Source organism: Ovis aries, chromosome 1 (genome assembly GCF_016772045.2).
Source record: "Ovis aries strain OAR_USU_Benz2616 breed Rambouillet chromosome 1, ARS-UI_Ramb_v3.0, whole genome shotgun sequence".
In the NCBI taxonomy this organism is placed as follows: domain Eukaryota; kingdom Metazoa; phylum Chordata; class Mammalia; order Artiodactyla; family Bovidae; genus Ovis; species Ovis aries.
In genome coordinates this window covers 210573642-210861999 of record NC_056054.1, presented here as the reverse complement: position 1 = coordinate 210861999, position 288358 = coordinate 210573642, and the positions used below count along the sequence as shown (strand labels likewise).

Genomic DNA, 288358 nt, shown 5'->3' with positions numbered 1-288358 from the left:
CTGACAAAGGAGATGGCTCCTTCAAGCAAGGTTGTAGCTATTCTCTGCTGGGCAACCTTCCAACTGAAAGGTGCAGGTAAGCGAGCAAGGGCTTTACAGAGAAAAGGGTGGGAGGGCCACTAGGGCAGAAATAGTTCACAGTCTATTCCATGTTATTCGTCATTCGAAATAAAGGTTTTAACTGGCAGCTTCTGACCAGATGATGATGAATTTGCTGGGCATGGACTGGCGCTGTGCTATGGTGTTTTATTTTAGTGCTATGTTTTATTCATTCTGTTCTTTGAGTGGCCTGGATTCAGTGTTCCTATATGTGCACATAACCTTTAAGAGCAGACCCTACTGTCTGATTGCCTCATTGCCTCAGAAATATTCAGAGAATCTCAGAAACATTTCACTCCAAACAGACGTGTGTTGACTTTACTGGAGGAAAATTTAATTGTATATATCAAAGGTCTTAAAAGGTGACTGTCTTTGAGGCAGAAATGCACCTCCTGGAAATTCATCTTAAGAAAACTACTAAGGATATGTGCAAATATGTGTATATAAGGCTGATCACTGTAGCGACGAGTTTGAGCCCCTTAAATAGCTAACTATTTAAATAGCTTAAAAAGAAAAAAAAACTATGATCCATTTATGTAATGAATATGATAGCATCCAAAATTATATTATAGAAATATACTTACTGACACTGAGAGATGCTCATAGTATGGTAAATAGGAAAAAATGTTACAAAACAATATGAATAGGATGATCTCGTTTTTGTGAGAAAGATACTGTAGGTTTTTTAGTGGGGAGTGGTGGTTTTTTGTTTTGTTTTGTTTTGTTTTCCTTACCCAGTCAGGTCAGGGGATTGGCCAGTTAAAAGAAAAAAAAAATAGATTAAACTGGTAAAACACAAGAAATAAAATGAAAGAAGGATGATAGATAGGCACTGTATGTTAAAATGTTTAATGTTAAATCTATAAATAAACATACGTAGCTTAAATATTTTGTTTTAATCTAAACATAAATGCACACCCCTGCAATTGTTTCATAAAGGGCCAAGATTAAAGGTTTTTGGTTGTGAGTCCACTTTTTATAGTTCTGCATCATTTGTCTTTCTGTACTACACTGTCAACTATTTCTAGTTTCAATTTCTTTAATTGGTGAGAAAACAAAGACTCTTGTGAAGCAGTCAAAGTCCAAAATGCTTCCATATTTTTGTAATCTTTCTCCAACTCTGACAGTCGTCTTGCCCACACAACTAATCTGATAGCAAAAATTTTGAAAGTCACCTTTTGAAAACTTTTTCCATATCAATGAAGTTAATTTCCATAGAAATTACTCTTTTCAAAAGCATATTTCATCAGTTTACATAATTGAAACAACATAGCCAGAGTAAACAAATTTGGGGAAAAAAGTACAATTGACTCTTGTTCAGGAGATAAAATTGATGGGCAGGTAAATGCATTCTTGAAAGTAGCCTACTAGTCACACCAGGCAAAAAAAATTTTACTGAGCAAATGGAAAACATTGTTTAGCCCAGCATGTAGCCTAAGCAGAAATCACAGAACAGTGGAAAGGCCCTTCTCCCAGCAGTCTTCATTAGCTGGCTCTGCAACGGCCTTCCAGTTTCAGCCTGTGCCACCTCCCTAGGAAGCCTTCCAGGATCACCCTTGCCTTTCCTCTCATCTTCAGCACATCATCCTTTTCCTTTATAAAAAGCATCTGTAACTCTTACTTTTTGATCACTCATCTATTCTGTCTTTACCAATAAACCTGATAATATAAAAAAATCTAACTGGCCACTAGTGCCTAGCACAGTGCTTGATATGTAGTTGTCTTTTGGCATTTATTGAGAGTTTGTATGTACGTGTGAATGCTTGTAGTTTAAGTGATCTAGTGGTTTTGGGGGGTTGGGGATGAATATTATATCTCATCAGAGGAATATATATCCTAACTGCCCACAATGTAGGTTGCAACCAACTTTCATTCTTCAGTTAACACTGAAAAAAATAACTGAAATTATGGCTGATTGCGCTCTCCCATTGTTGTCAACTATAAAGCAAATCATCCCGTCTCTGGTAAGTAGCAACAGCATAAGGATAGATAAGGACAGCAAGGACACTGACGATTCCCTGAGAACTTCTCCAATAGCTTACAATTTCTGAAGTATCTGTATTATTAACATTTTACCCAGAAGAAAAATGTAACCTAGAGAAGGCAGAGTAGCTCTTCTGATTTGACATCTCTTTCTGTGCAGTTCATCAACAGTAACAACAAATAAGCCTAATTCTTTCTAGCATCTCTGTTTACAAGGGCTAAAACAGATTCTTTGTGATTTTCCAGCACCCCAAGGAAATATCAAAGATAGTTGACATGCAAAAGATGTCTTCTGGGATTCAGTTCTGGAAAGGCAACAGTCTGACACACACTAAATCCACCCTATTCATCGTCAGTCAGAAACTGAGCCCAACGCACTCTGAGAGGCCATTTTACCTGGGTGGAATGAATCAGTTTCTCAGAGCAAGGGTTCAACTCCTCCCCAAGACACAGCACCAAAACTGGGGAGGACAATCTGCACCAGTCATTTTATTTAGGCTATTTCCAGAAGGAGATGATTCATTAATGAGAATGCCAAAAAAAAAAAAAACAACAAGAAAGAAGAAGAAAAAGAGTCTGGGGTTTCACAGAGGCATTTCCAGTCTTAGAGGAGTCATGAAGAAGGAAGGGTGAGCTTTCCCTCAGAATAAACAAAAGCGAGATGGTCCTTTGTGGTGACAAAAAGGACCTTGTCACCTCAGCTGCTCTTTAGGCTTCTCTGAGCCCTCTTCTCAGCTAGGCCTGTGTATGGCCTGCTGACCCAGTGTAACCAGAACCCTGACACACCAGTTTAGCAAGAATCTCCCTACCCTTGATAGCTAACCGAGTTCCTCTTAGTTTTCACCCACTGACTTTCTTACTTTGCATCTGTCTATAAATCCACAACTGCCTTCAATGTTGGAGACAAGTTCAGTCTCTCCCTGATTGCTATAGTCTTCAATAAAGTTTTCCTTGACTGTTTAACTCCATCCAGTGCAATTTTTTCTTGACAAGCCATTTCTAAATCACAAACCTGTGATGGGATTTAACTGTCCCTGCTTTCTGGAAGCACAGACCTACTATAAAGTTTAACACTGTCAGAGGATATAACAAAATTGATCTTGCACAGTGGTTTACAACAAATAATTAAGTGCTTTCAAAATTTTGATTAAGTTTAGCTTCTTTCTGCCCATAGGGGACATCATTTATCAAAATGTATTTTTTGAGCACCTAGTCTGGGTCAGACTACTTGAAAGGAATATCAAGATGATCATGATAGGATATGGGATACAGCACACAGTATAAATATTTTAAGATAAAATAAATAAAAGCAATACTTATTATCATCTTGACCTAACTTAGTTTTATTGTCCACCCTTGTATGGTGTCAGGAAATAATAAATCTTGAAATTGACAGCTGCTTCAAATCCATTCTATCACATAAAGATGTATAAATAAATAGCAGTAAATTTTTATAAAGCTAAAAATAAAAAAGATAGAATATGAGGGAAAATCAGCCTTCCCAATCTAGAGAATTTCTTTTCTCATCAAAAAGTCCACCATCCAAAAATATCCTTTTTATTTTACTCCGTTGTACAAACATGACCCCTTTGTAGAATCTCCATATCATAATCTTCCTTGTTCTCCAGAACAAATATTGTGCCTTCCTTTGTTTTCAAAAGTGTATTTGACCTCTTTTCAAATGTATATTTGACATCCTTTCAAGTACATTATCAGTACTCCTTTAAAATATACCCCTTTCAAATAGAGATTTGGAAGCCTGACAACTTATACGTTCATCTTCCCTTCCCTGTTAAGTGTCCCTTTGTCTCCTTTTTCTTACCTGAGTGTTATGAAGCCTCTTCTCCCCAGCTGACCACCAGGCAACGCTTGAAGGGTAGACTGAATATGAAAGAAAGCCTGTCACTTTGATGTGTTTAAAAAAACTGGGATGAGGCAATTCCCAGCCCCTGACTGGTAAAGCCCCCTCTTTCCTTTCTGTAGTGCAGGTCCTCTAGGCAGCAACACCTGGTTTTAACATTCTAAGTCTGTGCTTTCCCCCACCATCACCAGATCCCTGATGAGTTTAAATTCTCTACAACCCAGTAACATCTGAATCTTCACTGATGGCAAATCCATGCCAAAGAGCAGTTTAGGAATCCTCAATGTTTCTTCTGAGAAGCCAAGAGTATGGTTCTCTGTCAACAAGCTCTGAAGAAGTCACTCTACTTTAATATGAGACTTTTTGTACAAGAACCAGTTGGAACACAGCCACAGCTGATCTCCCTTCCCCCACACCACACACATAGAGATGCATTTTTTATCTTAAATCTGCCAATCCATTACACATCAAACTGGCCCATCCTGACTCTTCTGCACAGCTTCCCACCGTATCCCACAAGACTCCAGGGGAAATCTGTCTGCACGCGAAAATACAGAGAACAGTGAAGAGAACCTTGGATAGTTGATTTCAAATGAAAGCTTCAACTCTCCTCTTGCCTTTTCTGACATATCCTCCTTGAACTCTTCCTGGCTCGTGAGATGCACAAAACTGCAAGGCAGAATTCCCCTTCACCATGCTTTGTGCAGGGTGTTGTGTGGGTGGGAAAGAACATTTCTTACTGAGAAAACTTTCCCTTGTCAGTAAGTTCATGATAATAGCGCCTGCCTATGAAATGACACTCCGTTTCTGACACCTTTATTCCACTTATAGATCATATTTTTGGATGAAAGTTTTGCTATTGAAGTAGCTGCCAGGTTGTTATGGGCCAATGTGATTGCAATTTACAGTATTTTATAAATCACCACAAGATTGAAAACACTTGTGACAGATGAGGCTTTAAATTGACATCCTGTCTTTTTATGGGCATTGAAAAGGTTGGTCTCATGACATGCTTCACAGACGCATCCCCCTTCACTCCTCCAGAAAGTCCCCACCTTGAACAGAACTGGAGCAATGGCAGGAAAGGGAGGAAGGAAGAGATAATGGGGAGCAAGCTCCAGCTCCCCACGTGGTGCTTAGTAAGACAGGAAAACCCAGAGCCTGAGGCTCAGTATCTGTGACTGCTTAACAGATAAGATCCTTAAACCATCCCCAGTGAGTGGCTCTGAACTGTGAATCTCATGAACCTCAAGGAATCCCATCAACACCAGGAAATTTAAAAGGCAAAGAAAATTAGGTCAATTCTCTTTGGAAGAACAAAGAAATGTGAGATTTCCTTAAGGGACATCTCAAGGTCAAGCAATGGTTCCGCTGGGACTTCACGAGAAGGTGGCCAGTGTCTACCTTCTGGTCCCCTGGGTCCACGTTTCCTCAACCTTGAGTGTCTATTAGCATCTCCTGAAGTGCTGCTGAAGCTGCCCCACCCTAGACCAACACCGTCAAATCTCTGGGGGCGAAGCCAACGCCCGAGTTCCGCCAACGCCCGAGTTCCCCGGGTGAGTTTATGCCGCTAGTTTTGTGATTCACTGGTCTAAAAACAAAAAGGTAGGCAGCAATGAGGGAAATAAGCAGGGTGTGTTAATTCAGCAGTCATGGGCACCCCGGGGAGCCAGAAACCACACATGAGGATGTGTATTTAATAAGTACCGTTGACGCCTAGCAGTAGTGTGGGCACTCAGTTGTGTCTGACTCTTTGCAACCCCATGGACGGTATCCCCCCAGGCTCCTCTGTCCATGGGATTCTCCAGGCAAGAATACTGGAGTTGGTGCCATTTCCTTCTCCAGGGGATTAGCCCCAGACAGATGTCACCATGAAGGAACAGGAGCCAGTGGCTGTCAGATTTTCTGATTTGGTAAGACTACACAGAAGTCTGGATATTTTTAACACCAAATACCCTGAATTTTAAGTGCTGAAAAATAATTCAGAATACTGCGCCTCCTAAACAAAGTACCTCTTGGAACAAGGAGTTTGCCACCTGTGCCCTAGATACGCTGATTTATACAAGAGAATTTTCCATTAATAAAAATATTTCACCACTCCCCACATAGATGGCCAGGGTGACTCTTTAAGGACCAAAGGACAGCTTAGTGGACAAGTATTCTAACGACATCCACAGGCAGCAGTTATACCAGCCCCAGGAAACATAAGCATCAGCAAGAGACGTGATTGTCAGATGACCCTCCTACTGCTGTATTTGGAATTAAGTTTCCTCAAGGGACGAATGAGCAGCAATGTCTTTGCAGCTCCAGGTGAGGGAAGCGGCTCCCTCACAACCTCCACGGCTGGGCAGTCAACATCTGATGTGACTCCAAACACAGTCACATTAACCCCAGACCTTCACTCCGCCGCCTCTCTCAGATCCGATGAAATAACTCTTTTATTTGCCTTTTCAGTGCCTGCTGACACAAGGCGCTGGGAAGTGGGGGAGGGAAGGAAGCCAGGCATTGGTAACAACTTCCAGCATTAAAGCAGAGACTAATACTAATTATGCCTCTCCGACCAGCCATCAAGCAGACCTGTTTTCACTATGAATTAATGCAGAGCGACCTACTTTTCTACATAGTATTTATTGTTTGTGCTGCTGTTTTATCGATTTTGAGACTGTTATGTTACAGAGGAATGGAAAAGTCTAATATAATAAAACTCCTCTCATTGAAAATAATAAAGCCACATCACGAAACACAAATTTATTTCTTTTCTTTATGAAAAGATAGCATCTGTGAACGACACTTGGGTTGTGGGAATTAGCTAAAGGCTGCTTCAGTGGATTAATAAAAACAAAAAGAAATATAAATACATTAATGTTTAGATATAAAACTCAAGATAAAATAGAGTGCATTTCTAAATTTTAAAACTTGTTTGCTTATAATGTTCTAGAGATATCTCATAAAGGAGCACAATGTTAGTCTTACAAGACTATATATATTTTCTATTTTTATTCCTCTTGTCCCATTTTTCATGTGCATTATATCATCTGATTTTATTATGCCTCATATTTTATTTATTCATTTATGAGGCCTTGGGATTTTATTTCTTGAAATCTGAGTGTAATGTTTACTAAAAAACAGATAATTAAAAATAAAACCACACAGCTCACATACACGTTTTGTTTTATATGCAATTATGAATGTATTTTCTAGGCAATTTTAATGCCCAATTTCCACAAAGCATCTTCTTCCTGTGCAGCACTCACTCTAAGGAAGTCTTACAAAGAGGCTGTTTGCATAACCTGGGTAATTGCAAGCCTCAGAGATTCCACCTACCCAGGAACTCAAAGGAGTGATTTACATTCTGGTGACGAAAGGAACAGTGTGCAAGTGTGTTTAGGTGCAAGTGTGTTTCCCAGAAGAAAGAGCAAGTGCCATGGGATACTGGGCGAGGGTGGTCCGGAGACAGGTGGGAATCTCAGAAACAGAACATGGCCCAGAGGAGGCTTCATCCTCCAGCGTGGCTGCCATCCTCCCATTAAAATGCTCCCTCCCTGACCTGAGGGAGCGAGGCGCATGGTGTCGGTGCCGTAATTACTCAGTGATGCGGCCACCACACGCGTGAAGCAGGGTCACCGCTGCCGGGCTGCCCTGCCTCTCACTCATCACCCCCTGGGAAACAGACAGCAAGGCTTCCCCAGGTGTGAGAAGCACCCTGTACCCCACGGCCTCCCCAGTGGCACCATTCGGAATGGAAACCTTGGAGTCAGAGGCCTACAGAGGAGAGCCCTGCGGTCTCCCCTGCTCCTCAGACCTTCTTGTGCTGACGGAGGGAGAGAAGGGAAAACACATGAACCCCACAAAAAAGAAGGTGATGTTTTAATCCATAAACTTCCAGCCCAAAATGAGAAGTCGGATATGACTCAGGCCCCCGTGGACTTTTCCCTGTTCTTTCCTCCTTTCTTACTCCCTTATTGAATAAATTAAAGTGATTCATACTTGTCCTTCCAGAATCAGCTCAAGGGTCGCTCCCTCCAGGAAGTTCTCGCAGAGGGGCCTCTCCCGCTGAATGAGATGGCCCTCTTCACACCGCCAGGATGTCTGCAGCCCGGTTCCTGCTGCGCGACACTGCGATGCAGGTGTGCAGGCTTGACCTCCTCAGCAGACCGAGACCTCCCTGAGGGGAAGGCCTGGGGCTCAACATTTCCACAGCCCAGTGCTTAGCCCAGAGCCCAACACATCTGAAAGGTGCTTGGCCAACAGTAATGCAATGTCCAAAAGGCTGCCCATCACTAGTGCAGCATCTTAGCTCAATTAAGATTGTACCCCTTCATCCACCAACAGTGACTGATGACCTGCCTGTGAAAAGAATACCGATGCCTGGGAGGAATACCCAACACACATGGTTTAATGCAAACTCACGGCCAACCTTAAAGAAGTGTATGTTCACTCCAGTTTTACAGGTACATAAACTGACACTCCAGACCACTTTATCTAACCTAGGTCACACAGCCGGTAAATGACAAAGCTCAGATTTAATCCCAGGTATGTTTGACTTGAAAACCTGTTTGTTTGGTTTTTTTGGTGTTTTTTTTTATCTTAATGCTACTCAAAGAATAAGCTTTCTACATGTGTTATCATTAGGGAAAATAAACTTTAAAACAAATCTATGAACATGGCTTTCCCATCATTACCAATTTCCTAATTAATATCTTCATAAGTTTGGAATGTAGTTGTCTTTAAAACAAAGCCAACGTCATAATTTGACCTAGAAATATTAAGTATCCCACCAACTGTTTAGAGTTCATATTGTTGTATTATTTTTATCATAAATATGGTGTGTGTTGCCAGATAGACAGTCACCTATAAAACAGAATTACTCTCTCTACAAACAGCTTCACAAACTCCCATGCTGTGTCACAACCTGTACAACAACCCTGATGAACTCCCCAAAAGTGACAATCCTCATCTCAAAAGACATGTTACTAATTACAAGTTACTATTAACAGTTAACTAGTTATCCAACTGAATCTCAAACACTTAAATATATCCCCAGAAAAATCTCTCATAATGAAAAAAGGAGTATTATAAAACATAAAATGGGAAACAGGATGAAACCAGTTCTTTGCCTGGGGCCACGATGCCTACGCCTGGGGGGTGCAGCACAAACTTGTCTTGTTTTGTGTAAACTATAACCATAAGCTGCACAGCAACCAACCATCAGCCTGATTTATTAAACCGAAAAAAATTGCTTCTTGTTTGTAAGCGCAAGAGGATGTAAAAATCCATTTGTAAGGCTAGTGAGAGCTGCCGTAAGCAATCCCAGGAGAGTTGTCACACTTAAACTGCTGTCACCACCATCAACTGATGGGACCAGGGTTGGGGAGGGTTTCAGCATTCAGGAAAGGTGTCCTCCCTTCTCCTAGGAAGCAGCACTGCCGCTCTTCTAAGTGACCCAAAATGGACAGAGAGAGAGTGTAACCAGCAGCATGTACAGATGCTAAGCTCTGGGCCAGATGGTCCTTCCAGAGAGGAGCAAGTCCTAAGAAGAAGGGATGCAGGGAAACTGTATATCCTAGAAACTAGGTAACAATGATGCAGCCTTAAAGAGATTAGGAAAGCAAGGAACATGCTCTTTGTGGCAAGAATCAAGGGTAAGGTGAGATAGCAAGAAGCACTCACTGAGTTGCCTGTCTGACTCCCCACCAGATTCTCAGAGTCTTGAGGGTCGGAGTCATGCCTTCTTCGTGTACACCAGCAGAGGAGGTGACCATTAACAGACATTCAGTGAATGAAGGGATGAAGGCTTGCTTCATTGTTTCCGGGATAGTCACCTTATTAATGCTTCTCTTTTCCACTTACTGATCTGTGGTCTCCTTACGAAGTAAGTCAACTCTAGGAGTGGGACGAGGGACTATGGAGACCCCTCTTTGAAGCTCTACCCATCACTCATTTTTGTCGCCAGTTCCCAGAGCAATTAGGGGAATTTAATTATAAATGTCTAAAAATCTCTGAAATATATCAAGTATCAGACATTCACTAACATGAGTAGCACATTTATTTAATCTCAAGCATCTTTCTGTACTTGATAGGCTGTAAAGAGAAATTTATATGGAATAAGACACAGTACTTCTTTCCCTATTAAAATGAACATAAATAGCTTATGAATGATGGCTCACTATAACAATTTGCATATCAAATGCACTTTACAAGAAACTGTATAAGGGGCACCTAGTGCTTTAAACTCATGAATATCTGGGGTAATCAAGTAGAAAACAGAATGTAAATAGAAGAAGGGAAAAATAAATACTTCTGCTAAAGCTTAGCTTTAAACAGAAGACTTAGAGTTTGCATTTATGTTTTTCTGCCTTTAATTCTTTGGCATCTTGTATCTTTAAAATATATATTTTAGATGTTTATTATTTTAGATGTGTGTGTGCGTGTATATATGTGTATCTGTAGATATATAGGTATAGATATATCTGCCGAAATTTTTAAAAAATAAACTGAGAGCCAACAGAGCATATTTAAACAGGTTATTTGGTATTCTGGTCCTAATGAGTTAAGGGCCTCAGGAGGAAGACTCTGATCATATACGTTAATTTCATCCTGGCCACAATATGTGGCAAAACTTAGCCCACATATTCTTGCAAATGACTAGAAATACCACATTCCCATGAGACAAAGTGACAGCTTGAAATTAAGCACTGTAAGCTAAGACTCCAACAGGTCCGTTAACAAACATACCTCCAGCAAATTCCTCTGCCCCGACTCAGGCAAATGGAATATAATCTTGTTTCAACAGTAACTCGCAGCTCTCCACATTCAATATTAGAGAATAACCCAAGCCTCTGGCTTTGTTTTACTATCTTTTCAGGGCCTTCCTTCCTCTTTTCCAGAAAGGTCAAAGATCAGGGACACGGCATGGGGAAAAGCTCTTCTCAGGTCAGGCACCTGTTCAGTGATCCAAGAAGTCATCGGTCAGATTCAGGTAAATCTAAAGTGATTAAAAATGATAGCTATGGTTTTTAATCACAACCTAAAAAAAGATTTAAGAAAATGTACTGTGGTTGCTGAATTATTAACTGAACTATTCTAAAAAACAGAGCACTTCAGTTAAATAAAACAAGTATGATTTTAGCTTTGACCACTGATCTCTTCTCGGACAGAAAGATCAACCCGTTATGAACAGGGATAGGTCAGTCAGTGTTTCTATTTGGCTTTTAGTTATTTTTTCTACACTGCTGAAAAGTTGGCGTCTCCCACTTCCTGAATTTACTCCGTCTGGGCTTTGTTGTTTGTTACCCTGGTGGAAAATCCTTGCTGTCTCTTATCCTTCCTCCTCTCCATCCTGCACCTGTCAGCTGTAGCCCTCATGCAGCATCCTTGACCCTGGCTACCATTCTGTTCCACCGGTTCCCATCAGCTCACACTTACTACACATGCTGTCCACATCCACCCAAAGGCTGAACGCCTCTTCTCTCAAGACACCCAGGCAGAAGGGGGATGCAAAATTTTATAACAGAGGGGCTTAAATATGCTAAACTACTATGAACTTGAAGCTGAAATTGCCCCAGGTAGAAGCTCTCAAAGGATGAGAACTGATAGCTAATATGCATGCACGTTCAGTCGTGTCCAACTCTTTGCGATCCATGGAGTGTAACCCACAGGCTCCCCTGTCCATGAAATTCTCCAGGCAAGAATACTGGGTTGCCATTTCCTCCTCGGGGGTTCTTCCTGACTCAGGAATTGAACCTGCATCTCCTGCATTGCAGGCAGATTCTTTTCCTGCTGAGACGTCAGGGAAGCCCAGAAAGGTGTTATAACACCTTATAATCCTCCCTGAAGAGACTGCCAGCAAATTAACCCACCACCAGAGAATACACCAGCCTCCGGCCTCTTGAAAGGCAAGAACCATCAGCCACATCGTTCTTTTTCTCCCCCTGCTAGTGATGGGACAGGCTATCTATTTTCTTCAGGGAAGCTGGAAACCAGGCAAAATGAATCGCTACATAGCTATGAGGAAAGATTAAGCTTAAGTATAATCTCTGACTCAGCCAACTTTCAGAATATCTTTCAATTCATTTGTCTTCACTCTATAAATTCAAACTTTCAGAAGGAATACCTCAGTGGAGCCATCTGTAAAAGGGGAAAAAACAAAGACAGCTACTGTGTTGAGCTTTTCTGAGGACTAAATGAGATACCACTCAGAAAGTACCAAGAACAGTTTCTAGCAGAGAGTAACACTCAAAAGTTTATTTTTACTATATGAAAATTGAATCTAATCATTGCATTTCTCCCACACTTATAAAATATATCCATCCCCCTAATGACAGTTTTAGTGAAGTCAACTATATGCAAAGCATATTAGAATTCTTTCTTGGGAGAACAGGCAGTATTGTGGCAAGAACTGTAACCATTCCTCTGTCATCTGCTGTTTTGAGAGCAATAACTTACTTTTACCATGTGAAACCAATAGCAATTACTGGGTAGAATGTGTTCCTAATGAGATCACAACCATAACCCAAAGCTTCTAAGTTTCCTGGAAGAAATTACATCTCAAATGCCCTGCTGTAAACATAGGAATGGGAAAAAAGACATAAGACAGTGCTGGAAAAAAATACCTCAACAACAATGCCTATTTTGAAATGGTTTTATGGCAAAATAAAAGGGACAATTTTCTGATTTTACCTGCTTTTTAGTGGTAAGTGAAGCAGGAATGACATGGATTTTCATACTTTCTTTCTCTGGTCACTATACACTCAGCGTTTTTGAAAAACCACCTTTACATAGTGCTCACACTTAAACTACATCCAAGGTTTCAAATTTTTTAAATATATGAAAGCAGCTGCCTGGGATCCAGCAGAAAGGCATTACAGTTGACATTTGCAAATATCATTGTTTCAGTCCCAGTTCACAGGCATTTTGACAAGAAGAAAATACAAACCTTCACTCATTCCAGGGCAAACATTCTGAAACTAAATGATTTACACGGTAATAGGCAAAGGTTAAAATCACATATTTCATAGCCTTCTTACCAACTTCAGTCAAACCTCGGAAGTTTAACTATGGAAATCCTTGGTCTTTCTATATCCCCTGTGTATAGGCATATACGAAAGAAGCATTTTAATGATAACTTCTGAGACCATGAGGTTGGGTTTCTGTACATGAGACCACTTATCCAAAAATGTATACATACAATAGGAATCAACAGGAATTTTAAGTGATTAAAATTTGGAAGTTTAATTTGGAAAAATGAACTACCATGTAAACAATGCCTTGAGTGTTCCTTGAAAGTGAAAGTCACTCAGTCCTGTCCATTTCTTTGTGATCCCATGGACTATACAGTCCATACATTTAATATAAATCAAATCTCCTGCCATTGAAAACTGAGGTATGGCATTTAAGCTGACCAAAAGAAGAATAAAACCTTAAACACACACAAAAACTTAACACCGAAACCCCAGAATGGCCAATGGAGAGCATACTCAAAGCACCTTGGGTGGGGAGACAGAACTGTGAAAATGAAAAACCCATCTCTAAGGAAAGTATTAAGGTGATTTGGGGGAGAATGCTTTAGAGGTTAGATTTAAACTAATTTTCTATTACTCTGTCAGATCAGAATATTTCCAGAATATTTACATTGGCTAAGAGAAGCTACTTAGCGCTGACATTTATAGCTCTGATTTCATGGATACTGAAATGTTAGTTCAAAAGTCTCAGCATCAGTATTGCAGCGTTTTGACATACCTCCACTCAACACAAGGAAATGTTGCTAATGCACCCAAGTGAAATGGATTTGAGTTTACATTTTCAGACATGACATTAAGTAACCTTCAATAAAAGCCACGGTTACAAATGAGGAATTCTTGAGTAATCAATCACAAGATAGATGGCATCTGAGAACCACTGGGCTCATTGATAGCACACACAGCTTGTGAAGATAGGTCTATTCCCCTAGGAATTCCTTTCTTTGCTTTTCTCAGGCACAAGCCTAAGTAACTTAAGGGAGGTGTAATACAATAGTTTATCTCATATTTCTATTTCTTGATAGATCAAGAGCTGTAACGAGAAAAGTTCTTACCCCATGGTGCTTCAGTTGGAATACATTTACAAAATTAACGAAAAAAAATTGGAGTTGATTAGCTACATTAGATATTCTGTCAACAAATCCAGCTCATGCTAATCAGTCATAATTAGCACTGATGTTTGATGAGAAGTACAAGTAAGAGTAGCAAGCTGACATCCCTCTAGGGAACTGGGGAAAGTCGGCTCATTTTCCTCACCTTGGAAAGGAAGTATATATACTACGTTGGCCAAATTGGCAAAAGAAGTATATGCTCAACCTTTAATGGATTCAAGGATGTTCTGTGCATGGTTAGCACATTTGGCAAATAGGTTTTAGTTTTCTCCAGGAACGGGATGTGAATCCTGCAATCCTGGCATCTCAGCAGAGTCAAATGCCAACCTAAGCCATGCTTTCCACCATAGTTCTCAAGCCCAAGAATGTTAGAGACTATCTCCCAGCAAGGGCGGCAGTAATTAAATTAGCATGCTTCTATGGCCTGGAATAATCCACTGGATGAGAGAAAGGAGGCAGAGCTGGTCACTGTATTACGGCAGACACATTCCTGTAACCCCAGCTTGGCAAGGAGGGCACTTCTATACCATATCAGCATGCAACAAGCCCATCGAAGCAGACCAGGTTCCCCACAACTCATTTCCCAACAAGAATAAATGCTGCCTTTAGTATCGCTCAGATCTGCCATGACTTTACAGAACAATTTTTTTAAACCACTAAATTCCTTGTAGTTATGCAGACATAGAGGAGAGAAACAGGATCTAGCATCTGTGGATTTACCCACCTAGCCTTCCTACCTCCCCCAAATGAAGTTCTCCTCTGTCTTACTTGTATTTTCTATCCTGCCTTTGAAAGTATGGGGTTGACCTAAAAGTTTGTTCGGGTTTTCCATAATATGTAATGGAAAAACCCAAACAAACTTTTCGGCCAACCCACTACTTTGTTCCTATCAGCCTTTAAACATGCAAGTCTTTTCATTAGAAACTCACCTTCCGCTACTTCTTCACTAATCAGCTTTACTCCTTAACTTTGGCATCTGATTTCCACCGTCTTTACTCTGCAGGAATCTCTTCCCTCAACCTTCATTTCTGATCTAAAAATCTTTCTTCATTCTTGAAGCTTTCTTGGGAACACTTGACTGAGCTGACCATCTATGTTTTAATCTCCTCCTCCCCATGGTACCAGCAACATAAATTCCCTGAATTTTCTCATATCTTGGATTTATCTTCCTTTTCCTCTTAATTATAGGCTTGTCCCCAATGTGTCAATAGAGCCCTTTAGCCTCCTTTGTGTATTCTCTCCTTCGACAACCCCTTCCAGCACTAAAAGTAACCACTGAAGTCAAATGCTCAACTGCAGACACCCTGGGGTCCATGCTAGAGTATAGGCCATAGTACTCAGAAGTATTGCTGCTTCTTGACTGTAAGTAATATTAAAGTCTATTCTCATGTTAAAACAAATATAAATATTAATTTATACACTTGATTTGTTTTCATTTAACTATTTGTCAAGCTCAGCTGTAAAACAATGTTAAGAAGAAAACATACATATTGAAGAATAAAAGGCAAAATAAATTTTTAGATGAAGCATAAAATTTCCAAAGAAATTTGCTTCTTATACCCTAATGCCTCCCTCCCCAAACACCTCCAGGTCAGAACTTCACACACTCTAGTTCCACATTTTCACTATTTTCATGGACAATCCTACATAGTTCCCCCAGAAATCCATCACACTCTGCCCTGAAAATGGAATTGTTGTCTCACCCCAAGCCTGATTCCATCCCCAGGCATCCTGTTTTGTAAGCAGCAGCACCAGTTGGAGAGTGACCCAGGCCCAAGAGCTCATAGGACTGGAATTCCCCTCGCATTCTCTCTGGTTGCTGTGACCAAGCCACTGCTAAGCCTCCCTAGGCCTGCCAATTCATGCTTGTCCTTTCTTAAGTTTTCTTATCTCCGTTCCTCCCTTCATTTTCCTTCTTTTAGCCCCTACTTCTCTTTACTGCAAGCATTGCAACAGTCTCCTAAATGATCTGCCTCCTCTTTACCATCCACATGCCTCTTCCACAATAATCATTTCCACTCTCAGGAATGTCCTGTTGTTCCCAAGAACCACGTCTGTTTAATAAAGATGGACTGTCTTAGCCCAGCCCAAAGCATCCTCCCCTCTCTGGTCACACCTTCTGTTACCTTTTCCTGCTTTTATCCTCCAAAGTCATTCAGTTTAGTTCAGTCGCTCAGTCGTGTCCAACTCTTTGCGAACCCATGAATCACACCACAGTGGGCCACCCTGTCCATCACCAACTCCTGGAGTTTACCCAAACTCATATCCATCGAGTCAGTGATGCCATCCAGCCATCTCCTCCTCTGTCATCCCCTTCTCCTCCTGCCCCAATGCCTCCCAGCATCAGAGTCTTTTCCAGTGAGTCAACTCTTTGCATGAGGTGGCCAAAGTACTGGAGCTTCAGCCTCAGCATCAGTTCTTCCAATGAACACCCAGGACTGATCTCCTTTAGGATGGACTGGTTGGATCTCCTTATAGTCCAAGTGACTCTTAAGAGTCTTCTCCAACACCACAGTTCAAAAGCATCAATTCTTTGGCACTCAGCTTTCTTCACAGTCCAACTCTCACATCCACACATGACCACTGGAAAAACCATAGCCTTGACTAGACAGACCTTTGTTGGAAAAGTAATATCTCTGCTTTTGAATATGCTATCTAGGTTGGTCATAACTTTCCTTCCAAGGAGTAAGCATCTTTTAATTTCATGGCTGCAGTCATCATCTGCAGTGATTTTGGAGCCCAAAAAAATAAAGTCTGACACTGTTTCCACTGTTTCCCCATCTATTTCCCATGAAGTGATGAGACCGGATGCCATGATGTTAGTTTTCTGAATCTTGAGCTTTAAGCCAACTTTTTCACTCTCCACTTTCATCAAGAGGCTTTTTAGTTCCTCTTCACTTTCTGCCATAAGGGTAGTGTCATCTGCATATCTCTCTCACAAAAACATGTTATTTGAGTTTTAGGTCAATATTAGCATCTTTCCTGGTATGGGATGGGGGAAGGGAACAAGTGAGGGTTTAAGTCTGTAACTCCATGAACATTTCAACAAGGTCTAGCTCTCAAATCCATTGTGCCCCTTTTTATCAAAGATGGGTGTGGTCCATCAGAAGGTTGTGCTCCATCAGAGCAATGACATGTGCAAAACAGAGAGTTTCACCTGCTGCAGAAGCAGAGAGCTTCATTTCACTCTCACTGTTACCCTCTCCATGAACAGCACTGCTGCCACGTCCCTTGGGCCTATTGGATTTCCATGTGTGTGTATTTCTTTGCTTCTGTGTGATCTCAGCAGGGATAAATGAACCTAAGATATTAAAATGTAATTTGTTCAGATCTTTGCCTTTAGGGTGAGCACTAAGATGCTGCCATCAGCCAGAAAATTTGTGATCTAATTTAGAAGCAGTGAGCCATGCTGTCTTTCTTCAGACACTTCAGAAAGCTGCACTGGGTCCCCACTTTTCTATGGCTTCGCAAAAGATTTTCTTTCTAGCTATAAATAATGTGGTTTTTTTTTTCTTCCACCTTAACATTCCAAGAAAGATACATTTAGTCAAGGCAGGGAGTAGAAAGCATGCTCTTTGGCTGTCACTCTGTTGAAATGCCACATTGCACAAGTGACTTACCTTTAATCTCACGGCTTTGCTCTATTAAAGGCTCTCCCACCCTGATTCAGTTTTTACTGAGACATTTTGAAGAAAACTCTCCCTGGTACTTGCAAACAGAGTCCCAGGATCAGCACTGAATGGACTTTTGCAAAGATTTCTAAATTGGCAGTCCTCATATGCTCTGTGATTTCTTACCCAAGTATCATCAGGTTAACATCTTCAGGACAATCACTAAACCAAAATCAAAGAAAAATTCTTTTATTTTGCTATAGACATTTTGGGCTTCCCTGGTGGCTCAGATGGTAAAGCGTCTGTCTACAATGTGGGAGACGCGGGTTCGAGCCCTGGGTTGGGAAGATCCCCTGGAGAAGGAAATGGCAACCCGCTCCAGTACTACTGCCTGGAAAATCCCATGGACAGAGGAGCCTGGTAGACAACAGTCCACGGGGTCGCAAAGAGTCGGAGACGACTGAGCGACTTCACTATTCACTACTCACTATAGACATTTTGACCAATTTTAGTTCATATTCCATCTTATCCCAGCTCAAGATTGGTTGTTATTACTAGTTTGTGGGTTTTTTTCCTTTGGTCTTGCAGCAAAAGAGAAACAAATTGTGGGGTTTTAAAAGGTCTATTGGGTACCAATCTTGGATTTATTAATCTTTATTATTATTCATTAATCTTTATTTTTTAATTCTAAGGTTTAGTTAGGATATAAGTGGAAGGCATAAGACATGACTTTTTGAGATCAATTCGGCATAGTTAGAAACTGGAGTAAATCCAACTTAAGAAAAAACCAGGGACCAGAGTCAGATGAGTGGCTGAACTTCCCAGGAAGGATCTGAGAAAAGAGACTCAGAGTTCTTCTGAGAATTGAAAAGTTCCTTACACTCTTCTGCCACCCTTCAAGAAAAAAAAGGTGAAGGACAGGTTTCAACTTCCTAAATGAAATGTAATTCAAGAAAATGGCATTTTGTTATTACTGAGATTAATAGGCACACATACCCCAAGAGGGAAAGAAAATAAACAAAAATAAATGTATCCAACAGTTATTTCAGAGTAATATAATAACATAATGCTAGGCTAGTGACTGAAACACATGTGAGTTTGTCATTTTCTTTACAAAAATCCAGTAACTTCCTGAAACACAATTATTTTCAGATTACATATAGAAGAGAAAGCACTAGAATCCTTAGGTCTTCAACACAAAAGGAACCAAGTCACACATTCACTGGCTGCTGCAGACACCAGCAAGATGTCTTTTGTGAATACTAATTGATGGATAGCTTCTTAACAATGCAACAAAAGGGATTTGAGGCTTTTAAAATAAGATGTTGCCTTGCATTCAAACAGTAAATCTGACAAAGCAAATAACACTCTCAGCAAATGCAGAAGGCTACAAACTCGCAAGTATAACAGCACTTTCAAGAAGGAAGCTTTCCAGGGCAGCGGCTGCACCTTCAAACAACACTAGCAAAGCAGCAGGACAGACACCTCCTTTAAACTTCCCTTCACTTCCCCAGCTCAGGTTTCATCCAACACTGGGGCTCAACCACTTACTGCAAAAAATCAGCGTGGTTTGAAAAGACCAAATGATGCCCCTGTGCTACAAATTTACCTCTTCTAACCCCTCAACCTAATTTCGAAAGAAAAATGACGAGGATGATGGTAAGGATAATACCAAAAGGTCTTGCATCAAAACTCAAAATGTACATACCTTTTCTTTCTAAATCCAGCAGATTGCAAAGTTCTCCCTCCTTTAAAATAGCAAAGATTCTCAGAGCAACTTTGCAAGCTTGATTAAAAGGCATATCAATTTCCAGGAATGTTTTTTATTTTTCAGTTGCATTTTCCTCTGTGAAAACCTTTATTAGATTTTCAACTCTAAGTGTGTTCTGACTATATAATTTAGCAAAATGCTGCACTTCAATAATCCTATTTTCATCATGCAGCCTGATTGTTTATCATGAACATAAATATAATCCATAGGCTTCAACAAAATGTGTTCAACATTTTTAGGACGACCTTAAAATAAAAGTTGTATAAATTGTCACTGAAAATTGCACAACCACATTACCTGTATTTCAAATCGCACTGATTAAGACTTTCATATACCCAACCCATTCAACAGAGATAATTAGATAGCATAGGAAGCTCTAGCATTATAAAATCAAAGAATTTAAGTCTCATTGTAAGCTGTGCGTGCCAATCAGGGGCCTGTCTGAAATGTTTGTAGGGCATGACTGCCACCTACTGGCAGGTATTAGAGATTGCAGCATCCGACCAAGAGCCAGGGACTTCATTTTTGCAATCTAACCAAGACAGGATTTTCCCCTAGAGCCAAAATGCACCAGTTTGGTTAGGTGTATAGTTTCCCTCACTAGATGTTAATATTTCTGTAATGAAGTCACACAACAAGTTCCACTTCTGCCATTACATTTTACATGTGTAAGCATTTTTCATAATGCATACATACACATACATGTGTGTGCTTGTGCACTTGTTTTTTCAGTCTATCACCCTTTACAAGAATGTAATCTCAACAACAGCAGCAATATTTTATTCACTGATGTATTCTACTGGGCCTAGAACAGTGTCTGGCACTTAGTGAATATTCACTGTTTACTATGAATAAATGAGCAAAATACTAATGTTTTAAGACAATACAATGTACCAGCTAATAGCCTAAGTTCTAAAAACAAATGAACATAAGCTGAAACTGTGGTTGTCTCTATATCTTCTGCTGAGCCTCAATTGGCTGATCTATTAAAGATAATAACACCAAGGTAGTTAGAACAACTAAATGGGCAAATAAATGTTTATAAAGTACTTGGCACAGAGCAAGTACATAATAATTAACATTATGATCCATTATTAGTAAGTTCTGTAGCTCAAATGAGGGGTGGCAGCAATTTAATAAAGGCCTTAAGCATTAAGAGTTCTTCCTTCACCATAATCCTTGCTATTAAAATTCAGCCTACAAAATTCTCCACTTTCATCAAATACTAGTTCCAAACCAGTGTCCAGTAAGCTTTCAGATACTCGTAGATCTTTAGAATTGTTAGAGGAGTTGCACTGTGATATTTAAGAAATCACTGTTCTGGAAATCTCTAGACGGTACTGAAGCACTTAAATAGTTCAGAACTCTCTGGAGGGTTTTGCAAGTTTTCAATTTTGCAAGTTTTACAAAGTTTTAATTTGCCTTACAGCTGGTATAATACTTTGTTACCTGCCAGGAAACCATTCTGTACTTGCAGGCACGCACCTTCCCATGAAGGCTTCTGTTAGAACACTAGGCATGGAACAGAACACCCACTGAAATGGACTTAAACCTCAAGGGACTTTATTGTTGTTCGCAACAGGAAGTCCAGGCGCAGCATTGTTGATGATTTGCAGCTGGACAGTCATTACGAAGAACCTGTGTCCTTTTCATGCTATATTCTGCTGTCCAGTATGTTACTTTATCCTGAAGCTGGTTACTCTTGTGGCCTTAGAGTATTTCCAGTAGAAATCTGGGCCATATGGCATGCTATTCACATTCAGTGGGAAAAAGAATGGTTCCCAGGTGCACCCTAGGGAGGGTGAAGGATTTTTCCCATAGAGCCCTGACAAGTCATTTCTCTTGGCTTATTGGTCAAAATACTAAAATGTATCCATTCTTGGAACTGGCTGCCTGTAAGATTAATCTGGTTGACTTGAAGTCTTAGCTCAGTCATGATCTGTCTGTGGGGCAGAATGGGGTCAGCTTCCGCTGAGCTCCATGAGCTGCATAAAGGAGGGGAGTAGACCTGCCATCAGGCCCATTAAAAAGGGAAAGGGAAAGGGTGGGGGCAGGGCACGCAGCTTCAAGTCCCCACTCTTGTGAGAACACACAGAGACACAGTGGTCTGGGCTATGAAAACAATGATCAATATGATGAATTGCTCATCTTTTTTTTTTTTAATCCTTGAGATAATTTTAAGGGGATGTTTTCTGGCAGTCCACATACCAAGAACCCAAAATGCTTCCATGGCAAATGTTTCATCTTTAGGTCTACTAGGACATAAATGTTCTGCGAACTTTTACTGAACATGATACAGTTCAAGCAAAGAGACACACTTAAAGCTCTGAATACGAGTGTCTATTGTTCCTCTGGGTCTCCATTTCCCCACCCATTAAATAAAAGATGGGCTAGATGAGTTCAGAGGTCTTTCCCAACTTCATTCTGTGCAGCTGAATCCTGATCCACTCACTTCACCAAGTGAATATACTTAATAAGTTTGCACACATTTTTATTCCTCCTTTAAGTAAGTATTGACCTCTTATTGTATGAATTCTACTTGGTATGGAACTGCTAAGACAAACACAAGGGTAGGGCAAGTTCCAGCTTTCCAGAACCCTCACTGGGGAGACCACGCAGATACAGAAGACAGGGCAGCAACCAGTAGCAAAGTTAGGTCAGAGTGGAAGAGCGGAGGCAGGAAGAGTGAGGCGACGCGAGGAGGTTAGAGTCAAGCCAGGTCTGATTTAAAATATTGACCAGAATGGGAAAGCAGGAACTGATTTATGTTTATGAGCACAAGATGGTTATGATGATGGACAACACTGATGACGCTTGATGGCGGTGACAGCCCCAGGCTTCTGTGACCTACCAAGTGCCACACTTCAGTTACAGTATTTCGTATAATGCTCACAAGAACACTAGGAAAGAGGTGTCATAATAAAGTTCATTTTATCCTCAACTTTTCTTGCCCGAAGTATACAAAAAAGTAGTGAATCTGTGGTTAGAACACACGTCCCTACAACCTCAGAGGCCACTTGCCTTCGCCTTTACTGCTCTTCTCTGCCTCTTTGAAGCTCAGGAGCTCACATCACCCCTTGAGCCTGCCAGTCCAGCTGTATGCCTGCGTATGCACAACAGCCAGTTCAGAAACACAGGAGTGTCTATGACAAGGCTACATCTTTCGCACAAATGAAACAGCTTCTCTGATCCCATAGAGAGACCATCCCTCTGCAAGAAGATGCAGAGCTTCACATTTTACGTTACCTAATTATTAAATAGAATTATGACAATGAACAAAATGGCACTGCTCATCAGCCACTGACATGTTCATGTCCAGACACAGATGAGAAAAAAAAAAAAAAACCAAGGCAGCTTCGAGGCTTTTCTCTTGACACTGGACTGAGGGGCTCTATTGCAAATTGATGCATTGCCTAGGCTGCCTGGTGCTCTGGAAAGAACCTGCCCACCATTACAGGAGATTCAAGAGATGCGAGTTTGTTCCCTGGGTCAGGAAGAGCTCCTGGAGGAGGACATGGCAACCCACTGCTGCATTCTTGCCTGGAGAATCCCATGGACAGAGAAGCCTGGTGGGCTACAGTCCATGGGGCCGCAGAGTGGGATACGACTGAGCGTGCACACACACTGAAAAGTGAGTCGGTGCCTGCGTTGCCTCCTGCTCTGTGTGTGAGGGTCTCACTTGGCGAGAGACAACAGGGGGACTGCCTCTCTGACCTCCCACCCCCCAGTCACCATGTGCCCACTTCCGTCACCTACAAAAGAGCACTGCCCCCAGACACCCAACTCAGCGCATATCCGAAGCTCTTCCAATAGCTTCTGCAGCCTGGGCATATGCTGGGCAGGGTCACCCCATAGTCTGACGATGACATGCAGGACGCAGACAAACTCCATCGCTAGGCATCATTGTTCAAGTGGAAATGAAGTTCCCCCACCCTGCTCTAGTCCCCAGGAAATGGTGGATGCTGAACTTCCTTCACCAGCTGCCGTCCTCTCCTCGACAGTCGTGAAAAATGCCTTTTGATCTGTGACCTGCTTTTAAAAACTGACATCTGGCTGTTAGGGTGGTAATTAGACATCATTTAAAAGATATTTCTGTCTTGTTAACTGGATGACTCTGTGATCAAATTGTGGGATAATTTAGAGGAATTCAGGCATATTGATTGTATAATCCATACCGTGTGTAATTAATAACTACCCACTAAAAGCTCTGTATGAGAAATTGTAAGGATTCACAATAGATAAAACGTCAAGCCCTGAACAGTACCTTCTCCTCAATGCCTTTTATTAACTACGCATATAAGCGAAAGCATTCCAAGGAGATAAGTCGAGACTCAATGCCAGAATACACTGACACTTTTGCTCAACTTATAGCCCTGATGGCCGAAGACTAGTGTCGCTTGAGACTGTCCTCGTCCCAGGAGCCTGAAGTGCCATCTCCCTGGGACTGCACAACTTTGTGGGGTGCCCTGACTGCTGGCTCCTTACAGATAGCTGCACTCTTTACTTCTGAGTTATAAATGGAGCTCGTCCGCAGCCACGGAGATGCAAGGGCTTAGGCTGATCCATCTCACAATGAGCTGATGCCAGCAGGTTGATGTAGGCTGTTTCTACTTATGCCTCAACAATGACAAAATCATACTGGTTGTGGTAATGCTGATCAAGGTGAATTCTCTGTATGCTTGAATCCTATCCTGCAAATTTATAGCAACATCAGGTCCCCAAGACGTATGCCCACATACACACAGACATTATTATTAACTAAGACTTCCACTCCAAACTCTGTCCTCCCATCCTGTGACCTGGGCTAGACCTCTGAGAGCCAGAAAATCTTGAGCTATACACAGGCAAGCACCTGCTCAGTGGCTCCCTTATCCAGGCCCACTCTGCTGCTGTCTGGCCTTCAAAGAGCCTGAACCAGAGCCCCGAGGAGTCAAGACAGCAGAGCTCATAAAAGAAGAGATGCACTAACGCAAAGAGAAGGGCCTGCCAGCTCCATTTGTACATCAGAGTAAATGTGACCTTATTTAGTCTTTACACACAGGCTGGTTGGGCACCTGCATCAATTTATCATCCTTTGGCTACATCCACTAATGCACCACTTTGGTGGGACGGTGACATCATAACAGCTTGTATTTGTTGAGCTCAGCATTCTGCTAAGTGCTTTACACGCGCTGTTTTATTTGATCATCAAAACAACTTCAGAAAAGAAGTGCCAACACTACCCCCAACATACAGGTAAGGACACTGACGAATGAAGAGGTTCAGTAACCGACACCAAACCTAGGGCTTGGAACCGGTCGAATCTAATAGGAACGGACAGGCCTCTGTGTCTGCTACCAAGAACTCCCCTAGGCATGTGCTTTCTAAGAAGTCCATCTCTTCTTGACAAAGGTCAGCATTCCTCCTCTTTAGAGGCAGCATCGGGGAAAGATAAGGAGGTCGAAGGAGAAAGAAAGGCACTGACAGATGCGGGGAAAACAAGACCAGATCTTAAGAAGAAAAGACGGCTGGGAGAAATTTTCAGTGTGAAGGAAGCCAAGACTTGTGAAATAAAGATGGCTTGCTCTTCAACTGTAAATCATGCCCTGTGTAGTTCTCTGCTCTGAAATAGCCCCCAGCAGTCATTTTTCAAGGGCCGCCAGAACAAGTTATCCCAGACTGGGTGGCTTAAACAACAGAATTTTCTCACAATGCTGGAAGCTAGAAGTCTGAGATGAAAGTGTCGACAGGGTTGATTTCTTCTGAGGACTCTCTCCGGGGCAGGTAGATGGCCGCCTTCTCCCTGTGTCTTCATGTGAGCCTCTCCTCGGTCTGTACCTGAGTCTAATCTTCTCTTCTTATAAGGACATCAGTCATGTTGAATTAGGACCCACTCCTTTGACTTCACTTAAACTTAATCATCTCTTTTAAAACCCTATTTTGACAAAGATCTGAATACTGAAAACTATGGTTTTTCCAGAGTCACGTATGCATGTGAGAGTTGGACAGTAAAGGAGGGTGACCACTGAAGAACTGATGCCTTTGAATTGTGATACTAGTGAAGACTCTTGAGAGCCCCTTGGACTACAAGGAGATTAAACCAATCAGTCCTAAAGGAAATCAACCATGATTACTCAATGCAAGGACTGATGCCAAAGTCGAAGCTCCAATATTCTGGCCACCTGATGTGAAGAGTTGGAAAAGACCCTGATGCTGGGAAAGACTGAAGGCAAGAGAAGAGGGTGCCAGAGAATGAGATGGTTAGATACCATCACCAACTCAATGGACAAAAATCTGAGAAAAACCTGGGAGATGGTAAAGGCCAAGGAAGTGTGGCATGCTGCAGTCCATGGGGTCACAAAAAGTCAGACACGACTTAGCCACTGAACAACAACAATAACTTGAGGTACTGGAGGTTAGAGCTTCAGTATATGAAATTGGTGGAGTACAATTCAGCCCATAACACGCATGCACCCCCACCCACATGCTTTACCTCTGGATTTTCAGTAAAGGCACGGTCTGAGATGTCTTAGAAATGTGGTAGAAAACTAAAGGCAAAATTGTCTTCCATATATGGAACTGATGAAAGGACAGAAGGGAAGAAGCAGACCAGGAGGCCAGATGAAGGGCAGCAGGCAATTTAGCATAAGCAAGAAAAAAACACTGACAGACATGCTAGGAACAGTTTAGTTCCCCAGCCCCCACCTCCCAGAGATACTGTGATTCCCAACTATACATGAGATAGGCCTTGAGTATATTTTGCTCTGTTTGCTTATGAGTATCAAAGGAATGATAACTCCTGATGGCTGGATGTCTTTCAGTGGCACAGTAATGAATGCTATGGCAATTTTTTAGTGAATTACCATCAGATTTGAGGGCTTCCCTGGTAGCTCAGCTGGTAAAGAATCCACCTACAATACAGGAGACCCCAGATCGATTTCTAGGTTAATAAGATCCGCTGGAGAAGGGATAGGCTACGCACTCCAGTATTCTTAGGCTTCCCTGGTGGCTCAGCTGGTAAAGATTCTGCCCACAGTGTGGGAGACCTAGGTTCAATCCCTGGGTTGGGAAGATCCCCTGGAGAAGGGAATGGCTACTACTCCAGTATTCTGACATGGAGAATTCCGTAGACTGCGTAGTCCATGGGGGTCTCAAAGAGTCAGACACCACCGAGTGACTTTCACTGTCACCATCAGATTGTAGTCTACTTAAATCAAAGGTCACTCAACCCGTGTGATAGAAATGAATGCAGATATTTGACTCTTGATTATATATCTTTTGGTTACCTCTTGATTCCCAACCCAGTTTACCACCTTTCACTTTAAAACAAACTAGAAAGGGTGTCACCCACTAAAGATGAGAAGAATAATGGGCATCTTCTCTGATCCAAGGCAGCACAGTAATTCAAAATCAAAAAGCGTAGCCGGTGAATCCAACTCACTCACAAAGCTCTTCACTGCAGTCCTAGGTAATGGAATTTCAAGATAGGAATAACATTATTAAACCTCATTTGTGACCAATATTTTCAATGAAAAATCACTGACTCCTCCCAACCCTCCTACACGGTTGGTGGGAATGTAAATTGGTACAGCCACTGTGGAAACAGTATGACAGTTCCTCAAAAAACTAAAACTAGAACACCATAGGATCCAGCAATTTTACTTCCGTGTATTTACCCGAATAAAACAAACACACTAATTCAACAAGATGCACATGCATGCCAGTGTTCATTGCAGCATTATTTATAATAGCTAAGACATTGAAGCAGCCTGCGTCCATCAGTAGATGAGTGGACACAGAAGCTCTTGTCTCTATACACACAAGGGAGTATTACTTGGCCACTAAAAAAAAATCTTGCCTTTTGTGACAACATGAATGGACATCAATAGTATTACGCTCAGTGAAATAAGTCAGAGAAAGACAAATACCATATGATCTCACTTATATGTGAAACCTAATAAACAAAAACAGACTCAGATACAGAAGACAAACGGGTGGTTTGCTAGATGGGAGGTGGGCGGAGGGTGAGTGAAATAGGTGAAGGGAATTAAGAGGTACAGAAGAAAATAAGTAAGCCATGGGGATGTAATACACAGGATAAGGAATATGGTCGGTAATATAATAGTTTTATATAGGGATAGATGGTATTAGACTCATGGTGATCATTTTATATTGTACGCAAATTTCAAGTCACTATGTAACAATAATATACCAAAACTGATATAATATTGTACCTCAACTATATTTCACCTTAAAAAATCATTGGGTCCTCTGAACCTTAAGGCTCTGAAGTAAGTTATGCTATTAAATGGATCTCCTTCACACTGACAAAATTATTGCAAGCCATTGTGAAAGGACATTTCTGCTGATAGTGCAGAGGGACAAGCTGGCCCTCTGGTTCTATCTGGGGTGGAATTGGATGTTTGTGGGGCTGATGGATAGGACCCCTGTGCCAGCATGGTGCCATATGCCAGCTGGTCAGTACAGCTGCGGACACACACGTACTGAGTCCGGTATCAGAAGTCTCAGCTGGTCCCTGGCAGCCATGCCAAAGACACTGGGCCACTTGGCTGCACTAAAGCTCGACCACGTGCATGTGTGAATCTATGTATGTCTGATGATACGAACCAGCATAGCCTATCGGCAGTGGCTTTTCAGACGGATAGTAAGCAAGAAAATGCTCAGAGTTTCTACCTTTGAAATCATGTAGAGCAAATAAGGAGAAAAGCCAGGAAAGGAAGGTAAATGAGGCATTTGACAACATATTAAGGTAAGGACTGGCACGGCATTTCTACTAAAATACACACACACTCTCACATCCTAGCTGTCCGTATTCACTGTTCAGTCCCAAAAGTTCTAGTGAGGCCAGTGTGATAAGAATTATGCAGACATAAAAACAGGAAGGAAGCTAAAATAATTAAACAGAATTAGTTCCTGAAAACCTTAAGGAAACAAAATAGTGATATCGTAAGGGAATATGCATGACCCTTTAAAAAATATATTAGAAAATCTTTAAATAGCTATTTTTTAAAACTCAGATGCATAACAGCAAAATAGGAAGGCATGTGGCTAACTGATATATTTCCATAAGCAAAAATATTTCAAAGGTGGTAATTCTGAGACTAATATTACCTACATTAAGAGTCTTTGAGTAGTGAGAAATAAACACTGACTCTGACTAAATGCAGAGACATTGAGGGAGAGGGAGAAAGAATTTATTAAAAGGACACGAGTAGGACTTTGTGATGCTCCAGGGACTTCACTGGTAACTTCTTATTTCTTATTATGTAACCTCGACTACGTAATAGAATCACATGGGTAAATGTAAAACACAAGCAATGTACTGGCTTTACTATGACAAATTACATCAAAATCTCTGGGGGTGGGGCCCACAACTAAGTATGTTTCCAAAGCTCCCCAGTTGATCTTACTGTATAGCCACAGTGGACAATGTCTGGAGTGTTGGAATTAATATCCCATTAATAACTCGTGGGTTCACTGCTTTTAGGTCAAATTATAAAATTCCTAGGACAGAGAATTTAGATGGTTCAGTTTATAGTCACAGGATATCACTGAAAAAAAATTAGCCATTGTCAAGAAAGCAAGATCATATGGGACCAAAAACGGCAGATGGCAGCTGGGAGTCCTTGACTATGGATCAGAGCAGGCTGGAGCACTGAGCCAGGCAGCCACCCAAAAAGTGTACACTACAGCAACCCCTGAGGTAAGGTTCATGCTCAACCAATTCTCCCTTCTTCAGTAAGCACACACACAGACAACACAGCACCATAGAATCCAGATTTCAGTCAGGGATCCCAGGATGACACCATCATGAGTGCAGACATGTGTCATGAACCCTGGCCATGAATGGATCCTCCTGTATTTATTCATTTAAACGCCAGTGTCACCTGGTAAACATTCTGCATTAGTAAATAAGAACAGTTTGTAAAAACTGTAATGAAGCCAAGTTTCCATTTACTTCTGCTTTCCTTATGAGTGTATATGAACTAGCAGCTTAAACAATGAAAGAAGATCTTCTCTCACATAAGCATTTCCCAGACAAACCTGTTTATGCCAGATTCAATAGGCCCTCTTTTCCTTTTTCTTCTGCAAAAGATAAACTCTAGCCTTCATTTAGCCCTAACACAAACTTGGAATTAAAGAATTTTGAATGAACTTTTGATAAATAACTTTAATAATAACTTTTAATAAATAACCCCAGTTATGATAGATATTCAAGGGAAAGCACACAGCACATGTGGAATAACTTACAAAATCAAAAACAGTATCCACACTTCCAAACTCAAGCATCTGAGATGCATCTATGAAGCACTCAGTTCCAGGGGAAATTCAAAATCAGGGTGAGAGAGCTGCTGCTATCAAGATAACCGATGCTTCAAATGAGTGACCAAACCTACACTCAAGAGTTCATCAAGCATCTCAAGAGAGCATGTGATTAAGAGTGAGAATGAGCGATACACAGCAAGGGCTATGTGAGTCACTGTCAGAGCCCAATGTGTTGGCATGCACCCAGCCCTGTCTCCCGAGGCTCCAATGAATAGGCTGGCCCATCTCCTTAACATCCCTCTTGAATTCAAAACACACAAGACTCAGGGACTTCCCTGGTGGTCCAGCCATGAAGACTCTGTGCTTCCAAGGCAGGGGATACAAGTTCAATCCCTGGTTGGGGAACTAAGATCTCACAAGCCACTTGGTGTGAATGAATATATAGAAACACACACACACGACAGTCTAGGTGTCAGGAAGAGGAAGATATACTCTCACAACATGACTGGGGAGAGAAGTTAGAATAGCAGTATTCAACGGAAGAGCCTGGTTGGCTGCAGTCCATGGGCTCGCTAGGAGTCGGACACGACTGAGCAACTTCACTTTCACTTTTCACTTTCATGCATTGGAGAAGGAAATGGCAACCCACTCCAGTGTTCTCACCTGGAGAATCCCAGGGACGGGGGAGCCTGATGGGCTGCCATCTCTGGGATCACACAGAGTCAGACATAACTGAAGTGACTTAGCAGCAGTAGCAGCAAAGTGCCAGATAAACTACATCATCATGGTTACCCAAGGACACAGGGCCACCTTGATCTGTTCTTCCCTAGGCTTCCCTGGTGACTAAATGGTAAAGAGTCTGTCCGCAATGCGGGAGACATAGGTTCGATCCCTGGGTCAGGAAGATCCCCTGGAGAAGGGAATGGTTACCCACTTCAGTATTCTTGCCTGGAAATTTTCATGAACAGAGGAGCCTGGTGGGCTACAGTCTATAGGGTGGCAAAGAGTCAGACAGCCCTGAATCACTAACACTTCACTTCAAGCAGAATGTGAGACAAGGAATTCAAGTGCAGGTACGTTATTTGGGGGTGGGGGACAAGGGAAGAGAAGGCAGGCTCTAAAGTTTGTGTACTCGAGCAAATTAGCCCTACAAGCAATCAGAGTGTCACACCACCCAGAAGGAGAACTTACAAGCCTGTGAGGAACATCCTCAGAAGTATGCCTACCAGGGCAAGGGGGCCAAGGAATTTATACTGCCAGCAACCATTGGTTGAGAGAAGCAGGAGGGTATCAACAGGGCCTGATGGGCATGTGGGCTCCGGAAGCCAGGAAAGCCCACAGCAAGCATGATGTGTCCTGGTTGAACACAGCCAACCTACAAAGACATGGCGAGGCCTCAAAGGAGACGGCGGGCTCCAGGAGTGTCTGGAAGGTGGGGAAAGGGCGGGTGAGGAAAAAGTACTCCATGTGACCCAGGGATGCCCACGCTTGAGGCAAGTTCAATTAACAGCCTTTCCTGGGGTGGCCGAGAGAGGCAAATGCAAACAGATACATGCTTTACAGAACAAAGCGTAATATGCATGCCAACTACAGTTATTAACTGCTGGCTTTCAGAACTGAAGTACTGGACCTAGTACTGGAAAAGTACAGAGTCCTTCCAATCACAGTCTTGGGTTCGAGTCCCAGCTCTACCACTTACTGACCAAAGGGACTCGGTTCAGTAACTTAACCTCTGCTTCTCTATCAAATAGGACCAATGACTAATACCTGACCCATCGCGCTGACGTGGCAATTAAAAGCATTTCTGCACGTAAGCCATCAGAGACCATGCCTAGCAATTGGCTGGTCTTCCCTACTGGCTCAGATGGTAAAGAATCTGCCTCCAATGTAGGAGACCAGGCTTCAATCCCTGGGTCAGTTAGACCCCCTGGAGGAGGGAACGGCTACCCACTCCAGTAATCTGACCTGGAGAATCCCATGGACAGAGGAGCCTGGCAGAGGTGGACATGACTGAGTCACTTTCACAGCAAATGGCTAGAATCCACATGTTAGCTACCATCAGCATCAGCATCTTTATTAGATAGAAATCTGTATTAACTTGGGCTGCCATAACTAAGGATTGTAAATTGGGCAGCTTAATGACAGAAATATAAATTCTCACAGTGCTGTTATCGTTTAGTCGCTGAGTCCTGTCTGACTCTTTTGCGACCCCGTGGACTGTAGCCCTCCAGGCTCTTCTGTCCATGGGATCTCCCCAGGCAAAAATATTGGAATGGGTTTCCATTTCCTTCTCCAGGGCATCTTCCCAACTCAGGGATTAAACCTGGGTCTCCTGCATTGGCAGGTGGAATCTTTACCACTGAAACTGCCTGGGAAGCCCTCTCACAGTTCTAGAGGCTGGAAAATCCAAGACTGAGATGCCAGCCAATTCAGTTTCTGGTGAGAAATGTCTTCCTTTCTTGCCAATGGCTGCTTTCTCACTGTATGTTCACACGGCAAGGAAAGAAAGATTTCTCCTTTTGTTACAAGGCCACAGATCTATCCTGAGGCCCCACTAGCTTGAATGATTCCAACCCTAATTACCTCCTAAAGGCTCCCCACCTCCAAATACTATTACTTTGGTGATTAGGACCTCAATACGCAAATTTTGAAAGGACCCAAGCATTCAGTTCATAACAAAACATTTGAACGGCAAACTAAAATGAGCAGTAACAAAGTAAATTCTATAACCATTCGTCTCCACTGACCCACATTAAAAGGAAGTGCACCCAACGATAAAAGGATAGATGAATAGAGGATTGGAATGCTATGACTGGAGACTGTGGAGTGGTTAAATTTTTTATGTTTTTCTGTTTCTAGGTCATCCCAAAGCAAATGTACAACATTTTCTACTTGTTCGTGGCATCGTCTGGGTTGCTTTCTGGTGGGACTCTAAATTACACTAGCAAACAAATGCTATCAGGAGAGTACACTGTCTGTGAAACTAAAACCAATTCTTATTACGGAAATCCTTTTTTTAATGTCTGCTTCTCCGCTTTAGCAAATAGAACATAGAGAACATAATTGAATATTTGATGACTGAAAATCTTGCAGTGTCTGTGGGCTCTCATGCTGAACATCAGTTCTCATCACACAAGCCTGTGGGCATGCTTGTGGGACAGCAAACACATTAGACAGAATCTTTAATGGCCCTGAGAAACTCCCATAAGGTTTTTTGTCTATGTCCTTTAAAAATAAATAAATAAATATGTGATATTGGTTTGGTAAGGTTTATGTTTGTGGATTTTCTCCATGTGATTGAGTCTAAGGGAAATTCGTTTGCTGCCCTCTGAATGAGATGAGTATTCTCTCTCTCTTTACACAGAGGGGAGGAGGGTGAGAGGCGCACTCAGCGCCTCCGGGGCCACTTGGGAACTAGACACTTTTCCTCTCTCTGATCTAAACCCAGAGAGAACATTAGTACACCCAGTCTCTTGCCCTCCAGCATTCATCAAGGGAACTCTTCTCCTACACGTTTTCTGAGTCTTTCAGTGAAGAGCTCACCATGAGGAGCCAGACCACCCCACCCCAGCATGGTCCGCTCTGGCCTCTCTCCCTTTTTTCCTGGTTCTGCCTTTATAAGGGCCTTTCTCAAGTGATGGAATCTTCAATGACACAGGTCCTCATAATCCATCCTGCAAGATATCCTATCAGCTATATTGAATCCTGGAAGCTGTCTTCCTTGAATCAACCCCATAATGAAAGTCAGAAGGGAAGAATCATGGTAGGGAAAAGATTCAAGGAACACAGAACAGATGTGGATGGTTCAGAAGATGATTCCTAGGCCAGTGATAGCCAATTCCCTGATGCATCAATTGTGGAGGACTTGAGTCCCAAAATTAAGGAAGAACATTTGTCTTCATCCAAGTCTTCCCCTCTTCTCCACTGTTCTGGCTCCGAGGATGGAGTATGTGAAGTCATGCAATGTTTCTCAAAACCAAAACCCAACCATGTCGTAGTATAAGTACTACCTTCTTGGTCTCAACTACGTTTGTTTTTCCCTAAGTTTACGCCTTTGGTACCAATTTTTTGGTGGTTATCTGTGGGTGTTTCAAGAGGAGATCTGAAGGAGTTTTATCAGGTATTGCTTATCAACCACCACAGAAACACAGAAATAGCAGAATAAGCATCCTGACATTCCAGTTATATGGAAAGTTGTAGATAGAAGTCGTCTATCCATCAACCGCAAATACTGTAAATACAGTGCCAGTTTCCACACATTAAAACTCATACACTTGGCTCATGAGAAGATCTGAAATCTACCAACTGTCTAATCCAACAGCCATTCTGCTCATTCTCCAAAAGCCCAAATTTTAGCTGGGTATGTTACAATCAAAAACAAAGGATTCTTTTTTCAGCCTTCCCTGCTGCTAAAGGGCTTCCCTAGTGGTTCACATGGTAAAGAACCCACCTGCAATGCAGGACACTAAGGTTCAATCTCTGGGGTGGGAAGATCCCCTGGAGGAGGGCATGGCAACCCACTCCAGTACTCTCGCCTGGAGAATCCCATGGACAGAGGACCCTGGCGGGCTACAGTCCACGGGGTGGCAAAGAGGTGGGCGTGACTGAGCCACTGACATACTTTGTTTCTGCTGCTCAGAGTGACCATGTGACTAAATTTCTGGCCACAAATGGGATTGTGTGGAATTCCAAGCAGTCACCCTGAAAGGGTAACTTCTATGCCTCCATCCTGTTGCTGGGAATGCAGATGTGATAACTGGAATTCCAGCAGCATCTTGATGTATGAGGATGATCGTGCTGTGCTAGAGATGATGGAGCAGAGAGCTGGAAGGAGTCCATGCCATTAATGCCTGTCTTGATTCCCTCTTCCAATCTTATACTTCTGAGTAACAAACCAGCCAAAATTTAGTCACATAAAACAGCAGTTATATACTATCATTATGTCTTATGGTTCCAGGGGTTGACTCGGCTCAGCAAGGCAGCTCTTGCTCAGGGCTGCTCACGTGGGGCGGGAGTCATCCTGGTGGCCTCCTCACTCTCGTATGTGAAGGTTCACATTTACTCCTGGCCCAGTGTCCTACTCAAGGCTTCCCAGTGTGGCCTGGGCATCCTCACAGCATGGCAGCAGAAACGAGCAGTCACTGTAGAGCCTTTTGTGCCCAAGCCTCAGGAGATACATGGTGTCACACTGCTGCACTCACTCTACTGGCTGAGGCAATCCCAGACACAAGGAGAGGGGTCTCAGATTTACCTCTGAAGGAAAAGGACAGGGAATGGAAAGATCATAATTTAAGAAAAGCAGAAGGTATCGTTATGGCCATCTTCAGAAAATAAAATCTGCCATAGCACCATACTAGCCCTGAATTACCTACTTCCTGATTTACGTTATGTGAGAAACAAATATATCTTGTTTAATAACGTTATTATGGATTTTTCTATTATGTGCAGCCCAACCTGATCCTAACTGATCTGGCTCCCTAAGCCATCACTCCTATCTGATCTACATTAACTTTATACATACCTCCAACCAGCTTGCTTCATCTGGACTCTCCTTTCAAAGAAGATTAATGACCACAGCATAGAAAGGGGGAAATGCTGTTAGAATCAAACTAGGTATACCCACAGCAACAGAAACTGAGGTAAGAAACTGGAGAGCCATAAAAAGCCAACCCTATTACTTTCAAGAGGCATAGCTATCTATGGCCATTTACTAAAAGAGACAAGCAGCTTTATATGAATCAAAAACCCTAGAGATTTTTACCAAGTTCAAAAGAACAAGAATTAATGAGGGCCCTAAAATATTAAAAAGGATAGAGGCTTATTCATGACAGTCCCATTAAAGATAATTTTTTTGTACATAGAATTGCTGAAGATGATTTCTGAGAAAAGATTTTCTTGTAGGTTTTTGAGAAATGATTTTATATTCTTACACTTTTTCCTTAGGAGACTGCCAGAGAGCTCACTTAATTCCCAATTCTGTTTTTGAATTAAGTTAAGTAACAAATAAAGAAAACACAAAAGCATTTTTAACTCTGTCAGGAATGTTCAAATTAAGCTCAATCTATACTTTAATTTGGTACCTGGAGGAGTTACTTCAAAGCTGCCTCATCACTTCTCAAGGAGCACACCGACATCCCTTCTCAAGCTGTGGAACTGGGGCTGTGACTACAGATATCAACAGTCTATGGCATCACCCCAGCCCCTACCTTCTCATTTACAAACTAGAGTTACTGTCGTCTTCCAGAGTTAGTTATTTTGCTTTCTGTCCCAATATTTTTCTTATTTCTCCTAGTCCTAAAATGCCTTGGGATTAACCATCACTAAATTCAAGAATAAAGCATACTTCAGCTAACATCCTCCTCCCATCAACCACATAGAAAAAGAAAAAAAAAAAAGTAAGATATAAATCATTTTCCTCACTTGCAGTGTTAAGAAAAACACACAAAAAAGACCCCAAATCCTTAGGCACCTTTAAATCCTTCCTTCCTGATTCCATTTAGCCTTCTGAAATGAAATCCCTATAAACACATCCATCTCTCATTTCCACTAGCCTTTGGAATTTTCTATGCTTTATTACATTCAGAAACAGAGTGACATGCGCCAAGAAAACTACTTCCTTGTCAGTATTACCCCCTAAACACACTGGTCCACACCCAAGCCACAAGGAACTGGTCCCACAGCCCACAATGCTCCATCCAACACTGACTCCTCTGTTCCCAACTGTCTATTTCCTGCCGCCTTCACGTGTCTCCTCTATGAAGCCTGTCCTCCTCTTCTAAGTTAGAATTAAGCTCTTTCCACATTTAACAAATAAAGCTGGCACTGGGCACTGTTTTAGGGGCAAGATATTCAACAGGGGGGGAAATACAACATACTGCCCTCCTACTTGGAGAGAGAAACATTTCTCAAATTGACAGCGGATGAATTGGCTGCGACACACACCGTGAATGAGTGGCACACGATGCTGGGACAGGCGGAGTCTGACCAGCGGTGTGTTAAATCGGAAACCATGAAGGGTCGCAAATTTTATCCAGCTTGCGAGCTAACAAGATAGTCTGCCAGGTTTACATACGTATAATGGCAGAAAATGCAAGATAAGACTCCTGGATAAGAAACAGTGATCATTTGTTACTCATAACAAAACAGCATCCAGGGCAGTATTTTGTTTCGCTTCCCTATTCCCCAACTGCCACAGAGAAACAGGATTTGCTGGATGTTACCGACTTCTGCAGTAAGGTAGACCATAGGAGACAAGCCTCAGATTCTAGGAGACTGGCTCTTAGAAGGCTGTCGCCCACCTATCCATGCCTCAGGAAAGAAAGTGAAATTAATATAAATCTATCTCCTCCACAGGAGAAGGGGACAAATCATTACTACTCTGGAATGGAGAGGGAAGGGGAGAGATTTACTCTCAGGCGTCTCCGGCAGGTATGTTTCCAAACTCCATCGAGGCAAACACTAGCTCTAGCTTCCAAACTGTTAGTGTCAATCGCTCAGTCATGTCTGACTCTTTGCAACCCCATGGACTGTAGCCCACCAGGCTCCTCTGTCCATGGAATTCTCCAGGCAAGAATGCTGGAGTGGGTTGCCATTCCCTTCTCCAGGGGATCATCCTGATCCAGAGATTGAACCCAGGTCTCCTCTACGGCAGGCAGATTCTTAACCATCTGAGCCACCAGGGAAGTCCAATAATACTGGAGTGGGTTGTCATTTCCTTCTCTAGGGGATCTTCCTAATCCAGGGATCGAACCCAGGTCTCCTCTACGGCAGGCAGATTCTTAACCATCTGAGCCACCCGGGAAGTCCAATAGTATTGGAGTGGGTTGTCATTTCCTTCTCTAGGGGATCTTCCTAATCCAGGGATCGAACCCAGGTCTCCTACATTGGCAGGCAGTTTCTTTACCGCTGAACCACCTGGGAAGCCTCCAAGGCTGTTTGCTATTCCAGCACGACTTTTGCTCAGAAAACTTGGATCAATGAGGAAGGAAAGAAATTTATGGAGAACAGTCTCCGCCCATTGCAAAGATCTGAGTTCTTCTTAAAGATAAGAAGTTTGTGTTGAGATCTGAAAAATGGGTAAGAGGCAGTGGATTAGGGCAGGGAGAGAGAAGGGGTATCCAGGCGGATGAAGTTGCATGCGCAGGGCCCAGAGCCAGAAAAAGTACAGGGTTTGCAAGGAAGTGGCTGTATGGCTATAGCACCCAGAGCAGGATAAATCTGGACAGGCAGACAAGGACCCGGCCATGCAGGGCCTTGTCAGTTCATAGTAAAGATTTGGTCCCTTAGACTAAGAGCAGTAGAAAGCCAAAGATTTGTCTTAAGTCAAGGAATGCTATGATGAGATTTGCATTCCAACAAAGCCACTCTTGTATGTGAGAGAGGATAGACTAGAATGGGGTTAAGACCTTGTGTTCCAGCTTCCAATAGAAGCTGAAAGTATGGTAAACTCTTGAGCTTGTCTCTTCCACTTCTAACTCCTCTTGTAGCCCCCACATAAGGCAGCCCAGTCTCTTGAAATCTGTCATGTGTCATTTATTATCAATAATATGCAAAGCACGAATTTGAACCAAAAGTGATTCTCACTGTTCAGTCAATAATGAGAGGTCCTTACCTTCCTGTAGCTTCTATTTTAACATGCTGTAAATCTGTTCATTTCAATTAGCATCTTTGAAGTCTTCGACTTCTCTGCTTAGGCTACTTCAATGCGTCTACCCCAGGAAAGATCTAGATAAAGATGACTTAGATTTATGAAAAATTCAGTTGCTCTGGAAAATATCACCTGAGTTGAGTCAGAGTGACTTTGAATGAGGGCTGTGAGCTGACTTTGGTGGCTCTGTATATAAGGAAAAAATACATATGATGCCCTGCTGAAACTGGAGCTGGGGTAAAAATAAAGATCTGAAATCTTGACTGCCTTGATGAGGGAAGGCCAAAAATTAAGACCGAGCTGGAAGTATGTGATGAGAAAAGAAGGGCAGAGGACGTGATGGCTGCAAGCAACAGCTTCTTCAGAAGCAGCGGATGGGTTTTATACATGAGATACCATTAGAGTGGTACCTTTTGCATTTTCCCCTTTACCACAAATTTAATAACTTTATTTCCACTGCAGCTCCATCAATTTTAGTTTGGTTGTGCTATGATTCACTTCCCCAGAATGTTTGCATAATATGTATCCCGCAGGTTTCATTTCTGTAAATCACTGCTTTGTGGGGGAGAAGGGGGGGCTAGATTTCAGGCATGCTCCAGCCTTTGAGTAAGTTTTGAGACCAAAAGGAGATTGCATTTTCTGATTGCTAAGTGATCTCCGTTGTTCACTGAGAAATTATTTTCCCTATAACACTTCCGTTTGTATATTCGATAAAGTTAATATCTGTGAAATCAGTTGATTCTCACTGCGCTAAATTATACCAAAATAGACAGAAGATTGACTTCCTGGTATTGACAAGAGAAAACTCTCAATGTCTTTTGACTTATTATCTCTGGCAGTTGGAAGGAATTACAATAAAATACAAAATTACTTTACAGGGTATGTTTAGAAAGCAAAGAAAATTAATGGAGGGATGGATTCTTAGGGTATTTTGCCTTTTGACAAAGATTTCTATTTCCTGTCAAACATTTCCTCTGAAATGAACTGCACAAACACAATGTAAATTGATTTATCTATGCCTTAAGAAATACCTGAGGTTTAATTGCCTCTGCAAAATTTATGTTTACATAAATAATTCAATGGCAAATTAATCCAGCTTTTATAATTACCTCCCACAGAGGCACATGGCTCAGCCCCAAGGACTTAATTGCAGCTTGATGAAGGTACTTTGGTCACTAGAACCAATAAACCATATAGAAAATTCTAAAGACATAAAGGAAAGAAAGCCATAGCTTTCAAACCTAAGCTCTCAGAAAGAAATATAGTATCTGTAGCTGATCTTAAACACTGTGGGCTTTAGGAAACAGCACTACTAATGACGAACTTTCTAAAAATACACTGTTTCAACCTCATCCAAGAGCTCACAGCACACCAGATTCTTGAACACAAGGTGAGTGACACCCTTCCTGAGATCTGTGTCCCTTCCCCCCACCATATCACCTGGTAGGAACTGCCATTTCTTCCATAGTGTTTCATTCACCGTCTCTGGCTATTCATTTTATGTTGAGCTAGTCTTCTCCTTTCACTCTGCTCACTCCCCTTTAATTCTGCCCGGAGCCACGGCTGTCGCCCCAGACCTAGATCTCAGGTAGAGGAAGGACAGGTAAGCTCGGTGCCGCATCTTACTGGATCCTTCTCCAGCCAGAGGACAACTTTCTCTTCTTCCAAGAATTCATATTTTAAAATCCAGGATTCAAAAAACAATACATCCTATCACGTGCTATTTGGAATAGTAACTAAAATTGGCATTGAATTTTAGAGCTCATTAAGTGATTCCATTACATTATTCTACTCCAAACCAAACTCAAGGAATTAGTATAATTCAGGTTATAAACAAGGAGACTGAGGCTCAAAGAGGTTGAGAAATTACCTCCATGTGAACAAGATAATTTGTAGAGTCCGGTTTAAACATAAGTCTTATCCTAGCTCATGAATCCTCTACGGAGTAGGGACTTGAGTTCACTACCCATGGGCCTAGACCCAGCACAGTGCCTGCACATAACAGGCTCTCACTAAATACGCGCGTGAAGAAAGGATGTAGCTTCCTGCTCTTTGCTCTGCATCACATTGCCTTCCTAGGAAACATATGACTCCTCCATCCTCCTTCCACATCCAGCCTGTCGAAATTTACATGATCATCACCTAGACTTCAACACCACACTCACGTCTCCCTGCATTGCAAAGCCTTCTCACGATTCTGCTCACATTCTGTTATCACATAATCAAGCATTGGGCCATGCACTGTCTTATACTGGCTTCTCTTGTATGTTGGTCTTGTCTTCAGTTCCTTTCACTCTTCCTCACGTCAACAAAGCCAAAAGTGTCTGCTAATCTGCAGGTGCGCTACAGCTGTACTGAAGATTAAACAGCTCAACAGCATCATTTTGGCAAGGCAACAAGCCGAATCCATTTAACACTTGCTACTACCAGTAGAAAAAGTAGATAGCAAAAGAGAGGAAGGAGACACAAAGCCACAGAAAAGTGTTCTTCTAAGTCAAGTCAATCCTTTCCTGCTAGAAGCCAGAAGCTTGTGAAATTAGCAACAGTAGGAGGGAGAATTCATTTTATTGCATTTTGCACAGTGAATTTATAGTAAGGAGAGCTGCACCTTCCAGAATTTGTGCAGAAATAAGTCATGCTGCCTGGCTGATGGCTTTGGCAATATCCTAAGAGAAGGAATTCATGAGGAACACTAGCATCAGCCAGGAGAACTATACGCGTAAATTATTTTTAAATCTTGTATGTGTGTATACAGGTATGGGTGTGATGTTTAACTGAACAACTTGGGCTTTTTTGATCATATATATTCATTCACTTTGGGTTTTGACTTTCACTACAAAGTCAAGAGCTTTCGCAGGTATGTTTACTGAGAGAGAAGCCTATGATGGTTGCCATCACCATACAGATGCCTCGATTGAGCAGGCTGCTCACTTTTTGTATCCTGTTCTGGATAGAGGCTTTAGCTGGGCCCCTACCACTGCCTTGCCTCACTGTAGGCTAGATCCTAATATTAATACCTTCTGTAGATGACATCTTTGGGGTAACTCCTTGCCTAGATAGATTGACAATGTCTTCCTGCTTCACAATACCCTGTCTGTACCTTCTGGGCGTTCTCTTGGTCTAGCGGAAACTCAGGAGCTATGTCCAATACTTCTCCTTTATCTCCCACAGACACAGGCAAAGAGCAAATGTTTATTAACATATATATCAAATTAAAGCCCATGCAATGAAGTAGGACACTCGAAGCTGGTGCTCTGGAGCAAACCAGAGGGATGGGGTGGGGAGGGAGGTGCAAGAGGGGTTTAGGACTGGACGCATATACCTGTGGCTGATTCATGTCGATGTAAGGCAAAAACATTCACAATATTGTAAAGTAATTATTCTCAAATCAAAAGTAATTCATTTAAAAAACAAGCTCACACAAGTCTGAAAATTTAAGAAAGCAAATTCTTTCAGATATTGAAATATAACAATATGTGGTTTCTTAACCTGTAATTTGTAAATAGATTTCATTGGGCCTCCCTTCAAACTGTATGAAAATTTTCACAGTGGGTACAAATGTTCATTTTTCTGAAAGTGAAGAAAGTGAATGTCACTCAGTCGTGTCTGACTCTGCGACCCCATGGACTGCAGCCCCCCCACCCCCCCCCAGGCTCCTCTGTCCATGGAATTCTCCAGGCAAGAATACCAGAATGGGTTGTCATCGCCTTCTCCAAAGGATCTTACCGAGCCAGGGATCGAACCGGGTCTCCTGAATTGCAGGTGGATTCTTTGCCATCTTAGCCACCAGGGAATGACAATTATACTGATGACAATTATACTCATTTTTTTGGGCTAAGCATAGTTATCATCAGTTTCTCAATGGGCTCTACTACTAAAAACATAGAGCTCTGCTACCAAAAACTCTACAGATTGCCCTCAAAAAGCAAAGAGATTTGATCTTTTTAAAAAATATAGGTTATGTTTCCGCACAGTCACAATCCTTTTTGTCATGTAAGGTCCCTGTCTGAGAAAAGGTGAGGACAAAAAGGTATCACTGTAGACCTCAATTTCTTCAAAATCAGTATTTACAGAGCTTATGTTGGAGCTTCCGCTCCAAGTCACACTTTGATGGCCCCAGGCAGTGGAGAAACGGAGTCCATCTAGAAAAACTCTCTAGCAAAATCAGTTCCTGTCTAAAAAGCAAGATTAAAGAGTCTATTTTATAGAAATATTTCAGGGCTTCAATTCTCCTAAGGGTTTCTCTGAGTCCTTTGATATTCAAATCATTCCCTTTCAAAGGGCCTCTCAGGCCACTATCAAGGTTTATTTTCCACTCTTCAATTGTTAACTGGTCTAACTCTGCCAGACCCTCATTTCTCAATATTAAGTCCCCCAATATCACTTACTTGAAACCCCCTATCCCCTGTAAAATTTGAAATTTCAATTTGCCTTGGTTTTGCACTGAAACATCAGGCGTGAGTAGTCTGGGTAGCTGGACACAAGGATTAAGCAGGAAATGTCTAAAAGCAGACATTTTCTAACTGGTCAGTTTATTAGTGAATATTTTTATGCAACTGTGTTTGAAAAATTTTGTAACTGCTGAAACTCAGAAAATAAATATTCAGATAATCAGGATCCCCTAAACATCAAAATGTTTGCAGCAGCAATCCCTAAGTGGTGTGATTATGAGTAATAAAAATGATAACTGACAGCACTCACAGTGCTTGCAAAGCACTCTGCAGGCACAACCTCATCGAGTATTCACAGAAACCCCCTGAGAGAGAGACTATTACTTGCTTCTTTTCAAAAGAAGAACCTGAGGTTTAGAAAGGGTAAAATGCTTACCAAAGGTCACCCTGGTAAGCGGTAGGGCTGGGATTTAACTTGACTGACGGTCTTCAGAGCCCAGGCTCTTAACTTAGCATTTATTTGTATTTGCTTCGTTTCATAGAAAGAAAATTTATTACTAGTGATATAAAGGAGAAAACAGGATTATTTTGAAAAACCAGTGAGTATGACTATCAGCTTGTACAGCTTTTCAAGGTCATATTCCCCAATAAGTTTAGGGTCCATTTGATAAATATCACCTATCAAAGCTTATTTCTCTGGGGTTTTATTAGAACTGACACTTAAATTTCTTTTAGAAAGTGAACATTTTGGTCAAAGATTTTTAACCACTGGCCAATCTCTGATTCTGGGGAAATTGAAGTCAAGAGGAGAAGGGAGCGACAGGGAAGGAGATGGTTGGATGGCATTATTGGACATGAGCTTGAGCAAACTCAGGGAGATAGTGATGGCAGAGAAGCCTGGCGTGCTGCAGTTCATGGGGTCACAAAGAGTCGGACACGACTTAGCGATTGAATAACAACAAATCTCTGGCTAGAAGCCTGTGGCATTTGTTTTCAAAGTTCCTTTTTTGACAAAAATACCAACTCACCTCTCTCCCCTAAGTGCCTCAACATTGGAGGGCCACAAAAAAAAAAAAAATTGAGCTAAAAAGGAAAGGCAAGAAACTGCATTCTATCCCACAGGGGACAGGAAAGATTCAGAATTTGTATTTAATATTTGTCTTTAAGTATTGTCTGTATAGGTTTCTATTCACTTTATGTTATTAATACTTTATTCATAATATTTATGTAGTAATTAAAGTCCTCTATTAGAGTTCTCCAAAGAAATAGAACCAGTAGGATATATATAGAGATATATGTTTTTTGTTTTGTTTTGTTTTGTTTTGAGAGATATGGTTAAGAGGAAATTCTTTATAAGAATTGGCTCATCCAGTTACAGAAGCCAAGAATCCCACAACCCGCACAATCTGCAGAACTAAGAAAGTGTTAATTGTTCAGTCATGTCCGACTCATGACCTCAAGGACTGTAGCCCTCTGGGTTCCTCTGTCTGTGAAATTCTCCAGGCCAGAATACTGGAGTGGGTAGCCATTCCCTTCTCCAGAGGATCTTCCTAACCCGAGATCGAATCTGGTTCCTAACATTGTGGGCAGATTCTTTACCAACTGAGGTGCCAGGGAAGTCAGTCCAAGTCAATAGATCTGAGAAGCAAGGGGAGCCAATGGTGTAACTCCCAGTCTAGGGGAGGAGTGGGGGGTAAACCCCAGAGTCTGAAGGCCCAAGAGCCAGCAGCACCAATGTCCAAGGGCAGAAGATGGGTGACGCAGCTCACAGTGAAAGAGACGTCGCCCTCCTCCACCCTTTTTGCTCTGACCGGGCCCTCAACAGGTTCCCATCACCCATGTGGCTGGGCATCAACCAGCTGTCTTTACTCAGTCTACAGAATCAAACCCATCTCTTCCAGAACCATCCTCCCAGACACACCCAGAAACAGTGTTGGTTCCAGCCATCTGGGCACCCTTTAGCCAAGGTGACATGTAAAATTAACCATCACAGTGACCTGGGGTAACTCTGATCAGCCCAGAGCTTGGGGAAACCACCTATGCCAGACTGTTCAGAAATGTTTGTAAGGAGCCTTGAGTAGCAAACTACAGCACCAGAAAGATGTCAAGAGAAGCAATGAAGGTGGAGCGTACTTCAGACAGACTTTGGGAATGATAAGACAATGGAAACAATATGGCCTTAGGAGGAAGATGGAAGAGGGCAGGGCTCCCAGATATCCCACACTACCCTACCCGGTGTGCCCCTCCCCATAACAGTGTTGGCAGCAGCTCTGTGGCAGCATAGGTCTTAGCCAGTATAAAGGGAGCTCATCTAAGCTCTAGAGCCATCAACCCTAGAATAGCTCAACGTATCAGACACCATGTATTATAAAGCTAACAGCAGGATTCCCAGAGCTTCACAAGACTCCCTACAGGAGCATCAGGCTTACTGGAGACTAGTTAGATTTTTCAGTTCTCTTTCAAAGAAGTCAACATACCATAGCCTAATATCTCGGGCTGAGCAAACCTATGGATGAAGGGACTCCATGGGATGAAAAAACAATTTCCTGACAGTGAGATATGGCCTCATTAGTACCTCAGGCTGATGAAGCAGTACTGTGCTACACTTACAGAGCTTAGATATGTTTTTATATGATTTTCCCTTTTATCTTAACTGATTTCTACTGAGCAGATATAAAGGATTTTATATTTATATAATTAAACTTATCAGCTTATTTATACTATTTTTATATTGCTCTTATATTAATATAATTCCCAGTCCTAGAACATGCCCTGAGTATGTGTGCTGAGTATTAGGCTGAAGATTTAAATTAGATGATCTTATTCAACTCAACAATAGCTCTTAATTTGTTGCCCTTTACAGCCAGAATAATAATCCTTTCTCATGTCTTATAATTTTGTATTCTTTCTGTAAGTTCACACTTTTCTGTTTACAACATGTGTACTGAGGCATGGATCTAAGCATATTTTTTTCAGTACCAATGGTTAGTATGCATAAGTCTCACCACCTACCTCTGTGGGCTCATTTGGGTTTTCCAGGTGGCTCAGTGGTAAAGAAATCCACCTGCCAACACAAGAGCAATGGTTGCTAGGAGACACGGGTGAGATCCCTGGTTTGAGAAGATCCTCTGGAGGAGGAAATGGCAATTCACTCCAGTACTCTTGTCTGGGAAAATCCCACGGACAGAAAAGCTTGGCGGACTACAGTCCATGGAGTTGCAAAGAGTTGGACATGATTTAGGGACTAAACATCAGCAACAAAGCAGAGTTACACTCATCTGCTTACATATTGTCTGTGGCTACTTTCACACCACAAAGGCAGAGCTGAGAAGTTGCAAATTTGAAAATATTTACAATCTAGCACTTAACCTAAAAACCCTGGTCACACAGTCTCCCAAACCAAATGACATAAAAGTGAAAATAAATGGGACCTAATCAAACTTAAAAGCACAACAGAAAAGAAACTATTAACAAAAAGACAGCTTATAGACTGGAAGAAAATATTTGCAAATGATGTAACTGACAAAGGGTTGATATCCAAAATATACAAACAGCTCATACAATCAATATAAAAAAATAAACAAACAACCTTATCAAAAAAATGGGCAGAAGGCCTAAAAAGACATTTCTCCAAAGAAGATATGCAGAAGGCCAACAGGCACGTGAAAAAATGCTCAACATCGCTAATTATTAGGGAAATGTAAATCAAAGCCACAATGAGGCATCGCCTTACAGCAGTGAGAATGGCTATTATCAAAAAGTCTACAAATAATAAATGCTGGGTATGGAGAAAAGGGAACTCTCTTACACTTTTGAAAATATAAACTGGTGCAGCCCCTATGTAAAACAGTATGGAAGTTCCTTAAAAAACTAAAAACAGAACTATCGTATGATCCAGCAATTTCACTCCTCAATATGTATCTGGGAGGAAAGGAAAACTCAAACTTGAAAAGACACACCCTCGATGTTCATAATAGCACTATTTATAATGGCGAAAACAAGGAAACAATCCAACTGCCCATCCACAGATGACTGACTTAAGATATGGTATATATATACAATGGAGTATCACTCAGTCACAAAAGAGAATGCAATAATGCCATTTACAGCAACACAGATGGACCTAAAGAATATTAGGCTTAGTGAAACATGTCACTAAGAGAGAGAAGACTATTTTATGACATCACTTATATGTGGAATCTAAAAAATGATACCAGTGCGTCTACATCCAAAACAGGAACGGACTCACAGACATAGAAAACAAACTTAGGGTCCCAGAGAGGGAAGGAGCTGGGGAGGGGCAAATTAGGAGTATGGGATTAACAGATACAAACTACCACATATCTAACAGACAGGCAACAAGGTTTCACTGTGTAGCACATGGAATTATAACCACTACCTTTTAACAACCCATGAGGGAAAGTTATCTAGGGAAAAATTCTCCAAGTGCTGTATACCTGAAACACAATATTCTAATTCAACCAGAGTTCAATTTTAAAAAATTAAGGGGGAAAAAAGCAATGATCACTTAATTATTCCTCTCTTGTGTTATCTTGTCTCATTTGTTATCACTATTTACTATTTCTTTGAATCACCATATGAAAAGTACCAGACAATGTAAGAAGAAATATTTTAAAAATATTTTTAAAACTCAAGCCAAACTTTTCCTTTACTGCTGTTTAGTATTTTAGATTCTATTAATTGTCAAAAGTTGTTCAAGTGAATAGACATAGATGAACAAACTAGTTGTAGCTGTTTACTTTCACTAGAACAACAGTCAGCAAGCAACAATACCTCTCTACTATACAATAATAGACATTTACTTAGATCATGCCTCTGCTCAAGGTTGAGGTGGTCTAAGCTGCCGGTCCAACTAGTACCATTTTTCCATGTAGCCACCAACCTCTTCCTGGGATCAACAAGCTACCCTAAGCAGATTTCTCATGATGGCAGAAACCCACAAGGTTTCTTATAACCTAGGCTCAGGACTGGCACAGTGACATCCTCACCTCATCCCACTGGCCAGAACAAGTCACAGGGTCACTCCAGAGTCAAGGGGCAGGAAATGAGACTGCAAAGTCACACAGCAAAAAGCCAGGCTGCAGGGACCAATGAAGAGCTGTGATCCGTGAGACGATGTCACATGTGTGCACACATTTGAACTTCAAAGCACATTTGCACTTCTATAGGATATACATTTTAATACTTAATCATGGCAAATGTCCTAGGAATTAGGTATCATCACTGTTGCCTTTTAAGAATGACAAAGCTGAGTCAGTACATCCTACTTGCTCAATGTCAGTTTGGAAGTGGCAGAAGAAGGACTTGAATCCAAGCCTGACTCCAGAGGCTTTTCCTCTGACCATGTCTGCATTATTAAACTTGCTTAGTGGTAATGGTTATGGCCCCATAAAGTTCAGTCCATGGTATAGGACTGTAGCTACTCAGGTGCTGCAGCCCCAAAATCAGGCTGGTGTCCCCTCCCCCAGAATTCAGATGTTGAAACCTACACCCTAATGTGATGGTATCTGGAGATGGGGCCTTTGGGAGGTGATTAGGTCATGGGGAAGTCTCATGAGCTGCATTAATGTCCTTATAAAAGCGACCCCAGAGAGCTCTCTCACTCCCTCCACCACATGACGCAGGGAGAAGATAGCACCTCTGAATCCAGAAGCACGTCCTCACCAGACATGCAGCCTGTTGGCCCCTTCATCTGGAAGTTCTCAGACCCCAGAACCGCGCAAAATGAACATCTGTCATATAAACCACCCAGTCCCTGATATTTTTGTTACAGCAGCCCAAATGGACTAGGACACCAGGCCCCATCACATGGAAGCTCAAAAGACATATTTCTACCAACAAAAGTGAGCAGAAGTGATGTGTGCCATGTCCAGGCCAAGACAGTTTTCTTTTTGTCTTTTTCTGGCTGTAGCTTGTGGGATCCTAGTTCCCTGACCAGGGCCTCCTGTATTGGAAACATGGAGTCTTAACCTGGATCACCAGGGGAGTCTCCCAGGCCAAGACTTTTTAAAAGAAAGCCTTCCTCCTGCACATTTGCTTTTGCCTTTGGACAGGATGAAGACAAGGCTGTCCAATGAACTTTCTGAAATAATGGATGTATCCCACATCTGCATTGTTTCATAGGGTATCCACTAGCCCTAAATAAATATGCAATATATGTTTAGTACAACTGCAGGTTTAAATTTTTAACAGGGTCTAATGCCTCTAATAAAGCAATTCTAATTAAGTTTGTTGTGGAATTCAGCACACTGAGATTGAAAACAGATGGAAAGGAACTGAAAAACATAAATGTTCCCTAAATTGGTACAACTGTTTGGCAGAGGTCAAATACTGGCCAATATTTTGGTGAGCAAAATAAGGTATCTAAAAGAAACAAACTCCTGATAGAGTTACAGTTTGATATTTCCAGTTTCCTTCAGCCTGGGTAACAAATTAAAGTCTCTTTTACTACAGAATTAATTTGCCTCTCTCACTGGTAAATAATTTATCATTTTGAGGCAACCTGACATACAGTGTGCAGGCATTAAAGCCACCTTTTCTAAAATCCACTGGTTCCTTGAAGCCGTTGTATTTTTTATTGATATTTATTGTAACAACCCAATACTCCTAATGGTTGTGAAACTCAGCTGGTCCGTGCACTTTCAAAACAAATAACGCCAGAGTAGCTCCCAAATACCACTACCATCCATCACTTGAAAGACAGTTACTGTGACCGGCGCCCCGCTTTATGGATGGCTGTATGCTACGGTTCTAGAAAACAAGCTTTTATCTTTCCAGTGGTGTGGCAGAAAAACTTGGAACAGACGCCCTCGGCTGGCTAACCTTTTAATTGTGAAAGCTGGAGAGGATTTTGATCCACTGCTTACTTTCTTACTAGTGCGTGTAGAAAGTGAAAGTCGCTCAGTTGTGTCCAGCTCTTTGTGACCCCATGAACTATACAGTCCATGGAATTCTCCAGGCCAGAATACTGGAGTGGGTAGCCTCTCCCTTCTCCAGGGGGGTCTTCCCAACCCAGGGATCGAACCCAGGTCCCCTGTGTTGCAGGCGGATTCTTTACCAGCTGAGCAACCAGGGAAGCCCAAGACTACTGGAGTGCATAGCCTATCCCTTCTCCGGGGGATCTTCCTGACCCGGGGAGCGAACCCTCATTTCTTGCATCTCCTACACTGGCAGGCAGACTCTTGACCGCTAGTGCCACCTGGGAAGCTCCTGTGACTGGGAGGCAGAATCAACTCATATTGTGACTCCTCCTATTAGTTGAGTGGTCACAAGCAGTCACCTCCCTGAATCTCATTTTCCTTCTTCACATGAGGATTAAGGGAATACTGCAGATAAAGTGTGTAGCGCATAGTAACTGCACACTGCATAGTATTCCATATATGTAGCTGTTGTTTCTGGAAACTTCTCCACCCTCCCCCACCATTCCCCCCAAACCGCCTCTTATGCATACAGATTTCAGCACCACATGGCAACTTACTCATTTTTAAAACCTCAAAATTCATTCAACCAAAAACATCCTCATAACAGACATTTCAGGAAGCAGATGAAAAGGAAGCGAGCCTATTAACGTACACAGGTGGCTCCGGTTATGATTCAGAGAAATGGGAGATAAGTAGGTCTTAGCCAGATAGCTCTGTCTGTTACCTGGGACAGAAACTGCTACTTTCCCTTCCTATGCTAATACTTTCAGTCATAAACCTCATACCCTTTTATCTTATAGAACAAAATCATCATGACCTCAGAATAGATGATGGATGCTGGGCCCTCCACCTTTCTCCCATTTGCTACCTCAGATGCATGTGATCTGTACTTTTGTCTTATGCTTAAGACATAGATGTTGGATATGACCAAGTCCAGCCTGACCTGAAGCTTTCTCCAGGTCCAAATCCAAGACCTTCCTTTGATCAGGACTCTCAAATATTGAATGCCTGTTGCTTACTGAGGATCTATCAGCACACTGGATGAGATCACAGAAAACGAATGTGCCATTCTGCAGCCTCACTTGGTGGTGATTTCAAATCAATTTGCAGTGATTTCCCTGCAAATCATTCTCCACCTCCTCCTTACTGAGTTCTGGTTCAGAGTTATGAGAAAGCTGTCAAACAGTGAGAGGAGTATTTAAGATGTTACCATGCAGACAGAGGCTCACAGCCTGCAAGCATTTATAAAGTATTTCTTCTATGATCTGGGTCTCAGTGGGTTATGTTTTTCCATGACAAATCCTTCCATCACGTTTTCTAAGATTCTTCAATTGATCTGTCATCACTGCTTTCAGCCAGGGCTCCTGAGGACAGTTTCTGAGAGAGGGAAATACAAGAACACCAAGCCACACATGGCAAACACAGCTGCACAGCAGGTATTTGTGCCCCTTTGTCTAAGTGTAAAATTATTAATAGAATCAGCTGCCTAGCCCAGAACTTTTCCTCTCCTGCTTGCCCCCTCCCCAGGAGGGAGGAGATGCAAAGATGTAGCATCTTTTTCCTACTTTTTCCTACTAAGGGTATGTGAACAGAAAAAAATGTGTCACTTTGTGGCTGAGATAGTTAAAAGACAGTGTGCCTTCTCCATACTCCTCTGGATGTCTAAACTCAGGCTCACATTGGAAGACACATGTCAAATATGGTGGAGCCACTAAATGCAATCATTCTGAATCCCTGAATCACTGCTCAGAGGAGAGGAGATGGCCTTGCCGGGTATTCTCCCACACTGAACTGTTTAGTGAGTGAGAAATAAACTGAAGCTACTGCAGTAGCCGGTGTTTGCATAACTAATAGCATGAGTTTTAAAAGGGAAGATAAACAGTGCAATCCTATATCTGGCAGCTGGCCACTGTTGTAGTGTACATAGCTAGAAGAAACAATGTAATTGTATCAAGAGGTACCTAGCTCACATATGTCTGGTGAGAATGCAAATTAGTACAACTACTGTGAAAAACTGTTCGGCGAAATCTACTAAAGCTGAATCTTTGAATATCCTGTGACCACAGCTACATATAATTTCATCAAGTGGTGCAGGAAGGCTGGTTTTGTATTATTATTACATTTTAATTTTTAATGATATTAGCCAATTGCTGAAATACATTTCTAAAATTTTCTGTCCTCTCAAAAAAAAAGAAAAAGAAATTGTAGACTCAGAGGAAAAAGAAGTCCAAAAGGGCATCCTTCTTGCCGGAAGTCAGGAGAACCTCTGAAGCAGCTGGGGGAAATGAATTTAGAATCTGTATGTGAATGATCAACACAAATCAAGAGAGCCTAGAATTCCTTATTATTCCATAAATGGCCCACTGTATGCAGATTACCTACTTTGTCAAATTATCATTCATCTAGGAGTACCAACAAGAAATATATTTAACAATAAAAATTCTATGGTAATTTCACACTCAGCAATGCCTTGTGTTCATAATTTCAATATTAGATATGATTGAATATGATTAAATATGGTCTGTGCTTTCCAAAACGAGTTGCATGATGGATCTAAATGAACTCATTAGTAGCTAATGCTGTAGAGATCTTTCTAAATGCTAATGTTTAGCTGCCTTTGGCTCATTAATTAATTTAAAGATTGTATAATTATCAAAGCTTTCCATTCAAGTATGTCTACCACTTTTTATTATTGGATGATGCTTATTTGCATGTGAGCATAAAAAAATTAAATTATGTCACCCAAAGCCATGGAACACAATACCAAATCATACAGGCCATGCATTTATTCACAAAGGAAAAAAAGCGAAGTCAAAGGGGGATGTTCACTTGAACACATGAGTTGAGACCTCTACAAATTCTTGCCTCCAGAACAGGAGTGATGAAAAAAAAGCAGGGGTGGACAAGCTGTCAAATGTTGCAAGAACACGAGTAAACCCAACGCATGGAGAAGAAAGGGAGTCTGGGCTAATTTGAAACTAGACAGCCTCATCCTAACAGCGTACTGTGGGCAGGGGGTGGGGGGGTGGAAACCAAGGTGATAGGAACATTCTAAATTTCAATTCTTTCAGAATCTGATCACTGGAGTCTACTTGAGAAGGCTTTAAGATCACAAGAGGCTGTTATAAACTAGAACACCTGAAGCACAATGAGACACTTTCAGGTACTGAGTGATTTCCTTTCACACTCAGGGCAAGATTCAGTGCTAGTTGCCAACGGAAGGGCAACTGGGTCTAGTGTTCATTCTGTGTCACCATCACCACACATCTGAGGACAGTCGATGGAGACTAACTAAGGTCACCATCCCACACTTAGGAGTAAAGGCAAGAAAGTGTTAGAGGCACTGTTGGGGGGAAGAAGTGAACTTGGAGGGGTTCTGATAGATCCCACACAGGACGCCCACCTATTCCCCAAGACTTCAATCGTCAGGAAACCTCCTTGTAAAATAAGGGTAATACAGTGAGGACAGAATTATAAGTATTTTTTAAAATATTTATTTTTATCTCTTTGGCTGCACTGGGTGTTAGTTGCACCACGTGTCATCGTTAGCTGTGGCAGGGGGACTCTTGTTTACGGCATGTGGGATCTAGTTATCTCTATTAGCCGCTGGGTCACATAGGAGTCCCTAAATAAATATTTGTAGACTGTAATCTCAGTGAAGGCAATGGCACCCCACTCCAGTATTGTTGCCTAGAAAATCCCATGGATGGAGGAGCCTGGTAGGCCACAGTCCATGGGTCGCTAAGAGCCGGACACGGACTGAGCGACTTCACTTTCACTTTTCACTTTCTTGCATTGGAGGAAATAGCAACCCACTCCAGTGTTCTTCCCTGGAGACTCCCAGGGTCAGAGAAGCCTAGTGGGCTGCCTTCTATGGGGTCACACAGGGTCAGACACGACTGAAGCAACTTAGCAGCAGACTGTAATCTACCTCTGTCTCTGTCAGTAATTGGGTTTATGGATATCACCATACTGCGACGTGTGCAGCTCCTATGGGAAGACATTGGTGTGAGATTTCAACCAGAGAGAGCCAGTCTAAGCGTGACTTTAAGAGATGTCTTCTTACTAACGTCTGGTACGTTTTGGAGGGTTTGGGACCTACAGGGGATCTCACATTGATTTGTTCCATTATGCTTAGAAATTACTGAGATGCGCTGGAAGAAGTCCTGTAGACTAAATTAAGATCTCTGAAAGGAAACAGTCAAGACTGTGAAAGCTGCAGGTGTGGCAGTGCATGAGAACAGTGACCAGAAGAACTACAGACGGTTTTACCTACTCAGCATTCTATTTTAGCTTAACATTCCCCCCAAAGATGAGCTTTCAGGGCTTCCCAAGTGCCACTAGTGGTAAAGAACTTGTCTGCCAATGCAGGAGACATAAGAAACTCAGATTCAATCCCTGGGTTGGGAAGATCCCCTGGAGAAGGAAAAGGCAACCCACTCCAGTATTCTTGCCTGGAGAATCCCATGGACAGAGGAGTCTTGTGGGCTACAGTCCATGGGGTCGCACAGAGTCAGACATAACTTAAGTGACTTAGCTTGCACATGGCCTTTCAGAATCATATCTAAGACCTATTGCTGTGGGCTTAATACTTGTGTCCCCCTAAATTCATGTCAAAAACCCATCTTTCAAGGTGACGGCAATAGGAGGTGATGCCTCTGCCCTCATGAATGGGACTCAGGCAATTATAAAAAAGGAGCACACAGCCCCCTGGGCCGTTCTGCCATGTGAGGACACCATGTCATCTGCAAGCTGGCAGAGGGCTCTCACCTCCACTTGCTGGCTGGCAGCCTTCATCTTGGACTTTCAGCTTCCAGAACTATGAGGAATAAATATCTATTCATTCAGTTCAGTTGCTCAGTTGTGTCTGACTCTTTGCCACCCCATGGACTGCAACGTCAGGCCTCCCTGTCCATCACCAACTCCCGGAGTTTACTCAAACTCATGTCCATTGAGTCAGTGATGCCATCCAACCATCTCATCCTCTGTTGTCTCCTTCTCCTCCTGCCCTCAATCTTTCCCAGCATCAAGGTCTTTTCAAATGAGTCAGCTCTTTGCATCAGGTGGCCAGAGTACTGGAGTTTCAGCTTCAACAATAGTCCTTCCAATGAACATTCAGGATTGATTTCCTTTAGGATGGACAGGTTGGATCTCCTTGCAGTCCAAGGGACTCTCAAGAGTCTTCTCCAACATCAAAGTTCAAAAGCATTAATTCAGTGCTCAGCTCTCTTTGCAGTCCACCTCTCACATCCATACATGACTACTGGAAAAACCATAGCCTTGACTAGACGGACTTTTGTTGTCAAAGTAATGTCTCTGCTTTTTAATATGCTGTCTAGGTTGGTCATAGTTTTTCTTCCAAGGAGTAAGTGTCTTTTCATTTCATGGCTGTAATCACCATCTGCAGTGATTTTGGAGCCCCAAAAAATAGTGTGCCACTGTTTCCACTGTTTCTCCATCTGTTTCCCATGAAGTGATGGGACCAGATGCCATGATCTTAGTTTTCTGAATGTTGAGCTTTAGGCCAACTTTTTCACTCTCCTCTTTCACCTTCATCAATAGGCTCTTTAGTTCCTCTTCACTTTCTGCCATAAGGGTGGTGTCATCTGCATATCTGAGGTTATTGATATTTCTCTCAGCAATCTTGATTCCAGCTTGTGCTTCCTCCAGCCCAGCATTTCTCATGATGTACTCTGCATAGAAGTTAAATAAGCAGGGTGACAATATACAGCCTTGATGTACTCCTTTTCCTATTTGGAACCAGTCTGTTGTTCCATGTCCAGTTCTAACTGTAGCTTCCTGACCTGCATACAGGTTTCTCAAGAGGCAGGTCAGGTAGTCTGGTATTCCCATCTCTTTCAGAATTTTCCACAGTTGATTGTGATCCCCACAGTCAAAGGCTTTGGCATAGTCAATAAAGTAGAAATTGATGTTTTTCTGGAACTATCTTGCTTTTTCTACAATCCAGCGGATGTTGGCAATTTAATCTCTGGTTCCTCTGCCTTTTCTAAATCCATCTTGAACATCTGGAAGTTCACGGTTCACATATTGCTGAAGCCTGGCTTGGAGAATTTTGAGCATTACTTTGCTAGAGTGTGAAATGAGTACAATTGTGTGGTAGTTTTAACATTCTTTGGCATTGCCTTCTTAGGGATTGGAATGAAAACTGACCTTTTCCAGTCCTATGGCCACTGCTGAGTTTTCCAAATTCGCTGGCATATTGAGTGCAGCATTTTCACAGCATCATCTTTTAGGATTTGAAATAGCTCAACTGGAGTTTCATCACCTCCACTAGCTTTGTTCGTAGAGATGCTTCCTAAGGCCCACTTGACTTCGCATTCCAGCATGTCTGGCTTGATGTGAGTGATCACATCATCATGACTATCTGGGTCATGAAGATCTTTTTGTATAGCTCTTCTGTATATTCTTGCCACCTCTTTTTAATATCTTCTGCCTCTGTTAGGTCCATACTATTTCTGTCCTTTATTGAGCCCATCTTTGCATGAAATGTTCTCTTGGTATCTCTAATTTTCTTGACGAGATCTCTAGTCTTTCCCATTCTATTGTTTTCCTCTATTTCTTTGCATTGATCGCTGAGGAAGGCTTTCATATCTCTCCTTGCTATTCTTTGGAACTCTGCATTCAAATGAGTATATCTTTCCTTTTCTCCTTTGCTTTTTGCTTCTCTTCTTTTCACAGCTATTTGTAAGGCCTCCTCAGACAACCATTTTGCCTTTTTGCATTTCTTTTTCTTGGAGATGGTCTTGATCTCTGTCTCCTGTACACTGTCACAAACCTCCATCCATAGTTCATCAGGCACTCTGTCTATCAGATCTAGCCCCTTAAATCTATTTCTCACTTCCACTGTATAATCTTTAGAGATTTGATTTAGGTCATATCTGAATAGTTTAGTGGTTTTCCCTACTTTCTTCAATTTAAGTCTGAATTTTGCAATAAGGAGTTCATGATCTGAGCCACAGTCAGCTCCCGGTCTTGTTTTTGCTGACTGTATAGAGCTTCTCCATCTTTGGCTACAAATAATATAATTAATCTGATTTCGATATCAACCATCTGATGATGTCCATGTGTAGAGTCTTCTCTTGTGTTGTTGGAAGAGGGTATTTGCTATGACCAGTGCATTCTCTTGGCAAAACTCTATTAGCCTTTGCCCTGCTTCATTTTGTACTCCAAGGCCAAATTTGCCTGTTACCCCAGGTGTTTCTTAAGTTCCTACTTTGCATTCCAGTCCCCTATAATGAAAAGGACATCTTTTTTGGGGTGTTAATTCTAGAAAGTCTTGTAGGTCTTCATAGAACTGTTCAACTTCAGCTTCTTCAGCATTCAGTTGGGGCATAGACTTGCATTACCATGATATTGAATGGTTTGCTTTGGTGATGAACAGAGATCATTCTGTCATTTTTGAGACTGCATCCAAGTACTGCATTTTGGACTCTTTTGTTGACCATGATGGCTACTCCATTTCTTCTAAGGGATTCCTGCCCACAGTAGTAGATATAATGGTCATCTGAGTTAAATTCACCCATTCCAGTCCATCTTAGTTCGCTGATTCTTAGAGTGTCGATGTTCACTTTTGCCATCCCCTGTTTGACCACTTCCAATTTGCCTTGATTCATGGACCTAACATTCCAGGTTCCTATGCAATATTGCTCTTTACAGCATTGAACCTTGCTTCTACCACCAGTCACATCCACAGCTGGGTGTTGTTTTTGCTTTGGCTCCATCCCCTCATTCTTTCTGGAGTTATTTCTCCACTGATCTCCTGTAGCATATTGGGCACCTACTGACCTCGGGAGTTCATCTTTCAGTGTCGTATCTTTTTGCCTTTTCACACTGTTCATGGGGTTCTTGAGGCCGGAATACCGAAATGGTTTGGCAGTCCCTTCTCCAGGGAGCTACTTATTCTGTGGTTTTTCGGTTCCAGCAGCCTGAACAGACTGACACCTAATTTCTCTCATCTGGGGCAACGGTCACTCAGGTAACACTATGAGGAGAGTTCCAGGTCTTAAGCAACATACACATCTCACTTTAGAAACCAGCCATGTGGACTTCCCCAGTGGATAAGACTCGATGTTTCCAATGTATGGGACACAGGTTCAACCCCTGGTCTAGGAAGATACCACATGCCATAGAGCAACTAAGCCTGCGCTCCACAACTACTGATCCTGCGGCTGCAACTACGGAAGCCGACACCTAGAGCCTGCGCTGCACGACTAGCGACGCTGCAGTGAGAAGCCTGTACGCCATGATGAGAGCCGTGTTAGAGGTCCCCACTCACCGCAGCTAGAGGAAGCGGTCACAGCAATGAAGACCCGGTGCAGGTGAAAAGTAATAATAATAAATAAACTAAATTTAAGGGAAAGAAACCAGTCACGCATAATCCAGAATAGTTTTCATGTGTTCATTCAATAGACATTTACTGATGAAACTCAGAGGAGCAAAATTTGCCACCCCAAAATATCTCTTTGGCATGGGGATTAATTTAGGCTAATTTTTAAAAATTATTCTTTTTTATTGAAATATAGTTGACTTTCAATGTATTAATTTCTCCCGTACAGCAAAGTGATTCAATTACACATATATATTTTATATTTTACTGTAAGCACAGGGAAGTATATTCAATATGCTGTGATAAGCCACAATAGAAAAGAATAGGCTCATAATTTTTAACAAACTGAATACTCAGCTTTCCTTGTTACCCTTAACTGCCTAAAAGAAAATAGTAAAAGGCCTGTTTAAAAGGGAGGCCTGTACCAAAGGGAAGTGCTTTGGATGTACCAAACACAGTGGAGTATTTTCATGGTTAGACCTTGGTTTTGTTTTCTGGGAGGCATCCCCTTGCCCACTCTGCCCTGAACTGGTGTCTTTGCCTCGGTGTTTCTTCCTTGTCTCTTGCCCCTCACAGCCACAGTGGGGATTGGAGGCATTTCTTTTGTGAGCCCTCCTCAGGAATGCTCACTTTCTTTTAGACTGCTTCCTATTGCAGTTTTAGGTGCCTGAGGATTACATTAGGATTGAACAATCACAAGTCCATGGTTTGTTTGGCAATAAAGTTTGCTTGAATAAAAGACAGAGTTCTGATCTTTTTATTCTGGTTTGATTAATGTATCCATAACACCCAGAGTTCTGTACTGGCCATGATTTCTTAAGCCCACCGTATTTCCTGGCTTCTGAGCTTAGCCATCACTCTTCCTCACTTGAAAGGCAACTCCTGGGACTTCCCCGGTGGTCCAGGGGCTGGGATTCCATGCTTTCAATGCAGGGGGCCCAGGTTGGATTCCTGTTCAGGGAACTAGCTCCCATCTGCTGCAACTAAGAGTCTGCCTGTTGCAACAAAAATCACAGATCCAACATTCCACAAATAAGACCTGGCACAACCAAATAAGGTAAAAATCAAAGAAAAAAAAAAAGGCCACTCCCTTGTGGCCATCTGACACAATAGACTTAATCTGATCTTTATTGCTAGGACTAATTTCCCTTGTTTGGTTGAGAATCTTTTAACAGGTGGACTTTGAAGAGCACGCCCGGTAACCATTTTCTGCCTTTGTGGGATCAATAACAGTTGACTTTTCCAACACATGGTTTCCATTATCTTTCTGCTTTTAATTAGCCAATTCTTGCCTGGGCTAATTTCTAATAATCACCTGTGGCAAGCAGCAAAGAACAGCCAACATGTAAATAACCTGGCTCCTTCCAACTGCTTTCTGTAGAGCTAATGATTATATAGACATGGGGTCTGTCTTCTAAATATTGAAGACAATCTTACCAAATGTTACCTTGACAGTACAAGGTTCATCAGCTTCCCAATATCTGAAATTTCTGTTTTTCCCACTGCCTACTCTCTAACATCCAATACTTTGGCCACCTCATGCCAAGACTTGACTCATTGGAAAATACTGTGATGCTGGGATGGATTGGGGGCAGGAGGAGAAGGGGACGACAGAGGATGAGATGGCTGGATGGCATCACCGACTCGATGGACGTGAGTTTGGGTGAACTCTGGGAGTTGGTGATGGACAGGGAGGCCTGGCGTGCTGCAATTCATGGAGTCGCAAAGAGTCAGACACGACTGAGTGACTAAACTGAACTGACTCTCTAATATCTAGGGCCATACCACATATTTAATGTTTTATAATGGTAAGTACTGATATCTGTATTAACTAGAATGACACTGCAGAAACAAGATGCCAAAAATAAGTAACTTCACCATGACTGACTTCTATTTCTCTCTCATGAAACAGCTGGGGAGATCTAAGCGAGACTTCTCCAGGAGCTCAGGTTCTTTCTACTGTGTTGTTCAGCATCATTGGAGGGCATTACCCTTCCTGTTGAAGCTGGGTCAACATTACATCAATGAAACAGCTTATGGAGAGGAAAAAAAACACACCAAAGTCCAAGCTTAGCTACTTCTTTTTTACAAATAGTACTTGGAAGATACACATATTAGTCCTACTTAGGGGTCCACTGGCTCAAATTTCACCATGTGACCAGGAAATAAATGTTGGGAGAGGAGGAGAAAATACCAGGGAGTATCATCTGGCAGTTTCTGGTACCATGGGAAGAAATTTGCAAATCTGATGAAACCCCCTTGGAAAGCTGAACAACCCGACCAATTTTATTTGTCCAAAGATCCACCTTTGCTAGCTTAGGATTAACAAATCTGTTCACAAAGTGTGCCAAATAGAAGACCTCATACACCCAGATTAGCAGAATGTTTTGTCATTCCCAAACTCCCTGCTCCCATGTTCAAATATCCCCAGGGCTGTTCATTTACATCCCAAGTTACTCTTACCGTCACCGATGAAGCCAAAAACCGCCCATCTTCAGGCGACCGGAAGACTTCACCAGCATCTGCCCAGGCCCTGGCTATGTTCGAAGAGATAACAAACCAGTTTTGGTGGCCAATGCGCAGCAATCCAAACCCTGAGATGCCAAAGTTCGCAGCCTAGCGTGGAGCTCTGCCTGCCGCATACACAGGGCTCGTGGAAGAAAGCCCAGGTGCTGCAAGCACCGGGAGAGGTAATTGGAGAGAGGGAAAAGGTGTGGACATCCCATCTTGCGCAGATGCAACCAAGCTCCTGGCTCCTCCATGAGACATAAGCTCTAAAAAAATAGCAGTTAACTTGAGCAGAAGGTGGAGCTTCAGCCTCTAACGTCAAAAGATCACCCAGCAGTCATTGCCCATGCCTATTCAGAGGGTCAGTGGTCTTAATCAGTCTTAATCAGCTGGAGATCCAACTGGACACAGCTGACGCCAAGCTCCTACAACACAGCTAGGGCAAATATCTTACTAACTAGGCTACTTGAGGCTTGTAGAAAACGCACATTTTTATAAAGGCAGTGAAAGGGCGCTTGATCAATGCGGGGCAGGTAGGTTTCAGGTATAAGTGGATCTGACTGATGACTAACCTTGCTCTCAGAAGCTAACAGGCATGTGTCAGGTCCATAATGTCAGTGTCGCCAGAAAGCAGAGACTGGCTCTGCCTATATTCCTCGGCTCACCTCCAGATGGCCAGCAGCAGCTCGGTCCCCCTCCTAAACCATCTAGGCTTCTTCCGGCCTGGCAGGGTGGATCCAGTTTACTGCCAGTCCTGGTAGGTAAGAAGTCCTCCCCTCACTTGTGCCCATGTCTCACTGTCTCAGGATTTACCTCTTCCCACAATGACCAAGAGTGACAACATCCAGCCAGTTGTCACCAATGGGTACAGTCTCGACCCCAGAGCCATGACACGATAAAGGTGAAACCACAGCCTGACCCTTGGTACATTTCCAAACTCTGAGCTATTTTATTGTGTATTTGACCATTTTGTTAAGTCAGCCCAATGCCAGACTCAAGCAAGGAGAGGGGGAAATCGTTAAGAGGTTTCATTGACTAGGATGTGAATGCTGCATCTTATGAGATCAACTGCTCGATGTTTCACTCATGCTGGGATATTCCCTAGAGCTCCAGTGGTTAGGACTCATGTCTTTTCTTCCGCGGGCACAGATTCAATCCCTGGTCAGAGAACAAAGATGCCACAAGCCCTGTGGCATGTTCCCACCCACAAAACGATACTACTGCACAACATGCTTGTTTGGCTATTGAGCTCTCAGTAAATAATTTGAGTTTATTCAGTCATCGCTGGGTGTTATTTGCTTATTGCATCATATTTGTTGAATGCCTTTCTTAACAGAACACTTTCTGCTTCCATTTCAAGGCCAGATGAAAAGACACAGAATCCACACAGGAAAAGAGTCATGCCATTTACTGAAATAAAAATACAAGGGAAAGCTAAACACAATCAGATTTCTGATAAGTTATTCAACACAGTGGTGGGATGCTTGAGAGAAGTGACATTTGATCAGATTCTAGAAGGATAAGGGGTTTGGGGAAGCGGAGATGAGAGAAAACAGCTTCAAATGCAGAGAAAGTAACTTGTAAAGAGGATCAGGAGCAGCGGAACAAAACAAAACAAGACACCGTGCCATGCCCCTGGGACAGGCACGATTTTGGTTCACAGTGAAGTCACGTGTCAGTGAGCAGGAGGAGATGAGGCTGGGAAAGCAGGCCCGGCCAGGCTCTGGAATGATCTGTCAAGTCTGAACTCTACCCCTGTAGAGACAGGACAGGACAGGCAGCATGAGACAGAGACCCCTCCACTTCCCGTTCCATAGTCACACGGCTCTCCCCTCTTCCGTGTCGTCTGCCTCCCTCTTTTAAAGGTACATATGATGGCATTTTGCACCCACTTGGATGATCCAGGATCATCTTCCCACCTCCGTATCCTTGGTTATATCTTCAAAGTTCTAGGTTCTTGTCATATAAGGTAATACTCACAGGTACCAAGGGTTAGGACATGGAAGTCTTTTGGGAAGTCATTATTTGGCCTACCACATAAGTCACTTTTCCGGTAGGGCTTCAGAGATAATTAGAAGTTAGCCTATGATAAAGATAATTAGAAGCTGGCCTATAATTAGAAGTTAGCCTCTCTCGCTCTCTCCCTGTCTCTTTCCCTCTCTCATTGTAGTCCTCGAGGCTTGGTTTGAGACACCTGCATTTGCAGAACATTTAACTGAGCTTAGGTACATCAGTTCAGAGAAGGCAATGGCAACCCACTCCAGTACACTTGCCTGGAAAATCCCATGGGCGGAGGAGACTGGTAGGCTGCAGTCCATGGGGTCGCTAGGAGTCAGACACAATTGAGCGACTTTGCTTTCACTTTTCACTTTCATGCATTGGAGGAGGAAATGGCAACCCACTCCAGTGTTCTTGCCTGGAGAATCCCAGGGACAGGGGAGCCTGGTGGGCTGCTGTCTATGGGGTCGCACAGAGTCAGACACAACTGAAGCGACTTAGCAGCAGCAGCAGCAGGTGCATCAGTTCAGTTCAGTCGCTCAGTCATGTCTAACTCTTTGCAACCCCATGGATTGCAGCATGCCAGGCCTCCCTGTCCAACTCCCAGAGCCTACTCAAATTCATGTCCATTACCTCAGTGATGCCATCCAACCATCTCATCCTCTGTCATCCCCTTCTCCTCCCACCTTCAATCCTTCCCAGCATCAGGGTCTTTTCCAATGAGTCAGTTCTTTGCATGAGGTGGCCAAAGTACTGGAGTTTCAGCTTCAGCATCAGTCCTTCCAATGAATATTCAAAACGGATTTCCTTTAGGATTCATAGTATGTGAAAAATGAACTATTTTTTAAAAAACTGTAAATCCACTGCTTTAAACTGAATGTGTCTCCGTAAAAATGAATATGTTGAAACTTAATCCCCAAAGTGATGGTATATGAGAACTTTGGGAATTGATTAGATCATGAAAATAGAATCCTCATGAATGGGATTAGTGCCCTTACAAAAGAAACCCCAGAGAGCTCCCTTGCAGCTTCCACCATAGGTGGACAGAGCAAGAGGATGGCCATCTATGAATCAGGAAGCAGGCCCTCACAAGACACTGGGTCTGCCTATATCATGACCTTGGATATCTCAGCCTCCAAAACTGTGAAAACTAAATGTTTACTGTTTAAGTCACCCTGTCTAGGGAGAGTTGTAGCTTTGTCACAGCGGCTGGAGCAGACTAAGACAGTCGCCTCGCCAGTATAAAACGAAACCCATGGACTTAAAATATTGGTTCTCTGCTTAGGCAGGAGTGCAAAGCAAACAGAGCAAGGAATGACAATCATGATCACAGTGATTCCAGCCCATTAGCTGCTCCACTGCAGTCACTGGGCACCTACACTGACACCTCCCAGCGGACTCAACAATTTAATATTCACCTTCACACAAGCAGGCCCTGAAAATTCTACACTCAAGCCAGGTTTCACAATAACAAGGCCTGATGCTGCCTCTTCCCTCAGATTTGAAGCTGTCCTCATTATTTTCCTCAGGCTTTGTAAATTTGCATCTTGCCTCTCTAATAAGTTTACATATTTGTTTTTACCGCACAATCTGAATTCAGATCCATCTTTCTGGCTTTGGATAGGAAACATGTTTGTCATCAATATATTTTGTTTCTACTAAATACAAGATTCACTGTGGCAATTATCCAAAGCCATAATCAGCTGAAGTGGCAGCAAAGCGTTTAAGTTAAAAGAGGAGAGCTGTAGAGTTCCATTAATATGCACATAGACACACTGCAAGCACCTCCCAGGAAGCGCGGGGCCACCGACAGCTGCCAGCGACTGCATGTGTGAACAGACAAATGAGTGACATTAAGTGATCATTACACGCTCCAAAAAAAAAGAACTTTGTGTGCTGTAATATTGAATTTGATTTTTAAAAACAACAAAACCCATAATTTAAGAAGAAATAAAAACTTTTAAATTCATGTATTTATTGCTGTTTATTTTCTCCTTTCTGGAAGATAGTAAAATAATGATACCAAAAAAAAAAAAGAATGTGTGGAAAAAATTTCCTTTTCCCTTAATACAAATTGAAATTTTCCATATCTTGATCTGCAATGGGGACTTTTTTTTTATTTTACAGAAAAGATAAGTCAATATATGCACAGTCTTTAGCAACAGAGTTTTGATTTGGTTTCCTTCTTTCCATTATTTGTGTTATTTTTAATTTGTTACCATATTCCTTCTGTTGTTTATGTTCTGGATTTTTGGACATGAGGCAGGTGGGATCTTAGCTCCCCAGCTAGGGATCGAACCCATGCCCCCTGCATTGGAAGGTGAACTATTAATCACTGGCCCACAAAGGAAGTCCCTCCATTATTTTTAATACTCTAAATTGGACATAATGTTTTGTTGAAACAGATTAGGCTGGTGTGGAGACATTTAAAGGATATTAGTGGAGGTAACAAGGGACATGAGCAGCCCCAAAATAAATGCTGGAGTAAATGCAGTGAAAGAATTCTGAGAGTGTGTGATAAATTCTAGAATTTGGGTGAGAACAGGTTATGTTTTCATTGTATACCGACTTAGCCTATGTCTCTATGCTCAGCAGTGAATGGCAGACACCTGTGGCTGGGTAATGTTTTGGGATATTAAAGGGCTTTTTCTCCCCTCTGCTTCTCTCCTCTGCATTCAACCTTCAAATAGAAAGTCAGGTATGTACTCATGGCCTCAGAGGAGGATCCTTTGTTTTCCAAAAGACTTAAACCTGTTGGAGAATTCCCAGAGTTTGCTAGGGAGTAAAAAGCAGAACAGAAAGTCCAAGCTTAAGTAGTTTGTGTTGGAAGAAAGAGAGAAGAGGGAGGGTCAGGACAGCTCCCTCCAGATCAGCTGGAGAGCACCTTGTGCTGGAGGTGAAGCCTCCAGGAAGGAAGTTCCTTGGTGGTGGGAGCAGAAATCCTTGCCCTGTTCCTCAGTGATGTAAGCAGACTCGATGGTATGGAATTTCAAGGCCAGGAAGACCCCATCAGCCTGGGAAGGTTCCTATGTTCCTGGGGAGCATGTGAGGAGCAAGGAGAAGCTGGACTGGGAGAGACCAGAGAGGCAGGTGCAGTGAGCTCCTCACAGACAACCTGTAAGCACCAAGAATCAAGGACTGCATGGTCCTCCTCTTGCTTGGGATCCTGGAACCATAGCTCAACCATGGGTAGGGGAGAGGACAAAGTCTGGACGCAAGTTCTGAGGTTAAATGTTTTCTCTAGCTTGGTGGATATGGAGCTTGAAGCCAGAAATGAAGTTGAGTATTGGAAAATAAAGTCTTTGTGTATCTTAGTTGGGGTACAATATTCATACTCTTCACTCACACTTCATAATGTGACCTAAACAGTTATTTGATTAATTATATAATTAAGAGATCAAACCAGTCAATCCTAAAGGAAATCAACCCTGAATATTTATTGGAAGGACTGATGCTAAAGCTCCAATACTTTGACCACTTGATGTGAAGAGTCAACTCGTTGGAGAAGACCCTGATGCTGAGAAAGATTGAGGGCAGTCAGAGAAGGGGATGATAGAGGAAAAGATGGTTGGACAGCATCACTGACTCAATGTACATGAGTTTGAGCAAGCTCCAAAAGACAGTGAAACACAAGGAAGCCTGGTGCACTGCAGTCCATGGGGTCACAAAGAGTTGAATGTGACTGAGTGACCGAATAACAACAATTTAATTAGGACAGTGAAAACACATAGGAGAGACATCCAGAGAGGAGTGTGGCTTCCCTAGAAATCAGTGTCAAGGGGTGTTCTGAAAGGCTGTTGAAGGCAGAAGGGCAGGGTGAAGATAGCATCCAAAGGAGAAAAAACGAAGGACTGAAGAACAAGCCTTGAGATAAAAGGACAGAAATTCTTTCACTGTGCCTGAAGCATAATCTATAAGGGGGTGATACAAGAGGTGAACTCTGGCCAGATCCCCATAAGGCAATTAAAAGCCACTTGAAAGAATATAGATATTATTCTGAGACCAGCAGTGAGCTCTGCTTCTGTGCTAAACCTCTGTTAACCCAGGTTTCAGGGGCCTTTCAGAACATGGGCCCCATCCTCACCTGGGCTGGGACGAGGGGTAACCTATAGCTTGACTGTGACCTCACGGCTCCCAGCTTAGCCTGAGATCACAGCCCTGGCACTCTCTCCCCTCCCACTGCCCACCCCTGTCCCTCTCTCCCAACCCCATACCAGCTGAGGGCACCTTCTACTTGCTCTGCTCTCTAACCTCTCTACCCTTGGGTAGACACTGGCACCCCAAAAGAGGAAAGCCCAGGAACTGCACATACAACACTTGTGGCCCACGTGTTGTACACACCAAGGGGAACCACCTCACTTTAGGAAGGCTCCATCCTGCCCTTCTTTCCTAAAAAGAGCCAGTGGGATTTCAGCCAGTCTGCTGTGGAAGGGGCAGGCAGGAACTGTAATAGTGTCTCTGCAGTCTTGAAGAAACACTTGATTCACTTCTCCATCTTTTTCTAAAGTGGGCATCCCATTCATGGAAAGAAGGAGAAAACCATTTATTGAGCTGCTCCTATGGGCATTGCTGCTGCTAAGTCGCTTCAGTCGTGTCTGACTCTGTGTGACCCCATAGAGGACAGCCCCCCAGGCTCCTCTGTCCACAGGATTCTCCAGGCAAGAACACTGGAGTGGGTTGCCATTTCCTTCCCCACCTATGAGCATTAGGCACTTCATATATATGCTATGCTGCTGAATCCTCACCACAGCCCTGAAAGGTCAATTATTACTACCCTCACACTAAAAATGGGACCGAAGGGAGCACTGGATGAATGAAGTGACTTGCTGAAGTCGGCCAGCAGATCCAACGTGAAAGCAAAATGCAGACATGCTCTTAAAGAGAAGTGTACTGTCGCCAGAGAGCAGGACTGAGAAGGGCCCTGGGCTTTCGGTTCAGGACCGTGATGACGGCTCTTCTTCAGGAAAGGTGCAGCTGTCCCGTCACTGTGGGAGGGGCCGTTCCCCCCTCTGTAAGACTGTCCAGCACGTTACAGGATGTCAGTACCAAGTACCACACAGTGTCACTCCGCCTCTGTGACAACACCCTACCTTTCCCCAATGCTCCAGAGGACAGTACAAGAGCTCCTCCTCTTGAAAACCACTCCAGGAAAAATGAAAAGGACACAGAGAAAGGGATTCTGAGTTGATTGCTGCTCAGGTATCCAAATCTGTGTTTTTAAGGAGATCTTCCTTACAATCATTCGACTGACACTGACGACCTCCATCTCCATGGACACTGTCCCATCATTATGCAGGCTTTTGGGGGTTAGTCTACTGAGGGAAAATGCTAATAGTGGGAGCTCCAACAATGGGAGCTATAGGGTATGAGGGGAAGGACCCCAGACAGCTGTCCCCTGTCACTGCCACAACCACACCACATTAACTTAACAAAAGCCCCAAATGTAAGATGCCTCCAAACATGTGTCAGTTCATTAAGGTCATGGTCCCCAGGCCCAACACCTGAGTACCCTTATAAGCAGGGTGTTGTCAGTGGAAAAATTACATTTGGACCTAAGTCAATTCTTTTCCAAGTGATTCTGAACATACCTTGTGATAACTAGTTAGGTGATGCAGATTACTTCCACCACATAGATTAAAAGAAAAAAAATTTTTTAAAGACCATAAGAGTTTCCTGAGGTTATTCAAATCATTACTTTCAGAACCAAATTTATATACCACCACCAGTCTCAGAGAATAATCAATTGGAGAAAATATTAACTAGGACCAAATATTACCTTGTGGCTTTTTTTCACTGACTCAACTTATGAAACAACAAAACATTTGTATATATACTACAGGTCTAACCTCTGCTTTCTAGAACTCATTTCCTGTCTTGTATCATTGCCTTGATGTTTACTAATTTAATACTTTCCCCTATTCAACTTTGGATAGGTCACTTATGCTCTCCTGGCCTCATCTCCCCATCTGCTAAAACATGCACACACACATACACCATAGCAGCCAAGTTCAAAGTTTATCTCTGAGACTCCTCTGGTGGTCCAGTGGTTAAGATGGCAGGGGACACGGATTCAATTCCCAGCTGAGGAACTAAGATCCCACAGGACACAGAGGCATAGACAAAAAAAAAGATTATATTCTGAATTCTAAAATTCCTGTCTCAAGATCAAATATAACCTGTCATCTTAATGTTCTCAACAAAACACTTATCATTTTTTAACATTAACTCTTTCTAGGTCTTTAAACTCAATCTTGACATTCCATGTAGGTTCAAATATTTATGCAAAATGTAATGTTAATTTCATCCTTAATGTATTGTCATTATTTTGTAATTTACTGTTCTCATTGTCTTAGTAAATGCACAGAGAATCTCCTCATGGAGACTAGTTTGAAGTCCCAGAAGTAATTAGGTTAACCTATCTTGATGATAATCATGATTCATTTTTTCCCATTATCAGAGCTTTTAAGAAGTTGGCTAAATGAGTTTGAATAAGTGATAGTTAAGGGTAATAAAGGAAGACTGACAATAGGAAAGTTTGATAGAATCACAAAATTCTACTGAATTGGCAGAGAGTAAAGAATCTGACTGCAATGAAGGAGACCTAGGTTTGATCCCTAGATCAGGAAGATCCCTTGGAGAAGGAAATGGCTACCCACTCCAGTATTCTTGCCCAGAGAATTCCATGGTCAGAGGAGACTGGTGGGCTACAGTCCATGAGGCCACAAAAGAGTCACACACGAATGAGCAATTGCCACTTTCACTTTTCAACCCCTAGAAAATAAAACCTAGTATATGAAGTCAACTGATCTACATTAATTAAATAGTTTCACAAACAAAACCATTAGGTACCTGCCTCAGTTCAGTTCAGTCACTCAGTTGTGTCCAACTCTTTGTGACCCCCATGGACTGCAGCACGCCAGGCCTCCCTGTCCATCACCAACTCCCGGAGTTTTCTCAAACTCATGTCCATTGAGTCGGTGATGCCATCCAACCATTTCATCCTCTGTCATCCCCTTCTCCTCCTGCCTTCAATCTTTCCCAGCATCAGGGTCTTGTCCAGTGAGTCAGTTCTTTGCATCAGGTGGCCAAAGTACTGGAGTTTCAGCTTCAACATCAGTCCTTCCACATTTTTTTTCCTAAAAGGTAAAGCACTGCCATAACCCCAGGACCTTGGTCTTCCACTGACAACTATTTAACATCTAGAGAGTGTGTCACAACTTTGTGTAACTATTTGATTAATCCTCAGAGCAACCCTGTTAAATCTGCACTGCAGCTTTCAAGTTGCAAATGAATGAGCAGTTTCTGAGAGGTGAAATGTAGAATGCTCCACTCACTCAAATCCAGACTCTTCTTTCTTTCTGTTCCATTCAAAGACCACGGCCCTGTAACTGGTCCAGCCTAGGCCCCCCATTAGTGCAGGTATGAACAACTGATTGACCAGACATTAAGTCTTGACCCATGTGAGAACAGCAAACATTAGATCTTACCAGTGACTAATCATGAGTTGCCATGTTTACTTCATTTGTCCTTTCCTGCATTCAACTAGAAAAAGTTTAGCATATCAGCCATGTGCCAGGTTCCTTCCTATATGGAAGTGATACAAGTTAGTTCAACTGATTTATTCATTCAGTCATTCACTCATTTAAAACAAGTGGTAGGCTCTGGAAATATAAAATGAAAAAAACAAAAATTGTCTTTGGTAGGAGTTTGCGGTTTTTGTAACAGCTGCTTCCACAGTCATCAGTTTACTGTGTGTAATGAGTTGGCATTCAAATGTTTTATTGAGAAGTACGTGGCTCCAGGGAGCACCTCCTTCACGAACTTACTTGCTAAGGAGTCATGATGATGCAAGGATGCTCAGATCATTCTGTTCAGACTTACTGAGATGTTTTCTATTTTCCCTCGGTTAAATCTGAGCATTCAAGAAGCAATCTTCACACTAAAGAACTCTAATTTCATTTGGGAACACAGTGTTGAAAGTGAAGCAACATCATTTCAGGCTACTTGTCTAAAGTGCCGTCATTAACTGTCAAGAAGCAATTTTAAAGAACTTTTCTAAAGGGAAAGAAAGGAATCTGTAAAAATGTTACCAAGTTTCAATAGACTTAAGAGCAGAAATTTTTAAGCTGGTTGAGATTAAAACCTCGCTGGATCTTTCTGACTACAACTATTTACCTAAAATGTGTCAAAACTGACTGATTGCCACAGTATAATTTACATTTGGACTTTTATTATATTCTGCAGTTGAAGATTTTAAAGTAAGTTTCATTTGTCATAGAACTGCTAAGTGAGATACACATAAAAAATTTTTTACCCTTTCTCAACACAGCTGAACACAGAGACAGTTTACTTTGTAAATTCAGGCACAAAAATGACTTTCAGGTAAATTAACCGCGGGCAGGAATGCCATTTGACAAAGCAATAAAAAAAAAAAAGTAGACTTTTTAAAAATAAAACTTAATTTCTGACTCTGAGCCACCCTCCAGTCTACCCCATTTCACAGAATCAAAGAAAAAGGTACCCTGGTATTAATACTTTCCCCTTCATGGATCATAGCCTTGTTGTGGAGAAGGGGCCTGCATAACTCAATGAAGCTGTGAGCCCTGCTGTGCAGGGCCACTCAAGATGGACAGGTCATAGTGGAGAGTTCTGACAAAACGTGGTCCACTGGAGGAGGGAATGGCAAACTATTCCAGTATTCTTGTCATGAGAACCCCAAGAACAGTATGAAAAGGCAAAAAGATATGACACTGGAAGATGAGCCCCCCAGGTCAGAAGGTCTCCAATATGCTACTGGGGAAGACTGGAGCACAATTACTCTTGAAAGAATGAAGAGGCTGGGCCAAAGTGGAAATGATGCTCAGTTGTGAACAGTATTGCATAGGATCCCAGCATGTTAGGTCCATGAATCAACCTAAGTTGGATGTGGTCAAACAAGCAATTTTGAACATCAAAATCTTAGGAATCAATGAACTAAAATGGAAGGTAATGGGGGAATTTAACTCAGACGAACATTATATCTACTACTGGGGGCAACAATCCCTTAGAAGAAATAGAGTAGCCCTCACAGTCAACAAGAGTCTGAAATGCTGTACTTGGGTGCAATCTCAGAAATGACAGAATGATCTCAGTTCATTTCCAAGGCAAATCATTCAATATCACAGTAATCCAAGTCTATGCCCCAACCACTAATGCCAAAGAGGCTGCAGTTGACGGGTTCTATGAAGACCTACAGGAGTTTCTAGAACTATCACCAAAAAAAGACATCCTTTTCATCATAGGGGACTGGAATGAAAAGTAGGAAGTCAGGAGTTACCTGGAATAACAGGTGAGTTTAGCCTTGGAGTACAAAATAAAGCAGGGCAAAGGCTAACAGTTTGTCAAGAGAAGACATTGGTCATACCAAACACTCTTTTCCAACAACACAAAAGGAGGTCCTACACTTGGATATCACTAAGTGGAAATACCAAAGTCAGATTGGTTATATTCTATGAAGTCAAAGATGGAGATGCTCTACACAATCAGGAAACACATGACCTACAGCTGACTGTAGCCCAGATCATCAGCTCCTTATTGCAAAATTCAGGCTTAAATTGAAGAAAGTAGGGAAAACCATTAGTTCAGTTCAGTCACTCAGTCATGTCTGACTCTTTGCGACCCCATGAATCGCAGCACGCCAGGCCTCCCTGGCCATCACTAACTCCCAGAGTTCACTCAGACTCATGTCCATCGAGTCAGTGATGCCATCCAGCATCTCATCTTCTCTCATCCCCTTTTCCTCTTGCCCCCAATCCCTCCCAACATTAGGGTCTTTTCCAATGAGTCAACACTTCACATGAGGTGGCCAAAGTATTGGAGTTTCAGCATCAACATCAGTCCTTCCAACGAACACCCAGGACTGATCTCCTAGATGGACTGGTTGGATCTCCTTGCAGCCCCAGGGACTCTCAAGAGTCTTCTCCAACACCACAGTTCAAAAGCATCAATTCTTTGGCGCTCAGCCTTCTTCACAATCCAACTCTCACATCCATACATGACCACAGGAAAAACCATAGCCTTGACTAGATGGACCTTTGTTGGCAAAGTAACGTCTCTGCTTTTGAATGTGCTATCTAGGTCGGTCATAACTTTCCTTCCAAGGAGTAAGTGTCTTTTAATTTCATGGCCGCAATCACCATCTGCAGTGATTTTGGAGCCCCAAAAAATAAAGTCTGACACTGTTTCCCCATCTATTTCCCATGAAGTGATGGGACCTGATGCCATGATCTTCGTTTTCTGAATGTTGAACTTTAGGCCAACTTTTTCACTCTCACTTTCATCAAGAGGCTCTTTAGTTCCTCTTCACTTTCTGCCATAAGGGTGGTGTCATCTGCATATCTGAGGTTACTGATATTTCTCCCGGCAATCTTGATTCCAGCCTGTGCTTCTTCCAGTCCAGCGTTTCTCATGATGTACTCTGTGTATAAGTTAAATAAGCAGGGTGACAATATACAGCCTTGATGGGCTCCTTTTCCTATTTGGAACCAGCCTGCTGTTCCATGTCCAGTTCTAACAGCTGCTTCCTGATCTGCATACAGGTTTCTCAAGAGGCAGGTCAGGTGGTCTAGTATTCCCATCTCTTTCAGAATTTTCCACAGTTTATTGTGATCCACAGTCAAAGGCTTTGGCATAGTCAATAAAGCAGAAAGAGATGTTTTTCTGGAACTCTCTTGCTTTTTCCATGATCCAGCGAATTTTGGTGATTTGATCTCTAGTTCTTCTGTCTTTTCTAAACCCATCTTGAACATCTGGAAGTTCGTGGTTCACGTGTTGCTGAAGCCTGCCTTGGAGAATTTTGAGCATTACTTTACTAGTGTATGAGTACAACTGTGAGGTAGTTTGAGCATTCTTTGGCATTGCCTTTCTTTGGGATTGGGATGAAAACTGACCTTTTCCAGTCCTGTGGCCACTGCTGAGTTTTCCAAATTTGCTGGAGTATCAAGTGCGGCACTTTCGCAGCATCATCTTTCAGGATTTGAAATCGCTCAAGTGGAATGCCATCACCTGCACTAGCTTTGTTTGTAGTGATGCTTTCTAAGGCCCACTTGATATCACATTCCAGGATGTCTGGCTTGATATGAGTGATCAGACCATCGTGATTATCTGGGTAGTGAAGTGCTTTTTTGTATACTTCTTCCATGTATTCTTGCTACCTCTTCTTAATATCTTTGCTTCAGTTAGGTTCATACCGTTTCTGTCCTTTATTGAGCCCATGTTTGCATGAAATGTTCCCTTGCTATCTCTAATTTTCTTGAAGAGATCTCTAGTCTTTCCCATTCTATTGTTTTCCTCTATTTCTTTGCATTGATAGCTGAAGAAGGCTTTCTTATCTCTCCTTGCTATTCTTTGGAACTCTGCATTCAAATGGGTATATCTTTCCTTTTCTCCTTTGCTTTTCACTTCTCTTCTTTTCACAGCTATTTGTAAGGCCTCTTCAGACAGCCATTTCACTTTTTTGCATTTCTTTTTCTTGGGGATGGTCTTGATACCTGTCTCCTGTACAATGTCATGAACAATGTCCATAGTTCATCAGGCATGCTGTCTATATATATAGCCCCTTAAACCTATTTCTCACTTCCACTGTATAATCATAAGGGATTTGATTTAGGTCATACCCTAATGGTCTAGTGGTTTTCCCTACTTTCTTCAATTTAAGTCTGAATTTGGCAATAAGGAGCTTATGATCTGAGCCACAGTCATCTCCCAGTCTTGATTTTGATGACTGTATAGAGCTTCTCTATCTTTGGCTACAAAGAATATAATCAATCTGATTTTGGTGTTGACCATCTGGTGATGTCCATGTGTAGAGTCTTCTCTTGTGTTGTTGGAAGAGGGTCTTGCTAGTGCATTTTCTTGGCAAAACTCTATTAGCCTTTGCCCTGCTTCATTCTGTGCTCCAAGGCCAAATTTGCCTGTTACTCCAGGTGTTTCTTGACTTCCTACTTTTGCATTCCAGTCCCCTATAATGAAAAGGACATCTTTTTTGGGTGTTAGTTCTAAAAGGTCTTGTAGGTCTTCATAGAACCGTTCAACTTCAGCTTCTTAAGCGTTACTGGGTGGGGTATAGACTTGGATTACTGTGATATTGAATGGTTTGCCTTGGAAATGAACAGAGATCATTCTGTCATTTTTGAGATTGCATCCAAGTAGTGCATTTTGGACTCTTTTGTTGACCATGATGGCTACTCCATTTCTTCTAAGGGATTTCTGCCTGCAGTAGTGGATATAATGGTCATCTGAGTTAAATTCACCCATTCCAGTCCATTTCAGTTCGCCGATTCCTAGCATGTCAACGTTCACTCTTGCCATCTTCTTTTGACCACTTCCAATTTGCCTTGATTCATGGACCTAACATTCCAGGTTCCTATGCAATATTGCTCTTTACAGCATCAGACCTTGCTTCCATCACCAGTCACATCCACAACTGGGTATTGTTTTTGTTTTCGCTCCATCCCTTCATTCTTTCTGGAGTTATTTCTCCACTGATCTCTAGCAGCATATTGGGCACTTACGACCTGGGGGGTTGCTTTTTCTGTATCCTATCATTTTGCCTTTTCATACTGTTCATGGGGTTTTCAAGGCAATACTGAAGTGGTCTGCCATTCCCTTCAGTGGACCAAATACTGTCAGACCTCTCCACCAGGACCCGTCTCTCTTGGGTGGCCCCACACGGCATGGCTTAGTTTCGCTGAGTTAGACAAGGCTGTGGTCCATGTGATCAGATTAGCTAGTTTTCTGTGATTATGGTTTGAGTGTGTCTGTCCTCTGATGCCTTCTCGCAACAACTACCGGACTGCGTAGAAGCACGCCAGCTGCTACGGACTGCACAGAAGCGTGGCCATTCAGGTATGACTTAAATCAAATCCCTTATGATTATATAGTGGAGGTGACAAATAGATTCAAGGGACTATTTCTGATAGACAGGGTGCCTGAAGAACGATGGACATAGATTCGTAACACTGTACACGACACAGTGATCCAAGCTGTCCCAAAGAAAAAGAAACACAAGGTGGCAAACTGGTTATCTGAGGAGGCTTTGAACTGTGGTGCTGGAGAAGGCTCCTCTTGACAGTCTCTTGGACAGCAAGGAGATCAAACCAGTCAATCCTAAAGGAAATCAACCCTGAATATTCACTGGAAGGATTGATGCTGAAGCTGAAGCTCCAATACTTTGGCCACCTGATGCGAAGAGCCAATTCATTGGAAAGGACCCTGATGCTGGGAAAGATTGAAGGCAAAAGGAGAAGTGGGTGACAGAGGAAAAGATGGTTACATAGCATCACTGACTCAATGCACATAAATTTGAGCAGACTCAGATAGATAGTGAAGGACAGAAGAGCCCAGCATGCTGCAGTCCACATGGTCACAAAGAATAGGACACAACTGAGCGACTGAACAACAACTAATATTTTATGAAGTTTCACCACCCTCCTCCCTTGGGTGGTACGATAGTTCTAGACCCCCTAGGACATGACAAAGCATGGGGAGAGAGGCGTTTTTTCAATTATCCCTTATTAGGGCAAAAGATGAGCACTCTTCCCTAAGCTTACAGTCTCTCTAGAACTGGAGATTCTCTGCTCCTCCTAAAGTTCTCCTTGGGCAGAAGATGGGAGTCTGCTTGGCCACATAGGTCCCATCTGCCTGGACACAGCTTAGCGTCATTCCTCTGAGCATAATGTGGACCACAAAGTAGTCTTGTCTAGGAGCAGGGAATGGTCTTCTCTGCCCACGGACCTTTCATTCTTCCTCTCTCCACATCCTCCCCAAGGCCCAGCCATTAGCCATGAAGTCTGAAGAAAATCTTTCTTCATGTTTCCTCGTCATACTTTCTGTGCTTAGTCACTCAGTCTTGCGACCCCATAGACTGCAGCCCGACAGGCTCCCCTGTCCATGGAATTCTCCAGGCAAGAATATTGGAGTCGATTGCCATTTCCTCCTCCAGGGGAATCTTCCTGACCCAAGGATGGAACCTGTGCCTCTTGCATATCCTGTATTAGCAGGCGGACTCTTTACCACTAGTACCATCTGGGAAGCCCTGTAATATTCTTACTATGGCCCAAATCCAATCAGTTCTCTCAAGAACTTGAGCTTCTGAGTAAAATAGAAAGACCTGGAGAATATTTCTGTTTTCTACCCTGCTATAAGCCTTCTATCTTTGAATAATTTTTGCCTGCAGTTGGTTGAATCCTTGAATGTGCAAACCTTGGATAAGGAAAATTGACTGTATAACTGATATGCTAATTAAAACCACAAAAGGCAAAATAGGAGTGAAGACAAAAGTAGGAACATAGAACAGGGACAAACAATAGAAAGTGATAATAAATATGGTAGACAGCAGTCCAACTATCTCAGTAATCAGGTTTCCCAAGTGGCTCAGTGGTAAAGAAACCACCTGTCAAGCAGGAGACACTGGTTCGATTCCTTGCAAGGGGAAGACCCCCTGTAGATGGAAATGGCAACCTACTTCAGGTTTCTTACCTGGGAAATCCCATGGACAGAGGAGCCTGGATACTGTCCATGGGGTCTCAGAGTCAGGTGCAACTTAGTAAATGCAGCATATTGTACTGTGCTATGTGCTAAGTCGCTCAGTCGTGTCCAACTCTTTGTGACCCCATGGACTGTAGCCCGCCAGGCTCCTTCCTCTGTCCCTGGAACTCTCCAGGCAAGAATACTGGAGTGGGTTGCCATTCCCTACTCCAGGGGATCTTCCTGACCCAGAGATTGAACCCAGGTCTCCTGCATTGCAGGCAGATTCTTCACTGACTGAACCACCAGGGATGCCCTGATTAGCAGCATATTAGTAATCGCTTTGAATGCTAACTGTCTAAATGTATCAATGAAAAGATTTTACGTAAGCAACAAAAGTAAAAATAAACAAGTGGTGCTACATCAAACTAAAAATTTTTGCACAGTAAATGAAACAATCACAAAATGAAAAGGCAGTTTTGGAATGCAAGAACATATTTGCAAACCATATATTCAATAAGGGATTAAATCCCAAATATATAAGGAATTCAGAGATCACTAGTAAAAAGGCAAATAATTTTAAAATGGGCAAAGGAGTTGAATAGACGTTTCACCAAAGATGATGTACCAATGGCCAATGGTGTATGAAAAAATATTCAACATCACAAACTATCAAGGAATTGCATATCAAAATCATAATGAGGTAACATTTTACACCCGTTAGGATGGCTATTATCACAAAGCCAAAAAATTAAAAATTGGGCTACCATATGATCCAGCAATTCCACTTCTAGATATATATCCAAAGGAAACAAAATCACTACTCAAAGAGATATTTGCACTCCCATATTCATGGCTGCATTATTCAAAGTAGCTAAGATACAGAAAAAAGTGTGTTAATGGATGAACAAAAAATATGTGACATATATTTATGTGATCTCATTTATACATGGAATTTACAAAATAATAAAGCTAAACTCATAGTAAGAGAGAGTAGAATGATATTTACCAGGGACTGGGGGATGGGGAAAAGGGGAAACGGTCAAAGGGTACAAAACTCCAGTTATAAAATGAATACATTCTGGAGACTTAATGTGAAGTATGATGATTATAGTTAATAATAATGTATTATATTTGAAATTTGTTAAGAGAGTCAATTTTAAAGTATTTTCATTACACATTAAAAAAAGGTCACTGTCAGATAATGGATATATTAATTTAGCTTGATTATGGTAAAATTTCACAAGGTATACACGTATCAAAACATCTTGAATACCTTAAATATACATAATTTTTGTCAGTAACACCTCCATAAAACTGGAGGAGAAAAGATATTGTCAGAATAGACAAAGAAACAAGACCCAACTCTACGTATTCTACAAGGAATCCATTTTAATGATGAAGACATATAGATTAAAAGTAAACGGATTGAGAAAAATATACCATAGAGGTGGGATGTGCATGGGCCAGACAGTTATCAGCTCAACCTTCAAAGATATGACCCAGCCCCAGTAAAATCTGGACACTGAAACTGAGTTGGGCCCTGTGGGTTTCCTGGGCATGAACACATTTCCGTCCTGTTTTCTTGTCTATAGGGAAAAGGCTTCAGAATCCATGAGTTCCAAATGCAGGTTCAAGCAGTTGCTTATCAGGGAAGGAAGGGTACTCAGCAACTAGCGAAGAGCAATCAAGGAATAACAGGCACAGGATCCTTGGGACAGGATCCAGTTTCCGTCTCAAGGTAAACACGTACTAGGCTGGTGCAAAAGTAATTGCGGTTTTGCACTGTTGAACTTTGCCATTTGGCACTGGAATAGATTCCTAAACAAATGTGGTTATGTTACATATCACTTTAATGCCCATTTCTCACTTTGTGTTTTTATGCTAATGACATTGCTTGCTGTGTATTTTATATTTAGATTATAGAAATGATGTTAAAAGCAAATTTGAGCGATTTTTAAATTTGAGTTCAAAATGGGCCCCAAAGCAGCAGAGACAACTTGAAACATCGGCAAAGCATTTGGCCCAGGATCCGCTAACAGGATACAGTGCAGGGGTGGTTCAAGAAATTTTGCGAAGGAGGCAAGAGCCTTGAGAATGAGAAGTGTAGTGGCAGGCCATTGGAAGTTGACAACAACCGAGAGCCAGCATTGAAGCTGATCCTCTTCCAACTACACTAGACGTTGCCAAAGAACTCAACGCTGACCATTCTACGATTATTCAGAAACAAATGGGAAAGGTGAAAAAGCTTGATAAGTGGGTGCCTCATGAAAGTGAAAGTCACTCAGTTGTGTCTGACTCTTTACGACCCCACGGACTGTACAGTCCATGGAATTCTCCAGGCCAAAATACTGGAGTGGGTACCCTTTCCCTTCTCCAGGGGATCTTCCCAACCCAGCAATCAAAACTGGAAATTGAACCCAGGAATTGGGGAAATCGAACCCAGGAATTGGATCGTCTCCTGCATTGCAGGTGAATTCTTCACCAACTGAGCTATGGTGCCGCATGAGCTGACTGCAAATCAAAAAAATCATCATTTTGAAGTTTCTTCTCTTATTCTATACAACAAGAAACCATTTCTCAATCAGATTGTGACGTGTGACAAAAAGTGGATTTTATACAACCACGAGCAACAACCAGCTCAGTGGCTGGACCAAGAAGCAACTCCAGAGCACTTCCCAAAACCAAACTTTCACCAAAAAAAAAAAAAAACAAACCAAAAAAATGGTCATGGTCACTGTTTGGTGGTCTGCTGTCCGTCTGAACCACTATGGCTTTCTGAATCCTGGCGAAACCGTTACATCTGAGAAGCGTGCTTAGCAAATCCGAGATGCACCGAAAACTACAGCATGTGTAACCAGCACCGGTCCAGAGGGTGGGCCCAATTCCTCTCTACAACAACGCCCAGCACACCGCATGTCCACGACAACGCCCAGCAAACCGCATGTCACACAACGCCCAGTACACCACGTGTCCACAACAACGCCCAGCACACCGCATGTCCATGACAACACCCAGCACACCGCATGTCACACAACGCCCAGCACACCACATGTCTACAACAACGCCCAGCACACCGCATGTCCACAACACCCAGCACACTGCGTGTCCACAACAATGCCCAGCACACCGCATGTCCACAATGCTCAGCACACCATGTGTCACACAACGCCCAGCACATCGTGTGTCACACAACGCCCAGCACACCACCACCCAGCACACCGTGTCCACAACAATGCCCAGCACACCACGTGTCACACAACAATGCCCAGCACACCACGTGTCACAAACGCCCAGCACACCGTGTTTCCACAACAACGCCCAGCACACCATGTGTCCACAATGCCCAGCACACCGCGTGTCCACAGCAACACCCAGCACACTGCGTGTCCACAGCAATGCCCAGCACATCGTGTGTCACACAACAACGCTCAGCACACCGCATGTCCACAACGTCCAGCACACCGCATGTCACACAACGCCCAGTACACCACGTGTCCACGACACCACCCAGCACACTGCATGTCCACGACAATGCCCAGTACACCACGTGTCCACACCACCCAGCACACTGCATGTCCACAACGCCAAGTACACCACGTGTCCACAACAACGCCCAGCACACTGCATGTCCACAACGCCCAGCACACCGCATGTCACACGACGACGCCCAGCACACCGCATGTCCACAACAACGCCCAGCACACCACGTGTCACACAACAATGCCCCGCACACCATGTGTCACACAACAACGCCCAGCACACCATGTGTCCACAACAATGCCCAGCACACCGCGTGTCCACAACGCCCAGCACACCACGTGTCACACAACAATGCCCCGCACACCATGTGTCACACAACAACGCCCAGCACACCGTGTGTCCACAACAATGCCCAGCACACTGCATGTCCACAACGCCCAGCACACTGCGTGTCACACAATGCCCAGCACACTGCGTGTCCACAACGCCCAGCACACCGTGTGTCACACGATGCCGCCCAGCACACCGCATGTCCACAACAACGCCCAGCACACCACGTGTCACACAACAATGCCCCGCACACCGCGTGTCCACAACGCCCAGCACACCACGTGTCACACAACAACGCCCAGCACACCGTGTGTCCACAACAACGCCCAGCACACCACGTATCACACAACAATGCCCCGCACACCGCGTGTCCACAACGCCCAGCACACCACGTGTCACACAACAATGCCCCGCACACCATGTGTCACACAACAACGCCCAGCACACCGTGTGTCCACAATGCCCAGCACACTGCATGTCCACAACGCCCAGCACACTGCGTGTCACACAATGCCCAGCACACTGCGTGTCCACAACGCCCAGCACACCGCATGTCCACAACAACGCCCAGCACACCACGTGTCACACAACAATGCCCCGCACACCGCGTGTCCACAACGCCCAGCACACCACGTGTCACACAACAACGCCCAGCACACCGTGTGTCCACAACGCCCAGCACACCACGTGTCACACAACAACGCCCAGCACACCGCGTGTCCACAACCAACACCGCAAAAGCTGAACGAATTGGGCTATCAGGTTTTACCTCATTCACCATATTCACCTGAATTCTTGCCAACAGACTAACACTTCTTCAAGCATGTCAACAACTCTTTGCAGGGAAAATGCTTCCACAGCCAGCAGGAGATAGAAAATGCTTTCCAGGAGTTCATCATATCCAAAGCACAGATTTTTACACTAAAAAGGAGCATAATGGGAATAAACAAGCTTATTTTTCATTGGCAAAAATGTGTTGCTTCTAATGGTTCCTATTTTGACGAATAAAGATGTGTTTGAGCCTAGATATAATGATTTAAAATTCAATCTGAAACTGCAATTACTTTTGTACCAACCTATTATCTTTGAGCTCTTCTGTAGAAATAAAACGTCCCAAAATAGAAATGCTAGCATTCTTCATTCTAGAGAAGCTCATTAGGAGACTGCCTGCCCTGCACACACACCCTGACACATACCAGCACCTCTGGCCTTGAACCACTTGTATAAGACTCCCCACCAAATTCTCCTGGGTTGGGAACACACAGTTGAGGGCATGAGTCCCCTGTGTCCCCCTTTCCCTGGCAAAGCATTAAAGCAATTCTTTTCTCCTTCACCCCAAATTCTGTCTCTGAGATTCAATTCAGCACTGGTTCACAGAGGCTGAGTTTACAGCATCAACATCAAGGCTTGGACAAGCCTTCTTGGTTGGCAATACTCCATGCTTGTTGCCACACATCTTTGCTGAGAATGGTAGGGGCAGGACAAGGATGGCTAAAAGAGAAGGATTTTCAAGGGGCCAGAGCAAACTTTGAAGGGGATAGATAAGTTCATTTGGTTAAGTGTGATTATTTCACAGGTTATTTACATAGGTAAAAACACATAAACTTGTACAATTTACATATGTACTTTATGTCAATCAGAGCTCAATAAAGCTGTTTTGAAAGAGTGACATGGAAAGATGTCTTAATATACTAAATGAAGCAAAATCAAGCCAGACAAAAACAAGTATACCATAATCCCCTTTATGTTAAAGCAAAACATTGATTTATGTTTACAAACACATAAAAGTGTCTAGAATATTAGGTAGCTAACAGAGACTATTATAGGAGAGAATGCCCAAGTGAGTCAGAGGTAGGGGTAAAGAGTGAGTATACTATCATAACAAGATCTCAGTGACCTGAAATAACCATTTTTTTTTACTCATGTTACACATCCCAAGGTGGTCACCAGGATGCTGTTTTCAGAGAAATGGCTGAAAGGCCTATATTTAGCAGTACCAAAGCATCCTGCTCAAAGCTAGATAAAACTTATTCCTGTGACTTTTTTATTAACACATACACCTCAACATTTTTTCTTAAAATTTTTCTAAAATGAGCTTGTATTACTACCATAAGGAAAAAAAAATTATATAGAACAAAAGGTCTAAGCCTAAAAAACAAAGGTGACCCAACACACAAAAGCAGAGTGCGATTTTGACATCGATTAATGTTTCAAAATTGAAGTCTAAGTGAGATAAATGAAATCAAGACAAAAGAAAGTGAAATGTGAAATGCTACTCCTTTAGAAACTTGGTTCTTAATACTGATGCAGTTTCTGATGTTCTCCTATAAATAATAGATTACAAAATGGATGTCTGGCACAGAGTTGCTTTTAAAAGTTCATTCTCCGATTCTTGACAATGCCAAAACAAATTAGTGGGGACTAAGAATAAGACAGAAAAAATTACAAATAAAGAAACACAAAGGAAGTGATCACCCAGAGATACACCCATCACCACCATCCAAATAAGTTCCATACCACACACACACACACAAAATCATATTTTAAGATGCTCCACCATAGCAAAATGCAACTATAAATAACAGCTTGTTCAATAAGTCCTGCCACATTCACACTTATAATAGCAGTGCTTTGTAAACTAATTACAACCGATTATTTTCAACAAGTTATTCTGTCAAATGAAATGTTTTCTCTGGCATGTTCATAACAGGAAAAATAGCAACAGTAATAATCATGCCACAAATGAAAGCCTAATTTACGCCAGCCAGTGTACTAAACAAGTTATTTGAACAATAATCCTTTAAACTACCTTGAAATCAAGATATCTTATATAGATATTTCTTAAATGCAAGAAATTGATGCTCATATATAAAGCAATTTGTTCCAGCTCACATCCAGAAGAAAAACATGGTGCTTTTTTTCACAACAGTATGTGACCTTCTTATCTTCACTATTTACTCCCTCTGCATGCCTTCCATCCCTTATTAATCAGTTATTTCCTCCAGGCACTGTCCTACGTTCCTAGAATCTAGAGAGAATAGTATATGATAGACTTTGCGCTGCAGGAACTCAGGAACTTGAGCAGTAGCAGCCCAAGAAGCCAAGTTATCACCAGAGCTATTGACAGGGTGCTGAGAGCGGCCGAGGCACCCCCTCCAGAGAGGCAGAGGCTGGAGGCAGGCAGTGGGCAGTGAGTAGGGAGTGGCCAGTTTTCTGAGAAGCACTTTGCTTGGCTGAACCTGACAATTTAAGAATTAGGCAAACAAAGGAAGGGAGAAGGCATTCTGGGTGCAATTACATGAATATGGGGAAGAAAGCTTACAGGAGGTGCATCTCTTTCAGTGTGGCTAGTTAAGAATGTGACTGAATATAAGAAAGATTCCTCAGCCACGTACATTCACATGGCTAACCTGACCCTGCTCCCCTGCCTGCTCCCACTCTTAGCCTCTATTCCAGGGGCCCCTTCCCAGTTGTTGAGCAACCATAACCTCCAGCCATTTGACAGGTCCTCTCACTGTGGCAGAGCTTCCACCATCTTCCTGGGAAATTTGAAGACCAGGTATACTTAAGTCAGTTACTGCTGTGTCTTTAACCTGGGTCATGATGGTTTCTTCTAGATGCATGGAAACCTTTCCAGACTCGAGAGACCTGAACTTTCCCACAGAGGTTACCCACACGATCCCAGGTATATCCTGACTAGAGGGGCCCGTGTCCTGCAAGTACTTGGGAGTGCCAATCCTCTGGCAGTGTGGATGGTTCAGTGCTCCTGGACCTTGCCAATCTCCATCACCACCTAAGACACTGCCCTCTCCACCCCAGGCCTGTTGAGCACTTGGGAGCACTACCGCTGGGCCTGAGCCAAGCTCAAGCTATCACGGAAAGGGAAAACATACTCAAAGTTTTAATAAGGTTTTTTTGAAAGAAGGCAACTGTGTGCTTACTGTATGATGTGCAGTGTTCAAAGACTGATTCAGAAGGGCATAACACCTAGCCATATCCTGAGAAATCAGAATTTCAGGGACAAGGAATCCTTAGAAGTCCAGGAGTAAAAAAACCTGAGCACAGCAGCAGTGATGGCCAGAATACAATGGAGTAGTTCTCTAGGTTTCCTGTGCATTAGAAACTCTGGAAGCCTGGCATAAAATATGGGTTGAAGATCCTTGCTCCACATACATACAACATGATTTAGCAGGTCCTGGGTGGAATACCACCTGTTCCCATGTTGCTCTATTCCACTACCATTGTAGTGCAAAAGGCACTTCCCGGGACATTCTAGATTTTTTAAAAGTAAGTATGTGCTGAAAAAGTAACAAAAGACGACCCCAGGGATCAAGAAAGTAAAATGTCCAAAACTGGAAAAAATTTTGAAGTCCTGGAAAAAAAGACCCACAGGATACCATTCTAGCACATGGACCAGGAATTTGGCTCCCGTCATTAGTGTAAATATTCTGGTAGTTCCATACGTTTATAACTGCATTTAACCTAAATATCATGCTCTGTGGCAGAAATATTCTTCCACGTTAAAAAAATCTTCCTCATATCTTTAACATTTAATCACTAATAACATAAGCTCAACGTATTTGGGGTTTTCTGCCGACTCCTGCCACATTAGGGTCATTTATTGGTCTATTTTCTCTCTTGCTCCTCTATGTACATTAAAAAAATATTCAAGGCATTTTTTTCCCCAAGAAATCTCCCTTCCATAAATTACTAAGTGACTCCTTTTGAAATAACCATTAGTGTCAGAAAATGGGTGGGTGGCAAGTTTTATAGATTCTCTAAAAATGCCTATTAACCAGAGGTGCACATCAGAATGGACTGTTGAGTCTGTCCTACTGATATACAAATATTTATTTCCTTGTTCCAGCACGACTGTTTATAATAGGAAACAGTGAAAGAGTAAATATACATTATAGGGGCCTAATTATAGTATATAATGCAACCATTAAAAGTCAAAATAATAATAATTTATAGTATGCTCTATACAAGCAGGCATGATTTTCCAAGGGCTTCATATATGTTAACAATTTTATATCTTTATATGTTTACATAACTAATGTATGAGGCAGGTACTATTGCTAGCTTCATTTTACACATGGGAAAGCCAGGACAGTAACTCCTTAGGTCAAACAGGAGTGGAACTGGGATTTAATCCAGTCAGGCAGAATCCATGCTCTAATCTCTATGGTAGACTCCACATCTACAGTATAAAGTACCTACAGTGATGGCACAGAAGGTCCTGACAATATTAGTGAAAAAGCTAGTCTCTCAAATCAGTGAATATTACAATCCCTTTTTCCTTTAAAACAAGTATTCAAAATGTTTGGAAGGACACATACCAAAGCATTAACTGTGTAACTCACCTAGAACCAGACATCCTGGAATGTGAAGTCAAGAGGGCCTTAGGAAGCATCACTATGCAAGCTAGCGGAGGTGATGGAATTCCAGTTGAACTATTTCAAATCCTAAAAGATGATGCTGTGAAAGTGCTGCAGTCAATATGCCAGCAAATTTGGAAAACTCAGCAGTAACCACAGGACTGGAAAAGGTCAGTTTTCATTCCGATCCCAAAGAAAGGCAATGCCAAAGAATGCTCAAACTACCGCACAATTGCACTCATCTCACACGCTAGCAAAATAATGCTCAAAATTCTCCAAGCCAGGCTTCAGCAATACGTGAACCGTGAACTTCCAGATGATCAAGATGGATTTAGAAAAGGCAGAGGAACCAGAGATCAAATTGCCAACATCCACTGGATCATCGAAAAAGCAAGAGAGTTCCAGAAAAACATCTACTTCTGCCTAATTTACTATGCCAAAGCCTTTGTGTGATCACCACAAACTGTGGAAAATTCTGAAAGAGATGGGAATACCAGATCACCTGACCTGTCTCCTGAGAAACCTGTAGGCAGGTCAGGAAGCAACAGTTAGAACTAGACATGGAACAAGAGACTGGTTCCAAATCGGGAAAGGAGTACGTCAAGGCTGTGTATCGTCACCGCGCTTAGTTAACATACATGCAGAGTACATCAAGAAAAATGCTGAGCTGGATGAAGCACAAGCTGGAATTAAGATTGATGGGAGAAATATCAATAACCTCAGATATACAGATGACACCACCCTTATGGCAGAAAGCAAAGAAGAACTAAAGAGCCTCTTGATGAAAGTTAAAGTGGAGAGTGAAAAAGTTGGCTTAAAACTCAACATTCAGAAAACTAAGATCATGGCATCTGACCCCATCACTTTATGGCAAATAGATGGGGAAACAACGGAAACAGTGACAGGATTTATTTTCTTGGGCTCCAAAATCACTGCAGATGGTGACTGCAGCCTTGAAATTAAAAGACACTTGCTCCTTGGAAGAAAAGTTATGACCAATCTAGACAGCATGTTAAAAAGCAGAGACATTTACTTTGCCAACAAAGATCCGTCTAGTCAAAGCTGTGGCTTTTCCAGTAGTCATGTAAGGATGTGAGAGTTGGACTATAAAGAAAGCTAAGTGACAAAGAATTGATGCTTTTAAACTGTGGTGCTGGAAAAGACTCAAGAGTCCCTTGAGAGACTCTTGAGCTGCAAGGAGATCCAACCAGTCCATCCTAAGGAAATCAGTCCTGAATATTCACTGGAAGGACTGATGCTGAAGCTGAAACTCCAATATTTAGGTCACCTAATGTGAAGGACTGATTTATTTGAAAAGACCCTGATGCTGGGAAAGATTGAAGGTGGGAGAAGCAGACGACAGAGAATGAGATGGTTGGATGGCATCATCGACTCAATGGACATGAGTTTGAGCAAGCTTCAGGAATTCGTGATGGACAGGGAAGCCTGGCGTGCTGCAGTCCATGATGTTGCACAGTCGGACACAACTGAGTGACTGAACTGAACTGTGTAACCACAGAGGAACTGGTTGGGAATTTAGAAATGGGAATCTTTTAATATCTTTATAAGCATGTACTTACTAATATCATCTATAGCACACAAACTTTAAAAAAAGCACACATATCTAGTGATATCATATTAGTGAAAGGTTATGGTAGGGCCAGGCATTTTACCTTAAAAAGAGTTTCAATGGAATTAAGTCAATCAACATTGTTTAAGAAGTGAAATGTACTTACCTCTAGTCTTGATTATGGTAAAGTCAAGTCACTCTAGTCTTCCTTGATTTCAACACACTGGTCCAACTTCAAACTGAAGTTTATCTCAACCACTTCACAGGGTATATTTAAAAACATACTGCATAGCTACAGATTTATGTCGTATTAAAAAGAACCTGAGTTATCTGATGACTGTGGGCCTTCATTAAGATACCACCCACACCAGACATGCAGCTTGCCATTCCTCTTAGGAATTTCACTATTCCTTGCCCTGAGGTATTCTGCTCAAGTGCCAGAGTAGGAAAACCAGATAATTACCTTGGTCAAGTAGTATATGTAAATTAAGTCAGTAAAAGCTTATGTGGAGGAGGAGGACCCGACAACATGAAGACTTCTCAAAATCCCATAATAAGAAATGTGTGAGATTCTGGGAGCCGATGTTTTCAGATAAATGATCTCAGACCGAGTTCAGTGTGACTGGATTTTCCTAAGAGTTGACTGCTTGAGGTATCCATTCACTACTTAAATTCCTGCTCAGCAGTCCTACCAGGGAGCCCTGCAACCAATGATTTTGATATTTCTGGTGGTGCAGTATCTCTTAAAGCAGCCTGTTCTGACATTGGATTGTATCACTTTCTAAGATGGCTTGCTTTCTTAATAGAATCATGGTGTATTTTTCTGTGTAGATTACACTCCACTGGTTATCGTTCTTAAAGTGTGAGTCATTTGCACAATCGATCATACAAACCCAACAACCAAGAAACAGTGATAATTGTCTTTCTGTACTTTACTAAACACTTTGTGTTTAATATATTTTAAATTATAAAGAAATTACAAGGAACTCCTAAAAAAATTTAATACAAAAATATTACAAGTTAGGACAAGTAAGCATTGAGATATGACATTTGAAGAGAAGAAACATGCAGAAAAAGTAGCAGAGGGTTAACATTTCATTGTTGACAGAGAGCTCTGGTACAGCAGAGAAAAGCACCATAAAACTACTGTCCATAGTGTCTTTTCCTCCACTGCATTTTCAAATGAATATGCTAGGGAAACAGTCAACTTTTTTAATCTGCTATGTATTATAATAGGTAAGAAATCTGATCTATAGTAAAGTGTAAGAACTAGGAAGTTTCAAATAACCCCTTTTGTAACTATTCAGATTGATTTGTTTTACCACAAGCTGATACAGATTATAATCCTTAGTTGTCCAACACTTTTGAAAAAAGTGTAAAATGCAGAACATTAACAATCTATGCCATGCAATAAAAGTTAACCCTTTGAAAATGAAAGGCTGTCAGAAAGTTCTAGTAACTGTAGTAGGTTATCGTTTAATAAAACATGACAAGGCTATGCCTGTAAGTATGCTTCAGGCACGCTTTATATGCCTGTTAAGTGTATGCTTCAGGAAATCGAAGGGAAAGGTAGAATACATGGAGGATACAAGGTTTAAAAAAACAAAAAAGACAAAAAATATGCTCAATGATTCTTTAAAAATCATTACCTCTCAGTAATTCTAAAGGAGTTGGGATTAATTAAAATTGGAAGATGCCTAGTATCTTTCCTCACAGATTATAAGATTTGTTAGCAACATATACCACTAGCTAAGGAAGAAAATTATTAAATTATAGTAGGTATCTATGAAGAAAAAAAGAGCATTAAGGAAGTTGAGCACCCTGTCCTAAAAATCTTCAATAACTTATACACATTGTTTTGTGCTCAAATAAATGCACACTAATCAAATGAATCTGTTTGATTATGTGAAACAATGTCTTTTAAAGTACAATATCTATTTTTTAAAATAATTCAAAATTGCTATTCCTTAGCTGATTAAATGCTCTATTATTCTTTAATAAAAATAGTAAATTACCCTTCATTTAAAAAATCTTATCTCCTACGAGAAGTAATAAAATAGTAAAATTTGCACTTTTATCTATGGGCTTACTTTATGTGTATCTTGTAAAACAGTAAATTTATGAAATACAGTGGTTTGGGTTCTGATGGCAGTTGTTATGATTGGTAACACCAGCATGGGAGAAGCAACATGATGTTCTATGTTATGAAGGCTAACTCAGAGCAAAAAACTTTATTCTACAAAAGAACATCAGAGGAGTAATTGCAATAAAATGTAAACAAGAAATTGTAAACAAGAGCATCCCTTTCCCTTTACTTGACTAGGAAATAGTCCATACAAACTACATAGGTATCAAAGGTTTTATATATGTACACAGCCAACATAATATCAAAATATATTTTATTCTGGACCTCTTTCAGATCTGATTCAAATTACAGTTGTCAAAGCAATACAATGCAAAGGGAAACTGCAACAACAACAACAAAAAATGTGCCTAGAAAGGATAAAAGGGTCATTGGGGACAAATCATTGTGATGTGGAACCAAAATACATCGCAAGTGTAATTAACATGGTCCAGGACAGCATAGAGTATCTGTATCAGTCTTCCTTACACAACAGTCATGAAAACTGAACAACAAAGTTCTTCAACATGTACAAAAGACTGTCATGGGCTGGTTTACACTTTTACAACAGTTTTAAAGTTAACTGGATAACTAAAGAAATGATGCAGACATTTTAATCCAGTGCTATAAGTAGGCTCACAGAATTAGACCCAAAGGATTTGTAGAAATCAAAAATTAGAACATTATAGCTACAATGTCGAAGTCAGGAAAGAAGAAAATTACTTCTGTATTTAGGGATTACAGAGCTACGAAATGCAGTCTGCGTGTTTTTGTTTTTGATGAGATGGATAAGTACATTAGACTAGATACAACATGCAGAATGTTTTCTTGAACTTATCCATAAACTCCAAAGAAAACATCATGAAACAGATTACGAGAAAATTTAAAAAAAAAAAACAAAAACCATATGCCCGAGTTATTCACCCTGCTTCAACACTGTCAACATAAAGGCAGAAATAAAGAATGCTATTAATACTTCAGAACTACTGATATAAGACATCAAATTTCTAAATCAGTGTATTAAAAAAGTGAACACTTCCTCTTTTTTCGCTCTCTTCTACACTTAACTAGATTCATGTGTTTGTTTTTTTTTAATTGATATTGAATGTGACACGTCAGAGCTATTACCGGAAGGAGTAACTCATAACTTCCCTACTCCCCTTCCATCCCTGCTGATTCAGAAGAAAACAAAACAAAACAAAAAAAACCAACCAGGGTCTCTTGTAGATTTGCTGCTATTCCCCAAAATGCTGGCATTTGCTGCCATGCCACAATGTTGGTCCACTGAAACAGGATTTCTGTGGAAACTGTCAACAGTAATTCACCAAATGCAAGTACCGTTTTTAGCATGCGAGAAAAAAATGCAGGTTCTACAGAAATGTACAATGTGCTTAAGAAAATGAAAACTGTTTTGAAAAGAGTAAATAGCACTGCATTTGAGATTTATTTTTTCTGCTTATCTAGTAAAACTTAACATCTTTGCTGACATAAGAATAGTCATTTCTGATTCCTTTAAACAGCAAAAATGCATACTCCTCTTCAGGCCTCTATTCAGTAATAGTTTACATAACTCTTAACAAAATCATTCTACATAAACAGATAGCTCCTTAAAAATAGTACTCTCTCATTAAATCTAATTTGACAGAAGTAAGTTTAAGGAAAAAAGGAGTGCTTTATAAGTTAAGTGAAAAAGTACAAATCTTTGGCCTTTCTCTTGACATTTCTATATGTCAAAAAGCAAAAAACCTTCATGTAATTCAATCTAATGATTACTTTTTGCACCATAATTTGTTTTTTACACCACAAAAGGAGGCACTTTCAGTATCTGTAAAAGGTGTTTAATCCTAAAACATACTTACCTAGAGAATAATTAATTAAAACAGAATTCAGTACACCCTAAGACCTATCAGGAAATTAAAAGTTATCACTTCTAAAAGTCACGTCAAAGTTAATGATGGTACCCGATCAATGACAGTAAACCGGGAATGGAACAAAGATAAGAATTTACGGGATATCCTACATGAAGAAGAAAAAAGATATTCCTTTATGATGTTCAAGAATGACAGCTGCTCTTTCTTTACTCTATTTTAATCAGTAAGTATTCTATTCATTTAAGTTTTCCTTTCTATTTTTCCTTGTAAGTGTCTTACAGTAGCCTATACAACAATGACATATAATGAACACCACAGAAAATCTACTGGAATCAATAGATCTTCAGATAAGTTCTTAGAGGGGGCAAAAAGAAAAAAAAAAAAGGGAAGGAAAAAATAAGCAAGAACCTCAAATATAGAACTTTACAGGCTGTGAAACTTGGTCTCTTATAATCATGTTACTGCTCAAATTAGAGGCAATCTTACTTTTGTCTACTGGAGCAGCATCGTGGCACATCAGCAGGCAATGATGATGTTGAGAACAGCAGCAAAAAAGAAATAACTGTATGCTCACAAAGAACCCAAGCCTACAAAATGGATACCTTTCTGACAGTTTATACTTAAAAGACCCAAGACTTCAGGATAATAAAGCTCTGTATTTATAATCTTTTATATGCCCTACTGTGGCTATTATGCTTAAGTAAAATACCTAAAGATCAAACAAACAAACAAACAAAAAACACAGAGACGATGACAACACCATAAACATGTAGCTGTCGATTTTGGCAGCTATACTGCAGAACTTCGTGACTATCTTTAATCAGCTGGGGAAAAAAGGTCAATAACTGTATGCAAATGAATAAATTGTCCATATCAAAATACAAAAAGTACTATCAATAACCACCTCTGACTTTCAGATTTAAATTCAGTGCAATTGACAAATGCATCACTAAAGGAAAATGCAGCTTAAACATACTCAAAACATTTGTGTCTATTCCTGGGAGCACATTTAAAAATTATTGCACAGATTTTTAAATTTTTATTTTATTTTTTTAAAACAACAACAGAGGTCAACCACAGATGTGGACCTCCAGCGATAAAAGCAGGATTTCAAGTGCCAGATACTCAGCATATTAGGTTTCCTACGTAAGTCACAGGGTAATAGTTCTAAATAACTATAATGTGATCCAAAACCCTAAAAACAGCTGGCACAAAACCATCATGAATGACTGCCTCTCTGGATGTAAATTTTAAAAAATATTATTACAGTATCTTAGACCCCACTAGCAATAACTGGGGTACATGTAACAATGTATTGTGAAATTAAGTGTATTTATTCTCTTTACCAATAGCAAATGCTATCCTACCTTAGTAAAACCAAGACTTGCTTCAATCAATGCTGTTTTGTAAAAATAGCAAAACAACACATGCTGAAAATCAAAGCTGCATTACTAGGGTTAAATCAGTTTCTACTTAAAACATAGGTTAAAATTTTAGCAGTAAAAGCTTCAAATAATTAGTGACAGAAATAGTGTTATAAATTTGCTAAGCTTGATAATAAATGATATTCCTTAATTAAAATTTTTGCGATATTAAATTTGACAACTATTCTCTTCAAAACTGACACTTCTGAATTATTACATTAATCATGACAAACCCTGTTAATCACACATATAAACATAGCCCCATGCTATCATTTGTAAATTCTGTATATTTTAGCTTTTAGTTGCATGAGCACAAGAGGAGGTTTGATCTGATACCTATACCTTTAAGAAAATACATGATATTATAAACAGAGTAAAAGACATGATATAGTAGTGATTACTAAAAAAACAAAACATAGCAGCTTAAATCTATCTATATTTGAGAAAATGTAGTCACAAGTACCACAAACGCAGAATTAGAGCAGCCGGGAGGTTAGTGCAATTATACCTTTTTTTAAAATTTTTGAATCACTGCTATTTAAGAACACCTTGAAGCAAGTCTTTTGTTTTAAAGATTGTTTTTAAACTAAGGTAGCAAACATTTTGCCATGTAATGGCAGTGTTATATGCCGTTATCTTGCTTTGTATAAAGAAAAATAACATGAGAGATTTTTAATACTGGAGTTTGGTTACATTACATATTTAAGCTTCTACAACAGAATGATGGACACTTTGGAGAAGCTACTCCTTATCCAGAAACATTTTAATCTCTTAAAAAACAAAGTAAAAGAAACAAACAAACAACAAAAAAACCCAAACCTACTTTGCTCCTTTTCACAATAGTGCACATTTTTAACCATAATTTAGTTATGGCTACAAAACATCAGAAGATATTTTTATGCATCTTCTCTATGGTATTAAAAAAATTTTTGTGCCCTTCTAGTCTTTAATTGGCAGAAATATGTCCCAAAAAAAGAAACTATTGCATTTAAGCCACATCACCAAAAAAACAAACAAAACAGAAAAACCCCACAACAGAAAAACAAAGCAAAAGCAAAAACAAAAAACAGAGCATAATACCCTTTTACTGATGTGTCTTACAGATTGACATGACCAAAGTCATATAGTTCCATTTAATTTCCAATTTCCCCGTCTACAACATGCACCAATTGAATATATGCTCTGGGAGCCATAAATGTACCAAACATCTATCTCTTCAAAAGAATGCATTAAAATATTTTTAAGAATTTTTTTGTTTAAAAGGTGAAAAAAAATATAAACAAGAAACTGATTCACTCCCTTACTTCATGCATCCATAAACTAAACCAAAAAAAGTTTAAAAGCAAGAACAAACTACTGCTGCAAGTTTTTGTAAGTCCGTTTTCTCTGTACATACAAACTGCTAAACTACTGAAGGGAAAAAAGAATATAATCCATGGTGTCTGCTGATTCAAAGGGGATAAACAAGGCTGTCATTAGTATCCAAAAACTGGTACATGTATGGGCTGCTTTTATAACGCATATTTTTTCTCTCTTCTGTTTTTCATATCCAAAACTTCTAAATGCTATTTTAGGGGCACAGCAGATTTGATTCCAGCACTTGGTGAACAGAATTCACAAGCTGTGACAAAATTCTGTCATCTTCAGGGTGCAATTTTGTTTATATACACTGTTTGTATATATTTCTCTTAGATTTGGCTGTAGTGGACTGGCCATGGTTCAAGTGGGACTATAGCAGTACTTGGGTCGGGGACAGTCATTTTGGCTATATACACATTCATAGTCGGTCCATGGCTTCCAACTAGTAGCGCTATTTCCGAAGGTCTAATACACAAACCTGTAAGAAATTAAAATAATCAACCAGTGTGTAAAGAATTTCATTGTACATTTTTAACTTTTTTATAGTACAGTTTGGAATCTATTTCTTAGTTCCAAGTTCATGAAACTGATAAAACAAAAGTAATCATAGCAATGGATATAAACAACCAGATAAACTACGTGAAAGAAGATGGAGGAAATAATCATGGGCTCGCACTACAGAAGAACCATGGCTAAAATTTTTAAGATCTGCTTTCTGTTAATTAAAAAGTAGAAATAAATACATTCAAAATAGACTGTTTTTTATGATATGCCTTCAATTTTAATGAAAGATACTACAGATTATATTAAGGTATTGCTTCAGTAAACAGCTAATGGCTATACTCTTTCCATCTTCCCTTTGCTTTCAGAACTTTGGAAGCCACAATGAGTATTTCTGTAAAGGCATTGCCAGCCTCGCCCTGAAAGCCTCTTGGTATCATGCATTCCTCAATGTAGACCCCTCAGTGCCTCTATTCCCCCCTTCCCTGGGCTACCAGCAACCTTCTACAAGAAAAGAAGCTTAAAAATAGGCATTAAAAATTCAAATCTCTCTCACAGAGATATCGTGCTATACTTAATTTCACTGATGAAGTTCTACAGTCCATTTCTTGATCTTGAAGGCACTCTGGCCAAGATACCCTAAATTATATTTACACTATTTGAATGAAACGAGTATGAAAAGCATAGAGTCTTCAGTAAAAAAGATCAATACCCATATCATAAAATTTATTTTATAAAGAACACTTTGGCAGTCACCACCAGCACAAGCCGCGTTTATCCACTGTGCCTTCTCTCACACACACACATCTACCCCTCTGGAAGGCTTCACTGTACTCCACTGCACCCTCTCACACACACGCATCTGCCCCTCTGGAAGGCTTCATTGTACTTACTGAACCATCTGATGCACTGGCTCCAACCTTGTCTCCTGCCGCATTCCAACAAACTTCAAAAATCCCACCTGTTCCCCTATAGCTGTGAACTAGAGCACCTGTCTAAAATAATGAGAAGCAGAATCTTAAAAATGATAAAGTATTATGTATGTTCAAATGCTGAGGTCAAAATATCATACAGCTTTATTTCCAGCAATCCAATGCAAGATTTAGCTTCAACTTCAAACACAAGTTCTGAAATACCAGAAATGTAATATGATAATCCTTTCACAAAATGGTAGCACTAGCCTGCTCTCAACAGATCATTCACACACACACACACGCCTGCTCTCAACAGATCATTCACACACACACACACACACACACACACGCCTGCTCTCTGTTAACAGATCATTCACACACATACAGTTTACGGCTCAATTACTTTATTCCTTTGGTAATGGTAATCAAAATCATTCAGCTGCCATTCAATAATTAAAACTCAGTACAAAAATAGATTCTCTTAGGAAACAAGTCATTAAACAGGTCAAAGGTAAGAGGTTCTGTATGAGAAACTGGAAAACATGCTTTTGGTGTTCTGTCCTGACAAATAAGGAAAGTATGTCTCAGCTTCATGGTGACCTACAAAATTCAAACTACAGGTATCAGAACTACCTAAAAACGACATGGCAGCAAGACACATATCTTGTAAACATTGTCTGACAGAGCCAGCCCTAAGTTAATCACTAAGCTGGGAGACCATTTTTCCTTGTTTTCCTGTTCAAAGTCAGTCTGGAAATACTGCAGAAACCACAGATGCATGGATACAGTTGATCACATAGGGAGAGCTCTACTGTTTTTAACCTCTTATCTAAAATTTCTCACAATTTAAGAGATTAATGAAAAAGTATGAGTATAGCAGGCCTTAAATATATCTACAATTAATAAGGAGGCAAAGGAGTGGCATCAACAAAATCTAAAATAAGCTCACGTACAGAGTAAATCTATAGAGTCAACTGTGGGCTTTAAAAAAGAACCAACACTTTCCTTCAATAGTACTTACCAATTTCTAAGCTTAACTTAGGCTATAATTGAACCCAAACAGCATGGTCAATAAGCAAGAGCTATCTACAATAAAACTGCCAAAGAATTCTTAGCATTTACTCAAATCTATGATCAGACCAGACTATTAAGAATTTATCTGTCAAATGATTAGGTAACATATCAACCAAGTAATGGGAAGGAAAAAAAACAAACTACACACACACATATATATCACATATGTATACGACAAAAAAAAAAAAAAAAGACTTTTTCCTGCACTGAAATCTCACAAGATGCATTTTATTATTTTCAAACTTGAAAAAAAAATGACATTTTGATACACAATAGTGAAACAACAAAACAGTATGGATAGCTGTTCAAATGTCTTTAAAAGTCTAACAGCATCTTCCCTTAGAATTCTACTGTTCTCTACCCAAATTTTATTTTAAATTAATTTACTCAAAATGGAGAAAATGAGTGACAGAAAATAATACAAAAGGCAGATTATCTATGAAGTCTCTGCTATTCAGTCAAAACAGAAAGACTGGGACTTTTCTGGTAGTTCAATGGTTAGGACTCAGTACTTTCGGGAACTAAGATCCCGCCAAGCCGGGAAATAATTAAGATTAGAGAGCTCAGCAGGGTTGATGAAGTCAACAAAGTCAACATCAACATGCCAAAATCTGTAATGTTCCAAACATGAGTAACCATCAGTAAGTAAAATGAACACATGTTTTAAAAGATGCTATGCTGCTGCTAAGTCGCTTTAGTCGCGTCCAACTCTGTGCGACCCCATACACGGCAGCCCACTAGACTCCCCTGTCCCTGGGATTCTCCAGGCAAGAACACTGGAGTGGGTTGCCATTTCCTTCTCCAATGCATGAAGGTGAAAAGTAAAAGTGAAGTCGCTCAGTCATGTCCGACTCTCAGTGACCCCATGGACTGCAGCCTACCAGGCTCCTCCGTCCATGGGATTTTCCAGGCAAGAGTACCAGAGTGGGGTGCCATTGCCTTCTCCAAAAAGATGCTATACATAGTAACAATAAAATATGTAAGGCACCTCAGAATAGATTTTTAATAAAAGATCTTTATGAAGAAATTACAAAACTCTACTAAAGGGAGAAAAAGAGCCTTAATAGGGAGACTTCCAAAGTAACACTCATTAAAATTAAACCAATACTGCAGGGACAGGTAGAGTCACGTAACTGTTACTGAAGAGAACAGTATATGGCACGTAAAAACTAAAACACTGAAAAGACGAAAAAGAATGAAAGCAACAGAACTGTTTTCTCCATTTTTAAGAAAAGATCTCTGTAGCATTGTCCCTAGAAATGTAGTATATAGTTTTAAGTTTCTCTCTGATAAATTTTGTATTGAATCATAAAATCCTGTCCTTTAGTACATTTTTTTAACTGCTCATATATACCCTCTTCAAAGATAATTCTTTTAGAAAATAAAGAAATTACATCATTTATCTAAATAAATGCATCTTAAATTCTCATACTTTATGTCTGCAAAACTGTTGAAAAAATAAAGAATTTAAATTTATTTCTAAATTTTGGTCAATATTATGAAAATCTCACTTCAGATGGTTTTGATCTTTACTAAGCTATAAAAAATGCCACCAAAAAATACTCACTTAAAAGCTAAGAACTGAATGAATAACACAAAAGGAATGACAATCAAAACTGGGGAAAAAAAATTTGTTTAGACAAGCACTTCTTGCTCATATAAAGATATGTGACTCTTCAAATAACCCAGACATACCTGTGTGTTCCAGATGTGCACACACTTGTCAAAAGAACCACTCGCCAGATACCTGCCATCAGGACTGAAAGCTACACTGTACACAGGCTCTTGGTGTTTTGTCAAAGTATGGATGCAAATTCCTCGGTCTACATCCCATAATCTAACAGTAGAATCAAAGGATGCACTGACAAAGGAGGAAAAAAAAAAAAAAAGATTTTATAAGTAATGAAATTCCCAGCCCCACCCCCAAACTACAATGACCATCTTTCCTTATAGCTAGCCACAAATTCCTTATGAGAAGTAGACTGTGCTGTTAGGAACAAAGTGCTCTGGAAACAAAGCTAAAAGGAGAAGAGGCAGCTTCCATTAAGGGCATCTCCACATCTGTAAATTGGAAAACATAAATAAGCTAATTTACTATATTTCTTTATTCTTTAAATAACTCCTTTATATTGATTCACGAAACATTACTTTGAATATACACTTATTATTTATTTTGATGCTGAAAAAACTTTATTGTGTCGTGCCTCGGTTACATAGGTTTTAATCAATATTTGATATTATCAGTAAATATTTGACATCTCCATAAACAAAATCCATTATGAGCTGAAATAATAAAATGTCTAAATGTTCCCATTTAAAAAATACTCCTTGCAGGACACATTCCCAATTTACTGAATTTTCCTAATTTTCTGCCATAATGTAAGAATTTTCTTTTTGTAAAAGACTCATAAAGGAAAAGCAAAACAGAAATGTTACCTTGCTAACATAAGGTTGGCATTTGGATTGCTTGTCCCTGGCCCTGTTGGACTCCATTTGATAGTATAAATTTCTTTATTATGTGCTTGCAAATCATGGACACAGTTGTCTTGTTTCATACTCCATATCTAAACAAAAAGTGTGTGTAAATTAGCTTTCCATACAAAGGATACATTTATAATATGATCTAGCCAGTCCAAAATATGTGGCATAACCATAACAATAATTATAGAGATCAAGAGAATATATGCAAAGAAATTAAAATGTAGTAGAATTTATTTAATATTTGTTTTTTAAAAATGACAAATTAGCTTCAAGTTCATTCTAATAATCAGTATTGTGAGGCTTCAGGATTCAATAAATTGTAGTTCTAAGATTATTTTTGAAAGCTTCAGATGGTACAAATATAAACATTCAGTAATTTCCTTGGTAGTGATGCTACAATATTTAAGGCATTCGTTTTTATGCTATCCTTTAAAAATAAAGATATACATTATAAGTTCCTCTTAGAATTCAGAATTAGGAACTATATGGCAATGGGGAAGGGAAAGTTGATAAGGAATATACAGATAATACAGTATGATTCATGTTGACACCAAAGGATAGGCAATAAAAGCACGAAAAATAAAGGCAAGAGGGACTACATACAATTACAACGTTTCTGCACAGCAAAGAAAACAATCAATAAAGTAAAAAGGCAACAACCTATGGAATGAGAGAAAATACTGCAACCCATATATCCAATAACTTTCAAAATATGTAAGGAAATCCTACAACTCAAAAGCAAAATACTAATTTTAAAATGGACAAAGGACTTGACATTCCTTCCAAATCGACATACAAATGGCCAACAGGTTATATGAAGAGATGCTCAATGGCACGGATAATCAGGGGAAAGCAAATCAAAACTACAATGAGATATCACTTCACAACTGTTAGATGGCTACCATAAATTTTAAAAATTTTGTCAAGAATATAGAGAACTTGGAACCCTTATAAACTGCTGATAAATGAATACAAAATGGTGCAGCCATGATGAAAACCAGTATGGAGGTTCTCCCTCAAATTTTAGCAACTATCCCCATATGAACCAGCAATTCCACATCTGGCTACATATATATAAAACATATAAAATGAAACCAGGCTCTTGAGGTGGTATCTGTACTCCCATGTTCACTGCAGCATTCTTCAGAAAAGCCAAAATATGGAAACAGCCTAAGAGTCCAACAATGGGTGAGTGGGAAAAGAAGATGCGCGTGCACGCAGTGGAGCACATTCAGACTGAACGTATAAGGAAATCCTGCAGTATTCAACAGGACAACATGGGTACATTTTAAAAACAAACATTGCATGATTCCATTTACATGAGGTATCTAAGAATCAAACTCATAAAAGCAAGAAAAAAGAATGGCGGGGATAAACAGTAAGGTCCTATATAGAATATAGCACAGAAATCATACTCAATATCCTATAATAAACAATAATGGAAAAGAAAAAAAGAATGGTGGTTGTAAGGAGTTGTGGTGGAGGTGGGCTGCTATTCAAAAAGTATAAAATTTCAACCCTAGAGGAGATCTGCCATACAACACTGTGTTTAGATAACAATACTGTATAGTACATTTTAAAATCTGTTAAAAGGTAGATCTCATCTGTTCTCACCATAATAAGATTTAGAAATTTTAAATGATCCATATAGAAAAAAACCATTAAAAAAGCAATAATTAAAGTTAAAATGGTAAGCAGAAAACACTTTTCTCAAGTTGAAAACATGTTTATTATGCAATACAGATTAAAAACTCGTACTGTTTTTGAGCAAAAGTTAAGAGAAACCTGTATCAACAGTATTTCTGACAAAATCACTCAATAAAGACAAGATGGAAAATCTTGCCCCAAACAAACATACACCAAACACAAGTGCCAACAAAGAAACAAAAATCAGCTGGGATTTCACACTTCTGCAATGAAACTGAGATAACGAAACAGTATCATAATGTTCTGTATTCTGCTAAGTCGCTTCAGTTGTGTCTGACTCTGTGCAACCCCACAGACGGCAGCCCACCAGGTTCCCCCGTCCCAGGGATTCTCCAGGCAAGAACAATGGAGTGGGTTGCCATTTCCTTCTCCAATGCATGGAAGTGAAAGATGAAAGTGAAGTTGCTCAGTCGTGTCCGACTCTTAGCAACCCCATGGACTGAAGCCTACCAGGCTCCTCTGCCCATGGGATTTTCCAGGCAAGAGTACTGGAGTGGGGTGCCATTGCCTTCTCCAGTTTTATATCCTAGGTATACATAACTCCATGTAAATATGTGCAAAAGATAAGTTTCTAAAACGTATTTCATGCCAGCTTTCAATAGCACTGATACTACTGACCATTCTCTTCAACACCTCCTTGAAATATTCTTCTCTACACATACATACTATTTCCACTGAAGTCATTCCTGCTAGGTTTTCTCTTGGAACCTGATTCTTCTTAAAGCAGGTAAATATTACAGAGTTTAAGACTTTTAAAGCTTTCTTCTTCTTTTACTTGATACTTTTTACCTACACAATTTTGTCCACGCCCATGGCTTTGAATGACCATCCATCTATTGAGGATTCCCAAATGGTTACATCAAACTTTGAGTTCTTCTCTGAGCCTCAGACCAACCTGGCACTTCCACTTGCATGACTCAAAGGCACTATGCAAGCGAAGCATAATCTTCTCATTTATCTGCTGTTCCTTCTTCTCAAAGTATGGCTTCACTAGACATTATCCATCCTTATAGCTTCTGCTTTAAAATTCTATGACCGTTTATTATTCTTGGAACAACAACAACAAAACTCTCTAACACTTTCTAATTCAAACATATCTCTTGAACTGCAAATCAGTAGCTGAGAGTAGCCACTGGCCTTCTTTCATTTCCTTGTATGTACCACACTCTGCTCCCAAAGAAGTTTTTTGCTCTTTATTCATTTTATAAGCATAATGTATGTGCATGCAAGGGTGCCAGGTGGCACAGTGGTAAATAATCTGCCTGCCCATGCAGGAGATGCAGAGACGCGGGTTCAATCCCTGGAGTAGGCAATGGTAACGCACTCCAGTATTCTCGCCTGGAAAATTCCACAGAGGAGGCTGGTGGGCTGTGGTCCTCACACATGACTGAGTGAGCAGGGGTGTGCACATGCACGCACGCACACACTTGCAAAGTACTCTCGCAAATGCAAGTGTGAAGAAAAGCATTTTTATCAGCAATGCTTACAGAGGAGTCCAGACTTGAGAAAACCTAACTAAAAGCATAGCTGGTATTTAAGGGAAAAAACCCCACCAGGTTACCAAGGTTACATTTAATCTGTTCATGGGAAGAGGAAAAGCAGTTTTCCTTCATGATTATCCTATCTATGAAGGTTATCACGTTTGTAGGCAGTGGCATTGTAAAATCAAAGGTAAATTATTTTTAGTAGAGCTAATTTGATGAAGTATACAGCTCAAGCTTCATTAATTTTGAAGATTATTATATTTTTCTTTATCTCAAAAAGCTTTTCTCACCCCTTAATTCTGGTATGTGATATACACAGGGGCTAGGTGCTAGTTTTTGCTTTTAGTTATAAAACAAGAAAAATGTAAACTCATATTGAGATGTGAATTCTGACATGTCAACTATGCTCATTCACCGATTAAGCTATATATCCACTACACATCAGTTTCCGAGCAAAGGTGATATATATCCACACCACAGCAAAAACCCAATTAATACACTGCTCAGAATATCAGTCAAACCCATGAATCCTACAAAGATCTTCATTAATTACCTGTGAGTCAGATCTTTACATGAGCAAATAACCTTTCATTGTACCAAAATATGACTCATTACTAGCAAAGGCAATTTATAATAACACAAATCTTAGTATCATAATTCCCAACTACAAGAGGCACATTCTGAGAATGGCCAGCGCAGCCACACTGTATAACTCCTCAGCCCCCTTCCTCCCTCCTATCTGAATTACCTTCAAGGTCATGTCATCAGAACAGGATGCCAGGAGATTGCCAGTTGGGTCCCATTTGATAGCATTTACTTCATTCTAAAAATAACAGTAAACATTCACATTTTCATTCCATAGACTTGGTTGTTCTTTGGGTATTAAACACATACTTCAAAACCACTGAAACATTACTTATTCATCACAATTGCTTTAAAGGAGGGAGAAAAAAGTTTCTCACCGTGTGTCCCTGGAATGTTTTAATAGGTCTGTCTTGTCCTAATTTACAGACATGAATGCACATATCTGTACTACAAGAAGCGAAAGTGTTGTTGCTCTGCCAGTCAACATCCAATGCTGGTGCTGCAAAGGAAAAAAGGCCAGGTTTGTATTCATTCCACACGTACTGAAATCTGGGTGCTTTAGTTTTAAAACACTGCTGGACATTAAGAACTTAAAACGATTTGTTTTATTCTTTTTATATTAATAGAATTTTTAAGATTATGGTACTTAAATATCGCAAATATTAATACATTTCAGTTTGGTTGTCTCTATGTGAGACACAGCCTAATAGAAAGTATACTGGCCTGGTAACCAGGAGATGAGGGTTCCTGAGAGTTTGCTCTGTAAATTACTAGCACTAGACTCTTGGTACCTCATTTCTAAAAGAATAAAATTAAATGTGATGCTACATTTCCTTTTGTTTCTAAAATTCTGTGAGTGTTCAATGGATAAGAAGCCTTGTTTTGCTATTCCCTAACTAATGGGCCCTTATAAGCAAGTCAGCTCTCACGCTATTTCTCTCTGCTAAAAAATGGGGATAAAAACCTTTACACTTAGTACTCAAGGATATTGTGAACATCAAGTTAGATAACGTGTATGAAAGTACTTTGTAAATTACAAGTGAGACAAATGTTACACTAAGTAAGTACCATTTCCACTATCTACTTAACCGATAAATGGGAGTATTACATGATTGGCAAATACATTTTGCTTCTAACTGATTCTTGTCAAATATATCTTAAATTCTACATCACTGAATTTAAAACCTCAGAAGTTCAAAAGCTGGCTGGCATTTAATACTTTAGCTCGGATATGATTAAAGATTCTTTCCTTTCTCATTTTCCCCTGTTGCAAAGTGCAAAGCTTCTCTATAATTAGCAATGCAGATTAAGGTAATGATAGCAAGTAACTGGGTTAAGCAATAGAAGCATACCAAACACTGCATTTAGAGCAGGCAGTAGGTGGTTGGGGGAAAAGGTGAGAATCAAAAATGAAGCTTGCTTGGCAAGACAAGGAAAATCCCGATATATAACAAACACTTCAGAGCCCTGCATGAATTAGGTTGACCCTAGACCTTTGTCACCAGAACTGTTCCCTTCCTTGGCTCCTTTCCTCTTTCCCATCCTGCTTCTGGGAGAATCCAACTAAGTCAGTGAATAAAAACACTGGCCCACTTTGATCAGCACGATGTCTGGTATGCTGTTGTTCATGTGCACCACAACCTCTTAGAGCAATGTAGACAACCGTTCCTCTGTGAGCTTATCTTCAGCCCACTCCTCACCCCGCTCTGCCCTGCCCTTCTTTGCCACCAGGACATGACATATTGCAGGTCCCCATGCCTGCAGTACCCTAGATGGGCTCATTAAGTGGAAGAAACTGTCAGAAGTCTAAGGTCAGGAGAAAGAGGGCAGACAGGCAACTCTGTGGTCCTCTCTCTTTAAGACTGGGTCTTTGGCAGTGACTCTGATTGCTCCACGGTGCCTGCTCTCGCCAGGCAGCCTATTCTCTAAAGACACCATTTCCACTGGGTAGTTGGATCCTATCATTTTCTCTACAGTCTTAGGTTTACTGCAGTTGTTAAACTCTGAGTTACCTCCTACTTCTCTATTCTTCACTCTTATAAGACTTCTGCTAGAGTTTCCTTATATTATGTTCCCTTTCTTGAATTACCTGGTTTAGATTTTGTCTTTGTGATTTGGAATTGGAGTCAGTAACTACACCTTCATTTTGACATTAAATATTATTAAGATACAATTTTGAAAAATAATTTTAACAAAATGCTTATATGATAATTTACTATAGTGTTAAGAAGTGGGGGAAAGGACTTCCCTGGTGGCACAGTAGATAAGGGTTTGCCTGCCAATGCAGGGGACACGAGTTCGATCCCTGGTTTGGGCAAATTTCACAGGTTGCGGTGCAACCAGGCCCTTGTACCACAACTACTGAGCCTGTGCTCTGCAAAGAAGAGAAGCCACTGCAATGAGAAGCTCACACACCACAACGAGGAGTGGCTCCTATTCGCTGCGACCAGAGAATGCCTGCGTGTAGCAACAAAGACCCAGTGCAAACACCCCCAAAAAATAATTGTGTGTATGGGGGTGTGTGTGTGCCAAAAATGTAAATAATTTAAAGAACAATTAAAAGTTATATAATAAAACGCTGTGAAGAAGGCCAAGTATCTGTTGTGCTCCACCAGGGTATCAATCTGATAGTGCATCATCTGAAAATGTTAGATAGGTGGCTGAGAAAATCAGAAACAGTATTTAAACAAATACACTATTAGGTCCAAACCAAAACAAAAACTAAGTGTATAACCAGGTAAAGATAACTGAAGGAAGCTGGAGAATGCTAAGACATGAGTTGTATGATTAATGTTCTGTGATATGCTTGGCTCATAAGATACAATGATTATAGTTTGGTGTGATCTAAGAACCCATACCGCCTTACTTTATATTTTATTCCTAAAATTTAAAAATAACTCTAGGTAATATAAGTCCTTCAGGATAGAGACACATCTTTAACATAAAATATATTTTTATGTAGGTAATACATGAGAGGTATATTTACTATTATTGGTTTCATTTTTCATATGATGAAAAAGGCTAAGAAAAGTTATTGGCTGAGGGTACACAATCTTCTAAATTCCTGGAGCTGGAATTCCCTGATGGTCCAGTGGTTAGCACTCTGCTCTTTCACTGCAGGGGGCATGAGTCTGATCCTTGGTTGAGGAACAAGGATCCTGCAAGTTGCAAGGTGCAGCAAAAAAAGGAAAAAGCCCTGGAACTAAGATTTAATCTCTGTGTCCTCCAATTCTGATTTATTTTTTGTTAACCCATGTATCTTTCATAATCCAGAAAGGTAATAAATAAACCTATGAGGGAAGGGGAAAAGGCATTTAATATTCATTTGCCTTTTTCAAAAAAACAGCTTCACTGAGATATAATTCATGTATCATACATTTCATCCATTTAAAGCGTGCAATTCAATGGCTTTTAGCATATTACATTAGTTTTAAAATATTGTGGTCATACATAACATGAAATTTGTCATTTAATTAAGTGTACAATTCAGCTGTATCAGTTACATTCACAATATTGTACAATCATCACCACTACTTTCAAAGTTCTGCATCACCCCAAACAGAAATTCTGTAACCATTAAGCAACAGCTCTCCATTTCGCCCTCCTCCCAGCCCCTGTAATCGTTACTTTTACAGTTATGTCTGATCTACTTCACTTAGCATCAGGTATACAAGTTCTCCGGTGCTGCAGCATGTATCAGGAATCCATTTTTTTTAATGGCTGAATAATAATCCATGTATATAGAGACCTCACTCTGTTCATCCACTCATCTGCTCATGGACAGTGTGCTGTTCTCACCCTTTGGCTACTGTGAACAATGCTATAAATACTGCTATGAATTCATTCAAGTTCCTGCCTTCAATTCAGTTACCTAGGAGGAGAACTGCTGGGTCATATGGTAATTCTATGTTTAGCTTTTTGAGGAACTGTCATATTCTTTTCCACAAATGTACCATTTTACATACCTACTAACAAAGTATAAGGATTCTAATTTCTCCACATCATTATGAACACTTATTTTTTATAGCTATCCTAATGAATGTGAAATGGTTAATTCATCTATAACCATGATTTATGCTTTATGTAAGAGTATATGGATGAAAATACAGTATAGGAATTAGAATATGGTAATTTTAAAAGCATGGTAGACTTCTATTTCTGGTCAAGATGGGGTAACAGGAAAGAAATTTACCTCCTGCCCAAAATAGCCAAACACTTACAAAATGTACGAAATAACAGTACAAGACTCTGGGTTAGTGCTCGCGTTAGGTGCTCAGTTGTGTCCGACTATTTGAGATTCCACAGACCACAGCCTGCCAGGCTCCTCTATCCATGGAATTCTCTAGACAAGAAGACTAGAGTGGGTGACCATTGCCTTTTCCAGAGCATCTTCCTGACCCAGGGATCAAACCTGGGTCTCCTGCATTGCAAAAGGATTTTTTTTACCATCTGAGCCACCAGGGAAGACTCTGGGTACGAGACAACAAAGGACAGTGGTTCTTCAGAGAAGGAAATCAACCAACAATGTGCCTTTAACTGCTCATATATGATTTGGAAAAATGTCCAGATCTTGGCCCATGGAAGAGGAATTTCCCTAAGGAAGAGATTAATGAAATTCCTGAGGGGAAGAGATAAAGCTCAGAATCTAGAGAGCCACAGGCAGCTAGAATTCATAGCACAAGAAAGGAGAGAGCTAGGCAGACAGAATTCTGAAGACCTGCAGCGGGCCCAACTCACACAGTTAGCTATACTAATCAGCATAAGTACTAGCTGAGCCTTGGGAAAGAAGAACTGAAAAGGATTAGAAGAAAGAAGACTGGAAACGTGCATCAGGCTAGAAAACCTTTTGATTCAGGGAACACTGGTTTGAGTACATCTAGGTTCTTGCCTCAGTACCAGGAAATAATTAGCTCTACACTGAGCACTGTTTCCCTGACATTTAACAAGTTTCATAAGCGTGACCCAAAGGATCAGACCATTTCCAGGTAATTTAACAATGTGCCAGAACAAAGTTCACAAATAACCAGAAGGAAAGGAGTGTAAACCTGAAAAACAGCATAGAAATTATCCCACTTCTCAGGCGGCGCTAGTGGTCAAGAATCCACCTGCCACTGCAGGAGACGTAAAAGAGATGTGGGTTCAAAACGGCAGCCCGTTCCAGCACCCTTGCCCTTTCGAAGCCTGGTGGGCTACCCAGTCCACGGTGTCAGAGAGTTGGACGTGACTGAGCACACCCGAAAAAAGTACTGGATAAAAAATGAAGAGTATTAAGGGAAATCAAGCAGACTAATAAACACACTCAAAACTTCAAGTTAAAAAAAATGTGGGGAGGAAGTAGAATATTCTTTAAAAATAATGGTCAAAAATTTTTTTCACTTGAAGGAAACTATGTATGAAGACATCCAAGAAGCTTCAAAGTCAAGAAACAAAGAAAACTGAACTAAGGCACAACATATTCAAATTGTACAAAATCACTTATAAGCAGAAAAATCTTAAAAGCAGCCAGATAAAACAAGACAAATTACTACAGAGCAATAAGGATGAAAACTGGAATAAGTTCAAGTGTAAATAAGAGAACACAGCAATATTTTTTTAAAGTACTGCAAGAAAAATATCCTGTCAACCCCAGAACTCTATACTCAACAACAACAAAATCTTTCAATAATGAAAGTGAAATACAGACTTGTTCATATATATAGAAAGAATTCATCAGCATTAGATTTGCACTATAAGGAATGTTAAAGCCATCTGGGCAGAAAATAAATGAAACTAGATGAACTAGATGTGTATGCATCTACACAAAGAAACGAACAGCTGGAAATGGTAACTATGAGTAAAAATTATTATTATTTAATCTCTTTAAAATATCACTTGAAAGTATATAGTGCTAAGTTAAAGATGTGTACTATAAATCCTGATGCAACCACTATAATAAAAGATTTATAGTTAATAACCCACCAAAGGAAGAAAACTGTAATCATAAAAATATTCATATAATCCAAATGAAAGTGGAAAAACAGGAAAAGAAGAGATAAATATATAATTATATTTGATTAATTTAAATGCAATCATATCAATAATCACATTAAATGTAAAGAGCCTAAAAATTACCATTAAAAGGCAGCGGTTGATATTCAGTAAACAAGCAATAAACAATGCCTATATAAATTACACTTCAAATGTAACAGTATGGAGGTATATATACCATGCCAACACTAACCAAAAGAAACTTGAAGGGCTACATTAACAGCAGATTATGTAGATTGCAGAACATGAAAAAAAAAAAAGAAAAAGAGGATCATTAACAAAATGATAAATGGATCAATTCAACATGAGGATGCAACATTCCTAAATGTTAATGTCCTTATTAGCACTGTTTCAAAATACATAAAGCAAAACTTGAGGGAAGAAATTAGAAACTGTGTTTTCCAATTATTATTGATGATTTCAATACCCTTCTCTCAGTAACAGGTGGTATAAGTAGACAGAACAACCAGTTAGGGCTATAAAAGATTTGAACAGCCTTATGAAACAACTTGACCCTCATGACATTTGTAGGAACAATGGAATTATATTAGAAAGCGGGCTTCGCTGGCAGCCCAGTGGTTAAGAATCCACCTTACAATGTAGGGGTCACTGGGTTTGTTTGATTCCTGGCCCATGAAGATCCCACATACTGCAGGGTAAAAAGCTCATGTGCCACAACTAGTAAAAGCCTGTGCTCTGGAGCCTGCAAGCCTCAAATACTGAAGCCTGTGCACCACAGAGCTCGCATTCTGCGACAAGAAGCCCAGGCCCCGTAACTAGAGTACCCCCAATCTCCACAACTAGAAAAAGCCTGCACACAGCAACGAAGACCTAGTGCAGTCAAAAATAAAATGAATATTTTTATTAAAAATTAGAAAGCAATGCTACAAAGACCTCGAAAAACTTTCCAATTATTCATTAATATGCCGAATCAAAATTACTTCAGAAAGTATTCTGAACTGAATGAAATCACAATATCTGAAAAATTCTGAGATGTCACTAAGTAGTAGTTAGAGGTAAATTTATAGCACTGAATGTCAGATCCCCATTAGAAAAGTAGAAAGGTTTCAAATCAGTGACCTCAACTTCTATATCAAGCAAAAGAAAAAGATACGTCACCAAAGAAGACATACAGATGATAAATTAACACGTGACAAGATGCTTAGCATCATTAATCATTAGGAACTACAAATAAAACCACAGTGAGACACCACTACACACTCATTACAGGGGATACAATTAAAAAGACTGATCATATACCAAGTGCTGGCAAGGATATGGAGGGCCTGGACACACACACACACCCCCCCCTCAATAAAGCCATTTAAAAAATAAAAAAAACATGGTAGGAAAGAATATCACAGGTAAAATGGCTTTTTATCTGTAAAATGACTTCTACATCATCTACCCCTGGGTTGCAGCCAAGACTAAATGGGATTGTGTATAAAGAGCATTACCTCCAACACAAAGGTGGCACACATTATAAAGCAACTCATAACAACGCCACACCCACTTATTTCAATTTTCCATCACTCCTAGGATGTAGGAAAAATCTTTAGGCAGAATGGTCAGAGGACTAAGAGAATTCTATCTGTTGAGGACTCGAAGCAAAGGCGGAAAGGGATTAAAACAGGTAAACAGATACTGATGTGTAAATAAATACTTATTAATGTGGTAGGCTTTAATCAGGTTGAATTGTTTAACACAAACTTGCAAAATTATGCCACTCAGATACTACTGAAAAATCATTTTGTGCCTTATTTGACTTATTGAATCACACTAAATAAAGAAATACAAAAAAGCAAAATGCCAAAAGCTTTGCATTTCAATTTTAAAGGTAACACTGTGCCACTGACTATAAAAAGGATACTACCAAAGCCTTGAAAACAACCAGAATTACTTAACTCAGCTTCCAATTTAAAACTCTTTCCAACCACAACACAATCTTGCATGATGCAATTAAATCAGGCAGTACTAAAACTACTGTTCTAAACATTATTAGGGATCTTGTTCCAGTTTAACATCAGTTTCTGTTCTCAGAATCCCCCCGAAAGCAGAAACAAAGTTCTAGGATGCACAAGAGTGTTGGTACTAAAATCAAGGTGTCTCTACACATCAGGATATAAGCCCTGGTGCACAGCTATATATCATGGAGAAAGCAGCACACTATTTTGGAGATCAGATTTATCTGATTTAAGTATCAAATTATTTCCTAAAAGAAAATATATGAAGCGCCACAGCAGCAGTATCGGGAAAGCCTTATAATTTTTATTTTAGGTAAGCAAGAGGACTGTTTTAGATACATAAATTAAAATAAAACATGACAATACCTAAATCTGTAGGAGTTTATGCATTATTTTAATATATATGTATTAGTCTTACACACTTACTCAAACGGTATTTTTTATCCCTCATTTACAGATAGAGAAAATACGGCTCAGAAAGGTTCAATGACTCTCTCAGTCTTGAAGCTTGTTAAGTGGAGTGGGATTCACAAGCACACCTAGACATCCTGGATCAAAAATCTATGTTCTTACCATTAAATATTACCAACTCTAATGGCACCAGGTTGAAAACGCTTTTTTATGGTACATTTCACAGAAAACATTTGATGGTCCTCTGATGATTAATTATCTGAAAGCCACTAAACATCAACTCCTCAAAGGATTAGGAACAAAGCTTACATTTGATAGTTCAAGATTTTAGATGAATTATATGCTATTAGAAGTTTAATTAGGAAAACAGACAAAAGTTCTAACAGTTCTCATGTAAACTGTGAAGATTTACCTGAATGAAAAGGAAATTGTTGCTTGGCTTCACCAGTATGTGCATCCCAAATAATTGTAGTCTAAGATAGAAAAGAAAAATATATTGCTAAGAAAAGTTTATCATATATACATAAATTAAATGCCTCATCATATTAAAGCAATATGAAATGTCAGAGTGCATTTAACATTTTAGTACAATGAGGCCATATTCCACTGGGAGCAGGGAAAGGATGTTTAAATTAAACTGTTAAGCAGTTTAATTCTACCCTGGTGACTTTTCATCAGTCAACTTACTTCAAATAACAATTACTGGTTGTCTACAAAGTACCAAACATTATATTAGATTAAGAAACTCCATTGTAGTAGTATATTTAATGTCAGATTTTTATTGCTATGTAGTAGCTTGAGGAGGCAAATTTTTGGTTAATATCATAATCAGCTAATTCTCAATATTAAGATTTTTAAAGCTCACATTTATAAATAAAGGCAGCTTTAATTCTGACAATAATTAAAACAATGTTTTTTATATTACATCAAAGTATAACATACACATCTGAATGGATATATTCACAATTTCACTAATACCCTCCCATCACTAATTTTATAACTTTGGAGTCTTTAAGTATTGTAGATTGGCAGTAACTACTAAGAAGGCTTTCCCCTCCCATTCCTGGCCACCTTCACATTCTTCCTTTTTGCCTACTTCCCTTTTTGACAATATACTGGTAACTATGGGCATGTACTTTCCTATATTATAAAATAATCTTTTCTGTGATGTGTGGTAAAGGAATTAACTTTAAGAAAATGAAGGAGAAATAACAAATGATTTCAACCTACCCAAGTTTACCAGCCATGTTAGGTGAAAGCTGGAAAGACCCTGCATTTCCTGCATTTTCAATTAAACATTAGGAGTTCAGCTAACAGACTGACTCTAAGATTTCCCATGAAATCACTCCAGAGCCATACTCACTGATGCAATTAACTAAAAGCTACAGAAAAGAGATGAAGAGTATTGGATATATGACTTCACTATGGCTCAAATTCCAAAACAATGAAGAGCAGTCACACAGATAAGAATAAAGGGCATCTGCACAGATTTAAGAATGAGCTGACAGAAAATCTAAGAAAGCATTTCTATTCTTAACATAAATTCACATGTGAATTTCCCAAATATGAATGTTTTATTATTTATGTGATTAGCAGAGAATATTACTCTCAAGTATACTCTTTAACAAATTAACTTTTACAGAAGCTAATTACCTTGTCTACTCCAGCACTTAGGATGAAATTTCCTTTCTTATTCCATTTTAATGCAAATATAGGGCCTTTATGCTGCCCCAAAGTGCTAGCAAGGTTACCTAAAATTCAAAAGGAAAAACATTAAAATTACTTTAAGCTTTATAATTTGGATCAACAGTAAAAACAAGTGGGGAAAAAAATGCTTTATTTACCATCTTTAGTCCATATTCTGGCAAACCCATCATAAGAACCAGTTGCTAGAAGTGTACCTTCACTCTGTTGGAGAAACACATTTCTTTCAATTATATAACCCAAAAAGGGTATTTAAATTTTATTAGAATATATTATGTTTAATCCCAAGTACAGCAGGTCTGTGACATTCTCTGCTTCAAGACCTTCAGCTTTGCCTATTTGAAAGTTCGAGAAAAGGCCTCCAGAACACCCTTCATGCTGTGAAGCTAGTATTTTGGCAGCATTCAGTCAGGGCGCAGGCCTCACACCCCAGTCCTGGAAGGGCAGTAACTGCTTGGGAGCAAGATTATCACCGCTCTTACAGGGGCTGAGGTCTACTTACTGTACTCTCACAAAGGCCTAGGACTAAAGGTGGGGGTCAGGTGGGGGATTAGAAAGGACATCAAAATCTTAATCTTATGATTTAATAAAGGTATTCAATAAAAATCAAAATCTTCCAAAATGTTTCATTAAGGTTAGAAGTTCTCATATTGTCCTCCCTCTAAATCTTTTACTGTCTAAACTGTGTGTGTTCCAAATAATAGTTTCAGATGATCAGATTCTTAAATATCACTACATTAAACATCTTTCTTTTGTTAATTTTTTCCTGTACCAATAAAAATAGCAATGCACACACAAAAACAAGAGTTAGAAGAGAGTGTAGGCTGACTTTATAGCTAATGAAGTGAGTACAACTGTCCAGAACTACTCTACTCTGAGGAGTAATCCTTAACGTTTTCTCTAACCTTAAAATTTCCTATGGTGCCTTGCCTTGAATAATGGTCCAATGGCAGGACTTGCTAAGATCCAACTTATTCTGTGGAAATCCAAGTTTCAGAGTACATTACACAGACTATTGCTGAGATGAGTAAACATTACAGGAAAGACAGAATGAAATCCTGCCTTGCTGATGCTTTTTTTGGCAAGAGATGTGAAAGGAAGATCACCTTTTCAGACCTCTCCAGTCATCTAGCTGTACAGTTAAGTGACAAACAAATGCTGGTTGTAGGCGATGCAGATTCAGTTCTGCTAGGATTTGGAAATCCCCTATAGTTCTAAGGAACAAGGAGCAATGTTGAAGCTAATAGCACAAGTTCATTTCCAAACTGCACAATGCAAAGTTTCCTTTAAACTAATGGTTTTAGACCATGGACCACTAGTAAAGTAGGAGAATAATTAGGAGCAGCTATCTCACAGGCTTCTGCTTTAGCCATGGAAATGAGCCATTAAACAACAATAACATTTTCTCTTTCTAGGGGAAGACTTAAGTTCATAGCAAATAATAAATCTTCCAAAAGTCTATACTTTTAAAAGCTTTAACTTGCAGTTCAGAAACACCGAACTCAACAAATCATTTGTTAACCATCCTTTTCAGTGTAAACTTTAATTAACATGGTCTCTGAGCCAAACAGCCTAAGAAGGGTATAAGGCCTTTGGCCTATGATATAGTAAGGTCCCATTTTAAGAACGGAATTCTTAGTTCTGACCCTACAATCAAATAACACTGTTGAGAATTCTCAACTTTATACGTGGGAAAGGGTAAATACATTGTTGGAAATTCAGAAAAGAACACTAATAAGCCTTACTATGAGTTCTGGAAGAATTTCATAGAAACTAAGAACTTCAGATAGTGTAATCACTTTGAAAGACAGATCTTATTTCTTGGAAAGAGATTTAGAAGATACTTTGAAAAGCCCCACAAAATGTTGTTAAAACAGAGGCCAGAGAAGGAAAGGATGTCCACTTGCTAAGGAAAGGACAGCTGACCTCTAAAATTCTTTATAACACTGACACAGTCTAAGAAGTTACTAGAACCAGAGTTGGGGGAGTGGGAGGGTATTAAAAAAATGAACATAAAGTTACAAGGAAGAAAAAAGACAACATGGAATAAAGGAAAAGATACAGAAACTTTTAAAATGCTAATTTTCCGCAAATTACTTGTGGGAATGGTAGCAAAGAAAGCTGTTAATTATATATTTGAAACTGAAAGGATGAAGCTTTATCAATAGTGAAATCAAATTTTCTAGTAAGTAAAAGTAATCAAAGATATTGAATCATATATAGAATAAGAGAATTCTCAAGAGTCCTACAGCTAGAGTAAAGCTTGTAATTTAGACTAACGGTTCCTAAAAAGAGCTGGCAATGAAGTTTTCATCAATTAACAGCAAAATGAGAGAAACAAGACTATGTTTCTATTACATAGATTTCTCTTGTACCCCTAACAAAGGACTTAGTAGTTAAGAACTTAATTAATACTGGAATTAGGTAGCCTTTCCCTTCTCCAGGGCATCTTCCTGACGCAGGAATCGAACTAGGGTCTCCTGCATTTCAGGCTTTACCAACTGAGCTATCAGGGAAGCCCACTGAGAACTTAGTACGTGTCTATTATTGGTTTTCATTTACTATTTGATTTATGTAAGACCATTAATACACTCCTACTTTATATGTGATGAGAATGAAGTACAGAGTGATGGACCACCAGTTATGCAAGGATTCTATATCTAGATAAACTGAGAGGCTAGAAGATGAACCTTGCCCTGTCTTTGCTTTTAACACATTTTGGGTTAGGGACTCCTAGTCTACTGTTCTTACTAGTGAAATTCAAAAATACCTGAACAAACAGACATGCCCTGCCACTAGTTTGAGGCTCAGGGAAGTTAAGCGTGTTACTAACTACATCCACCATGGACAGCACAGCGATACTCACATTCCAATCTAGTGATGTCACATCCTTGTTGCTTGGGACATCTTGCCCTCCTTCTCGTATACAATGTCTAAGAACTAACTGTGTGGAGCCACTCGTGCTGTTTTCACTAAGGTTCCATATTCTTGCTGTTGAGTCTCCAGACCTATAAGGTATACAACATATTTTAAATTTTCATGACATTCTCAAGCATTACAGAAATCAAGGCAACAGATTTACATCCTATTATTAATGAGGCAAACACAAATCAGACTATCAGGCGTTTCCATTTCCAGTATTTTTCTCAGTCTCCATTTTGGGGATGCCGAAATCACTCCTGAGGGAGTAATTTAAAAACTCTAACATTACTACATGAAGAAATAAAGATTTACAGGGCAAAATGACCACAAACAAGCAACAACAAAAACCGGAAAGTGTAAGCAATATATTTGTAGAACACGCAATATTTCAGTAAGATACTTTTAGAAATCCATTTTAATTTTACTTTGAGAAACATACCCTGATGCCAAGAGATCGCTAACGGGGTTCCAGGCACAGATGAAAACTTCAGATTCGTGGCCCCGTAACACAACTGCTTTATTAGGAGGGATTTCAACATCCCCATCCACTTCCATCATATCAGTATGATTATCTGCATCATGAGAAATAGATGGAAAATTCCAGTTAGGTAATAATATCACAGCATATTGGAGGAAAAAATGAATTCTTAACCAGCAGACAGAGTGTAACTTTCTTATCCCACTATGTCAGGTAATGTTGAAAATGACTATACAGAATTTATCACGTAAAAAATAAATTCCAACCTTTAGTTAAACATGAATATAATTTTTTTAAAAAGAGATGTGCACCTAAGTGTGTGTTCAGAGATGGGGGAGCAGAGATGGGGGTGCAGGGCTAGAGGAAAACTGTGAAAGGTTAGGCCCAAACACAGTTGAAAATGATAAAATAGTTTGAATTAAATATAATCCATGCCAACACTATTCTGAATTTCTGCCAGTAGGGGTTGCTGATATCATTCATATAACATCGAGTTGCCTTTATATCTCCATGCCAAAGCTTTATTGTATCTGTTAATGACTACTGTTATAAATTATATTTAGAAATCAAATGCAGATACAAAGTTCACCTAACAGTAAAAAAAAAAAAAAAGGTTTCTAAATATTTTTTTAAAAAGAATGAAAATAAGGTCCATGAAAGTAAATCTAGCTTTATGGAGCTTTAGGCATAAAAATCTGAATTGTGTGATACAAGTTAGGGGAACAAGTTGGCAAAAATTAAATAGACAGTGTTAGTTCAGCTAAAATGAGGCATCCCCATAAAGCAAGTTTCTTTTTTAATGGAACTTAAAAAAATTCTTCTTTCAGCTCACTTGCTATAGTATGTGCTCCATTCTCCTCCCCATTTGCTGTGTTTTCTCCATTTTTTGCAGATCCTTGTTGGTTTGTCGCAGCTGCAGCAGCTGCAGCAGCTGCTGCTTGTTGCTGTGCAAGTTTATCTCTATAAGCTTGTTGTCTTGTTTGTACTACATCAGGCATTACGGCATCTATCAGTGACAGAGACTCTATTGGTCGACCATCAAACAAGGTACCATCCTGGATTTGAAAAATTGTGAGAAGAAAAATCAAAGGTAACACATTTGGAGTAATTTGTATTGAGACAAGTTAACAGCAGAAAATAATCATTCCAAGAAAAAAACACTTTTCGGTAATTCCCTGAGTGCATATAAGAAAGGAAGGAAGGAATCGGAGGGAAGAAGGAAACTAAAGGAAGCACTGTAAACAGCTGTTCCAATCGTCTTCCTCACCCAATTCTTACTGGTAAGTGTTGCACAGATCAAAGCTGAAATACTGAAAGGAATTTAAAAAAAAAAAAAGTAGGCCTGGAGGGTAAAAAGGCTTTCAATTATATTCCCAAGTTCTGTTAGTCAAAAGTAATGTGGGATAGTTAATAAAATGATGAGATTTGGTGCCACATTTTGGTAAATACTTCTTTAAAACTAAAAACTTTTTAAATAGTTTTGCTGAATGCAAAAGTTTCTTGTGATTTAATTAAAACATTAAGGCAGAAATAGACATCAACATCAACAGACATTAATACATACAGTCACCTCATTTCACTACCGTTATTGTTTTTTTAAGTCCTTGTTGCATTTGTTACGATACTGCTTCTGTTTTATGTGTTGTTTTTTTGGCCCGAAAGCAGGTAGGTCTTAGCTCCCTGACCAGGGATTGAACCCATGCCGCTCCACTGGAAGGCAGTCTTACTCACTGGAATGCCAGGGAAGTCCCTCATTTTACTACTGTTGAAATAGGAGCACAATAAGATTTAAAGACTTCCACAGGTAGTCTATGGCAGCTGGAATCTGTTAACTGGTGCTATTCAAAGTGCAATCCAAAGACCAACAGTCCCCTCAACACCTGGAAACTTGTTAGAAATGAAGACTCAAAGCTATAGAATCAAAATCTCTAAAGGGCTCAGGAATCTCTATTTTAATAAGCTTTTCGGGAAAGTCTTAGATGCACAGCAACATTTGAGAAGTACAGCTACAACTCACAGGCTAGTGTTCTTTAATTTTATCAAGTTGCTATATTTTCCAAAGCTCCTCTCACTGGTATTAGGAAGTTCACAATAAATAAGTTCTAAAGCAAGCAGGAGAAGAGACACAGGCACAGAGCAAGTCAGAAATAGAAACAGTGCATATTAGCTAGGAACATGCATGAATGAAGCCTGGCTCACTTAAGCTAGTGAACACGCACGAAGTGTTATGATGGGATGCTCCCAGTTACAAAACACTGAACATCTCTCTGAACTGTCGATTATAATAGAGTATTTGAGGAGCTGGAGCAAGTATTTAAACTTAAAAAAAGATTAAAAGCAATATAGATATAATGTGGAGTACTATATTAAACCTAGAAAAATTTTTTTCAGAAAAAATGAGACTTCAACTCTGGCCACTGGGAGAAATTGTTTTATCATTCTCTCCAATAAGTATACTTTGGGAGGCAAAGTGCTAAAAGACAATAAGGACACATTTAATTTAGAATCAGTAGATTTTTCAGTATAGACATGAGGAAATTAAAAAAATAATCACTTTAGTACATTATAATTATAGTAATAAATACTGGTATAGAAACCATGGAGCTTTAGTTTTTAAATACCTGCAAAAGGAAAGGGGAATATGTTAATCTCTGAAATGAAAATAAGGTGAAAAGCTCCATATATCACAAATCCTGACCATGTATAAAAATTTTCAGCTATGCCAGGGTGTGCAGAGTCTTTCTGTATATTTTGGGCTTTGCAGACCTAAGGTCTCTGTCACAACCACTCAATGCTGCCACTGTAGCACAAAAGCTAGATAATACGTAAATTAAGGAGTGTGACTATGCCCCAAGCAAACTTTACAGAAACAAGCAATAGGCAGACTCTGGCTCACAGGCCATAATTGATTGACACGAGTTAAACTACCTATATCATACAGACTGTAGACAGGTGCCTTCCAAAATCACTTACAACCAAATAACCTAAGATCTTCTAATTTCACAATCAATTATGGTCTCAGTATTCCACAGCACAATTTTCTTATTTTAAAGAGAATTATTTCTTCAGTTCAGTTCAGTTCAGTCACTCAGTCATGTCCAACTCTTTGCAACCCCATGAATCGCAGCACGCCAGGCCTCCCTGTCCATCACCATCACCATCTCCCACAGTTCTTACTGTTTACTTATTAAACCATGTAAAAAGCAATAAGATAGTAGTCCTTATAGTCGAGAGCCATCAGCCTTGCCTGTGCGCCCTGACACCACATTAGGAATAATGTCCTTCAGTTTTGTTTACCTGGTGAAGCTGAAGTCAGATAATGAATGAGCAAGCAAGATACCAGATATTTAAGGAAGCATTTAAGAGTTAGACTTAGTACTTGAACTAAATCTTCCTTACCTCATTAATACTAACTTCTGCCTCTACATACTGTAGACCTTTCTGGATGATAGAAATCAATGCAGCAGGCGGGACGAGGGCACCATTTATGTTAGACTGACTGATATGGCTTTCTATACCGAAGGTGAACGCTGAATGAGAAAATCCTGAAAGCAAAAGAAAAGGTACAACAATTTATTCTCCAAATGGCAATATGCAATGTAACCCAAAGGAAAGACTTCTGTAATCTTTCAAATCCACATTACACCCATCTGAAATCCCAGACTGTTAGCTAAGGTCAAATATGTTTTTAAACAAAAGAAGTATCAAAATCCAAACACATTAACCTTCATGTATTTTCCTCTTCACTTTAATTATATAACCGTAGCACATAATTTTCCTCAACAAATAGTATTAAACTTTAGAGTAGGGGAAAAGCCTTTTTAAGTCATGTGACTCAACTGCTTCACTCAAGATAAATTAAATGACATTTAATATTTCTGTAATATATTAAAATTTCTATATATAAATCATCATACATCTTGAAATTCTATATTTTGTAGGCTATTTTAAAAATCTACTTAGGAAATAAAAAGCAAACTAAAACGTAAGGAATGAAAACTGTAATTTAATAATGAAAAATAATTTTCATGCTTAACTTTGATTGTATATATGATTAAGTACTAAGAAAAAGTTACTAATTTTTTGCTACTTAGTAATAATCCATCTAAATGGGAGCTTTAGAAAAAGAACAGCTGACAAGCGAAAATCCAATTTGAATGTCCATCAACAACTCTTTGATTTTAATTTGAAATACTCAAACCAAAATATTCACATTACAAAAGTCTAATTTTAAATCAATTTAAGTCACTCTTACTTTTTATGAAAGTCAAGTCCAAATCCAAAAGTAAAAATCTAGTAAACTGACAGACCGAGGGTGGTTATTCTCTTTACCAACATATCCGTCAGAGCTTAACTAGTGTTAACTATCATTAATGTTAAATAATTCAATTAAATTATACATCTGTACAGAATGTTAAATAAGGTAAATGAACACGATCTGGGTCTTGGTTAAACTGATCTAACCCATGCAACGTGCTGTCGAGCCCGTCTATCCTTACATGTTTCGTGCTTAGCCCATGCTTTCTTGTTTTGTGCTTGCACTCTCAGACTCCTTGTGGCACTTATGAACCGTCTATCATAAAATACTGTGTGCTCTCAAAGAGCATGTGGCTAGAACCTATTTTAAATGGTTAACAGAGAGTCACAGTACACCTAAGCTGATTTCCCTTAGGGCTGTCCCTTCCTTACCTCTTTGGAATACCTAACCATTTCTGTAACTACCCATAGTGAGAAGTAAGAAGATGCTTGAATTTTGACTTCTTGATTTCACCCATAGACAAACAAGATCATTATTAAAAACATATTTATAATCTGCAACTTAATCTGAGCTCACAAGAAGGCACAAAAAACACAAATGAAAAAAGCACTGTTTTGCTCCGTCCTTATCAGGAAACCCAGAACTACTTGAGTATGAGCAGATCCCAGATCACCAGGATAGGAAACTGAGAAAAAAGACTAGGAAGGATTGGGGAGAAAGGTTATGAGATCATGGCAGTGAAATCCAGAAGCATGAAATCCAGAAGCACTGACGCTGGAGACTTCTGTTCTCAATTTCATATCCCTCCCGAAATAAATTCTGCAGTAAGTCATAAACAGAAAGGGGGAAAAAAAGCTAAATAACCAAGTGGCTTGGAGTAGAAGACTTCAAGATAGACGATATCACTTACAGAGGGCCTGTATCATGCACACATATATAATCTTATTAACTTCTCATCTTTCTCAGCAGATGAGAAAACACAAAGAAAATAAAGATTTATTCAGGGACCATGGCCATAACCACTGCATTCCCCCCATCCTACTGAGCAGTTAGAATAGGGTCGAGGATAAAGCTAAGGCAGAGTGAGCTCCTGCATATCAACAAAAAATAAAAGACTGCATCATTATTCTTATTTCATTCCAAGGTATTAGAAAGTGTCATCAGTACCACATGAGACATTAAGACATTTTATTAATAAGCAAGATACTTTGATTTTTCAAAGCCTTCTAAACTGTAGCAAAGTCTATGACTTCTGTACTCCAATTTCTGAGTACAATTTAAATAATTATTAATTACATTTAGACTCTTTAATTAGATGACAAAGTTCAAGATTATGTCCAAGAATATCCTGAGCTGCACATAGAACAATGTCAATTTTTAACTGGAATGTTGCCTATGTTCTGAATTTTTTTTGTGAGACCAGGTGCTCTGTGCCATCCTAAGGTATTACATATGCACTTACAATCTTCTCAAACAGCAAGAAAACAACCCTAAAGTCATCTTTAATAGTGTTTCGGCATTTATCGTTAATATATATTTGCCCTAAAGGAGGTCCACACTTAAAACGCTCTTCTTAAACACATGCTGAATTGAACAATAACTTTTTAAAAACTTCTAGTTACAGCATTACAAAGCAGCTTAAAATTACGTTTGAAACTACTCTTCTTCCCGTCCCTAAAACAGCTTCTTCCTTAGAAATTTTTCACCTTGCCATGCTACAGCGGAAGGTCCTCCTAACTTCCCTCAGCTCCTGGCATTCCACCATTCGCCAGACCCTATCAATTCTCCCGCTCCGGTCTCTGTCATCAGCTTTCCTTTTGTGCCCAAACCTGGACTGTAGTCCCCCAGCGTCCTTTACCTGGACCACTGCGGTCATCTTTCCTCTCTTCCCCAGTCAAGTACACTTGCAACACTATAGCTAGAAGACTACTCGTAAAACAAAAACTGAGCATGCCACTCCTTACTTGAGTACCTTCAACAATCCTTCTGGCCTTCATAACCAAGGCCAAACTCTCTAAGTGTGACACCCAGGTACTTTTGCAATCTTCACCCTACTCATCTCTCCAGGCTTATCTCCCCATTTCTTCTCAATGCACGTTAAATACAACCAAGACCTAGAACATATGGTGCTATCTCATGCCTTTGGGCTTCACGTGTTCCCACGCACTTTTCACCTGTGTGAATGGAGGTGAAGTTCTTCCCTCTGCTGCTCCAGGGTTGATACTTCTCTTCTATAATAATCCTCTAATTTGTGGGTGTGTAGCATTCTACAGTTGTGTTTATGTGTATGATTAATACAACTGGGATGTCTGAAGATGGAGTTAATGTCTAGTCATCTTTCCATTTTAGGAAACTAGATGTCACCTAATTTTACTAGTGTTCAATAACCATTTGTTAAATCAGAATGCAATTCTACTATAATTTATCCTGGCACATCAGGAAATCTATAAATCCAGAGAAAACATATGGCTTAAATCTCCCTTGAAAAACTAAAACTTGAACCAGGGTTATGCCAAAATATATTTGCATTTATCTGTAAATATATATGCAGGCAATACTTTTTCAGGGACAGCTTTTGATCTACATAGTAAAAGGCAAAAGGCATCAACTTATAGTCTGTGAAATGCTTAAGTCTAGCCTGCTTGCCTAATATAGCATCCCTTCTTTCCAGGAGTAAAAGCAAAGCTGATATAAATAATACTTTGTATAAATACTCTACAATCAAGTATTCTACACATTCACTAGAGTGATTAAAATCTGGGAGATAGAAAAGGAAATCCAGAGAGGAGTTAAGGCTGAAAACCACAAAGTTCAGTATACAGTAATTCAAGGATATTCAGTGATCAGGACCGGCAGGGGTATGGGGCGGGGAGGGGGGGGGGGTCGGGGGGTCTATGTGCAGTTACTTTTGAGGCCATGCACTGTTCCCATGTAAGAAATGAGGTCACAAGACAACAATTTTCTACATACAGCTTGTTTCAGGAGTGACCTCTCTTGGGATGACAGGGATGGTTTCCTCAAAGGGAAGTCAAGTCTTTCAAATCCTGTCAACTCTACTTTGCAAATGGAGGGTATACGAACATGAAAAGGGGCTCTGAACATGGTTATGGTGTAGGGTATCTGAACAGGGCTGGGGGGGCAGTGGGAAGGGGGAGGCAAAGCTTAACTACTAACACAACACAGTGCCCTATATGGAAGTAAAATCTGATTTACACAAGGTCCTTTTCTTAGCCTCAGGTCAGAAAAGCCCAGAAAATCATACCCCTGCTTCCATCACCACATACTCTCTTGACCCCAAATCTGTTTCCAATTCTATCCTATAGACCCAGAATTTTGCTTAGTACAAAAAGTTCCATACTTAAATGTGTGAAGGTTTTAGAAAAGGTAAAAAGAAGTAGAGAAAAAAATGCTACATGGGACCTTGCATGTTGAAAAGTTAGATAGACCTAACACTTATTTAAAAAAATTTAAAAAGGAAAGGAAGGAGTGAAGAAAAAAAATTACACCACCAAAACCCGAATACAACTGTTAACATATTTTATTTCCTTTTGTCCAGCACAATACACTGGCTATGCAGTTTTGTGCCCTAATCTTGTCCTATATATATATATATATATATATATATATATCTGAATATTTTATATGAGTTGTATTTTCTGAAATAATTTTATTATAATATTCATCCAATAAATGTACCAGCTAGTAAATTATTCACCCCATGGCTGGACATTTGGATTTTCCAATGTTCACTATTTAAAAAGACTCTTACTTCAAATATCTATGTGTATAGGCTTTTGCCATGTATATATATGTTTTTTTCTTTAGGATGGAGTCCCTCAAAAGTTGAAGGGGACATCAGCACTTCAAAGGAAGTTCATGACTGCCAAACTGCCTTTCAAAAGAACTGTACAAGTTTATGAAGCCATCAGCAATTTATACATTTCCTTATATGCTTACAATGCTGGTTATTCCTAAAAAAACAAAAAGATTACTATTAAGATTGAACAAGTTCTCTGTTTGGCAACCATTAAAGGACCTTTGTTTTTTAACAAGTATGTCAGTCAGAATGTGTAACAGGAATTTCCTCTATCAGCAAAAAAAAAAATAGTCATTCAGTTTACAAAAAGAGGAGAAAAAGTGATTTGGATAAAAGTATAATTATCAGAATTTATGACAACTGCTTGCTATTTATTGTTCATTAGTCATGTGTACAACAACTGTATGTATCAAATTAATGCCACTGCATATTTTATTATAAAACAAAACTATGTACCTGTTTGCAGTTTTGAACTGACCATGTACTCACAAAAACTGAAAGAAAAGACTCATGGTGGAAATATCAGATGCTGACCTCTCCTCTCCATTTCTTCATGGTGAAAGGCACATTACTGATAGCCATTTAATCTAAACTCCTTCCAGCCTGCTGTTAAAATCTGTTTATAAACGATACCAGCGGAGGATATGTAAGAAGCAATGTTTATCTAGCCCAGGTACCTTTATCTGAGTCAAGAGAAACTACACTATCATTTAACTGTTGATACTCTACTGGCCATTGGAGAGGTTAATACAAAAACCAATAAATGAAAAAGACAAATGAATGGGCTGTTGGGTATTACAGGTCAGAACCATAAAGTTATACACAAACATTCTGGCTACTTTGTGCCCACTATGATCATTATGATCATGTTTAGATTTCCAAATTAAGTGTATGTTTGATGTGTGACCTTATAAACAAATATAACATTTTAAGTAAGCATCATGTAAGAAGTGGTATGGTGCAAGGCCTCTTTCCTGGGAGAAGCAATATCCTTTTGAAAAGAGTAGAAAAGTGAAGTGAGGTGCAGGAGAGACAAGAAGATCTTTCATGAAGTGAATGCTTTAAGCCTACATATATCATCACCTCATAAATGGAGACTACGTGGCAAGATGAATCTCAGTTCTAAAAACATGAGGATTTTTAAAAATAACAGTATTCAGAATCATGATCTAGAAAATTATTCAGTAACAAGGACATGTTGTTTCTGCATTTTCCAGTTAGTTTTCAATCATCAAATGCAACTGTTTCCCAGTGTTCAACACAGGTTCATCCATGAGCTCCTACACATGTAACAGATGACAAAAAATCTAGAACCAAGAATTCGCCCCTAAACCAAATTCACAATTTAAGCAAAATTTCATCTTACACGAAGCAACAAGAAAAATGGGTGCCACGAAGTTCACAAATAATTGCCTGGAACAATTTCCTTAGGAAAAAATAAACAACTACAGGAGAGCCACGTGACACAAAGGGGGAAGGAGTGAGGGGAGGGGGAGAAAATTTAAAAGATCCAAACCAGTTTAGCTCCTCTAAAATTAACCCTGCATCAGTTTCTCTTGTATACAACCAACTATAATATTAGTATTTATTCTACCTATCATTGCTAAATATAAGTTATTAGGGTGATCAAGTTATTAATGCCCTTGGGTAAATGCTAATTAAAGGGAACACAATGAATCAAATCCATTAATTGTAGCACTACATGTCAAATCCCAAAAGAAAAAAAACAAAACAAAACTAATTTTATTCCCTAGGAAATATTTGTTAAATATGAACAGTCTAGTTCATAACAGTGCAAAATGATAATGATCAAAGTAATATGCTCAGAGTGAATTTTCCAGAGATATAAATGAGAAAGATAAAAGGTTCCAGCACAATAAAACCATACTACAATAAATTTTTCTCTTAATTAGTTTTAACAAATAGGGAAGGATGGCTTATTTCAGACAGAAGTTTATAAAACATTCGAGGCTGAACACCATGCAGTAGTTCCTTTTCAGCAAGTATTACTAACAAATTTTATAAATGAGAAAATGGGAGCTCTGAGAAGTTATGCAACTGGGGGTAGGGGGGGACTTATACAGGTAACATTTTCTAGTATTCATAATAGTCGTAATAAATTTACCACATAGTATATGGAGTATTTAAGATTAAAACAAGTTAAGTGATTTTATTCCCTCAGGAGATGGATCCCAAGATACTGTGAATATACAACACCTTCTTGTCAAGTTCTAATTATCCCACAACTAGTACAGATCCATCATTAATTGCGCCTAAGAACCACTTGGAACATCTGTAAAATGCAAATTCTGGGGCCCACGCCTAGCTCTCTAAGTGACTGTGATGCAGGTGGTCAAAGGATCAAACTTCAGAATGCTGGTTATAGGTGGTTCTTAAATTTATTGCAAGCTGCCTTCCTAGAAAAACTGCTGTTAAGTCAAAATGTCATTAGTGTAGTCTGATTTTCCCCTATAAATTCATAATGTAAATAGGAAGTTGCCAATTTTATAAAGGGACCGGTGTTCACATTTTAGACATGTGGCTTAACACCATACTTCATCACCAGTACACCGTATATAGTTTTGTAAAGAATACACAAAGCACAACTAAGAACACAGTTAACAATTACATAGGATTTAATATGATAAATATTAGTCTACCATACAAGGTATTTAAAAAAATATCATTCTTGCTTTATGTTTACTGCAACATAAAATACCTTAAAACATAAAATTTAGAAGCATTTTTTTCTGAGAACATAAGCAATTTTAAGACTTTTGATAAAATCACTGGACACTTTCATAAATTAACCCAGATTATTATTTTACCATCCCTTTTACTTGCTATATTTTCCTGCAGTGATATAAAACATCATCTGTATTTCTCATCCACCGATCCTTCGCACTATTTTTCACTTTAGTGTCTAATGCCTCAAAGCTCTGACTTAACTGGTGGTTGAATTCAAAGGCAGAAAAACCAGAGTTTGTTCTGCCCCAATAACTTCTTTCTGCTATTGTCTAAAGTACTATATAACAATATCCAAATGTGAGTGTATGTGCTACAGTCCATGGGTCACTACCTTTTCCGCTTTATTAATAATCATTATATCTTATGCAAAATATTCTACAGATTTTCTCTTTGGATCTGCCAGTTTATTAACTGAAAACAAAACAAAACAAGATCTATCAGTTTCAAAGCTTCATAACAAGTTATCCTGCATTCTTGGTTACTTTATTTTCTTCTTTTTCCCTCCCGGCCCTTGTTGGATATAATTTTCTCAGCTGTTCCAAGCCAGAGAGGAGTAGTGATGTTGCCTGGGAATAGAATATTCCCACCCAAGAGAAAAGCTCAGAACTGGAGTGCAGCTGGGAATATCTCAATAAGAAGATGATCTAAAATCTAAGGCCTTGTCTAAATTATCTGCCTAAGAAAGGACAACTAACAAAGCCCTGGAAGAAGAATAACTGGAGTTTCAAATCAAAATTGAAGGCTCAATATCCTATCTATTCCTTTCACCCCTCCCCGAAAAGTGGCTACCAAAATTATTTTTTTATACCAAACTTTATCTTAACTAACATCCCAATAACTAAGTTATAATTCCTAAAATTCACACGCAGACATTTTCAATCACCAAATAATTCAATCTCATGTTGACAATCTAACTTTCCATTGCAGTCAATCATTTCCACCATCTTATGTTCCATCCAACCTGTTTTCCCCTCTTCTAGTTTTTACTTTTTCCCCTTAATCCAGCCTACATTTTCCCTTGTAATATTCCTTCTTTTTTAGGATAACACCTCTTAATCTGTCTAGAAAACTTGGGAGATCACTGAATAACTTAATATTTATAACAAATATCTTTCAGTGATTTATATTTACTAATCAGCTCCCGATGAATTACATTAAGATTCAGGTCAAAGATACACTTAATCAACTGGGATGAGACAAAAGCATTATGAAAAAGCAAATTTAGCTTTTGAGATGCTTATTGCAACTAGGACCAGTAACATTAAGCTGAGAACTATGAATATACATTATCAAACTGATGATATCTGAGAATTCATATGTTCCTACCAACCATTTGCAGTAATCTCACTTCATTACGAACTATAAAAATGATCTTTGAACAGTGAAAGCCAAACCACTTGTTACAAATATTTGCCTGAGATGATTCTAACATATTTGAAAGAGTCAGAGAGTTAAACCATGCAGTAACACATAGCTTTAAAATGGCAGTCCAGACATTAAGGAAACATACAAAGTTCAACAGTTTGGACTGGTACAAATTTCAAATGCATAAAAGGTTATTTTGAAGATATTAAAATAATTTGAGGCCTATTTACTTTATGAATGTACTCACCTGACTCTTGCAAGTATCTATATACCAAGAAGTTGACCTCATCACTGCTTATACTCATCTTTATTCCCACTTAAACCATGAGGTCACAACACAGGATATAACCCTAAAAATAAAACAAAGTTAATTAAGTATTTTCTCAATAAAATATTTTTAAACAAAATGTAAACAATGTTGTAAAAACCATTTGATTTTATTAAATAATGTAAAATGAAGATTTGATATTGCCTAATAATAAATCCTAACAAATAAAGATACTTCCAATAGTTAGTAGTAGATTATACAACCAAAACACAGCTGGGTCTCTTTTTCTGCAACATATTGGTAAAAAGGATTAAAAATTTACAAAAGGGCCTCCAGTATCATATTTTAATAATTATATTAAATAGCATAAAAAGTTGTTCCTCTTTTCTCCTTAAATGTAAAAAAGAGTTTAAGGATCAGAAAATTATTTATATAGGAAAAGACTGACTTCAGACTACAGGAACAGGGACCAGCCATCCATGCTGGTTTTGTTTACAAAATTTACTAGGATTTGAAGTCTCTATTTTCTCAACATCTAATCTGCAATGTTCAAGTTTCAAAAAGCTCTAGGTATGCATAAGGCAGAGAGGTTGGAGTACAGTTCTGAAAACTCAAATGATATTCTCAGAAGGAGGGAAAGAAGGAAACTGACATATAGCTTAAATATATCCTGATTATACATAACTGTTCTCATGTCACAGAAAGGATTTAAAGAAAACTCTCCTGCTCGGTGCCCAACAGTCAATGCGTTAGGCTTTGCCAGTCATATAGTCACAACTACTCATCCACAGTTGCAGTGCAAGAGCGGTGACGGCACACAAATGACTGATGGTGGCCAGGTTCCAATAAGACAACTTATCAACACTGACATTTGAACTGCATATGATACTCTTGTGCCATAAAATATTTTTCTTTTGATTTCTTCTTCAGCACTCAAAAAATTAAAACCTTGTCTTAGTTTGTGGTCCTTATAAAAAGTCAATGGGCTGGACATGGCCCACAGACCAGCTTCTCCATTCCTTGTTTAAAAAAGGATACGCTGACATCTATTCAGTATAAAAAAGAAAGAAAGTGAAGTCACTCAGTTGTGTCCGACTCCTTGGGACCCCATGGACTGTAGCCTACCAGGCTCCTCCCTCAGTCCATGGAATTTTCCAGGCAAGAATACTGGAGTGGGGTGCCATTTCCTTCTCCAGGGGATCTTCCCAACCCAGGGATTGGACCCGGGTCTCTGGCATTGCAGGCAGACGCTTTGTCTGAGCCACCAGGGAAGCCCATTCTGTATAAAGGGGTATCTATCCCCGGGCCTGTGCTGAGTGTCCTGCCACATCATGGATCTCTTATAATGCAGGGCAACAATATATTTAAACCTCTCAAGATTAACAAGGACTGAGCAGGCTTCTATACAATAGGAACTGCTACTGCTGTAGATCTGGAAAGCCTGGTGACTGAACACTCACCAAGCTTATCTCAGAAACAAAGGAAGACAAACAAGGGGGTGGTAACAATTCCCCCAGTGAACACACACACAGGAAGCCCTAACCAAATTCAGTGGTCTGGGAATACATCTCAGAGGAAGTGTCTTCAGTGTTCAGACCTCAAGGACAGACAGGAGAGTGAGAACACGAATATCTGGGGAGGAAGGAAAAGAGCTGAAGCAATTCAGTGAGCAGTTAACAGTCACTGGAAGGTCTGCGTGAAGAAAAAGAAACAGAATGATGTGAGGCTTGAGAGGAGCCTTGAAGGAATCACAAGAAAACAGGGAAGAAAAGGCAGGAAACGCAGGGAAGTGGTATGATTTACATTTTAAAAGACCATCCTGAATTCTAATATGAAAACTAGAAGGAAACTGGGCTGAGAAGAGGGGCCAAGTTAGGAAGGTGCTGCAGTCACCTAAGAGAAGAAGCCTGAAACTGGACTGAGGCCCTGGAGCTGAGAAGCGTCCCTAGGACACCAGGATTCCAGAGACACTCAGGAAGTAGCAGACTCAGGGTGGGTGACTTGACACAGAGCTCAGGAAAGGAGAAGAATCAAAGGTGTCTTTTAGGACATTTACTGAAAGGAGAAGCCATGGGAGAAAAGTAAATACCATCCTCGTGTGAAGAAGAAGGCACCTCCTCCCATTTAATTTCAAATAGTGCAGTTGAATGTGATATCTGTACACGCCACACTGAACAGAATGATACAGGTGAACTCCTCTGATGACTGGCTCAGGACACCTCATCCAGAGGCCCCCTGTGGCACACAGGAGGACCTGAGCTCCGGAGGAGACCCTGCTCAACTCTACCCTGACCCACAGGAGTGGCAACAATGTGCTTGGCACACACAGTAGGTATAACACAAGAGTCAATTCTGAAAGCCTGGTGATTGAATGATTTAAAAAATAAAACCACCACACCCATTATATGATTACATATAACACCCATTATATGGCAGGCATTAAGTCACAACTTGGCCAACCATGGATATCTGTCAGGGAAACACTGAGTCACTACTGATGAAGAGGATCTCCCAAAATGAGTTCAGCCAGGTGGAATCCTAGTGAAACAACTAATGAAGAAAATAAGAGTATTCTTTTCCTCTAAAATATCATTCAGTCTAATATTCAAACAATGAATAATGGAACTGAAGTACCTAAGATGTACACATTTCTTAAAATGCCTGACTCTGATACACAAAGGTCACCAAAATGTCTCAGACTGAAGCAATTACCAGTAGTGCTTCTGTATCATTTAATGTATCTTGGGGCAAAGAAAAACACAAGTCAAAATGATAGAAATTATTGTCTGTAAAAACTCTCATAATAAATACACGTTAGTGGCATACTTTTTGTAAAGTCAACAAGAAATACCAAAAATGAAGAGCAAGAGAGCTCTTGTCTGTTCAAATTGCTGTGAATAGGTTTATTATACTGATCATAGTACTATACTAGTTTCTGTAACCAAAAGTAAATTTTTTAAGAGAAAGGGGTAAACTTTTCAAATTTTAAAAGGGTTCCTCTAGCTTTAGTTCTACTTCAGCTAGCTCATACTTTCAGAGAGAAAGATCACTGTTTTCACTTATACCAAACATACCCCTAGCGCAGACAAGTGAAGTGAAGTGAAGTCGCTCAGTCGTGTCCGACTCTGCAACCCCGTGGACGGAGCACCCTATACTAGGCTACTCCGTCCATGGGATTTTCTGGGCAAGAGTACAGCAGAAGGGGACGACAGAGGATGAGATGGCTGGATGGCATCAGTGACTCAATGGACAGGTTTGAGCAAGCTCCGGGAGTTGGTGAAGGGTGGGGAAGCCTGGAGTGCCGCAGTCCATGGGGTCACAGAGTCAGACATGGCTGAGCGACTGAACAACAAAGAGCTAGGAACTGACACATGAAATGAAGCTGTCCCAAGCCATGCAGAATTGACAGTTTTTCAGTTAAGAGAAACATACAAACAAATGTGGCCTTAAAAAAAAATAGTGAAGTTAATAAAACTCTGTATTAAGTTTCAGTCATAGTGGCAATAAAACTACATAGGCTGTTTATTTAAAGACCTGAGTTTATCCTCTTATAAAGACACTCAATTCTAGAATACGGTTCAGTATGAAATTAGTCTGTTTAAATTCTAATATCAAAAGGACACCTGAAAAGAACAGGAAATATTAGACGTTAAAAACAAACAAGACAACGTTAAGACGTTTCCTGATTGAAAGCTTCAGTTTTCACTTTCAAAATACCTAAAAAACCTGGATGCCAGAGAACAAAGCTTGGAGAAAATGCCACTACTTCAGCAGTGGACTCACTGCAGTTTACAGAACGGGTCCATTTTGATTTGTTTGTTTACACTTCTATGATGTAGTCTTCACCTGCCCCAAGTGAAGACCAGATACACAGAGACTAGCCACAACCGATCTTCAGACGGCACACAAAAAACCTTCCTGCCATACCTCTTCCACTGTGGTATCTTTCAGAACATCTATCTTTAAGCAAGGTCACAAGATAACAGTAAGACGCTCATCCAATCTACCCTGTACCAAACAGGCATGGGCCTTGATATCACGTCTGGCAGAGGTTACCACGTATAAAAGAAGTTCTGCCTCAAGGAGCTGAGAGACTATTAAACGAGACATCCAAAATAAGCACTTGCTAAAATCACAAAACACCTATTTGTATATTCTGCCTGATCATACTTATTCAGCCCTCAAAAGTAAATGACCTAGTTCTAAAAACATATATATTAAATATCTCTGTACTTTTTAACTCTCAGAAACAGCCTGTAAGATCATAAAAGCTTTTATTCAAACCCCCATCAGTTATGGGCAATGAAATTACTTAATTCAAACCCACAGCTATATTAAGGCAGCAAGAGTAAAAACAAAAACTACAATCTTAACCAACATTTAGCTGAGTATCTATATGTAAAACTACACTAAATACTCTAATGTTTAGTATGAACTATTTTACTTTAAGGCTTCACAGACAAAAATCTAGCAAGTATTACAGAAACAGGACTGTTGATCTAAGTCAGGTATAATTGCTTCAACCGAATATACATGGTATTTTCAGCATCACAAAACTGAGTTCAGCATTCACACACTGGATAGCAACTGCTCCAAATATTTAACTGTCTCATTTGTTCTTCCACCTATCTGGTACCACATTTCTGCCTTTGGCCTCAAACAGAACAGACATGATACTCTTTTCTGATACCATATCTAGAGCATATTAGAGTCCAACTATGATCCTAAATCACACTATTTTAAATCTACAAGACTGAAAAAATAATGAAAGATATGGACAAAGAAAAAAAATTAAAAGCTTTTCTGGAATGTCATACTTACAGCACATTATTTAGAGGTCTGAAAACTTCTTGCAGGCTCTAAATTCAAATGCACAATCAAAATGTCCTAATCTTAGAAAAATAATTTAGTTCAAAATGTAGTGGTAGAACTTTCTTGGAGGTCCAGTGGCTAAGACTCTGCATTCCTGATGCAGGGGATCAGTTTAATTCCTGGTTGGGGAACTAGATCACATATGCCACAACTAAAGATCCTGCAACAAAGATTGAGTGCCACAGCCAAACAAACAAATAAGAATAGATATTAGGAGAAAAAAATAAAAAACCAAAACGTACAGTGGTGGCATATTATCCCATGGCAGACACATTAGTTTCATTTTTGCTTTGCTCAACATTTAGATGATTTTAAATTATTCTAAGACTCCTATAACAGTATTTATGCTTCAAGTTGTTTCTTCGTCCATTTCTTTTGGTAGCTGTGCACTTAAGAATAGTCCTCAAGATTAGGAAAAGTCCCTAAAAGTAAATTACTGGACCAAAGGGAAAAGATAAATAGCTATTTTGATTCTTAATGAATACCAACAAATTAGATCCACTCAGAAGACTGAACCAATTCAAGATACCTCCAGCTGAAACATTAGTAAAATATTCAAGGTAACCAATTATAAACAACAGCAACAAAAACATGCCGGCCAGCCATACCATTAGAAACACTTTAAAATAATCCTCAACATTATGGAGACTGTGACAAAACAGAAACTACACACAATATCTACAACTACTGCTCAGAGCTGTTTAACAGGAGAAAAAAGAGCAACAATATTAAAAGCTGCTACAAGAACTCTGATGTTAAAATAACAAATAACTGTCACACAGTGTGACCTTGGACACCTTCAAGATACCCTTCCAAATAAATGTTAGTAACACAGAGAGGACCAAGTGACTGATATGCTGGGAGTCCATCTAGCAGAAAGTAAGATTCAGGATTCTCTGGAACTCAGCAGCTGAGACATGGTGCGACTGTAATTAGCAAGATGAAAACTGTAGCTTGCCTCCTGTAGAATCCACAGCCACTGTCTAAGAAAAGACAACTCAGCAACTGCTTTCCATTTGGAGAATTATTCCATTCTCAGCCCTGTGGTTTAAATGGACAGACATCCTGATCCAAAGGAAGGTACTTAATTTGCTTAAGCCAACCAGCAAATCGTATCTTTGGTTTAGGGTTGACACCTCTCCTCCACAGACACACGCCATATCCCATGTGTCTCAACTCAATCACTCCCAGTAAGTGAAACACTAGTAGAAGATGTGTTGATTTCTATAAAGTCAACCTCCTTTCAGAGAGGAGTGGGCAGGCAACAAGGGCACAATATGAAGCTTGGGATGAATGTGTATCACTGAGGTCAGAATAGAGATATCAGAGGCGGAGAAGGGGGGCAACGCAGAAACAAGAGAAACTGTGTCCTTGATGACATTAAATGTCTATCTTTCAATTAGATCAAGTACTATCTAAGTCAATTTACCACTGTATTTTGGTTAAAGAAGTAAAAAATGTATTTTATTGTCTAATCTAGAAGATTTGTCAGTTGCAACCAAAAGAGGGCAGACAACCAAGAAATGTTTTACAACAAGAAAGTGCCTGAAGTTAGTGATGGATTATATTTAGAGAAATAAGCGGAGGGTAGAGGAGTTGAGAGTGGAGGGAAGGTGGGTGTTTGAAATCCCTATTGTTTCCACATTGGAAAGAGGACAGACTTACCTTACAGAAATGGGCTGCCTAGAGAGCACAGCCCTCTGGGGAGTCCCACTTCGTATGTGTTAAACTAGAGGGAAAACAGAAGACATCCCAGCAGAAATGCTCCAGAATATAGTATTACAATTCGCTGTTCATGGAAAGTGGTACCTCTGGTTCTGCTCTCTTCATACAGGAAGGTCACATTCTCAGCTACTTATATTACTTTGGGGTGATAAACCAATCCAAACAAATGCTGACTACATGCATTTGTGGAGGTGAGGTAATGACAAGTGAAAAGTAAACGCAACAATGGCCATGCTAAAGCCTGTAGGGGTAAAACGCACTAAAGCACTATTTTTCTGACATTTATTTTATTCACTCAGTTAAAGGAAAATGAGCACTTTCAATGTGTAAGGCACTATGACAGATGCTGGAGACATGGCTAAACAATGTAAACCATGGCCAGATCGTGCGACTTTACAAGTTGCTGGGAAGAAAAAGAACAATTCCAACTATAAATTTTAATATACAGATCTATGTATTTAGAAATGCCATTCAAATACTACACCTTCTTCAGAGAAGGAAAAAAAAGTATAGAATCAATAATGTAAAAGAATGTAATAACTATAAAAAGAAACCAAATTCTTAGCACCAGGAGGTTCTACGAAATTGCTAACTCCAAGGCATGACATATGTTGCCAAGGACCCATGGACACCACAGGGTATCACTACACAGCTTACACAGACCTTGATATCAGTGGCAGTCCTAAATAGTCAGCAACTGCAGTCACAAGGAAACAAATTGTAATATTTTGCTATATAAATAACAGCTTCTAAACTCATAAAGAATCATGCATCAAAACTTGTTGGGTATAAGTTCTCAATCTGTCTGTGGAGTAAAGTAACAGTTCATCCACTGCCACGCTGCCTCAATGGGTTATCACAGGAAACTGGCAAACTGTCTTATTAAAACCACGTGCATGCATGCATGCAAGGTCGCTGTAGTCGTGTCTAACTCTGCAACCCTATGGACTGCAGCCCACCAGGCTCCTCTGTCCACGGGGATTCTCCAGGCAAGAATACTGGAGTGGGTTGCCATGGCCTCTTCCAGGGGATCTTCCCAACCCAGGGCTCCAACCTGCATCTCTTTGGTCTCCTGCTTTCACAGGTGGTTCTTTACCACTAGCACCACCTGGGAAGCCCATAGGAAACTGTCAAACTGTCTTGTTAAAACCATGACAAGCTGCAAAAAATACCAAACTATGACAACTAACAACACAAAGTGTGTGGAGGGGAAATGAAATAGAGTGAGGAGAGAAATTAAATTAGTTTACCGATTAGTGAAGTCATTGGTGCCTCTAGAATTTATGCTGAGGCCCAGCTTGCAGGATTTTAGAAAGTGACTTTATTTGAAGAGGGGGTCTTTAAAGAGGTGATTACATTAAAGTGAAGTCATTAGAGTGAATCTTTCATAATACGAATATAACCCAACACGACGAGGGTCCTTTTACGAGGAGGAAGAGACACCAGGAATGCATGTGCACAGAGGAAAGACCATGTGAAGAGGCAAGAAGGCAACCACCTGCAAGCCAAGGAGAGGCCTCGGGAGAAACCAAACCTGCCAGCACTTTCATCCTGGACTTTCATTCCAGAACTGTGAGGAAATAAACTTCTGTTGTTTTTATAAGCCACTCAGTCTGCAGCATTTTGTTATGGCGGCCCTGGCACACTGATACACACCCAACATCACAAATTCTGTAAAACTCTGATCATTCACTAGTGAAGTCAAGTTGCTCAGTCATGCTCAACTCTTTGCAACCCCATGGACTGTAGCCTATCAGGCTCCTCCATCCATGGGATTTTCCAGGCAAGAGTCCTGGAGTGGATTGCCATTTCCTTCTCCAGATCATTCACTGGAGACTTTTAAATTACTGATGTTCACGACTGCCAGGGTCTATCCTTTCAAAAATTTGCCTCTATTTTTAGGAATCTATCCTGTCCTGTAATTGCCAAAAACAGTTATACGTCCTGTAATTTGTCAAAGTTGATGACATTAACAGGATACATTAGCACTTCATAATCTTCTGCCCCGCAATGCCCCTTTGTTCTCCCTACTCCCTAAGAAACACTCTCACAAACAGCACACACACATACACACACACAAAATGCATTACTCTTCATTTCCCACTTCTTTAAAAATAATTAAAATCCTACTAAGGTAATAACACATTTGTGTACATAAAATATGGTACAATGAAGAGGTGTACTTTAAGACTTAGCTCTGAAGTCTTTGACCAACAGCTTAAAATGTGTATAAACATTTACGATGCTAAAGCTTAAAAGATTTCACAAAATTTTATTAGACTAAATGAAATCATATTTACAAAACTTACTCTTGAAAAACTGTAAAATGCAACAAATCAGGATTCAGAGAGAGATAATCTCAAGAAAAAACATTAAGCTCTAATTGCAATGTGTATCTAAGCTTACTTCAGCACTAACCAAACTTAAAATATAAAACCCTACACAATAAAACCAAATTATTTGGCTGATTTCCTAAATATTAATGACAAACAGCAGCACATGTTCTTTTTATAGAGCCTTAGCCCTGGACTACAACCATGGTTTATTTGCCCAACATTTTGAAGACGTCTTTTCATGTATGCCTATAATACTAAGTCCAAAGAGAAGCAAAGAATTTTCTTAAAACAAACATTCTACCACTCTTGACAGTAAGATAAATGCTAAATTTAAACTATATTTTTAAAGATACAATCTCATGAGATAATTTTTATTCACACTATTAAAAAAGAGAAAATATCCTTTTAAGCTAATTAGTTCTGTATCTCATTTTCATGTAAGCATTTTAAGGGTGTCTTTAATAATTTGAATATAATGTTCTAGTGAAAAGTTTATAGTATCTACTCCCAGCCCCCTCCCCAAGAGAAACAAATACAATTTTTTAAAAATAGGCAGACAAGATAGTTTTTGAAGGGAAATTAGCAGGTACTGGCATTGACTTTTACCTTCCAATTACAGCACATGAGCATCTTTCAGATAATTTTCCTAAGGATGTGCCTAGCAATATGTATGTTTTACAGAAACGCTAACTTTTTTTTCCCTAAACAAATCAAAGGTTTGTGGCAACCCTGCACTGTCAAATGATGGTTAATATTTATATTGAAAGTATTTTTTAAATTAAGGTTATGTTATTTTTAAGACATAATGCTCTTATTACAGACACTATTTTTATACTACTGTGTAAACATAACTTTTACATGCACTAGGAAACCAAAAAAATTTGTATGACTCCTTTTATTGTGATGGTCTGGAACCAAAACTGCAATATCTCTGAAGAATGTGTGTAACTATAGGCAATTTTTATGTTTTTTTTCCTTTCGGCTGTTCTTACTTTGTTTTGTTATATTTATGGTCAACAAAGTAGTGAATCTTAAGAATTTAAAGTATAACTTAGAAGGGATAAACTTGTAAACTACTTTTCTTGTCCTTGCCTTTTCCACTGGAATCCAGAGCTCTCATGAAAATTAAAAATAACATGAAAGAGAAGTCAAATCGCAGGTATCCTGTGTGATTTTAGACAATGTGACTCTTCTGGGCCTCTGTTCCTTCACAGAGAAAATGAGGGAAGTGAAGTGCATAGTCTCTTCCTGCTAACCCTCAATGATTTGAGTATTACAGTACAGAATATCACATAAAAATCCTGCAGGCTCACAGGACCCGAAGACATAGTGGTTTTAACAAATCATTTTATAACAGGCTTATGAGTGCATTATGAGGTTTTAAAACCTGTTAGACCTCAGGTGGACATCTCCAGGAATCAGGAAAAGGGGAAGTAATGAGTCCACCTCATTACGAATGTTTGAGCACTTAACTACACATAGTGCTTATTAGGCAAATGGTGACCATCTTTTCATCAGAAACTGAGCCTTCTAATGTCTGTCGATTGTTTCAACTTGATCTATACCAGGAGTGTTTACAAACTCTGGCCTGTATGTAAATCCCAACCCATTACCCATTTTTTTCAGCTCACAATACCTTGTGGTTTTCACAAAACAAGGAACTGTTTGTACAGAATATTTGTAGTTGACTTGATGATAGGGAACACTAACTTTGAATCCCAATTAAGCAATTTTAAGAATCTCAGCACAGCTCTCCAGGCTGAGTAAACTAGCAACTAGCATGTATCATGTGATGAGTCAACTTTCATTTACTTGTGGACTTCAACTTTCCAAACATAAAAAAGTGGCTGTTCAGTATGAATCAAGGATGGGCTCAATAAATATGTGTTAAATGACTGACTAAACATAGTCAAGGTACACTGACAGGGGGGTGAGGAAAGATAAGAAATTAAAACACTAAGTTAACAGAAAGTGAAAGTGAAATCGCTCAGTCGTGTCTGACTCTTTGCAGCCCCATGGCCTGTAGCCTACCAGGCTCCTCTGTCCATGGGACTTTCCAGGCAAGAGTACTGGAGTGGGGTGCCACTGCCTTCTCCAGGAGATCTTCCCAACCCAGGAATCAAACCCAGGTCTCCCGCATTGTAGACAGATGCTTTACCGTCTGAGCCACCAGGGAAGCACACAGTTAACAGAAGACAGACCATAGTTGTGTTTTGTCTTTTTCACCTACTGAGCAATAACTGGTCATTCCAGTCAGTCTGTGAAGGAAGTCTGGAAATTAAAGTAAGGTAACCCAGATAGCATATTCAAAAACACAGACATTACTTTGCTGACTAAGGTCCGTCTAGTCAAGGCTATGGTTTTTCCTGTGGTCATGTATGGATGTGAGAGTTGGACTGTGAAGAAGACTGAGCAATGAAGAATTGATGCTTTTAAACTGTGGTGTTGGAGAAGACTCTTGAGAGTCCCTTGGACTGCAAGGAGATCCAACCAGTCCATTCTGAAGGAGATCAGCCCTGGGATTTCTTTGGAAGGAATGATGCTAAAGCTGAAACTCCAGTACTTTGGCCCCTCATGCGAAGAGTTGACTCATTGGAAAAGACTCTGATGCTGGGAGGGATTGGGGGAAGGAGGAGAAGGGGACGACCGAGGATGAGATGGCTGGATGGCATCACTGACTCGATGAACGTGAGTCTGAGTGAACTGCGGGAGTTGGTGATGGACAGGGAGGTCTGGCATGCTACGATTCATGGGGTCGCGAAGAGTCAGACACGATTGAGCAACTGAACTAAACTGAACTGAAGAAAATAAAAATTAAGAACCTAGTTCCCTCGCACTAGCAAGAAAAGCTCTGAGTTTATTAGAACGGGAACCAACATCAGAAAGATAAAAGCAGTTTCTTCAAAACCTTACTATTCTGATCTTGGAACAGAAATGGTATAAGGACCCATAAGACTGGAACACAACTAAAACTAAAACTACAGTTACCTAAATGAATGAAAACTTGGCTTAAACCTGAGATATCACAGGCAAAATAAAGAGAATAAGGCACCAGGTGTAACAAACTCATTGAGTTATTTAAACAAATACTACATATAACATTATTTATGAAACAATTTATTGGATAAGAAATATCCTTTAGTTTCTGGGAAAAAAAAAAAAAAGACTAAGTCGGTAAAACCAAGACAGCTAAGTGAATCAAAACAAGTGTCCACAGATTGGTTATACTCAGTAAATTCTTTGGAAGAACAGTAGTAAAAATGTGAGGAAGACTGTTCTGGTAGCAGAGATGTACGACTGATACAGATCAAGAGCCCAAGTAGAGGGAAAAATTGTAAACAGGTTAACATTAATCCCAGTGGGCAATATGTGCTTGTTCAACTGGAGTGAAGACGGCTTTAAAACCAGGTTTAAAACTCAGCAAACTGATAACACACATACACCCTCAACACACATAAATACAACACAGGTGTTCGTAAATCTTGAAGACAAAAGTCAAAAGAAAATGGAGTAGATATTGCTGATATGTATGAATTGAGGCAGGCGTTCCAGTTTTATTGAAAAAGGAGTAAGAACAGATTTCATCATGAAAATCTCATAGGTCAATTTCACAGGTTAAGAGAAAATGGACAGTAGTACAAGCCTGTAAGAGTTTCTGTTTAAAAAAACAGACAGAAACACCATGTAGAAACAAATAAGAACATCACTCCATAACCAAACTTTGTCCATCCTTTAGAAGTACTCTTAGCTGGTCAGGCTGTAAAGACTCTCTAACGGCAAACATGGACTTTTAATAGTCTCTTATTAGAAGAAACTTCTGTTTTACAGTACATGTACTTCCTTGCTAACACCATTCAAAGTGTTCAAAACCAAAAACAAGATTTGTTATATTTGTCATATCCATGACAAAGCTCAATTATTTTATTTAATTTAAAATTACGTGTCAAAGTGAGGTGTACAGACCCCTAGGTTGATCTTTAAGGGATCCTAGAGATCAAAAGTATTCCTTTTAGTATTATAAGATACTGCTATAAAATAATATGTCTTTTCCACTGAATTGATATTTATACTGCTATTACAAACCAATAGTTGGTAAAATGGCTCACATCTTAGTGAAAATCAAGGTACTAATACTTCATTGCGTTAGTAGTTATCATACTATTCACTGTTGTTGTTTAGGTGATGCTGCTGCTGCTGCTGCTAAGTCGCCTCAGTTCTGTCCGACTCTGTGCAACCCCGTGGGCTGCAGCCTACCAGGCTCCTCCGCCCATGGGATCTTCCAGGTAAGAATACCGGAGTGGGGTGCCACTGACTTCTCCAGTTTAGGTGCTAAGTCCTGTCTGACTCTTTTGCAACCCCATGGACTATAGCCCGCCAGGATCCTCTGTCCATGGGATTTCCCAAGCAAGAATACTGAAGTGGGTTGCCATTTCCTTTTCCAGGGGACCTTCCCAACCAAGGGATCAAAACCACATCTCCTGCTTCTAAGGAGGCGTGCTCAGTAGCTCAGTCGTGTCTGACTCTCTGCAACCCATGAACTGCAGCCTGCCAAGCTCCTGGATTGAACATGCATTTCTTGCATCTCTTGCATTTCCTGCACTGGCAGGCAGATTCTTTACCACTGAGCCACCTGGGAAGCCCCCATACTATTCACTGCTGCTGCTAAGTCGCTTCAGTCATGTCCGACTCTGTGCGACCCCATAGACGGCAGCCCACCGGGCTCCCCCATCCCTGGGATTCTCCAGGGAAGAACACTGGAGTGGGTTGCCATTTCCTTCTCCAATGGGTGAAAGTGAAAACTGAAAGTGAAGTTGCTCTGTCCTGTCCCACTGTTTGCGACCCCATGGACTGCAGCCTACCAGGCTCCTCTGTCCATGGGATTCTCCAGGCAAGAGTACTGGAGTGGGGTGCCACTGCCTTCTCCGATACTATTCACTACTCTATACTTAAAAACACACACACACACACACACACAAAAAAAAAATTCTTCACTGAAGAGGCTCCTTGATGAAGCAAGAAAAACAATTTCATTAAAATTTTAACCTCAAAATACATCTTTGCAATATCCTCTGTAACAAAAAAATACACACATAGTACTTCTGCTGCATACTAAAACGATGGTTATTTCAAAAAGCACTATGAAAATGTCTGAATTACAAACTGAACTAGTTACTTTTTTCACGGAATACCATTTTTACTTAAAACAACTGACAAAGTATGGTTTTTCAGACTGAGAATCTGGCAGACATTTTCTTGCAAACAAACAAAGTGAAACTGTCACTTCTAAGAAAACAACTAACAATATTTGTTGGCAAGAATAAAACTTAAGCTTTTAAGAGATAATTAGGATTTGGAAAATCTATCAGCCATCATGAGCTTCCCAATACTACTCCAGAACTTCTGTGATGAGATCAGTGGAGGTGTTAATGACTAGTTTTTTATATTGTATAATGAACATTTGGAAGATCTGTATAACTCAGTGAACAAATATTTTCCCAATGACTAGCATAAAATTATGCATGAGAAAACAATCCAAAGTTCAAGAGAAACTAATGGATTTTAATATGAGAGAATACAAAAAGCTCATTGACACAACTTCAGATCTTGCAGTGCAACTAACCCTTAAACTACCCAGTTGCTGAGATGTGGAATAGTATCACAGGAGAATATCCAAATTTATTTGAAAAATGAGTCTTATTTTGATTTTAAAAATTTACAACTCTATCTTTAAAAAACCATTTTTTCCTAAATTCCAACTGTAACAATGTATCTCAACTTGTGAATGCAGAAGCAGATGTGAGAATCCAGCTGTCTTCTACTAAGCCAGAGATTAACAGAAAGATTTTCAAACATTTAAAACAATGCATGGAAAATGTTTGTCTTGGAAAATTATTTTTATAAGGCATACTATGTGTGTTAACATGTTATAGATGGGTTTGTTATTGTTACATTTAGGTGCATTAGTACTATAAAACTTCACAGTTTTCATTTCTGATGCAGCATATATTGACAGCTATAGCCCAATTAAAGAAAAATTTTCTGGAGTCATTAATAAATTAAGAATGTAATGAGATACTATGTCTAAAATGCTTGAGACCTCCTGGCATAAAAATTTATCCCCTCATGGCAATATTGGTGCTAACCTTCTCTGGAAAAATTCAAGAGTTTCCCTGGGGATATAGACCTCTTAAGCCACAATATTGTTCATATTGAAACATGACATAAATCATGATCAGTTTGATCTGTTATGTTTATATTACAATTACATTAGGTAGCCAGTAAATTTATATCTAATCAACAAAAAAGGGTACTCAACAGTAGTACCCTTCATGCAAAAGTTCTAGTTTTGATAACACATGAAATCTACGAGCAAAAGTATGAGGGGGTGAAAATTACACATTTCCTGAGACTGTACCTCTAAATGAATTTCTTTCCAGACAGAGACACTTGATTCAATAATTTTACTGAAATTCAGTTTGTCCCTCATTCAACATTTACTGAGTGCTAATATAAGTCTGGCACTGTTCTAGGTATTGAATGCAGTAACAGTACAGAAATCTATTAATACGAAGAATTATATTGGACAGAACAGTCTTCACAGACAAACTCTAGGTCGCGTCCCATTTTTTACCAAATTCTTTCATGAAAAGCTGTTCAAAAGGTGTGGAGGCTGTGGTAAGGGAGCAATGCCACCATGACACGCTTCCTCCTCTAATGGTGTGGACTCCCACCATCCTCCACGTCTGCCCAACCTCATCATTTATATTAAGAGGAATCTCTTCCCCACCAACTGAAACATGAAGCTAGCCTCTGTCTTTCAGTGTGTATATAACAAAATGCTAATAAATAACAATGGCTTGATGTCCTGCTTTCCAAGAACTTATAACAAATGCATAAATACACTGCCTAACTCAGAATTTCTCAAATCTGAGTAGTTATCCAGTACCTTCTACAAGAAAACAAAGTAACACACTAGTCCCAAGAGTTGGCTTCTATTGTATTGCCAAAATAAAGATTAAAACACTATTCATAGTCCTTAACTGATAGAACTTCCAACTAAAACTTGAAAAAAAAAATTACCTATCAATACCAAGGTACTACATGTACAATGTCTATGGCAGGATTAAAGTCAAGTCTTAAAAGTGGCCACCCAGATAATCTGAAGACTATCACATGGAAAAAAATTCTTCAAATTTCTTATGGAGAAATTACTAACCCAGAATATATTTACAGATGGTGGACCTTACACACTTTGTCATCTAACAACGTGAAAAAGTGATATAAAGTGGGAGACCTGAAGACCAGAAGAAATGTTTGAGAAGGTGGCTGCTCTCAGGCCTTCAATTTATCATTCCTAATATAATCTTTTAAGAAATGGTCAATAATGATATGAGTAATTATACTACTTGTATGATTAATAAAATGCAAGTCTATTTCAACACAAATGTAAATTTGTTTTTCATTTACTGGCAACTTATGTAAAATATAATTCAACCTTCAAAAACATATATGCACATATGTCTCAGAAACTTTTAAAATCTAATTGGTGTTTTAATAAAAATAGACATCTTACACTTTATAAATAATGGACTTTGTAAATAACTACAAAGAATATAGATCTTAGACTTTATAAATAATTCATATATAAAGATAAATATAATCACATGCTGAATGAGCTGGCAAGAACAGAACGGAACACTACATTAAAAAACTAAAACACAGGCCAAGACACAAAGGAACTTGGGGGAGGTGTAGTGTGTCAACTAGAGGTTAATAAAGGAGTAGTGTATTCAGTTCACTTAGGTGGCTCAGTATTCAGTTCACTTAGGTGGCTCAGTCGTGTGACTCTTTGCAACCCCATGAATCGCAGCACGCCAGGCCTTCCTGTCCATCACCAACTCCCGGAGTTCACTCAGACTCACGTCCGTCAAGTCCGTGATGCCATCCAGCCATCTCATCCTCTGTCATCCCCTTCTCCTCCAGCCCCCAATCCCCCCCAGCATCAGAGTCTTTTTCAATGAGTCAACTCTTCACATGAGGTGGCCAAAGTATTGGAGTTTCAGCTTTAGCATCATTCCTTCCAAAGAACACCCAGGGCTGATTTCCTTTAGAATGGACTGGTTGGATCTCCTTGCAGTCCAAGGGACTCTCAAGAGTCTTCTCCAACACCACAGTTCAAAATCATCAATTCTTCACCACTCAGCTTTCTCACATCCATACATGACCACTGGAAAAACCATAGCCTTGACTAGATGGACCTTTGTTTGCAAAGTAATGCCTCTGCTTTTCAATATGCTATCTAGGTTGGTCATAACTTTCCTTCCAAGGAGTAAGCATCTTTTAATTTCATGGCTGCAATCACCATCTGCAGTGATTTTGGAGCCCAAAAATATAAAGTCTGACAGTGTTTCCACTTTTTCCCCTTCTATTTCCCATGACGTGATGGGACCTGATGCCATGATCTTTTCTGAATGTTTTCTCAATGTTGAACTTTAGGCCAACTTTTTCACTCTCCTCTTTCACTTTCATCAAGAGGCTTTTTAGCTCCTCTTCACTTTCTGCCAGAAGGGTGGTGTCATCTGCATATCTGAGGTTACTGATATTTCTCCTGGCAATCTTGATTCCAGCTTGTGCTTCTTCCAGTCCAGCGTTTCTCATGATGTACTCTGCATATAAGTTAAATAAGCAGGGTGACAATATACAGCCTTGACATACTCCTTTTCCTATTTGGAACCAGTCTGTTGTTCCATGTCCAGTTCTAACTGTTGCTTCCTGACCTGCATATAGGTTTCTCAAGAGGCAGGTCAGGTGGTCTGGTATTCCCATCTCCTTCAGAATTTTCCACAGTTTATTGTGATCCACACAGTCAAAGGCTTTGGCATAGTCAATAAAGCAGAAATAGATGTTTTTCTGGAACTCTCTTGCTTTTTCCATGATCCAGCGGATGTTGGCAATTTGATCTCTGGTTCCTCTGCCTCTTCTAAAACCAGCTTGAACATGTGGAAGTTCACAGTTCACGTATTGCTAAAGCCTGGCTTGGAGAATTACTTTACTAGCGTGAGATGAGTGCAATTGTGCGGTAGTTTGAGCATTCTTTGGCATTGCCTTTCTTTGGGATTGGAATTACTTAGAGGCTAATAAAAACTAAATGAACACAAAACTATATGTTCAGGGCGAGCTGGGAGAATGTCTGACTAAGGTAGAAGGTTTAGCCCCACGGTTTTTCAAAATCTGCTGTACATTATGTCATCTGGGGAACCCTGAAAAAGCCTGCTGACTATGTAGCTTCCTATACTAATTAAACCAGAATCTCTGGAGGTGGGAGCCAGACAGCAGTATTTATGAAAGATTTCCAGGTGAATACAATACACAGCGAAGTTTGGGAAGCCCTTGTTCACCCTACTGAAAGCAATCTGACAGTCTGTGCAAAATGTGATGACTGAAAAGCAGCTCTTCAGATCACAGAGACAACACTTGCAAAATCCATGTGTCCTTCCGTATCAGTTTCCTAGGGCGGCTATAACAAGGTGCCACAAACTGAGTAGCTGAAAACAACACAAATGTATTGTCTCAGTTATGGAGGCTGAAAATCTGAAATCACATTTTTGGCAGGGTCACGTACTCTCCTTGGTTCTCCAGGAAGATGTTCCCTTGCCTCTTCCAGTTTTGGGTAGTGGCCCCAGGCATTTCTTGACTTGTGTCTCCATCTTCATTCACATGGCCATCTTCCCACTGGGTCCATGTCTTCACAGACCACATGCCGTTCTCCTATGTCCATGAATCTGCGTTTAAATTCCCCACTTTTTCAAGGACATCTGTCACAGTGGGAAAATGACTCGCCCTAAAGACCTCATCTTAATTACATCTGCAAGGACTTTATTTCCAAGTAAGATCACATCCACCAGTATCAGGTGTTACAACTTCCACACATCTTTGAAGGAACATAATTCAACCCACAACACCTAACTTTCAAAACTCCCCTAACAAATCAACCATAAAATTTAGCGGTGAGTGGTTTAATGCAGAACTCCAGCTTAGACAGAACTCAACTATGTGGCAGCTTCTCAGAGCTTGAAAGAACAACAAATCTGAAGGTACTTTAAACAGAGCATCCATCCATCTCCATCTCCTCAGCAATAAGACTACTCTATTATTAAACAATAAAGGTTAAAAGAATAAAGTGCCCTCAAGCTAGTTTCTTCTAGCCCTGACTGTGGAACTTCTATTTTAAGACACACCTTTAGCAAAGTCCAAAATTCTCTACCCCAACAATCAAGTCCCTTCTGATATGCCAACCTAAAGGCAGAGCTTATATTCCTTCCTATGCCCTTACAATGAAGAGGAACTGGACAGCACTGTCAGTCCATGGCAGTGGACTAGTTTCCTGGGCCTGCCATAACAGGTGCCACACGCAAGGTGGATTACAGCAGAAACTGACTGCCTTACAGTTTTGGAAGTCAGAAGTCCAAGCATCAAGGTGTTGGCAGGGCAATGCTCCTTCTAAAGGTGCTAAGGAAGCCTCTCTCCTAGCTTCCTGGGCTCCTGGAGGCATTACTCAAGCCACCTTGCCATAGCTCCATGTGGCTCTTCACACTGTTCCTCCTCTATGTCTGTGTCCAAACTTCCTATTTTCATAAGGACATTCCCAGGTGGTGTGGTGGTAAAAAAAAAAAAAAAAATCTGCCTGCCAATGCAGGAGACACAGGTTCGATCCCTGGTCTAGGAAGGTCCCACATGCCAGGAGCAGCTAAGCCCATATGCCACAACTATCGAGCCTGGGCTCCCAAGCCCAGGAGCCGCAACTACTGAAGCCCACGCGCCCTAGAGTCTATGCTCCGCAACAAGAGAAGCCACCACAATGAGAAGCCTGCATACTGCAGCAAACAGGAGGCCCTGCTCATCCCAACTAGAGAAGAGACCTAGCTGAAGAAGTCAGAAGAAGACCCAGCACAGCCGAAAATAAATAAAAAATAAATTTAAAAAATTAATCACTCTTCTCCTTTCCTGCAATAGCTAATTCATCCCCACTCCAACAACTTGGACCTTGGTTGTATGACATAAATGGAGTGGATGAGCTGATCAATCACAGCTTTAAGCGGTATTAGAAGTATCTGCCAGTGCTCTTACTCTTTTCTTCTGGCGCAAGAAGAACATGTCCTACATGGGGTCTGTTCCAAAAGCTTGGATCCCCAAATAAGAAGACACAAAACAGAGCCACAGTCAACCCATATTATCTACATGCAAGAGATTGGGAAATAAATCTTTATTTTTGTAAACTGGTGAAATTATTTATAATCTTAAAAGAAAACTAATATACTTTGAAGTAGTATTTTGATTGCACATATCCCTAAGGGATGTAACCTAGAGACCAAAAAAAAAAAAAAAAAAAAAATCACAAAAAAAAGTTTAAATTGCTTTCTGTAGTCTTATTATAGTCATTCTATTAGTATTATTAATTTGAATATTTTTATAAATATATAACAAATAAGACATTATGTTAAACTCATTACAAACCAAAATTTTCCAAAAGAAAAACTATACACAAGTAGGACAGCAGTAAAAACTTCTTATCTTCTCTTCATGCTATACTACTCTCTGTACCTCAAGCTGGCTACCCCTGAAGGATACACTGCAGTATGCTACGGAGTATGAGAAGACAGAGGATAAACGTCACATTATCCCAGGGAACACTTTTTTTTAAATAATAAATAAGTGTGGTCATTTTAGTTTTATTAAAAAATCTCTTATCTGATGGAATTTAGTAAAAAAAATTATTTTAATGTTTATAATACAGATATATTTTAAATAAAATCATACAATACAAATCAAGCTTTAAAACCTTAGAGTAACCTTAAATTTGAACTGGAATATAAGCAAGAATTTGTGATTTATTTCTCCTACCAAACAAACACATTTATTTCCTTATTCTAAAAAGGCCTACAGCAACTAATGATAACCTAGTAGTAAACAGCACTCCATGCTTTGATTGCAGGCTCTAAATAGAAATAAAACCGCTTCGGAGGAATGACCAATTCCAGCACTGAAGCAGAAAACCTGGAACATCTTGCCATGCAAGAAAGCAAGGACACGACCAAAGGCCACGTGCGTCATGTCAAAAGGAGACAGGAACCACAATGAATTAAAACACCTCAAAAATAGTTCTTAATCCATGAGAGTATAAAAATTAAAAATAAATTTCACATCACTGGTCACCTTGAGAGGGCATCACCAACTCATCAGTCTAAAAACTGGCAACTAAAACACAACTCAAGCACATACCCTGCTTTTGTTGTGTAAGTTCTATTTCAGAATATCCTAGTACTTGACTAGGAAGAGCCCTTCTTTACAGAATTCCATCTAATCAATGCAAAAACAATGATAGGATTTTAAAAACAACAATTTTCTATCCCTAAGAAAATTAAAATCTAGGCAACAATCAGTAATGGGCACTATGACCACCAGGGGGAACGCCAATGCGGAATTTTATAACGGATATATTAGACTAACAACAACTAAATTCACTTATCAACATCAACGCCACAAAAAGGGACACAACCAGATGGTCTATGCCTCAAGGTGAGGCAGAAGAAAGAAAAAAGGAGACTTCATGATCAAAGACAAGTGAATTTAATCACACCTCTTAACCATCACTTTACAGAAGTTACAGGGGGACAGCAGAATTTATCAGTAATTCCACAAGGATGTGCTGGGCTTAGCTGTTCAGTCGTGTCCAACTCTTTGTGACCCCATGGACCATAGCCCTCCAGGCTCCTCTGTCCACGGGGATTCTCCGGGCAAGAGTACTGGAGTGGGTTGCCATGCCCTCCTCCAGGAGATCTTCCCAACCCAGGGATCAAACCCAGGTCTCCTGCAAGGCAGGCAGATTCTTTACCATCTGAGCCACCAGCAAAGCCATACGACTAGCCAAATCGAGAATGTGGGGAATTTGACAAGACAAAATTTATTTCTACCAACAGGTGGAAGAGATTGGAATTTAGCAACCAAAAGCAGCGTGCAGATCTTGTTTGGATTCTGTTTAAAAGTAACCATCTGAAAATGTCACTGGGGAGAAAAAAATAGCAGTTTTAACTCTCTTTAGCTCTTCCAGTTTCTCATCAGGCTTTCATCTTTTCCAGACCACTGTAACAGTTAAAGCCTAGTGTTTTCTCCATATTAATGAATGTGAAGGACAGGGAAATCTATAAGAACGAGGGCAGTGAGTGCAGAGACAAAACAATGACTATTCCACACTCAACATGCATCCTAGTTTCCTGACCCTGATTTGAATATGAAGTCCTGGGCCTGACTCTCCTTTCTCTGAAAAAGTAAACAACTACAGAGAAGATAAGTTGGTATAAATTTATCTAGACACACTCCATTTCAGCAGACCGACTATCAAATTGCTGATCAATTTCCTGCTTCTCAAGTACAGGTATTAGAACAGCCTGCTTCCCTCAATATGGTGCAAAGGCACGCTAGCTACTCAATAAATAGCTAACACACACACACACACAAAGCCTCAATAAAGAGCTAACACCCCCCACCCTCACAATAAATAGCTCACACACACACACACCCGCCCCTAAGGCACAAATTAGAGGGGAAGAGTGCTTTTCTTCTCATTGCTCCCAACTTCATCTCTTTCTTGGAGAAGAAGGAATTACATTTAGGGAAAATAAAATACTGTCTTTACCCAGAGACATCAACTTCAGAATCACTTTGATCTCCTCCGAAAATATTAAGGAGTTGGCAGTAAGCTTTATTGAAAGTGAAAGTGAAGTCGCTCAGTCGTGTCCAACTCTGCGACCCCGTGGACTGTAGCCTACCAGGCTTCTCCGTCCATGGGATTCTCCAGGCAAGAATACTGGAGTGGGTTACCATTTCCTTCTCCAGGGGATCTTCCTGACCCAGGGATCGAACTCAGGTCTCCCGCATTGCAGGCAGACACTTCAACCTCTGAGCCACAGGGAATCCCCAATTATTAGTATAGTTACAAAAAAAAAACAAAAACACCTTGATTACCATACGGTAAACAGATATTTAATCTTTGTTTTTAACTACAATTATACAATTAATACTCTTCACAGCAGAATTTTCTTATACAATTCTCTGAACTAAAGGAAAAAGAAACATTCTTGAAAAAAAAAAAGTTTTTCAGGGCACACGTCAAAACCACTCAACTTCAATTAAAATACCTATAAGTTATAAGAATAATCATTATGAAAAAAATGTTACAAATAAAAGTTATATGAAAATGAATACATATGTTAGAAACAATGAGCATTTGAACCAAGTCATGTACGTTTTTAAGACTAAAACTGTTCCCACAAATCATACCTATCTTCATTCTACTACAAGGTTTTTAGGATTTTATAGGTACCCTACTGACCTAAAGGGATTCCCTGGTGACTCAGTGGTAAAGAATCCACCAGACAATGCAAGAGACATGAGTCTGATCCCTGGGTTGGGAAGATCCCCTGGAGAAAGAAACAGCAACCCACTCCAGTATGCTTGCCTGGCAAATTCCATGGGCAGAGGAGCCTGTCAAGCTACAGTCTATGGGGTCACAAGAGAGTCAAACAAAACTTAGTGGCTACACAACAAATGACCTAGAAGCTCAAAATATAAATTATAATAAATAAAACACAAATCAGGGAAAAAAAAAATCTTTGTTTTTAACCTCAAATATATAACTAAACTTACTTTTTAGAGCAGAATTTTCTTTGGGCCTGCTGATACAAAATAACTGTTAATTGATACAATCTATAATATATAAAATATTACGAATCATAGGCTTTAGAGCTGAAGGGAACAGGAGAGTTTTCCCCTCCTGGTTAGTAAAGTAATGCTCAAAATTCTCTAAGCCAGGCTTCAGCAATACGTGAACCGTGAACTTCCAGATGTTCAAGCTGGTTTTAGAAGAGGCAGAGGAACCAGAGATCAAATTGCCAACATCCGCTGGATCATGGAAAAAGCAAGAGAGTTCCAGAAAAACATCTATTTCTGCTTTTTTGACTATGCCAAAGCCTTTGACTGTGTGGATCACAATAAACTGTGGAAAATTCTGAGAGATGGGAATATCAGACCACCTAACCTGCCTCTTGAGAAACCTGTATGCAGGTCAGAAAGCAATAGTTAGAACTGGACATGGAACAACAGACTGGTTCCAAATAGGAAAAGGAGTATGTCAAGGCTGTATATTGTCACCCTGCTTATTTAACTTATATGCAGAGTACATCATGAGAAACGCTGGACTGGAAGAAGCACAAGCTGGAATCAAGATTGCCAGGAGAAATATCAATAACCTCAGATATGCAGATGACACCACCCTTCTGGCAGAAAGTGAAGGGGAACTAAAAAGCCTCTTGATGAAAGTAAAAGAGAGTGAAAACAGTGGCTTAAAGCTCAACATCAGAAAACGAAGATCATGGCATCCGATCCTATCACTCCATGGGAAATAGATGGAGAAACAGTGGAAACAGTGTCAGACTATTTTTTTGGGCTCCAAAATCACTGCAGATGGTGACTGCAGTCATGAAATTAAAAGACTCTTACTCCTTGGAAGAAAAGTTATGACCAACCTAGACAGCATATTCAAAAGCAGAGACATTACTCTGCCGACTAAGGTCCATCTAGTCAAGGCTATGGTTTTTCCAGTGGTCATGTATGGATGTGAGAGTTGGACTGTGAAGAAGGCTGAGTGGCGAAGAATTGATGCTTTTGAACTGTGGTGTTGGAGAAGACTCTTGAGAGACCCTTGGACTGCAAGGAGATCCAACCAGTCCATTCTGAAGGAGATCAGCCCTGGGATTTCTTTGGAAGGAATGATACTAAAGCTGAAACTCTAGTACTTTGGCCACCTCATGCGAAGAGTTGACTCATTGGAAAAGACTCTGATGCTTGGAGGGATTGGGGGCAGGAGGAGAAGGGGACGACCGAGGATGAGATGGCTGGATGGTATCACTGACCCGATGGATGCGAGTCTCAGTGAACCCGGGGGTTGGTGATGGACAGGGAGGCCTGGCATGCTGCGATTCATGGGGTCGCAAAGAGTCGGACACGACTGAGCAACTGAACTAAACTGAATATTAATTAAAACCTCAAAACTTATTTACGTGTAAATATACAATCATTTTCTCTTTAAAAAACTGGTTAAGAAAAAAAAAAACTAAGAGGGATGGGTCTAGTAATAGGTGTGAGTAGTATGCAAAACTGAACCCATGAAAACAGTGACTGCAAAATGGAGATGAAAACAAAGCATCTGCTATTTCCAAAACGTATACAGAGATATGAGCACACGTCACATGGGAGAGGAAGAACAAGAAGATCAAACAAAGAAGAATTTCATCCCCTTTCTGAGTTTCTGGGTACTCAATCAGTTATCACAGGGTTATCTAACTTTGGAAAGGTTTTCAATCTATTCACATCCAGTAGGTAGGAGTCTGGAATTATTTCCCTTTGGACTGTTCTATATTGAAGAAGCATATTGTGTTGAAACTCAAGACTGCCAGAACTGAAAGAATGTTCCTCATTTCCATTATGTGATGGAAATGGGTTTACCTCTTTTTGTCTTCCCTTACATTAGTGGAAAAGGAAGCTTTCAGAATGATACTTAAAAGAATAGTAAAAAAAAAAAAAAAAAAAAAAGCAGCAAGAGGTAACAGCAGCAAATGAAAACGTTCATTTCAAAATTAATTTTTTATTTACATAGACCACTACTCTACAGAAACAATACTGGATCATATAATAGGATGATCCATAGGGTACGTTGGATTTTTCAAACACTATGAGGATTCAGTTAACAAATACTGTACTCTAGGAATGACAGTTTATTTGTGTTCATTAAAAAAATGCAAGCTATGTGAGAGCAGACACTTAATCCTTATCATTCACTACTATTGTGCTTGAAATAACAGGTCGATTCATAAAAGGCACTCAATGATTGTTGACCAAATGAATAAATGTTTCCCACTATGTCAGTGATGTTTTAAAAAGACCAAAAAATAATCTCCAATGATGATTAAAATTCAGTGTTCCCTCTCATCCACTCCAATGTTGATCTCTACTACTCTCTTAATTTCAGTAACTTGTATCTCCATTTCTTTGGGGTGGGGTGAGGTGGAGGGGGACCATGACGCTATGTATGAAGGGGAAAAAGGCCACGTTCCAATTTCTAGCCTAATAGTCTTACTTAGTGTGATGTATCAAAATCACCTGTGCAGCTTCTTCAAAGTAATGTTATAAATTTTGTGCCAACCAGGAAAAGTCTTAATTAAGTTTGAGCAAGTCAGACGTACAGCCCAGGCATGTCTATCTTAACAAGCTCCCCACAGCATACAAACCATGCTTGCATCACACTACATACTTCAAAAATGTCTCTATCTTTAAATCCTGTAACTGTAAACAAAACAAAATACACACACCCTCTTTTTCACTGTGTGTACGTACTAAGTCACTTCAGTGTGTCCAACTCTATGCAACCCCATGGACTGTAGCCGCCAGGCTCCTCTGTCCATGGGATTCTCCAGGTGAGAATACTGGAGTGGGTTGCCATTTCCTTCTCCAGATGTTCCCGACCCAGGAATTGAACCTGTGTTTCTTTCATCTACCTGCACTGGCAGGTGGGTTCTCTAACACTAAGCCACCAGTGGTGGCAGTTTTTCACTGTAAACTCCTTATATCTTTGATCTACTCCGTTTCTATAACTGAACAGGTTTTCAAGATCATCTCACATTACTCCAGTTTCTCAGTATCCTCCAATCTCGCATCATTCACCTGAACTGTATCTCCATTCCCTCCATTTTCATGCAGATCAGACATTTCAACACAAATGCTATCATCATGACATTTAACTATTTTGGTGTCTAAAACAACTTTGCTCCTCTGAGTTATCTGGCAATCGGTTTACTACATTTTTAACTTCCTTCTCAAATTTGCCGTTACGGATTTTCAAAAGCTTTATAAAGATTCTATCTCACTCAAAGCCCCTGAATTTCAGGTGGCTTTACTTCTTTGGTAAAAGTTATTAGGACTTTCTGATTTTTTGCTCACTTCAAAAACCTTTATTTTTATTCACCCTATTGTTCTGTGCTGACTGAAGAAGTAGTAGAAAAAGATACAAAAGAGAAAAAGTAGTCTCCATCACAGAAGCTGTTGGGTCTTCTAGATATATTATTAGCAAATATCCTTCATAAAGGAATTTAATATAGTAGTGGCCAATAAAAAAAAAAACAGCTTTTCTCTGCTCCAGTAATACGCACCTATAAATAGAGATGAGAAAACACTGTACTTAAAAGACCAAAAGTTGATAAATATTTACAAAAGAAATGAACAAAAGAGGCACAGAATCAAATGACCAAACATTATATTCAACTGAAAAATACAACGTTATCCCCACATAGTGCAAATGGAAATGTAAAAAAGAAAAAAATCCTTGGAAAACAATCTGGCAATTCTTATTAAAAGTAAAAATATTAGACTGGAAAAATAAGAATTTGCCTTTTTTGTTTTTTGTTAAAATGTGGTCACACAGTTGTAATGTCACAGAGTTCAACTAAGATGTATACTCTGCAATACAGAGATAAAAACACAAATTCCTAAGGATGTTTATATAAGAAGACTGGGTTTTAATGGCAAAAAGGTTAGTATAGTAAATGCCCATTAAGGGGAAGAATCAAAACAAGATTGTGGTATATTCATGATATTCATGGATTGTAAAGTCATTAAAGACAATAAACTCATGGAGCTGAAGCTCCAATACTTAGGCCACTTGATATGAAGAGCTGACTTGTTAGAAAAGACTCTGATGCTGGGAAAGACTGAGGCAGGAAGAGAAGGTGATGAGAAAGGATGAGATGGCTGGATGGCATCACCAACTGGATGGACATGCGTCTGAGCAGGTTCTGGGAGTTGGTGATAGACAGGGAAACCTGGCATGCTGCAGTCCATGGGGTCGCAAAGAGCTGGACACAACTGAGCAACTGAACTGAACTGATGGGGGAGGAAGCAAAAGAAAGAGTACGTGACAGAATGTTTATCTAATGCATTTAAGTAAAAGAATATGTTTAAGCATATAAAGAAGAAAATGTTTTTGTTATTGTTAAAATTTTATGGACTCTAAAGAACTTTGTTACTAATCCATCCCAAATTCAACAGGTCATCATATGCCTTCATTATTTCATACTACTTGCCATTTCCAGAACTTAAGATTAAAAAAAAACAACAAAACTTTAAACTTCCAACATGTGACTTTCTGATTCTGGCCACTTCACTGATTTTTCTTCCTGCTCTACAGTATATAGCAGACTTCTTTTTAGCCCTTTGATCTTCACTCCACTCCTCCAACTAAGGATCTCATCCACTCTGAAGAATTATAAAACCACCATCTGTCCCGCTACATGCCAAACACACACACCCATCTTTCCCATTCCGAACATTCCAATTCTAGGGGCATATGAGCCTGCTCAGTCACTCAGTCGTGTCCAGCTGACTCTTTGGGACCCAATGGACTATACTCCTCCATAGTCCATGGGACTCTGGGATTTTCCCAGCAAGAATACCTGGAGTGGGTTGCCATTTCCTCCTCCAGGGGATCTTTCCGACCAGGGATCAAACCCACATCTCCTACATTGGCAGGCAGATCTTTACCTTGAGCCACCTAGGAATCCCAATTCCAGCTGACTAAAGCACAGATATCTATGTCCTTTTAGTTATCATCACTCAGCATTACTGGAGACAACTTATGCCCTATACTTCCCAAAATGTTTCTCCTCTTGCCCATAACTATTACTAATTCTGTAATTCACTACAATTTAAATTTTAGGGTTTTTTTTTTTTTTTTGCATTCAATTTTCTATCCCGGCTTTTACCTGCTACTGCTTACCTTTAAAACACCCCTTTCAGTCATGCCTTCTGTTCTGCAGTACCTATCACCTCTACTACTGCAATACCCTTAACGACTTCTAGGTCTCTTCATACTATCTTCTGACATCTACACATAAAATATAATGCTGATTATGCCATATGTATTCATGACTACCTATTAGCTTCCACATTCACTCTAAATTGTTTACAGAAGCATTTAAGTTCTCCTTCTCCAATGTATGGTCTTGAAGTATCTATCTGACTGTACAGCATCTTCTTTGAATGTACTCTACATTCAAGTGAGTAAAAAATATTCTAACAAACCCCTAATTCCCACATTTATGCATTTTAAGCTCTTTGTTCCAACTACAAGTGTTAAAATTTTTTCTATTCTTCAAATGTCATCTCCTTATGAAGACTATTCAAATGTCAACATTAAAGGTGTTTCCTCCTTTCCTCCTGTACCCCTGGAAGCATAGTTTTAGAAAAACTCTTTTCAAAGTTGGGCAGTAGTAAAAAAAAAAAAAAATTTTTAGGTTAGAAATTAGAGTATTTGTATTTTCTTTCAAATGTTATTGACAGTAAAGCATTAAATCAAGTCATTTAACTACCCTAAGCCCCAGTTTCCTATTCTGTAAAACAGAAATAAAACCTACTCTAAAAATCTCACAGGTAGTAGAAGTGCATGAAAACCAATTTATAATTTACCTGTTAACATTGTTATTCTATCATTTTATATTGTGCATATTTTTCAGTCACTATCAAATTACAGGCATTTAAAAGGCAGTCTGTAGTTTACATTCTAGCACATAATAGCTATAAACAAGAAGACCAAACCAGTCAATCCTAAAGAAAACCAACTCTGAATATTCACTGGAAGCATTGAAAATGAAGCTCCAGTACTCTGACCAACTGACTCACTGGAAAAGATCCTGATGCTTAGAAAGATTGAAGGCAAAATGAGGGGGCAGCAGAGGATAAAAGTTAGATTAGCATTACTGACTCAATGGACAAGAATTTGAGCAAATTCCAGCAGATAGTGGAAGACAAGAGGAACCTGGTGTGCTGCAGTCCACAGGGTCACAAAGAGTTGGGTTAAGACTGAGCAACTGAACAACAACAATACACACACACACTCCAGAAGTCATAAAAGCCAGCCCTCATGCATAAGAAACATAATCAAAGTGCAATTTATGTACTACGCCCTTGTCAAAATAAAACATCCACAATCCTCCCCACAGATATAATCTTTTCAGGAAAACTACCGTCACATAGCATTTCTGGACCTCTGACTTAGTTCTCCTGAAACACAGTTAGTTAACTGGACAGGGGCCCTTTAAGATTGCTGAGAAACAGTTAAATAAGCAAAGAATTCTAGTAACAATGTGTGTGTGTGTGTATGTTCTAGTAACATATATGTATATGTTCCAATGATATATACATATTATACATATGTAAGTGATGTAAAGTGTCCAATCCAAATTTATCCAACATTCATAGCTGAGCATTAGTGCTTTCGTTTACCCAAAATTCTAAAGGCTGACACATGGTTATTTCAGTAATATGAAACAAGATTTTAAAATACAAGAGAAGCACACTAATTTTGTTTAAGCTGAAAGATCTTGTTTTCTCCTACTTTTACAAAAAGCAAAATTAATGATGGACCGTGTTTATTAATGAACGAGTTAGTGGAAACGATATTTTGGTCCTACAGAAACTTATGAATCTTGAACTTACTACAAGAACTTAAAAGTCCTTGAGTTACCTTAGAAAACCACACAAATCTATTAACATCGCGTCAAACCAAAAAGCAAGACAGCTACTTAAAACTTCTAAGGTCTTATCCAAAGGACACAGGAACCAACCTGAAGAGGCTCTCACTAGCCAAAATTAGGACATCATGAGCAGATGCTATGATAATCTAATGATATCTAAAATGCAAATGATAATCTAAAACACAAATGAGTTTAAATCCGTGAGTTCACAGGATAAGGTATTTTACAGCAACCATGTCACACTGTTGGCTAATATTTCTTGGGATTTTGTTATTTCACAAAAAGATTGCTCTCATATTTGGTATCACATCTGCTCTTAGATCTCATATACACACTCTTGTACTTATCTACTTATAACTCACTTTAAATCTAAATTTAAGATTCCCTAAGTCATCCTTGTAAGAATTTTAATCTACTGTTGCTATAATGCCTGGTAAGGCTACCATGGTTATGGATAAGAAAACATATGACTAAGAGTTTAACTCTGAAAAACAACGGTCAAATGCCAAGAAGTAGTAGCAGCAAAATAAATTCATGGGTAATTGGGCTATATTGTCGATCAAAATAGGTATGGGTAAAAAAAAGAAAGATGAAACTTAAGAACGATGACACCACCTGATGAGAGTAGCAAGCCACTTTGTGCGTTCGTTTAAAAAAAAAAAAAAAGCTCACCCTGTATATGATGTTGCTGAGTTCCATAAACAAACATCAGGCAGCATGACGTAACACAAAGAGTCCTGGACTCAGTCAGGAGACTTCTGTTCTAGTCCAAGGCCTCAGTTTCCTCATCTGTAAAATGAGGGTGCTGAATTAGATAATCTGAAAGGGCTCTTCTGGCTTTAACACTGAGAGTCTATAGATGAGTTCAGGAAGAAGCAGTAAAATGTAGGACTTCTGTTAACAGGGAAGTTAACACTGCAAACAGCAGGTGGAACAGGGATGAAAACAATTTTCAAAAATTTTGAACTGCTGTAAGCAATCTTTTCATAACTTTTAAGTAGATTTTTAGGATATAAAATGGTAACTTTTAAGATTTTGTAACTCTTAAAATGTTTACAATATACCTGCCTTAGTAAGTAACCTTAACATCTTAAACCAGATTAGGTGTGAGTGACCAAATTATGACCTCAAAAAAGCAATTCACCTTTAGCCAATGAGACTGCCCAAGTGAATCTTAAAAACAGTACAGGAATACCTTTGGGCTAGTAATTACTTTAGGTAATAAAATGCCTCATAACTAATCTCAATTCTCAATTAAGTAACTGAACAAAGTGTAAAATGACACAAAAAATGATTAGAGTAAATTAGACAATTACTTTTACTTGTAACAAAACAATAATTATATTTATGATACCCTTCTTTTTTAATGAGTGTACCTTCCCTATGCATAACATTTTTCTTGTTAGCTCTCAAAACAGAACCTGACTGCTTCTGACAACAAGGTTAACTGAAATAAATGACATTTTTTTACCACTAGTGACAACAGAAATATAAAGAGAACAGTATTTTTTGTTTAAATTTTCTACCCTGAAAGAAATCAAGTTTCTATATATCGGTAACAAATAATGGAAAGGCTCTGGTGCCTCAAAAACTTGTGGTTTCCTAATGGCAATTTCCTAAATTACAGGTAATTAACTGATTGGTCTACGGTCTGATAAATTTTTTAAGCTCATAGATCCTTTGACACGACAGTTTGCATTTACTTTTCAGTTATGTTAATACTATGAATCTCACCTGGCAGACTTTTAAAACTCTAGCTATATGAGGACCAATAAACGTTATCTCTACAATCAGGAATCTATTAATATCAAAAATCTATCCTTTTAAAGGATGTAATATATATCTTTTAAAATATAGAAAGATATAATGAAACAGTCTATGAAAATTTTGTTTTTAAAACTTACTTTATGCAAATCACTTAGTGATTATAAAATAACTTGGCATACACATAATTCCATTAATCATTCACTTGAACATTTCACACTGGCAATACAGTACCTAATATGTTATTCAGAATCACTAATAAAATTTTTCTCTGGCTGGTAGAAACAAAGGCAAAAATAAAGCAGCCTTGATGGTGATGAAATCTGTTCTTGGCTAGTCTTAAAATGGCTGTGATATCCATGTGCCCCTGAGACAAGTGACCTGTGAAACAAACTTTCCTTCACATTAAAAAATATTTTCTATTTTAATGTGGGTGTTTTGACTTATAATCCTAATGAGCTGATTAAAATAAACTTACACTTAAGGCTTCCCTGGTGGCTCAAAGATTAAAGCATCTGCCCGCAATGCAGGAGGCCTGGGTTCGATCCCTGGGTCGGGAAGATCCCCTGGAAAAGGAAATGGCAACCCACTCCAGTATTCTTGCCTGGAGAATCCCATGGATGGAGGAGCCTGGTGGGCTACAGTCCACGGGGTCGCAAAGAGCCGTACATGACTGAGTGACTTCACTTTAACTGCATACAACAGATATCAAGATGGATATGGAAAGCATACTGTAGTGCACTGTTCTGCACATAAGCTGTTTTCAGCAATTTACTCAAACTACCTTATTTCCCCCCTCCTCCATGACTTTTTTCAGAGACACTTAAACATTAAGCTTATTTACTACTAATAAAACTAGTTTCACTATAATTACTAGTGATAGGATACTATAAACAGCATTATTTTTAGCCACTATCATACAGATATAAACCAGCTCCTCAAAAATTCAGAACTGATTGTACTGCAGAAAACACTATTCTCTTGGTACCGAGATCAGGAGCTAAATGAAAATTTGATGTTTAAATAACTAGTTGGTATGTGGCAAGAAGTCCACTGGATTGTTCCTCACTAAATTTCTATCTGTAGAACAGAAACACATTTGTAATTCTTCCTAACACTTGTTTAAGTCGGTATACAGTACAATTTTCTCAAAGACCAAAATGCTTCATTTAGATATCAATAATACAAAATTCTAGGAACAATTATAAATTACTAAAGCTACATACAAAACAGCAGCATGTTTGCTTTTCATCTGTTTGTATTTTTGCAGCATATTTGCTTTGAGAAAGTTATAATGGAAATGGTCCCTTTTTTATTGCAATACAATTGGGAAGCTTAAAAAGTCGAAAGACCAAAAATGAGTCCAAATCTATTTCTGCTCTCTAGAAATTAACAAGCCATATATATATATATATATCTAAAACACAAGTAATTATATATAACTTTTTATTTCTAAAAAGTAAATGTATTTAATAAGTGCTTAATCTTATTCAAACTTCTCATTTCAGGTTAAGGGAAGAAACACTGTCATTAGAAAGAAACAGAGATGATCAAACTAATGGTGAAAAAATCTCACGATTCTATTTCAGTATTTCATTTTTCTCTCATTTTTATCCACTTATAATTTATTCCAATATATACCTTAAAAAAATTCAGTCTATCAGAATACATTTCCTAAGAGCAAGATGAGGATAAAGAATGAACGAGTAGTTTAGAATGCTTATACTTAATACTGGATAGTATATTAATATTTTTAATATCACCATACTCATCTCTCAAAACTTTATAGAAGAATTACAAAATTCAGCAACTATGATCATCTGTTTTTTAATAGAACTTACTAACATACAATTACCATTTTCCTAAAATACAGATTTTTTAAAATAAATTCTCATCATTCAATCTGGCTAACAATTCTAGCATTAAAATCACACAGCATTCCTCTGCTAAAGAATGAATACAACACACTAAAAAATGTGCCCTAAGTCATACTTTGCAATCAACAATTGGCCAATTAAAAGAACAGAAAGAGAATCCAAAAGTTTCTTCTATGAGCACTTTCAAAACGTTCAAAATACGAAACTCCAGGGACTCCGTTTCCCACCATTCACATTTGACTCTGATCATACTATTATAAATGATCTTCGTGAGATTTTGCCCTATCACTCTGAAGTCTTCAAATTATTGTGTGTATATGTTTTGTATTTCCACTTACATTGTTTATTTCTACTTCTATCTTTCTACATCCTAAACAGTTCAGAGCTCAATGCATAGGCAGAAAAATGTAACTGATAAATTCTTTAAAATATTTCCAAATTTAAAGAACTACCAGTTTTTATGAAAGCCACCGAAAACAAACAGCAGAGATATACTTCCTACTAGTATCTTTCATAGCATCTCATGAAAATTTCAAACCTTCAGAAAAACTCAAAGAAGTGTACAAAGAACATCCACATAACCATTACTAAGACTTTAAAATTAATGCTTTCTTCTATTTGTTTTACCCACATCTATTAACTAATCTTAATTTCTGAAGCACTTCAAAAAAAAGTTACGGCTATCTGTAAACTTCCCTCACATATACCCATATATACTTCAAACTGCCTATCATTAACTATAATAAAGAATTTAGTACAATTTTTCTTGTAAAGAAAAAATTCACGCAAACTACAATAGATATGTACGGGTGCACTATTCAATGAATTTTGACGAATGCACAAACTCAAGTAACTCAAATCCCTAACAGGACACTACCCTCACCCTAGAAAGTTCCCACGTGCCTTTTCTTACTTAATTCTTGTCCCCAGCAGCCATGCTTCCATTTCTAAGCCTTGTCAATCATTTATTCCCCAACAATAATGATCTTCGTCCCACCCCAGCCCCAATACACAACAGATATTTGCCTGTTTTTAGTACACTGTATAAGGAATCATACATTATGTCCTGTTTCACACAAGACTACGTTCACTCAGCATGTTTCAGAGTTTAGTACAAATTGCTTCAGGTACCAATAGTTTTCTCCTTCAACTGTTAGTAATACTCTGTGATACAAATAAACCACAGTTTACCTATTCTCTTGCTGATACCCAAACTGTTTCCAAGTTTCGGGGTCGGCCCCAGTATTTGACAGAGTTTATACCCAGAATTTGGTACTCGACCTCTGAGGTTCTTTCCTTTCTTGGACTCCCTCCCTCTTCCTCCGGCTCGGCTCCACTACTCTGAGCTGCTGTGGTAATTCTCAACTATCTGATTCCTCAAGCCAGTTTAAAACTGCAAACCACCCAAGAGGAGCCTGCTCTCAGGCAGAACACCATCAACTTGGGAAGCTCACCTCAAGCCACTCAAACCAGCTTCTATTTCCATTTGTTTGCTCTACAATGTCCTCATACTTTTTGTCATATGTTGTCCAGAGATGGCTGTCACTACTCGCGGGACGATTTGCCCGACAGGAGCCACTACTCCATTTTTGGTGATTCTAACCCCCTACTATTCTTAAAAGCACACATATTCAAAACTGCAATCGACGTAACCCCCTTTCCCACGTTTATCTCTCTCAAGACTCCAACTGAGCCAGTCCCTTTGAACCAAAGGAGCTCAACTAAATCAGAAAGAGAGGCCTCTGGGAGCTGGATCCTGTAATTCTGTATATGAACCAACACAAGTCCCAAGTTCATCCCAAGACGTATATGCAAAACATACTCAAATAGGCAAAAGTTTTGAGAACTGAAGATAGGAGCTATTGTCAGGGTCCCACACTAAGCCTGAGGTGTGCACATGAGGAGATACAAAGCAGCAGAACAAAGGCTTTGAATACTGAACTCACAGTGGAACCATTGTCCATGACACAGAAAGTTCAGTCTGGACCTGTCTGGTTTCAAAGAGAATAATAATAATCTCCTGAAAGAAAGTGAAATCGCTCAGTTGTGTCTGACTCTGGGACTCCACGGACTGTAGCCTACCAGGCTCCTCTGTCTGTGGGATTTTCCAGGCAATAGTACTGGAGTGGATAACCATTTCCTTCTCCAGGGGATCTTCCTAACCCAGGGATCGAACCTGGGTCTCCCGCATTGTAGACAGGTGCCTTACTGTCTGAGCACATACAAAGAATCAAGAAAATCTAATTCTCAAAGAAAAAGGCAGTAACAGATGTCAATCTCAAGATGATCTAGACGTGAGAATTATCAAAGATAAGGTAGCTATTTTAATAGTCCATTCTCCACAAAGTAAGGGTAGGCACTTGAAATGATGGTAAAAACTCATAAGTAGAAAATATAAAAAGAACCAAATGAAAAATTTATAACTGAAAAATCAAGGGAAAAGTGATTTGACAAGGAAGTAAGTGTACACAGAAGAGAGCAAATACTGAATAAGAGAATAACATAAATAGATGAGAATAAAAATCTAATTTTAATAAAAGAAAATTCTCCTGACAGTCTGTATCTTTAGCTCTTAACTGTAGTGGAGGGGGAAAAAACCTAGAAATCTGTAGTAAAGATGCTTTCAAAGTGTCAGTCGCTCATTTGTGCCCAACTCCTTGTGACCCCATGGCCTGTAGCCCACCATGCTCCTCTTGTCTATGGGATTCTCCAGGCAAGAATACTGGAGTGGGTTGCCATTTCCTTCTCCAGGCGTTCCTGACCCAGGGATCCAACTCAAGTCTCCTGCATTGGCAGGTGGATTCGGAGCCACCAGGGAAACTGATAAAGACAATTTTTCTATCTCCTCTTGAGGTCCTGTGAAAGCACTCATGATTCACCTCTGAAGAATATTCAAATTCTATAAAATCTGTATGACACATTAAAAGAAAACTCAACTACAAATGAGGGGATTTGGTTCAAGTTATAGGCTCTACCAAAACTAAGTGATTAGCATCCCTTCTCTAACATTTAGGTCCTCATTGTACAAGTGAATAATGACAACTTAAGCTTTGTAATGTAGACCCATGATCTAATTTTAGGAACTTTCTGAGGGTCATTCCAGTTTTCCCAGATCTAAAATTTTTTTTAAGTTGTTTCAAACTAGTTTACTTAGGCGTTCCATTTTCACTCCTCAATAGACTGTATGTATTTCTCATATGCTTCTTCACTCCCTCATCTAGTTCTGAAGGGTTACTGATTAGCTAACCACCCTCATAATAAGATTTGTTGACAAGTCCTAGATTTTCTGCTGGAGCTTTATTAACTTCAGTTACTTTTCCTGACAGAGGAGAATAGAGTTCACTAGCAGCTTTCACACTGTCCAAAGCACCAGACTTCTTGTCTGTTCAAGTTTGCCCCAACTTCAGGTAGATTACAGGAAACAATATCTCCCAAAAGCTTCCCATGCAAAATTGCTCTTTCCTACTGTTCCAACACCGCTTTCTGTTATCCATTCATTTCTGAGAATTTCCGCAGCGACAGCAGAGCTGGGAGGGTGTGCAGCGCCCAGCCGCGGCCCCAGAGGAAGGCGCTTTGGGTGCTGTGACGGCACACGGCTGCAGATAGCAGCCTCTGCACCTCTTCTGGCGCCAGGCTCGCAGAGGCCCTCAAGTTTCTCTAATTACTTGTTTCTGGCAGACAAGGAGAACCTTTAAATCAGGTAGCTGTGATCAGCAAGGTATAGAACACTGTCAACAGACACACAATGCTAACCAAAGGTGTGTCAGTTTCTAGTAGACTCAAAAAAAAAAAAAAAGTCTTTAAGGTGGCAATTGACTCTAATAGTCTATTTTTATTTAATCCAATATATCCAAACAAAATCATCTCTTGAAATTCAAGCAAAACTAAGATTTCACTTAAAAAGCAAAAAAAACAACTCTTCAAGACCCAGCGCACATTTCGTATTTACAGCATATGTGAACTACAACTAGTCATTTTCTCAAGTGCTCAACAGTTACACATCACTAGTGCCCCCCCCCCACACACACACAGAGTATCCCACTGATGGTTACGGGACCTGTTCTGTTACAGGCAGAAGGACAAATCAGAGAAAGCCTGGTTTTGAAATAAATTTCCATCCCTACTACAGGTAGAAACTTCAATAAAAGGAGGAAAAAAGGAGACAAATGACTTATGGATCATTTCAAGATAAATGAATTAACTATTTATTTCTATGAAAACACCACTGCCGATTCTATCCTACTTGCAACTGAGGGGAGAAAGTGTACAAGGAATACATTAAAAGACTTTATGAAACAAAAACATTCCTCCATCAAATGAATTAAAAGACTGGTGAAGGAAACACAAAATGTGTTTAAAAAGTACACAATATTCAATTCAGATGTTTCACTGTGATACTTGGCTTCTGAAATTTCAGACAAAATGTCAAAAACCCCCTTCCAATGAAAACAACAATTTGCCCTGTCTGCCAGAAACAAGCGAAAGTCGCTCAGTCCTGTCTGACTCTTTGCGACGCCAGGGACTGTACAGTCCTAGGAATTCTCCAGGCCAGAATACTGGGGTGGGTAGCCTTTCCCTTCTCCAGGGGATCTTCCTAACCCAAGGACTGAACCCAGGTCTCCAGCATTGCAGGCAGATTCTTTACCAGCTGAGCCACAAGTGAAGCCAGAAAATAACAGAAAGCTTAAGAAAATTTGTGAATGCAAACATAATTTTTTTAAAAGGCCTCTACAACAATTTCATTCCTTAACTGTCCCTCATGTAATATAAAAGGCAACACACAATCTCTGTGAGAACCCAGAGTTCCACTCCAATTCCATCATGCCACAGTCCCTTATCATTTCCATCTCAGAAAAGAAATACAGACATGTTCTCTAAAGAGAGGAAAAAACTGTGGGAAAAGACTTGGTTCAGACTTCAGACTTTAAATTTATTATCTAAGCCATTATGAACAGGAAAAATGGTTTCCTCACCTATAAAACAGAGATGGTAACAGACTCACAGTTACACAGATATTTAAATATCTACTCTCTTTCAGAACACTCACTCATCGTTCCATTGTTGGTCTGATTTTAATTTACATTTTCTTGTGTGTCAAAAAACTGTAAGCTAATCAAAATGTCTTGGTGTCTCTTACATATTTAAAATATATCTCTGTGATTTGTTGTAAACTTATAAACCCCTACATTGAGCCATTTTTTAAAAATATCAGATTACAATGAACTCACATGATTCCACTAAAATTTAACTGGAAATGAATGTCAAGTGAGATGGTCTTTTATATAGAGAAAGTAGGTAGAAAAATAAGAACACTAGCATCTTTTTAAAAATAACAGATCCTCCTGACAGGAGGAAATAGTAATCATAGCATAGGACAAAAAATTAGACATTGTGAAGAAATTCCGTTTAAAAGAATCGGGAGAAAAATCAAAAGATATGACTGAAATTAACTAGCTTGCAGAAAAGGACAGAACGTGAGAAGAAAACAAACAGTATCTGTTAAATTCGGTAGTTTCTGTCTTTTACCTCTCAAACTTCAGTATGTTAGTTTTTCTTTGGAACAAAAAACTAAAACGCAAATGTTTTTAAAAAGCAGTATTATCTCCTAGAAAGGTGGATGGATTGATGAAAGAAAGCAAGGAAAAGAAGATTCCAAATGACTTTAATACATCTATAAAATATGGTTTGTAGTTTCAAATTTGGCTATATTGCTAGTATTAGACCAGGAGCCTAATTCTAATCAGGAGATGCAGGTTTGATCTCTGGATAGGGAAGATCTCTGGGAGAAGAAATTGGCAGTCCACTCCCATATTCTTGCCCGGAGAATCCATAGACAGAGGAGCCTAGTGGGCTACTGTCCAAAGGGTCACAAAAAGTCAGACAAGACTGAGTAAGCAAAGCACAGCACGGCGCAATCCTAAATGTGTCTGATCCTGTTAGGATTGGATCTAACATAGTACAGTCAGTGTGAGAAGTTGGAAAAACTTTATTTGGGGCTCCCTGAGACATAAAGAGCCATATTTTATTTTTGGTTGCATGGTGCCTCATACTAAGAAATTGTAGAACAGAGGCCAAGATTATATGACAAATGAAGATCAACTTTTAAACTGCTACTCACCATAACAAGTTAATTATTACACCATACCACTATTCACCATAACAAGTTTAACTATTGCACCATAACAAGTCAACTATTACATTTAATACAAGGATTAAATCCATGTAAGAATCTACACTTTCTTTGCCTTCGGAGTGATACCACAATCACTCAGGTTTCATTTTGGTCAGTCATATCAGCCTCACGTCACACAACAAACATCTAATGGTAAAGATGAGGTTAAACCCCAACTCCAGGGACTTCCCTGGTGGTCCAGTGGTTAAGATTTTGCCTTCCAATGCAGGGGGTGCATCCCTGGTCAGGGAGATAAGACCCCACATACCTTCTGGTCAAAAACCCCAAATACAAAACAGAACAGTGTAACAAAAGTATAACAAATTCAATAAAGAGTTTTAAGATGGTCCATATCAAAAAGAATCTTATTAAAAAAACACAATTCCAATGTGCATGTGCTCTGCTTTTCTGAGTTTACCATTTATTTTGCTTTTACAGAAAATAAACCATACATTTTTCAAAGGGATACCTGCTCAGACATATGCAAAAGCACAGACACTTCTGAAAGAAATTCAGCCTGTAGCTATTATTTTCAGTTCCATCCATTCAAAGGGGGAGGGAAAAAAAAATCCACAAAACTAAGAGAGTTTTTCACTGTAACTCTCTTAGAATTGATTTGAAAATTAGTTCTTCAGGGACATAAATTCTCCACCAAAATAAAATGAATACTACACACAATCCTGTCTATATGGCAGTACCATTTATTCTTCACATTTAGTAATACCACTTCAAAATCATGATAGTAGATGAAAATAATAATGAACTTTTCTACAGTGAACAGAACAAATTATTTCATAGATGATATTCTGGGAAAGTGGAGAATAAAAAGGAACAGATCGTTAGCTCCTCAATAAGTACCACACTGCTCTTGGGGAGTTACCTCTCAAAAGGGTTACAACTCTGGGGTCTTCTCCTCAGAAGACCCTTGATTATAACCCTTGATTATAACCATTTTATGTGAAAGCTGAACCCGGAAAGTTCTTGTGAGGAAATAAGGAAGATAAGGAGACCAGAATAGGATACAGGTTAATGTTTTAGGCAATTGGGACCATTTCTTTTTGGGACCTTTGGAAGAACAAGTTGAACAAGTTGAACAAGTCATGGTTTACTTTTATCAATTCTCTTAAGATAATCAAGTTCTAGGAGAAGAGATGTTAACAGAATACAGTAGGGCAATTTACGAATGAGAGTAATAACTCACACTGAGAAACGCAGTTGCAGGCAGACTAGAATATCCACTGACACAACAGTGAGTGGGCACTGGCAGTGCCCAGGCCACAAGCCCCGATCACTGTTTTCCTGAGCAAGTAGGCACCTTCTTACTGCAAACACCTGAAAGTCATCTGGCCACAGTGAGGTCAGGGGAGAGTACTAAGCAGCTGATGCCTTGACCTTTCCAAAGCATAACTCCACCAATAAGGAATGGAGTTGCTGGACAAATTGCCCCTTTCCTGACTACTGAGTGGAAGAACTAAGGGGCATGTTCTACACTGGCTTCCAAAGGTCCCAAAAAGAAATGGTCCCAATTGCCTAAAACATTAACCTGTATCCTATTCTGGTCTCCTTATCTTCCTTATTTCCTCACAAGAACTTTCCGGGTTCAGCTTTCACATAAAATGGTTATAATCAAGGGTCTGATTCTATAGAAATCAAACCTGACAACTGGTCAGTGAGGTTCTATTCTTAATAGGAGAATCTTGTTAAATCAAATTAAGTTTTAGAAGCTGTGGGATGACTGGAGAATTAGAAAAAAGGAGAAAAGAGAAGGCCCAAAGGGACTGGTCGACAAAATGGATAGTCTTTTATTGAAAATGAGAATTTATCTTTGGAAGAGTTCAAAGGAAAAAATATACAAACTGCTCTAAAGCATGAGAGATGCAAATGAGAACTAAATTGAGACACCATTTTTCAACTATGAGATAAAATATGTATACATCCAAAAGGTTCTGACTATATACTGTTTACAAGTGGGAAAACAGGCACCCTCACACATTACTGGAAAAAAAGAGAGAATGGCATAAAGCCTAAGGAAAAGAATTTGGCAAGCTGCCTCAAAATTACATGAACATTTATGCTCATACCTAAAACTCTCATTCATGAGACAGCTAAGCTACATCTAGGTAATGAACTTCTACTCAGCTATTATAAAAACAGAGAACTAACTCTATACACTACTATAAGGTGGTCTCCAAAACGTTCTGCTGACTTCTATACAAAACTATACAAAACATTTAAGTTGACTTCTGAGCGTTTTTGATAGGACTCTGCTCTCTGATAGTTTCCCTGTTTTGTGACATGACAGGGTGTTACTGAGCTCGTCTTCTGCTTGTACATACAAAACAAAACATGTACATATATGTGTGTGTGTGTCTACAGACCCACATACACTCTCACATACACAGACTCACACGTTTATTTATATTTTTAAAAACAGCAACCTAAGCTAAACTTGGTTACCTATAAGGAGAAGAAACTAAGTACATATTTCATTTTGAAGTAATATCAGTGTTTTACATAAAATTATAAGCAAGATTAAATCAGTATTTTCAAACCCTAAGAATTAAAAATAAAATGAAACAAACAGACCTGATTCTGACCAAGTTAGTAGAAAAATCATATAAGTGGATTTACTTTGAATGTAAACCCCAGTGGGGCATGGGCAAAAGAAAAAAAAATTAAAACTGCAGTTTTCAGTAATCATATTGGTGGTAATGGTTTAAATATATAAACATATATTTATAAATATAAAAATTATACTATGTACAATATTTTTGTATTTACATATTTATATCTTACACACTTTATTTTATAGTTTAATGTTTTATCCATGTTAAATACATATATAGCATTATACTAAAATGTAATATAAATATACAAAAGAAACAAGTTTATGTAAATACCATTAGAAAAAGACATTATTCAGCCTGAGAAAGGATGGAAACATTGAAATCAAAGAATTTAAGCTTGAAAAATTAAAATCCAAAATTTTTATCAGATGCATCACAGACACACCCGATGGATATCCAGAATACAACAAATGCCCTCAGCACAAAACTGTGGCTCTACATACTGCTTCTCACTAAAAGGAACTGGACTTCCTGGAGACACAGCTGAGTTAAGGACTGAAGGCGGACACGGAGAAGATGAGCTCAGGTACACCCTGTCATGCAACAAAGCAGGGAAGCTATCAGAGACCAGAGTCCCATCAAAAACGCTCAGAAGTCAACTTAAAAAGGCTCCCTAGGCTAAGACAATCTGAGTATCCTAAAGGATAAAAACTACAATGCAGTAAAAAATCAAATTATTTAAATTCACAAGCTCAGAGAGACACTCTTTTAAAAGTTTTTTCTGGTCTACTTTTCCCAGCATTCTAGGAAACAACTTAGTACTTTAAATACAGGCAGATAAACTTATGTACAAAGTAAGAACAGAGCTAGATATAGAAAACTGGTAAATAAAGGGAAGAATCAAGAATTTGGTATGCCGTTTCTATGCAAACTGTGCCACAGAGTAACCAAATACCTAATGAGGGAAGTTTCTTTTTATAGAAATATTACTGATAATAAATAATGAGAGATGATCTAGGTAATGACCATCAATGGTCACAAACAGAGACGAATCAATATTATATGCCTCTCCTTAAATTCCTTAGTACCCCCTACAATATGTTCTGTCACCCTCAGTTCAGTCACTCAGTCATGTCCAACACTTTGCGATTCCATGGACTGCAGCATGCCAGGATTCCCTGTCCATCACCAGCTCCCAGAACTTGCTCCAACTCATGTCCCTCAAGTCAGTGATGCCATCCAGCCATCTCATCCTCTGTCATCCCCTTCTGCTCCTGCCCCCAATCCCTCCCAGCATCAGGGTCTTTTCTAATGAGTCAGCTCTTCGTGTCAGGTGGCCAAAACATTAAGCGCTTCAGCTTCAGCATCAGTCCTTCTAATGAATATTCAGGACTGATTTCCTTTAGGATTGACTGGTTTGATCTCCTTGCATTCTTGCTGTACTTGTTACTTTCTTTCCTATGACAGTTTTTGGCTGTTGTGAGGGTTAGGGGGTTGGTTTATTTGGTTTTGGGGTAGTGTAAGGTGATGACTCTTGAGAGTCCCTTGGACTGCAAGGAGATCCAACCAGTCCATTCTGAAGGAGATCAGCCCTGGGATTTCTTTGAAAGGAATGATGCTAAAGCTGAAACTCCAGTACTCTGGCCACCTCATGCGAAGAGTTGACTCCTTGGAAAAGACTCTGATGCTGGGAGGGATTGGGGGCAGAAGGAGAAGGGGACGACAGAGGATGAGATGGCTGGATGGCATCACTGACTCGATGGACGTGAGTCTGAGTGAACTCTGGGAGTTGGTGATGGACAGGGAGGCCTGGCGTGCAGCTATTCATGGGGTCGCAAAGAGTCGGACGCGACTGAACTGAACTGAACTGAAGGTGATGACATTAATTTCTTAATATCACCATATATCCTTTTAATTTGAACTTTTACAGATTGACAACAAAATCATATATTACATTTGGTTGCTGCTGCTGCTGCTGCTGCTGCTAAGTCGCTTCAGTTGTGCCCGACTCTGTGCGACCCCAGAGACGGCAGCCCACTAGGCTCCCCCCTCCCTGGGATTCTCTAGGCAAGAACACTGGAATGGGTTGCCATTTCCTTCTCCAATGCATGGAAGTGAATGTGAAGTCACTCAGTCGTGTCCAACCCTCAGCGACCCTATGGACTGCAGCCTTCCAGGTTCCTCTGTCCATGGGATTTTCTAGGCAAGAGTACTGGAGGGGGGTGCCATTGCCTTCTCCTACTTAGAGCTTATGCTTCACTATGTACGGCTTCTGTCACCTCACCCCCATTTCCAAATAATGCAGAAAAACCTGAATTAGATTAATCTTTTACATCTAACTACTGATTTATTTATTTTTTTAATCAAAGGAAAGAAAGGCATAAGGATGCAATCAAGACAACCGTATTAGAAGGATAAAAAGAGGTAAAGCATAAGCCATACATAAAAATGACTTAAAAATGACTTCAAGGATTTTTCAAAAAATTGGCAAATGTGCTTGAGGTAACTGAATTTAAAGTACAGTCTACAAGCTGTTTCCCAAACAAAACAACACACAGGCTATGTGAGAGGTACATTACAAAGTCACTTGAAGGTAGGCACTTAGAAGAGAGAACCAGGAGCATCACAATTGGCTCTCAGACATCCAACAGGTCTGTGTACCTTATTTCTTGGGGGAGACATGCCACAAGTAGCTAAGACTCCAACAACCAAGAAAAACCCACAGGTTTCAAAAGTGAACTTCAAACAAAACAGTTAGTTACTCAAAATGCTTGATGAGCTGCTTATGTGAGAAACTGTAGTGCTCCAGAGGAAACAGCAGATTTAATGATGGTTTATGAATCACCCAAGTACCATAAAGAACCCTTAAATATTTCATATATGAATGAAGGACCATGTCATCCTTCATGCTAGGTAGAGACAGAACAAAAATCCTTTTTTCCCCCAACATTCCCCATTACCTACTGAGGGGAAGGAGAATGGGAGATTGGAGATAGGGAGAGGTATTTTCTCATCAGCAGTAAGAATATAGAAGATAGTTTAGGCAGAGGAAATCAAACACACTGACAAGTCCATCTTGAAAATGAATCATTTCCTAGAAATATTTTCACAGAGAACTTTCATATCGCTCTCGCTCATTCTGGTTCTAGTTAATTTTTAGTACTTTTTATTTCAGACAGATGCATCTATAATTTCCCACCAAGTTCCATAAAACTTATTCAGTTTCTATAGCTCCCCAATTTAATATTTAAAATCAAAATTTGATTAAAAATAATTCAAAGTTTTGATAATGCACTATAGAAAACACTGTTGTAAGACATTAATTCTTAAGAAAATAAATAAAAATTCATAATTCATCTATTTCCTGATCCCCCAAATACAGAGCCATACCACTTATGTTAGGAATTACTTTTTGTAAGGTAAAAATCACTCTGATTTCTAGGTAACAGTGATGAGACCACTTAGCCTAGCTAGAATGAACGTTAGAAATTTAGTCCAGTGCTATCGCCTAATTTTTTAAGAGTGCTTCTGCCGAAAAGTCACACAAGACATATGCAGCAGAGAGCAAATCCCAAGTCCCACAGTCTAGTAGTCTTTTGCTGTATCACACAGTGGACAGATCTTCATTTCACAGAGAAGAGATTCTAAACAATCTTGTTAAATAAATAAAGAATGGTTCTCCTAATAATTGTCCACTTACTAAAGACAGGTAGAATTTTAGCCATTTAACTGCCCATTAACTATAAATATTATGAGAAATGCGATATGACTATTTCAGGAAGATGATGGACAGAAACACAAGAGCTATTACTGCCACTGTAGCCTGAGTTTAGTACTCTCCGTTCTGATAGTCACAGCAAAGACAATGGAAATCTTCAGATCAAGTGTTCTGCCTTAAAACGTAAATGAATAATCAACCATTATTTTCTAAGTACCTTGAATTACATATTTTTAAAAACAGTTCTTCAGTTTGGGAACATATGAATTTTGTCAAATTGTGGAAAACTTAAAATTTTTTAAGAGGTTCTTAAAAATAAGAGAATAATAAAAAGAGCAATTAAGACAATCTCTGACAAAAGAAAAAGGAGAAATTCTTACCATTGGCAGTGCATTGATGTGGGGATGTACAACTCAGTATCTGGTACCGCCAATCACAAGTTGCTGTTGCTGATGCTGAGGAAAAACGAAAGCAAAATATTCAGCGCATCCTAAAACACATTCTGCTGAAAAGATTTCTCATTCCAAATTTTACAGGAAGGAAATACTATCTCTATGTCTTTAAGGCCCCCACCAGAGAGTATCTGTCTCTCCCTAAGCAACTGTTGTCATAAACAGCAGCAACTTTTGAGCATGTAGTACACAGAGGCACTGAATCATTACAACATTTCTAAAAAGTTGACACATGAACAAAATGAGGCTCAAGAGATGAATTTGCGTAAAGGAGGCACTCACCGCCATTCAACTCAACTCACGCAAATATTACCACTACTGGGCCCAGTATGGCAGGTTCATAATCTACCATCATGAGCCATGAAAAACAGTATAAACTTATATGTTACATATTCTGTTTAATGACTGAGAGAAAATACGACTGGCTTTGAAGCAATTTCAATCAAAATGTACTAAACTGGAACTCTCTTCAGACTTTCTATTCTACAGAGTTTACCCAGTCTTCTCAATTGCTGGGGCACAGCACATTACTTTTCAAGGCCATTTTCTGCAAATACACAGTGGTTTTTCACACACCCTTTCAGAGTGGCGGCTTTCGGGTGGGACGCCGACCAGCGCAGCTCCCACCATGGCCAAGCAGAGCGCACCTTTCAGAGTACAACCTGATGCCACATGAAGGCGTGCAAGCGATTTTCTTCATACACCAAAAAGTGTGACGTCAGTAACACTAAAAAGATAACCTGGCAAATACACCAAATATGCGCAGAAAAAAATGCAATCCCTTGAAATGTGCTCCTCTCTGATCTTAACTTCGATTGACTGAAACCCCCACTCTGCTGATCACCAAGGCCACACTACATAACCTCAGTGCTATTACACAACTTTCAAGCAGCTGAGCTGTAAGAAGATCTAGGAATTAAAATAATATTAAACACACCACACATTTACAAGTGAAATTATAGACGTTATATCGACATATGAGATTTCACCAGCTTCCTGTGCTTCAAGACAGGTAAGTGAGCCCCAAGGCTTTCTGGCACAAAACACTGAGCTACTCAGTAGATCTTTACTAACACCTATTGGGAAAATGTTCTATAGACATCATGACTGAATCCAAACAAAAACTAGATTATTGCTAGGTTCTGTCTACCTCAGGGTTATTTATTATGGACATCAATTATTTTACTATACAAGTTTTCATGAATTTTCGAGCTCTAAGCTATGTAGACTGGCATACATTTATTCTGCTAAGTCACTTCAGTCAAGTTTGATTCTGTGCGACCCCACAGACGCCAGCCCACCAGGCTCCCCCGTCCCTTGGATCCTCCAGGCAAGAACACTGGAGTGGGTTGCCATTTCCTTCTCCAGTGCATGAAAGTGAAAAGTGAAAGCGAAGTCACTCAGTCGTGTCTGACTCCTAACGACCCCATGGACTGCAGCCTACCAGGCTCCTCCGCCCATGGGATTTTCCAGGGAAGAGTACTGGGTTGGGTTGCCATTGCCTTCTCCACATTTATTCTAGTTATTTATAAATAACTAATATATGCTACTGACCTTCATACAACATTCTAGATCCTTAACAGTAAGCTTCATCAGTACTAACAGTGAAAGCAGTACTATATGTCAAATGTGTTTCTTGAGAATCTCTAATTTTTTCATCCACCTTCTAAAATGATTACATCAGGGAAGGTGGAAAGCTTATTCTAACTGTTAAAGTGCCTGCCCTACCATTTTCTTGTTTCCTATTCTTGTTCATGTTTCTGATATTCTGTTTCTTCGCAGGAATCTTCACATTATTAGTCTATTTTATGGGGTTTGGTTAAAACTGAATAATATAATCCACAAACCTATATAATCAAACACAAGTAAACTTATAGTGAGTGAAGTTGCTCTGTCGTGTCCAATTCTTGGCGACCCCATGGACTGTAGCCTACCAGGCTCCTCCATCCATGGGATTTTCCAGGCAAGAGTACTGGAGTGGGGTGCCATTGCCTTCTCCAGGAAATCTTCCCGACCCAGGGATTGAACCCGGGTCTCCCGCATCGTAGGCAGACGAAACTTACAGTAATAAGCCCAAATTACATGGCAGTTTTCAGAAATGGAATGAGTGAATGGGCGTGCCATTGCTGCTCTGCAGAACTCCCGACCCTCTGAACACCATCATGGACCATGTGTTACACATGACTCTCTGACACCACAGCCAAGCGAACTGCAGTATCAAATATTAAAAACATTTGATTTTTAAAATCTAAAGTGAGCATATATGGAGTAACTGAGCACTGTACTTCAATGGAGAGCTTTTACTATGAGGATGTGTACACACCCAACGCACACAAACTTACAAACATGTACCTTTGGGAAATACTAAATCAGGTTATTCCTGTTGCTAGTCTTGACTCCCCCATCCCTGGTCTCTCCTCTTTAATTTTCTTGTGGTGAGTCCTCTCATCACTCTCACAGAGGTCTCTAATCTCAGTTTCCTTTGAATATATATTCTCTTCCCTTCTTTTCATTCGTTCATTCATTTAGCTTTTATCAAGTGACACCTCCTCATGGGAAAAGCCCACAAGAGTGATTTAATATTGAAGGGGTTAAATATCTGATTCTAGGAGTTGAAGGGTAAATAAATCTATGGAAAATGGTATATTAAAACAGGTATCTTAGTTCTTCTACCAGGGGTCCAACCTATGGCCCTTGCAGTGGAAGCCACAGAGTCCTAACCACTGGACCACCAGGGAATTCCCAGAAACTTTAAAAAATTATACATAGGGCTATATTTTGGTTTCTGCATTAATATTTTCCTGGTTGATTCATTTTGAAAGCATCAATTCTCCAGTGTTCAGTCTTCTTTATGATCCAACTCTCACATTTGTACATGACTATATAGCTTGGCTATATGGGCCTTTGTCGGCAAAGTGATGTCTCTGCTTTTTAATAAATTGTCTAGGTTTGTCATAGCTTTCCTTCTGAGCAGCAAGCATCTTTTCATTGATGCTTTCAAACTGTGGTGTTGACCAAGATTCTTCGGAGTCTCTTGGAGATAAACCCAGTCAATCCTGAGGGAAATCAACACTGAATATTCATTGGAAGGACTGATGCTTGAAGCTCCAATACTTTAGCCATCTGATGTGAAGAGCCAACTCACTGGAAAAGAACCCGATGCTGGGAAAGATTGAAGGCAGGAGGAGAAGGGGGTGACAGAGGATGAGATGGTTGGATGGCACCATCGACTCAATAGACATGAGTTTGAGCAAGCTCCAGGAGACAGTGACGGATAGGGAAGCCTGGTGTGGTGCAGTCCATGGGTTAAAGAGTTGGACACGACTGAGGAACTGAACAAGAACAAAGGTGACTTAAGATAATCCAATAGGATAAATATATATTAAAACCACCTGTACTAAAGCAATTCAATTGGCCAAAAAAACCAAAACCATTATTATGTATCCTGAACACCTGCCTTTATAATCTCACGTGCTCAACCTCCTCTGCTCTCACCGCAGCAGCCCACCCTCACTGCTCGGTACTCTGGCTGCCTTGGCACTGCCCGGTACTTTGTCAGAAACGTCCCTCTACTGTGGTTTTGCCCACAAACCTAGCCCATCTCTTCTTTCAAGTTTCAGCCCCAATCAGCTTCCTCCCTGGATTACTCACTTACTACTTGAGAGAAATGCGTGTCTCCCTTACCACAACTCTGAATTGCCTCATGCTCTCCTCATGCCTCCCCTATCAGGCTTCCCCAGGCCAGGGCCTGCTCTCCTCATGTTGCTATCCCACCACAGAACTAAGAACAATGCCTTGAACATTCAGTTTGTGGGATACACATGATGATAAAGTTACACAGTATCTATACATGCAGGAATAGGTACATACATATTTGAAAATAAAACACAGTCGAACTGAATTACAACACAAATCACAATGGCAAGGAAGGATTCAACAGTGAGTTTTGCTTTGTTTTTAATACTTAGGACAGCCTGGCTATACCAATAATTTTAGTATCACTTCTAAGAAAGCCAATAAAGGTTGATCTTTTGCCATTAAAATAAAAAAAACTATGATAAGCCACATCATAAAATCTGTAAAAGTATCAACTACTTAGTGTACTACATAAACTAAACCCATGTGCTTCACTTCTTGTGATGAAATAAATGTTTGCAGGCTTTAATTTCGTCTATAAACAAAAAGCTGTGGTTTTAGAATCTAAATTTCAGAACATTTTACCTAAAATAAATGAAGTATTAATCTTAGAATAAGCTTTCAGTATAGGAACAGACACTACTAATTCAGCAGACATCACTATACAGAATCAGTATTTTTTAAGATGAAAAATTCTATAAAAAACAGCATAACAGTATATTTTGACTGATCTTCAAACACACTACCCTGCAATCTCTCCAGAGGCAAATTTCTTTGATCTAAAAATCTCTTTTAAAAGCTAATGGATTATGAACCTTCTCCCTAAAAAAAGTTAAAAAAAAAAATTTTTTTTGCTTATAATTCATAGCAGTGACATAATCTAATCTAGAAACCAGTAACCAGTAACAAAGGCAAGAATGAGTCGCTGGTATCTTTAAGAAATAAAAGTTACAAATGAATTTTTTAAATTTGGAGGACTGCAGGGAAATTATCTCAAGAATTAAGAGGAAAATATATCAATCCTACCATAATCAACCTTCTTAGAAAGATTTTTGTTAAATGAACTTCTGGACAAGAGAAAAGTCACAGATAAAGTTCAAATTAAACTGCTTAGCACAAGACTGAAAGCACAATAAATAATGGTGATTACCTCCAACTAGAAATTTAAGAAAGGAATATATTTGTAAATCAAAGAGGTTCAACTTAATCTTCTCAATTACACTGATCCACTTCACACAAAATGACTTTGTTAGCTGCTTTCTTCAACATGGCAATCTCAACTAACACACTATACATTCATCAAAGCTCTAAAGCATTATGTCCCTCAGTCTCCTCACCCTATTCTCATTTCTCAGGGAATGACACACAGATATAAGCTGGGCAGCCAAAAGAGGAAGTTAGTGAAAAGGGGGAAGGAGCTGTGATAGAGGATTATCTTAAGAAAACGGACCCTGAGATCAGGCCCAAAGGCAGAGCAGTTAGGCCAAACGCAATGCACCCATCACTGCCTCTGATTTCCACTTCGCTTTGTTATTTAAGGATTTAAGGGAAATGAATTTTATTATGATCCCAAGTTTTCTAAAAATAAGAAATATGCAGGACCACAAACGCAAAGAAAAATATAAACATGCACTGGTGTCTAGCCATTCAACTATTACTTCAGTTAGGTTAGTTTCACTGGCAGTTATCACATGCATTCAATTTTATATTAAGTTTATATTTTTTAAAAACCCACTATTGGGCATAAAACAAAAAAAATCAAGGGACCCAAAATTTGCCTGTCAGGAAGTAAGCAATCCATTTAAAGACAATAAAAACAACAGATCCATATTAAGCCACAGAGATTTTTAAATTAAAGTTTGGTTTGGGCAGTTCCAAGTGTTACTAAAAGTAAAGTTTATTTTTAGGCACTAACATCCACTCATTGAAAGCTTTCAGTCCACTAACTTTCAACATAGAGAATCTGAATATGAGAAAAGGCTCAGAACCAAATTTAAGCTCCGATGCTAGAGGGGTGATGCAAAAATGTATTATTGCCCATTACTTTTTTAAAAACTGAGTACATCAACATTATGTAACTGTAACTAATTTCTTTTCCTCAAAAAAAAAAGTCACTAAATTAATGGTGCAACTGTAACTTAAGATGCCTTAGAAATATGACAGATTTGATAGTGTTTTCTTTAAAAGAGCTGATAGCAGCTAAATCATTTTTTTAAAAATAGTTTAAGGGGAAGAAACAAGTAAAAGGTAAATAGAGACAATAAAATAGTATAAGGATCTAAGAAATAATAAGACTTAAAAAAAAATTAAGCTTTCCCTATTTGCCTAAGACCACACAAGTAGGTATGTGACACAGAATGAGGTAGAAGTAAAAAACTGACATAATTCCTAGATCTTATTAGATTTCTTACTCTTCCCACGGGGTGAATATTTGATTCAAGATGCCAAAGAATCTGAATAGGTAATTAAGCTAGACAACACAAAAATCAATGCTGCTGAACGATTCATTCCCAGCAGAAATGAAACAGCTTTGCCAGGAATGTTGGGTCTTGGATTAACTCTGTCCACAGAAATACCTTTCCAGATTCTAACTTGTGACACAGAGGGTCTTTCATTTGGATTTAATTGGTCTAGGATAGAATCTGCACATCTGTTGAATTTAAAAGGTCCTACAGGTGATTCCAATGGGCGCTGAGGACCACTGGACTAGGTGGCAGGAAAGGGCAGGGTAGGGAACTTTACTAGCCAAATTATTCCTCTATGCAGGGAGGGGGACGGGGCAGGCACAGAGGGATCACATCTTTCAATAATATCAGCACTGCGGAATGAGTCCTTCTCTCATTCTAAGAACAAGAGTGGGAAACATACCATACTGAGTAAAAGTTTTATTAATTTGATTTTAAGATTAACAAAATAAACAAAAGATGAATGATAAACTCAATTCTCCCCAAAAATGAATTAGAAAAGCAAGGACAATAATAATGAGGACATCTCAGAGGGAAAAAAGACATAGATCACAAAACAGGAGTTACTGTTTTAAGGAGGTACATTCATACCTTTTAAACAAAATGTGGATTATCACTCGACATGGAAATTACTACAATGGAATATGATAAGGTGTTTCAAGCGTGTCCTGCCGAATTCCTTCCAACTCAGCCTTCAAGTATCCTATCAGGACCACCAATAACCTCTGTGGCATCTTTGCACAAATTAGACTCCAGCACGACAAATTAGATAAAAAGAGAAGCCATATGACAGTACCAAGGGTTACGAGCCTGAACTATGGAACCACACAGCTCTGAAACTACAGCCAGACGGCCCAAGACAAGGTGCTCAACCTCTCAGTGCCTCAGTTTCCTCATCGCCTGTAATATAAGCTGTAATGAGAGTTGAGTACCTTAATATCTACAAACTGCTAAAGAGTGCCTGGCACAGAATTCAGATCATTTAAAAGAATACATGTAAGTAAAAAGGAGGCCTTTCCTCTGAGAAGAAGACAGTCCCGACACCAGGGAAATGGCTTGGCTGAGCGTGGCCTGAATGTCAGCACCCGCTTGTCCGCTTGGCTGTGAACTTCTGTGCAGGACAGCACCTGTCCATTCATACTCTGCTGTGCTGTGTGCTATAGGCTGTAGAGTCCAGCTTTGCCTTCTGTGAGCTGATACAAGAGCTTTATATATAAGCACACACAGAAGAGAGTAATCGCGGATAAAAGTTCACATGAACATGACATTTATCTTGACCTATGTGGCCACACACAGTGATAATGGACACACAGTGAAGCAGAGCCTCTCAATCACACTCCAAAACTAAGTCTTTAACTTTCAGTTTGTAATAGAAAGGAAAATGCTTAACTTTTTTAAAAATTAAGAACATGCCAGCAGATAATTACTAAAATGAAAATTGTCATTCTGAAGTACTCTAGACACAAAAAGAAAAAATATATTTACATTTAATTAGATGTTAGGTTCAGAAATTTAAAATATTACATTTCTGTCACAAAGATTCAGAAAAGTCACTCTTGTGTCTTAAGAGTATTTATTTCCTCACATACAGAAAAGCTTAAGAACTCATTGCTTGACTTTTTATACCAATTTTTAAAATTGGTATAATCTAGACAGGACCAACAAATGTTTTGTTTTCAGTAAGCCAAAACAAATTGCTCATCAACTACCATGTTTCTATTAGAATGGCAGTCACAAATACACCTCTTTAAGAATTCAAGGTTGTCCTGTCTTTTTAATATAATTCATTCTGAGTATATTATAAATTGGTGGTGGTTTAGTCAGTTGCTAAGTCATGTCCGACTCTTAAATATTATAAATTACATATTCATAATTCCAAAAAATGCCTAATTCTCATCTGATGTTGGTTTGCCAAGCTGCTTTCAACTTCACCAAACTTAAAACATTTAAACCAGCAAACACACTGCGTTATCTGCCTATTCCACTCTGGACACACAGACATAGGAAGAGGGACACAAAGACATACTCTTCCACACTCACTCTCAATGGAAGGATCATGAAAAGAAAGAAAAGCACCTAACTTTTGTAATTCAATATATTTAGTTCAATACAAAACAGTACTCCTCTCCCTACCCACCATCCAAATTACAATTCAGCACCAGTGGAGACCATATGAATACAGCAGCTCCATCTGACTTTTCAGTTGCTGTCATGCAATGGTATAGAGGCTGACGCTATGGCCACAAAGTAAGTATTTTTGGTTTTGCAGGCCACATAGTCTCTATCACAACCACTCAACTCTGCTATTATAGTGCAAAGCTGCCACAGACAATACAGAAATGAATGACTATATTTCTGTTTACACTAAAACTTTACTCAAAAAAAAAGGCTACAGGCAACACTTTTGGGCCCTGAAGTAATGCCCAAGACCAGCCAAACCTCTACCAACTGAGGACAGAACATAACACTTGTAGGTTAAACAAAATTTTTAAAATACTTTGTAATAAAAAAGTAACAGATCAAGCAAAAATAAATTATTCAAGTATTCTCCACTAAAATTATGTAACCATTCTACAGGAAGGAAATTTTCCAAGGCAGTCAAACCTATCTTATATGGAACTATACATAGTAATGAAATTCAATTAGAAAGGAAGAGTACTAAAACTCCAGTATTTCTCTGACATCTTCAGACCTAAAAGGCAGTGGAGGCAGAAAGGAAAGGACACAAGATATCTACCCTTGCTTCTTAAAAACACAAGTCTTTCACATCATACCCAAAACAACTGTGAGCAAATCTTCAGTGTCCTCAACTGCAGAATGGGGTCATTCTACAAGGCTACACTCTGCAGAGATGGATAGCTTTACACCAAGTATGAACACAGAGCTTGGGTTACTATAAGGGAAAAAAAATAACACTATGATTTAAAAACAATCAATCCTATTAAACCCTTAAAGATGTTTATGATTTCACAAAGAAAGAATACTAATAAATATCAGCTACTTGTAACTGCTTATAGAGTTCAAAAGAATAGTATTTAAAGTTAAGAACAGTCTAGAGGGGCGGTCCTAAGATGGCAGAGGAATAGGACGGGGAGACCACTTTCTCCCCCACAAATTCATCAAAAGATCATTTGAATGCTGAGCAAGAACAGTCTAGTATTGAAAGATTAAAAACTTAGGTTCTAACTTTAAAAAAAAAAACAAACCTGTTGATGACTATTATGACTTACCATGAGATTACAAAACAGCAATGGGAAGTATTTAAAAAAAAAAAGTCAAACAAGAAGGAACAATGAAGGCATAGAAATAGCAAAGTGGTCCCGGAAATGAACTCTCTTGGCCAGAGCCAATGGAGCAAGAAAACATCTTGACCATAAGTTTCGCCAATACTAGCTCATGTTCACCAAGTAGTGGGTGAGGAGAAATGAGAGTTATTTTGCATATTTTTAATTAAGAGAAAATGATACTGTATTTTAGTTTTCTGACATGGTTAGTGACACCTGAACACCAAAAATCACTTCTATAATGTGAATTAAACAGTTACTGCAAAGGATGTTTTTACATTTTCTAACAATCTTAAATCATAATTCACATATAAATCTGAGGGAGGGGGAGTAAACTGCAATTATCTTTTGAAAAACAAGTTCATAAAACTATCCACAAACAGAATAATATTTAAAACAAATATCAATTTTCTTATCTTCTCCCACTTCTCTAATATCAAAGCAACTAAAAACTCCATCAACAGCAAAGGATCTGAATGCAATAAATGGACTCTCTCCATCAGTGAAACATTAATCATCCAAGAAAATGCGAATTAAGATGAAAGCCTGATGCTCTTTCAGGAGACCAGGATGCAATGTGATTTAAAGTCCATGCTCATCCCTGAACCCAAGTTAAATGGCAGTTTGCTTTCTGGGATTTTTGTTTGCTTGCTTGCTTTCAACTGGTTGTTAAGATGAGATGTATCCTGCAACACACAACAGAACTGTGAAAAGATGAAGGGGGGACGGCGGGAGAAAGAAGGGGAAGACAAGTTTTATTAACCTCTCTACTACGTATTGTTTATGTTACAAGTTAGCCTTCGACCAACAGTGGAACAAAACTCACTAACGTACATTAGTAAATAAAAATCCTTGCCCTCACAAAGTTCAAATTCCAGCAGAATTTAAAATCAAGTGTTATGTAAAAAGTGATAAATGCTACAAAAAATGAAAAAGGGAATTCCTCGGTGGTCCAGGGGTTAGAGATCTGCCCTCCCACTTCAGGGGGGCACATGTTCAATCCTCAGTTGGGAAACTAATATCTTGCATGCCATGGTGCAGCAAATAAAATGCAAATAAAATAAATTAAAAAGCATGCAAACCACAACAAAAATTTTTTTTTTTTTTTAAGAAAATTGAAAAAAAAAAATGCAAGTAGGCTGAGAAAAATCAGGACTTTTCACAGGGAAGGGAGGTGCTGACGCCCACAATGCAGCAGAAGTAGGACGGTCAGAACTGGTTTGTATTTCAACTGAGAGCCGGTGAGATACTCAGGAAGCTGCTCTTACGTTTGCTCTGTATTCGGAAAATCATGTACGAAGATGTGTCTTGTCTTGATGTTATCAGCTTAGTGTTAGAAAGAGAACCTCATATCCACAAACTATAAATGACCTTCATGTTTCAATGAGTCTAATCTTTTCCTCTGTCTGAAATATCTGTTCTTACCTACATTTACTATGTATCATGAAGCTCTAATTCCTAGGATAGATACTAGGTGTCACAAATGACAGGTTTACGTAAATATTTAGCATTATATATAATATTATGAAAGCCGTCACAGAAGTCATCAAATGCAAAAGAGAAACTTCTTAATTGTTGCCCAGGGTCTGTTTATTTAAATTATTTTTCTTACAAGCATTCTTACAAAGTTAATACCAAGGAACTTCAAACTTTCTCAAGACACCGGATACTAAAAAAATGGAAAAAGGCCACTGAAATGGAATGCCTGATCACTTAAATCCTACTACAGTCTAGATAACAGACTCAATTTTTTAATATCCACCAAATGCTTATATTGTGCCTAGCACTACACATAACTTAACTACCCATCATCACCTTAAAATATTTTAGTTAAAAAGAACTAAACACAACTATGGATATAGACCAACATGTACTCAAATGACTAAGGGTCTCTGGTCTTGTTAGCCTTCCTCCCACTGTGTTCCATATTCTGTATTAGTGCAACAAGAAACTCAACTACAAAATCCTGGAAAAAATCAGAGTTATCTTTATAACTTGTACCTACTGTCATTTCTAAAACATAATTCTAGATCTCAAGGATGGGGGTGGCAGTGGTGGCAAGATTTGTGGAGGTCAGACTATGGCAACAAAATCTCACCTCTTCCTCAGAAGACGGGAAATAAGCCAGAAATTGTTTAAAGAATATTTTAAGGAAAACCAAAGAGGATGAAAATCTTTTGTGTGTGATTGTTCTACGGCCTTTTGATCTCAAGTCAAGGCTAACCAATCAGATGAAAAGAACTACCCTGATGATTCAGACTAGAGGAAATCCTAGACCTAAGCAGACCACAGCTGTAACCTGTTCACTCAAAGGCTGCAGGGCCGGAAAGCCCAGCAGGGTAGCAGCAGGCCAGATGTGTCAGCAGAACGCGCACTCCAGGAGCCGCTGTCTTTGCACTTCCTCCTAACCACCACCACATGACTGCTCAGGTGCAAGGGTACAAGACTCACAGGAGGCTGTGGAGGCCACCCTGGCTTGGAAACCTTAAGCTGGAACCAACATCCTCTTTTAAGGCTCTCATGGGTATAGCTTCCACGGGACCCAACCCGTCAAGGGGCACACTCAGAAGAATGTACCGCTTCCTCCTACCAGGTAGTCACTCCCACTCCAGATGCAACTCACAAATCAGGGACCATTTTCCCAGACCCCACACTGGTAATACCACCTTTATGTGCCCCATGAAACAGCTGAAAATTAAACCAAGGTCATTTATCCACAGAAAGAGAAAGGTTTGGTGAACCTTTTCGTCACAACACACTTGGGTCCTTATCCCTACTCTGCCTCTAGGATGCCAATGGTCTTGGGCCTGTAACTTAAACTTCTATGGGACTAATTCACCTTCTATACAAGCAATGACTGGGTTGAACTGTGAAACTGTCTGGAGTCTTTAAAAATAAATAAATAAACTAGGCTCACTGAAATACAGACTCTCAAAGGAAAGAAGGAAATACCTTTTGAGTTCTAAGAAATAAAGGCAACACAGATATAAAAACTAACCAGCTAAAAAAAAGTCTTATAGGGAATTCCCTGGCAGTCCAGTGGTTAGGACTCAGCACTTTCACTGCCATGGGCCCAGACAGGGAACTAAGATTCCATATGCTGCCCACGAGATGCAGCCTCCCAATTTCTTTTTTAATTTAAAATTTAAAATTAAAAAATATCTTATTAATAGCACAGAATGCTTGTTTTGATGATATGAAGGTTAAAGCAAAGCAATGTAGTTATATAGTTCACAAACTTGAGGTCCAGAGGTTCAGTATTTCTTACTAGAAGTAACAAAATAAATATTAAATTCTGCATTGTTTGCATACTCAGTATCATTTAAATCTCAAAACAAGCTTGTACAGTAGGTATTACTATCTCTATTTAAGAAACAAGTTAACTGGGGCTCAAAGGAATTATCAGACCAAGAACATCACCAATAAGAGGAAGAATAAGGTACATTAGGTGCTGGGTCTCTTATCAACTTCCTCTCTAGGTCTCTCAAGTTCTTTTTCAAAGCCTTTGCTTCCAAAGAGCTCTTATTCCAACATAACAAAGAATTTGTAATGAGAGTATCACTTTACTTAAGGGGAAGAAATCTATATCCATACTCTTACTGCTGTAGGCAGGATGGAATCAATACAATATGGATCTCGGGTACCCCCACCAGGGGACAGTATAAGTACACGCACGAATAAATACAACTTTTTTGCCAGCCACACCTACCCAATTTTCCAAATACTTCTGACCTAGAGTATTTTGTACAACTAACTAGTTCTTCAAATGCCATGTAAAAAAACAGGGGTTGGGGAGGGCAGCCATCAAGGCAAGGGGGGCGGCTAGGGAAGCGCCGCTTTCCCGAAAACAAACAGATGCAGCATCTCCTTCTGCCGTATTATTTAACAGGGTGCCTCCTGAAGCAGCAGCCATTCTTCACTGAGCCACTGAGTCTGATGGAATTCCTTTCACTGGGGACAATGGGATAAAAAAAAGGAAAGCAACTTCTCTCCTTTTTTTTTTTTTGAATTTGTTTAAAATAGTACTTTCAGTTACTTAAAGCCAACTGGACATCATTCTCTCCTAGATGTCCCCAAAGCATTGCAAACTTAACTACGAAAAAGAAGTGAAAGTGTTAGCCGTTCAGTCGTGTCCAACTCTATGTAACCCAATGGACTGTAGCCCGCCAGGCTCCTCTGTCCATGGAATTCTCCAGGTAAGAATACTGCAGTGGATAGCCGTTCCCTTATCCGGGGGGCCTTCCTGACTCAGGGATCAAACCTGGGTTTCCTGCATTACAACAGGTAGACTCCTTGCAGTCTGAGCCACTATATAAACTTCATTCATCTCCCAGCCCAAACTTGTTCCTCTTCTCATATTCTCTAGTATGGCTCTATCCTCCAGTCACTCAAGCAAGAAATATGGCTCCTTCTCCTCCCTCGTCTCCTATAGCTCATCCAATCAGCAAACACCATTACTTTCTATCCCTAGGGTGTTATTTCACAAACGTGTTTTCAGTTCCCCAAACCTCCCACATCCTCATGACTTTGGACGAGGTATATCCTCCAACTAAACTTTAGATCACCCACCTAAGTTCTACCACCTTTGTGGAGACTTGTTTCATATGTCTATCTCCTTTCAATAGACAATATATAGCTTGAAAAATGCCCTAGAACAAAGCATAACAAATATGATCAAACATACCCTTCTCACAAAGGAGTGCTAGTGATTGAAGACTTCACCTGCACAGGTACCAAAAAACTATGACAATAACATCACTGACATGTTATTTACTCATCCACAAAATCAACTTCATGAAGAACGAAGACAAATGTTAGTCTAATGCAAACCATATGTGAAATTAAGAATCCTGGAAGTATAATTTTTGTTTCAAGGGTAAAAACAAGAACTTTGACCACTTATTAAACAACCACACTTTGCTTTGAAATACTGTATCACCCAAACACACTAGTGAACTATAACACTGTAGTAAGCCATTGAAAACTATTTCAATACAATACCACTCTGTTACAAATAAAGACGCAAATTTTAAAATATAAAGGCTGCTCTTAAAAGGCATTTCCTAGTTTTGCCCTTTTAGGGTCTATAGTTTGATTGATCCTGTTGATCACTGCAGACCAGATTAGAGGAACTGGTAATACAAAGGAGAACTACATAAAAAGAATTATCAACAGCTGCAAGTGAATCACTGAGAAAGGTCTAAGATTTGCTATTTTTTTCCCTTCCTTGTGCTACAGACAAAAACTGGACAGACTAATCAAAGAAACTGGAAGGCTTACAACAGGCAGGGACTCCTTTCATCAACAGTTTCTAACCCCAAAATCCTGGAAAGATAGACAAGGAAGGTAGATTAACTCTCTCTACTGGCATTCTAACACTGGAGGAAATAAAATCCAAAAGAATACAGATGTGCCTTACGTGTTTACTATAATGAAGCTGTCTGTGCATTTTCAAATCTTCTAGGTTTATTTGTGCCACTATGAAACCATATCACTATCTCATACACATTTTTATTTCTTGCTTTCCCCTCTCAAAATAATTTGAATATTTTATGTCCTTGTTCTCTTCTAGCCACACCAAATTCCCTACTCCTTCTGACATGCATCTAATAATCCTATGCCAAGCCATTTCTTTACAATACACAACTGTTTAAAAGGGGGGGGGGGGGGGGCTAGTTCTTTACCATTATTCAATTGTATTAGTGCATTCGTTCAATAAATATTCACATTGCCTTCTATTTCAGTTTTGCCCATTCTTCACCAAATTCAAGCATTTAAGGCAGAAGAAACTACACACAGAACTAGAACTGCAACAATACTGTGACTCCACCACTTACTGAGATGATACATCAGGCTGGTTATTTTATTTCTCTAAATCTGTTTTCTCATCTGTAAAACTATATAGAAGTGCTGCTATGAGAACTAAAAGAGAGAATGCATAACAAGCATTTAAGAGCAACTGAGATATAAAAAGTAATTAGTAGCAGTAGTGTTCACTGGCATTCTGAAAATGGGGTATCATTTTTGGATAAATACTAGATATAAATAAAAGAAAAAAGTTATCCCACAGGAAAGCAGAAGTGGGTCAAGACTTTGGCTGCTGCAAAATAATATCCATTTTTAATAAGCATCACAATCAATCATCTGTATTCAGTATTGGATTAATCAAATGTCCGTATTTGAAAGAAACATAAGTCTGACATTTTTATTCCTGTTCCCTGGCTTCCAACCAGTAGCTGAGAAGCAACGAGACTACCATGTAACACAGCAACACTTAATTTCTGGGAATCACAACTTTCAGTGACAGCGAATGATGGGCCAGTTTAATAAGGCTTCCATTAAGCCTTCTTCACAATGAGACAGTATCTTTAAATATTACCTTTATTTTTGAACATCATATACATTACTATCTGTGTAGTTTTAAATCATTTTTTTCTAGATAAAACATCAAAAATATTTTAGAAACATCAAAAATCAATTACAAACATGTAATTGTAATCTCCTATTCCAGAAAGTTCCTCATAGGCAGCATAAGCTCTCAGTTCTCCCTGATGTCTGCTACGCTGGACAATTTAATGTCTCTGTAAATTCCATTAATATGCGTCTTCTCTAGTATAGTAATAAAGATGTTAACAGTATGATTCAGTCTAACAGTGTCACTAGTAAAAGACTAATTTTACTAATTTGAAAGAAGTCAGCAAATCCCACCTCGAGTTTTAGTCAATTCTGCTTGACTTCTGTGTCAGTGACTGGAAGAAACAAAATAAAACGGGCTATTTCATTTAAAGGGCAGAAGAGCAGTACTGGAGAGCAGAATAGGATCAGCAGCATAAGGCAAATGTCAGCCAAGAACCACTGAACATTCATTCTGACCCCGTCAGTTTGCTTTTTCCTACCATGCAGGGTAAGCAGTAAACAGACAAAAACAAAGTCTACTTTGCTATACAACAGAAATTAACACAACCTCGTAAATCAACTATGTATCAATAAAATAAATTTTTGTAAAAAGTCTAAGGTCAATGGCCTTTTATACATTTGCTAACGATATATAAAGTGACTCTTTTTTTTTCTTTTCCTCACTTTTTAAATCCATTGTTCCTAGACAGAAATTCAGGACACACCAAATGCTCAAGCTATGACTGTCATGAGCCACATACTAAGAAATTTTTTTCATTCTAAGTCAATGTACAACATCTATTCTTTCAAAATCACTTCTCTCTTCAAACTCTCAAATATCCTTGAACATTCATTCATTTATCCAGAGCCTATTTTAAGGACCACAGATTTTACATTGTAAAGGGTGAAAGAACATCTAGTTAAAACCATACTACACATGCAAAAATAAACTTTTAGAACTGCTTCAAACTTTAAGTCCCCACAGAAGTCTCTGAATGGAGGATGACTTGGCAGATTATGGATCTCCTTGAAGTTCAATTCTACCCAGATATGTATTCCTACACTGACATTAAGTATACAAGGAGAACACAGAGAAATACCAGACTTTTGTTCAAAGTATACCTAGAATAACCTTACTGCTAATTTGATCCATCTGATACTGAGAAGTAATACACACACACACACACACACACACACACACATACATACACATATCAGTCCCCAGTTCCTGGCACAGAGCTCTTAAAATCCTTGTAACTTCCTAAAGATACTAACACTGGGAATGTTTTTTGTTCTAATATTTGATGTTAGATCTTGGTTTTTCACAGAGCTCTTAAATTCCTTGGAATTTGCTGGATGATAGAAATGACTTTAGTTGTAATGAGGAAACTCTCGGTGAGCTACTAGACAACTTCAGGATGGAGCTGGTCACAAAAAAGAACTCCACCACTGTCATCCTCCAGGAAAGAGAGAGCGGTGACTGGGTTAAGGTCTGGCCATGCTGCATGACGAAGCCTCCATATAAGCCTCAAAAGGATGGGACTCACAGAGCTTCACTGAATCCATAAATGCACCAGCAAGCATGGCTCTGCACCTCTTCCCCCACACTCCTGCCTCACGCATCTCTTCCATTTGTCTGTTCATCTGCATCCTCTGCTAAACCCTTCCTTTTACAATAAACTGGTAAACATAAATACGTGACTCCCTAAGTTCTATGAGCCATTCTAGCAAATTATCAAGCCCAAATTATCAAGTCACAGGAACTCCAATTTATAGACAGTTGGTCAGAAGCAACAACCTAGAACCTGTGTCTGGCATCTGAAATGGGGGTAGTCTTGTGGGACTGATCCCTTTACTTGTGAGATGATGCTAACTCCAGGCAGACAGTGTCAGAATTGAAATGAACTGTAGGACACATGTTCATTACCTTCTCATGTTTCATGTCGTGTTTTCTTATTACCTTTTCATGTTTTCTTTATGTCAATCTACAATGATTTTCTCTCCCCAAGCATTATTCAAAGAACATATATTTCACAAGGACATTATCATGGACATTTCACTCAAAAGTTGAAGACAATAAATGTGGTATACAAAGCTCACAGACAAAGAAAGACAAAAATAAATATATAATCGGAACCATCAAACGGAGAAGGCAATGGCACCCTACTCCAGTACTCTTGCCTGGAAAATCCCATGGATGGAGGAGCCTGGTAGGCTGCAGTCCATGGGGTCGCTAGGAGTCAGACACGACTGAGCGACTTCACTTTCACTTTTCACTTTCATGCATTGGAGAAGGAAATGGCAACCCACTCCAGTGTTCTTGCCTGGAGAATCCCAGGGACGGGGGAGCCTGGTGGGCTGCCGTCTCTGGGGTCGCACAGAGTCGGACATGACTGAAGTGACTTAGCAGCAGTAGCAGCAACCATCAAAAGAACCAAAACACAAGTTCTCAACATTACTGCCTCCTGAGGACAGGGATACTAAAGCCGCCCCCCGCCTTCTCCTCACTTTATTATGTGCACTCATCGCAGTCGTTGCTGCGTCGCCAAGCTGTGTCCAACTCTCTGTGACCCCATGGACTTGCAGCCTGCCAGGCTCCTCTGCCCATGTGACTTCCCAGGCAAGAATAATGGAGTGGGTCGTCATTTCCTTCTCCAGAGGATCTTCCCAACCCAGGAATTAAACCCCCATCTCCTACTTGGCAAGCAGATTCCACCACTGAGCCACCTGGGAAGCCCCATGAATTCACTACTTCCAAGATATTTTTTTCTTAAAGCACTGAAATTTCTGATTTTCTAAGTCATCCAAAGCCAGAAAATTAAACTTCTGTCATGCAAATAACAAATATTAACGATACACATGCCTTTTGTACACCCCCATCACTGGTAATTTGATAATTTAATAAGATTTAATATAAATTTTATGTAGAAAATTTTTAAGTATTTACCAATGTTTTAAAATTTAACCACTAGTACAAAGTAACTTATAAATTTGATGGTTTTTATTAAAGGCTGTTAAAGGTCCTTTCCAATTAAAACTAAAAACCTGGTCATGGCATTTTTTTCCAAAGTCATGAATAGATTCCTAGACAAAATCAAAATATGATTTGTCATATTCCCCTTTCACTGATCAAAGCAAAGCCCATAATCAAAAGGGGAAGGAGAAAGACAGTAAGTAGAAAGACTTTAGGGAAATTTTAGAAGAATCCATTTGTGATTTCTCTTTTTACTGGGCTTAATTCATAATTAATTATTACTGGAATTAATTATGCATTACACTGTAAAATACCGAATCTCTTCACTCATTTGATTACTATGAGTTGAGTGCCTACTATAAGTCAGGATCATTTCCAATGGTAAAAACAGAGCAGTAAAGAAAATTCCCTTAAGTTTTTATTTTAGTAAAAGAAGAAGAGAACAAATAATTATGAGTACATTATAATATAAGGGGACTGTCTTGTCTCAGTTTCTAAAAACAAGAGTAAATACTTAGTTTTAGCACTGTAACCATTCAGGTTCACTGACTGCAAATACAAGAAAGAAACTCCAGCAAACAGGATTTACTGAAATCATTAGCTCAGAAAAACCTGGATAGTCAGATTTTGAAATAAAGAAACCACAGCAGTTTTATGGATCAAGAATATTCCGACTCAGCCCAATTAAGTTTGTTCCTGGAATCTGTTTCAACAACTTGTGGTCAAATATGGTCCCATGGCTCTTCTATTCCCAATGAATGACTGGATTCACACATAATTAAGACTCCCATTGATTTTATTTATAGGTAGGTAAATAAACAGAAATGAGTGGAGGGTGAAAGGTTATCAATCCTGAGGCAGAGAGATCTACAAAGAACAATTATTTGTATACCATTTCTCCTGCCACAGGACGGGACTGTCGAAATCTGCTCCAAATAGACAATCTCACGCACTGCGTCGTGATGTGCTGCTGGTTTACCTCCCGGTTCAGGCGACAGCACTGGCTACCAACTTTGAGGATTATTTTAGTTTACTTCCAGAACCTTTTATTATTCCTGCAACATCAACAGAAGCTCCAAAATCAACTGACATGCACAAACATTCCAAAAATTTCCTTGGGCCTATATTTCAACTTCCCGCATTTTCTTCCAGGTCATTTTATTTGCAGTGTTTTGTCCTTGCCATTTCCTTCCATTAAGTCTTGGTATTTCTAACACCAAATTTCTGGAAGGAGAGGATTGAGGACCCTCCTCTCCAACAAAAAGCGCCTAGGCTCCCTAAGCAAACAATCCACAAACCAAAATGCGGCATAAAGTGAATCTAGTTATATTCCAATACATATCTCACCAAACTTTATTCAAATAACTGAGAGGGCCATTTTCCTATTCCACAACTCTTAAATGCCACACATAATTATAAAGATCTTACTTACAGAGCCTAGAACAGACCACCTTAGTTTCTCATTACTTTCCAACATGCATCCCTTCTTAATCTGTGATAGAACAGGTTTATTCTCAATGGTGCCCTCTTTAATTTAGTATGCTTATTCTAACAGCTTCCCCTTTCCTTCTTGTCCCATCCAGAGCCTATCCATTTTTCAAGATCCAGCTCTATTCTTTCCTGCTCAAAGTCTTTCCTTAATATTCCTACCTATCAGTGATGTTCCTCCTCTCGGAAGAACTCTGACATACAAGTCATTTCACAGTGCTGGAAAATACAGCCCAGACAGGTGAAGTGATCTGCCCCAATTTAAACAACTAGTCAAAGACAGAAGCTGGAATATAAGCCAGGTCTTTAAACTCAAAAGACTAAGGTTTATCACTAGTTCTTGCAATCTTCTCACTCTAATCTTACTTCCCACACTAATCTTACCATATTGCTCCACTCTTAAAAATTTCTCATGGATTCTCTACAGATCACAGGTCAAGTGTAATCTTCTTTAATGTTTCTGCTTGACAGCTTTAATTCATATTAATTTCCCTCTTTTCCAAATCTACTACATTTAAATCAGTATCTCACAATATAGCAACTTTTTATGCCACATATGTTATCTCATTTAATCCCCAGAACAATTTGAAAAGGCAGGAATATATTTGTCACCTTTACAAACGGCCCTAAGATGTTAAGATGCTTACATTCAAACAATTACAGTAGCTCCTCCACCAAGAGCTGCTATTTAGAACTATGTCACCACCTCCAAAGTATATGCTCTTTAAATATAGTGTATTTCAATTCTTTTTTGTTTTCCTTCTCACCACACACACAGAGTAGAAATTATGCTGAGGTGACAGATAAGCAATTCTATCTTTGTAACTAGAACTCAGACTCTTAATTTTTGATCCAGAATTCTTTCAATTATAACCGATAGCTTTTGCTTGTTAAAGGATTTCATCCTTTTCTTTAAAACCACAGGTAACATAATCTGAACCCGTTTCTGAGGAAGCAAACCCAAACTGAGGAATATTCTTCAAAACTGTCAATGTCAATGCAGTAAGACACAAAGAAAGTCTGAGGCCAGACTAAAGATTAGTCAGTGTGTGATCTTGGACTGGATCCTTTATCAGAGTAAAACAATTGTTAGAAAGATCATTTCGACAATTAGCAAAATTTGAACATGAAACACATTAAGTAATAGTACTGTATCAATATCAATACCCCTAAATTAGACCATCGCACTATGGTTACTGTAACAGGAGAATGTACTTGTTCTTTAGAAATACACACAAGCCCTGAGAGATAAAAAATCATGATGCGCAACTCTTATTCTCAAATGGTTCAGCTAAAGTAAGAATAATGAGATTAATAAAAAATAATGATAAAAGAGACAATGAATAATAATATAAAACAAATGTACAAAAATGTCCAAAACTGGTAAATCTATTTGAAAGGTATACAAGAGTTCAAATTTACAGAAAAGTTGAAAAAAGATATTGTTGAGAGAGGAATGGATGGGCATAATCCAACATTTTCTGGGAAGGGCCAGATGTTTGGGGGGCCTTCTAGTCTCTGTCACAATTACTCAGTGCTGTCACTGTAGCACAAAGACAGCCTACAGACAACAACATAAACAAATGGGCTTAGTGTGTTCCAACAAAACTTTGTTTACAAAAAAGCAGGCCTCAGTTTTGCTGACCCTTGATACAAATGCAAAAGACTGGCCATGTGGTGGTAAATGTCGGGAGCTGTGCAACAGGAACACGAAATTCACTGCGTTTTCTCTTACGTGTCTTGACATTTTTCATAATGAAGATTTAAAAACAAAGCCCTTCACCAAGAAATCTTCCTGTATGTCAATCTCTTCCTTCCCTTCCACAGCCTACCTCTTGCAGAGGAAAAGTCACAATTGATGTATTAATTTTCTCTTTAAATTCTCAACTCCCTGATGAAAGGGTCTAATCTGATGATTAACATAAATGTGGTGGTCTAACAGTATGATGGAGCACCGTTCATCTCTGGCTCTGAACACAAGTCTCTGCTTGGCACATGGGAAAGGAGACTGTTTCTGTGAGGTGTAAGGAAGGCAAGCCTGGCTGTGGTACAGGGCACACAGGCAGCTGTAGATACCTAGACAGAGGCTACCACTGTGCATAGTGGACACACTTTTAGATTTTACAAGATTTTTGTTGCTAAAGAAATAAAATTGGTGGAAGCTGCAACTAATTAAGAACCTCAGATTACTAGAAACCTAGAAAAACACAGGGTTTGAAGCAATTAAAAGAACCATCCTTGTTCCCCATCCCACAGATGGAAGAAATGGGGGTAATTCCAGCATTGTAATTAATAAATGTGAAGTCAAAACCATGAAGCATGTTGAAAAACTACAGCAATATTAATAAGCAAAATTTATTCTATTAAGAGAAGACATACGTCCATCAGCAGATGAATGGATAAGAAAGCTGTGGTACATATACACAAGGGAGTATTACTCAGCCATTAAAAAGAATTCATTTGAATCAGTTCTGATGAGATGGATGAAACTGGAGCCGATTATACAGAGTGAAGTAAGCCAGAAAGAGAAACACCAATACAGTATACTAACACATATATATGGAATTTAGGAAGATGGCAATGACGACCCTGTATGCAAGACAGGAAAAAAGACACAGCTGTGTATAACGGACTTTTGGACTCAGAGGGAGAGGGAGAGGGTGGGATGATTTGGGAGAATGGCATTCTAACATGTATACTATCATGTAAGAATCGAACCGCCAGTCTATGTCTGACGCAGGATACAGCATGCTTGGGGCTGGTGCATGGGGATGACCCAGAGAGATGTTATGGGGAGGGAGGTGGGAGGGGGGTTTATGTTTGGGAACACATGTAAGAATTAAAGATTTTAAAATTAAAAAAATAAAAAAATAAAAAAAAAGAGAAGACATACTTAAAATATATCTGTACAATGTTGACAAATTATCCAAAATTCTGCTTCTAAGCACTACTGTCAAATGTACTTATTCCAAAATACTGTCTCTTAAGTAGAGTACATTCTATTAGGTGATATAGGGTATACAACAATTCAAATGTTTCCCCTTGTCTAAAATAAGATACATGAAGACATGAACTGCTATACAAGGCACATGTAGTGAACACTATGAGCCTGTGTGTCAAGGCTTCTAAAACTGTTAAGAACACCACTCCAAGCAGGGGTAAAGGAAGAAGTGAGATGACAGAATGGAGAGAACATCAAAAAGTTCAACATATTCCCTGGAAACTGCTAAGTACTAATCCAAAGTCCTTAATACTGTCATGAGATCAGCCTCTAATACAGACGTCAAATTTGGCTCTATATACTATAATTTGAACTCTTGTGCACTTGAAGAAGTCAAGACCTCTGACCTGAAATGTTAGAACTATAAAATACTGCAAGTCCACCAATAGTAAAGCCACACTGCTGGAAATTCAATTTTGCAGGGCTAGCTTTCATATTGCTATTACAGTCAAGTTTGAGGAAAAGCAGAGCTTTAGGATCAATGGCTCCAGTCTAACAGAGCTAAATAGGTTGTTGCAAAGAGCAACAGGTTCTTTAAATAAGTGGTGGTAGCCTGAATCAAAGCACAGATCATCGTATATGTGCAGGAAAAACTCGTGGTCGGGTATCTATCTTTTCGAGGTCTTTTGCAAATAACAAATAATTAGCATCCATATCCTCACCTTCCAATTCCAATAGCGTTTCTTAAATTGCAATACAGCTAGCTCTTCCCTGGTGGCTCAGATGGTAAAGAATTTGCCTGCAATGCAGGAGACCCAGGTTCAATCCCTGGGTTGGGTAGATCCCCTCAAGAAGGGAATGGCAACCCACTCCAATATTCTTGCCTAGAGAATCCCCCAGACTGAGGAGCCTGATGGGCTACAGTCCGTGGGGGTGCCAAGAGGGGAACAGGGCTGAGAAACTAACACTTTCACTTTCACTACTTGAGTGTAGGGTACTATTTAATACAGTGAATTCCTCTCTAATAAATTAAGCTAAGTGAAAGTGAAGTCGCTCAGTCGTGTCAGACTCTTTGCAACCCTGTGGACTGCAGCCCACCAGGGTCCTCCATCCATGGGATTCTCCAGGCAAGAGTACTGGAGTGGGTTGCCATTTCCTTATCCAGGGGATCTTCCCAACCCAGGGACTGAACCCAGGTCTGCCACACTGCAGGCAGACGCTTTACCCTCTGAGCCACCAGGGAAGATAAATGAAGCTAAGAGTGCTGTTAAACATTACAAGAAGTCAACCATAGGAAAACATCAGATTGTACGATTATTTCCTACACACACTATCCCATACTTCACATTTATGTCTTTTGCCTATAAAGTGAGAAAAAGTGAAGTCTTTTTTATTAACTTGTAGAGTCACAGAAACCTGTGAACAGTGGGCCATTCAAAAGCAGGCAACGGAAATGAAAACCTTGACAGTATACTTTAGTTCAGTTCAGTTCAGTCGCTCAGTCGTGTCTGACTCTGCAACCCCATGGACTGCAGCACATCAGGCTTCCCTGTCCATCACCAACTCCCAGAGCTTGCTCAAACCCATATTTTAAAGGTCTTTTATTAATGTATAAGTAGTTTCAGGAAAAAAAATTCATGTACATGAAAAACAGTATTTTTACTTCAATTTTTTAACATCCAAATAATTTTGTACTGGGATATAGCCAATTAACAACATTGTGATAGTTTTAGGTGAACAGTGAAGGTACTCAGCCATACATATACATGTTTCCATTCTCCCCCAAGCTCCCCTCCCATCCAGGCTGGCACATAACACTGAGCAGAGTTCCATGTGCCATAAAGTAGGTTTTTGTTGGTTATCCATTTTAAATATAGCAGTGTGTACATGACCTTCCCAAAGTCCTCAACTATCCCTTCCTGCTGGCAACCATAAGTTTACTTTCAAAGTCTGTGAGTCTCTTTCTCAAAACAGTATTTTCACTTTCTTAAGCATAAAAGAATACACACATTAATAAAAACTTCTAAATTTAAGTCTTGAAAAGTTACAGTTACATAAAATCTTCACTTTAATTGATTTGTACCAATTACACATTGAAGCAAACCTATACCAACATCACAGAAAGAAAGCTTTTATTTTAAGCCAATGTTTCCCAACCAAAATCCAGGCTATTCTCAAAGTGAGAATTTTGGCACAGTCTTTAAAATAAAAGCCTGTAAAATGAGCAAACAAGATAAATGTTTAAAACATGAAACAGGCTAAGCTCAGTTTTTTCTATTTTAAAAGCCACTCCAAAATCTCACTTCAAAGAAATAAAGACACCTACTTTTTTCATGTTCTTAATTCTTATTTTCAATTTGAGTCTTATCACTAAAAGGTCCTTAAATCATTCTGCCTAACAGCCAGGTATTTAAATATACTTGCATCAATCAGCTTATATAACTAAGAGGTTTCTTTCAAACCTTAAAACAAATGATTTAAATACACCTATCACAAAAGTACAAATAGGTACTAGTACATGTTCTCCTCTAAGAATATTCTCTTCTAATGGATCTTTTACAAAGTAACAGCATAAATTCCTGAATCAGGAAATGTACCTTTTAGATTTTCCTGGAAGGATAACAATGAAATTCCATTTACACTATCACAGTTTACAGGTTTCTGAAATCTTGCAAACTTCAATCCGCAGTCAACGAATCCCAACTATGACAAATGTGATGGACTAACGCTTTAATTTTCAGTTCTCACCAACTTTTCCCTCTTGCTATAGTATCTCATTCCCACTGCTCATTGTGTTTTACAACAAGCTTAGTTAAGCCAAAAAAGAAAAGAATTAGCTCAAGAAGGTGATCAGTTTTCAGGATAATTCATAATAATGTCGGCTAACCAAATCCTTCAGGGCAATAATCTATTTTCACTCTCTCATTTTGCTATTTGACAGAAATGTGGAAACGGATGAACCCTGAAAAGAACAACCCTTCATAAATATGAAAGCAAAGTAGAAGAGAAAAATGGAAATCCTTCAACAACCTTTGTTCCATGCAGAAATCCATTCTGTCAATTTAAGGACAAAATAACTCAATCTCTGCTTGAGTTCCTTCAATGATGAGTGCTTTCATGTGAGGGTGCCCATTTTATTCAAGTATTAGCTCAAACTGTTACAAAGTTCTTTCCTCTCTAGCATTCAAAGGTATCTACCTGTAACTTCTACTTAGGGCCCCTGCTGCTGCTACTGCTGCTAAGTCCCATCAGCGCAGCTAAGTCGCGTCAGTCGGGTCCGACTCTGTGCAACCCCATAGACAGCAGCCCAGCAGGCTCCCCCGTCCCTGGGATTCTCCAGGCAAGAACACTGGAGTGGGTTGCCATTTCCTTCTCCAATGCATGAAAAGTGAAAAGCCTCTACAGCTACATAAAACAAGCTTTTAACCTGCTCTAAATGAAAACCTTAGGTACTGGAAGGACTTTGTCTCAGTCTCATTCCCAAGTGTTCTATTTCCCATTTTAAAAGATTGTGATGTAACAATTACAAAAGCTGCTCCAGTTTGTGTCCTTCTAAAAATATGACTCCTACAATGAAACACAGTACTTTTATTTACAGCAGTTTTTCTTCAATACTTAGTGAATTTGTTCTTATTTTAGACAACAGGATGACAGCCGTCAGTAAAACTCAATCTCTTCAACCACTAATAAGATCTAGGAAGTACAGATAAAAATTCACAAAATATTAATAATCAATAGTCTGTAATAACCTAAGTGGGAAAAAAAATTTGGAGAAGGATACATGTATAATTGAAACGAACACAACACTGTTAATCAACTATACTCCAATAAAAAATAATTTTTTTAAAAAATTCACAAAAATCTGTCATTGTAACAAATGGATGCTGAGACAACTGAATATACACATGCAAAAGAGTGAGGCTAAAACCCTACTTCCTATCACATAAAAATCAGTTTAAAATCAATCAGAAACCTAAGTGACATTAGATTTAAGCAATGGTTTCTATACTTAAAGCAAAAGAAACAAAAGAAAAGAACATTAACTGCCATCAAAAAAATGTGAAACGTTTTTGCTTCAAAGAAACACAATTTTTAAAAAATAAAGTTATCAACAACAACAAAAGCCCCAGTAATAATGGTTATCGAGGATATGTATAAACAGTAAACCTCACACACTGCTGGTGTGAATATAAAATACAGTCACTTTGAAAAATGCTGGCATTTCCTCAATTATTAGCATTTCGTTTGAAATAATGAATTATTAGAAAATTTTTTAAAAAATGAAAATTTCAAAAAGATACTTAGTGTAAAATTGACATGTCATTAAAAGATTTCATAAAAATAAAAAACTTTATCAGGATATGTTTCCTTTCTATATGGTACTTACCAATGACTACAACGACCCATTTGCAACTGTCTTTATACTTATTCCTGACAATTTAAAAAATTCACTAAATTCTTCAGTTACTAGATTTTCAAATTTTTAAGATTAAAAAAAAAATTATCCCTCACACTGACAAGAGATTGTATTATCAAATAGTTAAGTTGGAAAGCAATGACTTGTAATCAAAGTTATAGTACGGGTGATTAAAAATAATAGCTTCTAGAGGAAGATCATGTATTTACAAAAAAGTATATGCAGAGTACATCATGCAAAACGCTGGGCTGGATGAAGCACAAGCTGGAATCAAGACTGCCATGGGAAATATCAATAACCTCAGAGATGCAACACCACCCTAATGGCAGAAAGCAAAGAAGAACTAAAGAGGCTCTTGATGAAAGTGAAAGAGGAGAGTGAAAAAGCTGGCTTAAAATTCAACATTCAGAAAACTAAGATCATGGCATCTGGTCCCATCACTTCATGGAAAATAGACGGGGAACAATGGAAACAGTGAGAGACTATTTCTTTGGGCTCCAAAATCACTACAGATGGTGATTGTAGCCATGAAATTAAAAAACGCTTGCTCCTTGGATGAGAAGCTATGACCAACCTAGACAGCATATTAAAAAGCAGAGACATTACTTCATCAAAAAAGGTCTGTCTAGTCAAAGCTATGGTTTTTCCAGTAGCCATGTATGGACATGAGAGGTGGGACTATAAAGTTGAGCACCAAAGAATTGATGCTTTTGAACTGTGGTGTTGGAGAAGACTCTTGAGAGTCCCTTGGACTGCAAGGAGATCAAACCAGTCAATCCTAAAGGAAATCAGTCCGGAATATTCACTGGAAGGACTGATGCTGAAGCTGCAACTCCAATATTTTGGCCACCTGATGCGAAGAACTGACTCATTGGAAAAGACCTTGATGCTGAAAAAGACTGAAGGTGGAAGAAGAAGGGGACAACAGAGGATGAGATGGTTGGACAGCATCACCAACACGATGGACATTGAGTTTGAGTGGGCTCTGGGAGTTGGTGATGGACAGGGAAGCCTGGCGTGCTGCAGTCCATGGGGTTGCAAAGAGTCAGACACGACTGAACAAGCAAACTTAAGCTCTAGCCAATAAAGCTGATACAGATACTGCATTTTCCCCCACAAATTATGAATAGTAAATGCTTGGTTCTCTCGAAACAAGAAAACACTCATAAAGCAAAGATTGCTGGGTACCCCTTCCTCATCCCGAACTTCGTGATTCAACTGCTAGGCTTGGGACAAGACCAGGGATTTGCATTTATTACAAGTTATCAAAAGATGCTGATGCTGTCAGAGGCCTACTACATGATCCTGAATCATATTAACAATATTCTGCTGAGAACAAAGACTGGTAATGTTTATGATCCAATTATCATTTGTCAAACATATTTTACCAAACAATCAGTACATGCTTCCATTAACATGCCCATGAAGTATCTTTCAAGCCTTTGCTCAGCTATTCTGCATCCATGAAATCTTTGATTCTCCTGATGGGAAATAACTGCTTACTCCTTTGAATCCAAGTCCTTTCTTGCACCATCCATAAAATAACGATTATCAGGTTTATTTAGTTTCAGCTTTATTTAGACAAATAATTGAATATAAATAGCTAGACAAATGATACTAATTATAATTAGTATCATTTGTCTAGCTATTTATATTCAAGACTTATATCATCTATTAAACTAAGTTTCATGGTAGCCAACAGCTCTTCAAGAGTTCTCAGCACAGGCTCTCCAAAAATACTGAATAAAAAACATGTTCAGTAAATAATCAGAATCAATATCTTTCATTTAATCTCTGGAAAAGAGGAAGGCATAGTACATAAGCTTTTAGAGAGACATGAATTGAAAACCAAATCCTTTTCAAATGACTGTACATAATGCTAAATTATAATACTTAACAATTTAGGCACAAGATTAGGAGTAAGAACACAAGATTAGGAGTAAGAGGCTCAAAACCTAGCTTCAACAGAAACTTAACAATATAACCCTTGAGTTGGTCAATTAACCTACTCTGCTCATAAAATGTATTCATAAAATGTATTTACAATCTAAAATCAGACTATATGCTTTCAACATGAAATCTGCCAAGGATAGATTAAAATCAGTATATACCTGCTGTCCAAGTTCAATTATATTATTTATATTAAAAATATCTTTTATGGCATTTATTAGATATGCTATCACCTGACCTATATAAACAAACTCTGCTTGTACACATGGTGGTTTAGTCGCTAAGTCATGCCCAACTCTTGAGGCCCCATGGACTGTAGCCTGCCGGGCTCCTCTGTCCATGGGGTTCTCCAGGCAAGAACACTGGAGTGGGCTGCCATTTCCTTCTCCAGGGGATCTTCCCGACCCAGGAATTGAAGCTAGGTCTCCTGTATTGCAGGCATATTCTTTACTGACTGAGCTACAAGGGAAGTTCCCACCAATTTCCTTGAAAACAAGAATCATTCCTATGGTATCTCCAACATCAGGGAACATCACAGAACATAGCAAAGAATTCAGCAACACTTTAAAAATGTTCAGTTATCTGAATTTTCAGCATGAGTTATAATTCTATATTTTCACATAACTCCAATGTATTATCTTTCATCTGTTTACCCAACTTTAGCAGACTATGAGCTCCTTCAAGAGAAAAAGGGGACCCAAGTGTTATTCATACCCCAATGCCTAACACAGAACCTAGTGAACAGCAGGTGCTTAAGAAATACACAAAAGTACTGCGTCTTTCATGATCTCACATATTCTTTTTCAAATAAGTGTGTAAGACTATTTTTTAGTATCTACACTAGCAATTTAGAGAAGAAATGAGATCCAAAGCAGCTCCAGCAACTCAAGTCCTAAATATAAGAAACGCATAGCATATTTGGAATCCTATCTAATCTATGATGAACTTCAATATCAGAACAATAAAGGGATCACTTTCTGAAACGTATCAGGTCAATTTAAGGAGTTTTAGAGGGACAGGAAGGCTTTCCCAGATGGTGCTGTGGTACAGAGGCCTGCAATGCAGGAAGACTCCGGTTCAATCCCTGGGTTGGAAAGATCTCCTGGAGTAGGAAATGGCAACCTGCTCCAGTATTCTTGCCTGGAGAATCCCATGGACAGAGGAGCCTGGTGGGCTACAGTCCACAGAGTCGCAAAGAGTTGGACACAAGTGAGCAGACACACATAAAGAGGGAGAGGAAGGGCTGTTTAAACACACACAGACAGTCCTCGTTTTGTACAGTCGTGCGGGACCATAAAAATGACTTTGTTAGACGAAATCAAGCCAAGTAACCTTAATCAGCGGGAACTGTTGGACGACCTTTTAAAACTATCAGTTATATATGTATAAGAGGATAAAATATAGGAGAACTAATACTCACTTAGTACACCCTAATTTAAAAAACGAGAACAACTGTGAACCAAAGTGCTTTATTTGCTTATAAATAAACTTATCCAGCAGTCTGAATAGCACCTGCCTCCTCTAATGGTATAACTTACAATACAGAGGGAGAGCATCTTTTACATTTTACACATCTTGGGAAACTGCCACAGCATTGTCTAAATTGGGACCAGCTTCTAACATTTCATCCCCTGCACTTTCAATGTTAGAAGAGTCCCATTAGTGTGAAGATTTCTGCCAGCATCACTTCCTCTGGACATCGCCCTTTTCAGCACAGCCACTTCCCCTCATTCATCCCTAAGTCTGCCTTCATTAAGCTCCTCTGCTGCAAAGTCAGAGTCTCTAGAACAGTGGCAACATTCTTTTCTTCTGTAACTCTATTCACATCTGATTCAAATGCCACTTTCAGAGTTATCCCTTTTCTTTTCCTTATCGTACTTTCATTTTTATTGACATTAAGGTGTGGCTTAATAAAAGTTCTGTGATGTTCAGAAGACAGTAAGTAGATTTACTGAGGGAAACAAGTAAGGAATATTATGGAGGCAAATGTTTAATGGCCATAAAAATTAATTAGGTTATGTATTTTTTTAAAAATCTACATGCCAAAACCATCATATGCAAAATTAAAAGGTATGATTAACTGAAAAAAAGTTACAATTCATTTCCCACATAAAAAATTAACTTCCTTCATATATAACAAGATCTTTAAGGAAATGACCCTTCATTCAGAATGTAGGAAACAAACAGCTTACAGAAAACAAAAATTTTAAAGCCTGAAACATGAAAGGATGCTCATAAAAATTTAAAGTTTGAAACATGAAAAGACAGTCTTCCTGTAAGAGAAATGTAATTAGGAGTTCACCAAGAACTTCTGATAAAACCTGGATAAAACTCAGATATAATGCTGAGCAAGTTATAAATAAGGACACTTACTGTATGATTTATATGAAGTATGAAAAAAATGAATTGATACTATAAGTCAAGATGACATTCACCTTTCCATAGGCTGGGGACAAAAAGAGGAAGGGGGCAAAAAAGGTAAAACAGTGTACTAATATACAATATTTTAGAGGGAAAAAGTTGAGAGAACATATATTATTATTTGTATGTAAAATCATCTCTGGAAGGACATATAAGAAAATGAGAACACTGGTTCCTCCAAGGAGGGGAACCAAGTAGTTGCAGGAAGATTTTTCCATGTATATACTTTGGCAAAATTTAAACTTTGAGCCATGTAAAATGTTTAAATCTTCAAAATGATGACACTAAAAAATGATTACTTGAAAGAGAAGCAAAAATAGGAATCCATAAAGAGATTATCAGAGCCTAGATTAAAATAATTGCTCATCACTTCTCAGAGAAAGACTATCTAGAAATGTTTTAAAAGGAAAAGGCCACAATATTTGGGATTTAGATACACTGTGAAATTAGTTAAATTACTGCAGCTTATTGTGAGGTTCCAATACAAGAGCAATAGGAAACTATGTTTCTGAGAACAAAGAGAATTTATTTAGCAAAATAGGGATGTTCAATCTCAACATATCTTTTTGACATGAATCCAAATAAGAGAGAAGAGACAGTTCTAAATACTTAAGTAGAAAGGAAACAGAAAGAAAGAGACTAGACAGAGCCCCAGAAGCTATGTTTAATAAGGAATCAGTGAACTGTAAAGGGCAGAGCATTGAATTTTTTTTATATAAAAATATAAAAAACCACATAAAATGTTATGGTCGTGAGCATTCACGGTAAGGTGCTTGCTGTCTTCTACTTCTACTACCTTGTACAATGAGAACTCTGGTTTGGGAGCCCCAAAGACCTAGATCCAAATCTACCCCTGCCCGGTCATTACTAAGAACAAGTCTGGGCATGACACTTCTGAGCCTCAGCTCCTACTTGTTTAAAATCAGGATATTACCACCCACACCTTGTAATATTCTCATAAGGGTTAGAGATAATGCATTTAAAAATAAAAATCGAGTAACAACAAACCTTAGCACAATGCCTGGTGAATAAAAGGCACAAAAAGGGGGGAGGGGAATTTATTCTTGCCTCCTCTGCATGTAAAAATACTATAATTCTTTTTACAGTGTGTGTTAAGTCACTTCAGTCATGTCTGACACTTTGTGACACTGTGGACAGTAGCCTGCCAGGCTCCTCTGTCCATGGGATTGATTCTCTAGGCAAGAAAAGAATACTGAAATGGGTTGCCATGCCCTACTCCAGGGGATCTTCTCTACCCAGGGATCGAACCCACATCTCTTGTGCCTCCTGCATTGGCAGGCGCGTTCTTCACCACGAGCGCCACCTGGGAACCTTTTTATAGGAGATGGTTTGATTTTTTTGTGTCTAGGACACATGACAACAAACAAAAAAAGAAAACTATTTTATTTGCCTAGACACAAAGACCCTTCATGATGAAGAAATAAGAAGGCGAAGAGAATCACACTCACGTTTATACCCATTCCTTCTCATCAAAACACTAAGGTCCCAAACTTAGAAGGAGGAAAAAAGAAAAAACCTAAATGGAAAAGGTACCTTTGGTCATTCCAAATACCCACTGTCAAATCTTAAACACTTTAAGGAAATCATTGACAACTTTCAATACAAATTTCTGCTGTAGAGGCCTTTAGATTCCAGTGGAAGAGAAAGCAGGAAACATAAAAGCAAAAAGCATTCTGAGGGTTAATTCCAGCCACCGTATATTCCTAAAACAAGTTTCTTATATGGCAGCCATGGTCGGAGCACAAAACACAGAGACGCAGACATAGAGAACCGACTTACAGGCACAGAGGGGTCAGGAGAGGGTGGGACAAATTGAGAAAGTGGCACTGGAACATATTCATTACCATATGCAAACCAGATAGCTAGTGGTGGGAAGCTGCCATAAGATGCAGGGAGCTCAACCCCATGGCACTGGGCGGGCAGGAGGGAGGTTTAAGAGGGAGGGAACATATAAATATGTATATTTGTGGCTGATTCACATTGTTGTACGGAAGAAGTCAACACAACACAACATTGTAAAGCAATTATCCTCCAATTAAAAAAAAATACACAAAAAAAACAAACATACTGGTTAGTAAGGCTGATTTGAAACTATGGGTGCAATAAGCTTTGAACTGTTTGTACCAGCAATGTTTATTGCTCATTGTTAACAGTGTGATTGATGGTTTGCACCTGGTTTTGGTAAGACCTCCAGAGAGCTCTGCCACTGGGGCTGGTTACACAGCACAAATATGCCTTTGTTGCCAGCAAGGATATAAGAAGTCCCAGCTGAGACTCCACTGTCGGTTCCCTGGTTCCAGGGTGCTTCGTGCACACTCACTGATCCTGACCTGAGAGAAAGCATAGCTGGTATGATCTACAGAGGCAGGTCCACTGCAGCTCACGCTCAGCCTCTTCAGGCCCACTGCCTGAGGCAAGCTGCGGTTGTGAAGCATAACCTTACCCCAGTGCAGTTGCTGTGCTATACCCTTTTACAGTAGTAAACCACAGACTAATCATAATCAGCACCGTCATTTCAGGTCCCTTGAGTCTTCTTTAGCAATCAAACCCTGCCTAACCACCACTATTAGGGGAACAGATTTTAAAAAAAAGAAAAAGAAAAAATAACAACCTGTAATAACTGTGATGAAAAAAATAAAAACAGAATGATCTGATAGTGAAATGCCGTAAGAGGCACTGAGATGAGAGACTACAGCCACGAGGTGGGGGCGGGGAGGGGGTTGTGGAGGGAAATATGAGTTAAATTCAAGCAAATGCTAACCAAGGGCGGGAGAATTCCAATAAAGTACATAGACTCTGGGATGAGAACAAGCTGGATGTGAGCAAAAGTGTGGTTAGACAGTGGTTAAGTAAGGGGAAAATGGTAGGAAATTAAATCAGATCAGAGGACCTAATAAATGTGCATTTCGACTTTCTCACTGGTTTTGCTGCCTCTATCTTTTTAAACAGTCCTTCACCCTCACTCCAACCTTTACAATGCCTCCAGAGTAAACTTTATAAAAGGTAAATATGATCATATAATGTGGCATATTAAAATAAATGAATGTGAAATCCTGGGAATGACATTATATTTGCTTATTATCTCTCCTCTCATATCACATAGTTTCAAAATACCCTAAGGTTGAGTCACATATTTCCCCAGAATTCTGTTCATTTTTTTAAACCACACAGCATGCACAGTATACATACTCTATGCAGGATAATGATTAAGAACCAGACACATCTTCTCTCTAGAGTTTGAAATATATATATATATATATATATATATATATATACCCCTCCGCAAACACACACATACACACACACACAAACACACAGTATTGGACATCTGTTGTTTTTGGCTGTAAGCATCCAGTCTCCTTCTGGAACAACATCTAATTTTGCTTTTAAAACACAATACAGCTCCTACTGCACTGAGTCCTGGTTGGATTTTCATTCAGCATTATCTTCTCCTCCCCTGGCCAAAGAATGAAAACAACTGAAGCTAGGCAAATCAGATTCTCTCCTAGGTATCTGAATGTGAAGAGAGAAAAACTATATAGGAAAATAATTGCAGATTAGCAACTTCTGCCAAACCAGCTCATTGATTCCTATGACCCAGATCTCTTGCTCTTCAGGGTTTTTTCGTTTTGTTTTGGTTTTCCTTCATTCAGCCACCACGTATCATTCCTCTTTCTTTGCTTCAATTTCTGTTGCTTACAACTAAAATAGTCAGAAGTCAAAAAATCAAGTGTGACACAGGTCAGCAGAAATCACACTGCAGCAGAAATCATGAAGGACAATAGAGGAAAAGCTGCTATCTAGTGGGAGACAAAACCCTGTGTTGCTGCTATTGAAGGGAAACATGAGAATTCAGTCCCCATGACTGTCATATTCTTCAAGATGTCCAATTATTCATGAAGTTAGAAAATGGGAACAATTCGTTATGGTCAAAGCACAATTGCAATTTTCTGAAATGCTTGGCTTTGCAGCTTTAAAATGATTCTTGTTTTTCCTTTCCTCTTCTATGTATCAAATTTAACTGGAGCTAATTTGAGACACCCCGTTCCTTGGGGAAAGAGAGGGCACACCTGTAATTTCCCAATGCGGACTTTAAGTTACTATACCTCTAATATGCTCTAGTAACATCCTTCTCATCCTGTAGGACGGTTACACCTCTGTATTAATAAAATGTTATCTACTTCCCTAAAAGCAAGAACGTTTGAATCTCAGTGCCTACTTAATAGGACAGATGGCATATAATAAAAATAACCAAGATAATAATAAACCTTCCAATTATTAAATATCTACATCATTCCTAGCACTGCTAGGCACTTTTCATTTATTTCCAATTCTCACAATCAAGGTAACAAAATATTATTATTTCCAGTTACAGCTGCAAAAACAGGCTCAAAGGAAATTACCCAAAACTATTAAGCTAGAATTCCCTCAGTCTCTCAGAATCCAAACCCCTCCATCTTCCCACTTTTTCCAGAGACCAGGATTTAAACCAGAAAGTTTTTCAAACTGCAGGTTATAACCAATTAGTAGATCATAAAATAAAGTTAATGAGTCATACTTTTTGTTAATGAAACAGATAACATGAGTGTATCACATCAAAGGCAAACACTGTTTCACAAAACTCTTAATTCCAGTGTTACATACTATACAAGGCAGCAATGTTAAATGTATGTCTTACTGTGGACCACAGACCAAAAGATTCTGAAAGCCGTGGATATACTCATGGTCATTATTGCAGTCGTATGCACTGACACGTCTCAATTTTTCATCAAAAGTCTGATGTTAAAAACATTTGGGCAATAAAATCCTTCACCCAATATCAAAGACACTACCAAAGAGGAGGAGGGGGATGGGATGGGGTTTACAAAGTTTTAAGTGAAAAGGCAGTATTTGGGACATAAGTACCATATTCTCCCCCCTCCAGCAGAGTGTATGCTAAAACGACACTGAACACCCATACAGGACTCAAAGAACAAAAATGTTCTAGCTATTCTCTTATTCCTTCCCCCCAAATTTTTACTAAATCATTTTCAAAAATACTTCCTTACTTTTTGCTGTGCTTCACTAGAGATATCAACACAGTTTTATCAGTTTTCTGACCATCTTCATGAGTGACTGGATATTCTCCAAGATATACTGTCTCTTTGAAAAATATGTGTATTCCCTAGTAGTCCAATGTTAAGACTGCCTTCCAACGCAGAGAATGCAGATTCAGTGCCTGGCTGGGGAGCTAAGACCCACATGCCTGACCACCAGAAAACCAACACCATATCCTAACAAATTCAACAAAGACTTTACAATTAAAAATGACTTCACTCACATGTATAACCCTACATATCAAAAAAGGGTGGGAGGGGCATTCAAAAGGTGATGACTGGCAGGGTCACTATGGTTATGCATGTTTTCTTCTACAACACAACAGCAATGAGCATTACAACTTAGATCGAAAATTAAAATATTCTTTACTACAAGGGGACAGGGCCGGATGATTTAGTAAATCTTCTAAGGAACACTGAGAGAGAGATGTTGTTTAAGAATGTGTTTAAGAACATCAGGAAGATACCCTGGAAAAGGAAATGGCAACCCACTCCAGTATTCTTGCCTGGGGAATCCCATGGACAGAGGAGCATGATGGGCTACAGTCCATGGGGTCGCACAAGAGTCAGACAGGACTGGGCAACTAACACTTTCTTTTTAAAGACGGATCTACCTTTTAAAAATTAGTCACAAATTGGTCAATTACAGTAGGAGGCAGTGGACTGAAACAGATGTATCTCTCTCTCCTCCAGCCCAAGGTCCCACTGAAATGACAGGGAAAAAAAATTAAATTTAAATGATAGCACTGTTGCAGATCAAGGAAAGACGTCACTGGACAATCATAAATTTTAAAGAATTCTGGGTATATAGAAATTATGATGGCGAGACTGCAATAAAAGAGGGGAAAAGGATGAAATCACATGTAAGACACTAAAGTCTTTTCCAGGACGAGAGAGAGAAATTCTATGTTATAATCAAATTAATCACAACTCCCAGAAGGAGGAAACAATTAGGGGACTTCATCAGGGTACTGCATTACCCTACTCTGGACAGATGATCCCCTCCCCCCTCTCTCTGTGAACTGAGATGCAAGGAGTGGCAGCTTCTGCCTTTAAGATAGAGCCGGGGGCTGATCTCCACAAAGCAGGCACTTCTGCCTGGATCAGGGTTCTTATGAGTAGCCAGATCTGAGGGAAGAGCAGAACAGAAAGATGGAAGGACCATCAAGCTTCCAACACTAAGAGGGAAATAAAAGGGGAAAGAGGGAAAAGGCAAAGCAAAGCGGGGCAATGCAGCAATCTCAATGCTATCTGGGTGAAATCTAGAAAGCACTACCCCACTGCACTACTTAAAGACTCCACAGCTATCCAGGCGAGAGGCACACTGCCCTACCCTCTCCTCAGCCACTCTCTCTTGGAGGTCTGGTCTGCTGGTCCACATCTAAGACTCTATCACCGTAACTACCACTCAACACAAAGGCCTGGTGGAGAGAGAACTACTTACTGAGGCAGACACACTTCAACTGCCAGCATCAACCATGATTCCCCAAACATCTGAGGAACACTTAACAGAATAAAAGGGGAGCAAGATGAACAGAGAGGAGGAAAACGCATGTGTGCTGGGGGGCGGGTGGGGGAGGTGTAGTAATACACGGACAGGCAAAACTAAACACCAAGTTAGTTATCTATACCATAAGGCAGCCGAAGAGATTTTTCCCTTAAAGGGAAGGGAAATTTACCTTACTTCCAAAGTAAAGGAAAACACACACATAGATGGTTAACTGTAAGAAAATAGAAAATGTGAATTAAAATCTAAAGGGCCCAACATCTACTTACATAAGATATCCAAAAGTGGAGGGAAATTAATCCGAACAAGGGGACACATTTAACTTTCCAAGAGCTAAGCCAAGATTCAGTCATCAAACTGAAAGACATGCAATGCAACAAAAATCAAGTGAAAAAAAAAAACATATCCAGGATGATGCTGGAAAAATTTCAGAACACTGAGAAAGGTTCCAGATACCAGAATCACTCTATCATTCATTTTCTCATCAAAAATACAGGATACTAAAAGATAACAGAGCAGTTTCCTCCAAATTCAAAGGGAAAAATATTTTGAAACCAGATTTCTACAGACCTTCACCAACATGTGTGTTACAAATTAATGGTTTACCAGATAACCTGAAGAGCCAGATGCCTATGTTGCAAACAACCTCACTCACCACGTGCATATTATCACTTTCTATACAGATGCTACGGCATGACAAAGGCTGGAAAGCACTGCTCTCACAAGTCAGATTTCCCATCAAGAGTCAAAATAAAGATGTTTTCAAACTTTGAAAAACTAAAATTTTACTTACCGAAAAAAAAGAAAAGAAAAGATACACCACCAAAACAGAAAGGAATCCAATAAAACACATGATATGGAAGAAACAGTGGCAGCTGAATTATATCAAAATAATGTATGAATAAGAAAATAAAAGAGGATCCACTTATCCCTAGCTGTAGATAATTCTCTTACAGTAAACATTTAATAAGACAGTATTGTATCTTCCTCTTCAAAAATACTACATAATAAAAAAAGTTAATAGTAATTCTTCATTTCTAAAATCATTCTATAGGAAACTAAGGCACAGAACTAAGCAGTTTTAAACCCCAATCTTTACTTTGTAAAAACGTTAGGCTATCAAGTCAACAGAACAGTATGCATATAATCCCAACTGCTACTAAACTGTATGTAAATGAGGCATTAAATATTTTCACATTGATACATATCGATAATATATGTAAATATAGATGACACATAGATCAATGTATATACTTATATATCTGTGTGTATGTATATATATCATACTCCTTAGCTGCACAAAAACACATTTGAAAGGCTATACACCAAACTCTTCAGCTGTCTCTAGTGAATAGAATGAGGTCAAACTGAGAACTTTTACCTGTCACTTTATAATATACATCTGTTTAGTTGGGTCACTCATTTTCTTATGTATACATGATATATCAAAGATAAACTTACTTCTAAAAGCAGGGTCTTGAAGAGATATATGCACACCCACGTTCACAACAGCCAAAAGATGAAAGCAACCCAAGTGTCTGGTGACAAATTAAAGGGTAATCGAGACGTGGTCTATATACATACAATGGAATATTACTCAGCCTTAAAAAGGAAGAAAATTCTGAGACATGCTACTACACGGAAGAACCTTGAGGACATTATGCTGAGTTACAGAAGCCAATCGCAATAAGACAAAACACCATATAGTGGCCACAGTGTAATCAAATTCACCGAAACAGAAAGGAGAAGGGCGGTTGCCAGAGGCTGAAGAGCAGGGGAAATAGGGAGCTGTTCTTTAATGGGTATAAATATGAAAAGAGTGCTGGAAGACTGACTGCACTTGAAGGTGCTTAACTATTTCATTATGTGTGCTAGGTCGCTTTAATCGTGTACAGCTCTTAGAACCCAATGGACTGCAGCCCGCCAGGCTCCCTGTACATGGGATTCTCCAGGTGAGAATATTCGAGTGGGCTGCCATGCCCTCCTCCAGACATTATTTTACCACAATTACTGGGGTGACCAAAAAGTTCACTTGGTTTTTTTCTGTAAGATTGCTCTAGTAGCAGTTGGTTGTCTTTTACTTCATTTGAAACAATTTTGTTAGATTGTATTGTGACAGTTGTCATATCAGCATGCATTTAAAACAATATTTATCAAAACTGGTCAATTTTTATGTAGCCATTTTAATATTGACAATGTAAGAAATACCACACTTTCAACATATTATGCTTTATTATTTCCAGAAAGGTAAAAACACAACTGAAATGCAAAAAAAAAAAAGGCTTGCACAGTATATAGAGAAGGTGCTGTGACTGATAGAATGTGTCCAAGCAGTTTGCAAAGTTTCCTGCTGGAGATTTCTCACTGGATGATGTTCCAGTTAGGTGGATCAGCTGAAGTAGATAGCGATCAAACTGAGACATTAACTGAGACATCAAACTAAGACATAAACTGAGATCAATCAATGTTATACCAGGTGAAAGACAGCCAACATACTCAAAATATCCAGATCAAGTGTTGAAAATCATTACCCCAACTCAGTTATGTTAATTGCTTTGATGTTTGTGTTCCACAAAAATTAAGCAGAAGAAAAACCTTCTTGATCGAATGTATTTCCACAGGTGATTCTCTACTGAAACTAACAAAAACGTTCCACTTTTAAAACAAATTTTGACAGTTGATAGAAAGTGGATATTGTACAGTTACAGTGTAACAGAAGAGATCATGGGGCAAGCAACCTGAATTACCAACAACCAAAGGCCAGTCTCCATCCAAAGAAGGATGTTCTGTATACAGCAGGACTGGAAAGGCATCCTCTACTATAAGTTCCTTCTGGAAAATCAAACGATTAATTCCAACAAGTATTGCTCCCAATTAGAACAACTGAAAGCAGTACTAGATGAAAAGTATCCAGAATTAGTCAACAGAACATGCATAATCTTCCATCAAGTTAATCCAAGAACATGTTTCACTGATAACCAAGCAAAAACTGTTACAGCTTGGCTAGAAGTTCTGATTCATCAGCTGTATTCACCAGACATTGCACCTTCAGATATCCATTTATTACGGTCTTCATAAAATTCCCTTAATTGAAAAAAATTCAGTTCCCTGGAAGATTGCAAAATCACCTGGAATAGGTTTTTTGCTCAAAGAGATAAAAAGTTTTACGGAGATGAAATTATGAAGTTGCCTAAAAATGGCAGAAGGCAGTAGAACAAACACAGTGACTACACTGTTCAATAAAGTCCCTGGTGAAAATGAATAATACATCCTCTATTTTTATTTACAAACCAAAGCAACTTTTTGCCTAACCCAATTAAAAATAAGGCTCAAAGCAAATGAGAAAAAAAAATTAAAACATAAATGATAAATTGTGGCATCTGGGAAGACACAGTCAATCCTTACTGTTCATTGATTTCATATTTGTGCAATCTGCCTACTTGCTAAAAGTTATAAGTAATCCCTAAAGTAATACTTATGGCATTTCTCCAATCTTTAGACAGGTGTAGAAGATCAAAGAGTGAGTTACCTAGAGAGGGTGTGTTTAGCTCTCTTCCTTACTGTTTCTGCTCTTGTTCTGTAAAAAAATGTCCCCCGTGAGGTCAATTTATTGCCACATTTTTGTATTTTGGTGCTTTTCATTGGTGATTTTGCTACTCAGCATAGGGCTGAAAAGCTGTCTACTGTTCCTAAGCACAAGAAGGTGGATGTGTCTTATGGAGAAAACGTGGCAGATGGGCTTATTTTATGCAGGATTTATAATGCTGCTGAGCCATGAGTGCCATGTCAATGAATCAACTATATATTCAATAAAGTGTCTTTAAACAGAAGCACACAAAACAAGGTTATTATTGACCCACTGACAAATCTGTTGTGACCAGAGGCTCACAGGAATGAAACTCTGTATTTCCTAGCCAGCAACAGTTCAATATTTTCTAATTCAGTGTTCACAGCAACTTTATAAACTAACTACCATGAATAATGAGAACTGACTGTATTTATCTACAAGTTTTTTTTTTTAAGGAGCAATATTATAGGCCAAAAAATTAAGTTACGTCAATCACTCCCATTTAAACTTAATGAGATTTTTAATACTTTAATGGCTAATGAAGTTTTTTATAGTACATGGTATATGAAGGGGTAATTTATTTCTAATTAAAAATAAATATCAGCTAATCTTTATTGAATACTTATGTAACAGGTACTTAAATAAGTACTTTACAACTCATGGACCAAAAAGTGCTTAGCTCAGTACCTTGCACACAGTAAAAATTCAATAAAATCTTAAAAGAGTTTTCTCAAACACCACAGTTCAAAAGCATCAATTCTTCATTGCTCAGCCTTCTTCGCAGTCCAACTCTCACATCCGTACGTGACCACAGGAAAAACCATAGCCTTGACTAGACGGAACTTTGTTGGCAAAGTAATGTCTCTGCTTTTGAATATACTATCTAGGTTGGTCATAACTTTTCTTCCAAGGAGTAAGCGTCTTTTAATTTCACGGCCGCAGTCACCATCTGCAGTGATTTTGGAGCCCAAAAAAATAAAGTCTGACACTATTTCCACTGTTTCCCCATCTATTTCCCATGAAGTGATGGGACCAGATGCCATGATCTTCATTTTCTGAATGTTGAGCTTTAAGCCAACTTTCTCACTCTCCTCTTTCACTTTCATCAAGAGGCTTTTTAGCTCCTCTTCACTTTCTGCCATAAGGGTGGTGTCATCTGCATATCTGAGGTTATTGATATTTCTCCCAGCAATCTTGATTCCAGCTTCTGTTTCTTCCAGTCCAGCATTTCTCATGATGTACTCTGCATATAAGTTAAATAAGCAGGGTGACAATATACAGCCTTGACGGACTCCTTTTCCGATTTGGAACCAGTCTGTTGTGCCATGTCCAGTTCTAACTGTTGCTTCCTGACCTGCATACAGATTTCTCAAGAGGCAGGTCAGGTGGTCTGATATTCCCATCTCTTAAAGAATTTTCCACAGTTTATTGTGATCCACACAGTCAAAGGCTTTGGCATAGTCAATAAAGCAGAAGTAGATGTTTTTCTGGAACTCTCTTGCTTTTTCCATGATCCAGCAGATGTTGGCAATTTGATCTCTGGTTCTTCTGCCTTTTCTAAAACCAGCTTGAACATCAGGGAGTTCACGGTTCACATATTGCTGAAGTCTGGCTTGGAGAATTTTGAGCATTACTTTACTAGCGTGTGAGATGAGTGTAATTGTGCAGTAGTCTGAGCATTCTTTGGCATTGCCTTTCTTTGAGATTGGAATGAAAACTGACCTTTTTCAGTCCTGCGGCCACTGCTGAGTTTTCCAAACTTGCTGGCATATTGAGTGCAGCACTTTCACAGCATCATCTTTCAGGATTTGAAACAGCTCAACTGGAATTCCATCACCTCCACTAGCTTTGTCTGTAGTGATGCTTTCTAAGGCCAACTTGACTTCACATTCCAAGATGTCTGGCTCTAGATTAGTGATCACATCATCATGATTATCTGGGTCGTGAAGATCTTCTTTGTACCATTCTGTGTATTCTTGCCACCTCTTCTTAATATCTTCTGCTTCTGTTAGGTCCATACCATTTCTGTCCTTTATCGAGCCCATCTTTGCATGAAATGTTCCCTTGCTATCTCTAATTTTCTTGAAGAGATCGCTAGTCTTTCCCATTCTGTTCTTTTCCTCTATCTCTTTGCATTGATTGCTGAAGAAGGCTTTCTTATCTCTTCTTGCTATTCTCTGGAACTCTGCATTCAGATGCTTATATCTTTCATATCTTTCCTTTTCTCCTTTGCTTTTCCCCTCTCTTCTTTTCACAGCTATTTGTAAGGCCTCCCCAGACAGCCATTTCGCTTTTCTGCATTTCATTTATAGCATTAAATTCCTACAATCACTCTGTGAGGTAGGTACATGAGCAAACCTTCAAGGTAATGGGAATCTGAGAATGTATCTAAACTGGCTGGTTTGAATGCAGTGTAAACACAGCTATTGAAGATGACCTCTGACAATTCATTCAGGCTATGACAAAATTAAATTATCAAATGTGGTCGTCTGTGATGAATAAGTCTTTGGGGATTGAGTAGTAGCAGTAGTACAAAACTATGAAAGGAATGAGGTAGCCAAACAAGGACAGCCAAGTAGGACTACTGCTTGTAACAGTGTGTAAGAGCTCAAAAAAAGATAGTGACATATTCACAGTGTAAATTCTTGACTCAAAGCACTGACAAAAAATAAGGCAGCTTCTAAGTATGACTTAAAAGAATTTTCCTCCAAATTCTAGAGCAGCAATCAGCAAACATTTTCAATAATGTGCCAAATAGTGATTTTTCTAAAGGCCATGGAAGGTCTCTGTCATAACTACCAAACTGAGAGCAGCCAAAATTATACATAAATTACTGTGGCTTGTGCTCCAATAAATCCTTATATATGATATTCTGAATTTCATATAATTTTCACTTGCCATGAAACAGTATCATTCTTTTGACTTTTTTCCCAATTACTTTAAAATGTGAAGCATATTTTTAGCTATGGATCATCTAAAACCAAATGCAGGCCACATCTGACCTGTACAGTGTAGCTTGCCAACCCCTACTCTAGATCTCAAAACCAAAATGCATAAAATGATTTTGTTAACTGCCTACTTATAACATCAAGTAGTACTAAGCAAGGTTAAAGAAACAGGAACATACTAGTTATCAAACTGATTTACCTGCAAGAATCCTTTCTTAAAAGTCCCCAAGATCATACTGGGAAATCCCACTATAATCCTGTGTCATTTTTAACAGAGATCCAGAAACAACAGGCTATGGTCCAAATCTGATCCATTATGCTTTTATAAGTAAGGTTTTCTGGGACCACAGACATACCCATTCACTTATGTATTATCCATAGATTCTTCAGCACCACAATAGCTCTGCTGGGTAATTTTTTCCACAGAAAAGCCTTAGATATTTAATATGTAGCCCTCTACAGAAAAAGTTCACTTACCCCTAATCTACTCAAACAACTCCAGGTATGGCATATAGTTAAGCCTGACTAAGGGAACATAGGCCACGGACTCTCAAAGTTCCCAGACCCAGAGCCCCTCAAATAAGGGAAAAGCAAAACTACCGCACAATTGCACTCATCTCACATGCTAGTGAAATAATGCCCAAAATTCTCCAAGCCAGGCTTCAGCAATACATGAACCATGAACTCCCTGATGTTCAAGCTGGTTTTAGAAAAGGCAGAGGAACCAGAGATCAAATTGCCAACATCTGCTGGATCATGGAAAAAGCAAGAGAGTTCCAGAAAAACATCTCTTTCTGCTTTCTTGACTATGCCAAAGCCTTTGACTGTGTGGATCACAATAAACTGTGGAAAATTCTGAAAGAGATGGGAATACCATACCACCTGACCTGCCTCTTGAGAAATCTGTATGCAGGTCAGGAAGCAACAGTTAGAACTGGACATGGAACAGACTGGTTCCAAATCGGAAAATGAGTACGTCAAGGCTGTATATTGTCACCCTGCTTATTTAACTTATATGCAGAGTACATCATGAGAAACGCTGGGCTGGAAGAAGCACAAGCTGGAATCAAGATTGCCGGGAGAAATATCAATAACCTCAGATATGCAGATGACACCACCCTTATGGCAGAAAGTGAAGAGGAACTAAAAAGCCTCTTGATGAAAGTGGCTTTGATGAAAGGAGAGTGAAAAAGTTGGCCTAAAGCTCAACATTCAGAAAATGAAGATCATGGCATACGGCCCCATCACTTCATGGGAAATAGATGGGGAAACAGTGGAAACAGTGTCAGATTGTATTTTTTTGGGCTCCAAAATCACTGCAGATGGTGACTGCAGCCATGAAATTAAAAGACGCTTACTCCTTGGAAGGAAAGTTATGACCAACCTAGATAGCATATTGAAAAGCAGAGACATTACTTTGCCAACAAAGGTCCGTCTAGTCAAGGGTATGGTTTTTCCTGTGGTCATGTATGGATTTGAGAGTTGGACTGTGAAGAAGGCTGAGCAATGAAGAATTGATGCTTTTAAACTGTGGTGTTGGAGAAGACTCTTGAGAGTCCCTTGGACTGCAAGGAGATCCAACCAATCCATTCTGAAGGAGATCAGCCCTGGGATTTCTTTGGAAGGAATGATGCTGAAGCTGAAACTCCAGTACCTTGGCCACCTCATGCGAAGAGTTGACTCATTGGAAAAGACTCTGATGCTGGGAGGGATTGGGGGCAGGAGGAGAAAGGGACGACAGAGGATGAGATGGCTGGATGGCATCACGGACTCGACGGACGTGAGTCTGAGTGAACTCTGGGAGTTGGTGATGGACAGGGATGCCTGGCGTGCTGCAATTCATGGGGTTGCAAAGAGTCGGACACGACTGAGCGGCTGAACTGAACCGAACCTTCAAAAATGGCTCTATGATTGCATCACCAGCACTGTGATTTTTGTCGTGGCTTTCCAGAAAGGATCAACAGCCACTTATCAAAATAACCATGCACTTGGCAAAGGAAAATACTCCAACCTCTTCAGGACTATGAAATCTAACTCTTAAAATAATCCTGAGGACCCAAATAGCACCACTGTGACATCTGTGTTAGAATGAAGCCAAATAATATATGAAGTTTAGACCCAAGGCCATTTATCAGAGTGGAATAATCTTCCCATCTTATAGTTATTTCTTCAGGAATTGAACATACAGCTGAAAAGGGTAGTCTCAGGCTGACTACCCACTGAAAAAAGCCCACACTGATGCCAGGACAGGTGGAGTAGTGGGGTAGTATTATACCAGGAAAGGCCAGAGAGAGACCCCTGGAGCTCTCCCACCAATCAAAAATGCCATTTCTGGGGGATTTTGATCCAAGAATCAAAAGCAATAAGGGCTGCAACCCCTAGCAGATACTCACTTTGTACAACTGTCTGGCTAATGCAGAACATACAGAAGTTCTTAGAGAAGAAGTGTTTTAACCTTAATGACTACAAGCAAAGTTGGTAATTCAAATGAAATCTCTTCCGTGCAGCAGCACCTGGTATAAAGCTACACTTCTGGCAAATGGTGTCTCTGTCTCTACAATCTGCTTTAATTTCACTTGGATAGCAGTACATATTCACTATATTGCCTCACTAAGTTTCTGCTTTCTTAGACTGTAGTTATCTCATCACACCATTCGACATCACACTGGCTCACTATAGTGATAAACTCAAGCCAAAAGAACCTTTTGAAAAAGAAACAGCAGTGCTCTAGATGCCTTAAAAAGACAAGTATGCCAGAAGACAGAAAATAAGTCACAAGAAAATACAGGGTCCTGACACCAGTATGAAGTTCTAGAAGCAGGTGGAGTGTGGCAATTCAGGATATTCCCTTCAAAATAAAAAGCAAGTCAATACCCACTGTAACAAAAAAAGAAGCGGAAAGCTTGCTGGGCCTCTGGATATTGAGAACAAGATATAGTAGTTTGTGTGTGCCGCTCTATTTACTGAATAACCTGAAATCCAGCAGCTTTAAGTTTATCCCAGAGCAAGAGAAAATGCCTGAGTCAATCCAGGTTGCAGTACAAGTAGCTCTGCCATTTGACCATAATGACCTTCTGATGGCAATGGCGCTCCAAGGGTCAACAGATGAACGCCGTAAGGAGATACTGGCAAATCCTTTAGGAGAATCACAGCAACCACCCTACGAGTTTTGGGGCCAAGTCATACTTTATTAAACTAAGACTCTCTTGAAAATAATTCTTGTAGCTTTTGTACTTTGGAGAATGAACACCTAGCCACAGGTAACTATAAAACCTGAGCCGCCTGTCAGGAATTGTCATCATGGGGTCCACCAAGAAAAGCTGATGCGACAGAAGTGCTCCATCGAGTGGCATGACACACACCGCGCAGGATTCAGGCTGGCTGGGAGGCATGAGCAATGGCTCACGTTTTCAGTGTGCCTATACCTGACGCACGGCAGTCACTCTCCTCACACGAGGCCTACCGCTACACAGGGGATCCTCCATTCTGGCCAAGAAAGAAAACATCTGACCCTGCATTACAAGTGACTCTGCACAACATGCTGGTATCACCCAAAAACTCTTTCCACCCTACCGTCCCATCAGGAACAGTTGCTAAGGAAGGTCAGGAAGGGAAGTTCTCCCACTGGGCAGTACATCTCACAATCCACATTGTCAATAATGGGAAACACAGTGAGGAAGCAATAATTTGGCTAGATTTCCAGGTCAGGTTCTCAAAAGAGACAGGTATGGACAGTGATTTTAAGGATGAGATATATGGATGGAACTGTCAGAAATGACCAAGTGTTAAAATATTTCTGTTCCATGCAAAGGCTCACCAAAAAGTCCCAACCGTAGGGGAAGATTCCATAATCATATGGAATCGTGCGGCAAGATAATCCATTCCTTGGAAGTCGGTCAATATCTTTCACCAGCAACTTCAATGCCTAATCAATGACCTCACAAAAATCAGCCACAGTCATAACACAGAGCCTCAAGAAATTGTATGAACTTGTACTTCACAACAAAGTTGACTCAGCTACCCTGCCAATGTACCATGTCTCACTAGGTTATGATTTAGCAGCAAACAATTCTGAAAATCTTAATAGTTACAACAGTAATCCTTAAAATATTTTGGGCTGATAATTCCTTTATACCCTTAAAAATCGAGACTCTCAAAGAATTTCTGCTTACATGGGCTCTAACAATATTAATTACATTCGAAATTAAATTATCCTTTTTTTTTAACAAATAAATAATACAGACATTTATTAGAGAATTATCTAGTTTACTTTCAATATACTAACATTAAAAGAAAAGAAAAAGAAAGAGCAGAGAGTATTATCACCAAGCTGGGCTTTGACCAACATCCAGACAAAGTGGTCCCGTGTCACAGCACATCCCAACTGAGAAAGGGTCCCAGGCAGTTCTTGATGCTCCGTGGGTGAGACTTCAAAGATTTGTTCATCCATTTTTAAAATAATAAACCAACTACATGTTAGCACAAATAAAACTTTTTATTTTAAAATAAACTACATATTCCAAAAAACAAAACAGTAAAATTTTAAGAAGAGTTATATTTTTAAAATCTCTTTGGGCTTTCCTGGTGGTCCAGTGGTTAAGATTCCAAGCATCCAACACAGGGGACATGGGTTCGATCCCTAGTTGAGGAATCTGGTACCACATGCCACATGGCACAGCCAAAGAAAATAAAAAATAAAAATTTAAATAAAAAATAAAATCTTTAAGATCTGACTTAATAAAATATCAGATTAACATATCTGTTGCAATACCATTTTGGTTGAAATATATGAGAAAAATAACTCACAGATATGTATTTAGAAAAGGGGGGAATATTTAATGGCTTTTTTGAATAGCTTTGAGTATCATTCTTTGATTCTATCTCAAAGCTCAACAATAGTGTCTTAAAGGTTCACTGAAGAACCTAAAACATTATAAATCAACTATACTTCAAGAAAACTTTTTTTAAAAAGCAGTTCATTTAAGTATAGAATCATTAATCTTATCAGTTAACTTTCATACTGCTACATTAATCCATCAGTCTGGCAACATGAGTCAGTCTTTTGCTTATGCATAATTTTGTAACATCATTCATCAGTCAGTTATAAATATTGGTCCACTGAGTTTGGTATAGCTCCCAAATGTTGGCATTTCAGAATACAGTATTAATTATTTTAAAAAACTGCCTTCACTACTATTACTAGCAAGCTCATCAGAAAAAACCTAAGTACTGGGAAGCTATCAAGCTCACACTGCCTGATAATTTTCTAAAACATTAATTTACACTTGAAATCAAATTTTATCACTGGCAACAAATATTGCCAGTTGCTCTCCTTGAAGTAAAGGGTCACTTCAATTGACAAAATGTCTGTCAAACATTCACGTCAAAATAACCCTCATAAATGTTTCAAATGAAAATTATATTCCATAGAGGCTAGTTTGCCTCATAATTCAAATAATCACACAAGTGCTTTTCCCTGTGACACATACTTCAGCATCAGAAGTGCTTCATCAATACTTTCTGCTTCATTCAAAAAGGCTTATAGGAAGATGCATATTTAAGATCAAGATTTTTTTTAATTAGTAAGTTTAATCCTCAAGTATATTTTTTTGTTTACTATAAATATATGGTGACATAGATAGAGCACAGCTTGAAGCCAGCCAGTGCACTGATTTTTGCTAAGGCACCATCAGTTTTCTCCCCACCATTGCTTTCGAACCATAGTGCAACTGTCAACATAATAAAAAAGGAACTTGGTATTATTATTAAAATAGCTTTGATCCTTAAAGGGTCTTAGGCTCAACAGACAACACTGTAAGAACTACTGTTTTATGAGGTAGTACAGTTGGTAAAGAATCCACCTGCCAATTCAATCTATGGGTCAGGACGATCCCTTGGAGAAGGGCATGGCAACCCACTCCAGCATTCTTGCCTGGATCATTTCATGGACAGAGAAGCCTGGTGGGCTACAGTCTATGGGGTCACAACTGAGCACATGGGCACACACAGTTTATTAGCACAAAAACATATTTCTCATTTTTGGTATGTTGACTTTGGGTTGATTACAGGTATCATCTTCATTCTGGAATCCTGGAAAAAGAAAAAGCCTGTATCTGGCACCTGCTTTCCTTGTGACAACGAAAAATGAGCCAAGGTCAATTCATGCAATGGCTTTCAGAGCTTCTTAGACATGACATATATCACTTCCCATCTTCCACTGACTTTGGTCAAATCCCAAGGCCAAGCTTGATGTCAATGATAAAAAGAAGTACTCCTCCCATAGGTAGGGACCCTGTAGAGAGAAACGCAATAAAGAAGGAAGCCAACTGCTTAGAATAATATAATCTGCCATAAGCAGCAAATGAGTCCCTCTTGTTTCCACACCAAACTGTACCATATTTCACTGTGGACAAGCAGCCACCTGGTAGCAAGCTGATAACACTCAGGATCTTTCCACCATGAAGGAACTTATCTCTGTGAAATAGACACTTGGCTGGTGTAAACAATCTTATGCTTACTACCCTGGAAACAAGTCCATTATTTATAACCTTTTAATTTTGAACACAGAATATATTCTAGGTTCTAACAAACCAATTCACATACTAACTTAGAACAGAAACCTTTCATACATTATAGTTTTTAGGTGAGAGCTTATTATAGTTGTTTGAAGCCTAAGTACAAAAAGAGGTATATATACTAATAGTTAAGTATCTACTATTGTGGCTATCCATCATACTCATCACCACTAAAAGTTTCAACAGACTTTAATTTGTGGATATTTCTACAAATTTTATGATCCAGTGCCTAATGTATTAATGTAATTTCTAATTAGCTCATGTCATCTCTAATGCAGAAATTAGAATTTAAAATTTCCAGTCTCCTTTCTAATTATGGACATAGCATAGTATTCTGTATTATATAAATCTCCAAAAGACTTTGATTTGGAATTAAGTAACAAGGAGAATTTCCATTTTTGCTTAAACCCCACATATGGCTTTTGATGGTGGTGGCAGCAATGTTAGTCACTTTCCAGTGGTTACAATATAGAGTTCCTGCCACTGACAAAGCACAACAGCAGTAGCATCTGCAATCAACTTGAGTATCTGGCATTTAGAGCTCAGCAACATTACCTTTCTCAAACCGAGTCCTGCAGTAGGGTTTTGGGAAATGTTCCCTGAGGCTTGGACTAAAGTCCAATCTCTAGCACTCCCCAATGACTAAGAGCTACCAAATATTCTTTAATAATTCCGTACTCTGCTTACAATAGCCAGGGTGAGTTATTGTTTAGTATAAAGAACTATGATTTACAACATGTGTAGCATTCCAATTTTGCAAAGAAGAAAACTAAAGGTTTAGACTGGATTTCTCAGATTTGAAAGCTTAGACTTTGTTCTGTTATATTACACAAATTCTACAATTGATTACTTAAATAGGACAGGGCAGAGATTTAAACAATTTATCAACATTCTTCTAAAGCATGAGTTGGCAATATACGGTGAATGGGCCAAAACCAATGTACTTGTTCACAATCCATAAATTAAGAATAGTTTTCACATTTTTAAATGGAGGAGGGGGATTATATTAAAAATAACATGAACTTCAAATTTCAATGTCTATCATAAATAAAATTTTATTGGAATACAGCCATGCCCATTCATTTACATACTGTCTGTGGCTGCCTTTCCACTACAACAAACAGACTTGAGTAGCTGCCTAAAATATTTACTACCTGGCTCTTTAAACAGTATGTTGACCTCTGCTCTAAAATTCTTCTAAAATAACTGAGGAAATGCCAATGTAAACTAATATTAAAATAGGTATATGTGTATTTCTATCATCCTTGCTTACCTACTTTGAGAACAGAAGACATGAAACACTGCACAATTTAGCCCACAGTTAAAAGTGAACCACAAAGTCCAATTTTCTTCAGTCACCCTCCTGCTTCTACAGCAAGGGCAAATACATCAAATTAAAATATTGTGTCAAAAGTTATTTTCAGGATAACACCAAGTCACCGAGAGCCAAATGTAACTGACTCTTCATTTTCTCTAGAAACTGAAAGAGCCTGCAGTAAGGAAGTCTTTTTTAAAAATAACCGGTATTAAGGTTTTTGTTGAGGAGGAGAGGGAACAGGATTCAAAGATTACAGGAAAGGAGCAATAAGTACGGTGTCAAAAGGGTTGACATTTTTCAGAAGACAAAGAGTACTCAATTCCTTAAACAAAATGAGCCCAAACAGGAAACTCACAGGTAGATGACTGGAACATACAATCGCTAAGAAATGCTCACAATAAGATGCTTTCTCTGCATCCAAAATCCAGAGCCCAGAAGTCACCAGATCAGTAAAAAGCAAAAATCAACCCATTCCTGATCCTTTCTTCTGCTTTCAGCATCTATGAACTGAGTTACCTAGCAAAAGAGTATTATTTGTCTCTCTGAAGTACTCTGATTCAAAAAAATTTTCCCCTTTCATATAATAACCTTTTAGAAAAAAGGAGGACTTTCCGGTGACTCACCAGTAAAGAATTCACCTGCTAATGAAAGACCCAGGTTTGATTCCTAGGTGGGGAAGATCCCCTGGAGAAGGAAATGGCAATCCACTCCAGCATTCTTGCCTGGAGAAGCCATGGACAGAGGAGCCTGGCGAGCTACAGTCTATGGGGTCGGAAAGAGTTAGACACAACTGAGCACACGTGCAGAAAAAAGAAAAAAATGTCCTATCCACTGGTAGTAGTCCTTGCTCTATCTCCAGCCCCCAAAATGAAGTGACCGTGAGGGGTAAGTAATGTCTAAGCCTTTACTCAAGTGCCATGCAGAAAGCGACCAAGTTATCTAAATATCCTGCAAAAAATCCAAACAGGCTCAGAATGAAGTAGAGCAAATTACTCATAAATGAGAAACAGTCAAAGTTTTATACTTTACCTTCATTTAAAAATCAGGACCAAAAAAAAAAAAAAAAAAACCAATATTTGTTTAACGATGGGAAAAAAAGGACGCAAATTGGAACAACTTGTGAGAATCTGAGATTTCACCTCACCATGTAATATAGAATACAAATCTACCACTGATAAAAAGGTCTGGAACATGAGTGTGTTGTTCAGAACTTCAAATGTATTCTCTCTAGTGAATAAGGTTATATATAATGTACTTGTTTCAAAGACAGCTCAGAAAAACTAATAATAAACTAAAATTAAAAAAAGAAATGACCACAGAATCAGACATGCTGATTAAAGCTGACATTCAACTCCTTTATTTTACAAATAATGTGGCTCTGGTGAAGAGAAAGTTGGGTCACTTGCCCAGTGTCACCATGGTATATAAAATCAAGGGTTAGCTGCTCAACTGTATCCAACTCTTTGTGACCTACGGACTGCAGCCCACCAGGCTCCTCTGACCTTGGGATTCTCCAGACAAGAATACTGCAGTGGGTTGCCATTTCCTCCTCCAAGGGATCTTCCCAACCCTGGTGGGAAACCAGGCAGATTCTTTTTTCAGTCTGCCCCACCAGGGAAGCCCATATAAAATTTAAAGCTGGTCAAAAAAACCAGATCCATGACTCAGTACAGACATACATTTTCAGATTTCACCATCTCTACATAACAGGTATATTTTATATATAAACATCCTAATATGGCATGACTCTATTGGTATGTATCAAAAGAAATATTTTAAAAACACTTACCTTAGATTATGTTAGGTGGTGATGTTTTACATAATAAAAGTAAACAGGCTGAGTGAGAAAACCAGCTGCACTCTAGAACACCTGTGGTGTTTTCAATTCCCTCACCTATGGCAAAATCTCAGGATAATTTTTCACCAAGCAAGAGTAAAGGGACTTTTCCCTCTGGATACAGTCCTAAATACTGTTTTGTCCTATATATCGCTAAACACAATTGGTTTCAAGTTGACTCAAATGGATAACTGTGAGGGACTTACACGAATAAGTCAAATGCAATGACAGCAAATTAAAAACTTTGTTAATTACTCAATTGGCCTGTGTTACAAAACTCCTTCCAAAGACGCTCCCAGTAGTCACACTTTTCTCTTCAATTGCTGTGTGAAAGTGAAAGTCGCTCAGTGGTGTCCGACTCTCTGCGACCCCATGGACTATAGAGCCCATGGAACTCTCCAGGCCAGAATACTAGAGTGGGTAGCCTTACCCTTCTCCAGGGGACCTTCCCAACCCAGGGATCGAACCCATGTCTCCCGCACTGCAGACCAATTCTTCACCAGCTGAGCCATAAGGGAAGCCCAAAAATACTGGTGTGGGTAGCCTATCCCTTCTCCAGCAGATCTTCCTGACCCAGGGACTGAACAGGGGTCTCCTGCATTGCAGGCTGATTCTTTACCAACTGAGCTATCAGGGAATCAGCTGCTATACTGACTGTGAATTATGAACCTTACTTTTCACTCCCAGACCACTATCCTTGCTCTTGTTTCTCCAGAGCCAAAGGATTAACTAATTTGAGACCCATTCTACTCCATATTTATTTCTCTCACCTACTCAGGCAATGCTGGCCCCAAGTTCTATGTATTTCTATCTTTTTCTACGTAGATCTCTCTATTCCTCATTCATAAAGCCTCCTCCAAGTCTAATATTCAATTTACTTTGCTTCCTAAATGAACTAATATTGCTTCCATCTCCCCCTGTTCTTTTTCTGGTTTCCATACAGCTTTCCTCCAAGCCTGTTTATCTCCTGTTCTTCACAATTCCTGTTCTCACATTCTTATTCCTGTTCTCACATTCTACCCTGCCTGAAGACTGGTTTGCAACCAGCATATGTAACTTATTACCATCTATGAACCCAGAGAAGGTAAACTGATCTGCCGAGTAGTGCATATTGGAATAACGGTAAGGTCTAGTCAAGGCTATGGTTTTTCCAGTAGTCATGTATGGATGTGAGAGTTGGACTGTGAAGAAGGCTGAGTGCCGAAGAATTGATGCTTTTGAACTGTGGTGTTGGAGAAGACTCTTGAGGGTGCCTTGGACTGCAAGGAGATCTAACCAGTCCATTCTGAAGGAGATCAGCCCTGGGATTTCTTTGGAAGGAATGATGCTAAAGCTGAAACTCCAGTACTTTGGCCTCCTCATGCAAAGAATTGACTCATTGGAAAAGACTTTGATGTTGGGAGGGATTGGGGGCAGGAGGAGAAGGGGACGACTGAGGATGAGATGGCTGGATGGCATCACGACTCCATGGACGTGAATCTGAGTGAACTCCGGGAGTTGGTGATGGACAGGGAGGCCTGGCGTGCTGCAATTCATGGGGTCGCAAAGAGTCGGACACGACTGAGCGACTGAACTGAACTGAAGGTCAAGTTTAATACAGAAATTCTTCACCAACCAAGCACACACCTTACTAAGAATATTATAAAACACTGCTTGAAAAATAATCAGAGGGGCACAGAAGAATGAAAAGAACAATGTTAAAAAATTTTTATTCAAAACTAATATGTAATACAAATAACAGAAAAGGAAATGGAAATAGTAATGAAGCTACCGAACAAAAACACTTACTTGTTAAAAGCTTAAGCTCTGTCAAAGAGGATATACAAATGGCCAATAAGCACCGGAAAAGATGCTCAATATCATTAGGTATTTGCCTATTCCAAGTCATATACCATAGTGAAATACCACCTCAGGCCCATTAGGATGGCTACTACCAAGTAAACAGAAAACAAGTCTGTGCATCAGAGTATACAACCAACAGTTCAAAAGCAACCTAAGGAACGTAAAAAAATCCTGCAAGTTATATATCTGATATGACGTTAGTATCTGTAATATATAAGGAACTCCTACCATTCAACAATAATTTTTAAAATCTCATTTTAAAGTAAGCAAAGGATTTAACAGACATTATGGCAAATAAGATACACAAATGAACAAACTTATGCAAAGATGTTCAACATCACTGATCACTAGGGAATTGTACATCAGAACAATAATATACTTTAGTATGATTATTAATTTTTAAAAAGCCACACCCACAGAAAATGTGTGTTGGCAAGGAGATGGAAAAATTGAAAACCTGGTACACTGCTGGGGAGTATGTAAAACGGTGCAGCTTCTATGGAAAACAGTATGGCAGTTTCTCAAAAAATTAAAATTTAATTACTATATGACCCTATATTTCCACTTCTAGGCATATACCCACATCTGAAAGCTAGGTCTCTATGACATATTTGCACATCCGTGTTCCTAACAGCACAATTCACAATAACCAAAAGAGGGAAACAATACAAGTGTCCGTCAAGGGACAAATGGATAAACAAATTGTGGTCTACATACAATGGAGTACTATTCATCTCAAAAAGGAAGGAAATTCTGACACATACTATTATGCATATTAACCTTGGGGAACTTTCTGCTAATTGAAAGAAGCCAGTCTCAAAAAGACAAATGCCACATGATGCCACTCATGAAGTATCTAGACTCCTCAAATCCACAAAAACAGGTGGATGTTGGGGACTGGAAGTGGGACAAGGAGAGGTTAGTGAGTTGTTTAATGGCTAGAGAATTAAAGTTTCAAAAGATGAGAAGAGTTCTTGAGACTGAACAGTGTACTTAACACAACTGAAAGGTATACATAAAATGGTTAAGATGGTAAAAAATCTTGGTTGTATTGACCATGCCACAATTAAAAATAATGTTTTTGGGGTTTTTTTTTAAGCCAGAAAATACCAAATGTTGGAAAGGGTTTGGATAAGGTGAATCTCTTGAACACTAAGAATACAAAATGGTACAGTCAGGAGTTTCTGATGGTCTGGTGGTTAAGACCCAGCACTTCCCGTGCAGGGGCATGGGTTCATCCCTGGCTGGGGAACCAGGCTCCTAAATGCTGCATGGTGTAGCCGGAAAAAAAGAAAGTACAACCAATGAGGAAACAAGATGGAGTTCCTCAAAAGACAGAATTGCCCCTCGATCCAGTAACTGGATATCTACTCAAAAAGAACTGAAATCAGTGGCTCAGATATTTATATACCAATATTCAGAGAATTATATATATATCCGCATTAACCAACAGGAGGAAACCACCCAAGTGTTCATCAATAAATGAATGGATAAACAAAACGTAGTATAAACATACACAAAAGAATATTACTCAGTCATAAAGAAATAAATTCCTTTTTCACTGGTAGTCAAAGGTACAGGCTTCCAGTTATAAGATAAACTAAGTTCTGGGGATAGAACATGATGATTATAGTCAATAACACTACAGTGTATATTTGAAAGCTGCTAAGAAGATAAAAGTTTTCAACACAAGAAAGAAAATAAACTGTGTGAGGAGATAAATGTTAACTAAACTTATTGCAGTAATCATTTCACAATATATACATTACCAGTTCAGTCTCTCAGTCGTGTCCAACTCTCTGTGACCCCATGGACTGCTGCACACCAGGCTGCCCTGTCCTTCACCAACTCCCGGAGCTTGCTCAAACTCATGTCCATCGAGTTGGTGATGCCATCCAACATATACCAAATCATTATGTTATACACCTTAAATTTACAATGTTCAATTATAGTGTTATTTGTTCAGTAGTGTCTGACTTTTTGTGACCCCATGAACTATACAGCCCACCAGGCTCCTCTGTCCATGGAATTCTACAGGCAAGAATACTGGAGTAGGTTGCCATTCCCTTCTCCAGAGGTGTTAAAGAACCTGCCTGCCAATACAGGAGACATAAAGAGATGTGGGTTTGATCCCTGGGTGAGCAAGATCCCTGAAAGAGGGCATGACAACCCACTCTGGTATTCTTCCCTAGAGAAGCCCATGGACAAAGGGGCCTGGCAGACCACAATCCATAGGATTGCAAAGAGTTGGAACACACCTGGAGCGACTCAGCATACACGCTATCACTGTCAAATGTATTTCAATAAAACCGGGGAGAATTTTTTAAGAAGTGAAATTCTGATATATGCTATGAAATAAGCCATACACAAAAGGATCAAAATTACATGAGATACCTAGAATAGGCAAATTCTTAGAAATAAATAGAACAAAGGTTACCAGGTGCTGAGAGAAGAGAGGAATGAGGAGGTATTATTTAATGAGTACAGCGTCTGTTTTGGATAATGAGAAAGCTCTAGAAATGGATAATGGCCCAGGTGACTTTTCCGGTGAAATGTATGAAACATTCAGAGACAATACCAAACCAACACAGTCTTCAAAAAAACAGAGAAGGCAAACTTTTCTCAATTTATTTTCTGGAATTAGCTGTACACCAACATTACCAAAACCAGACAAAGAGAGAAAGAAGCAAATAAACAAAAACTATAAATCAATGCCCCTTGTGAACACAGATGAAAAAAAGTCTTCACAAAGTATCAGGAAATAAAATCAACAATATAAAAAAAAGAACAGTACATCATGACTCTGGATGCAAGCAAAGATGACTTATCACTTAAAGTGCTAAATAACAAAGGAGAAAACATATACGATTGTCTCAGTAGATGCAGCAAAAGCCTGTGACAAAATTCAACACCCACTCACAATAAATAGTAAGCTGTGAACAGAAGAAAACATACTCAGTCTGATAGAGTTTCGATGAAAAACTTGTAGCTAACATCATACTCAATAAAGAAGGACAGAATACTTTGCCCTCACATTTGAGAACAAGGCAAGAATGTCCTATATCACCAACTGTAATATGTACTAGAGGTCCTAGCCAGTTGAAATAAAGTAAGAAATGAAAAAAATTACAATCAGAAAGAATAAATTATCTGTGTTCACAGTATGATCAGGCACATAGAAAATTTTAAGAACTCAACCCTCCCCAAAGATGGTTTTTGGCAAAGGATAGTCTTTTTCAATAAACGGTACTGAAAAAACTGGGTATTCACATGGGGGCGGGGGGAGAGGGATGAGTTTACCTCATACTACACACAAAACTTAAATCAAAGTAATGTAATGCTTGATCCCAGACCTACACGTAAAACTCTAAAACTTTTAAAAGACACCATAGGGTAAAATATCTTAGGATATAAAAAGTACAATCATAAAACAAAAAATTTATCATCTAAAGATTGAAGGTGGGAGGAGAAGGGGACAACAGAGGATGAGATGGCTGGATGGCATCACCGGCTCAATGGACATGAGTTTAAAGTCAACTCCGGGAGCTGGTGATGGACAGGGAAGCCTGGCGTGCTGCGATTCATGGGGTCGCAAAGAGTCGGACACGACTGAGCAACTGAACTGAAACGACCAAATAGAGAAGGCAATGGCAACCCACTCCAGTGTTTTTGCCTGGGAAATCCCATGAGCAGAGGAGCCTGGCAGGCTGCAGTCCACAGGGTCACAAAAAGTCAGACACGACTAGTGACCATGCAAACAAACAAAATGTAAAACTTTGATTCTTAAAAAGAACGTGAAATGAATGATACAGCAAGCCATATTACCAGAAAAAGTATTCTACGCACTCCTGACAAAGGATTTACATCCACAGTATATAAAGAAAACCATTACAATTATATGAAAACATACACCCCAACAAACAATCAGTAAAATATTTAAAGAGTTCACAAAAGACACATGAATGTCATCAATGAAATAAAAACACAAGGAGATACTATGAAATATTTACTAGAATGGCTAAGATTAAAAAGGCTAAAACTTCCTGTTGGCAAGAATGTGGACTGAAATAACTACTTTAGAAAACAGTTTAGTAATTCTTGTAAAATTAAACATACACATATCACTTGACCTAGCAATCCCACTCTTATGTGGAAAAGAGTAAAAACATTACATCCATACAAAGACAAATATTCATTCACAGTAGCTTTACTTCTAATAATTCCAAACTGAAAACAATATAAACGTTTCATCAACAGGTGAATGGATAAAAAATTGTGATACATCCATATAATGGAATGGGACTAAGAGTGAAAAGGAGCTAACTATTGACAGAGATAACAGCATAATGAATCTTAAAATGGCAGGAAGGAGGGCACAGAAGAGAAGTGTATCACTTTCTACTGCTATTATAACAAACTACCCTGATCTAGCAGCTTGCTGCTGCTCAGTCGCTTCAGGCGTGTCCGACTCTGTGCAACCCCGCAGACGGCAGCCCACCAGGCTCCCCGATTCCTGGGATTCTCCAGGTAAGAACAGTGGAGTGGTCCCCTCTCAGACTACAATTTTAAAAGGACTCGAGCAATTAGATTATGCTCACCTGTATAATCCAGGATAGTCTCCCCTTCTCAAGGCCCAAAATTTAATTACATCTGCAAAATCCCTTCTGCTACATAAGGGATTCAAGGTATTAGATCTGATAGACAGAGTGCCTGAGGAACTATGGACAGAGGTTTATGACACTGTACAGGAGACAGTGATCAAGACCATCCCCAAGAAAAAGAAATGCAAAATGGATGTCTGAGGAGGCCTTACAGATAGCTGAGAAAAGAAGAGAAGTGAAAGGCAAAGGAGAAAAGGGAAGATATACCCATCTGAATGCAGAGTTCCAAAGAACAGCAAGGAGATAAGAAAGTCTTCCTCAGTGATCAGTGCAAAGAAATAGAGGAAAACAATAGAACAGGAAAGACTAGAGATCTCTTCAAGAAAATTAGATACATCAAGAGAATATTTCATGCAAAGATGGGCTCAATAAAGGACAGAAATGTTATGAACCTAAGCTGAAGATATTAAGAAGAGGTGGCAAGAATACACGGAAGAACTGTACAAAAAAATCTTCATGACCCAGATAATCACGATGGTGTGATCACTCATCTAGAGCCAGACATCCTGGAAGCATCACTAAGAACAAAGCTAGTGGAGGTAATGGAATTCCAGTTGAACTATTTCGAATTCTAAAAGATGATGCTGTGAAAGTGCTGCATTCAATATGCCAGCAAATTTGGAAAACTCAGCAGTGGCCACAGGACTGGAAAAGGTCAGTTTTCATTCCAATCCCAAAGAAAGGCAATGCTAAAGAATGTTCAAACTACTGCACAATTACACTCATCTCACACGCTAGCAAAGTAATGCTCAAAATTCTCCAAGCCAGGCTTCAACAGTATGTGAACCGTGAACTTCCAGATGTTCAAACTGGATTTAGAAAAGACACAGGAACCAGAGATCAAATTGCCAACATCTTTTGGATCACAGAAAAAATAAGAGTTCCAGAAAAACATCTATTTCTGCCTTATTTACTACGCCAAAGCCTTTGACTGTGTGGATCACAACAAACTGTGGAATATTCTTAAAGAGGTGGAAATACCAGACCACCTTACCTGCCTCCTGAAAAATCTGTATGCAGGTCAAGAAACAACGGTTAGAACTGGACATAAAACAACAGATAGGTTCCAAATCAGGAAAGGAGTACATCAAGGCTGTATATTGTCACCCTGCGTATTTAACTTATATGCAGAGTACATCATGAGAAACGCTGGGCTGGAAGAAGCACAAGCTGGAATCAAGACTGCCAGGAGAAACATCAATAACCTCAGATAGGCAGATGACACCACCCTATGGCAGAAAGCAAAGAACTAAACAGCCTCTTGATGAAAGTGAAAGAGGAGAGTGAAAAAGTTGGCTTAAAACTCAACATTCGGAAAACTAAGATCATGGTATCTGGTCCCATCATTTCACGGCAAATAGATGGAGAAAGAGTGGAAACAGTGAGAGACTTTATTTTCTTGGGCTGTAAAATCACTGCAGATGGTGACTGCAGCCATGAAATTAAAAGACGCTTGCTCCCTGGAAGAAAAGCTACGACCAACCTAGACAGCATATTAAAACGCAGAGACATTACTTTGCCAACAAAGTTCATACAGTCAAAGCTATGGTTTTTCCTGTGGTCATGTATGGAAGTGAGAGTTGGACTCTAAAGAAAGCTGAGTGCCGAAGAACTGATGCTTTTGAACTGTGATGTTGGAGAAGACTCTTGAGAGTCCCCTGGACTGTAAGGAGATCCAACCAATCCTAAAGGAAATCAGTCCTGAATATTCACTGGAAGGACTCAGGCCAAAGGCGAAACTCTAATACTTTGGCCATCTGATGGCAAGAACTGACTCATTGGAAAAGACCCTGATTCTGGGAAAGACTGAAGGCAGGAGGAGGGGATGACAGAGGATGAGATGGCTGGATGGCATCACCAACTCTATGGACATGAGTTTGAGCAAGCTCTGGGAGTTGGTGATGGACAGGGAAGCCTGGCGTGCTGTAGTCCATGGGGGCGCAGAGTCGGACATGACTGAGCAACTGAACTGAACATAGGGTAAAAAATACACAGGTTCTGCAGATTAGGGTATGGACATCTTGGAGGAGGGGCCTTTATTATGCCTACCATAGAAAAGAATGGAATTTATATGAAACTTAAAAAGAAACAAAAGTAATCTGCAGGGTTAGATAGTAGATCAGGTGAAGAGCAGGACTGACCACAGTTGGGAACAAGACAACTTTTTCTATAATGAACATGAGCCTTGGCCTGAACTGGGTGGTTATACATGTATATTTATTTGTCAAAATTCATTGAATTAAACACTTCGAATGGGTACCTTTTATTATATCTAAAGTATGCCTCGTTTATTTTAAGTCATAAATACTATCTTTAGTAAGTATCGTTTTAGTTGGTTCTTAACCTCCGTACTCCAACCTATCTTTCTCATATACTGTAAGTTCCTGCTGTGGCGTTTTCAGTAAAACGATCTATATGGCTAAGGAGAAAGTAATATTTACCACTGAAGAAGTAATAAACACTCTTGTAATACTGTTTTTAAAGAAAACACTGCTGCAAATTCCAGTTCAAACACAGGAATTTAGGACAAGGCTACAAAAAATGGCAGTGGTAACAACCCAAAATTTGATATTGTATAGTAAGAAATGAAAATGCTGCATGTTAGTACGGTACTGCTTCTAGACAGAAGAGTTCAGAAGCAGTAATTCAGAGGAGCTCAGAAGCCAATCTACCGGGGTGTGGCTGTGACTGGGCAATCACCTGCGGCACCACTGGACAACCACTAACAACCTTAAGGTTATATAAACCCAGAAAATTAGTCACCTGCCTGCAGTAATACAAAACAAGTATTCTTCTACACACACACAATATAACTCAAAAAACAGGTATACCCATCCTATAGGCCACATTTAAACTACTGAGGCTAGCACTAAGATGACATCTCTCCTCACCTCCAAAACTAAAGCTATAAAGAAAATTAAAAAACCATCAGCATTCAAAAAACCTCAATGTAAAAATACCCTTTTAGAGTTTTAGAGCTCCAGTTCGAAAATGTAAAAATAACAGGAAGAATTCCTTTTAAATTCCTGGAGTGACAAGAGTTTTTTTTGTTTTGTTTGTTTTTTACTTATGTGGCACCAGATAAATTTTCTCAATGGGAGAAGAGAAGAAATCCTTTTCCATCATGGGTTTAAAATGCTGGGTCTGATTCTTGCTGCTAAGGAAAGTAAATAGCTCACTTCCAAAACTGAATGAACAAGCTTCTTGAAATTATATCAATTCTCTAATGCTAAAAAGATTCTCTCCAATATGGTAAGTAAATTACCACTTACAGCACAATTTAAAGCATCACGTTGAAATAAGGACCCTCTATTTTAAAACAGAGCACTTTCAACACTGTTATGAGAACTGCGTGATTTATTAAAGAGAAAAACCAAATAAAAGTCAACATATATTTACACACATATAAATAACAAGTCTGATCAAAATTACTTGAAAACACAAAGACGTAAAATTCTCATCACATTTTTTAGTAGCATGAGTTTATATCCAGTCTCTCTTCTTTCTTAAAATAAACATTTATAATAACCCTTCCAGGTATTAAAGGTATATAAGCCCTTAATATTCTAGCGGAAAAAGAATAGAGGGGGAAAAGTCACCCAAAGAAATGTATAATTATAATCAGTAGTAAAGCCTAAAAAAAAAAGTACTACTTCCTATGACACCAAGAAAGGACTCTCTAAGCAAATAACCCCACTGCAGCCACCTAGTGCATGGGGCTTTGACAAAGATTGATCATGACCCTTCACATTTTCAAGACAAGCTAGACACTACATCTTTATAAGGACTCAAAGTTTCAGTAAAATGTCACATACTTTAACATGCTAAATTTAGCAAGTTTAAATTTTTCAACTAAGTCACTCTGCTATAAAGCAAAAATTAGCACAACACTGTAAATCAACCATGTGTGCGTGTGCTCACTCAGTCATATCCGACTCTGCAACCCCAGGGACTGTAACCCATCAGGCTCCTCTGTCTATGGAATTTTCCAGGCAAGAACACTGGAGTGGGTTGCCATTTCCTACTCCAGGGGATCTTCCCAGCTTAGGGCTCGAACCTGTGTCTCTTGCATCTCCTGCCGTGACAGACAGATTCTTTACCACTTCAATTTAAAGAAATTTTTTCAAAAGCATAATAAATGCATCAAGGTCACTGATATCACCATGTTCATGTACCTAATCTCATAGTTTAGATCTAGTTTCATTTACTAACATTAAGCAGTGGTTAAGAGCATAGCTAGAGAATCAGATTAAGTGAATCATGTGCAAATCTAAGAGAAGAGAGAAAAGAGGAATGCGAAGATACATAAGTAAGAGTGCTTTTCTCTAGGAGCTTGGTCAAATAACATAAATTAAAGAGCTGCTGGAGGCTTTGTTCTGCTGATTTATGGACCAAGTGAGTAAAAGTACCTAGTTTGCAGAAAGAAAGAGGAACCATATAATGTCCAGAACAGTCTCCACTGAGTCCTCACTATGCTCCCAATTTCACAACATATCCTCACACCAAATTTCACAAGATACTTTCCAATCAAGCTTTTTCATCAAGCTCTCAGTTACTGGGTTTTGTAATTTTAAACTCAAGAGTCCCAAATCATAAGACACACCTAAAGTCTATGACACTCTAGAAATGCAAAAAATTATAAAGTACTTATCAGTCAAAACCAGTTAAACAACAATTTTATATACAAACAAATCTACACAACACAAACACAAATGTACATAAACACATTGGTTTTAAAAATCTGATAAATGTTTAACACTGTAATTTTCCATTTCTGTTATTATCTAATAGTTGTTTTTCTAATAGTTCTGCCCACCTACTATCTCAGACACCCAAGCCAATTCCTGCCTTTCTCACTTTTCATGTGGTTATTTTAGCTGGTCTATGTGCCCTTTAAGTTTTCTTTTACCCAAAACCCTTATTAAAGAGAGATTTCTGCAAACAGTAGGCAAACAGATTATTCCCTGCATCTACCTCACATTTTTATGTACCTTATGAACCTCTTAAGTTAATTCCATTTTCAATTAGTAAAATGCAAGTCGGAGACTCTGACCTCAGCGCTACATGTACATAAAAGATAATCACTGTAAAACGGCCACCAGCACCAGACTGATTCTCCCAAGCAGCAATGGCCAAGGCTGTGAATATTCAGAAGGCAGTAAATAGCTCAGCAACATATACAGGACAGTGGTTTTGTTATTGCTATTGTTGCTTGTTGTTTCGTTTTTCTGTTTGTTTTTTAGCCTTTTCTGAATTACATGTTTATATATTCATGTATACACACAAAAAATTACTGAACCAGGACATTATGATTTCTTTAACTGAAGGAAATAATTCAAACTCATCAATGTAGAGAAAAATGCACTTCTCTGATTTCATACTGCGTATTAAATGTAAGATACAGAGTCTTAAAATAAAGTTGTTTTTTTTTTTTTTTTTACAATTAGTGTTGGCCAGCTAACATCACACCATACCTGTCCTTGTTTGTGATTACACAACCAGCATCAACATTTGCAGAAGGGAGGTTAGCAACTTGGGAAGCTGAAACATTAGCTGGCCACTCTTTTACACCCTACAAATCAGAATTAAGATAAAGAGGTACAGAAGCTGGAGAATACGAAAAGTTTACCAAGGTTCATAAAGCTAGAATAAAAAAAATAAACTAGATCTGCATGACGTGCTCATTCACATCCAGCTCTGCAACCCCATGGACAGCAGCCATACACCCCCCACCCCCATCCCCCCACCCCCGACTCCTCAGTCCATGGAAATTTCCAGGCAAATATACTGGAGGAGCCATTTCCTCCTCCAGGGGATCTTCCTGACCCAGGGATCCAACTCAAGTCTCTTGTGTCTCCCACACTGGCAGGTCGGTTCTTTATCACTGGGACACCTGGAAGTTGCTGCTGCTGCTGCTAAGTCGCATCAGTCGTGCGACCCCACAGACCGCACAGTCGACTCTGTGCGACCCCACAGATGGCAGCCCACCAGGCTCCCCGATCCCTGGGATTCTCCAGGCAAGAATACTGGAGCGGGTTGCCATTTCCTTCTCCAACGCATGCATGCATGCTAAGTCGCTTCAGTCGTGTCCGACTCTGTGCGATACCAAAGACGGCAGCCCACCAGGCTCCCCCGTCCCTGGGGTTCTCCAGGCAAGAACACTGGAGTGGGTTGCCATTTCCTTCTCCAATGCATGAAAGGGAAAAGTGAAAGTGAAGTCAGGTCTACTTAATTGCAAAGTCAGCTTAAGAGCAAAGCCTCAATGGCTTTTAGGTGTTTGTTTTGTTATGTTTTCTTAATTCTTTAAAGAAATGCTCCTCCCATCTCCCCACCAACACTCTCTCTGGTACAAAAGACAATAGAGAAACACAACAGTAAGTCAAAAGGCACCTCGGAAGTCCTACTCTAAGTGAAAAATTAGGGGAAATACTTTAACCAATATATTCCATGTCTATCTTCCTCTCATTTATCTGGAAGAGTAGTACATACAAAACTAAAAGTATAAGGTAAAGATTCCAAGAGGTAAAAAAAATCATGTCAGTTTAATAACATTTTCCCTATCGTACAGGAAAACGTGTGTGCACTCACTCACTCAGTCGTGTCCAACTCTTTGTGACCCCATACACAAAATAACAAAATATCATACATCTGGGAACACATTAAGTTTGTTAAAATATGGTGACTTCAGAATGAAGCAAGACTTTCTAAAGTATACCACAAAACTAGGAGGCAATTCTGAAACAATTAAAATTTTAATCAAAATAAAGTCTACTTTACTTATTTAAAGTTTACTCACTGTGATTTCTGCCAGGCAATCAAAAGTAAAAGATATACTACAAACCAGTAAAAAACATATTTGTTAACTCATATCACAATGCGCTTATAAACATACACTATTAAAAATAACTCCTACAAATCATTCCAAGATCCATCACCCAGTTAAAAAACAAGTCAACAATGAACACATGAAGATACTCAACATCATTTTCGCACAGAAATTCAGATTATAATCATAATGATATTCCACTGGAAAGGCTGAAACTAAAAGGACCAAGATACAGGCAACCAAACTCTCAAACACTGTGGAAATATTGGGTAGCTGTTTGGCAGCATCTACTAAAGTTAAATAGACATATACCTATAACTAACGTACAGCCCTTAGTCCATTTCTAACATACTATAAAGATGTAAGTTCTTAGATCTGCCAAAATACAGATATATGAATATTCGCTGCAGTTTTATTCAGAGACCAAAGCTGAAAAAACCCAAGTACCTGTCAATCCACAATAAAATAAATAATGGTTATATTCCCATACACAGCAATGAGAAAAAACAAAACACTAACACAACAGGGTGATGACTTACAAGCTTACTAAATGTATCTACAGTTGACCCGGGACATTGTAGTGGTTACCTTTGGTGGCAAGACTGCAGGGGGAGAACAGGAGAACCCACTACAAGGCAAGAAATGTTCTCTGTCTTGACTGTGGTAGTTACATGAGTTTATAATATGTTAAAAATTAACACACACAACTAATTGATGGTAAGAAATCAGAAAGTGACTGCCTGAGGTAAGGAGAAAGGAAAAGGGGATGGAAAGGAAGCCTAAAGGAACTTTCTTCTGGGCAGTGGAAACGCTCTAAATCTTGGAGGGCTTGGTTATATGGTCACATAAAAATGTCAGAACTCATCAAAACCGTACACTTAAGATCTGTTCATTTTACAGGAAATTACACCTCAATAAAAGAAAGTTCACTGAGTTTAAAATGTGTGTACTGTACATTATACAAGTTATACCACAACGAACAACAACAAAAAAATGGTGAAAGAGTCCAAAATACAATGATAGTTCACTGAAAGAAATGACCAAAATATATAAAAAGATGCTCAAACTCACTTAAAAACATTAAATATCATCTTTACTATCATGTAAGCAAAAAGCAAAACTGTTTTATTTGGTTAACACGACGTTGGCAAGAGTGTGAGCAGTTACTCACACTGGGATCAGCGGTGTGAACTGTGGCAGCCTCTGGAGTCAGTCCAGCAGTGACTACACCACTTGCTTCCCGTGGCTCAGTGGTAAAAAATCCGCTTGCCAAGTAGGGGATGGGGGTTCAATCCCTGGGTTGGGAAGATCCCCTGGGAGGAGGAAATGGCAACCCACTCCAGTATTCCTGCCGGGAAAATCCCATGGACGGAGGAGCCCGGCAGGTCACAGTCCGTGGGGTCGCAGAGAGTCAGACATGACAGAGTGTGTACTCGCATTCACACAACCTGTGAGTCAGCAGTTTCAACTCAAGTGGTTCATCACACGAATGCCCCTGCACAGACAGGCGACACACAGCAAGGTCACTCACTGCAACACTGTCTGCAACAGCAGCAGACTGAAGCAACCTGAACATCCATCAACTGGGCAAACAAGTTGGACATGTTACGTTATATTCATACAATGAAACACCTTACCACCACTCAAAAGGGGAAGGCGAGCTCTTCAGGTGTCGACATGAGATCTAAAATACATCAGTGAAAGAAGTGAGATACAGCAGGGGGGCTAGCATGCTATCATTTGCGTCCAAAACAATACTGAGGAAATTACACATGCACTGGATTTTTTATACATGGTATTTCTCTGGAAGGATAGGGAGGAAACTGATATCCCTGTTTGGTTCCAGGAAAGTAATTGGTAGCTACGGGGGTTGGGAAAACAGGAAGAAAAAGAACACTTCTGAATTTCGAACATTTTGAATAAATGACCCAATAAAACCATTTTCAAAGTAGTCATCAGCTTCACTTACTATACAGACATATTTCTATAAACATGTAAAATATACAATGATCATAGACTCCCCCAAAAAAGTATCTGAGTCTGTATTAAAATTTTGTTGTTTTTAATCTTTAAGAAGTATCCATAGTTTGAACTGAAGTTGTTACAACTGAACAGAAAATATTCAGCACTACTTTGTCCAAGGAAATGCAGATTCTGAGCCCCACCCCAGACAGACAGTAGAACCTCGGGGGGTGGGGCTGAGTGATGTCAGAACATGTTTCAGCAACTTCTCCAGGTGACCCGTACTGCAGTCTGAGAACTACTGACACAGTTCTTGGTTAAGACTTGCACTTCACACCTCTGTCATGGCAAGGGCCTCAAGAAAGCCAACACATCCGCCAAGGTGCCAACAGGATGACCTGATCACATTACCCTCCACCTCCTTTAAAACGCCCTTCAACTCTTGCGAGCTTGGCTTGCCCGCAGGAATTTCACGATCTGTACCCTGCCACCACTGCCCCCATCTCCCCCAACACCGCCACCCACATGTGGATCTCTAGACCTACCTCACTCTTCATCATCCCCAGTGGCCTTGGCAATGCTCTTCCTCCTCCTGGAGTAGCTTCTCTCCCTTACCCCTCCTCTCCACTCAATTTCACACTCAAGATCTAGTCATTTTCAAGACTTGTTCCACATTCCATCTGGCCCAATTCAGGCTTAAGTACCCCTCCCATGCGTTCCTAAAAACAACCGACGCTATCCTTCCCCAGCTCTTATTACTTCCTGTTCACTTGTAGTACAGTACCTGGCACATAACAGGCCCTCAGTGTATGTTGGAGGCGGAAAAAAAATCTGCTTTTTCACATCTAGACCCCTTGGCATCAATGACCATGTCTTATTTGACCCTGGATCCCTACTAAAAATGTTGGCATACGAATATTTTTTAAAAGTTTGCTGAGTGAATAAATGTGGTTCAAAAACCATAAGAAAAATGTGACACAAGCCAATAATGACACTTTGTAAAATCCACATAAAGACATTACTTTCTGAATTAGAATAAAATTTTGCTGTGATTCCAATAAAAGGGAGCCAGAGTTTCTTGGAGACATGGCTGATTTCTAGGGCTAGGAAAGGAAAAATATAAGATGAACCTGGCACAACTTACTGGTTAGAAAGAGATTAAAAAAACAAAGGATGGGTCATGTTGAAAGGGTGCAGAAAGCAGCCTAAGTGAGTTCCCAGTGGCCAAAGCTTGAATCTGAGCAACAAAACAAGGAGTTATTAATATTAATTTATAACCCAAAGACCAAAATAAAAATCCATGAATCCACATGCACATAAACAACTGAAAAAATAAATGAGTGAAAAAGAACACATTTGTACAGAAAAATCCAATTAATATATGTAGAAGGTATGAGAGAACTAAAGTCACCATTAGAACCCCCCAGCAATCACTGGTGCAAACAATGCCGCACTGACAAATGCTCAAATTACTGGGCAAAACTTTAAAGAAAAAGGCTACCTACACATTCTTAGAGCACCTTCCCGAAATATTTCTTGATTACTATAGTAACTTCAACAATTATCTACAAGTTCTTTGATACTTTTCTCTCTAGCAGGTGGAACTTAACATCCTTCACATTCAAATGAGGGCTGAAGTTAATGACTTACTTCTAATGAATGGAGTATGGAAAGCAGAAAAACAGTAACTTCATAATGAAGAAACTTGCTGAAATGATAATACTGTGGTTACATTAGGATTAATAAAACATGTTGTGTAACAATTAATTTCACTTATCACTTCTTTCAGTGTGATTACTAGAAAACGTCAAGTCATATGTGTGGTACTCAGTACATGATGGATAGTTCCAGTCTAAACAATTCTGCTTGTGTGCCAAGTCGTTTCAGTCGTGTACAACTCTTTGTGATCCTATGGACCACAGACCGTCAGGTTCCTCTGTCCATGGGGTTATCTAGGCAGGAACACTGAAGTGGGTTGCCACGCCTTCCTCCAGAGGATCTTTCCGACCCAGAGATTGAACTTGAGTCTCTTATGTCTCCTGCACTGGCAAGCAGGTTCTTTACCACTAGTGCCACCTGGGAAGCCCCTAAATAATTCTACCAATAGATAAAAGGATAATAGCAGTCTTTATCAAGTGATCAGGGTTAATAACACCTGTAACAATTGATGCCATGTAAATACAGACATGTGCACTTGATACAAGACAGGCACATCACCTCTGTGGTAGTCATCTCTGAGTATCCATAACCTCAGCCCTGTACTCTTCTGTACTGTCTAAAATTATTTCAAAATAACAAGCTTTTTAAAAAGCAAAATTTATGCAATTTTAATTACATAATGTTAAATAGTACTCAATTTAGATTAATTTCCTAGTTATCAAACTGAGATTCTAATGACTTTTATGCTAATAAAAACTTTTCAAAAGCTTTGAAGATATATGAAAATGTGACTAACGTAGAAAAAATTATACCCACTAGAATCTTCATAAACTAGTAAAACTGTATCAATTCACTTTTTTGGTGACTATTCTCCAGTAAATACCTAATTCAGTTACCCCTCAGTTAAGATTCATGATGACACGGGCAATCTCCCGCTCCCTTCCTTGGTCCCTGATTTTATCCATTAGCCATTTGGACAACAAATTAGTTCCCCATCCTCACAGATCCACAGTTTTCATACCCCTGTTCTCCACAGAAAGAAAAGCAGTAGCACGCCACAGAGAAGAAAATCTGGTTGCTCCATTCGCTCCTGAATTTCCAACTGCCTTTTTTTTTACCTCCAGAATTCAGAAATGTGGATGAGTTTGCAAGACTCTCAGAGATACGTGGTCTCGTTCTCACCAATAACACTATCAGATCAAGTTTCTCCCTTCAGTCCAGAGTTAGGCCTTTCCCCCGAAACCATCATGTCATTCTTCATGCACTATATCCAGGGATAAAATACAATCCTGCAGTTGGGCTAAACGTTCCTCACTAGTTTATTGCCACAGAAGAATGTCCAAATTCTTTATCACAACAGAGCAGTCATTCCGTGGCATGATCCCTACTTACCTATCCTGCCTGTTCTCATCACTCTCCAGCTTTCGAAGTTTATGCTACACATAAACCAAACTGTTTGCCAGAAAAGACCGACTTGTTTGGCGTCTCTATGCCCTAACATATATCCTCTCTCCTTTTGTTATATCACTCACATAGCTACTTTTATTGTAAATTATTTTAATACACACAGATTCGCAGTAGTTAATATGAGCAACACTTAAAATTTATTTTAGTATTTAAAAAATTACAAATGTGAACAGCATTTTCTCACAGTACTTAAGAGATACATTTTCGGTACAACTTCTAATAAAACCTGCTGAAAAATTATTGCCGTTGACAGTCAACAATCATACAATTAAGGGCATTAAAGAAAAATCATTCTCAAAAGTGTGTCTGATGCTATCTCTTTCAGTTTTCTCTACAGTGAAATCAGATGTAACAAATGTTTCCGAACTCAAAGATTATTGGATTAAATAAGTGTCTTTTCAGACATCTAAAAAATATTTTCTTTATGGCTTTTTCAAAATTAAGACAGTGTCAAAGAAATGCAAGCATTTTCTTTAGGAAAAAACAGCCCAGGTTTTGATTAACCTGAAGAGACCAGTATAGTGTATTTTCCATTTAATTTGGCTAAACACAGACTTAATTTTTAAATTATATGTGCAATCTCAGGGTCAAAGAGCATTAACTCCAAAAGCAACCTCAGGGACCTGGTTCAGTGTTTTGAAGATGAAGCAACTGCTGTCCAGAAAGACTATCTCTTGGGTGGCAGAAGGCTTTTTGTACACAGCTAACCATTTTATTTTAGTGAATGCTGAAACACTGCTCAAAACAGTAATTGTATGGAATATAAAACCTGTTAATATTACATGCTAAAATTATTTAACTACCTATTAGGATGAAGGTCATTATCTTCCTCAGGGATTAAAATATTCCCTAAATATGTATAATTAACTTCCTGATAACTTTCTAATAGCTGATCTCAAATACTGCCTTCTATTAGCTGTTTACCAGAAGCAATGTGAAAAACAAAACAAACATAAATAGCATCAAGTTATTTGCTGTGTAACTCATTTTGAGAAGACATTCATTTGAATACTCATATTAGCCAGAGACTGAGTTCATAAAATTACAATTGCTACCACACACACGTGTGTTAGTCGCGCAGTCGTGTCCGACTCTTTGCAACCCCATGAACTGTAGCCTGCCAGTCTCCTCTGTCCATGGACTTCTCCAGGCAAGAATGCAGGAGTGGGTTGCTACTTCCTTCTCCAGGGGATGGATCTTCCCAACCCAGGTCTCCTGCACTGCAGGCATATTCTGTACTGTCTCAGAGACGAAGAGAACCCACATGAAAGACCTCAATTGTTCATTTAAAAAACGGATCTGAGTTTGAAAAGACTGGGAACCCCAGAGCAAAAAAAGAAAAAAAGAAATGTCACTTCAGGTCAACTTTCTCCCTTCAATTCAGAGCTAGGCCCTTTACCCCGTGAAACCCATCTAGTCATCTTTCACACACTATATCGAGGAATAAATTATAATTTCCCGAATTGTTAAAGGAATTTTATCTGACAATCTATGGTGGATTAAAGGCACCATCCCCCAACCATAAGCGGAGTCCCATTTTGTGAGGCAGTGACGCAGGCAGCGAGAGAAGGAGGGGAGAGGCTGTCTGCCCAGCCGCCCCCGATCTCACTCAGTCCCCATTCCCACGGCTCCCCCACCCGCCCCGCCATTCCCACCAGGGACTGGAAGCGGCCGTAGTTTTGATAAGGCCTGTGGCCATGGTGGACACTGTCCCAAATTACACTTGCCAGGTGGCACTAGTGGTAAAGAACCTGCCAGCGCAGGAGACGCAGGTTCGATCCCTGGGTCGGGAAGATGCCCTGGAGAAGGAAATGGCAACCCCCTCCAGTATTCTTGCCTGGAGAGTTCTGTGGACAGAGGAGACTCGCCGGTTTCAGTCCATGGGGTCCCAAAGAGTTGGCCACGACAGAGCACTCACACAGGCAAGAGGTTTTCAAATGAAAACCAGAAAGAGGTAGCCCCTCCTCTACAGCAGGAGAAAACAGAGAATGAAAACTGGCACTGGCCAGTATTCTCCTCCCTGTGAAGAAAGCAAATCTGCTATGAGAAAGGGAAGCTCATCCACAAACTAACCAACAAGAGACAAGAGTATCAGCAAAGATGACCAGTAGCTTTCAAATCGGTGTGCTTCTAGCTGTCTCCTAAAGCCCAGCTGGCTCAAAGCTGTCTCCTAAAGCCCAGCTGGCTCAATGCTCTTTCTTACAAATGAGTTACCTGATCCATTTTGATTCTACTCCTTTTTTGGCTTAAGCTAGTCTGAACTGAGAAGGCAATGGCACCCCACTCCAGTACTCTTGCCTGGAAAATCCCATGGACAGAGGAGCCTGGTAGGCTGCAGTCCATGGGGACGCTGGACATGACTGAGCAACTTCACTTTCACTTTTCACTTTCATGCATTGGAGAAGGAAATGGCAACCCACTCCAGAGTCCCTGCCTGGAGAATCCCAGGGACAGGGGAGCCTGGTGGGCTGTCATCTATGGGGTCGCATAGAGTTGGACACGACTGAAGTGACTTAGCAGCAGCAGTAGCAGCAATCTGAACCGAGAAAGGTCTGAGTCATATACCAACTTTGGGAAGCTGACCATGACTCTCAAGACAGAATATCACAGGTAAATATAACTAACGGTAAATTTCAAAATCTCCTGAACCTGTACAAAGCCTAAATGGGGGTAACCAGCCCTTGTCATTTTTCATGTATGAAATACACATCTTAAAATGAAGTATTAACCTACTAAAATCTAACATTTATGATTAACACAAGCACATATTCAAACTGGTTTATCAATTACCCATCTGTGTTTTTCTTTTCCTGTTTCAAACACTGTAAGTATGTTTCTCCAAGAAAAGCAGACAGCACTCACATATGTCCTTGGACTTCCCCAAATGGAGATTCCAAGGTAGTAAACTCTCTTCCAAGCCTCCCCTAAATGCTGACCTTTTAATGAATTATTTCCACTATTCTATTGTAAGGACAAACCAGTTTAAGTCTATCAGCTGGTCACAAAAACATTCCTGAGAGAACAATTCACTCAAATATTTACTGAACTATCAGGTCCTGTTTTAGGTCCTGGTGTGACAAGACAGAGCCCATCCCTGTTCTCAGGGAGTTTAAATTATAGCGATGCATTTAAAAAGATAAATCAACAATTAAGGCCATCAGAGAGAGAGATAAGTGCTAGGTGACTGAAAACGGCTAGGGAGTGGGCAGCTACTTCATTGTGACCTTTCTAAGGTCTCTCAGAGGTGAGGGCATTGGAACTGAAATCTGAATGACATCAAAAAAAAAAAAAAATTGCCATTACAATCTCAGGGCAAAGCCTGAGGCAGAGAGTAAAGCAATTAAGGTGCTGAGACAGGAACAAGCTTGTTCTGTGGGCGTGGAGCTGGTGTGGCTGGACACAGTGAACAAGGGGAAGGGTGCCATGAGACAGGATACAATTGTGAGGTGGCCAAAGGGCAAATCATGTGCTGGTGGAACCTGCACAGGCTAAGGAAAAATATTTCAATTTTACGTTAAGTATGATGGAAAACCCACAGAGAAAAAAGAAGGAAACTGACACTTTTTGAGCATTTTATATATTATCTACACAGTAGTATGTACAAATGTCTCTGCCATGCATCCTATAAAACTATATATGCATTCATGTAAGTTATACCATATGTAATTACCTTAGTATTTATCAAAAGATATGCTGTTATGCACAACTTCCAAAAAAAAAAAAGCAGCCACTCTTCCTGTTACTACCAGTTCTCAGTTATCAAGTCACTTCTACATCGATTTGTCAAACCAAATGAACCAACCAATACTATCTATTACCAAAACATACATGAAGAAAATGCAAGACAAGTGAGACTAGATAAAAATAAGGCAGCCAGCTATTCACAAGAATATATGACCCCAAAAAGGGAACAAAGCAAGTAGAGAAGAAATGAGAAAACATACCTAATACAAGAAGCAAAGATCCTACAGATACGAAAGATTAAGTTATCTACTTAAACAAAAGTACTCTCAGGCAGACAAGTAAACAAAGTGTAAAAAAATGCAAAAGCTTATTCTAGGATGAATCCTGTGTTCATTCCATTTAATAGTACTCTGCCAGTTTTAACAACATTACAAGTGAAAATGTTCATCTTTTAAATGTACTAACCTTAGGAATTTTTTAAATCCGCTGACGAATTTTAAACTTTAATTTATTAAGTACAAGTGTTTCTTAAAACATCACTGAAATGTTGTTGCAAAACTGAAAATCTTACCTTCCCTGGTTTCCAGAGAGCAACTATCTCCCTCTGACAAAAGAATCATCTTTTATACCTCAGTAAAGCTGGAGGTGTGCACGGGGGCAACCTCCACTGTGGAAGGCTTCAAATGATAACAGACACATCTACCAAGATTGCTTATCTCTAAACTCCACTCCAACACCCAGTGTCTCAGATTATCCTGGACATTTTCAACAGTAGCTAAAGGCAGAGGATGTTGCCCCACTTCACCCTAACAACTGAATATTACCATACCCATTCCTATTTCTTCCATCTCTGATCCTCCTCAATCTTCCATCTCTGTCTCATCATCAAATGAGAATGTAATGCCACTGCCAGCCTACATTCAGTAACAGAAATTCAGGAAAAAAGTATAGGGTAACCTCATGTTAGAATGTAGATAGCTGTAGATCAGAAGAAGAGGTCAGAATTAAGACCCAATTTGGGCCACAGAGTCACCTGCACTGCAATGCCTGGTTTAAAGAGACAAGGGGCATGGAGTCTGTTAAGCCCTAAGGGAAGGCCACGGTCAAAGGGGAGACATCAGTAGATGTTTCGACTGAACACACATACCAGGGGGTCAAGCAAGAAAGGCATTATCAGTATCAGGTAAAAGTTCCAATGAGGGGTGGAGGGGAGACCAAGGAAAAGTACACGAGTACCACGAACATGTGGACAAGTCCACAAAACATCCCAAAATCAAGTGTAACTGCTAATGTCAGGTCAGGGTCTTTGTTTCTTTTAATCCAGGTTTTGATCATATTCACTGTCTCTATAAGACACCAAAAACAGGATGTTAGATCATCAAGCAGACCCTCACAAGTCTTAGAGAAAGAACACAAATCCAAGTCAATGAATTTGTGAAAATGGATAGATCCCTTTTCTACTTCTGCATATCTGAATCACTGTCTCAGAAGTCAGGGTTTATGCTAGAAAACCTGTACCTCACTCAGAGAGCTTCATGGATTCAGATCAACATGAATGCAACGTCTACCCTGTGCAAGGCATTGGACAGATGCTGAGGAAAAGATGAGTGAAATGCAACTGTCTTCAAGGAAGGCCATGCGCGTTGAGAGAGTGTTAATCAACAATTAACACTCAGTCAAATAGAGATGTGTGCCAGAAACAGATGATCAGTGGGCACAGGCCAGGATGTTCATTGAAGGATGTCATAGAAGGAAGCTTAATCTTCAATCAAACCGTATAACTTTAGCTGGTCAATATGTTAAGATATGTTAGTTTTAAATAGTACAAAACAATTACCCATATTTCCTTCCTGATGAGATGTAAGAAATTTGGTATGATGGTTACTCCCTTGTTAATAATTAACGCTTTTATGAGACGCACCCAGGGTCCTTAATCCAGAGCTGTTCAGAGATTACCCCTAAAAAAGCCTTTTATATTCACATTTATTAGCAACCAAAATTCCTTACAATTTGCATGTATACATTACAAAAATTGGGGCATCAGAACTTCAGAATCCTAACAGAGCCTCAGAATACTACCTAAAGACATGAGCACCAATAACTGTAATTATCTATGCCCTACCATTCAGAGCAATACTTTGCTTCTGATTTTTGAGTACTGACTCTAAATCCAGTGAATAATGAAATTATTACTTGTAAAATAAAATCAGCTTAGCAGTTTATAAAAGCATGTTTAAAATCAGTGTAGAAAACGAGTGCATACCACATATTAAAGCAAGCACAATTTCCTGAAAACTTACTTATTTTTAGACCCATACACACCCCGTGTTATAAGTAACACAGGGTGTGTATGGGTGTAAAATACTCATGTATTTCTTAGTGAAAGTCCAATTCCAAGTTTGCAGACTGTGTAACACTAGTATTGGAAATGACTGATCATCCAAGCAGTGTCCACTGAGAGCCAGAGCACGCTGGATCTCCCAGACTGGAGAAAAAGAAGAGTGATTCCACCCCAAAAAAGCAGGAAGATTTTACTGTTTTTAAAAGGCAGTAACTTTGTTTTCTCTTGATGCATCTTATCAAGAAGTGACCAAATTCAATGCAAAACATCACTGTAAAACAACATATGTATTAGAGACACAACAAAGCTCCACAACACACATCCTCATTTTAGAGGGAGCAACAAAAGCCCAGTCGCCAAATCCAGTCACAGCTCTCTGAACTGGAAATGGTAACCATCCCCTTCCCTGCAGCTGCCACAGAAAGCCACGATAGTTTACAGGAGAGTGTCACTTTCCTGTCTCTTTCCTCAGCTGTTGCTGTTGCAGCTAACAAAAGCACCAAGCAGTCACTAGCATTTGAGAACATCCTATATGCTGGCCCCATGACAACTGCCTTCACATTTCAATCCTCACAACTGCTCTACAGAGAAAAATTCCCATTTGTCAGAGTGGAAACCAACTGGAGTGGTTACATAACTTTCCAAAGCCATACAACTGATAAGCTGGGGTGCTGTTTGCTGTGCTGAGTCGCTTCGGTCCTGTCTGACTCTCTGCGACCCTACAGACTATGGCCAGCCAGGGTCGATAAGCTGGAGTGACAGGATTCAAATCAGGGACGCTGAGCTCCAGAGCCTGAGCTTTTTGCCACAGTAACACCCTGCAGAAAGAGTTTACTGCCAAAGATCAGACACAGAGCCTACCTAGGCCTCTCACTGCTGAAGACAGAGGCCCGGCCCTCAGGAAAGGGAGGCATCAGGTCACAGAGCAGAACGTGATGCACATGAACAGATGCTATCTTCTCAGAGGTTGTTCTAGCTTAAGCTGAAAACTATGAGCACAAAACAAGGCAAGACCCTCTACTGGTAAACAACCAATGAACAACTACAACTGACACAATTACAAGTGACACCAACTGCAACCCAAAATAGCATCAAGATCTAATGTATCTATCTCCTTAGAGTCAATAACACATTTATCCAAACTCACAAGTAATGTTAGAATCCATGCAATATCACAATCCACAAATCCCATTATACCACAGACTATCATAATTACTGAAATTAACTACTAAACTATGAGAACTTTCACCCAATTTCCTAAGCCCCGACAAAACAACACTTTTGAAATCAGGCAACACTGCTGTAGCCAACATCTCTTTGCACTGACTTAATTTCAAATTATCAACCATGGATATGACTCGAAAATCATCAGTTTGCTATCACTAAACAATTTCACTATGACCCAGTCATGACACAGAAATAACACGTTTTAATCATATTCAGTGACTAATTCTGCCAACAAATCTGAAAAGTAAAAATAAATTTTTGCAAAAATATATACAGTTCCAGCTCTTTAAGAACTGACTGGAATGCATGGAAGAAATGAACAGTTTTCTGTCTTCTTTTGACAGCTCAAACTGAAAGAGCTAGGAAGATTAAGAATTCTTAACTGGCTGTCTTGCTCTTTCACAACTGCTACTTTTTTTGAAATGGTAATACTAACATAGCAAAATTCAAGCAGCTCTACAGATGAACATAAACCTTTCCCACATCTGGCCACATAATCTCCCCACCTCAACCCCACTCCCCAAACCCTGTCACTGGTCTCCTGTGTATCCTGCTGGAGTCACGTGGAACACACAAGCATACATGCAACACACACAAGCACACACGCACACTCCATCCTGGGTGTCCTTCCCATTCCTCTCCCTGTTATGCTAAAATGGCAGAAAGCTGTACAAGACCTTTTCTGCCTCCATGTTTTTTCATTTAAATGTATCTCTGAGAAGATCTTAAAAGTACTAGAATTTAAACATCAAATCTGAACAAAATCTGTATAGAAACAGTACACACAAAACATCTCTCACCAGGTGTTAAAACTGGTGACCTCTGCTGGCAGGACATATAGAAGCCCAAGGTCAAAGAAGGAAAAAGGGTCTGTTAGTTTTTGCACAAGAATAGGGAAGTTATTGGTATTTCCCTGATACAGCAACAAGCCTCACTCCAAACCCCAGTTTAAGATCTCCAAATATATATTTGCTTACTAAGAAAAACAGACAAAAGTGATTTAGGGAAAATCCATCACTTAAGTGGGTGAAAAATTTTCAAGTATACTGCATTATGGAAAAGGCAATGGCACCCCACTCCAGTACTCTTGCCTGGAAAATCCCATGGGCGGAGGAACCTGGTGGGCTGCAGTCCATGGGGTCGCTAAGAGTCAGACACGACTGAGCGACTTCACTTTCACTTTTCACTTTCATGCACTGGAGAAGGAAATGGCAACCCACTCCAGTGTTCTTGCCTGGAGAACCCCAGGGACAGGTGAGCCTGGTGGGCTTCTGTCTATGGGGTCGCACAGAGTCAGACACAACTGAAGCGACTTAGCAGCAGCAGCAGAATACTGCATTATACATTTTAAAATAAAAGATGATAAAAAAAACATTGATACAGCTACAAACAGCATCTAAAAATTCACACACATGATAAATTTTATCCTATAAAATAATCATACAGAAAATGAAAAAAATATTAAGGAAATTCATTCATTATCTACTCCCATTACCTTATTTCACAAACCCAAAGTAGATGACCCAATTGCCTTACACTGCCAGTTAATGACATCTGACAATCGCAAAATAGAAATGGAACAAAATTAGTACACACTCTACCCAATTAGCCTGCTCAAATTAAGGGGAAAGCATAAAACACCTCTCCCTAACCCTTAAGTTGTGCTCCATTAGCAGTTGAAGGTAACCACCGAAATATGCTATTAACTGTGAAACTCTGGCAAGGTGTTTGCTTACACTAATGTCAAGTACTTCCTATTTATTATTCTTTGTAAGATGCAGATTTTTCAGTCCTCCAATATACTAAGAAAATTTAGTTCTCTCAAAAAAAAAAATCACAAAATTAAATGACAAAAATCTCAGAAATTTAATATAGGAATTGATTGTATAAGTATCGGTAGAATGAAAGAGCAAACTTTAGGAAGCATTTCATCTTATCCTCTTATACCTTTCTGGAAGCTAAATGACTTACCCACATGACTATGGTTTTGCCAAAAAAAAAAAAAAGGCCAAAAATTCACTTAATATTGAATCCACCGTTCAGGTACATAAGCAGTTAAGAACAAAAACACAAACATCCACTACCAACCAAGGCGCTGGTCACCTTGTTATGATGCCTATCACTCAGGATACAATGCAGAAGGAAGGAAGGGGGAAGGGAAGGAAGGGAGGGAGGGAGGGAAAAAGAGGAAAGCAACGGTACCAACTTTGATCTCAGACAAAATAAAGACGCAGATTGGTATCTAGTCCTTAACAAATAAAAATTCTTTGTTTTAAATTATTTAAAAATAGAAAACCTCACCTTTGTTTAAAAAAAAAAAATGTTTGAGAGTGCTGAGTACAATTTCACATAAAAATAACATAAAGAAGTCACTGGAATGACCATCTCTGACCCCTGACTGCCGTGTTTTCTTCTGTATTTTAAATTCTACCTCCTGAAAGAAATGTTCAATAAAGAGGGAAACAGGTGGCAAACTCCCTAGTTTAAACATTCAATACCTAGTCTTCCTCATTTATTCCTCAAGTTGATCATTTCACATAAATATCTTCCTTAACCCTCTGGAACTCTCCATTTACTGAAATGGAACTTCTGATCTTCCAGCATGACCCTTATGGTCTGACTGTACTATTTCTGAGCCATGACTCTAAGCTCTCACAAAGCAGGGTAACATTTAACTTATTTGACACTGAAACCTTCTATCTTAAAACTCTAAATGTTAAAAATTTCAAAAGGACATAATACCAAGATAGTTGCCTTTGGAATAAATTACCCAGGTGGATTGGTACCTCTTTACCACAAAAAACTACTGAAGAGGGAACTCGCTGGTGGTCCAGTGGTTAAGACTCTGTACTTTCACCGAGGTGGCACAGGTTCAATCGCTAGCTGGGACACTAAGGTCCCACATGTCGCCTGGCCAAAAAAAAGGAGGAAAACTATTGAAGAGAGATGGTTACAATGACGTTCCTCTGGGAGACCCATCGACGCTGTATGATAGATAGTTAACACATTCATAGTAACAGCTCAAATGGGATTCCAGTGTGGTCAGAAGGCTGTCACATATAGTGAGAGCTAAAAACATAACCTTATTTAGACATACTACTGAGAAAACAATAAGCAAAAAAAACTGACAATTAAAAAAATAAAATCCAAAAATCTTTAAGTTTCATAACAACACAAATATAATCAGATAAAGACAATTTAGTGTGACATGATTCCCAACTAGACTAGGTTTTTCACCAGGACTGTGCCTACTATCCCAGGATTAAGAGAATAAAATTATCCATTTTCATTTCACTCTAAATAATGACTAGGTTCTTTTTCTCCCCTTCCTTGTCAACACTGGCAACATCAAAATTCAAATTAATGGTTATGTGACTATAGTATAACTAAACTTTGAAGGCTTAATTCAAAAAGAAGCTTGACACAGTACAAAGAGTGAAACAGGACTGTCACTGTTCTTATTTAAATGTGGGCCCTCATAGAAACAATCCATTTTATCATGAAGATAGTATAATACAAAAGTTAAGAATTTTGCTACATACTCTAAGGAAAATTGGAGAAGGAAATGGCAACCCATTCCAGTATTCTTGCCTGGAGAAACCCATGGACAGAGAAGTCTGGTGGGCTACAGTCCATGGGGTCACAAAGAGTAGGACATGATTGAGCAGCTGAGGAAAACGGTCTTTTCCTTCAAGAAATCTAATGGTAGTTGAGGCAATGTGACACATCCTCACAAAACAATAAATAACTACGGAGTCTGCGACATTCATTAAATCCAATCCAATCTCAGAGAAAAAATAGCCTGAGTCAGGATGGCAAGAAAAAGCCTCATGAAAGTGGGACTGAAATTAGGCTATAAAAAGGACGAAGGGAAGAAGAGCACACGCAAAGGCAGAGTAGTGAGTACGGCAAAACTGCAGTGTTTATTTGATAGGCAAGCAAGAAGCCCAGTTGGCGAAGAGTGGGAAATAAAGCTGCACAGGTTAGAATGAAGCCTTAAAGGCCAGACTTGAAGCATATGAACTACATCCAGTTGGCAAAGGGAAGCCATTACAGGTTCTTCAGCAGGGGAACTGACATGATGAACCAATATTTAAATGAACTACACTGTCGGCAGTTAGAGAAGATAGAAGAAAGGCTGCCCAAAGCACCCGGCCAGAAAAATAAAGCAATAACCCAGAAACCTAAACCCATTCATTCATTCCTTCCTTCACCAAGAAAAGAGACTGCTGGTTAAGACCGTGGCCTAGAAAGTCAGACACACTGGGCGGAAGTCCCTCTCAGCACCCCTTCCTTGCTACCTGAGCCTTTGTTTCCAAGCAGTTGGTAATTAAAAGAGCAGTCACTCTGTCACAAATACCTGCCAAAGCACCTCTGTGGTCCTGACACATGGAATTCTAGTAGTAGTTAACACTACTGCTGAATTAAGAGTGACAAAAAATGCAAAGGGAAAATAAGGCTCAAGGATGCTTCAAAGGAACAGAACCTCCAAGCGGAACTGTCTTGATAGCAGCTGAAAATGCAGAACACTAACACAGATAAAAGGTTGAGACTGAAGAAAACATTTATAACCTACTTAAAGTAATCACTCCAATTTAAAAAGCAGATCCTAGACACTGCGGATCCATCCTCGAAAAATAAAATCTCTATTTAAAGAGTTAGAAAAGGTTTCAAATGGTTCAAGCAGAATTTAAACGTCCAAGTCCAAGCAACAGAAGGACAGCAGCAAAGACACACAGAAGACCCACCACTGCCTACACCAACCATGAACTTGGTATCGCTTCCACTTAGCGTTACAACCCAGCCTAAATGCTTCCAGTAAGCCTTACTTAAGTCACAACTTCAGGAGTAGATAAATTACGCTAAGCATATGTCAACTATTTTGCCCAAGAATTCAGGAAATAAAACTGCTAAATACTTTCTATGACATTATGCCCCTACTTAAATAACAAGTAAATAAAATGTAATGCAAAGAAGCAAACTTCAAATCCAAAGCCATCATCATCCTCAACACCTTACATTTCCATAATGCTTATTTGTCAGCTACTGCTCTCAGCAACTTACACATACTTTTTTTTTTTTTAATCAAAGTGTCCTGATGGCTCGGAGGTAAGGAATCTGCCTCCCAATGCAGGAGAAACAAGGAAGATCCCCTGGAGGAGGAAATGGCAACTCATTTCCTTCCATGTATTCTTGCGTGGGGAATCCCACAGACAGAGGAGCCTGGCGGGTTACAGTCCATGGGGTCGCAAGAGAGTCAGACACGACTTAGCAACTAAATTCAGCAATAGCTGATTTACATTGTTGTGCTAATTTCTACTGTACAGCAAGCATCTCAATAATACATACATACACATTTTTATACATACATTCTTTTCCACTATGATTTATTCCATGAGACTGGCTATAGTTCCCTGTGCTATACAGTAATTCGTTGTGTATCCATTCTAAACGTAGTAGTTTGCATCTACCAACCCCAAACTCCCAGCCCATCCGTTTCCTTCCCCCTCCCTCTTGGCAGCTGCTAGTCTGTTCTCCGTGTCTGTACGTTTGTTTCTGTTTTGTAGATAATTCATTTATACCATATTTTAGATTTCACTCATATCATACAGTATTTTTCTTTCTCTTTGACTTACTCCACTTAGAATGATAATCTCTAGTTCTATCACAAAAATAATTCTCTTAATCTGCTCAACTCTATGAAGTTGACTGTCCCACTACACAGAGGAGCAAACTAAGACACAGTGGAATTGTTCCCACAAGGTGATAAAATTCGTAAGGGATGAAGCCTGAGCCTGACGCTGGGGAGTTCACCTTGAGAACGCGTGACAGAATCTGTAAGCTGCACAAAATGACTTTTATGATTTTTCTTACAAGTTTTCAGAAATATGTGCTCTGAGGATCTGCTTTTCCTACTTAAGTATGGAACCACATTTCCTTATTTCTGCTGGCAGTGTATCGAGAGGCTACATCACTGCAGTGAGTCTTAAAGTCGGAAACACAGCAGTGGACAAGAAGATTACATCTTACTAATAAACAGTTCTAGAGTTAAGCCAATGATACGTGAGACTTATGAATTTCATTTATCCACACAATGACTTGACCCAGTTGGTAGCAACCCCAACTATAGAATTATAAACTTCATTAAAAACAGTAGTTTTTCAAAGGATATCTGCAGATAAGACTGACAAAACTTAGGCCCAGCTAAAGTCATCTAGAAAGAAAATGGACTAGGGCTCAAACAGAGGTCTGAATACTAGTGCATCATTTGATCCTTTTGTGGCCTTGAACAAGTGAATTAACTTATCTTCACTTCACTGGTTTACCATCCACAAATACTACCCAGCTCAGGATTAGACTGGGGTATGAATGACATAGCAAAGCACCTCACACCTTTCCTACAGCACAGCCCAAGCAGACTTCCTTTTCTTGGACTCTTGATAATAGGGCTATTAACTGCACTCTTAAGGAGTCCAAACCCGGAGGTGGTGAACAGTAAACCTCTCCAGCATAGCCTCTCTCACATAGGTTTTTTAATTCAAGTATCTCTTGGCAATAGAACAGGATATACCAACATGTGGTCTCCAAACCAGACCACACTCTTACCAGTTGTTTGCTACACAGCCCTGGGGTCCTAGCCTTTCTGTACTATGGGGGTGTATAAATAACTCGATGTTGGCTGCTTTTTTTTTTTTGCATGTTAGCGACTTACACTATGTCATTTGAAATGAGTCAAATTCCATGTACTAGAAAAATATAAAGTCCCAGGCAGTGCCAATATTTCTGCCATCTCTCTCCCCTGACTTACAACTATTCACATTCTTCTCAATTCGTTTTCTACAAATAACACAGAAAATGAATAAATCCAACAAATTATGTCTTCCTCAAAATGTGTCGTCAGAAATTCTACGTAGTAATAACTGCTGTAGTAAATTGGAGATGAATCCTTTATCAGCTACTCATTTGACAAGGTTGTACTTATATTTCATTGCTATATATGAACAGATATATTTGTTCAACAGGTTGTCATTCAAAAGGTCCATTAGTCTCATCTCTTATCAGTAATCCCTATGTTTATAGTAATTCTGCCCTTTCTGCATATTAGCCTGAAAGGCTCCCAGTACACAGGAAGTAGTTACTTCTTATTCTTACTCTCCTCCTGGGCATGTTCTCATGGTAATCATGATAAATCTTATGTTGAGAACAGACCTAACAAAGATCTCTGAACATGCGCCAAAAAGTTATTAAAATATTCAATACTTCTTTGAAACAACCAATGACAAACTATAACCTTCACAAGGGGTCATTCCATATTAACAACCAAAGCTGGTACACGTTGGAATAAAAAAAACCTCTTATAAAACTAATGGTGAACCTTGCAACAATTTTTATGCCATTAACAAATAATTAAGTTCCTTAACAGTAAGAAAAACTTTTTCCTTGTACATGTTGTTTTCATACCCCATTCGGTTTAGTGCCTTGCCCTCTAGGTCTGATTCTAACAACTCAAATGGCAAAAAAAAAAAAAAAAAAAAAGTCGTTTATGGATTTAATGGTTGTGATTACATATATTACATGGTGCAAGACAGCAGAACTGGGGTGAAAAAATATATATTCCAAAGCAGCAGGAAAACCTCGATTTAACAGCAAAAAGTATAAACACAAATCACAAGCCTAACCACTCTCAGGCATATTTTCTGCTGCCCCTCCTCCACAGGTAAACGCTAACTATTTCTAGAACGGCGCTCAATGATAATTTCCGAAGCTTGCTTGCCATGAACTCCCATGATACAACCCAACATACACACTGTTTTCATGGAGACAAAGCTGCCCTATTTCGCCAGACTATAAACTTATTAAAAGAGTGAGAACATACAGTCCCAGGCAGTCAAGATTACTAAAATACACCAATGCAGCATGAGTCTGATTTAACAAAAATGAAAATAAACCACACTGGGAAAACCAAAAAGTCACTCACTGTATCTTCAGCGTGTAATCAGGATATTTATCACTTTTTTTTTTTTAAGTAAATGAAAACACCACCAGGGCCACATATTATCCGACCAGATAAAGGAGTCTTTAGGAAAAAAGGGGGGAGGAAAATGATTACCTAATTATATGGGGGAGGGGGAATTAAACCATTCAGACTAAAAATAACCTACATTTCACCCACCATATTTTATGAGCAAGCTTGTTTAGATCAACAGAAGGGTCTTCCTTGGAAAACCAGAAAGCCAACAGTCAACTTCCCTCAGTCAACTATAAATCATATAGGCACTAAAACTCTTCACCTTGGTGCCCGCACAGTCCACCGTTTTAAGCAAACTCCAGACACAGAAAAACCTAGTTTTTAACTTGGTTCCAACACTTTAGTCATTCGTAATCACCACATTATTTTCGAGAATATCATTAGACAAGCTAAGAACGGGAGCGTTTTTTAAAAGCCATTACAACTCAAATTTTACATGAAACACACCATTTTCACAACCCAAATTTATTCTCGGTTGCCCCTGCAAAGTGATGCCTATTTCAGCAAATTAGGAACTTCCAAAAATACTGAACACGCTCACACACGCATGGCTTCCCTCGAGCTGCCATTTCAGATTAATATTTCACTGAAATAAAAGTCTGCTGCTGTTCAAAAAATGACATCGGTTGCAAAGAGGAAGTTACCGAGAAACCACCCTCACAACGTGGCCTTTACACTGTCAGAAAATAATGTGACTCTGAGCCACCCAAAACTTACCAGGAAGCTAGCAATAACTTTGCCAATTCTACACTTCTGAACCCAACTTCAAAAAGGCTCTATCAAATGCCTCCTCAAGACGCTAAAAAGCTCTAAGTTACAAATAAACACGTCCCGGAGTGCGGCCCTGCGGCGGCGCGCCCCTCCCCCCCTGCACCCCCGCCCGGGACGCGCGCCCCAACAGCCGCCCCCCGCACGCCGGCCGGGGTCGCCGCGCCGGGGCCTGGGCCGCGCCGGGGGAGGGGCGCGGACTTCCATCGCTGCCCGAGGTTTCGCCAAAAAACGTGCACCGAAGCCCTCTCCCCTGCTAAAAATAGGCTATAAAGGAGTCGGCCTCATGATGGCTCCTTGATTCAATTTGCTGCAAATTCTTTCCTGAAAGCCTCCCCCACAGACACATACACACACACCACACACAAAAAGGGGGTGTAAATGCACGAAGGGTGGAAGAGGGGGAGCAGGCCGACGTGCACATTTTCGGGGACAACAACATAATAAGGGTGAGGATCCCCCGGGACCAGGAAAGGGTAGGGGGTGGGCAGGCACGTGAGCATTTCAAAGAAGCCTGGGAGAGCAAAAAGGGGGGATGGGGCACCCTAAATGCCGTCCCTCCCTCCCCTCCCCCATCAAACCCCTAGCTCCCCGAAGGGCCAAGTTGAAAAATGCATGTTCCACTTGCGCCCATCCCCCCCACCACCACCGCGGCCTGGCGCCCCCCAGACCACCGCGGCCCGCGCCCCCCGCCCCGGCCCGCGGCCGCCCCAGCCCCGGGGTCCGGCCCCTGGCGCTTACCTGGAAACGGTGGCCACCTCCGACGCCGCTCCCCCCCTCCCGGGAATGGAGGCACAAGGAAATTCCCCTCCTCGCCGCCGCCGCCACCTCCAACCACCCCCAAAATAACCCCTCCGGGGGGTGAGAGGCAATTATAACCCCGGCGAGCGGAGGGCGCGGGGGATGGGCGCCGGGCGGGCGGGGGCGGGGAGCGCGGCGCGGGTCCCCAGGTGGCGAGCGGAGGTGCTCCCGCCGCGGGGGGAGGGGCGGGGGCGCACGCGGCCGGCGGCGGGGGGAGGCGGCGCGCGGGGGAAGGGCGCGAGCGGGGAGAGGAATTGAGGCAGAAGGTAAAAGCTGTTACTAAGGGAAAGAGCCAAACGGTTCGGAGCAGCCAACGGCTCAGACACTCAACACTGGGGAGAGAGGAATGGGGACCAGCCAGGCACAAATGAGCTCGCGAGGCCCGCGGCGGCGGCGGCGGCGGCCGCGCAGCAAAACAAACCCGAGCGGCCTGCGCCGGGCGGGCGCGCGGGGGAGGGGCCGGCGGGGGAGGGGCGCGGCGGACGCGGGGAGGAGGCGGCGGCGGCGGCGGCGCGGCGGGGGGGTCCTCCGCCGGCCCCGCTCCTCTGCCTCCCGCCCGCCGCGGCGGCGCTGGGGGCTGGGCGGGTGCGGCGCAGGCGTTTAAAAAGAAAGCAAGACCCGCGGGCGCTCCCAGGCGCCGCCGGGCCCCCGGCCGCCCCGCCCCCACCGCCGCGCGCCGCCGGGTGCGGGGCGCCTCCGGGCCGGGTGGGGGCGGGGAGGCGCCGGTTAACTTTCCCGGGGAGGCCGGCCGGGCTCCGGCGTGGTCGGGGGCGGCCTGGCCCCGCGCGCACCCGGGCAGCGCGGCGCGGCCGGCGGGCCACACGCACGCGGTGAGCATGTGCGGAGAGCGCGGCGCAGGCATCATATGGACATTTGTTTGGGAAAAGAGCTGCTCGCACCTTTGTGTGCATAAATACATATGTTTTTCGGAAGCCTACCTGGAAAGGGGCTTTATCTGTAATAAGCGATTTTCAAAATGTGATCCAGAGCACCGGCTCTGTGGAGAAAACACGCGCACACAAGAAAAGGGTTTTGATACTAAACACAAAGCTGTAATTGAAGTGTTTATGCCCAAATGTACTGTGAATTAAACATATGGTGGTATTTATCGTCTGGTGGGTCTGTTTGAAAGGTTTTGTCGATCAGTTCTCGTTTTACAAAAATAAAATGATGAACTAAATGTTTGCTAAACATACCTACCTCTACGGCAGCATCGACAGTAGAAGTTTATTCACTTTGCCTACTTTTTGCATGTGTGTAGCTCATCAAGGCGGTCCATAGATTATAACTTAGATGAGTGATCATGTAACAATATTGGTGAGGGCAGCGGGTTGTTTTTAAAAAGGGTGGCACTTCACAGGTTTGAAACAAATGTGTTTGGTGTAAGGTCCTCAAAAAGCAGAGCTTGGGGTTTTCTAGGACCTTTGTATAAGCCTAAGGTATTGAAAAAGCAGCTTACTCCTTTAAGATTTGGCCTGAAAGAAACCTTTTTTGTTAATATTTTCAGTTACTGCTGTCTTCAAAGTAAAATAACAATTTGCAGCCTTTTTAAAAGGTTAAGGGGTTCTGTTGTCCTACTTTTGTGCTTTCATATTTGGAAATTGGGGTAGTCAATATTGTAAAGCAATGGTAGTTTCCTCTCAGTATCAGAGACCCAAATTCTCACACCAAAAAAAAGTTCATTAAGACTAACTTTTACACATCTGGACTCTGGGTGGCCTAATAAGCTCAGTGATGAGACAGGTGCCCTTTTTTGGCCAAAGTCAAAGGCTCTTGCCCCTGTTGAGTTCTTGAAGGAACTGCTGGAGGCCTTTACAGACCTTTGAATGTTGGCTGGGGGAGGTTAGGGAGCGGGTAGGAAATCCATCAGAAGAGAGGGAGTGAGATTGGAAACTCCCTCCCAACCACCAGAAAGTGTTCAAAGCCTCTCTGTGGTTTGTCCTTAGAGCTATTTTCATATATGAAAGAGGGAATGTTAGATTAAACAATGTCATCCGATGGGAATTTAGATAACTGCAGGTTTCCAAAACACTGTATTGAGTGTACAGGGAAACAGCACAAAGAGAGCTGGTTTTGCATCAGAAAGATTCTGAAGCTCAGACTGACTGACTGCAGAACTAACACCTTTTGCAAAGGCTCTTTTCAGAAGTAATGAAAATATAATATTTTACTTTTTTGTCAATATTTGTAGTGAAATACATATAAATGTAACTAAGCATCACCTTCTGTTCAATTAGTAAGCTATCTCAGTACAACTAGGGTTCATTATCTGAGCCACCCAGTGAAACACATCTATGGGCCTAGCTTGTTTTGAAGTTACACATTGTGCCACCGTGCGTGGGTCCTGTTCAGGCAGTAGCTACTGGAAAATCAAACCGCCCATCTAGTGAATGAGGACTCCTCACACTGTTTCTTGACAGGGTTATCTCCAAACCAGGGATCCCAGACTTACCTTCCCTTGAAATGACATCACTCCCTCCCTTCACAAGGGAGGGCCCACCCTGCCTCAGGTCCCTAGGGTCCAGGGCCTCCAGCCTGAAATTCTTAGACCCTACACCAAGCTGCTATCTTTCCTAACAGAAATTCCTAAACTGTTATTATCACATTGGTAATAATAATAATTTGTTTGCATCCTTGAAGTTTATAAAGCATTTCTGTACATAAATGACTTCATTTGAATATCATGAGAATAGTCACCAAAGGTGGAGACCTGTGCCATAAACTTGTTCCAGTAAAGTGAACTTCCTCCCCTGTGCTTACTGAAGACAGACTTGAAGTGACCTTTGGACAAATAAAAGCACCCAATGTGGAAAAGCCTTGGTTCTCCCTGTGAAGGGCTTTTAAGGGAGGCTTAGGGGCTTCCCTGGTGGCTCAGTGATAAAGGAGTCTGCCTGCAATGCAGGAGACACTGGTTCAATCCCTGGGTCCAGAAGATCCCCTGGAGGAGGAAATGGCAACCCACTCCAGTATTGTTGCCTGGAGAATCCCATAGACAGAGGAGCCTGGCAGGCTACAGTCTCTCAGTAGACCCGATTTAGCAACTAAACAACAACAATCCCTTTGACTTCTATATTCCAGAACCTATCTGATATGATAAACACTGTGGCTTCAACATGAAATACTCAGATAAATGAGGCACCATACAAAGGTCACATGTATTGTTACCTCCACCCACTAATCATTCCAACACTTAGAGTATACCAGATCAGAGGCCTCACCAAAATGCGTTAGGCAAGAGAGCAGCAGCAACAAAGAAGTAACTATTGTTACCAATTCCCAATACTTTGTCCTAATCTAAAAGCTGTCCTTATGCTTTGAATATAAATGTTAATATGTTTCTAAAAAAGAGAAATTATTGTTACTAAGAAATTTTAAAGCAAAGTGAGTGAAGTCGCTGAGTCCTGTCGACTCTTCCCGACCCCATGGACTGCAGCCTACCAGGCTCCTCTATTAACAAAGAGGCACATTATTAAGAAGTTCTCTTGAACTTTCTAGCTAACTCTCAACAAAGAAAAACCTGGGGCCAGTAACTGTTACCAGAAGTTACATGTTTGTTATAAAATGACTAAACAAATCTTGACTTGCTTTATTTCAGTAATATTACACCCAGGGGGTGTGCAATGGCAAGATAGCCTACACCTTTGCAACTTTCATCACAAAGGAAATAGAACATTTTAAAATTAAGGTGGTTTAATCCCAGAACTATAGGATATCATTACTATATTTTTAAAGCCACCGTGATGTTTTAAGTTGTTTATGTGAGCTGATCTATATAATTAAAATATTCAAAACAAACTTAATAACATGAAAAAGACATCTGATACCAAAAATGTGATCCTGGCGCTGTAACTCTTTTTCGTATTTTTACTCACCCGGGAACGCAGTGGCTTTGTGTCTGCAGCATTTACCCTCAAGCGTCTCTCTGGCACCCTGTGATATATTTCTGTTTCATTCTGACTCAGTTTGTGCAATTCTTTGTGGCTCTTCCAGTGTTCAGGGTTTGCCATCCACAGCAATGCACATCTCAGACACATATCTCAGGATCTCACCATACAAGCTCCTTTTCTCCATCTGTGCTTAGCACACGACGTGTGACCTTTCCTCATCAGTGTGAACCTTGTCAGTTTTCTGTGACTCTGTGACCCGATTTCATTACAACAATGAACTTTACTTGGGAGTCTTCATTTAAATTACAAAAGCGACACACAACCATCTTACAAGTATTTAGGCCTCTCAGATAATGGAAATAGCAGGTCGTATCCTGCCTTTGTGATTAGTCAGAATAGAAAACCAGCCACACACAGAGCATACTGCTGTACCCATCACTTACTTATACTGACCAGCCATGTGCTTCCTTGGGCAGTGATCAAGGCCTCACGTTATGTTGATGGTTTTGCTATTCATCTGACAAACTTTTATTGACTGTTCAGTGTATCATGCATTGTTCAAGAAGTTGTTTACAGTAAACCAAACACACCCCCTATACCCACGTGGAATTTATGGTCCAGTCCAGTCAGGAGGAGGTTGGAAGGACAGATTTCAAAACATACATGCCCTTCCCAGGTGGCGCTAGTGGTGAAGAACCCTTCTGCCAATGCAGGAGACATAGGAGTCGCAGGTTCGACCCCTAAGTCAGGAAGATCCCTGAAGAAGGAATGGCAACCCACTCCAGTATTCTTGCCTGGAGAATCCCATGGACCAAGGAACCTGACAGGTTACAGTCCATGGGGTCACAAAGACTCAGACACCACTGAAGTAACAGCATGGCACACATATTAGCCTATAGTTTGACTTCCATAACAAAGACAATATAAAAAGTTGTTTAAACAAGATAAAAATTTATTCTCTAACGTGGCCATTCCAATGTAAGCATTACAGAACTGGTAATGTAAAAAGGACCCAGTTTGTTCTGCTAGCTCAACACATATCTTCTTACTGGTTGCCTAACTTAGCCTTTCTGGCTCCTGCCATCACATTCAAATGCCAGTCATTGGGCTCTTTCAAGACTTGTCCTGGCAGTTGTGCTTATCACTTCCACTCAGACTCACTTGGCCAGAACTTGGGCATGTGACCATACCTAAATGCTAGTAAGTCACATAAATGACAGGTACCAAACTTAAAGAAGATGGGAAGATAGTTGGGAGCATATATTAGTTTAGATAGGGTTTTTAGAGGAGGCTGCTCAGTTAAGGTGACCTGTGAGCAGGAAACAAAATTGGAGGGTGAGTGAGCAAAAGCAGAAGAAGGAGGAGGGGATATCAAATACAAGAGGGTGAGAAAGTAAAAGTCTCTCAGTCATGCAAATCTTTGTGACCCCATGGACTGTAGCCTGCCAGGCTCATCTGTACATGGAATTCTCCAGGCCAGAATACTGGAGTGTGTAGCTGTTCCCTTGTCCAGGGGATCTTCCCAACCCCGGGAATAAACTCAGGTCTCCTGCACTGCAAGCAGATTCTTTACCTTCTGAGTCACCAGGGAAGCAAATACAAAAGAACAGAGGCAAAAGCTGTATTTTAGGGGCAAAAGTGATGCCAGTGAGCCAAGCAGTGGCCAAAGAGGGAGTCAGGAACCAGGTGTGAAGGTCTTTTTCTTTTCATGAGATGGAAAGCCATCAGAAGGTTTTGAGTGGAGAAATGACTTGCTCCAACTTCTCTTTTCTTATGGGCAGTGTCAAGTGCAGCTGTACAACAGTGGAGAGGGGACGGCTGGTTAGGGACTAATGTAGGAATCCCAACGAGAGGGTGGCACGTGGGGGATGGTGGCAAGACCTGGTTAAAAGATGCTAAACTCTGTGTACATTTTATTTATTTTTAATTGGAGGATAATTGCTTTACAATGGTGTGTTGGTTTCTACTGTACAACAACGTGAATCAATTATAAGTATGTGAGTGAAGTCGCTCAGTCGTGTCCGACTCTTTGTGACCCCGTGGACTGTAGCCCACCAGGCTCCTCTGTCCATGAATTATAAGTATACATATACATATATCCCTCCCTTTTAAGCCTCCCTCCCACCCCTCTAGGTCATCACTCTGTGTATATTCTATTTAATTTTTAAAATAATTTTATTTATATTTAATTTGTTTTATTTTTTGGCTGTGCTGGGTCTTCAGTGCTGGATGGGCTTTCTCTAGTTGCGGCAAGCAGGGGCTACTCTTCATTGCGGTGTGCAGGCTTCTCATTGCAGTGCTTTCTCTTGTGGCAGAGCACAGACTCTAGGGCTCACAGGCTTCAGCAGTTGCAGCACATGGGCTCAGTAATTGCAGCCCCCAGGGTCTAGAATACAGGCTCAGTAGTTGTGGTACACAGACTTAGTTGCTCTAGAGCATGTGGGATCTTCCCAAGTCAGAGATCTAACTCACATCTCCTGTATTGACAGACGGATTCTTTACCACCAGGGAAGCCCTCTGTGTACATTTTAAACAAGCATCAGGAAATATACTTGTGGCATGAGAGAGAAACACAAGAGTCAAAGATGATTCTGAGATTATAGACCAAATAAGTAGAAGAATGGAATGGCCATTTATCAAGATGGAAGAGGCTGGGAGAGGAGAAAGTTTATGAGGGAAAAATCAAGAGTTTTGCATTACAGTTTGATGTGCTGATCAGACATCCCCACGAAAACATCAAATAGACAGCCAGAGACCCAAGTCCAGTGTTCAGAGGAGGGATCAGAGCTGAAAAACATCATGTTGGGACTCATCAGTTAGGTAAGGATATTTGGAATCATAGGTCTGGATACAACTGGCCAGAGAGTAAGGGTAGGCAATAAAGAGCTCTCTATTATCTTATACTGTCTCTGGCCCCAAATATCTCCCCTGCTCTTGATGGGCTCAGAAGCCTAAACGTATTTTATCACTGGGTGGATGTAAGGTGACACTCTATTTGGACAAGGACATTGTTGAAAAGAAACCACAGATCATATTAATGGCTACCAGTTATTGAAGCTTGTTGCTTGTTACCAAGCACTTTTATCTTTGCTGCCCCTAATTTTCTCAAAAAACCTGGAGAGGTAAATAATATTGTTATCTCAGTTTGACTCTGACTCATGAGGAAACTAAAGTAACAAGACCAAATAGCTTATGGAAGTTCGTGTGCCAAATGGCAAAACAAGAATTTGCACTTGAGGCTGTCTGACAGCCCTGTCTGCTCTTCCACAGAGTGAAACTAAGCAGGTCACGGCAAGAAAGTGCAAGCCCTTCCATGAATGGAGAAGAGAGAAATGTAAAGTGGAAAAAAGGAGAAACTGCTTGAGGGAGGAACCACATCTTAATCTCTGTTATGTGACCCACAGTTTCTAGATTAGAGTCTCCAAAAATTATTTATTGAATGCAGTGGTTATAATCAATCAACTGCATTCACTCGTTTGTACTCTGAGCTGTTAATATTAGTCCATCTGCACAAGGAAGGAAGGATTACATAAGAAGACCTTTGTGCCACTTACTCCCTGCCTCTCACCACCACCTCCCCTGCCCCCACGTGGCAATTTAGCTGTGGACTGTTCTTAAAGACAGATTTCGTGGGCAAAGAAGGCAATATACAGTAATTCAGTTTCCTTTATTACAAATTTGAAAACCTAGTTTTCCTTTAAGCTTTCAATTTCAAGTTCCATATCTAAGTCTCTCTTTTAAGTGAATGTTTACAACTTAGTTAATTAAATTCCTTTGAATTATTAAACTGCATTTATACATTTAATATATTCAATCTTTAAAATACTTTATTACTCAACAAACAAAAGAATCACAAGTCATGCTCATAAATATGATAAATTAATTATAAAATAGAATGAATCTTGTTCTTTTGAATATTACAAAAATACAGATTTAATAAAATTATCATATCTTTTCACTAGAAATCACAAATCTAAAACAATGACAGAGCTTATGGAGATAGTTTAAATTGGCATCTCGAGGATAACCTGTTAAGCATTCTAAAATGTCAAATTATCTTAAACATTATAAATGTTTACAAGACCAAATACAAATATGCACAAATTATTTCTAAGCATAGAATAAAAAATTTACTTTAGTAGACTTGAAAAGTTTAAGTAAGTAAAGAGATACTTCTCTGTTTGACTTGATGCTTTCCTAGGACTAAAACAAACATGCTTCAGATAAAAAATTCTACTGGCCCAGGTGAGTTAGGATGAGTGGCTAATCGTCCTAAGAGGTTCTGGCTAGATATGTAGACATCAGGGTAGCATTTCTCATAGCTGATAAAACATACTGAATCCTCCTTAATGCCAGTCGATGGAAATAAGAAATTATTGCCTGCAAATGGCTAGTGGTCTTGCCGCCATTCCTGTTCACAGATTCTGCCTGCATCTATTTCTTCCAAGTTATTTGTATTTGCGCCCCTCCTGCTAGACTGGGGCTAGTGGTAAAGAACCCACCTGCCAATGCAGAAGACGTAAGAGACACAAGGTCAATCCCTGGGTCAGGAAGATCCCCTGGAAGAGGAAATGGCAAGCCACTCCTGTATTCTTGCCTGGGAAATCCCAAGGACAGAAGAGCCTGGCAGGCTACAGTCCGTGGGATCACAAAGAGCTGGACACGACTGAGCAACTGAACACAAAGCACTGCTAGACTGCTGACAAACCTAGCTGAATTCAGGCAATTTATAAACTATTTCATGCTGGATTTTATTGTTTTTCATCTCTGATGAGACTACAATTCTTATAGAAGTTAACTGTGCACTCTCTCATGTCTGTGACTGGCTCTGCAGTTCTGAACATGCACACACACACACACACACACACACACACATCTTCAGTATAGCTAGTGGAAAGTGAGCAGCCTTCACTTTATAAGAACATGCCAAATGCCCCCATGTAAAGATGTCTCAAGCTGTGTTCCATTCATCGTGGACACATCGCGGGTCGTATAGTGAATAAAAGGGTCAACATTTTAAAAGTCTGGGAAATCTCACATGTTAAAATATCTTCTAGATGTTTGCAATGTTCGTTAGCATATTAAAGACTGAGAAACTTTGCAGTATGAAAATCTTATAAACCCACTGAACCCCCTGTTTGAAGACATATCTTTCAAAGTCTTGCCAGGCTAGCATTCTGTGAAACATGTCCGGTAAACTGTGTTCAATTTGGTAAAAATATCTTTAATTCTTGATCTTTTAATTTTTTACTTTTTGGAGATTCTAGCTTAGATATACAACTGAATGGACTTCCTAATACTTCCTTAGGGCTTCCCCGGTGGCTCAGTGGTAAAGTATCCACCTGCAGATGCACTTGATGCAGGAGACATAGGTTCAATCCCTGGGTCAGGAAGATCCCCTGGAGGAGGAAATGGGAACCCCCTCCAGTATTCTTGCTTGTAGAATCCCAAGGACAGAGGAGCTTGGGCTACAGTCTGTGGGGTCACAAAAATTTGGACATGACTGAGCGACTAAGCACACGCAATACTTCTTTTCCCCTAAACTTATCCCACCCTCCATAGACAAAATTCAACAGCTGAAGCTCTTGCCCACAGGGGAAACTGCTCTCCCAGGAGTAAAAGGCAAGAGAAACTGTGTGTCCTGTGGCAAGTCCCCTCCAAAGAGAGGGGGGAAGTCCCTGAGTATCTTGTGCTCACTCACTTCCTTCCCGCAGGCTTGAAAGTCACTGTCCTTTGCAGAGACTCAAAGAATGCCTCCTGAGCCACAGGCGCCCCCATCCTTCTTTAGCTTTTGACACTGTGATCTTCCTTGAGCAACACAAAGGGAAGACTGTGAATGCCAGAACCAGCTTATTGTTGAGTCAAATAAAATGCATGTGATTTTAGACACATTTAGTGATAGGAATAACCACCACAGGGCTAGGTGAAGGGTCAGAGGAACTGAGTTCTAGATTGCAGCTCCACTTAAGTTGTGTGTAATCTTAGACAAAGCATCAACCAGCTCAGCTTCCTCATTAATAAAAAGGGAGGACATGAACAGCATTGTTCCAGAGTCAGGATTCAAAACATTTCTCAGCCAGTCCTGGCCACACGACATCATCCTGCCAACTGGCAGCCTCACAGCCTATCTCCATCACTCAGTCAACATCTATCAGTGCTACCACGTGCCAGCTATTTCACAGGGCTGACGCATGCATCTAATTAAATAATGTTTGTGAAAGCGGATCACAGCCTCCTTTCGAAAGCAAAGTATTTTTAGTCATTATTATTCTGTGTAATAAAAGGTATAAAGAATAAGAGAGATGGGAAGCTTCTTAGACACGTCTCACGTGTTTCTCCATCTTGCCTATCCCCCTAGGGGCAGCAAGATTAACTTTGAGAACAGAAGTCACTTCAAGCAATAGCCAGAGGAAGTGGAGACCTGGGCCAAGACCAGCCTGAGACACAGCTTAACCTCAAAACATCAAGCAGTAGTGAGAGCGAGCATGTTATTGAGTACTTACCACGTGTTAGGTTTCTTGTTCAAAACCATTTTATGCAGATTAACATTTAATCCTGGCCATACCTGGATGAATATATGTGTGTGTGTGTGTGTGTGTGTGTGTGTGTGTGTGTGTGTGCGTGCATGATCAGCCCTGTCCTTACTCTTTGTGACCCCATAGACAATAGCTCACCAGGCTCCTCTGTCTATGGAATTTCCCAGGCAAGAATATTGAAGTGGTTTGCCATTTCCTCCTCCAGGGCACCCTCCTGATCCAGGGATCGAACCTGCATCTCTTGTGTCTCCTGCATTGAAAGGAAGCTTCTCTACCACTGCTCACCCTGGGAAGCCCAGCTGGATGAATGAGGAGCTATTATTATCCCCTGTCCAAAGATGAGGAAACCGAATCACTGGCTGATTCAGGGACTTGCCTGAGGTTCCCAGCTAGTAAATGTCAGCACTGGATTTTCTTTTAGGCAGATGAGTTCATGTCCTTAATCACAACTCCACACAGGGGTGGGGGTGGGAGAGAACTGCAGCTGCCAGAGAGCATTCTGGGTCACAAGCCACACCTGGAGGTCCTGGGAGGCCTGAGAGAGGAAGTCTCAGGAGCAGACATCTCCACAGCTCTTACAGGGAAGACACAAGACCCTCGGTCTCCAGAAGCTCCTGGCTGGCAAGAACCCTTGCCCACAGGCATTGAGAACTGGGGCACCCACAGCCTGAGGAGGGGCAGCTCCGGGGCATAGCACAAGGTGGAAGTCTGGGAAGGGGGCAGGAAGAAAGGAGGGGAGGATGCAGACTGCAGTCCTTCGTCCAGCTGGGGAAAGGCAGCCAGGTCAATGGGTTTGCCTTTGGGTGGGAGGATTAGCTCTACTGAGTAAATACACCTGGAGCTGAGGGCTGGGCCGGGACTTCCTCCTCCTGAGGAGTCAGAGATAAGTTACAGGGGAGTGAGGGCAGAGAAAGGGCCCTGGCAGGCTGGGAAGCTGGGGACCAAACTTACTGTAAAGGGCAAGATAGTAACTATCTAGCCCTTAGGCTTTGTGGGTCCTGTTCTTTGTCTCTCCCCCTTCTCCCCTGCACCCCCACCCACCCCTACCCGGCCCCTGCCCCTGCCCCTGCAACCTTTTAAAAAGGTGTACGCAGTTTCTAGCCCCAGGCTGTGGCTGAATTTGATCTGCAGGTTAGTTTTGCCAACCCTTACTCTGGGCTGCCCTCATGGCTCAGATGGTAGAGAATCCATCTGCGATGGAGGGGACCTGGGTTCCACCCTTGGCTGGAGAACATCCGCTGGAGAAGGGCATGGCCACCCAGTCCAGTATCCTTACCTGGAGAATTCCATGGACAAAAGAGCCTGGCGGGCTATAGTCCACGGGATCACAAAGAGTTGAACACAACAGGGCGACCAACACATTCACTTTCTTCTTTCAACCCTCACTCTAAATAAGGTAAACCTCACGTTTTACCTAAATCTGACCCTGCCCTCCTTTCCAAAACTGGCCATTGACCTTGAACTAGGAACCTCCAAAAAATTGGAGGGACCCTGGTTGGACCTTATTCAAGGAGTTGGATGAGGAAAAGGGCATAGGATTCTAACTCTGGTGATGCTTCATGAAATCTGAGTGAGGTGTGTTCCTCTGAGGTGCCTCAGGACTAACTCTTTTTGGTCACCCGAAGGTTTGCTCTGGAGATGTTTATGCCATACACAGCTGCACATGTGAGCAACTCTGCAAGAGTTATGTCCCATGCCACATTCCATTTGAGAAGTGATGCCTGAGACAATATTGCAGAGCAATGATACTTGGTATTATTCTATTTCAGGGAAAATGAAGTAGCCACCTTTCCCTCTTTACCCCAAAATGGAATGTCCCGATGTTTTTGAGAAGAACCTGACCTTAGCAGGAAGAGACTGTACCTTTAAGTAAACTTGGCTCTCGGTCACAATGTCTCCTTTGAAGAGCCCAGCTATGCAATAAGGAAGTTCAGGTGTAAAAACAAGCTGCTTTACATATTTTGCTCTTAGAGGGGCAGCTCATTGTCCTACCATCTGCCCCGAACTGTCTCATATCTAGACACAAAACAGTCTTCTTTTCCCACCTTGAGGTTGAGCTAAAGCTATTTTTAACTAACACAAAGGCAGAGGTTTTTTTTTGGCTGTGCTGGCTCTTCACTGCTGTGTGCAGGCCTTATCTAGTTTTGCTGAATAGGGACTGCTCTCTGGTTGGGGGGCACAAGCTTGGTTGTGGCCCCACAGCATGTGGGATCTTTCTGGACCAGTTAGAAGACCATTTGAGCTGTGGGCAGCAAAGGTAGGGTCCCTCCTCAGACTCCCCCACTGCCCACCCCTCACCCTAGTCAGCCTACAGGAGCATATGTTCTACCAATAAGGGTAGCAGGGTGAGAACTTTAAGAAGTATTTTTAAAAGAATTATAAAACACATCCAAAATATAGAAAAAGGATTCCTTTTTCTTTAATCCTTTAAAAATATGAGATCAAGATGATAGTAATAAGTAAGATTCATGCCCACACCCTTATAATTTCTTAAGACTAATCAGTATGTGGTAAAAATTGTTTTCTAAAGCGTATACTCTTAGATATTTCTCTGTATGTAGACATATGCATATAGCTAAATCCCTGACTAATAGAGGAAATATTTGAGGTAATATAATGTTATAGAAATTCCAATGTTGTCTTACATCATGTTTGTGTTTAGTAAATATGTTAAATACTCCAGCTTGATTTAATGTAAAACAGGTACATAATAACACACAAGCAAAAGTATATAAAAGGCCCACTATAACCAAAGTGTTTAATAAATGTTATTTCGTTATTTTTCTCAGATATGTGCCAATGAAATTGTAAAGTGCCAAGAAAAGCAGGAATGGTATTTAGGGTTCTGGCCAGCTTTGGACTTGAATTTAAGTTTTCGGCCTGAAAGTTTCTGAAAATGTGTGCTTTAAAGTTGATGCTGGTATCTAGAATAGATATTCCAATCAAAACACATACACACACATACACCCCCCTACACACACACACACACACACACACACACATGAGGGAGGCAAGAAAAGAAGTATTTCAAGAGAGAGCAGGGATTCTTATATGTGAAGATTATTTCCTTGAACCACGGTCCTGTGATTCAGCATTCATAAAATAAATCGTTTACAATTTGAGCAAACTAATGTCAGGTTCCTGCAGGGCTAAAGAAAATGACTTGTGGGAGCTAATAAGAAATAGGGGCTGGACAAGTGTGTGGAGCCTTTGTTCTGTTCCAAGGGGTTGACTGTCCTTAGAAGGCTTACAAACCACTATTTATGACTCACCTCTCCACCCAAGCTTCTTCTCCAAGCTCTTAATACCACTTAGGTCTTCTTGTGTTATCCTAGGATTTTAATTCCACAGTTCAGTTCAGTCGCTCAGTAGAGTCCGACTCTTTGCGACCCCATGAATCGCAGTACACCAGGCCTCCCCATCCGTCACCAACTCCCGGAGTCCACCCAAACCAACATCCGTTGAGTCGGTGATGCCATCCAACAATTTCCTCCTCTGTCATCCCCTTCTCCCCCTGCCCTCAATCTTTCCCAGCATCAGAACCTTTTCAAATGAATCAGCTCTTTGCATCACGTGGCCAAAGTATTGGAGTTCCAGCTTCCACATCAGTCCTTCCAAAGAACACCCAGGACTGATCTCCTTTAGGATGGACTGGTTGGATTTCCTTGCAGTCCAAGGGACTCTCAAGAGTCTTCTCCAATACCACAGTTCAAAAGAATCAATTCTTCGGCACTCAGTTTTCTTTACAGTCTAACTCTCACATCCATACATGACTACTGGAAAAACAGTAGCCTTGACTAGACGGACCTTTGTTGACAAAGGAATGTCTCTGCTTTCTAATATGCTGCTTTCTAATATGTGTGAATGGTGAACTTCCTGATGTTCAAGCTGGTTTTAGAAAAGGCAAATCAAATTGCCAACATCTGCTGGATCATCGAAAAGGAAGAGAGTTCCAGAAAAACATCTATTTCTGCCTTCTTGACTATACCAAAGCCTTTGACTGTGTGGATCACAATAAACTGTGGAAAATTCTGAAAGAGATGGGAATACCAGACCACCTGACCTGCCTCTTGAGAAACCTGTATACAGATCAGGAAGCAAAAGTTAGAACTGGACATGGAACAACAGACTGGTTCCAAATCGGGAACTTGGTCATAACTTTCCTTCCAAGGAGTAAGTGTCTTTTAATTTCATAGCTGCAATCACCATCTGCAGTGATTTTGGAGCCCCAAAAATAAAGTCTGACACTGTTTCCACTGTTTCCCTATCTATTTCCCATGAAGTGATGGGACCGGATGTCATGATCTTTGTTTTCTGAATGTTGAGCTTTAAGCCAACTTTTTTTCTTTCCTCTTTCACTTTCATCAAGAGGCTTTTTAGTTCTTCTTCACTTTCTGCCATAAGGGTGGTGTCATCTACATATCTGAGGTTATTGATATTTCTCCCAGCAGTCTTGATTCCAGCTTGTGCTTCCTCCAGCCCAGCATTTCTCATGATGTACTCTGCATATAAGTTAAATAAGCAGGGTGACAATATACAGTCTTGATGTACTCCTTTCCCGATTTGGAACCAGTCTGTTGTTCCATGTCCAGTTCTAACTTTTGCTTCCTGATCTGTATACAGGTTTCTCAAGAGGCAGGTCAGGTGGTCTGGTATTCCCATCTCTTTCAGAATTTTCCACAGTTTATTGTGATCCACACAGTCAAAGGCTTTGGTATAGTCAAGAAGGCAGAAATAGATGTTTTTCTGGAACTCTCTTCCTTTTCGATGATCCAGCAGATGTTGGCAATTTGATTTGCCTTTTCTAAAACCAGCTTGAACATCAGGAAGTTCACCATTCACACATTGCTGAAGCCTAGCCTGGAGAATTTTGAGCATTACTTTACTAGCATGTGAGATGAATGCAATTGTGCGGTAGTTTGAGCATTCTTTGGCATTGCCTTTCTTAGGGACTGGAATGAAAACTGACCTTTCCAGTCCTATGGCCACTGCTGAGCTTTCCAAATTTGCTTGCATATTGAGTGCAGCAGTTTCACAGCATCGTCTGGCAGGATTTGAAATAGCTCCACTGGAATTCCATCACCTCCACTAGCTTTGTTCGTAGTGATGCTTCATAAGGCCACTTGACTTCACATTCCAGGATGTCTGGCTCTAGGTGAGTGATCACACCATCGTGAAGATCTTTTTTGTACAGTTCTTCTGTGTATTCTTGCCACCTCTTCTTAATATCTTCTGCTTCTGTTAGGTCCATATCATTTCTATCCTTTATTGAGCCCATCTTTGCATGAAATGTTCTCTTGGTATCTCTAATTTTCTTGAAGAGCTCTCTAGTTTTTCCCATTCTGTTGTTTTCCTCTGTTTCTTTTCGTTGATCGCTGAGGAAGGCTTTCTTATCTCTCCTTGCTATTCTTTGAAACTCTGCATTCTTTCCTTTTCTCCTTTGCTTTTCACTTCCCTTCTTTTCACAGCTATTTGTTAAGGCCTCCTCAGACAGCCAATTTGCTCTTTTACATCTTGGGGATGGTCTTGATTCCTGTCTCCTGTATAATGTCACGAAACTCCATACACAGTTCATCAGGCACTCTGTCTATCACATCTCGTCCCGTAAATCTATTTCTCACTTCCACTGTATAGTCATAAGGGATTTGATTTAGGTCATACCTGAATGGCTTCCCTGGTGGCTCAGACGGTAAAGCGTCTGTCTGCAATGTGGCAGACCCGGGTTCGATTCCTGGATCCGGAAGATCCCCTGGAGAAGGAAATGGCAATCTAATCCAGCACTCTTGCCTGGAAAATCCCATGGATGGAGGAGCCTGATAGGCTACAGTCCATGGGGTCGCAAAGAGTCAGACACAACTGAGCGATTTCACTTCACTGAATGGTCTAGTGGTTTTCTCCACTTTCTTCAATTTAAGTCTGAATTTGGCAATAAGGAGTTCATGATCGTAGGATTTTAATTCCACGGCTTCCTACTGTTCTCCAATCAGCTGCCTTCTCCGTTTGTGGGGATCCTGAGAAGGACTGACTAAGGCATGGTAGTTGAGGGTGCCTTTCACCCACACTGACCTAGATTCTTCTAAGTGGCTGATGACTTGGTTGTCACTGAGGGGGCCTTATGTGCCCCCAGCCTCTCCTGGTCTCAGAACAAGCTTCTAGCTAGGTTCAGGCCTTGTTCTCTTTTCCTTCAGTTCAGGACACAAAAGAACTGAAACTTGGCTTGGTTGCTCCAGGTCCAGATGCTTTCTCAGATCTAACCAGTGACAGCTATTCATCCAGTTGTGTTTCATCTCAGACCCCTGGCAGGGAGGCCAGGCCACCAACCTGCCTTCCTTCAGCCTAGATCCTGTGCTCACAGCACTCCTCAGCCCTTCCACCAGCCCAAAATTGGGCTTAGGATGGATGCAAGCCCTGCCCTGATCTGGATCGCAACCATTAGGCTGAAACTTAACTTTTCAACCTCTTGACACTCATTTTCCTGGAGGCTCAGCTCTGTTTCATCCCTTCTAGTGCCTGCTATCAACAGGTCTGCTTTCTCTGACCTACATTTCCTCGCTTCAGTCCTTATTCTGCCTCTAACTCTGCCCTTCCACTTCCCTGCCTAGGTTTTCACCGAATTTGCAGTTCCTCTGGGCATCTGTTTTGGTTTTCAGCCCTGATTTTGATTTTGATCCCCTGCCTGAGTCTGCTTTTCCCTGAGAGGTTGCTAGGGTCTGATCAATCCTTTCTTTATTCACCTCCTGTCACTCCAGGTCTGCACCTCCACAAAACTCATTTGCACATGTGCGCATGCACAGGGGCCCACGTGCACAGACACACACGTACACACTGCAAAGGAAGGATTCATCCATCTCATTTGTAGCATGGCTAGGGTGTGCGTATTCCTTTTCCATTAACAGGCGCTAATACTGATGATCAGGGAATATTAATGGAGAATAGTAATGGCCATTTTCTCATCATAGACAGCTCTGGGGAGGGATGTAAGCAGCTGGGTAGCCTGTGACAGACTTGCCTTCCACCATCGTAGAGCTCTCCCCAACCCCACAGTTTCCTGACTTCTAGGCATCCCAAATTCTTAACACTAGACAGCTCTACTAACAGACGAGAGCAATGCCACTCCCTCCAAGCTGGAAACAGACATAATCTCTGCCCTTTTTCTTCCTATACAACTACCTTCCCCAGCAGCAACCACTCTCTAGGATAGTTCTAGTCCTTCAAGTGACCGGTTCCAATGTCTTAGAGGGAGTTTAGTGTTTACTGGGCAACATTCTTAAATGCCACGTTCTTGGAAAGAATCTCCAGCAGACACTAAGCCTTATTAGACACTGAAATGAGTTATGGAAGAAGGTTTAGCTTCTCACTCCCCGGAGGTTTTTCAAAGCAGGACGGATTCTTATCTGTCTAGGATGATTATGTGGGATACTGCTAGGAGGCCAGGGGACAGATCGGCTCATCATCAACAAATAACACATTAAATTCCTGGACATTCAGGCTCCTGTGCTACAGTCCATACATATTAAAAGATAATTTAAAAGACACAGCCCTGGGGCTTCTCTGGTAGCTCAGTGGTAAAGAATCCACCTGGCAATGCAGGAGACATGGGTTCAATCCCTGATCCCAGAAGATCCCACATGACCTGGAGCAACTAAGCTTGTGTGCCACAACTACTCAGCCTGTGCTCTGGGTCCTGGGAGCTGCAGCTACTGAAGCCCACACTCCACAGAGCCTTTGCTCCACAATAAGAGAAGCTACCACCATGAGACGCCTACACACCGCATCTGGAGAGTAGCCCCCACTCTCCACAACCAGAGGAAAGCCCACACAGTAACGAAGACGCATTATAGCCAATAAATAAATAAATATTTTTTTAAAAAAAGACACAGCCCCAACTCTCAAAGAAGTTTTTAACAAATGAAATAAAAAGTGTGTATGGCATACAAATAATATAATGAATGTCACCAGTGCTTTACATTTTCAAAGCATGTCGATGTCTCAATTTCTTTCTCTTCTCATACTCCTCAGTTTTGGGTTGGGACTAGGCAGAACAATATTTGCAGTGAGCAAAGTTTTCTAGCTCATATTTTGCAATACCTGTGAATGATGTAAAATGTGAGCAGATATCGGAAGAATTAAGTGGGGCAGAAAGCACAGAGTGGCCTCCATTCTATCATGCAGAAAACATGAGGCTGTTGGATTTGGTCTTGAAGCATTATCAATTTCTAACACCCTGGGATTCTGGGTCAAGGATCACTTTGGGTCAAAGGGGGAAAGAAAGAACTATAAGGAGGTAGGAAGAGACCAAATTATTGAGTAGTTTTCCCATTAGAGTCAAAATAGTACTGGCCAGGGATGTATGGTTTTCAGTAGACAAATAAAATGATATTCTTTGAGACCCAACCCAGTCATATAGACATTTTCTTAAGAAGTGCATGCTTTGCCCAGGAACAGGTCCACCCCACTTCCTCTAGCAAAGCACCAATGATGTGGCCCTAGGTTCATGCTGTCCAGAATGCACAGAACACAGGAGGGGCTGTTTTTACAGTCATACCTACACCCTCATGAGAAAGTCTCTTTCTGGGTTACCCCCTTTGTCCTTCTCACTGATGAGACAGGGCCTCAGCCAGCAACCCTATGTCTCTGTATTTCTTCTGGGTGGACCAGTTAGAACTAGATATACCTTTTTCTACTGGGACCTGCCACTGGTCAGAGGGAGTGGCCAGAGGGAGCAGGGTAGATGCTAGCTCTCAATTTTGCCACTTTATACCAGGACATCAGGCTTCCCTGGTGGCTTATATGGTAAAGAATCTGCCTGCAATGCAGGAGACCTGGGTTTAATCCCTGGATCAGCAAGATTCCCTGAAGGAGGGCATGGCAACCCACTCCAGCATTCTTGCCTGGATAATCCCATGGACAGAGGAGCCTGGAAGGCTGCAGTCCACGGTGTTTCCAAAGAGAGGGACAGGACTCAGCAACTAACACTTTCACTTTTCACTTAATGAAGGGATTTTGAAAGTTCTATACATAGTATGTTTCTGTACAAAGCAAATAACTGATAAAATTTGCTTAATGAGTTTCTCTGATTTCTCTGCATATCGATGTGAATGAATCAAGTTTCATCATTATTTACTTCTAAACATAGTCCTTTTTGGCCACGAAAAGAAAAACATGGACAACTTTCCTCAACTTTCAGGAAAGCTGGTGTTGTGTACATTAAAAGCATTGTAATGTAATTTCCATGTTCAGTTTACGGGTTACTTTCCCCTTCCAGGAATATACAGGAAATCGGGTGTGGTTAGTTTTGTGGCTCTTTCACTTCAGTGAGTTTCTTCAGCTGAGCATACCTCATGCTGCCATCCTCTTAGGCAGAGTCAGTGAACCTCTGAAAACATAATTTCTAGACTCCTCACATCCAGTGGCCTCATTGATTTCATTATTTTTTTAAATTAAAACATGTAAGTTGAATTTCCATAGGTAAATAATAGGAGTGTAAATTTAATTTTCCAATAATTTAGTCAAGGATTAATTGCTCAGTTAATAAAGAGTGAATAGAGTGAGTGTTAGCTTGTTTCATTCACATTAAAAAAAAGAGAGAGGGGTACTTTCCTGGTAGTCCAGTGGCTAAGGCTCCATGCTCTCAATGCAGGGGGTTTGGGTTTGATCCCTGATCAGGGGACTTAATCCCACATGCTGCAAATGAAGATCCCAAATCCTGCAACTAAAACTTGGCACAGCCAAATAAATAAATTTTAAAAAGAGATAGATTTATATGCCAACTTTGATCAATACACAATTGGTTAAGTCTTCAGTTTTATTTAGTCAACCATTTAATACATTATAAGGGCTTCCCTGGTGGCTCAGAGGTTAAAGTGTCTGCCTGCAATGCAGGAGACCTAGGTTCAATCCCTGGGTCAGGAAGATCCCCTGGAGAAGGAAATGGCAACCCACTCCAGTATTCTTGCCTGGAGAATCTCATGGAGGGAGGAGCCTGGTAGGCTACAGTCCCTGGGGTTGCAAAGAGTCAGACACGACTGAGCTACTTCACTTCACTAATACATTATATACTTCATTAAATGTGTAGAGTAAAACCCTAATCAATTTATCCATATACAAACATCTTAGGCTTCTAAACATATTGTACAACTATGCAATTTTCAACAATAAAGAGTCAATTTAGGGAATCCCTGGTGGTCCAGTGGTTAAAACTTGGTACTTTCATTGCTGTGGACCCAGGTTCGATCCCTGGTCTGGGAACTAAGATCCCAAAAGCCGAGCTGTGTAGTCACACAATAATAATAATAAATATATATAACTTCTCATAAGATAAATCTGTTTCTACACATGCTGTCATTAAACGGTTATTTTTTTTAAGTGCTGATTTACCTATGTGCCTGATAGTTCAGGAGAAAGATTTTCAATATAGAAGGGTTGATAAAGGTTAAGTCTTCACTCAAGGAATGAATTCTCCCACCAGGAGTTTAGCAGATATTCCAGTTTCAAAGATGGGACTAATTTTATTCCTTTGTAGTCAACTGTTAAAAGCTGCTAGTTTCAAGGGCCAAATCTGTGCTAGTGAACTCCGGGTGCTCTTGAACACTCATGGAAAAAAGAAGAAAGTATCCTTTGGCCTTATGATCAAGGATCCAGCTGATCCCATAAATGCAAGAGAAGGGAGGCTGGGGCTCATTTCCTCTGGAGCAATGAGGCTTCGAGCAATTTACTCCACCAGTCTAAACATTTAGTCTCTTTATTTGTTAACTGAGAATAATATCTATCTTGCAGAGCATTTGTAAATATTTTAAATATTATATATAAATTATTAATCTTACTGGTTTTCACAGTAGATGTTCAATAATTGGTAGCTGTGCATTTGAGCGTTTATCTCCTTGTCCTCCCTCCATGGGCAATAAATCCTTCAAGAGCAAGAATTTTATAGCTCCTGGTACAGATTGTTCCATGTTGCCAGTGATCAATAAATATTTGTCGAGTTGAAAATTTCATTTTTGAAAGACTGTTAAAAGAATCTTGCCTTTAGAGTCTTAGGCCATTGAGTCTGACTCATCTTTCCCTTCAGTTTCCTAAAATCTAATTTCCTGATGTCTAGCAGCACTTCTGACATCTTTGGGTATCACACCATCTAACCTGACCCGTACACTTTCTCCCTGAGACTTCACATCCATTTCACAAACAGTTCTCTCTCTCTTTCTGTTAGAATTAGATACAAAGTAGCAGTTCTTCTGGTTGTATCCTTTACCCTGTAAGAGATGAAATCATCAGAAAAACAAGGTACTAGTTTGTCAGATGCTTTGCTTATAGCGCACTGAGACTTCCAACACATGCCCTGATAGCTCAATCCCCCTTCACTACTCACTGTACCATGCTTGCGTCAATTTTGCGTTTTGTTGAGGG

The 288358-nt window shown here is 39.7% G+C and overlaps 2 protein-coding genes and 1 non-coding gene across 25 annotated transcripts; 1 reads left to right on the top strand and 2 right to left on the bottom strand.

Annotated features, from left to right (window-relative positions):
* Positions 1-90200: 90200 nt before the first annotated feature.
* TBL1XR1 (TBL1X/Y related 1) lies at positions 90201-270456 on the bottom strand. 23 transcript variants are annotated; one of them, XM_042234271.1, is made up of 17 exons: positions 270405-270456; positions 176352-176426; positions 160546-160662; positions 129282-129384; positions 120246-120391; positions 117679-117901; positions 116808-116940; positions 116313-116454; positions 113587-113650; positions 113396-113493; positions 112155-112215; positions 103718-103839; positions 103504-103578; positions 99520-99647; positions 98779-98944; positions 95989-96090; positions 90201-95072 (listed from the first exon to the last, which is right to left on the bottom strand). In XM_042234271.1, the coding sequence occupies exons 4-17, from the start codon at positions 129337-129339 to the stop codon at positions 95046-95048; spliced, it is 1545 nt and encodes a 514-aa protein (XP_042090205.1). In that variant the 5' UTR covers positions 129340-129384; positions 160546-160662; positions 176352-176426; positions 270405-270456; the 3' UTR covers positions 90201-95045. The 23 variants fall into 23 exon arrangements, with proteins under 23 accessions (XP_042090205.1, XP_014948031.1, XP_060249485.1 ...); XM_015092545.3 differs by lacking the exon at positions 270405-270456 and adding an exon at positions 266473-266835; XM_060393502.1 differs by lacking the exon at positions 270405-270456 and adding an exon at positions 196071-265774.
* Positions 265778-267394, bottom strand: LOC132657614 (uncharacterized). The gene is made up of 3 exons (XM_060397296.1): positions 266356-267394; positions 266091-266245; positions 265778-265984 (listed from the first exon to the last, which is right to left on the bottom strand). Exons 1-3 carry the CDS (start codon positions 267392-267394, stop codon positions 265778-265780), a joined length of 1401 nt encoding a protein of 466 aa, XP_060253279.1.
* A 16674-nt stretch (positions 270457-287130) lies between the features above and the next one.
* Positions 287131-287203, top strand: TRNAE-UUC (transfer RNA glutamic acid (anticodon UUC)). The gene has a single exon. It is a non-coding gene; the product is annotated as a tRNA-Glu (tRNA).
* The last annotated feature ends 1155 nt before the right edge of the window (positions 287204-288358 follow it).

What these genes read in the sequence shown, in the direction of transcription:
- TBL1XR1 (XM_060393482.1), bottom strand. Translation starts at nt 129,339, where the DNA reads ATGAGTATAAGCAGTGATGAGGTCAACTTCTTGGTATATAGATACTTG. An exon ending in AGCGATCTCTTGGCATCAGG is followed by an intron (nt 116,455 to 116,807) that starts GTATGTTTCTCA and finishes TATACCTTATAG; the next exon opens with GTCTGGAGACTCAACAGCAA. An exon ending in TAAGTGCTGGAGTAGACAAG is followed by an intron (nt 112,216 to 113,395) that starts GTAATTAGCTTC and finishes TTTCTATCTTAG; the next exon opens with ACTACAATTATTTGGGATGC.
- LOC132657614 (XM_060397296.1), bottom strand. Translation starts at nt 267,394, where the DNA reads ATGCCTGCGCCGCGCTCTCCGCACATGCTCACCGCGTGCGTGTGGCCC. An exon ending in GGTGGGGGGGATGGGCGCAA is followed by an intron (nt 266,246 to 266,355) that starts GTGGAACATGCA and finishes TTGCTCTCCCAG; the next exon opens with GCTTCTTTGAAATGCTCACG. An exon ending in ACACCCCCTTTTTGTGTGTG is followed by an intron (nt 265,985 to 266,090) that starts GTGTGTGTGTAT and finishes TATTTTTAGCAG; the next exon opens with GGGAGAGGGCTTCGGTGCAC.